This window comes from Sturnira hondurensis, unplaced genomic scaffold (genome assembly GCF_014824575.4).
Source record: "Sturnira hondurensis isolate 20B ecotype Veracruz unplaced genomic scaffold, ASM1482457v3 Scaffold0019835, whole genome shotgun sequence".
Classification (NCBI taxonomy): domain Eukaryota; kingdom Metazoa; phylum Chordata; class Mammalia; order Chiroptera; family Phyllostomidae; genus Sturnira; species Sturnira hondurensis.
The window spans coordinates 3,540,660-3,768,285 of NW_028092466.1; the positions used below are offsets into that span (position 1 = coordinate 3,540,660).

General features: G+C 50.6%; 1 protein-coding gene, 2 long non-coding RNA genes and 1 pseudogene across 7 annotated transcripts; 1 reads left to right on the forward strand and 3 right to left on the reverse strand.

Moving 5' to 3' along the window:
- Positions 1–3,496: 3,496 nt before the first annotated feature.
- Positions 3,497–202,222, reverse strand: NTN1 (netrin 1). 5 transcript variants are annotated; one of them, XM_037028127.1, is made up of 7 exons: positions 201,900–202,222; positions 185,657–186,737; positions 71,937–72,125; positions 58,809–58,958; positions 55,726–55,779; positions 23,361–23,435; positions 3,497–7,732 (listed from the first exon to the last, which is right to left on the reverse strand). In XM_037028127.1, exons 1-7 carry the CDS (start codon positions 202,110–202,112, stop codon positions 7,404–7,406), a joined length of 2,091 nt encoding a protein of 696 aa, XP_036884022.1. In that variant the 5' UTR covers positions 202,113–202,222; the 3' UTR covers positions 3,497–7,403. The 5 variants fall into 5 exon arrangements, with proteins under 5 accessions (XP_036884022.1, XP_036884024.1, XP_036884025.1 ...); XM_037028129.1 differs by lacking the exon at positions 201,900–202,222 and adding an exon at positions 190,998–191,088; XM_037028130.1 differs by lacking the exon at positions 201,900–202,222 and adding an exon at positions 190,436–190,579.
- On the forward strand, positions 111,134–111,455 carry LOC118974628 (multiple coagulation factor deficiency protein 2 homolog; annotated as a pseudogene).
- A 499-nt stretch (positions 202,223–202,721) lies between the features above and the next one.
- On the reverse strand, positions 202,722–212,022 carry LOC118974699 (uncharacterized). The gene is made up of 5 exons (XR_005063944.1): positions 210,526–212,022; positions 209,762–209,870; positions 209,568–209,663; positions 205,358–207,271; positions 202,722–203,760 (listed from the first exon to the last, which is right to left on the reverse strand). It is a non-coding gene; the product is annotated as an uncharacterized LOC118974699 (long non-coding RNA).
- Positions 207,976–209,212, reverse strand: LOC118974700 (uncharacterized). The gene is made up of 2 exons (XR_005063945.1): positions 208,496–209,212; positions 207,976–208,402 (listed from the first exon to the last, which is right to left on the reverse strand). It is a non-coding gene; the product is annotated as an uncharacterized LOC118974700 (long non-coding RNA).
- Positions 212,023–227,626: the final 15,604 nt, after the last annotated feature.

The following is a 227,626-nucleotide window of genomic DNA, read 5'->3' on the forward strand; positions in this document are numbered from 1 at the left end:
GCTCATGGGAGGCAGCACCGAAGGTCTGTTTGACTTTCTCACCTCCTCTTGACTTGCTCAGCACGGAGCCCCGGCAACTCATGGGGCGTCTTTGAATCAGAGCCACAGCGTTCTGGCTCAGCCACACAGAAAGGCCTTTTCAAGCCAAACACTGAGCTGATGTCTGCACACAACAGCTTCTGTTCTTTAGATGAGCGAGCTCAAGGCCTGGCCCAGCACAGCTAGCTGGGCGGCCTGCACAAGTGACTTCACGACTCTGGACCTACAAGCAGGGGAGGGGTGCAAGAGCGGGCCAGGTTAGACTTCGAGGGCCTGCCATCTGGGCCTGGGCAGCACTGGGCCCAGAGGGTCGGGCGACGCTGGGCGGGAAGGCTCCCCTGCTCCTCAGCTTTCTTGGGATGGGCTTCCCACAGGACATACCCACCCCACTCTGAACCAACTGGCAGACCAGAAGTGGCAGGACACTTCCGAGCTACTCTTGGGGATGTATTGCGTCAGGACCCACTCTGGAGTGACACAGCTAAGGTACAGTCGGCATTTTCTGGCAGGGTTTGGTAAGGGCTGCCTCTCCCCTTCCAAGGTGTCAGGAATGCAGCCGCGGCGGTCCCTGCTCGGAGTCTGTCAAGTCAGCTGTGAGACCTTACTCTAGTCAAAAAGAAAAGCGGCAGGACAGGGCTTTAAGCACCCATACCTCGGGTGCTTTTTCAGTGAAAATAGACTTTACTAAAATAACAGCATAAGTATTGTTTGACTTAGCTGATTATTAATTATAAGCATTTTGAGTCTGGATACCATATAAAGAAATCCAGATACCTGGTTGTGACGGACTTTTTTGTTCCGTTGAAATGCCATTATTAATAACTGGGACTAAGCCTTGGCTTTCCTTAGCCCCAGGATGATCTGCTCCTTTCGAGACCTGCTGGGCCCCTGCAGGGCCCTGGGGCCTCCCTCCACGAGGCTGCAGCAGGCCCTCCACGGACAGTGCAAGCTACCCACCTGCCTGGAGCTGCATTTTCCCTCCCAGCCAGCAGGGCAGCCTCCCCTTCCTGCAAACTCCCATCCCTGCTTCTTCAGCTCCCAGGTTATACTGAGAGCTGTTTGCAAAGACTGACGATCATCTTTTATCTGCTGGGGTTTTCTAACCTCACCCCACTGGTTAAGTGGAGTCCCCCCCACCATAGCCTTAACAAGTGGGCCAAGATTCACCTTCCCTCTAGTTCTGTACAACTTCAGACTTCTTCCCAATGTACCTCCTTCCAGAAAGAGCTGGTGTGCCGTCGAGCCTGCCCTTCGATAAAGCAGTGAGCTCATCCGTCCATGAATGTATTTCCCACTGGCTCTATTCGTCTCTCACTCCCCGTTTTTCTTGGCATATTTCTGATGTCTTTATATAGTCTTAAGAGAGCATAGAAAGAGGTGCCTGTGCAACAAAATCTGAAACCCCAGAGTGTCTCTGCCATGAGTGGGCAGCCCCCCCCCACCGGCCCCGCCAGGCACTGGCCCTGGGCAGGGTGGGGGCAGGGAGGGTGGCGCTTGACAAATGGCTCCCTGGAAGTCGGCCGGCTGTGAAGCCCTCCCGCCCAGCGGGGCCTGGGCTTTTGACTGGACTGTGCTGGACCCTGCGTCCTGATGGGCGTCTCTCAGCTTCCTCAGGCCTAACCATGCCAGTCTCTAAAATGGACTCTCCCGACCACCTGGGGCCCGTACGTGGCAGTGACCTGCCTTATCTCCTGCTCTGTGTTTTCAGTGGCAAAGCCTCTCCCCGAGTGAGGCAGGCACTGGGAGGCAGCAAGGCTGCTTACAACCTGCATTCTCCTGTGTCCTCGGCCAGGGCTTTCCTTCAGGCCTTGGGACTGGGCTGCAGCTGCCCCACAGGGCCTGGCGTGGGGACTCCCAGGGGAGATGACACTGCCAGTCACAGACAACTTTTTTATGAAGGGCAGAAAAAAAACACATCACGCAAGTCCTTGAGAACGGGACCCTTGAACAGAATGACTGCAGCTGAGATTTCCACATGCGGCACAAGCCTCTGAGCCCCAGTCTCCGCAAAGGGGCACAAGCCTCTGAGCCCCGGTCTCCGCAAAGGGGCACAAGCCTCTGAGCCCCAGTCTCCGCAAAGGGTCCGGCTGGGTCTGCGCTGACCTCGGGAAGGGCCTGAGACTGTGGAGGAGGCTTCTTCCTTCTTGGCCTCTCCAGCCACCTGCCACCTGCATCCTGTCCCTGACCACCCAGTGTCAGGAGCTGCCACTCCAACAGGGACACTGGAGGCCACCCCTGTCTCTCACTGCCCTGGCTTTGACCCCTGGTTCTGAGAACAGCTCCTGTTCCTCAGAGCCGGCCCTTCGAGGAGGCTGGGCACTGGGCGGGCCCTTTCCTGCCTGAGGAGGGGCCCCAGGCCCCTCAGCCAGCTCCCCCACCGTGGGGAAAGGGCTCGCCGTGCCTCCCAGGTGCCACTTGAGTCCGCATCGCTGAGGGGCCGGACTAGGCCCATCTTGAAGACTTGTCTTAGAAACAGCTGGGTGCAGAAATTATGGCTTCCTGGTGATGATCGGCTCCACTTTGCATAGCAACACAACATGTTCCTAATGACAGAATTGTTTATTTAATAAAGAAATCATGACCATTTGGAGGTTTAAATATAGCTTCTCAGAAACCCAGTGAGCTCAGCTCCGGGTAGCTGTGTGGCGCTGGCAGCAGCCCAGCCCTTGCTCCACGCAGAGCCTTTAGCAAGGGCTGAAAAACCCTTGAGTTTTACTAACCCTGTTGTCTTTTCTCATGAGTCTCCTCTTACCTTTGAGTAGGAGAAACTGGTTCTGTGAAAGACAAGAACTCTACTTGCACGTNAGGTTTAAATATAGCTTCTCAGAAACCCAGTGAGCTCAGCTCCGGGTAGCTGTGTGGCGCTGGCAGCAGCCCAGCCCTTGCTCCACACAGAGCCTTTAGCAAGGGCTGAAAAACCCTTGAGTTTTACTAACCCTGTTGTCTTTTCTCATGAGTCTCCTCTTACCTTTGAGTAGGAGAAACTGGTTCTGTGAAAGACAAGAACTCTACTTGCACGTTCCAAATCAGGCGGGGACATTCCAAGGGGCACTGTAGGCAGCTGCTGAACTTGGGACAGGTGGGCAGAACACCTCTTCGCCCTCTCCCGAACCGGGCCCACCTGGAGTCCCCAAACCTGGAGCCCCAAGGAGTGGCAAGGATGGATGGTAGGGGTGGTTCTTGGGGACTTAAATGCAGCTTGACCCATTTGAGAGATTTTTAGCTTAAAATCACACTGAAGTCACCAAACCTATAGGACTGTCCAAGCGAACGAAGTTGCCCCACCCCTTCTTTTGGTGGCTAGAGTGCTGTGTTAGGCTTTGTGAACAGTCGGCGGCTCTGTTTTGTGGGGGTTCTCAGACCACAGTCCATATTCTTTAAGGGGCAGAAACCCGCCGTCCTCTCCTTGCATGCGCGCCACCCATAGCTCAGGCCACAGTCACGACTGGGAAACGAACAGTGTACAAGAGTTTATTTGATATTTGGATTTAGTTCTATCATGTGGGGCCCACATTACAAGTTCCATCTGGGTCCATTACAACTCTAACCAAAAAAAAAAAAAACTTAAAAAAATGCACAACTTTTCCCATGTCATTAAATATATTCATATATAATAACCATAATATATTAGTACGCATTGAAAGGGACACTGACCCAAACAGCATGTCATGGTCACAACTCAACATTTACCATTCCGAGTGAACAGAACCCCGAACAAGACCCAGGAGGGGGCAGGGGGAGGTGGGCTGTGCACTGGGGAGCAGGGGTGGAAAAGCAGGGCCGAGACACCCGAGTGGGCAGCTTGGTTTGGGCAAAGGGCGGGGCCCCGGAGCACACATTTTGATACCCCTAGGGGATGGTGTGGGCGCAGCCACAACCCTCAGCCCAGGAACCCCGCCAGCGAGCCTGGCTTGTCCACTCTCAGTCTCTATCTTGAAGCAGGGCTTCCTTTGACCATGGAGACCCCGCCACTTTTCGGTTTCCCAGAGGGACCGTTTCTTGATCCTTCCGAGTCTCCTTGATCTCAGTCTCATTCCACCCTGGGGCAAACCCAGTAAGGGCTGGACCCGTGGCCTGCACACTACTTTGGAGGCAGAATTCCAGGAGGTCACTAAGGGCCTGGGGGCAGCTCAGAGCCTCGCGGGTCCGCCTGGAGGTGTCCCTCCCTGCCATGCCCCAGCACCTGAGGATGCCGCCTCCTGCCCTGCTTTCTCAGGACAACAGCCACAGCCATCAGGCGAGGGCAGGGGCAGCCCCACGTCCCTCCCCTTCTCTCCACCCCGCTTGTTAGCTGTACTGTGTGTCAGTAAAGCAGGGACTCCGCTGTCAGGAGCTCCAGACCACCCAGCAGGTGAGAAAAAGGAAAACTGGGGAATCTGCTTGTTTAAAAAAAAGACTAATCTGGTATGTTTTTTTTCAAACACCTACATATCACAATTCTGGTTAATACACTCTTCAAAATCAAAATCTAGTTCCATTTTACATCCCTTCCTAACTGTACAGATTGGCACACCTCGACCCCTGGTTTTGTCTGCACCCTGGAATGGGGGTGGGGTGGAAGAGGGGGTTCCCAAGGAGGGGTCCTCACTGCCGAGGTCAGTAGCTGGCCTCAGAGGAGCGGTGGGCCAGTTCCAGCTGGGCAGTGAGGTGCGGAAGGCCTGGCAGGGCTGACATCCCAACAGTGTCCTCATGGCCGCCCCGTGGCTGACCCGGCCACCCAGACACATTCCCCAGGGCCAGGCCACCGGGTGGACCAGAAGGCCCTTGCCCTCGGGGTGCAGAACAGGAGGGTGAGGCTGGAGGCTGGCTGGATTTAAAGCAGGATACGTTATGGCTTGGCAGGCTGCCGAGGGGCTGGGGAGACCACCAGCACCTGCCCTTCATGGGTCTCGGGTGACTCAGACACCGGGAGGGAGGCGGCAGGGCTGCCATGGCTCTTTTGGGCAGGGCAGAGAAACCAGGCTGGGGGAAGGAGGAGCAGGACAAGGGCCCAAGCAGTGAGTGCCTTTACAGGACTGTGGGCCAGAGAAAGGCCAAAGCGTCCAAGGAGGCCTGGCCACCAGGAGAGGTCCCTGTGTTCCCAGCCTCGGGTCTGGACTCAGGGAACACAAGACATCCCTTCCCAGGGCCACTCAGTCCTCTCCCTGCCCTGTGGGCATCTGTTCCAGTCTCTTCTGGAATTCCTCCAAATACCCCAAGCAGCCAAGTGTCCTTTTCCACTGCATCTCACATCAGCCAAGGCCTGCCTTCCAGAACCTGGGGCTTCAGGGGTTGCCCCGTGGTGAGCTCACAACCAGCCTCACCCACCACTCTTGCTGCACCTCCAAAGATGTTCTTGTGCCCATCCCTCCCCCACGTACTTCCACTCTCCAGGCCAGGGGCAGTGTCTCAGCGGTGACCCCCAGGAGCAAAGCTAGCATGCAGCGACCGAGGAGAGGCAGCACAGCCCGTGGTCACAAAACCTGGCTCTGGAGTGTGGATCCAGTTGTGCCGCTTATTTGCCTGGTGACCTTGGGTGCATGTGCTTCAGCTTCCTCACTGGTGCGAGTGGGGTGAGAATCCCTGTCCCACAGGGTTGTCATAGAAGAACAGGAGGTCAGGTGGGTAAAGTGCCAGGCACTAAATGGCAGCCAGGATGGGGCCTGCGGCAGAGGAGGCAGAGGGGAGCCAAGCCACAGGGGCACCTTCAGACGTAGTGTGACCCTCCTGAACAGGCACACTCCAGCGAAAGTGAAGCCAGTTTCCTGCCTAAGAAGGGACCAGGCTTCTAACTCAGTGTGCCAGGCGTGGCCGCAGCTCGGGAGACAGGGAGGCAGTAGGCCCGGGGGCACAGAAACAGGCCCAGGGCCAGGCGATCACACCTGAAGGTCTGGGATGCCTGCTTGAAGACAGGATCCCTAGAGAGCTTTGGACTCGGGGTCTGGCCACACCTGAGGGCCTGGGAGGCCTCACTAAGGGAAGGCCTGTGAGGGAAGGCCCTCACAGCTGGAAAGGTGTAGAAGAGATGCCACCCATGCTAGACCAAGACAGCTGCCCAGGGCAGCCCCAGAGTGGGGGCAGCTCTAGCAGACTTTCTGGTCCCTTCCTTTGGGGAGCGACAGGAAATGGTCATGTTTTCCTTGGTACCCAGGAACCTGGTCCTTCCTGGCCCTGCCTGCCCACGGTGTGGGCCCCCACCTTGCTGAGCCAGCAAGCCCACCCCAGCAAGCCTCCTCCCCCAACCGGGCCCAACCGCCTTTGCAGCCTGCATTCCATGCCCATCCAGGCCCTTCCCAGCTGTTGACACTATTGAGGGGCCTTGTGGGAGCTGATGTCATTACACAAATAGTGTCACTGCCATAAACCCAGCCAGTGCCCCTTCCCCCTCCCCTGGAAAATGTCATAAAGGGGCTGGTTCCAAGTTTCCAAAAAGGAAACTCTCTGGGAGGTTTTGCCTTCCCGATGCCTCCTCCAGCAGGCAGCTCCGGTACAGGCAGTGACCACCCGGCTTGAGCTTCTCAGGGGTGTCTTTGGGTCTGCGGCCCTCTGCTTGGGCCAGAATCCTGGGCCTGCACCCAAACCCCAGCTGGGCGGGGGCGGGCACCCGCAGGCGCTTCTGCTTCTCTGATTCAAACAGTGTGAACCCCTGTCCCCACCCAGGATAACCCATTTAGCAGGTGGCAAAGGAGACCGGCAGCCTGTGTGGAGAATCCTGGTGGTAGAGGCTGCTTCTGCTGCCCCCAGTTGCGTGCCTAGCTCCTCCAGATGGGGCCCAAGTTGTCCCAACCAGGGGGTCCTGCGGCAAAAAAGGGTCGGGGGGAGGGGAAGGAGGGGATTTTCGGTCTTTTATGTTTGGTGTGGTAGTTTGGCCGGACTCGCTCAGCCCCCGGCCCAACTAGGGGCCTGAGCATTCACAGTTCTCCTCCTCACGTGCCCTTCTCCCTAACCACAAACGGGCCGCAGGTGCGACCCCACCTGCGCTGTTCTGCGCCAGTCCCTGGAGCCCGGGTCAGTCTGCCCCGCCCCCACAACAGCGACCCTGCCTGGCCCTAGGGAAGCACGTCCCTGCTCTGGAAGGAGCCCGTGAGGTAGCTAAGTCTCGTCCTCATTTCTCCAGGTCCTGGCCTGCTGCGCACCCCTCCCCGCGCGTGCGCGCGGCTCCTGTGGGAGGTGCGCGGAGTGGGGCGAGGGGCAGGGCCCCCCAGAAGAGAGGCAGCTGAGAGCCCCGCCCCCGTGCCGGCCGTGGCCCCACCCCCACCCTCCCCCCACCTGGGAAAGCCCTCGCAGGCCTAGTCCAAGTCGCTGTGGTGGCGCGCCGCGCCCGCTCACGCTCGGCCGGCCCGCGCCCCGCCCGCCCGCCCGCCCGGCGCGCCGCTGCCTCCGCGCTAGGCCTTCTTGCACTTGCCCTTCTTCTCCCGCTGCTGGAACTTGCGCAGCCGCCGCGCCCACGTGTCCCGCCACTGGATCACCAGGCTGCTCTTGTCTGCCACGATGCCACTTTGGTCTGGTGAGTCCTCTGAGTTGCCCAGCAGCAGGTACTTCTTGAGGGGCTTGATTTTGGGGCACTTGCAAGCAATATCCCGGGAACGGATCCACAGACTCTGGTCACCCCGCCGAATGCGGCTCGTGCCCTGCTTGTACACCGAGATGATGTTCACGGTGAACTTCCACCAGTCCCCCGCCTTATCTGCCTTCAGGATGTGGATCTGGACAGCTGCAAGGAAGCACAGACAGGCGGTGGGCCACGGGATGGGTAGTGCCTCCTGTGGCCAGGTCAGTCCCGTCTACCTGTACCCTCTCCTAGGCTGGGGTAGTTGAGGCAGCCTGTTTAACGGAGAAGGAAGACGTGTCCCCAGCCCTGGGAAGTGCACCCCTCTGAGGAGTGGGCTAATGGTGGCAAAGTGAAACTGGAACCCAACTCCTGATATCTGGGCCAGGGCCACTGCTTCAAGAAGTCTTTACCTCATGGCTGTTTTGAAGGTGCCACTTAGCACTGCCTTTGGTGACAAGCCCCCTCTTAGGGTTGAGGAAAGCAAGAAGAAACCTATAGAAACGGACCTTCTCCCCCTCGACCAGCACGCTGGATCAGGTTCATTTGCCCAGGGCAGGTGCCTTCAGAGCAGTGCTGAATAGGTGAAGGGGGGTGGGACACAGACAGGACACGGGACCTCTTCGGGTGCCCCACTCCGGTATCTCCACAGGACCCAACCACTTAACACCAAGACTCAGGATAACTCCGGACACATAACCTTATACTTGACTCAGCCTCAGAACACCATGATGGGATCTCAGTGCCCAGGCACAGTTCACCCCGAACTTACCCTTCAAGGCGCCCACAGCACCTTTTCCAGAACCCCAAGTCCTCAGAATGCCCACACCCAGCCCTGCCAGGCCCCCCTCCCTCCCACCCTCACCTCTCAAATGCCCCATGCATTTCCCTTTTCTCCCAATTCTCTGCTAACATCTCCCCTAGTACAGGGGTGAGGTCTTGTCAAAACATGAGTTTCTAATTCAGAAGATCTGGGGGGAGACGGTGGGGGAGAACATGCATTCCGTAGTGCTGCTGAAGCTGCTCTCCCAGGGAACCCACTTTGAGAGCCAGTGCACCAGCCTGCATTACCAAATGTGATTTCCACTGGATAATGAGGTTTGAGAAAATAAACAAACAAACAAATAAATAAATCAGAGGAAATGGCCCTGGCTGATGCGGCTCAGTGAGCTGAGCACCGGCCTTCGAACCAAAGGGTCGCCTGTTCCGTTCCCAGTTGGGGCACATGCCTGGGTTGCCAGCAGAGTCCCCAGTGAGGGGCACTCAAGAGGCAACCACACATTGATGTTTCTCCCTCCCTCCCTCTGTCTAAAAATAAATAAATAAAATCTTTTTAAAAATAGGAGGATATGCTTTAGAAAAATAAAAAGAGGGGAGCCCTTGCTCAAATATATTTTTCAAACTGGGTTAGAAAAAGTCGAGAAACTTCCTTCCTGCAGGACTTTTCAGAGCCTCCAATCTACATATTCTGTATGTGCACCCACACTGAGCACGTGTTGGTTTCCCAAACAACCCTGACTGCAGAGCCTTTTGGTTGGTGCATTTCAGGTCCCCAGTGACCCATGGGGTCTCCTCAGGGAACTGCTGGTGCAGGGACACCCCGAGGGGACACCCCCAGGGGAGAGGCCTCTGCCAAAATGGCCTCTGTTCATGGACTCAGGTCCTAGGCTACTAGGGTGGAGGAAGACTAGAGCAAGGCTATAGGAACTGACCACACCCCCGAGTCAAGGCCTGTCTATTTCCCCATCCCCTTGGTCAGAAAAGAGCACCTTCCCCTTGCTGAGCCCACCCAGCCCACCCTGAATCCACCCCCCCACCCCACCCCACCCCAGACTGAGCTGGAGATTATGCTGCCTGCTCAGTGGGCTTGATCCCTCCTGAGAAAGGAGCAGTAGCTTGTCCCTCTAGGTTACAAGTGAAGAAACGGAGGCACAGGCAGGCTCAGGGTCTTCAGCAACCAGGACAGGTCCCCAGGGAATGCCTACATCTCGCCACCTGCCCACTTACAGCTCCAGTAACTGGGTGCACCTACACCTCAGCCGGCTGGCTGGCTTCCATGCTGGCTGGCTTCTCAAGGATGCTGGGGGCCACTCCGCCACCTTCACTCCTGGGGCCCTTCCTGCTCCCCTCCTGTGCTGGGAGATGGGGAGGGGTAGGGATGGCTGGGCCCAGGGAGCAGCAAATGCCATCCAAGTCATCCCTCTGGAGTGAGGGAAATGGCAGATTTTCCCATATTTTCGTTTCAGCTGTTCCTGGGCATCCTGAACTTTGCACTCCAGTCTGAGGGCTCCAAAGAATGGTTGTCATGGCAACCGTTTCCATGTTTTCGTCACCAAGGGACTCAACACTCAGTGTGAACTCTGATGGGGGGTGGGGAACCCTCCAGCCCCAGAGAAGTGGCTGGGTTGTGTGTGTTTGACTGTGCAGACAGAGGTCACCGTGGCAACTGAGTGCCCCTTAGCTAAGCAACAGGGAGCCACCCCCCACCCCCCACCCCACCCCCCAGCTTCCCAGAGAGCCCTGGTTTCCTCTCCTCAGGACTGAGCTGAATACAGAATGAGCCTCCCTCAGGGTGAGGCTGTTTCCCTGCATGGGACCACAGCCACAGCGTCACACAGCCAGGGGTGGCCTGACAAGGTGCCTCTCGCTGGGACCCTGGAGAACTTGGCATTGATCTTAGGTACTAAGCGTCTGTTGGCGTGAAATGTGACCCCACCCCAAATTTCCACATTGAAGTCCTAACTCCTGATACTTCAGAATGTGACAGTATTTGCAGATGGGATCTTTAAAGCAGCAATCGAGATGAAGTTAGTAGAGTGGGCCCTAGTCCAATATGACTGCGGTCCTCATAAGAAGAGGAGACCAGACAGACACACACAGAGGGGCCATGTGAAGACCCAGCGAGAATGCACCATCTGCAAGCCAAGGAGAGAGGCCTAAGAAGAAACCAACCCTGCTGACACCTTGACCTGGTACTTCCAGCCTCTCTGCCTGTTGTTTAAGCGCCACACCCCAGCACCGTCTGAGGTGTTTTCCTCTGGCAGCCCTGGAAAACCAACACAGTTGGAACCAGTGACTGGCGATGCAGGGCCGCAGCTCCAGGCCAGGCAGGGGCAGACCAGATGAGGCCCAGCCATGGGGAGAAGGACTGGCTGGGCACGGTCAGGCCTCCTCACTCCCTGAACTAGCAAGAACATGGCCCTTCGAAGGAGGGAGGACCTGACACCTGCCCCACCTTCCCTGGAACACCCCCCACCCCAGGAACGCCCTGGAATGTCGAGCAGGGCACCCAAAGGGGACCCCACCCCACTTCCCCAGGCATGGCCAGCACAGGCCTGAAGGGCACCTGCTTAACACTGAGGACACAACCCAGAGGGGCACCCACCCCTGGACCCCTTGCTGGTCTCAAGAACCCAAGGGTCAAAACAGGGCCACCAGTCAGCTGGGACAAAGCACTGACCCTCGCCCTGCTCCCACCCCGGCAGCTCCCGGCAGCTCCCTCGCTGTAGGGTGAGACAGCACAGGGGAGGGGAGGGCAGGAGTAGGATTCGAGTGCTTATACTGGAAAAACCCACATTTCCGCTGCCCTTGGCAACACCTCGCACATTACACAGCCCACCAAGTATGTGCTGCACACGCAGAGCACGAGCCAGGTCCCTGCAGTGCACATACAGCTGAAAATATTCAAGATACACATTGAAAGAGTGACCTCAGGCAGAGATGCTCAGCACGCAGCAGGCGCGCTTGGCATGGCACTGCCCAGCACAGCATGGGGACCTCTGACAGGCCCACCAGGGTCTCCTGGTGCTGTGTACAGTGGCCTCAGCCACTCTGCCCATTCCAGGACCATGGCCCCCAAGGGTGGGCCCCTCCTCCCCACACAACATTCACCCAGGCCAGTTCATCTCAGACCTTAGGACACCTAAGTCCCCTTGGTTTGATGGCCTAAGTGGACCCCAAGAAGGCCAGAACATGGGCTTGGTGAGGATCCCCCACCCTGTATTGGGATTCGAAGCTGAGATGACCCTCAGAAAGGCCGGCCATGAGGTCAGACGAGGACAGTGAGAGGTGCACTGAGAGCCCTTAATCAGAGACTGGTCTGCAGGAAGAGGGTCCCAGCTCGAAGGGAGTAGCCATTTTCTGAAGCAGGGACGAGGGAGCACCTGAGGCAGACGCTGGCCAGAAAGGCACGCCAGGGCCCCAGCCTGCTGCTGCTGTGGGCCCCACCCTGTCCCATCCCAGGGTCCACACCTTGAAGGCCCTCCCTTCCTAGGAGCCCTCATTCACACCAAAAATGGGGGCTCAGGCTGGGCCATGTCCCATGGGGCTGTGCTCTCAGAGTGCAGACAGAAGCAGGCACCAGAGCCCACAACGCGGGGTGGGTGAGGCTGGCCCCAGAAAGCCCAACAGAGCTGTGGCACCTGAGGGGCCCCCAACAGGCTGCAGAGGAGGTGTCTGCAGGATGGAACAGACACCTGTGGAAAAGTAAGCGGAAAGGGAGCAGGCTCCGGAGAGTGAGGCATCCCCAGGGGCCTGGCCACACTTGTCTCCTAGTGTCCCTGAGCTGCCCGTACCGGTGCAGTACATGCTCCTGCCCTGTGGCTGGCTGGCCGTAGAGTTCTGTTAGTGAGACTGCTGGCTGGCCAGCCAGGGAGCAGCTGCCCCCCACCCTGCCCCCGGCAACTCTGGGGCCCACATGAAGGGCCTGCATGCAACTAGCCCTTCTCAGCTTCTGGGTGGGGCCATGAGGACTGACTTCCCCTGCTCCAGCTCAAGCCGGCCACTCTGGCTGGCAGGAGCACATGCCTCTCTGTCTCTCAGCGGAAGCCTGTGCCTGGCTCTGGAGGGGACACTGTTACCCCAAGAGGACAAGAAGGAGACCAAGGGCCAGGCCCATGGAAGCCAGAGTCAGCGAGGACAGCCTGTGTCATGGTGGGGCAGAGGGGCAGCGGCCTGGGAGGCGGGCACCTGGCAGCCTAGGGACTGTGCCCAGCGCTGGGGGCCCTCACAGGTGCTGTTTCCTGCCCCCCCAGCCAAAGTTCAAGGCACTTATGTGTCCTTCCGTAGCAACAGACCTCTGGCCACCCTCCCAGGGCGCCTCAGCCCCAGCAGTCTGAGAAGCGGGAAGCTCCACGTCCCTTTCTGTGACTGGAATCCTCAGGAGCAGGACGTGCCGCCCTGCCCGGTGCCCCATTCCTTCAAGTCTATCGCCTGCTAGCTCTGGGCCTCTGAAGACCTGGCACTGCCACTGCCTCGGGCAGTTTGTGGCAGGAGGCAGCTTCCAGCTGACTGGGGGTGCCCTGCAGATTTTGAAGACCCCCTACTGGGATCAAAGCTATGGCCCTGGGGCCAGATTCGGGGAGAGCTGCTAGGTCAGTGATGAGTATACAGTTGTTGCTCAAGTGCTCACCTGCTGGCCCAGCCCACCTGAGACAGGCAACCTACTGGGGCTGGCCTGGGGGTATGCCTTGGCACAGGCCCCTGGGGGCTGCCGGCGGGGTCCCTCTCCCCTCAAGCCCAGAGTGCTTCCTGCCTCCTGGAGGTCTTCTAGATTTACGGGCTGCTTGCAGCAGGCCCCCAGGGGCTTCCAGCAGCTGCCCCTCCCAAGGAGGCCTGGGTGGTCAGCTTCCCCCTGCCCCACCCCCGCCATACCTTCCTGTTGGGCCAGCCCAGCTAGGGAAAGCTTGTCACCCATCTGCCTCAGAGACAGCGGCCAGGATGAATGGGGGGAGGACACTAACCCCACAGAAACCATTAAAACCATGCAGCCCCATAAATCTCCCAGCACAGAAAGCACGTCATGAGTTGCAGCTGCTTTCATAAAATGCTCTGACCACATGTTTCCCAGTCCCCTGTGAAGGTAAGGAACGCTGAGCAGAGCCAAGTCCCATTCTGGGGGAAGCTGGCCTGCCATGGGGCTGGGCAAGCTCTCGGAGCGAGGGCGCCAAGCGGGACTTGCAGGGCAGGGACAGGGCTAACACGCCCAAGACGGGAGTCACAGCAGCCCCCGCCCAGTTTTTATTAAATGAGGGGGATGCCTGGAGGCTCACTGTGGCGACACCCAGCCACACCCACCTATCCCCCAGGAATCCTCAGGAATCCAGGGGCTGCCGCCTCCTCCCACACCCCCAAAGGCGCTGCGTCAGGCCTTGAATAAAGTGGGGACAGCCAACTTAGAGCTGGCTAAGCGTTTCCCCTTTTCTCCCCCTCAGCCAAAGAAGGCATGTTATACCCCTATCTCTCAAAGCCAACAGCAATGTGGAGAGTGCCTCAGTTTCCCTTCTAGGTCCTGAGGCTTTGGCTATGCTCCTGGGAGGGGCCAGGTTGGGTATCTGAGCCTGACTGCAGGGCATCCCCAGGGGTGGGGATGGGAATGGGAGGCCCAGCATGGGCTGGCCACCCAGCTTTGCAAAGGGCTCGGGTAGGAGAGTGGCCCTGGGGGGGCCTGTCCTGCCCCAGCAAGGCACCCTCATCCCTAGGCTGGTTCCTCTAGAAAAGTAGCCCAAGGAACAGAGAGCCTGCCACCCAGGGAGGATGCCTCTGGTCGTCCCCCTCTCCCAGTCAGGAGGGGCTGGGACAGCCAGGGAGACTCCTAATCCAGTGTTTGCCCCCTGTCTCCCGCCCCACCAGCACGAGCATGGCCAGAGCTGCCCGATGACAAGGCGTCCCTACCCTGAGGGCCTCACAAAGCCTCAGGAGATGCCCCACTACCCACATCTGCCCCCCACGCTGGCTGGAACAGCCCCACCTGCTCCCCCACACAGAGGGCAAGGCCCTCCGACTGGGCCGCTTTGGACCACCTAGCTGGAAGGTCAAGCAATAAGCATCTCCCCTGCTCAGCATCAGTGCAGTCCCAGCCTCTGGAAAAGAAGGTGAAAGGGTAGGCTTTCTCCCACATGGCATCAGTTCAAGGCCCTGATCACCCCCGAGTCCCTCAGGGCCCCTCGGCCTCCAGAGCTCACAGAAGCCCTTGTGCAGAGGATGCTCAAGCTGCAAATTTAGACCTGCTCTAAGTGGGTGTGTGCCCATCCAAGAGCCCCCAAGCAGCGGACCTGACGGCGAGCCTCTTCTCCAACAAGCCCCCAGCGAGCCCCTCTGCAAGGGAGTGAAGAGCAGCCCCTCTCCCCAGCTCGGTCAGCACTTCCAGGACCACTCCCAGGACACCCCATGTGCTGCCCCGTCCTAGGAGGAGTGGACACCCATCATTCAGCCTCTGAACACCACACTCAGCTCCAGCTCCTGAAAGTCAAATCACCCTCAAAGGATGAAACCGCCTCTCCAAGGGCTTCAGGTCCAGAGACAGAAACCAAAGCAGGACCCAGACCGGACTCCAGTACTCTGCCAGGGCCACTGCCCTGGGGAGTGGGGACGCTTAGCCTACCACATTCACCTGGAGGGACGGAGTCAGGTACCTGTGAGCACTGGAAAGGCGTTCCTGACCTACGTCACACCTCCACGGCTCCCGGCCACAGGTATGAGCCGGGCACGCGCAGGTGGGGCCCACAGATGTGTGAAGACTGCCCCCCAGGTGCAGACAGGTCTCGGGGAGGAAGCCCCAGGAACGGTGACCGGGGTGCTGGTGTCCTGGTGCCCAAGGCACTGATCTCAGGGGAAGGGGGGCACCAGGACCCAGCAGACCCACCGCCCCTGCCCTGGGGAGCATCCCGTCTGAGTTCAGTGTGGTGTGAGCGCTCTGTGGCTCGGAGACAGGTGCCCAGTGAGGGGGGAGAGGAGAGGACACGTGTCGTCGGGCTGTCGGAGACCCACGACCGTGTGCCCAGGCCAACTGCACCTGTGCTCGGGCACGCTGGACAGATCCCCGTCTCCCACAGACCCACTCAGAGCCTCAGGGCTCACATCTGTGAAATGGGAGGAGCTACCACTCACCCGATGGCTTTTGTGGTCCCTTAATGCCTTCCCTACCCACCCTTCCTTCCTAGAAACAGGATGCTCAGAGGAGGGAAAAACGGTGCGAGGAACCAAGACAGGAGGAAGCCCCAGCGGAGGACAGATGAGGGCTGCGAGCTGCCAGCCCTCAAAACAGGCCTCCCCAGAGCCCCGCCCTTGAGCCTGCTGAGGGGCCAGACAGGAGGCCTTCGCCGTCGGCGGGGACGGGGTCCCTGTGCTGGGAGGGACTGTAGGCACCTCACCTGCCCACGGCGGGAGGCCCGTCGACGTAGCATCCTGTGGGCTTTTATGTCGAGCTGTCACAGGGGCCTCCCAGACCTCCCTGCCCAACCTGGTCACTCGCATTCCAGGACCCTAGGCTGACTCATGCAGACCCAGCTCCACATCTGGCCTCCATATGGGGCTGGTACCCCTGGAGGGGGGAGGTCACATCTGGTGGGGAAATCAGAGGACCCCAGGGGGCCAGTGACCCCCAGGAAAGGGTCAGCGAGCCTCTGAAACACCCTGACACGTGCTGCCGGCTGGTCCGAGTCCTGTTCCCTGGGGCTCCAGGCAAGGCTGTGGGCCGGGGGCTGGCCTCCCCCAGCCTCAGCCAGGGTCCTACCAGCTGCCTGGCTCCTCAAGCAGTCCTCCCCTTTGGGGGACAGCCCTCAGGGTGCTCCTCTAAGACCTATACTCACGCCCAAGCCCCAGAGTTTCAGCACGCTACGGACACAGGAGCTCTGGTCTCCAGGATGGTTGGTCACCACCGGGTTCCCCATGCTTGAAGGGACTGGTCTTGATCAGAATAGCTACTGGCCCCAAGGTCCAGAGAAGGCAGGGGAGGGGGCACAGAGAGGAGGAGAGGCCACCACTCGCTGAGAGGCCCCCTGAGCCGGGGGCTGGTTGAGGAAAGAGTCCCCAGTGGGAGCCTCCTGACCCTCGGGACCCCAGCCCGAGTCGCTGACCCAGGGCTGGGGATGCCTGCCACTTCCGCCAGCATCACCCGCTCAGCGACAGCTCCAGGGTGCTCTGCAGTCACTCCCACACCAGCTCCTTCACAGCCGCCCCACTCGGGGCCCTGTCCTCCCTGGTGGTTCTCCCCACGACCTCCCCTACCCCAAAGCCATGCCCCTCGCCAGAATGATTGTGCCAAGCCCACCTCGGTCACCACCAGTGACATCCTGGCTATGAAACCCCTCACCTCAGCTCATCATCTCCCACAGCCCCATCACCGTGACAGTCACCTTGACAGCACAGTGACCCCAGTGAAGATGTCTCTGTGGCCTCCCCTCTGAGGCTTATCCAGAGCTGAGTATCAAGGGTCCTCTGAGGAAACCAGTTCTTGAGCCTCCTCAGGGCCTGCTGTGCCCACTGTGCTGTCAAAGGCTCCGGGCCCTGGCACCAGGGAGGAGAAAGACCTTGGCCTTGGGGCTCCTGATCTCGGGCATGTTGTTTCACCTTGTTGAGTCTGGACACCCCATTGACAGAAACAAATTCCTGTCTCACACGTGCTTTCGAGGATTCAGTGCAGATGAGAATGAAGGCGTGAGGTGCCTGGTCCAGGGCGTTCAGGACAGGGACAGTCACTGGCCAGGCGAGGCCCTTCTCTTGGGTTTCCACTGCCTGGGGGGAACCTGGGGGTGTGCTGCTACAAACTGGACTTCCGCAAGGCCCCCAGGCCGAGAAAGTGCACGTGAGCACACACAGCCTCGCAAGCCCAGCTCTCCCCACAGAACGGCTTCCCCTCTGAGCTGGATCCTCAGAAACAGTCCTTGTGGGATCTCAGGGGGAATACTTGAGACCAATCATCTTGTGAAAGGCATTCTGATTTTTCCATCTGGTGGTGCCAAAATGTCTTTCAACAAAAGGGGTGACTAATAAACATTTCTGGGAATGAATAATTTTTCCAAGAACTGGCAAAAGTGGGATGATCTCACCTTTCAGAATGTGAGCTGTCTGTCTGTCTTCCCCCTTTCTGAGTCTCGGAGAGGGAAGAGGCAGGCGGCAGCACCTGGGGGAGTGGGCAGGGGCCTCTTGATCTGAACTGGCCCTCGGCGGATCCCAGGGCTTTCTGGACATGAACAGGGATACAGCTGCCCAGGCCCACACTCGCCTCTCCCTGGCCCCACCCTTATACCCAGCACCCCACCCTGCCCTTTTCCCATCCCCCAGCCGGTTTTCACTTCTGTGCTTAGAGACCTTGCTCCCTTGGCCTGGGAGCCCTGCTTCTCCCAGTGAGCACTGGCTACTGGGGCTCCCTCTTCCAGGAAGCCCTCCCTCCCACCCTGCTCAGGGGACTGTCTATGCCCTGCTTACATCCACCTCTGGCTGAACCCAGCCACATGCCCACCTTTGGTGTTCTCATCTGTGCGTCTGTAACCCTCCAAGACTATAAGTGCCGTGGGGGCTCAGCCCGTATCCTTTCCACATCTGTGAGCTTAGTCCCCAGAAGAGGATGGGAGCACAGTGGGCACTCGACTGAATTAACAAGGAGGGAAGGGCTGGGGGTGGGGACCAGTGTGTGAGCAAGCAGCAGGACTGCTGTCGTGTGCACCGCTGTGCCTGTGTGTGCGTGCGGGGGTGTGTGTGCACACTGGGGTGCCTGTGCACAGCAGCTGTGTGAGATGAGAGGAGGCTGTGCAAACCCGAGGAGGTGAGTGAGGACCAGAAGGGGCACCTCCAAAGGTGACAGGGACAAGATGGAGTGAAGAGGAGGGAAGGGAGATGGGGAAAGAGAAAGTCAGAGGCTGAGTAGCAGGGCCAGGACAGGAGAGGAGGGCGGAGGGGCCTAGATGGCCCAGCAAGGTGCAGGGGGGTGAGGGCATCGCAGCAGAAGGTCAGGGGAGTGGGCAAGTGAGGCCCTCCTGCCCCTTCCTGCCATGCCAGTGGGGAGGCCACAAGGGGGCGTTTCCCACACCGGGCGAGGTACCCAACATCCTTACACCACAGGCGCTTAGGAACCGAGTGTCATCTGTCACCCTTGTCACCTTGGCTCTATGGCAGAGGTTCTGGAGCCCGGCTCCCAGGCCACGAGCTGCAGGCAGGCCACTTCCACAGAGGGAGCAAGCATCGGAGTGGCAGTGGCATGCAGACTTGGTAGAGAACACGTGCACACACGTGCACATGCTGTTACGCAAGCATGCTCACTCGGAGCATTTACACAGAGGAAGGGCCCGTCCAAGGACGGGTTTGCTGAGAACTTGGCAGGAATTGCTAATACACTTGAAAATAATAAAAACTGTCTTCCTTGTCTTTCGTGGACAACTGTCCCACACTCGGCTTTCTCTGGGTGCTACATCAGGCCTTTGCAAGGTGAGCTGATCCCCCTAGAGGGCAACAGAGGACTGAGGCGGTGCCAGGAGAGGTAGACAGCAGTGAACGTGTCATTGTGGACCCTGCCCTCGCACCCGGCATGGTGGAGCCATGACTTGTCTCATCTACAAGGACGGCAGGTCCCCTTGGTCACACCTTCATGTGACAGATGAGGACCCTGAGGCCCAGGATGGTGAGGCTCCCTGTCCAAGTCACAGAACAAATTAGGAGTCTGCGCTCTTGGGCCAGCGCCCCTTTCCCTCCAGACAAAGATGGGACGACCCTCTTCCCTGTCATGGGTCTCTCTGGACAAACGTGAGCAGCACGGTGGGGCTTGGCCCCAACACCCTCCCCACCTCAATGCCTTCTTGCCTTGGTTGGTGTCCACCCCAGTCCTACCCAGGCTGGGCCCTCTCTCGCCGGCAACATGTCTGAGAGAACACAGGGCAGGCCAGTCCCTGGGCATCTCTCATTCCCCCCGCTTCCCCCAACCTTTCGTCCACTCTGGCCACAGCCCAGGTCACAGAGACCCCCGTCCACGTTCCACCACAGCACAAGCTCAAGGCTCGTGAGCTGGCCTGGGAGAAGCGGCCTGCTTCTCACCCAGCAGGGGTGGCAAACCCAAGGTTCCAATTAGCAGCTGCTGGAACATCCAAGTGCCCTGGCTTGCATTGAAGGAAATGTGTTTCCTAATTGGCTCCCCGCTGGGCTGTCAGTCAGAACAGAGATTACCCGCCCTCCAACCTCCCTCCGTCCCTGCCCTCCTGGCCCAGCCTGCTCTGGCCGCTTCACCTACTTCACCAACCCCCAGGCTAGCACCCTCCTCATCCTCTCCTGCTCGTCTTCCCTGGGCTGGGCCAGGTCAGCTCCCGGTGTGGGAGGGACATCCCTGCTTAGACTTCTTTTGGGGATCCAGGGTCCCCAACAGGACACAGAGAGATTCCCCACAAGGAGAATCTTGGGCCTGAGCCAAGACATGAACCCCAGTCCCAGAGGTAGGCCTGTAGTGGCTGCTGAGCCGGCTTCCCGCTGTGCCTGTAGGGCCCTCACAGCCTCTTCAGTGCACCCCTGCAGGAGGCCTGCCCACTGCCCTGCTGGGCTCTGGTGAGCCACTGTCCCCAGAAGCCCCTAAGATACTTCTTTGTCCTGCCTCCTGCCCAACACACAGGCCTAGATCCTGAGATGGGTGGGGATGCTGCCCAACTCTGAGGTGACCCCAAGAGTTATCAGTGATAGCCCTGGGGACCAGATCACACAGTGTTTGGGGGGAATGGGAGGGGCAGTGCCAGTGGTGGCTGTGGGGCAATGGGCTGGGCGGCATGGTTAGCAGGGCAGGAAAGTGGTGGTACAATAGCTTCGCAGACCTTGACCTCGCTGGCCCCTGGAGGGGCACCCCGCTTCTCTCCTACACGTGCTGCTTCCCACATCTTGCCCGGCAGTGGGGATGTGGACAGCTGGGCGGTGCGCTGGCCGTGGCTGTGGGGCAGGACCAGCGTGGCCCCAGTGAGGCCTGGAAAGGGGGTGGTGCAGAGCTGGTCCTGGCCCCTCTTGGCCTCGGGCAGGTGGGGCCCTGGGCTACACACAATGTGGGAGGAAGGGGACTCAGGGAAGGACCTGTGGAAGGAGCCAAAGGCTGGGCCCAGGTCCCAACTGTGGCCTGAGGAACTGAGGCCTGCCTCCTTGGACACCTGCCTCATTCTGACGATCCACAGTGAGTCGAGAGTGAGGGGAAGACAAGGCTGAGTCCGGGAGCAGGAGTCCGATGGCGCCCAGAGACGACGCCCCACCAACCCCCACCAGCAGGAGACGGGGCTGGGTGCCCAGAGCAGCCCCCAGCAGGGACAGGGCTCGGGAGGGCCTGAAGGTCCCTGTGGGTCCGTGAACAGAGAGTGGGCCTGCCGGCTGGGGGCAAGGAGGCCAGGAGAGCCCTGAGGGGCCAAGTGTCCCCAGAATATCAGGGTGGGGCGGGGAGAATTCCATGCTGGACAAAAGTCAGAAGAGAGCAAAACAGGGCTGAGTCAAACAGAACCAGGTGGAAAACAGATCTACTCTGATAACTTTTAAATAAAAGTCCAATTTTTCCTTTTTTTTTTTTTTGCTTGCAAAACAGAATGGGGGCAGTGGGTCAGCATCTCACAGAAAGACTGTTCAGCTCTTTCTCTCTCCTAGCCTCTCTCCACAGATGCTCCAAGACTAAGATTAAAACAACCCTTCCCCAAACAGGCCACCAATTCCTTTTCCTTCCTGGCCCTGTTCTGGGCTGGGGGAGGGAAGGAGGGGATGCCCGGGGCTCTTCTCCTTGGCTCTGGGCTCCCTGGGCCTGTGAGGACAGCCTGCACTCGGCCCCCACAGCTCCGCCGGGGCCCAGCAGGATGGGCAGACTTCTCGGGCCCTGGCCTCAGCCGGAACCCAACAGGAGGTGACCCCCAGGGCACCCCCTCTCCCCGCTGCACACTCTCACCTGGGGCTAGGAAGACGAGGCTCTGCAGTGTGGGCACACCAGCTCACCCGAAACAGCCTGGGGCCTCTCCGTGTTCTGAGACAGGGTGCCCTTTCTCTAGAAACCACTTCGAAGTTTGTTTTCAAAGTCAGGGTTGTCTTCCAGAGGGGGCTGGACATTTCTGCACTGCTCTGGGGCACAGACCCTTTGAGGGGCTTTTAGGAGCTCACTGTGGAAGCCCAAGGGGTTCTGAACAGGGGGTACATGACTTGGCCACTTCTGAATTGACACGAAAAACCAGGGTGGTGAGCGCTGGCTCTCTGCAATCGACTGGTTGCCCCAGGGCATCGGAGCAGGGGGGGTTGCGTGCGGACGTCTATCTGCACACACGCAGTAAAATGAGAAAGTTTTGGAAGTTCTCAAAAGTCCTTTGGGTTCCTTTGGGTCTCATAATTCATTTCACTCTGCTGAAAGGTCCCAGCCATTGTCCTTAGTAAAGAAAAAAATCCTTAGGTGTAGTTCAAACAGCTGGCCTAGTTAGGACCCCCACAGGGCCAGGCTGCCAGACCCCCTTGGGCTGGGAGGAGCGAGTGCAGGACCTGGGTGAGGAGACCCCTTCATGGGGGGCCTTCCTTCTCACCTCGCTTACTCCAGCTCGGTTTCTTCCTCCCGCCCACCTTCCCGGCCCAGCTTCCTGTGGGCGAGTGGAGGTCACTCTCCGCGGGGAGCCTGTCAGACACTGGGCCCTGTGCTGGGTGGGTCCCACGCACATGCAGTAGGTCATGACACCCATGTTACGGACACGGAGGCTCAAATACACAAACAGACCTGCCCCTGGTCCCACCGGAGGGGCACGGCCAGGGCAGACCTGGGAAACAGGGCAGAAAGAAGAAGCCCCTCCACTTTCTTTCCCAGGTGAGGCCAGAGTGATGCTGGCATTGGCGGGGCCACAGAGACCTTCATGGGGAATCCACCTCAGGGGCCCTGGGAGAGGGGACAGGCGAGACCTGGCAATGTCCAGCTGGAGTGAGAAGGTGGGCAGAGCGAGTGGTCAGGAACTGGAGGAGGACCTCCGCCAGGCCTCCCGGGTCAGGAAGAGGGTCCCGTGGAGGAGAGTGCCGGAACCCAGGCCTGATCCCCTTGGCCTGCCTCCTGGCTGCACTGCTTCCTGGCTGGGTGACCAGGGCCTCGGCTGCCACACAGACACCCCAGTCTCTACACAGGGCATCCCTGGCTCTGCCACTGGGCGGCCCGGTGACTCCCCCAGGACCTCTGTTTGCTTGTCCTGCTCCGAAGAGCCCACTCAGCTCTTTGCACACAGCTGTGCGTGGGGAGAGAAGGCCTCCCTGCCTCCTACAGGCGCCCCGCCCACAGGACCAAAGGGGTCTGCCTAGTGAGAACACTGTCTGGGACCAGAAACCACGAAGCGACTCCACCTCCCACTGGATGGGGCAGGCACCAGGGCAGGAAAGGGGAGCTCAGCAGAGAAAGGGTGCAGGGGGCTCGCTGCCCCCAGGGTCCGGCAGAGCAGTGCGGGATCAGAGCAGGGGGGTGGGACACTCCCTTCCCATTTCAGGGAGCCTGAGGGCTCAGGTGCCAGGGAATCTGCAGGTGGCTCCCAGGGCTGCCACCCCACAACTTGGGGCTGGAAGAGACCCAAGGAGATCCCCCTTTGGTTGTGTTCAGCCTTCGGTACATCAGAATTACCAGTGAGCTGCTAAAACGCAGGCTCCCCGAGCCGCCTTGGCCCCTGCTGGAGTTAAGCCCCAGAAGCGGGCGGCTTTAGGAGTCTGCATTTTAAGCATGCCCCGGACCAGACTCTGTGCAACAAAGGCTCAGGTTGGATGGCCACGGAATGTGTGAGGCACAGGATGCCGGAGGGGAGTCCAAGTCCCAAGCAGCCCCACCGGCCGGGTGCCACCCTCCAGGGCTCGGGGCAAACCCGCCCTCATACCCTGTGGCCCCTCAGGCCCCTTGCCTCCAAGAACCAAGGTGGAGGAGCCAAGAAATTCCTGGGCACGTGATCTGTTCAGCTCGGTCTTGCTCAGTCACAGGGACCTCATCGTCCACTCCCACGCAGGGCCACTTGTACCCCAACTCCAGCTGCTTGTGGGTCCTGGGCCCCGCCCCCCTCCCCAGACCCTCACTCACCATAGTCCTTCTTGCAGTACTTTTTCATGTTAATCTTCAGCTTCCCTTTGGAGGCCTTGCAGTAGGAATCACAGTCTGCAGGGGATAGGAGCACACACAGACAAAACCTAATTAGGCGGGCGCTGAATAGGCTGGCGGTGGAGGGGGGCCGCCTCCCCACATACCCAGAGGTCTGTGATACCCATGGGCCAGGCTGGGAAGGCGGCCATTCAGGGCAGGCCTGGCTTCTAAAGAGGTGCTGGGGACAAAGCCCCTTGCCTGAACGGCCCCCGCCCCAGTCTGACGAATCCTTTAGCTGCTGCCTGTGGCCCCCTTGGCCTCCCTCAGGGACTCTGAGGGCCCCCATTTCATGCCACCCAGGGCTTCTGAGCACCACACAAATTCCCCTGTTCTTAAGACACAACTGGAACCTGATTAAAGCCGATAGAGGCCTCATTGTCACCCTGTGCCCCGGGTCTGTGTCAGGCGCTAGCTTTCATGGCATGAAGTCTCTGGCTGGGGTCAGCCCTAACAAAAAAGGTCACGGAGGAAATTAGCAGCCCATGAAGTATTAGAAAACCCCTTTGGTGTCCACTCTACTGGAGTGTGCAAATAAAATGCCCCCCGAAGAAGAAAGAGTTCAGTTCTAATGGGCCCTACAGCCCAGAGAGTGGGCTGCCCAGTCTGTGTCTGCTGGGCATCACTAGGGACTTCCCACAGTCCAAGTGCAAGCCAGGCGGGGTATGGAGGCCCCAGGGCCTGCTTCTCTTGGGGGTGGCCTGTGGCCGCCCACCAAATACACGCCTCCGAGCCCAGCCCATCACGCCCTCTCCCTGCTGGCTCTTTTGGCTCTTCAGATGAGGTGGTCTAATTCCTTCCCTGTCTGGCAGACATGATGCTCAGCTAATCATTCCATCCTGCCTTGCACCACTACTCGACATGCTAGATCTCATTCAGTCCTCACAACCACTCTTTGATGTGGGGGTGTTATTCCCACTCTGCAGATACAAAAACTGAGGTCACCTGCTCAATGCATCCGTAATAGCTGGCACCAAGACGGGGCCTCCAGCATGGGCCTGAGACGTCAAAATCACTGTATCCCTGGTTATGCCACACCATGTGTCCCTGCAAACACCAGCAGACTTCCCTCAGTGAGTAGGGCATTGGGCTCAGAGCCCGGGGTGAGGGCACCCTGTGTTCCAGCAACTCCTGGCCTGCTGGCAGGGACCAATCAGGCTGGCCTGGGGCCGTGGAGAGTCCAGCCTGTCCTCAGCGCCATGACAGCACGGGGTGGTGGAGGTGGGCTGGGCATATGTCCAGGTGAGAGTGGGGAAGGGGGACAAAAAGGTGACAGGAACACACACACACACACACACACACAAGTGCCTGGCTAGGAACAGCTGCCAGCCCCTAATTCTGCAGAGTGGAAAACCAAGGCCAAGTTAGGGGGAAGGAGTGATTTGCGTGGGAGCACAGGGTAAAGCCAGAGCGTGAACTCAGGCCTCCCAGTGCCACCTGCTCCCCCACACCTGGCTCCCAAGCCACAGCTGAGGTACACAGGGAATAGTCAGAGACCCCCCCCACCCAAGGTCAGTCTCTGACCCTGCAGGAAGTTGCTGCCTCCTTCAAGGTCTTGAGATACACTGAGTGGTGCCACAATTTAAGTCACACCAGCTGCACCCCACTGCCCTGGGAGTCATAGCCCACAGCCCCTTGTGCCCTGAGTCAGCTTCCTGGGGCACCCAGGTAGGAACCAGTCTCAGTAACTGAGAAAAAAGCAGCCCGCTGCGTGCTCCACTGTGGTCTGAGCCCTTGGCCCCAGCCCCCACCCCAGGATGCCCCGGAGGCTACAGAGCCAGTCCTGCCTGCCAGTTGGACTGCTGGTCGGTCGGCTGGTTGGGGCTGGAGGAAGAGCCTCTCGGAATGCAGGGGCTGGGCCGTCCAGGGAGCAAGGCCTGCATTCTACTATGGCCAAGTCTGAGAGGTCAAGCTGAGAGGGGATGGCGACCCAGGCACCACCGTCATCACACTACACTTCACTGTCCGGATCAGCCACTCTCAGCCACATCTCTGCTAGCTCAGGGATAGAGGACGCTCACGGCAGAGCCACTACTGTGGCAAAGCCCAGGTTGTGCTAAAGTCCTTGTGGCCCCAAGTGCGTCAGCTGGAAGCCCGCCCTGCTCTCTCTGCTCAGGGAAACGAGACGGAATGCAAGCAGTGCCGGTGACGTTATTATAGGGACAGCCCCAAATCCACGCTTGTCACTTGTTTGTTATTTTTTTATGAAAGTCATTGGTTCATGTCAAAACTTGCATTCTGGTCAGGAGGAAATCACCTCCACCCTGCTCCTCTGATGGGTCAAGATACACCGTTCCCCCTCAGCCCTGAACCCGCCACCACCAGAGCCTCACGGCAACCCTGTGAGGGAGGGACCGAGTCCCTCTGTACAACGAGGAGGAAACCGGAGGTCAGAAATGTTCCAGGTGCCCATCCCATGAGAGCTCTGCTCCACGGAGCCTAAGAGAAGGTGACCAAGTCCTGTGACAACCTACCTGCCCCTCCCGCTCCCCTCCCCCTCCCTCTTCCTGCTCATCACTCTCCCTCCCAGTAACATCTACAGCTCATCTTTCGGAGCCAAGTGCCATCCACCTGAAAGAGAAACCACACTAGGCCATGTAGCATCCGTCACTGCCTAATTAGCTCAAGCTCCAGACCCTGCCTGACAAATCACAGCCGTCCCCATGAACACCCAGTCTGCGCCTCAACAATGGCAGCCACTCACATGGTGCTAACGAGGCGTGCGGCGAGGCTCCACCCTGCCCATCGGCCCCATTCTATGGATGAGGTGGTCAGGCCATGGAGTCTGTACTCCTAACCCCCTGGTTCCCAGCCTGGACTGTTCTGCAGAATTATCCAGAAGCTGTAAAACAGCTGACACATGAGTCCCACCCCAAGACATTATGTGAGGAGCCCAAATGTCCAGATTTTTAAAGTCCCCCAGGTGACCGATTCTACTGTGCAGCCAGTGTCCGAAAGCACAGTCTGAATCAACCGTAGCTGTGGGAGGAGGGGACAGGGCCTCTGCACCCAGAACTTGCAGAGAGCACCCAGCTTGGCAGAGGAAAAGGCCCAGACAGTTGAGTGAGCACGCAGAAAAAACTGGGGGTGCTCACAGAGAGGAACACAAGCTGACTGCCCCTACACAAAACAGTGCCAGCATCTGAACATTTGTGGTTATAATTTTGTGTGTGTGTGTGGGTAGGTGGGGGAGGGTTCCTACATCTTTCCTTTCGGTCAGCCAGAAACTCTTGTCAGGTCCCTGTGCTTGTTGTCGTAAATGCCCCCTCAGACTCACTGCTTCCCATGCGGTTGTGAGCTAGGAAAACAGGAGGGCCCGGCTGCTTAGGGTTCTATGTAAGACGTGGGCGAACAGGCTCGGAATAAGAGACCAGAATGGTGCCTTTGGGTAAAGTGAATAGCCTCCAGAACAAGGACACGGTGGCAGCTATCTGGCTGCGTGGGGACTCTTTGTTTTGGTTGTATTCCAGAGAGCTGAGGTCACTGGACAAGTGGGCCATGGATGAAGGAAGTATTCCTGTATTTTCTTCTTTTATCAAACACACACGAAGCTGTAGAGACTGCTTCAAGATGGACAAACCGCAGCTTTAAATGAAGCTCTGACTCCTTCAACATGGCATCTGCTTGGCAGTCACCCATGTAGCCCCTCCTTGTTTTGTTCCAAAATAGCTATAAAGACAATGAAAAAAATTCACACTAATGCCAAAAAGGACACTGATAGATGACCCAGTGTTGGAATCTGGGAGCAATCTCTATTGATTAAAGGCACGTGGTGCTGGAGCTAAACCTCCCGGGTTGCATCACCGGACGCACCTCTTTGTCTGGCGCACAGAAAGATCCTTTAAAAAGGGAAAATGACAGACAGACAACAACCAGAAAAAAGTGGGCAGGAGGTGGGTGGGGTGCTGGTGACAGTGGCCTCCTCCAGGGAGGAGAAGCTCTGAAGAGGAGGGGCAGGAAGGGTAGTGTCTGCACTGGGCGTTTGAACCTGCACTTTTCGCTGAGTTGTTGACGCGGACAGCGAGGAAATCAGGCAGTGGGGGCAGAAAATACCACCTCCACAGAGCAGAGGTGAACCGAGGGAAAAGGCAGGTCAAACTAGGAGCCAGAGATGGAGCTGCATACCTTCCCGTGCCATCCAGCTCGGAGCTAAGACAGCAATTCAGCTGCCACACTAGGACAGGGGGTCTGCAATTTTTTTTTTGCAAAGTGCCAAAAGTACATAGCTTAGGCTTTGCGGGCCATACGGTCTCCATCACAACTATTCAAATTCTGGCACCATAGCTGGAAAACAGTCATAGACAATATGTAACTGAACGAGGGTGGCAGACTAAAAAATTCTAACAAGACATGTGTCTACGATGTGTCTTCTCCTCTAGGAGTTGAGAGCCGTAAGGGAACACTAGGCTGAGGCCATACGATGACACAAGAAGGGTGACATATGAGAGAAAGAAGAACTGAAAAGAACAAAAACCTAAAAACCCTGCAGTGCAGTTAAAATCCACTTAGTAAGCAGTGAGGAAAAATGATACCATAGAAAACGGATTCAGAAATATGGAAGATAAGTGAGAGAAATTCTGCCAACATGTCAAGGGAAAGGGTAGAGAGATGAGAACTGTGAAAGACAATGATCGGGGTACGAGGGAATGAGTGGGCGGTGACATACAACCGGGAGAGGACCGCAGTGCAGGCCAACTGGGACAGAACAACACTCAGTGACAGGGTTCCTGGGCCAAAGACAGCCCCAGGCACGCACAAAAAAGGGCTCACTGAACCTTCTTTAATCAAGGAAAAGAGGCCAACGCCCAGACATGTCTTTGCAAAACATATGAAATTAACAGGATGAAGAAAAACATGCATGTAGATTAAAAACCAAGAAGAAGCTGACCAGACTGCGGGGTGATGTGTCCTGGTCTGGAGGAGGCAAAAGTTTGTGACCGCAGAATTTCATATCTAGCTAGACTGTCTTACATGTGTACAGGCCATGATAAACACAAGACATTCTCAAGTGTGCAAGGGAAACATTCTAATCCTGTACCCTTTTAGAGAGAAACACTTGAGAATGTTTTCCAACTATGAAATGAATCGAAGTAAGAATTTCTTAAAGTACGAACATACTGGTTGGGACCACTGAAACCAGTGACCACAGTGAGTTCAAACTTGATTCTTAAACCGAAGACCAATATCAAAGTAATTTAAATAGTGTTTTAAAATATATTTTATTGATTATGCTATTACAGTTGTCCCATTCCCCCCTTCACTCCCCTCCACCCTGCACACCCCCTCCCCCCACATTCTCCCACTTTAGTTCATGTCCATGTGTCTCAAGTTCTTTAGCTTCTACATTTTCCATACTATTCTTGCCCTCCCCCTGTCTATTTTCTACCTACTGTCTATGCTACTTATTCTCTGTACCTTCTCCCCTCTCTCCCCCTCCCCCTCCCCTGTTGCTAACCCTTCATGTGATCCCCATTTCTATGGTTCCACTCCCGATCTAGCTGTCCTCTTAGTTTGCTTTTGTTTTAGGTGTGGTTGTTAATAACTGTGAGTTGGCTGTCCTTTCACTGTTCATATTTTTTATCTTCTTTTTCTTAGATAAGTACCTTTAACATTTCATGTAATAAGGGCTTGGTGATGATGAACTCCTTGAATTTGATCTTATCTGAGAAGCACTTTATCTGCCCTTCCATTCTAAATGAAAGCTTTGCTGGATAGAGTAATCTGGGATGTAGGTCTTTGGATTTCATGACTTGGAATACTTCTTTCCAGCCCCTTCTTGCCTGTAAGGTCTCTTTTGAGAAATCCGCTGACAGCCTGATGGGAACTCCTTTGTAGGTGACTGTCCCTTTATCTCTTGCTGCTTCTAGGATTCTGTCCTTCATTTTAATCTTGGCTAATGTAATGATGATGTGCCTTGGTGTGTTCCTTCTTGGGTCCTTTAAATAGTGTTTTAAAGGGAATATTAGACAATGTGTGTGTATGAATAATAACCATAATAATTTAGATCATATTAACTTTATGCTAATGTGATCTAAATATGATCTAAAACTTTAGGTCACATTAAGAAAACTAAGAATTAAAATGAGGGTAGGAAATACAACTCTTTTGTCTTAAGTAGGTAGGATACAAAAGACACTATTTCAAGCTTTACTCTGACAAATAATAGCTATGAGATCAAATAGTGCTGTTTGAAAAAAACCACAAAACACCTGAGAAGATACCAATAAATTATAGAATACACGCCCAAAGAAAAACCAGGAAAAGTGGAATATATGAACCTCAGCTGCTGTCAGCAGCGTAACAGAAGGGCAGCAACCCAAACAACGGCTATACATGGGTGAGACTCCACTGAAGAACTGATCGGAACACATTAAATAACTTTTTCAGAGGGACATAGCTAACTAAAGCAAATTGTTTAAGTTTACGACTTTTTTTTCTTAGAGAGAGGTGAAGGGAAGGAGAAAGAGAGGGAGAGAAACATCAGTGCGTGAGAGACGCATTGAATGGCTGCCTCTCGCACGCCCCCCCCAGGGACTAAACCTGCAACCCGGCTGTGTGCCCTGACCAGAGTGGAACCGGTGACCTTCTGCTTTGCGGGTGTCAGGGCTCTAAGTTTGCAACTTTTAAAGAAGTTTGAAGCCCCTTAAGGAAGTTCGTCACTAGGTAACGAAGAAGTTCACTTAGTAGTTTTTTTAAAAAAAGAACATTTTGTGTGGAATAACACTGAAATATATTAAACAAATACTGTTAGAAATACAAAAAGGAACAGACAGAAACACATAAGTATGAAAGAATGCTAGATTAATTCCAAGGAGCTGAAATTGTACAGGCCACATTTCCTGACCACAGTGTAATAAATAGTATTTATTTTAAGCAAAAAAGAAGGAAAATAAATGAAGTGTATTCAATTCTAGAAGTTAGAAATGAGCAAAACAAAACCTGAAGAAAACAGGAGGAAGAGCTGGTAACAGATGTACATGTCAATAAAGTAGAATGCCGAAACTCAACAGTTCTAAATCCAGCCAAGAATCGATCCTCAGTAAAGCCCCAGGACCAGCAACCTGAAAACGACAGCAGTGGACAGCACACAGTCACGTCCAGTCGTGGGTAGAAGACAGAACACGCACTAGGGATAAGGACCGACACCGCAGCGCTGCACTCGGAAGATCTGTTAGTGGTGAGGCTACTTTCTTTACGCAGCTTTAGGCTGACATCCTGGACATTGGAATGACACATGTCACATACATGACCAAGCTGAATGAATGAAGAGATGTCACATCTGAATAAATAACCTTAAGAAGTCTCTGGACCCAGACAGTTTCTAAGGCTGAGTCCATGTGGACATTAAGACACATCCTTTTCATGCAGTTTGCTCTGGTCAGATAGATACACAGAGAAAGATAAAAAGCTATTAGGATGAACCACGTGAAAGTGTCTAAAATCAACACTTTTCAACTTAAAAAAAGAGCAATTCCATACAGTTCAACACCCATATAAAAGCTAGCATACGCTCATGCCCACACAAACCCTGCAGATCAGCTGATCGACCTCATTTGCCCACCAGGGCCCACTATCTGGTGCCCGGCAGGCTCCCGTCCCTGCTGACCCACTGCCCTGGACCCACATGGGAGCAGTGAGTATGGGGTAAGCTGGAGCTCCCCGCCCCCTCACTCTCGGGGGACCCTCTGGGGCTCCAACCAAGGTGCAGGTGACTACTGGGAGCTCTGCAGGGACCCTGCACAGTGTCACCCTCCACTCTCACCTTCCTCCCTAATGAAAGGGGAGCTGCCAGGGAAGGACACGGGGACCGCCTGGCTCCCCACTCTGATGGCTCTGTCCCGGGAAGAGCCATGGAGGCCTGGAGGCCGCCATCTGCAGCTCACAGCAGGCCCATCCTGGCTGGCTGGCGTCCTAGCTCCTCCTGGGAGCAGCCAACCCTCCCTTTTATTGCCCCCACCTGCTCCGCTGACCAACCCACAGCCAAGAACCGAGAGGGGGCCTTGCAGGCCCAATCCCAGTGGCCAAGCCCCTCCCTCCTCTCCCTCCACCTTGAGTAGCCGGCCCCTCCGGTCTGCCTCCTGTGCCCAGGTGCCAAGAGTCCTGCTGGGCAGGCCTGCTCCGCAGAGTGAAGCTCATCTCCAGGCATATGGCAGGCGGGCCCAGCGTGCCCTGGTTGGAGCCAGGGGCACTGCATCTGGCACCTCCCTTGGAGCAGGGCGGGGAGCTGGCCAAGGTCTCCTCTCAGCAGCGCCCCTGCCCCTCTGCTTCTGGGCTGCGGGACTCGGGAAGGCGGGGCTGTGAGGGTTGTGAGTGAGGGATGCCCAGTGACCACAGTCCCTCCCAGGACAGACCTGGAGGGCTGGGTGAGTTTCAGATTCTGGTAGCTGGGCTCACAGGATGGTTTCCTGGTCCCATGCACCCCCCATCCCCAGGCCCAGGGTAAAAGACCTGAATGTGCCGGGCCCAGGAGGGGCGCCTAGCTGGCTTTGTCCACTTTGGCTGGGCCACTCTGCCTACCAGCAGGGGGCAAAACACAGGTTAGGACAGTCTGCACGGAGAGTGTTTTGGCCCCAGTGGACCTCGAGTCACCGAGCTGCCTGGAACTCCTCAGGCCGGAGTTCAGTTTTTGGCATGTGCAGTGCTCAAGCTGCCATGAGTATCCACAGGCTCCACCACAGCCCTCTTGGGGTGACCACGGGGAGGCACCCCTGTGAGGCCAGCTCTCACCTCGTGGTCCCAGGGTACAGGGGACTCAACGGCCCTCCCCTAGGCAGACCACCTTGTTATTAGCACCCTCACCCACAAGCATTCTTCCCAGGGCAGAGCTCCCTGTCTGGGAGAGTGGGGGTCCAGGTGGCTCCTGGGCAGCAACCTCTCCAAGCCCGTGTAGTCTCAGTCGCCTGCAAGCCCTCAACAGCACAATGCCCGCTGAACTCCGGGCTCTGGCACAGAGAAGCCAGGAACCCCCCAAAGAGGCCTCCTCTAGCAATACACTGGCAGGGCAGCGGGGTGTGGGCTGCCTTGCAACCTATGGGGCCAAATGACTGGGGAAAAGCCCCAAAGTGTTTGCAACATAGATGCAGGGGAATAGTGTCTTTAATATACAACGAGCTCTCTTGAATCACTAAAACAAACCAGTGACCTAAAACACAGAGGAGAGGAACAAGCAATTCACCAAAGAGGAAAAAAGGGCATAAGGATAAGTAAAAATGTTCAATCTCAAATAGAGAAAGTCATAGGACTTTTGTGTGGCAAATTGAAAAAGGCAAATACACTGGTACAATGTAGTTGGGGTGAAAATTAATACAAACTTTCCTGCATGCAACTGGCATAGAGCAGAGTGGCCCTCCAAAATGGAGACATTGCACAGGCAGAGGATGGGGTAGAGGGGGAGGATTAATTAGGTATGAAGGCCAGGCTGAGGAGGTGACATTTAGGATGACAAGGAGACAGCCCTGTGAAACATCCAGGGCAGGAAAGGGCCAGGCAGGTGTGAGGACACAAAAGACAGGGGGCCTAGAGCTGGTGAAAGGGGGGCCTAGCCAGAAGTGAGACTGCGTGGTTTACAGGGGTCCCTGGGCTCGTCAATCACAGCAGGGTTTGGATTTTATTCTAGAAACAGAATAATGTGAAATGCTGGGGGGTGGGACTACATCTCATTTTTACACTGTTGCTTTGTCTTACCTACATGTTTAATCTTACTTCAATGAGGATACAATGTTGCATTTAAAACTCTGAGGCAAGTTTCTTCTTCAGTGAGGATGGGAACCATACACACTTAGGGATGCCAGGGTGACCCCTATAATGAGATGGCATCGGTGTCCAACAAGGGGACACTTGTGTTCCCAGCCCCGGGGGTTCCTGTCGTTGAGAAGAGCTGCGTGTGCCTGCGGTCTCATCCTCTCCCAGCCCCGCCCTCCCCCCACCCCACCCCCGATGCTAACACGAGGCATTAACACCGAGGAGAGGTGGGTTGTCAGCCGACTGTGTGCACAGTGAGGTGACGTGGTTGGGAGGGGGGGACACGGCTCCAGCTGGGGTGGCGGGGAAAGGTCCCTGAGGAGGTGACACAGAAATGAGACCTGACCTGAACAGAGCGAAGGATGCAGGCTGAGAGGGCCCGAGGCGAGCGGTTCCAAGCAGGAAGGACAGCCTGAGTGAAGGCCGGAGGTCAGGATGGAGCCCGGCACAGCCTAGGGACCGAGCGCAGGCTGCAGAGGGGCAGAGAGAGGAGGCACACGGCCTGAGTGGGCCGTGTGGCACTGCACGGGGTTTGGATTCCATCTGAAATGTAACGCAAAGCCACCAGAGAGGCCTAGCCGGGCCTGGCCACTTGGGCTGCAGCAGGTCTTTAGCTGCACGAGCTAAGGGAGGCTCACACCTCCTCCTGGATCAGAGATGGGTGGCTGGGGCTACCCCTGGGGCCTCACACCTGGGGCTACGGGGACAAGATGTCTACACTGTACTGTTACAAAGAACCAGTCTCCAAGCCCTTGGAAACCTACGTTACCATTCTGCCACTGGAGCCTCATTCTCTCTCGGGGCCTGCAGACCAGCACTCCGGGGGAGAAGTCTGATGCCTGTGCTTCCTGCTGGTGAACAGGACCCCTCCCTGCACCCCACGGGGGCCCTTGGCTCAGCTGGCCAGGGCAGGTGCCAGCGCTCTGGTGGCCCGGCGCTCCCATCTCCCACACTTTCCCTCGGGAGCCACCCCTGGGACAGCTCCCGACAGCGGGCCTGTGTCTGACATGGCGACTGTGGCCTCCTCTCACTCCATCCTCCTTCCCAAATAGCAAACTTCCATACTTCCACGTCACACACCCTTCCTCAGAGACCCCCTGCAGCTCACTGTGGCCGTGTCCCCACTGTGGCCTGAGGGTGGGAGTGCTGGTCCACTCAGGGGGCTCCAGAGTGGACCAGCCCTTCCAAACAACCCCAAAAGGAGTTGGTTCCTGTTTACACATCACCAGCATATGACCTGACCATTCTGAGCCTCAGTTTCTCCATTTGTGAAACAGGGGCAGAAGTAAAACAACTGTCCTACCCTGCATAGGGTTTAAGAAGAAATAACTGTGGTGCGGTCAGAGTGACAAGGGAGATCAGGAACCATCTCTCAAGGACAGGACCTTTCGGCTGGGACCTGAAGGACCCGAAGCTCCTGCTGACTGGGCGGGATGGGCTGAAGGTGGCCTCTGAGGGCCCAGGTGAGCAGAGGGCGAATGGTGGTGGAGCAGTGGGGAAGTGGGGCCCCACCGGCGAACCTCATGAGGAGGGGAGCTTAGATCTGAGATGGGGTGAGCTGGCCCCAGGCCTCAGTGGAAACTACAGCTGACCCCCACCGAGAAGTGGCTGGCGTCATGGGGTCTGAGCAACTTGGCTCCCGAGAGAAGCACATCTGCCCCCACGACCCTTTCGGAGCTATGCAATTGACCCAGAGCCAGGCAGCGAGCCAGAGAGAGAAAGTGTCCGGGACAAGAGGTCATCAGACCCACAGGCAGGAGCTTGTCTGTGTCCGAGGTCCATGGCTTTGGGACGTTTACACCGTATCTTCTCCTCCATTCCAGTGAATGGTGCTGGAATCGCACCGTCTGCAGGGTATCTGCAAAGAGCAGAGTCACACCCACGGACACCGGAGAAGCCAGACACTCTGCAGCGGGCCGTTTGTGGGGTCAGCCACCAACGCCCTCCCCCTTGGCAACCTTCCTCACGACCCATTCCCGGGTCATCTCCCTGTGTGTGCGCCCTTCCTCACTGCTTCCGAGCACAGCTGGGCACCTCTGTGCCCAGACAATCTCAGGGTCTGGAATTGTCTGCCTGCCCCCTCTCCCAGCAGTGAATCAAATTTTGGCCCCTGGCACAGTGCCGGGTCTCCACTGCACGTGAACTCTGGCCCCGCAGGCCGGGAGCATGGTGGTGTGGAACAAGCTGAGTGCTGCTGCTTCTGTGAGGCATGACTGCTTGGACCAGCAGCCCACCCGGACAGGCTCCCTCACAGCGATTCTGGGGACGCCCGTGACAACGCCTGGGTGGAGGGCCTAGGCACCTTCTAAACCTGTAAGCTTTCTGACAACAGAGAGGGCCTGACCCAGACTGGAGAGGGTGCCAGTGGCACTCGGAATCAGGGGGCCCTGACACCTGTGTCAGCATGCACAGGGGACACCTGAACCATGGCCCTAGAGGTGGGGACCTCAGGGCTTCTCTGCATGTCACAGCCTGCCGTTTGTGGGTTCTGGAATGTCTGCTGGACAGACAGCTGTGCCTGGGCCCCGGGGCACAGCCCATTGCATTGGTGGAAACGGTCGGGTCAAGGACAGTGATGAGCCCCGACCTGCAGTGCAGTGGGCAGCAGGCAGTCCCGGGACTGTCAGGCTGTGTGTCACGAGCACTGTGTTGCGCCTCTCTGAGGCACAGGTTCCTCACTCACTACGTCGAGGGGGGCATTCTCTGAAGTTCTGGTGAGACACAGCCTCATACAATAGCTCTAAAAGCTGTTAGCAAACCTTACTTTTACTATAGTTTAGGAGCCATGAAACAGAAACCAATCTCACTGTATTGGCACACCCAATTGAAAATTTTTTAAAAAACTGGCTGCTCAGGTATGTGCTGACTGACCTCTGGCTGTCCTGAAAGGCAAACGCGTCTTTAGGGTCTGGCTCCTGCCCAGCACTTGCCCCAGAGTGCAGCCACACGCTTTCCGGTTCGGTCCATCTTCTGCCTTGTTCGCTCCCCAGGGCCCAGGGCCCGTGTGAGCTCTCAAAAATATCTGGTGAATGAGTTTAACTACAAGGGGCACAGCTGCCGCCACTTGTGGCCAGAGGAGGCCTGTGGCCCCAGCGACCCCTTCGCCCTGTAGCCCAAGGGCAGGAGACACCAGGCCCTGCAAGGGGACCTGCCCGGAGGAGCGAGTCTGAGTCAGCAGCAGCAAAGCGAAGGCCCAAAGCAGGATTCTGAAGAGAGGGCAGAAAATGACAGTTTTGGAAAATGCTTCAAAACAAAACACTGACACTGGGGGAGAGCAGCAGGAGCCGAGAAATCTCCCCTTTCAGGGCAGGTTTGAAGGGCTTTGGTGTTTTGTTTGGACTTTAATAATACAGACTCTAAATTGCCTGCCTTGTTATGAAAAATAGATTTGAAGACTTAAAATACTGGGCCTGGAATTTGGAGGGCAGCTCATACTGGAGGAGCCAGAGGGCTTGGAGCTGGGGCGACCTCAGGGAACGAGCGGCACCCCCAGACATGCCCTGAACGCCATTTCGGCCTGCCATGCACTGGGACTCCGAGAGAACAAGGGGTGGGCATCTGGGCTGGGCTTTCTGGAGCACTCCCCCCCCCCCCCCCCCCCCCCCCCCCCCGCCCCCNCCCCCCCCCCCCCCCCCCCCCCCGCAAGCCCAGCTTTTCCTCCCACAGCAGATAAAAGTGGCTGACAGGCTCCCCTCCCTCCTGGGGCCGGGGCAGCCTGCAGCCGTGTGTGGGGGTGGGGTGGCTGGGCTGGGAGAGGTCAGGGCTGCACTGGCCGTGGAAGGCAGGACAGCAGCCCCTTCTCCACCAGGAACCAGAGGGTGCCATGAGTCCCCAGCATGTTCTTTCTTCTTGCTGAACAAGATGGATTGGAAAACAAATTGGCTCAAATAAAGCATGTAATTAGATTAAAGCCTCTTGCCCAGAGCCTTCAGGGCCACAAAAATCCCTCCTGACTGGAGGCAGGAGACCTCAGTGGGCTGAACCAGCTCCTGGACATCCAGAATTTTCCCTGGACCCTCGGCTGCCTACCTCAGCCCTCCCAGTCAGTGTGAACTACGCTGAGAGGCCTAATTCTACCTCAAAGGTGGCTGCAGCCCCGAGCCACCAGCCACACGAGCCTCGGGCTCACTCTGTTCCCTGCCTCCCTCACTCTTCAGAGTGAGACCGTGTCCAATCCACGTGGCCCAGCTGGCACTCAGCCCATCTCTAGAGGACGGTGATGAGTCCACACACCTGGGCAGCCCTCACCAAAGCACTGTCCATCCGCAACCCCATGTGAGCAGTCCAGGGACCTACAGGGAGGCTAGGCAGACAGTATCAGGCCACCCGAATATTCAGTGTGCAAGGTCGCCTGCCAGTGGGGGGAGGTTCCACTAACACCAGCTGCCCTTCACTGCAGGTCAGGGCCACCCAGGGGGTCTTTGTTCCCAAAGCCATGGGCAGCCTCTCCCCACACCAATGCAAGGACTGCCCCTCTCCAGGGACCTCTGCTGAGCTACCGGTCCTCAGGAGTACCTTGGGGTAACCGCCTGCCCATCCTCCTCCTGCCCCACCCCCACCCAGACTCAACCTGTGATCACAGGCTGCCAGAGAAAAGGAAAGAGCAGGAATGAAACTTGGGGTTCCTACTCTGAAAGACTCAATGATAACTTATCTCCAGGGGGAAAATGACGGTTGCCTGAGGAGACACTGATTGGGAGTGAGTGTGGAAGCAGGAAACGCAAACAGGCAGTGCACAAGCCATCAGATTTCCCAGCCAAGCTCATGGCAGACATTACTAATCAACCTCAGCACCCAAGAGAGCCCAGAACTCAATAAAGTGCTCCTGACTGATTGTGGGAAAGCTGACACATCCTTGCCATCCCCGTTTACTCTGTCGTTTGCCAACTGCTGATAGACTGGGCATAGGCCATGAAATCTGCCTTCTCGGAGCTGAAGGGGGCTTGAAGGTCGGGGCCCCCCTTGCACCTCCTGTTGCCGCCCAGCTGCCTGAGCCCCACATCCCAGGGCGGGGCAGGATGGCTCTAACTCCTCCCAGGTGGCCTTAGTTCCACCTCCGGGGACAGCCCACCCATAGCCTGTTAACCAACAGATCAGCCCTCCAGACTTTCAGAGAGGGTATCCCGCCCTCTCAAGCCTTCCTAGTTCCTCAAAATCCAAGGACGTGGCTTTCAGAACGCCCGTCTTGCTGGCCTCTCCGTTTCCCAGTCATCTGATGTGGGAACTGGAGACTAACCTGTCTCCCCTTTATAAATACCTGAGCCGAGTGCGAATAAAATCCTACTGAACCAGAGGCCTGTTAAACTTGCCTGTTTAACTTGAGTCTCTGGAATACAGTTGAGAACCAGGAAGGAAGCAGCTAAATTGCTATCACAAAGGAAACCCCTTCAGGTTTTCGTTCATAGCTTTATTATCTTTTACTTACAAACATTGATAAAAAATGTCATCGCCACTCGAGGGTCTCTAGGGATTGACCCACTGGCAGGAAGAAGGAACCGCCAGCAAACAGAAGGGGCAGGAGACCATAGCTTCATGAAGCTATGAGAAGCAGACGCAGAATCCCTACGGGCCATTTCAAGCAGAGGCCAGCGGGCCCGGCCCAGCTGGGAAAGCTTCACGAGCGCGGCCGTGTTAGAGCCCAGCCCGCTGCTGCTGCCGCTGTGTCATCCTGACGGGGGGCTTCTGCTCCCTGTGTGCAGCTCTGTATGGCCGGGAAACTGCAACACCTTCGGGAAAGATTTCTGTCCAAAATGCTTAAAATTAAAACAGGTACATGCTAGTTCCATGAATTACACCTCAGGTGTCTGAACACTGTATGGTGGGGGCGGCTCACTCCACAGCAAGAACCACGGCAGGCAGACCCTGACACCTCCCGTCGGGACAGGCTCCACTGCCTTCTTCCGTGGCAGATACAGGCGGTACGTTTGCTGCGAACAGTAAAGGACTCCCCACATATTCCAGGTAACCACAGACCCCAGGCCCCCGCAGATGGTGTGAGGAGTCTTCACGTTCTAGGCGTGAAGGTCCGGCTGTCCTCCGCAAGGGTCACCAAAGGGCCTAGCGGCTGAAGGTCGCCAACAGCCCAATGGATGCTCTGGACTTCACCCTGCCTTGCACTCCCCACCGGGATGCATCTGGGCCTTAAGAAGGTGACCAAGGTCATCGTTTCTACCAGTCTTCTGTTTCTTAACCATCTCTTCTGTCTCCAGGAACTCCCCAAACACAGGATTTCCTGCCCTTTACAAGGAAGCCCAAGGGCAGAGGCACATGAGATCCAAAGGCTCTGAGGTGACTTGTCCCAGGGGCCCGGGTAGCTGTGCCCCAGTTTCTAACGGGAGCTGGTGCTTTTGGGTGCCGGAATGGAGGTCAACGGTGTCTCCCACACCTGGGCCTCCTTGGTGGGTGAAAGCTGGCTAGTCCCCTGCCCACCAGAATTTCCCTGGAAGCCCTTGCAGCCCTGTGTGTGAGCTTCATTGCCACAGGCCGGGTGCAGCACTTGGGGGAGCCCGTGCAACTCACAGCCAGGCCTGAGCCCCGGAGGCACGTCACCCCTTCATCCGTCTGGTCTGTGGGTGGGAGTCAGGGGAACTGACTCTGAGGGTGTCCTCTAAGCATGGAGCTGGAATCTCTTCCTGGAGACAGAAGAGAGGGTTAAGAAACAGAAGACTGGTAGAAACAATGACCTTGGCCATCTTCTTAAAGCCCAGATGCGTCCCGGTGGGGAGTGCAGGGCAGGGTGAAGTCCAGAGCATCCACTGGCCTCCTGGCGACCTTCAGCCTTGAAGTCCAAGCCATCCTCTTTGTTCCCTCACCGCTGTAAGAGCTCATCGAACCTTTCGGCCACAGAACAAACCCAAACATCTGTGGTCAGAGTCAAAAATCAAAACTCTTGGCCCACAGTCGAGCCCTGGCGACCTCGGTGGACAGTACAGACCGAGACTGCTGCTCACTGGAAATGAGCCACGCTGGCTGAAGAGTATCTGCGGGGAAAGGCGCGATGTCCCGCCTCTATGAGGGAAAGACACTGAGATCGACTCTACATTAGAGCCCAGGAACACGGCCCACTAAGTTTTCTTTGAGATGCAAGTTCCGCCCTGGCTGGTGTGGCTCAGTGGATGGAGTGCTGACCTGACAATAGAGGGTCTATGGTTCAATTCCCAGTCAGGGAATACAACTGGGTTGCAGGCCAGGTCCCCAGAAGGGGGTGCTCAAGATGCAACCACACATTGATGTTTCTTTCCCTCTCGTTCTCCCTCCCTTCCCCTCTCTAAAAATAAATTTAAAAAATATTCTTTTAAAGATGCAAATTCCATCACAGAAGATAGGCTTTGTGGAGGTTTTGCTGGTAGACCCCAAATAATTTCTAGCTGTGTCACTGGTCTCCTTACCTGTCATCTCAGTGGCATTAGACAACAGCAGCCTATCTGGAGGGCTGACAAGTCGCCTTAGACTTAAAGAGTGAATGAGAGCAGAACGACAGAGCCGGCTCTTAGCCAGGCCTGACACTAGAAGACCACGTGAGCACCTGCCAACACATGCTGGCTGGGTCTGTTCTAACAGGCAACAGTCTGAATTTGAGTCACCTGTTTACGTGCCTTTCTTGCTTAGCAAACCACGGTCACTTGAACTCCAGGCTCCAGGCTCTACAACCATCTCTGTAAGCTCAGCACCTCACACAAGCTCTTAGTAAATGTGCAACTGATGAAAGAATGAAGAGAAAATGAATGGACAGACAAGTGTACAAATGCTTGGATCAGAATTCTCAAGGAATGCTGGGAGTTGGGGTAGTGAGGGGTGCGCTCAAAACCACTACCAAGCCTGGATGAACAAGAAATCCCCATTTTCGGCCTGTAGCCTAGATGAGGCCAAGGGAAGGATTTATAGAGCACAAGCCCAGTATTTCATAAACCCTTCCAAATTGCAGAAAAGGCTGCACCTGCCTCCATCAGTCTGCGGCTGCTAATCCACTATAACAGCTCTGTGCCCTCCATTCTATCTCCCACTCAGAGGGCAGAGTTAGCCTGTGTATTTGTCTTTAATAAGCTGAAGCCATTCGGGCACTGAATTCACTGGTATCTGCTCCCACAGGGCCAGCCCCACGGGGTCTCCTTGTCGGCTCTCCAAGTGAACAGGGGATTTTGTGTTCAACAGGGAAAACAAAGCTGTCCCAATGGGGATCCAGTTGGCTCTGGATACGCTTTTCCAGCGAGAGCCAATGGTGGACACAGCCTGGTCTTGCTGTCAACACTAAGGGTGATTCAGCGAAGCGGAGGAGGGGGAGACTACGCTGAGGCTCACAGGGAAGGTCATGAAAGACACTTGCAGCCCAGCAGCATCCATCCAGCTGCTTGGTTAGCCAGTTAGCCCAGCTGGTTAAGCCAGTGCCAATGAGGTCATGCCTAGGAGCCCGGTGTGGCCCTGGCTCAGTTCCCTGGGGGCCTACACCCCCAAGCCAGGCAGCCGTCATGCAGGATGCACATCCCTCAGCCAGGACTGCTTTCTACACAGAGAAAAGACCCTGAAAGTCCATCATCCCTTTCTGATGCCAATAACGCAGCTCCATGAAATGAGAGGTGGCCGCAGGTACCCATGAAGTCAGCAGAGTGAACAGAAAGTTCTATGGCAAAGGCTGTATATAGTTACCAAACATCATTTCGTTTTCTTCCTGGGCTTATAGACTACATTACCCAGCACCCCTTGTGGTTAGGTGTGGTGACGTGATGAAGTTCTGGCCAATGGGACGTGGGTAGAAGTGATGCAGGACACTTTTGGGCCCAGCCAGAAAAAAAATCTCTGATTTATTTCCCCATGCTCCCTCTTTTCAAACCAGCAAGGAGTTCAGGGCCCTAGAGCATGACAGAACCACAGGATGGGAGAAGCCTGGACCCCTGACTCACTGCTTGGAAGACAGCCACCCAACCAGGACACCTGCGACGTTGTGATGGCCCACTGGGGCCGCTTGTTACACACGCAGCCCACCCCGGCCAATGCAGGGCGGTAGAAAGCAAACAGAGTTTGGTTAGGACACCACCAGCAGAAATGTGCATGAGATAAAGGAGAGGTGTGTGAGATACCATAGACCGTCACAACTGAGTGACTGGTTGGACACCAGGGGAGGACATGGGGCCCCAGAGAACCACCACCAGATCCTTCTACAGCAGAGGGCTGCTGGACAGTGGGAAAAACAGAAATCCACAGACGGCCTCTGAATTCCAGCAAAACTTGTTTGCGCCTCAAATAACTTACCCAGTGGAGCAGGTGCAGCTGGTGCCCCACCCACAGCCCCTCTACTGGGCTGTATGCCTACCTCCGGCTGCTGCAGAGGGCTGGTGGCTGATGGCTCACACTTGCACTTTCTCCAAAGGCTGGCCCTTGGCTGATAAAAATTCCTCTGCTTGGAAATATATGGGAGGTTACACAAACCCCTTCCCAGGGGGCAATCCAGAGTCAGTGGCCAACTACATGAGCAGGCAGAACTGGCCGGCAGTCTTGCTTTAAAGCAGGGCCACTTCAGCACAGTGCGCTCTCCAGCGCTTCCCGTGGCACCACGATGAGGGCCGTCTCCTCTAGAGCCGTTCCCCTAGCTTCTTCCTCTGCCATGTCCTGCTTCCCTCACCCCCTAACCAGGCTCCCCCGAGAACACCCCTCAACAAACCTCCTGCACAACAATCCCTGTCTTGGGGCCCCAGGGCCCTTGATATTGGGTTCCACGTTGTGTCCCATCCACAGAAGTACAGTTGCCACAAAGAGGAAGTAGGCCAGGGGTGGAGTTCAGAGCCGGGACAATCACAGCTATCAGACCTGAACAGAAGGCTGCCTTCTCGGAGGTCTCTGTGTCTGGTGAGGATGGCAGGTACTGTACAGAAGTCATGGCCTGCAGGGACATCCCAGATGCTAAAGCACAACTGCCCATCCTGGGGCTGAAGGAGGTGACCTCAGGGCACAGAAGGAATGCCTGGCCAGGACACTGGAGAAGTACCCCTGCCTGCTCCGTGCCGGGGGTGGGGGCAGGGGTGGGAGATGGTGGGAAGCAGTGGGCAGAAACCTAACCCCGTTTGGCTTGATGAAAACTTTAAAGCAGTTTCACTAAAGCTGCTGCCCCGTACATTCGCGAACTCACTTCCTCCTCCAGCAGGAGGAATCTTTTCCAAGACCCCCAGTCTGATTTCTCACCACAACTCAACACCTGAAAGGATGCTTGCCTGAGGCACTGTGGGTAACAAAGTTGGGAAACTGGATTTTCCTCATCGCTGCCATCAACCCTAGGGCAAGTCACCATGCGCCTCTGGGCCTAGTCTCCCCATCTGTCAAATGTGCCAGCCAGATTCTATGAAGCATCTCTAGGTTTCCTACTGGTACCAAGATCCAAAATTCCACTCCCAAGGTGCCTTTGGGGAGAAATGCTGAGAAACATTTAACAACCAGCTCTCTGGGAAGAAAAACCTTGATTTGTAGCATGTCCCATTTTCCAAGGTGTAAATATTCCCATGGCAGCCAATACCAAACTACCAGCATGGTGCCCCGAACAGAGCCGGGAAGAGGTGCCCACAGCAAGCTCTCATGAGCCCCAGCATGAGCAGGAGCATGCTGGCTCCGGCACACCCCGGGTTTCCAAACACCTCACTGTACAAAATACACTCATTTCCGACCCTGGCTCACTTCTAATCTCTACACACAAAAAGACTTCCACTTTTCCTCCATGGGGCGATACACCTTCCTCTTGAACAGAAACCACAAAACAGTGCCAATGATACTTGCCACCATGTCCCTTAGGGAGAAGCCAACCTCCCCAGTGGAAGGAACGGAAAGGGACACTGCCCCTCCTGCGCTGCAGATCCACTGATCTTACTGAATTCAAGCCCCGTGCTCTGCCCTGAGGGCAGAGGCACCAGGTCCAGAACCTGTGTGGTCTCGCCTTGGGGTAGGCAGAGCAGGGACACGTCTCACGTGGCCACACCTATAGCTTTAGGAGCACAGGGACAGTGGAGAGCAGAGTCCTGTTCAACAGGAAGTGGGGGTGGGGCTGGGGGCAGGCTGAGCATCACACCGGATGTGGTAGGAGGCAGGTGGTGGCTTCCCTACCACAGCCTTGAGGCCACGTTGGTCCTTCCAGCCCTGGAAGTCCATGTCCACAGCAGGGAGGACCCCTGGCAAATGGCCAGACAATGTCTCCAGTCCACTCCCTTCTGCTTTCCTCCCCTGGCTCTGGGCGTTCTTTCTGGTCCAAACTGCCCACAGTCCTCTCAACACAGCCCTGAAGGAGTCTCTAAGGCAAAAGCTCTGTGGCCACCAGGGCCTCTGGCCAATAGGCCTCCCAACCAGTGAGAATCCAGGAAATTCCGAGCTGGGAGGGGACCAAATCAATCATTCAGCCCCACCCCCTCATTTCATTGGGAAGACTGAGCCCAAAGCTATCAAGTGACCTTCAGGACACTTTAATTGGGGTGGGGGGAGGGCCATGAAAAACTCAACATCCATGCTGGTAGTAAACGGTTATATTTAAGATTGCCGCTATCGCTATTCGCTATGGGCTGAACTGCATCCCATCACAGTACCCCTGAGGAAGCCCGCACCCCCAGCGGGATGGTATCTGGAGGCGGGGCCTTTGGAGGGAAGCAGGGTGAGATGAGGTCGAGAGGATGGGGCCCATGAGGGTGGAGTCAGGGCCCTTATCAGAGGATGCCCCAGAGAGCTCTCCCACCCAGTGAGGACAGGAAGTGAGCAGTCTGCAAGCCAGGAAGAGGGTCTTCACTAGACCCTGACCCCGCTGGGACCCCGACTTGCACTTTGAGTCTCTAGAACTGTGAGAAAATAAGTGTCTGTTGTGGAAGCCACCAGTCTGCGGTGTTTTGTTACGGCAGCCTGGGCAGACTAACACAGGTTACGTCTGGCAGGTATCTAGGAAATCGAAGGGGCCACTGTGGGTGCTGCACACCCCCCACCTCAAGGGATGCAGACTTTACTTACTGCGGCACAATGGCCACTGGGGTTCTCCCAGCCCAGCCCCGCAGCGACCCCGACAGGAGACAGGGCTGTCTGTGCACCAAGGGCCAGGGAGCCTGGCACACCCAGCTACCGTGCATACCCTCCCACCAGTGCACTGCCTACCTGGGACCTTGGCAGGAGTCCCCAAGGAGGAGTCGGGCACAGCTTCGGGCAGGGGCCACCCTGGGGTGGAGCATGTGTCTGCATCCATCCTGCCTCAGCCCGGTTCTGCAGCCAGCACTCTCCCGCCGCATCACCCCCACTCCAGCAAGGACCCTGTGACAAGTGTGTGACACAGGGGCGGGTCCTGGGGAGTCCAATCCTCTCACTGACATCTGTCACTTGTCCCATTCCCATCAGCCATCCCCCCTGAGTGCCCAGTGGGAAAAAAGGGCTAAATATTCCACCCCCACTCGCCCCTCTGGCCTCCCAGCTCATCCCTTTATCCTCCTCCAGGCCGGTGGCAGCTCCACCTGCAAAGGGCCCCCCCACAGGGAAACAATGGGGGCCTGCAACACGCAAAGCAAATGGTTCCTTTGTGCTCCCTGAGGTGACCAGGCCCGGGCAGCAGTGGGGGCCGCTGGGACCTCCCAGCCCTGCTCACCCCCAGCCTGACCTCTGCCCCGGCCCTTTGTGCAGTCCCTTAAAGCAGGGAGAAATGGGGTGGGGGAGGAGGGCAGGGAGGCTGAGGGGATAAGGAAGGCAGTGGAGAGGGGTGGAGAAGAAAGAGGAGGGAGATAAGGACACAGGAGAAAGGCAGAGGAGGGTAGAGTCAGAGAAAGGCAGAGAGAGGAAGAGGGAAAGAGAACGCGCTTCACGCAGGCCGTCCGGAGCAGGGTCTCCTGGCCAAGGGGAAGGAAGCAGTGAGTTGGACTGTAATTGCCTTTTGGGGGCCACAATCAGTCAAATAAAACGGCAAGTCCATTCAGCCCAGCCTACTACATATGGGGTCAGTCTGGTCTCCAGCAAGGGTGGAGTGAGCAGTCCTACTCCAAGGCCCCCTGTCCCCTTGACTTCATCTCTGGTTGCCTTTCCTGGAGCATTCCGGGGACCAGGCTGGTGTCAGGAAATCTGAGGGCAGAGGCTAGGGATGCCACACACCATCCCAAATGCAGAGGACAGCCTCCCCTCGTGCCAGGACCCGGAAACCCTGCTTCCGACCCTCGATGAGCACCTTAAACCACTGCTGTCTTCTAGCTCCTGCACCCTCTGCTGTCCTGTGGACAAGTGTGGCGACGGTTACTGTGGCGTCTCACTTCCTTGTCCCCTCTGCGGCAGAGGTGCCCTGCCTCTTTAAGGGCATGAGGCTAACTATGATGACATGTGGGTAACACGTTTCATTTGACATGCCACTCCACGTGCATTATATCCTCAAAAGCGGCCCGTGCCTGGGGACCCGGACGCACTTCCAAATGCAATGCTTTGCGAGGCTCGCTACTGCAGTCTGCTTTAGTAATTAAACTGCTGAGCACACCAGCTACAAAGGGCATTTGGGAGACAACCGAGAAAGTTTGAAGATGGACTGGTACCCGATGACACTACAGAACTGGTCGTTTTGTTAGGGGTAATGATGCTCCGTGGAAGAGGTGGGAGAACGTGGCTTCTCAGAGAGGACGTTCTGACAGATTCAGAGGAGAAATGTTGTAACGCCAGCTTTTCTTTAAAATGTTTCAGAAAATAACCCCTCAAAGCAAATGGAACAGCATGCTGATCGTTGAGTCCAGGTGAATGGCAGGGGTGGGGGTCCACCACTGTTCCCTCCACTTCCCTGAGGTTTTTCACAAGACAAACATCTAACAATCAGTTAAATCAAATTAATTCAAAATACAGTCATTCATAGTAAAACCCAGAATTTGAGATAAGTTTCATTTTAGGTTGGGCTAAGTGTCCCCAGGGAAAGGGCCAGGCAAACACTCCTGTGTGAACACAGCACTTCCTAGGATCACACAGAAAGTGCTTGCTGATTTGAGAAAACACAGCTTTCGAAACCCTCAGCTACATCCGTTTCAAGATCATGTGTAACCCACAAACAAGCTGTTATCTACTGACACAGTGGCATCTCCCCTTAGTACTTTTCGAGAGAACACACAGCTTTTCTCCTGAATAAATACACAGTCTCTCCACCTCAGCACCACCAGCATGGGGGGCGGGCGTTCTTTGCTGTGGGCGGGTGGTCCTGTGCCGGGTGTTTAGCAGCCCCCCTGGCCTCTCCCCAGTGGATGCTGGAAGCACCCTTCCCTGAGCGGTGACCATCAGAAATGTCTCCAGAAATGGCCAAGTGTCCAGTGGCAGCAAAATAGCTACTGGCTGAGAAACCCAGAAACATATGAGTGTAATGAAAGAATTTACTTGAAATACTCTGTAAACCAGTCTTTTCGCCAACCCAAATTGACCCTCCATTTATAATCTGTTGAGTGGTCTGCTTTGGCAATATATTGTATCTTTCTATTTCCTCCTACAAAATAATTTTATGGATTGCCCATAACTGAGTAACTAAAACTCTACTGAAAGACATTCCGTTGTTCCCCTCTTTTATGATAAACAACGCTGCAGTGAGCAACCTTGTATCTAAACCTTGGCACAAACCACTATTTCCTTAGCCTACAACCCTAGGAGTGAAAGGATAGAGACAGAGATACATTCTGATACAAGATGTCAAATCGCCCCTCCTCCCCGAAGGCGGCGCTGCCAACCTAGCCCTCTGCCCCCAGAGGTGAGCGCCTGTCTCCCCCGCGCTTCCAACCCTGGGAATTTTTGTTTCCTAAATGGTGTCAACTCAATGTTTGTTTTAAACAAATGGTATTCTTGCTAATGCTATTTCTTTACTACTAGTGAGTGTAATACTTAAGATGTTTATTGCCATTTGTACAAATTCCCTAAATTTCCTAAATTTCTAGTCTATTTTCTCAGCCTAACTTTGTATTAGGAGCTCTCTCTTACTGAATTGTAAACATTTTTTATTTATTGAAGATATTAATCTTTGGTCATCCAATCACAGGTATTTCTCTCAGCTTTTAGCTTGGCTTTTATGTTGCTAACAGAGATTCCTGAGGTACAGAGTTTTCCATCTTTGTCTGCTTTACATCTTCCCCTTTACAGTTTAACTTTCGCCTCACACCTAGAAAGCCTCCCTCACCCAAGATTATTACACTGATGCTGAGCTGTTTTATTCTAGGACTTTTAAGGATTCATTAAAACATTTCCACTGGAATTTATGTTGGTTTATAGCATCAAGTAGAAATCTAATTTTATTATTTTCAAATAAATAGCCAGTTTTCCCAGCACCATTTATGATCATCCTTTTCTCAGCAATTTATCACAGCTTTATCATATTATGTTCATAGGTTTATATTTGAGTCTATTTGTGGACTTTCTGCTCAGCTTTTGTGATTTCCCTATTCCTGTGCCACTATGATACAAATTTAAATGTCCTGTTCACAGTATTTTAAAAATCTGGTAGAGCAAGTCACTCGTTATTACTCTGGCTTAAAAGATAATTCTTGGCTATTCTCATTCATTTTTTTAGCTGAATTTAAGACTCGTATACCATTCAACTGGGGTTTTTGACTATAATTATGCTAAACTTATAAATTATTTCAAGGAGAATTGACATTTTACAATGTTAAGTCTTGCCCTCCCTGAACATGGTAAGACCTTCCATTTTTTCTGATCTTTAGTGTTCCCTGGGAAAGTCTCATCCTTTCTTTTAGTGCATATTCTGTACTTTTATTGCTACATGTATTCCTGTGTATCTATATTTTTGTTGCCATTCTAATTGGGATTTTGTTTGCATGACCATAAAAATGATGTGCGTTCACTGAGCGCTTATTACTACAGACCAGGCAGCCACCACATTCTTTTCAGTCACTACCACACTGTTTTCTAACTTGTCACTGCTGACGTGTAAGTCACTGACATTTGTATGTTAATTTCGCAATGGCCGCCCTGCAGAATTCTTAGCAATTTTCAGCTGATTGTCTACAGGCGTGTTTTTATGATGTGAGGGTTGTCCTGTGTGTAAAGAAGACACCCTGACCGCCCCCCCCCGCCCCCTGCCACTGGCTCTCTGGTATAAGCTGAGTCATCCGCCCTCTCTGCCTCTCTTGTGACCAAAGGGACAGAGCTCTGCTAACTGGTCTTCCCAGGCCCAGATCCCCTGGCCGCAGCCATGCCAGCCCCACGTGCCAGCCAACCACACTCTCGAGAGCCACTTTAACTGGCACCTGCCAAGCACACTGGCTTTGAACTGGCTGCCCCTTGATCTCTGCCTTGGTTTCAGGTTCCCTGTGGACATGTGAGTTTGGCTTGGTGGAATGTTACCACACAGTCAGAAATACTAAAAAATCATCCTGAATTGACAAACCAGCATAACTACTGAGAGGCAGAATGACACAGAGGTCATGCCATGCAGACTCTGAGGCCAGGAGACCTCAGCTGGAACCCCGGCGACACCAGCTATGTATCAGGGCTCACTGGCCCGCCTGCGCCTGTCTCCCCCACGTAACAGAGAGGTAACAGCTGTGCCTACCATGTGTGGGTAGAAGAGACGCTTACATGGTTAGTAATTAAGAAGACCAACTAGCATAGAGTAAGCAGCGTGCAAAGTTACCTTTCTCCTTCATTTAGCCACAATAATCTATTTCTCATTTATCAAGGGTCTGGGTCAGTATTTCCTCAGGATAATAATCACCTGATGGTCATTTCCTGAACAGCTGGTGCTGGGCAGCCTGGCACCCTGTGTCACACCACGCTCTGAAAACTAGGCCTCGGCCAACAACAAGATCTCCTCTTGTACGAGGCCTGGGTTATCCACATGGCCAGCGGTCCTCACTGCAGCCAGCAGCAGCCCCACCCATGGACCCACAGGTCCCTGCCTCCTGTGACAGGAGGGCTGAGGGGTCCCTCACCTGGGGCTCCTGTGACCCGAGAGGCAGAAGAGGCTGCAGACTGTGCAGCCGGACCTTTCCCACTTCACGCAAGGCCGCATGGCCACTGGAACACGTCAGCAAGGCGACTGGGAACTCCTGCCGTTTCCCATGCTGGCTGAGCTATTCCTGCTTGAAAATGGGGTGGGGAGGTGCTAAGAGACACTCCCTGCCTTCAAAGCTCTCCCAGTGAGCAAGGGGACAGGGAGGCCCACCCATGACCCAGCACCCTGGCCCCACGGCTGGGTCTGCTCACTTGCCCAACCCAACAAGCCAGAGTCACTTCGCCCTTGGACGCTGACCTCAAGCACTTGACATTTCAGCCATTTTTGAAAAGTTCAATTCACTGGCACTGACTGTATCTCCAGTGCTGCATAACATGTCACCACTGCCAGAGCACTACCATCACCCCGAAAGGAGAGCCTGCACCCACTGAACGGTTACTCCCCGCTCCTCCTTCCTCCTGGGCCTGGGCAACTGCTGATCTCACCCTGTGCCCGGATCTACTTACTCTGGGCGTTTCACATAAATGGAATCATGCGCGCTATGGCCTTTTGCATCTGGCTTCTCTCACTCAGCTTGATGCTCTCGAGTTTGATCCGAGCTGCGGCAGCACGTGTCAGCACCTCGCTCCTTCTCCTGACTGAATCCAATGCCATTGCACGTATATGGCACACTGCATTTATCCATTCTTCCACCAACGGGTGTTTCAGCTGTTTCCACCTTTTGGCGATCACGAAGTGAAGTCAGCCCTTGACCTTTAATTGATTTCTAGCCTTCAACTCTCTGCTGGGTTCAGGGTCTAACAGCAGCTGCTGGGAAGGCAGTGACAAGGCCACGATATAGTTCCCTCAGCCGCCCTGGCCTTGGGCAGCCCCCCTGTCCCCTGCCAGGGTCTCCTCAAGAGCTGTCCACTTCCACTCTGCACACTTGTCCTCATGCTGACACCTCCCGCTGCCAATGCCACCTTCCCAGCCAGGGGCTAACAGAGACCTTAACTCAGCTCAAACCCTCAATGCCCTGCAGCGTTTGTGTTTTCCATGTAGGTCCATTGGTTTTTCACTGAACATTTATGATAAGCCCATCCCTGAACTGAAAGCTTTATCTGGATCACCCCCTCCATCCCAGAACGACCCTATAAGGCAGGGTCACCACCGCCCTGCTGTGCAGAGGAGGGACGAGAGGAAGCAGAGCTCAGGCCCCCTGGCCCCTGGCTCAGTGTCCTCTCCTGCCCCAGCCCCCCACCCCCCCGGCCGGCTGGTGCTACACGCCAGTCTCGTTGGCTCGTTTTCCGTAATCACCCACCTCTTCCCTATCCTGGAAAACAAGAGTCTAAATCGAGAATAATTCAAGCTTAACCAGGTTATGGGTCTATATAAACCCAATTATATTCCATGAAAAAACGAAGGTGCTGAGAAGCCATCAGGTGCAACATCTGTAAGGTCCCCCCCACTCCCAGGCAGGGGCCACAGGTGGCAGAAGGCACTGCAAGGGCCCCAAATGGGGTGGGTGCCACAGGAGACAGGACCCAGAGAGAGGACCCAAGGCCCCGCAGAGAGGTGGGGATCCCAGGAGCTGGCTCCTCGCTCTCACCCCTCCATCCTGAGTCTAGCTGCCACTCAAAGGAGGGCAGAGCGCCATGGCCCCAGGGCGTCCAGTGAAAGACCAACAGCCTGCGGCCCTGAGGAGAGGAGCCCTTCCTCCCCCTGTATTCCCGTGTTCCTATGCCTACCCTCCATTTTCAGGGAAATCCACAGGTGCTGTGGGTGGAATCTGCTCACAGGGGCTCTGAGAGCCAATCACATGCATTTCTTCCCAACCCTGCCTTTGGCAACATCAGATGGGGTGTCTGAAACCAGCCACAAGGGAGTGTTTACACCAAGGAAGGTGGCAAATGCCAGACATCAGGCCAGCCAGGTATTCCCACCAGCGCCTCTGCCCCTGGAGACCTCTGCAAAGGACTGTGGGAGAAACTGGGCATCAGAGGCAGAGGGGAGCAGGCAGGCACCTCTGAAGAAGAAGATAGCTTACAGGGGGCAGCGGTGAGAAAGAAGGTCATTCCTACCCTGAAAAGCAGGGCAAGGAATCCATGCCCCCAACCCCCACGGGGAGAAGGCAGCAAGGAGAAGTTTTTGCATGTTGAAGGCCTCAAGTCAGGAGAGAATTGATCCCAGACCCCCTGGTTCAAACTGGGGCTCAAGCCACTGAACCCAGGGGCCTCCACAAACCCAAACAATGTGCAACCCACAACTACCAGAGCTGATGAAGGCCAATGGGAGGCAGGGGACCCTCTTTTAGCCCAGAAGTTGGAGGTCTCTACAAGCAGAAGTGGGTGGGTTTGGAGTGGGTGGTCCCTATTTACTGCCTTCAAGCTGGTCCCCCTCCTGGGCCCCTGGCCCCAGACCTCCCACGGGCATGGTGGGCCTCGCCTCCCGCCCCAGGATGGGGCTCCAGCCAGCTCCGACAGCAGGTGGACCACATTCCCTAAGTGAGCTGGCCCTTCAAGGGGATGGGTTCAGGGCGAGGTTATGTCCGTCAGCTTTCAGGACAAATTCTCGGTTTATTAATTCTCCTCTGTTATGCAGGCAAAAGTAAATAAGCTTTTCTCAGGCACCCTGGCACACAGGCCTCCCCTATTCAAACACTGCAAGAACTGACAGGCTTGCGAGTGCTGCACTCTCAAGCCTGGCTTCCCAGGGGGCCCCCTGGCCTCCTGCCCACATTGTCCCGCCTACTGAGACCAGGCGAGCCTTGTGGCAGCAGGCCCAGGGTCCAGTGCTTGAGGCCCAGCCACGGCCTTAATTCTCCGGTGTGAGCGTCAGAGGCCCGGGGCACCGACATACTACCAGAGAAGGTCGGAAAGGCTCTGGTCAAAGCTGTAAGCATCGCACCTGCGGGGTTAACTCCTTCTGTGAGCAAAGTGCTTTGTAAGGGTTTGTTTACTACTTGCTTCCACTTAAATCATGTTTTTAAAGGTTCAGAAGGAAGAAAGGAAATAAACAGTAACAAAGCCAAAGGGAGTCAGAAAAGTTAATTCGCGGACCAAGAATTGCCACCAGCCCAGCCCCTTGGAGGAGGAGACTGCAAATATCACGAAGCGCTCGCCCGGGAACCCTGTCTGGTTGAGCCGGGACCGCCGCATGCTTTACGCCAGCTTCCTGTGGCCTGTACAGAAATCTCACGATTGTGTTTCTTTTCCTCTCAATTTTTTCCCAATGCCCATTTCTGATTCACAAGTGAAACAGCCAAAAACCCCTGCAAGAAATCCGAAGCCAAGTTGAAAGTACTGGGAAAAGACACAGGAGAGCGAGGATGAAGACCTGCCTCGGCCTGGGACAGCCAGGGTACAACCCGAGGACCTCGTCCAGGTGAGTTCTGACGAGACTGATGTCAGTTCAGGGAAGCAAGAGTCAAGACTCCCTGAAATGGAAGTGTCTTCTCACTTCAAAACTGCTCTAGCCTACAGCTGAATTGGGGACGTTCCTTTGAATTGTGTTTTTCCCGGAAGAGCTTCCTCATCCCCCATGCCGGCTTCGGTCACCCCACCTCCCAGGTACCTGTGAGGTGGCCTCCTCCAGCACCATTTCTCCTCCTCAGTCCCAAAGGTGACTTAAGACTCTACCCCACGACCCAAGACCAGAATATCTCGGGGTTTCCCCGGTGCGACCTCAGCGCCCCCTGGAAGGCGTCTCTGTCCTTTCCTATCTGGGGCTCTTTGTAGACTGCATTTATGCAAGTTTGAAATCTGTTTCCTCTCAAGTGCCCAGTTGCTACCAACACTCAAAAAGTTCAGTCTCCATTCTAATATAGTCAGGCAGTCAAAGGGTGTGCAAGCCTCCCCCACACCTCCCTACGGGCACCCCGGAGAGGAGGAAAGGGGTCCCCGAGAGCTGGCACTGACGTCCACTGGGACCACTGTCACTCTTCCTGTCCCCCATTACCACTCCTGCTCCAAGTGCTAGTGCACAAGGCCTGTGGGACCCTAAAACCAGGTCACTGGGTACAAGCCTGGATTGCTCTCCACAGGGCGCCCCACCCAGCCAGGCTCTGAGCCCCACAAAACCTTTCTTGTACCAAGGACTGGGTGACACCCACAAACCCTTTCTCTAAATACAAAAATAAAATACATAGGGCCCTGGCTAGTGTGGCTCAGTTGGTTGGAGCATCATCCCGTAGTCTGAAAGGTCATGGGTTCAAACCCCCCTCAGGGCCCAAACCCAGGACTCAGGTTCAATCCCCTGTTGGGACAAGTACAAGAAAGCAAACAATCAATGTTTTTCTTTCACATTGATGCATCTCATCTGCCTGTTGTCTCTCTCCCTCCCTCCCGCTCTCTCTAAAAGAATGTCCTCAGGTGAGAATAAAAAAATTTAAAATTAAATAAAATACACAGAACTACTGTGGATGAAAAGAGACCACACACTAAATCTGACAGCCTGCATGGTGGGCCTTACAAACTCGGAGCCAAACGTAACTACATGGGATGGTCTGAACGAACACAGGATTCCCAACGAAAAGCGGGTCGCGGCAGGGAGTCCCACCCTAGACTGGCAGCTTCCTCGGTAAAGACCCGTCTTCAGCATAGGGGAGCCTGTCCGCTGGCTTTTTGCACCTAAGGTAATGTCCCTTTAAACAGCCCAAGTGCTCCCCTTTTCCAGACCCTGCAGGGCACACTCACCCCACTAGAGGGGCAGCACCCCTCACTGTCCTTTCGTTCCTCACCTCCAGGTGCTGTGCACGTCCATTACTGGCCAGCCTGTGTCCACCAACCTAACAGAGGTTCAGGTCTCCCTGTCTCACTTTTTATCCAGTCCTAGAGACCCCCCCTCCGCCTTGTCCAGCCCCCTCAGCACCACCAAAGGACTTCAGGTGCCCTCGCCGCAGCCCCCCCTTCCATTCTGCCCTTCTCCAGAGCACTGGCTGTAGCCTCCCAGCAGTTTGTTGTCAGTTTGGTTCAAGTAAACTCTTATGTAACACCTTTTCTTAGGCTGGACATTCTTTTGTTGGCATTACAAAGGAAACTAATACACTAAAATACGCTTACCCAAATATGTTTAAAAACTAAGATTTATGGAGCAGTTCCATAATTCGAGCACTCATTACTAACGATTCTAAATCAGGATGTAGCAGCAGGTCCGGTGGCTTCTGTAATTGTGGAGCAATAGTGAACAGACACAGGACTTCATGCTGTCTGCCCAGGCTCCAACGGGATGTGGGAATAGCTGTGATTTCTGCAGGTGGCCAGGCTGTGGGTGCAGCTGGCCCTGCTGTGGTTTATGGGCCACCTTTGCAACCGAAGAAGTGCCCCCTTTCAGTGGGAGGTGAGCAACAGTGAAGGTGTGATTCTCTCCCTGATTTCCGGTGTTGGGCCTGCAGGCAGCTTCTTACCTTTGGTGGATGAGCAGGAAAAGCAGCTCTGGGAGCCTGGGGCTTGGGAGGGACGTGAGCCTGCGGGCACTCACACACCCCCATCTTTCATTCTTGCAGGGGGCCTCACAGAAAAGTGCCCTGTGGCTCCATCCTGCTCAGTCCAGTCTGGGCACCACTCAAGTAGCATCCTGAGGGTGGTTCAGAGGATTCCGGCCCCTCTAGCCCCCCCCCCCCTTTCTACCACACCCCCTGCGAAGTGAGAAATGAGCAGGAAGGGGAAAGCCTACCTTCTGGCTCTTCCACGCTGCTGGCTGCAGTGGTTGGCGGTGCCACGGGGATCTCTGTGAGGTTCAGGACGGGAGGAGGAGAAAGCAGGCGAAGTGTTATTTTTGACCTTAGAAAAGAAGCACAGCGCAGACCCCTCCCAGCCTTCCTGCTGCAACTCCCCGGCCAGCACTCCAGAGAGGCCTGGGCGGGGACAGGGAGGATGCGGCGTGGGTGCCCCGGCACACCTCCTTGCTCTCCCGTGGAGACCGTCCCTCCACGTGGCACGGAGGGTGACACTCCTCCCTGTGGAGGAGGCACAAAGGGCCGGGAGTGGGGAGAAGGCAGGCGGGCAGGCAGCACACCCTCGCCCTCAGGCCAGGACAGGCCGCGTGTACACCTTCGTGCCCTGGCCCTACTTTCTGCTTGGCCCCAGGGGTGGCAAGAGAGGGGCTCCCCCAGGGCCCCCTGCTGATCACGATGTAGCTGACTAGGCCCTGCTCACCTCTGACCTCACTAATTGGTGGGGAAGGTGCCCATGGCCGGGTGCCATGTAATGGGGCTGGGAGGTGTCTTAAACGTGTGGAGCAGGGTGCACTCCTGCCGGAGGTCCCATGGGCACAAGTCACAAGCCAACACTGTCTCTGTGGGCAGGAGAGAAGGACAGTACTGAAGTTCACGGGGCCTGACAGAAGCATGTGCTTTACTGGAATCGCTCCATTTCTGCCTGGAATGGCAGGTAGCTCCTAGGAGTTCTGGCTCCAACCCTGTTCTCTGCAAAGGGGAGGGGTTCGGCCAATCTCTGGAAAGACCAGGTATCACAGCTCCAGCTTCCTCTTGTCCCTGAGGGGCAGGGACCCCCTGGTGAGTGACCACGTGAACACGGGGGTCACAGAGCCTCCACAAGCTCAGACGACTCTGGCCCCCATCTGACTGTTTGGGACAAGACTCCCTTGGACCCCATGCTCCAGATCAGCGGGGACTGGTGGAGCCCTGGTGGATGGAGGCGGACAGGTAGGCCTGGGGCAAACCTGAGAGGCACAAGCACCTTCAGGAAGGAGTGGGCAGAGGCCCCAGCTCTTAATTTGGAGGCAAATCTTACTCTTGGGGGATTTTACTAGCAACAGCCCACAGGCGCCCCACTGCAGAAGCTCATTAAGAAGCCAGGCCTTAGGCTAGGCCTTCTCTTAGTCCTTATGAGCCACCTGGTCCCAGCAGAAACATTCCTGGGGGGACATCGTAACTGTCCAGCCTAATCCTGCGAGTCCACAGATGGAGCTAAGGCCACGGAGCCACATTGGCCTTAGGCCTGGCACCAGGTGTGCACCCAGGACCTATGGCTCCCAGACCTGTGACAGAGCAGGGCATGAGTCCCCTGGGCAGGGTCTGGGCACCTGTGGTCGGGCCCTTGGGAAAAGCTTGGGGAAGTCCCAGATGGAGAGCCAGGTGCCCAGGTCGGAGGTGGGAAGGCTCCCCAGGCGTCACCCGCCCTTGTGAGAGGACGGAAGAGAGCCTCTGAGGCCTCTGTCCCTGACCCGGAAACATCAGCTCCAGGCCAAGGTCACCCCGGGGGGCTGGATATGGAGGTCCCCGCCTGCCATTTCTGAGAGCTGACAGCCCAACTCCCTTCAAAAGGGAGACCTCTTTTCTCCCCGTTTTCGTAACCCCAGGTGGTCGTACTGTGCAGCTGAGTCCAGTTTCCTGAGGCTGGGGTGTGGGTAACCTGCTGTCACGGGACCCCTGCAAACACCTGCGGATGTGTATGGGTGAGAAAGCAGCACAGCCCAGTGTGTCTGAAAGTGAAGCCACAGCCAATGGGGGCTGGTGGGGTGCAGTGTCTAAAGCTCCTGCCTGGTGTCAATGTGTGTGGGGAAAGGGGTTCCCTATAAGGTCAACGGGGACCATTCCAAGTACCCCAAGGGTCTGCTGGGCTGAGGGCCCCAGACTCTTGCTAGTGTCTAAGACTGTTGAGTGCCTTGTCACTGACCAGAAAGCCAGTGCCCTCCCACTGCTAAGGGACCCTACAGCAGGGATGGCCGACTTCAGCAAACGGCCAGTTGGAAAACCTTTAGGCTCTGCAGGTCACATGGCCTCTGTTGTACCAGCTCAGCGCTGGGTTGAAAACCAATAGTTATGGCCACGTCCCCATAAAACTTTACATAGGGACACTGAACTTTCATATCATTTTCTTATGTCATGAAACAGTATTCTTTTGTTTTTATTCCAATTTAAAAAGGTAAAATGAACACACAGGACTCCCACAACTCTGAGCCACAGAGAACTGGGTGGTGGGTCAAGCTCCCCAGCCAGGAGCACTAACCCTGCTCTAGAGAAGCAGGCTCCCTCTCAGGGGCCTCCCGGCAGGCGCACTGGGGTCGGCTCCTTCTTCTGCCCCCCTTGCTGGGTGTGGACCAGCCCTGAACATGGCATCACCAGGCCAGGGTCGGGGCCAGCTCTCCACCAGGCTTGACTTCCACCCAGGGCTAAGTCTCTGCTCTTGACACCTGTGTGATCCTACCAGCTGTAAGATATCAACACTGTCTCAGTCAAGGCCCCTGAGTGTCTCCTGCCACCTCACTCACCCCCTCTCCAAGTTCCAGCAACTCAGGGTGAATGGCTGGCCCAAGGGGGCCTCCAGGACCCCCAGGGTTGTGCCCATTCTCCCGAAGGGCCGTGAGAGCCCTGCCCAGCTTCCCTCAAAGGCCATGTGGCCAGTCCTTTCTGTTCCCAATCTGCCAGAGTCACTGGGTGTTGGAATTCCCACACAGCAGTGGTGGCCCCAGGTATAGGCCCGTCCCAGGTCCAAGGTCCAAGGTAGAGGTGGCATATGGAAACAGGACACAGACTGGAAAGGGGGCTTGCTTCCACTGAAAAGAAGACTCACTTTTTTTGGTCAGGACAGACAGCCACAGACAGTCTGGCTCTGCTGAGCTCTAGCTGCTTCTGCAAGAATCCCACGGGCTCGAGGGTCTCCCACGGGGTCCCACTGAGTGCAGAGATTGGCATCCAGGAGCACCACTCTCAAAGAAGTCAGTGACCAGCCTCTGGGAAGGGGCCTCCACCCACACCCAAGCCAGAGCCTCGGGAAACAGGGGCCTGCACATACTTATGCAGGGGGCGATGGGAGAGCGGCTCTGCTGGTAGCCTTTGGCGCAGCGGTTGCAGGTGATGCCGGTCACGCCATCCTTGCAGGGACACTGGCCGGTGGTTTGGTTGCAGGTTTTGCCAGCAGCGCCCACGGGGTGGCAATCACAGGCTGTGGAGGACACACAGTGGAAAGGTCAGTGGGCTGAAGGGGCCGGTGCACACCCTCCCTGGGTCCCACCCCTCCCAGTGGCCCCCCACAGATGCCCCCCCACAGATGCCACCCCAGGGGAAGGGCAGGGATGGGGCAGCAGGCCCAGCCAAGCCCACACACATACCAGAAATTCTGATAACTGGCCACCTGTCTACCTGGAAATGGGGAAGGAAAATCACAATGGACTAACTGGAAAGGACTGTTTTGGCAGCAGCACAGTGAAGTGGGGGGGCCCTTCCAAGGGCCAGAGAGGGAGGCGACATCCAAGTATGTTCGCAGGAAGGCCAGGTCTGGTCATGAGTGGAGGAGTCAGAATTGAGGGGGTGCACTTCTCTCTATGGGGCAAGTCTGTGCTTTCTCATTCCTCCACCCCAGCCAGCAGCTGGCCCCAAGCTTCCTCGCTGACCCTCTGAGTGGGAGGGACAGGGTTTGGACCCTGATGGAGTCCTGGGATTTGCCAGTTCAGAGGGTATCACGGGGGGTGGGGAGGTGTGGCCTGCTGGGCTGCTGCCCCCCACCTGCTCTTCCCACCCACCGGTGTCTGAGGCTCAGGCTTCTGGATCACAAAGCCCAGGGACTACAGCCCTGGGGAAAGCCACAGTCATTGTTTATTTAAACACCTGACTAAATGTGCAAAGAAGGAGAGGTGAAGGAGCCCCTGCCAGGGTCTCACGGAGAGAGAACGGGCAGTGAAGTGAGGCCCCTATTCTTAAGCCAGAGGCCACTACACGCCAGAGCACGCCTCATGCCCGTCCTCCTGGTTTGCAAAGGGCGGGAGAGCTAGGATTGCCCTTTCGCTCTGTCACACTGCACCCTGAGCTCCCTCCCTGTGCCCCAAGAACCCAATTCCAGCAGTGCAGTGGCCGGAGGACACTGGGGAGACATCCTCACGGCAGTGGACTGACTGTATCCCCCAAACTCAAGCCCCATCCCCCAATACAATGTATCAGGAGGTGGGGCCCTGGGGACGTAATTAGGTTTAGATGCAGCCATGGGGTGGGGCCCTCATGGTGGGAGGGGTGCCTTTATGAGAAGAAGGAGAGAGAGCTCCCCAAGCTCACAGCAGGAAGGCAGCCAGCTGCCTGCCACCCCGGAAGCGGGCCTTTACCGTGCACCGAACCTGCAGGCACCTCCATCTCGGACTTCTCAGCCCCCACAAGGTGAGACGTGCACATCTGTTGTCTACATCTCCCAGGCTATAGTGTGTTGTTACAGCAGCCCAAGCTGACCAAGCCCCCCACCCACTCCTGATGCTCGGGCCAGAACGGCTTCACCCAACACAGGTCCCGAGTCCCGGGCTCAGTCCTGTTGCCCTGACTCCAGGCAGAGGACTCAGAGTAGCAGTGGGAAGGGACAACAGAAGGAAGGGCCCAGGGTTCTGCCTCTGCCCCTCCTCTTTCCCCTCCCAAGGAAAGTGGGCTGGGGGTGCCTGCAAGAAGGCATCTGCTGCAATTTCAATTGGTGCCACAATTTCAATTGGTGCCACAAACTGTTATGTGCTTTTGCCCCAAAGGGGAAGATAAAAGCCAAGGAATTAGGTGAGAGGGGAGCTCCCAGGAGAGCTGGACCACACAGAGCTCCTCCAGCCAGCGCTGCTCTCCGTGCCGGCTTGAGCCTGCCGATGCAGCCCCGGCCCCTCCTGCCCAGCCTTGCACCTGGGACTGGCTGGTGAGAACTGAGAAGAGGAAGGGGGCAGGCGGGGAGAGCAGAAAGGACAGGAATGTGAGGAATTGTTTGTTGAAGTTGGGTCTGGACATGTGAGAGCTTCCCAGAACTCTCAGAGGGGTGGGCGTCCTGGTGGTGGGTGCTCCCTGAACGGTGAGAAGGGAGCAGCAGCAGAAGGCCGGGGGCAGAAGGCCCCTGGTGCTGAGCTGGCAGCTGGTGGGCTGTCCTCAGGGTCCTCGTGCCACTGGACCCAGGGGAGGACGGCGGACTGTCCCAGCTCACCCCTGGAGATGGCGGGAATCCTTCTGGTTTCCTGACTTGTCTTCTTATATCTACCCCAAATTCAGGTGCGTTCCCCATTGTTTTTTCTTTCCTTCTTGGTTTTCGCTGTTGGTGTGGTGTTGTTTTTGGCTTTTGTTGTTTTGTTTTGTTTTTACACAGTAAGAAGAGACATGGCCTTGGTGTAACTTACGGATGATGTGAGGAGGGGATGGTCGGACGTACCATACCGCCGACCTTTCCCTCCGCCCCTTAACCCCACGCTGGGACCAGACAGGCAGTTAAGCACAGGCAGCATCTCTCCGTTGGCCACCAGGAAGCAGAGGCTGCAGCACAGGCTCCTGCTGCCCCGAGCTCCCAACACGGCCCCAGTGGCATGTGGGCTCCTGCCGGCTGCCGGCCCTTGGCCAGCCTCTGCACATTCGCTGGTAATGCTAGATGATGCCAGGATGACCCCGTCACTGCTGACAGAACAGAGCTGTGCACCCTTAACTTCAGGACTGTTGTACTTGGATGGACAGAGGTCACCAGAGGCTACTTTCTCACTGATGGGTCACAGAAGAAGTCACCCACGGGCACCACCATGCGTCCAGGTCACCCTTACTGTGGGAGAGTGGCCACGTGTCCCTCCCCCACAGCCCCTGCAGCTGGTGGCCTCCGGCTGTGCCAGCTGGGGTCAGGTGAAGCTGAGGGCCCCCCTCTGTGACAGTGGGGCAGCTGCATCTGCTGGGGAGCAGGCACTTCCCAACCCTTTGATGAAAGTTGGGGGTGCTTTATTTTGGCTTCCAAATCTTTCTCCTAGGATTCTGCAGAGACTGACCAACTGGCCCCTCAGCCTGGTTTAACAAAAGTAGGAGGCTAACTGCTTCCCCAAAAATCCGTGTTGTGAGAGGAGAAGCCACAGGGGTCCCAGAGAGGGGCTGTGGGGGGGGGGGGTGCTCAGAAATCTAGGCAGGTCCCCTCCAGGGCGCGCGCCCCTCAAGGCGGAGGGCTCGGCCAATGCAGTGCCCTCTACCAGGCACCTCGAACACCTCAGCGTGTCCACACTCTCTGACAGCCATCAGCTCCGGTCCTCACACCTGCCTGTGACATTGGCATGACCACACAGAGGACGAATCTGCGGACTGGCAGGGAAAACCGCAGGCGGCCCTGACCACTGTGGCTCTGTGAGCTGAGTGTTGTCCCACAAACTGAAAGGCCGCCTGTTTGACTCCGGGTCAGGGCACATGCTTGGGTTGTGGGCCAGACCCCTGGGTTGGGGGCATGCAAGAGGCAACTGATCAATATTTCTCTCACACACTGATGTTTCTTCCCCCTCTTCTTCTCTCCCTTCCCCCCTCTCTAAAAAATAAGTAAGATCTAAAAAACAAAAGCAAAAGCAACAGCCTGCGGGCAGAGAGAGGCACGTGGGGGTGGCAGAGGTTCGATCTCGGAGGGCGTCATGGAGCCCTCGCCTCCTCAGGGTGCGCCCCCACTTCTTATTCTGCAAAGAGACATTCATACTTAAACTGCTGGAACGAAGCTGGATGGGTTTTGTAAAGCACGGTCAGACATAATCCTAACAGACAGACTTGTGTTGCATTCAGAGTAAAAACTTCCCCCAAATCCTATTTATGAGAAAAGTCCAAATTATCCCTCTGTGCAGAGAAGAGTGTGGGAGAACTGAGAGGTGCCAGCAACCCACAGGGGCTCTTCTACACCTGGGACAAGGGTGCCCAGCAAGCAGTGTCAACGGAAGGGGCTCTGAGCCACCTACCCGATGCCAGGGAGGCCCCAGGCCCTGACCCTCAGGGAGAGAATGCCCAAGGGACTCTGCTGTATTTCCTCAACACGAGCACACACAGACACACACGGAGGAACACACATGAGCACAGGCTCACAGTCCCACAGTGGGCAGGGGTGGGGCTGGGCTGAGGAGAACAAGGGAACAGGGACTGCGGTTGAGTGGGGGTCTTCCCCTCTGCAGGGCGTCTGGTGAGGGGATGAAGAGAGCCTCCCTGATTCTGAGAACTCGGTCTGGCTCTGAGCATCTTCCGCCACAGGAAGCCCACTGGCGGCTCCCATTTCCCTGGAAGTCAGCCACCTTTTTCGGCAGAGGTCAATCCCTTTCACGGCAGGTCACCCCGTCTGCACGGAGCAGCAGCACCTGGTCATGGGAAACAATCCATCCCAGGGGTTTCCCACCACGTGGAGGGCGAGACCAGGCGGAAGCCCAGGGCCCTGAGAAGGCAGCACCATTAGGGTTCTCAGGAACCGGGCGGGCTGGAGGGCCTCCGGGTGCAGAGGAAAAGCCCCGGTCCTTGCTCTGGGCCACCAGACAGGGTCAGGAGCTCAGAGCACACAGACAGTTTTAGGTGGGCAACAGGAGGCCCAGGTCTGGGCCTGTCCTGTTCGTAATACTGTGTGACCCTGGGTTAGTGCCTCACTTGCTCTCAGCTCCAGGTGGCTCACCTGTAAGGACAGAGGTCTACACTCCCACTAAAGTCACTTCCAGCTAACAGCCCAAGGCTTGGTGTCTACGTGGCTCCCAGGACCCAGCGTGGCAGCGGAGCCAGGGCCCGGCACCCCACTGCTGATGCTCGCAGCGGTGTCCTGGCCGAGGGGGCAGGGGAGTGCATCGGGCCTCCTGCCCACACCCGCCAGCCGCCCTGCCCAGTGCCACTGTCTACAAGCAGAGCCAGGCCGCCTTGCTGAGACGAGGTTTCCCTGTCAGCTGGGAGGAGCACACCCAGGGTCTCCAAGAGCCTTGGCAGAACTGACCGGGAAGGCAGACAGTCCTGCCCCCAGGCTGCTGGTCTTGAGCAGCTGCTTTTGCCCTCTGTCCTGGACCCCTGAGAGCCCACCAGCCCCGTGAGGGGGCATGCACGCCTCAGGCTGGCCCCTCACTGCAGCTCACAGCGTGGCGCCTCGGAATCTATCTGGGCTCCTATTGGGAGGTCTGGCTACTTTCCCTGAAGACCTGGCTCCTGGCGCCTCCAGGGTCATGCAGGACCTTCGAATGGCAGTGATCCCAGGACATGTGAGAGGGAGCTGGGGTGGGGCCCAGACCCCCTGGAGCAGCTCCAGGCTGGAGGGTGGGACAGGGAACAGCCACAGCACCCATCCTGGCTTTGATGTCGCCAACAGCTGCCACCCAGGCCACCTGCCAGGTGTGAAGGGCAGCTTTGGGCCCAGGGAGAGTTATGGACTGAATCACGTGTCCTGCCAGCGTTCAGATGTTTCAGGTCCTAACCCCAACACCTCAGAGTGTGGCTAGGTTTCAAGATAAGGTCTTTAAAGAGGCCACTGAGATAAAGTCATTGGGGTGGGCCCTAACCTGATGTGATGTCCTTCCTGTCCTTTAAGAATGAGGCACCCCAACTGCTACCAGGTGTGGGAGATGCCCTTTCTGGTCCTCCCAAGGCCTCCCAAGTGCAGAGGAGTCGGGCTGAGGAGCCAACTGCCTTGCCCTGAATCCTAGGACAGGGCCGTCAGCAAGTACGGCTGCTCCCTGGGGTCCCCCGGGAGGCTGCCTGAGACTCTGGGCCTGCAGGTCAACTGCAAGGCGGCGCATCTACCCCTGTCGCTCGGTTAGGGTGAGGCACTCCTCTCTCCGGGTAAGACTGGCCGTGCACCCAGCCACCGGCCACAGAGAAAGCAGGAGCACAGCCTGGGGGTGAACCCTGCCCCCTTCACACCCCCTCTGACCACAGGCCCACCAGCCCTTTTCTGCTTCCAGACACGGGCACTGCTCTTTCCTCAGCTTCCCCACGGCCGGTTGCTCCTCACACCCCAGGTCTCATCTCAAACCTGCGGCCCTCAGAGAGGTCCCCTGCCCCCACCACCTTGCAGAGTGGTTCCCTTGATGTATACTCTCTCTTTCCCCTTTCCTTATTTCCTTTGTGTAACTCAGCACAATTTATAATACTCTTACTCTTTTCTCTTCTTTGTTTATCATCAACCCTCCCCCAGAGGCCAAGCTCTGAGGAAACACATGGACTGTTGGTCACCACTGTAACCCCAGTTACTGCTTACAGCAGGTGCTCAATAAATACTTGCATAATCAAGGAACAAGCTCACGCCAGATTTGTTGCCCTCTCCCCGGGGGTTGGGGGTGGGGGGAGGAGGTTGTTGGATTCACCCCATGAACTAGAGGGAAAAAGGAGGGGCAAGAGGGGAAGACCGGCCTCTCACATCCCAGAATGACCTGACTAGGAACACTTCCCGCTCCTAACTTCTCCACACCAGTGAGGGAGCGAGACACAGTAACATCCACAGATAACCCACAAACTTCATCTCAGCTGTCTAGTCAGCCTCCTCCGCAGCTATGCTTTTCTTTCTCCCAGCAGTTGCTAACGAGGCACAAAAGAATAAATGTTTCAAGTTGCACGACCTCTCCTTTCCCCTGCCACTCTCGGATCAAGGTGCAGACAGCAGGAAGTGGAAGGGGAGGGGAGCCCCATAATCCCAAACCGGGTTATTTGACCCTCCTGATCTAGGTAACTATAGTCTTCCTGCACCTGATTTACAGTTGAGGGGAAAGGCACAGCTCCTACAGAGGGTTCTCAAAGGGGGTTGGGGGAGGTGCAGGGGAGCGAGTCGGCACGCACAGGCCCCAGGCAGGCCGCCATGCAGGGGCTGATCTCTCTCAGCGGCACTTCCACAACCACGCTCATAGACATGCAGCCCGACCACCTCTCTGCACAGGGCCTCCACAGGCAGCTGCAGGACACTCATCTCTGCTGTTCAACTCATGTGTGATTTTTGCTCCCAAAGTGTGTGAATCCTTTATCCAGAATGCGCAAACGCCTAAGGACACATCCCGGGGCCTTGCCCAGTCCTGTGGGAATCAGTCTCAAAGTCCACAGTGGGGCCGAGGCCTTCAAGCGAGAGAGGCCTGGCTCCCCCTTGCACCGCTACTCACTGAGAGAATCAAGGCAACTGGAGAGCCAAGGGGACCGTCTCCGCTGTGTGCTCAGGCGGGCAACGGCCGGGCCTTCCGGTTACTCTGTTTGCCTCTAATTCAATGCTGTCAAACTCATTTTCACCAGGGGCCACGTCAGCCTCACAGTTGCCTTCAAAGGGCCGAATGTAACTTTAGGACTGTGTGAATGTAATTACTCCTTAACAGTTAAGTGCGAGCTTGGCGCTGCCACCGGGTAGAACGAGGTGCCGGGCCGGATAAAACAAGGTGGAGGGCCGGACTCGGCCTGTGGGCCTGGTGTTTGCCACCTGTGCTCTAACTGTATAAACAATCCTACCAGCTAACAGGTATGGGGTGATGCCTCATGCCAGGGACCTCCTCTACATCATTTCATTTAATCTGCACCATAATCCTAGGAGGGAAGAGGAACCACTATTAACCCCACTTTCAGATGGGGAAGCTGAAGCATCGAAGAGTACACACCTTGCCCAGGGATGGAACTTGAACCAGGGATGGATGGCAATTAAGTCCAAGATCCCTGCTTTTAAAAGCTGTTCATCCCATAGCTGTTGGCTGGGGCCCACCTGCTCCTCTCCTGGTGGCAACAGCTGTTTCCTAAGTGGCACACCCTCCGTGAACAGAGGGGCGCAAGATCCGGTGGCGCTTCTGCTCCAGACCTGGGAACTGGGAAGAAAGCAGGCTTCAGAGAAGGGGACTGGCACCAGAAAGGTGAAGGAAGTGGCCAAGGATGCCCAGGGGACTGAGACAAAATGCTGGGCTGAAGACCCAGCTCTGGAGTGGGAGGGACCCGTGTGGGACCAGGCACTGAGCAGGGACGTTTCCTCTGCAAAGACCTGGGAACAAAACCACCTCCACCTGATTCCTGCCGGCTTGTCCAAGGTCTCAGGTCACAAACTTCCCTGACGTAAGACACGGTCCTGTTGTGTCAGGGGCTGGTAAAATTTTCACTATTTAAAAGGAACACACAGAATGGGTAATGTCAAAGCTAGATGAGACTCAAGAGACCACGCATCTGAAAAAGACTCATTGATGAGGAGACTGAGGTCTAGAGGTCACGTGACTTGTCCAGTGTTCTGCAGGCTCTCACCCTAGAGCCAAACCTGGAGATCAGATTTCTGAATCCCACCCCCTTCCAAATCCCCAGGGAACAGGAAAAGGATGCACCGCAGAGGCCACAGCTGGAGCTGAGCACTGAGCTCCCACGGGGATTTTCTGGTCTTCTGACTTCCTCCCTCCCCAGGGACACGGGCCATCATTGTGCCCTAACAGAGTCCACTCCTTTGGCCTCTGTGGCCTCTGCCCTCTGAGCCGGGAGCTGCTCCAACCACAGAGTGTCTTTCCTGCCTAAGGTGACCGACCCTTTCCCCTACACCCCAGAAAATGGAAATGGAAATGTGACCAGAGACCCACAAAATGAAGGGACACTCCTGACACTTTTAGGCTTTTGTGGCCTTGTGGACACCACCTTGGAGTCAGAAAGGGGTGCAGTCCCAGGTTCCTAGCTCTGCCCTAACTAAACACTCCGACGATCATCAGATCTAGGCATTCCCACACGTACCCAGGCACGCAGTCCAGCAGCCATGTCCACCACACTTTCAACTGGATGCTGGAAGAGCAAGCTGCACTAGCCAAGCTCCCACCCAGCCTTGCCTGGCAGGACTTAAACCTTTAAAGACTTTTAAATACACACCCTCTCCAACCAGTTTTCATCAAGAGAGCCATAAAAAAGAAAACCTTCAATTCATTGATAGTAAGTCTCTCCCCTCAAAAGAATAAACCCTAGGGCCTAGGCCACCTTCCCCGAGCCAAGAGCAGCTGACTGTCCTCATTTCTCACTCTCCCACTGCCCCGGTTCTCAGCCCTTGGCTAAACGCTGGACCCACCTTAGGAAGCTTTTCAGGTTCCTAGGGCCTGGGTCTCATCCAGACCCATGAATTAAACCAGAATCTCTGGGTGTAGGACTCAGGCACCAGTAGTTTTGAATCTCCAGGTGGTTCTGAGGTACAGCCAAGGGCAAGAACCTCCATGACAAGTTACAAAGGTACAGACATCATGAGTAGCTTCTGTGACATGAAGCAAAATATGCACAATGGAACCATTTTACAGTAGGCTAATTGATAAAAGCAAGTTCAGTTCCTTGGACAGCTCGTCAACATGACAAAATGACGTCAAACAAAATGGATATTCAGGGACCTACTGTATTGAGGACGCCCAGATGTGAAGAAAAAGAATCAGGAGTGGGAAAGAAATAGCAAGTGGCACCGAGAGGGCAGGGAGCCCCAGGGGAAGGCCCATGGTGCTGGCTTCTGCCCCAACCCCTGGCCAAGGTACCTGAAGAAACGCGGTGGGTAAGAGCAGCAAGTGTGTGCAATGGCCAAGATGGTGAGGGGTGAGGACCGTCGCAGGCCTCACACCTTCTTGGCAGCCTGCATTCAGCCACGTTGACTGTGGACTTGAAGGGGGCAGGGCAGTGAGTGAGAGGAACAGGCTGCTCAGTGAGCTGGAACGAGAGCCCTTTGTGCAGGGTTGCTAGATGCTGTGGTTAATTCCTTCATTCTCATCGCAATTCGGTTCACGCGAGGCTCCTGGAATGTCTTTATCCATCACAGATGGTTTGGGAAGATGATAAATTAATATCATTTAAATGGAGGCATGGCTGAAAGGGTTAAATGGCAACGTCTTCTTTGCTGGCTCCAAAGAGAAAGCACCCCCCAGTCCGTAAAGAAGACAAATGGTAAACAAAACCGCCTATCTCTGACAGATTCCAAGACGAGTATCATTCACAAACTATTCTGTGGAGAAAAGAGAGAAATTCATCTCATCTGACTTTGTATAGGACAACAGCCCACGCGGTAATGAGGCCTTCCCAGCGCTGTGAAATCGCACTGAATAGCCAGAGAGTGCAGCCGCCTGTTCCCCAGGCATGTTTATTACAGCCCTTTGTGCACACCAGCCCCGCCAGCTCTGGGCTGGTTCTAACCCACGGGAGAGGAGAAAGAACCCAACAAATTTGTTGCTACGAAACTTTCCAAATGGGAGACTGCATAATAACACTTGGAATCTAATGCTGTTGCTCCAAGCAGTTCTTGTCTGGGTCCACCCCTGCTCTAAACTGAACAAGGCTGGGAGCCAGCCAGTCTCCAGGAGTGTATGGGTGGCCTCAGCCCCCTGCCGGGCTTCCCCGGGAAGTCAGGAGGTAAAAAGAGGGCCCCCATGTCATTGCTAACCTTTCTCAGGTCAACTGCCAACCCGAGTCAAGAGCAGCAGCCCGTTGTCGCAGCTCCCCCGTGAAATGCATCTGAAACAGGGCAAAGGAGTGTGGCCCTCACCCGAGGGCTATGCGGGGGCTCCCTGAGGTCAACCCCAGGAAGCCAGGGCCTTGGGGGTAGCTCCTCCAAATAAGAGTTTGGAAGCCCCTAAGAGCAAACCATAAGAGATCAAAAGACTGGGCCGAATGACCCCACTGAAGGAATCATTTCCTGAAACTGTCCAGTCCTGCAGAGACAAGACAGCAGATCCGTGGAGGTGAGGAAGAAACTCCTGTCTGCAGATCTTTACACATCCCCCAGGAAGCAGCTGAACTGTAGCTGGCTCCTGACAAGATTTCAGGGTCTCTCCTTGGTGAGACGTGTCCTGTAAAGAAACTGAGGATTGCAAGTTCCCTCATCCCCCAGTGGTGTGACACCAGGAAGAGCAGGGCAGAGGGGAGAGATCTGGAACTTCCAAGAGGTGCCTCTCCTCACCAGTGAAATGTCAGGACTTCGCAGGCCACCTTCTCTTGCTCGCCACTCAGACAGCAGTTCTTTTAGGCAGTGTCTTTGCTCACCCATCATGAAGCAGGGCCCCTCAGGTAATGCTTTTTCTCACCAATCAGTGCTAGGACTGGCCAGATAGTGTTTTCCTTCGCCAGTCATGGGGCGGGATCCTGGAAGCATTGTTTTTCCTCACCATTCAGGACGCACTGAGAGTCTCACCCTTTCCTGTCACATTGCTCCAGCAGCATACACAGGTATGTCTCTGAGCAGAATCCATGCGTACATTTCTCCTCTTCTGTGGGGTGTTTTCCCGGTGCTCCCACCAAGGCTGGGGGCAGCTGCTGTCCAGGGCTAAGACGGAGGACACAGCCACTAAGGCTGGACACAGAATTTGAAATAGTAAGACAGGACCACACCCTGGTGTGCCTGCATCTCATCCTCCTGGAAGCTGGGTGTCTCCACACCTTTTAACCAGAGTGTCGGAGTCCCAGAGGGCAATCTGCAGGTTCCCAGAATTCTGTGGCTTCTGGACATCTCACTCACTGTAGCAAGAGGCCACAAGGGTCCCTTACCCCACCCCCAACCCCGGCAACAGAGGAGAGGGAGAGGTGGCAAATAGCAAGATGGCCAAGACCCTGCTCCTTCCTGTCTCTGCAGGGGACAGGCCTTTCCTGTGACAGCAGAAACTGGCATGACAGTACGTGGCCACCGCCCTTCCACACAGAGCCAGGACCTTCTCACCCACCAGCAGATTTCTCCATTTATCCAGCTGAGTGGCCACTTTTGGTTAACATTTCTTGGCCAAATCCACAGGAAATCTATGTGCAGGCAGTTGTTACCAAAACCCCGGCTTCAATTTCTTCCGTGAGTGAAACATAACAAACACTTGGGCATAGGTGAGGGAGCTGGACACCTTCCAAGTATGTCTTCCGAAAACCAAAGCCCTCTGTCCCCAGTCATGCCTCTGCTCGCGCCTGCCTGCCACTGTAGGTGTTTCTTGGATGCCTTGGCCCAGGCCACCCTTCTCAGTCTCTGTCCAGGCTCCTGGAAGAGTCTCACCTGGATGAGTTGTGTCTGATGTGGAAATAGCCTGACTACCTTTATGCTTAAATTTCCCTTGACAACCACCAGGGGCAGCCTGACGTCCACAGATCTGAAAGGAGAGCTTGCCTGGAACCACCTGTTCCTTTGGAATCAGAGGGATTTCTCCCAGAAGATGCAGACTGGGAAGCTGTTTATTCGGAGCAAAGCATTCCATTGGAGCAAGGCTGGCTTCATGGGCCCCGGGCTCACAAGGACACATCCTTGGCTGAAGCTCCACTGTTGCCATTTTGAAATTCCTAGTAATTCCTGAACAAGCCCTGGCTTTTCATTCTGTTGGTCCTATGCACAAGGGCCCAACATCTGGTGGATTTCCCGTTAGGACAATGATACTTTGGCTTCATCCAAAGGCTAAGCAGTAGCCACAGACGGTTTCTCTACTGTAGCTCATCGTCTGGGCCTGAGTCCACCGCGGCTTGGGTCTCTCAAGTGTCACAACCCTGTCTGTGCTGGGCTCTTCCCAAGAGCCCTCAGAGACATCCTCTTGGGAAGCCACACTCACAGCAAGCTCTGGCTCCAGGCCCCAAATTCTGCACCCAAAGAGCCCCGATTCTCCTAAATGCTAATGTGGGATCGGGGGTCCCACTTCTGCCCCAACGCGACTAAATTCCCTGGCGTTTCATCAGCTCCTCCGCATCACCTCACCCACGCTTCATGTTTGTTAGTGGGAGAAAACAGCACAAAGTTAAAACGTTAGTGCTTGCTCCAGTGAACGAAAATAGATTCTTCCGGCTCCCTTTAATTTTTTGTCCTGAGAAGTAAGGCTATGTGCAGGTGGATTAAATGTTCCTTCTGAGACCCTGCCCCTGAAGCCCGCGGCGCAGCGTCTGTGTCTGCGCAACTGTTGGGGGGTGGGGGAGGTGTGTGCACACATCCAAAGAAATCCGTCTGCCTGGTTTTGGTAAAATAGAGCCCTTTGTGCCACGGTAAGCCTGGTGAACGTGACCCCCGCCCTGTGGTATGCGGCACACCTGTGCGGAGGGACAGGCAGCTGGGAGGGGGCGGGGCGCCCCGCACCCTTGCAGAGATCACACCTTCTCCTTTCTTCTCCTTGGAGTCATTTCTCCATCGCCCCTTTGTTTCAGTCTACACCTCGGAATACCAGGGGGGCCCTGCGTGCGCGTGTGTGATCGTCGGAAAAAGAAAGAGAAAAGAAATGCTGAGCAAAGAGAGGGAAGCTGGTGTGGCCAAGGCCCCGCCCCCGCCGCCTACCTTTGCAGGCCTTCCGGTGGGTGATGGGCTTGCCCATGTCGCGGTAGTAGCCCTCCTTGCAGTAGTGGCAGTGGCGGCCGGCCGTGTTGTGGCGGCAATTGAGGCAGACGCCCCCGCTCTTGCGACCTGACAGCTTGTAGAGCTCCATGTTGAAGCGGCAGCGCCGGGCATGCAGGTTGCAGCTGCAGGCTGTGAGGAGTTAGGGAGAGTCGTCAGGCAGGGGCACGGTGGGGGAGCCTAGGGAGACCCTGCCTCCTAACCTCCTCCTTCCCCGAAGGCCAGGGAGAGCTGCCCTTGGGCTCCCCTGCCCGTATCTGTAGGCTTATGGATCACCCGGCCCTACCTGAACCATGGCCGAGACTCCTGCTCCCTCCCAGGTGGAAATTTCATTTCCCTCCGTATACACACCTCAGAGTGGGGAGGTGGATCTGGCATCCTCCTTGTGCCCACATCCTGCTTGCTAGGGGCTGAATCGTGCCCCCCATTCATGTGCTGGCCTAACCCCAGGACCTCAGAATGTGACTGTGTTTGGAGATAGGGCCTTGAAAGGGGGGATTAAGTTAAAACCAGGCTGTTTAGCCGGGCCCTCACCCAACCTGACCGGTGCCTGCAGAAGAGGAAACTCGAACACACAGTGAGATCAGGGGGACACACACACAGAGGAAAGACCCATGAGGACACAGGGAGAAGGTGGCCATCTGCCAGCCAGGGAGAGAGGCTTCAGGAGAAACCGGCCCTGCCAGCATCTCGATCTCAGACTCCCTGCTGCTGGCTCCTTCTCCCTATTCCCTCCATGCTCCTCAGCAACCAGCACCATCTCCCCTCTGCTCTGAGGTCCTCCTGGTTGGCCTTGTCCGCCCCTCACGGCCACAGGACCGCCCTCATGCTCCTGACTCCCAAATCCGCATTTCCAGCTTCTGCTTTGGGGTCTGCGCTTAGGGTCTGCTCCAAGTCCAGTCACTCCTCTCTGTGTTGCCCAGCCTGAAGCCGCGTCTCCTGAGCTGAGCTCTCTGGGCTGCTCTGAATGAACACTGTAACCAGCTCAGTGTTCTGAGCATCAGTCCGAGGATGCCCTTCACCTATGGACATCTTTCCACAGCCCCCAGGTTTCCTCTGGGCAGAACGGTTCAGTTCTTTCTCACAGACAGTGATGGCAAGTGTGCGTCTCAGGCTCATGGCCTAGTTCCTCATCACGGAGACTAGGTTTCAGTGTCAGCTAACATTCTTCATAACTTTGGACGGTCATCTACTGCCTGGTGCACAGACGTGTGTAGCGAGCTGCTTGGATCTGCGGTGGGTGCATGCAAAAGCAGGGCATCCCGCGCTGGGTAGCTGGGTCGTTTCCAGTCTTTCACAATTATGATCAACACATCAATACCCACCTTTGAACTCACGAATTTATACTCTGCTCTGATGACTGGTGTACAGCAAATTTCTCACAACAGAACTGATAGTTAAATTTTGGGTCTACATGTTTTGAACTTTTAAAAATATGTTCATTTATTTTAGAGAGGAAGGAACAGAGGAAGGGAGGGAGAAAGAGAAACAGAGAGAAACATTGATTGGTTGCCTCCATACACACCCCAACTGAGGATCGAACCCACAACCTAGGTATGTGCCCTGACCGGGAATCAAACTCCCGACCTTTTGGTGTATAGGAGACAACACTCCAACCAACAGAGCCACACCAGCCAGGGTGGGTCTACATGTTTTAACTAGGGATCCAAACTGCCAAATTTCCCACAAGGAAGGCTGTCCCGGCTTACACTCCCATCAGCAGGATCTGAGAGCGCCTATTCCAACACACCCTGGAAAGAATAACAATATGCATTTGGTATCAGCATTCTTTTTTTTAATCTTTGCCAATTTGTCTGGAAAACATGCACACATGACTTTAATTTGCATGTCTTTGATTACCAGTAAGCCTGGACATTTCCCCATGTTTGTTTTTCTCTTTATATTTCATTTTTTGTGCATTGCCTGTTCGTGCCATTTGCCCAGTTTTTCAAACAAAGTATTGTTTTCTTTCCCCACAATGTCTGGTGTTCTTAAATATAATGAATTAAAAACCGTTTGTCTCTTCTACTATAGAAGCTGCAAATATTTTTACCAGTTTCTTAGCTATATATTACTTTTGTGGTTTTAAATGAATATTTGCCCTTTTAATTTTTCTGTGATGTTATCAGCTTCATCAGAAGCTTCATCAGCTTCAAATATTCTCCCTAAACTCCCCCCAAATCACGCACCCCATTTAGTCACTCAGTTTACAAATTGAGACGAACAAGTTCTTTAGCAGAAGCTCAGCGGGGAAACAGAAGACTCAGCTCACACCTTAAGTCTGGAAGCAGCTGGACCCCAACTTAGGCCAGAACATGACTCCTGAGAGCTACACAAGCATCCCTCAGCAGCTCCAGCCCTTGGGGCTGCGCTCGACTAAGTCCAAAGGAAGAAGCTGCAGCCCACCAGCGCTAGAGACTAGGGTGCATATACAAGTTCATTGTCCCTTTGAACTCAGCAGGTCCAGGATGATAGGGAACCACTCAGAGTGGTTAAGTGACCTGCCAGCCCGGGACCACCAAGCCAGAAAGTGGGGCGCCCAGGTCTTTGGACTCCTCTTCCATTGCCCCAGAGGAATGAACCACATCACTGGAAGGAAGAGTATCTGGGCCTAGAATGGAGCCTGGAATTGGATCTTTCCCACTAGCATAGAAGTTGTGACTTCTCTATGGGCCTGACACACCTGCCCAGGGACAGGGGTCCGGCTGGACCAGCCAGGCCTCACTTTCACAGGCCTCTCTTGTACTGGGCAAGTCCTCAGCAGCAGCGTCTTCTTGGTCCTTCTTGGAGAGAGAGGCTAATCCTATGTCCTCTTCTCTAAGGATGGCTCCAGCTGACCCCCATCCCCTCAACGGGGCCATCCCAGCCTCTAAGCCCTTCCTGGGAGCTCAACCCCCATCTCCACGCCAAGGAAAACCCTGGGCTGGTATCTCTCTTCCATATGCACCTTACACCGACAAAAGGTTCTTCCCAAACAACTGGTCACACAAAAGAAAACTCAGAGGCTGAACATCAAAAGGCAGGGCTCCCTCTCCCCCCCGCTCCTGGAGCTGTCAGGGGACATCAAGTGGCAATTGCCCACGCTCAACCTTCTGCAAAGTATTTTACAGCTTGTTTTCTTTTCTCTTCGCTTTATTTTCTCTGCACAAATGGAAAAATGCATCGGGCAAAGCTGCTCACATCTGGATCCCTCGGCTCCACACAAAGATGTCACCCAACTCCGAGCCCGTTCCCAGCCCCTTTCTCAAGAGAGACACCTTAATCCCTTGTGCCTTCCTGTTTATCTTCTGCCTCTGTTGGAGGCAAAAATATTGGGTATTAGTTTCATTATCAGATTTCAAGGGGGGAAGGAAAGGGCAGCTTTGTGAGAACAGAGAGGTCAGCCCTGGGGAGAAGGGCGGGGGCGGGGCAGCCTCACTTCTGAGGAACCTGCGTGGGCTGCCCTGTCCAGGGCTCCCGCAGCTGCCCGGAGAGAGCTGGCCTGGTCTGGACCCCAGCTCTATGCCCCACTCAACTGCCATGTGGGGATCACCAAGGCTGTATCACGTGTGGCTGCACTTCAGACCCAGGGGCATAACATGGGGCAGGAGGGAGGAGGAAGAGAACCCCCCCCCCACATACTTCTTACCCAGAAACCTGACAGGAAATTGGGCCCAAGAAATGATGATCTGTTTTCTTCTCCCATGAAAAGTTCTTCTCAGTCCTATTTTAACATACGGTGGTCACCACCATTCCTTAAGCCTTTCCAAACCTCTCCCACAAGACTGGACTGTCCAAACCCTCACCAACCCCAGGTCAGTTCAATTCAATACACAGTGAGGTGCTCCAGCTACATGCCAGGCCCTGTGCGGGGAGCCGTGAGGGAGACCAGGATGGACAGTGCACTCTCAGCTGTCCAGGGCGCCCGTTCTGGTGGAGGGACAGGCGAGTACTCTCAGCAGCAAGGTCTTAAATAAAGAGGCACAAGTCCTCTCCTCAACTGTGTGGGTTCCTGGAGCCCAGGAATGGTGTTTGCCCTTATACTCTCCAACAAGAGCTCAGTATGTTCTTGTTGCACAAATGAGAGAGAGAGAGAGAATGTGAATGGATGGATGGATGGATGGATGATAGATGACGGATAACGGATGACAGATGGGTAGGTGGGTGGACAGATGAATGAATGATAAATGGGTGAGTGGATGAATGGATGGATGGGTGGGTAGACTGATGGATGATGGATGTGTGAGTGGGTAAATGGATGGGTGAGTGGATGGTGGGTGGGTAGATGAGTGTAGATAGGTACGTGGAAAATGGGTGAGTGGGTGGGTGGGTAGACAGATGGATAATGAATGGATGAGTGTTGGATAGACGGAGCAGTGGATGGATGAGCAGGTGGATGGGTGAGTGGGTGGTTGAATGAATGAATGGGTGAGTGAATGGAGGGTGGATGGATGGGTAGTGGATAGATAGGCGGGATGAAGGGAAGACTGTGTGGTCTGCCTAGACTCCACCCTGGCAAGACATGGTCCTGTGCTATGTGACATTTTTCTTTATTGTTGCTTTGAAGTATTTAAAACTTGAATTGCTACTCTAACTCATCAATGTAGCTTCTGCCGTCCAAGGAGACCACAGCACTTTGAGGAGAAGAACCCACATCTAGGATGCCCCTGGCTCCTCCGAAGACCCTTGCACACAACAGGGACTGACTCTGCATCCATTGGTTTGATGAGTTTACCAAACACAGGTGTTGACCCTCTCCTGAAAGACCCTGGTAAATGGACCCCCAACCCACCAGGGCTATCCCAAGCCCAGAAAGAATCTGGTGGAGAGATATAGTCCAGCTATACTGCAGCCCTGTCCCTCAGAAATCTGGGCCTGGCTCCCCTAAACTTCACGTGGCTCAGGGGCTTTCAGTGGAACAGGCAGGTCATTGGTGACAAGCCTCCTCAGAGGCTCTGTGCTTGGCCCAGGGACCCTGCTCTGCCCTTTGAGCACACAGGATCGCCTCGGCATTCCCCCTTCCCTCCCAGGGCAGTTCTCTTGAGAGGGTTGCCCCATGTCATTCCTGCAGCATACCAGGGAATTTGGACCGACACATCTGCAGCTGAATTGTCCAAAGTAACTGGCCCCCATATGCACCATCTGCAGGCTGGGAGCTTTGCATGCAAGAAACCGGTCCCCGGCCCTGAGGCTCCCTGGGCCCCCAGTAAGCACAGCTCAGACCTGCCATGATTAGCACCCATTTCCATGGGTCTAGGCCACAGAGGAGATGGGGCTCAGTGGGCACTTGCAGGGTTGGGGTGGGCGCTGCTTCTCTCGCTCTTCTGCTCATTTTACCTGGGGCTGCAGAGTAAGGACCACAAGATCTGCTCGCCACACAGTGCCCACAATTTCTGGGTCCCGGGGGGGGGCAGAGAGGAGGATAGGGTGGTTCTCACCTGGGGGAATGTGCCCTCCAGCAAACATCTGGCAGTGTTATGGGCACTCTCACGTATCACGACTGGGGAGGAGGTGCTCCCAGCACGTGGAGGACAGAGACCAAGGGTCTGCTAAACATGCATGGAGCAGCCCCCCACCACAGAGTCATCTTGCCCAAAATGTCAATAGTGCCAAGTCTGAGAAGCCCTGATATCCCCACCCTCACCGGGTATGTGAATTTTTGCACCCCTTTGCTGCAAGGCCGGCAGCTTTGAATGCAGCCCGAGGAGGTGAGAAGTTTTCAACTTCAGCCTCTCAGACGACCGCAGGCTGGTGCCGAGTGCCGAGGCAGCAATAGCAGGTGGACCGGTGGCAGGTGAACGGAGACCTGCCCTCAGAGCACCCCTGCTTCAGAGGGGACACACGCAGGGCCTTCGGAGCCACACAACACACCTGGAGCTTCCCACCAGGCTAGGTGCTGTTGGGACTGACCTCTGGAGAGGCCGTGCCTCTCTGCTCAACAGGGGACGAGGTGGCGAGGACAGGGCGAGAGAAGAGACTCGGAGCCCAGACGGGATAGCCTTCCAGCCCGGCTGCAACGGCAGCGTGCGCCAGGGTGGCCCTGGCACCTGCTGCAAAGCCGGTCCTGATTCAGGAGCTCCGGGCTGGGGCCCAGGGCTCCTCACGTCCAGCCCGTGCCCAAGGGATGTTAGTGCTGCTGGTTGGCAGAATTGGAATCAGAACTGAACTAGAAAGGCCTGTCTGGGGAGAGTCCCCAGGAAGGAGAAGGGGAGAGCTTGCAGAGCTGAGTCTGCGTCAGCACAGCAGGCAGAAGTCTGGTTTTAAAAGGAACATCTCCTTAAACGACTGTTTCAGAATAATAAAACTATTTGAGAGTTATTTTTAAAAGTTTGGGGTAGTCTTTACTTCCTTTTATTTACTACTTAGTTACTCTATTTGATATACTATTTATTTAGAAATTGTTTGACCCTTGTTTATAATGAATTTTAAGAGACCCAGTGGGGTCTATTCTAAGCCCAGTTTTCAGCTTCTCCTGAAATGACCAGCCTAATCAGTCACTGCTCCCCACACACCTGGCTCCCACCGGCACCTGGGGTCACTCTGAGCTGGGCTCTCAAAGGACTCCTTTGGGAGAGGGGCTGAGGCAGGAGCGGCCCAAGTGTTTACAGGGCCTAGACCCTTTCATGTCTGCAGGTGAGCCAGGCATAAGAGAAATAATCGTACATGTGAATACATTTGCAAAACAATCAAAGTGCGCTTTACAAATCGCAAATCTGGTAGCTCATGATTTATCTATTCATTCAACAAATATTTACTGAGCACCTACTATGTTCCAGACACTAGGCAAGGCACTGGGGATATAACAGTGAACAGGACAGATGTGGTCCCTGCCCCACAGTCTTTGGAGATGCCTGGTGTGATAAAAGTCCGGTTAATGCTGCTGCCACTGACACCTCACTCTCAGGCCCATTCCCACCACCAAACACAGGGCTTAATGCTTGTCGCTGGGGACATCACCCAGCCAGATGAAATGCAGCGATGGCCTGGCAGGGTGAGCCAAAGAGATGGGGCAACCACAAAGAGACCAGAAGCACCAGCCAGGGGCACTTTGGTTCTAGTCAAGGTTTGCACACATTTGAGGGGAGCTTGTGTCAATGTTAATGTTAAACTGACTGTTGAAAAGCGTCACCTCACCACAGCCAGGGTAACAGGACAACCTGTTCGTCTGAAAGAAGAGAGTCCGTGTCTGTGCAGATGTCCTATGGGACTCATGGGGACCCCACAGAGCACAGGAGGAAGGATGCGGCACCTTAGGACATGCGACGGGGCCACAGTGACCTCCCCAACAGGACCTGCTTCTGCCCTACCGTTTGCTTCTTGTTCGACAAACACACACACAGACCCTCTGACTGGAGAAGCACCACCGCCACAGGGTCGGCACCGCTGCACTTCGTTGTCTCGAAACTTGGCCCTTCTTCCTTCTCTCCAGCTCTGGTGTTCAATTCAGGTAGCCACTGACTCCCTCCCCAGACCCCACACGTCATGGTTCTCAGACTCGGGTGCACAGAATCACCAGGATGCCTACCAAACCACAGACAGCCGGGCCCCACCCCCAGCAGCCTCTGATCCTAGGTTGTAGGGGGCCCGGGGACTCCGCACCGCTAACATTCCCAGGTGAAGCTGAGCTGCCTGGTTGAGGGCCACACTTTGGTGACAATAACCACTGATAATGCAGAGGAGAGAAAAGATGTCTGAAGACAAGGACCCCGGAGCCCACGTGTGATGTCATCACTAGTACATAACAATCAAACAGCACGCAAGGCAGCAAGGACGGAGGAGAGAGCTGGACCTGATTTGGTAGACCTGGGGCCTGGGTGCCAGTCCTGGCCCTGCGCCCCACCCACGCGTGTGACCCTGGAAAGCCCATGGGCCTCCCTGAGCTTCCAGAGTCTCATCTGAGAAATGAGAACGTCAGGTCCGATGACCTCAGTTCTTTTCAGGCCTAAAAGTCTGTAGTTGCAGGACACTGAAACTCCCGGGAAGAAGGGGTCAGGTTTACATCAGTAGGGAAGCTCTGTGTGTGTGTTGGGGGGGGGGGGAACCTGGGAGTTCGTTGGGGGCTACTCCAGGGGTGAACATGCCACAGGGGTGGGACCAGGCAGGCCGGTTACAGGGCTGACCACTAAGACCACCACCGGCCTGGGTGAATCCGAGACGGGGCATGATGATACCGGGGCCCTGACAGGGCGCCTCGCAGGCGTCCCTCTCCGAGTGCAGGTGGCGGGGCCTTCAGCAGAGAAGCAGCCTCAGAAGGAGAGCAGCTGACAGAACTGGTGACCACCTGGGTCTTCCAGAAGGACAGGGTGTGGCAAGGATCTTCTCTAGGGTGCTGGGGAGAGGAAACCATTCTGAGAGAGAGAGAAGAGTAGTCCCCTTTCCAGGCGTGTGGGGTTCCCCAGGGAAGCCTTGCTGAAAGAATTTCCAGGAGGGCAGTTGGCAGCCGGGAGCATCCCGCTGGGCCTGGGAGCTCCTGTAGCCAAGGCCTCGAAGCGGGGAGCCCACTGACCCCTCTGACGGCGCCTCCTCTGGGAGACAGAGGCCCGCAAAGCCACAACCTTGTTTTTAAAAACCCCAACCTGAACACAAAGTCTCTGACCCCGGACCATACCTGTGCTTCATCTCTGGTATCAGAAATAGAACCCACAAGAGGTGGATGGAGGTGGTGGGGAAAATGAATTAAAAAAAAAATAAAAACAAAAACTGGGAAGCATTTTGGCAAACCAGCCCCCGGCAGGCGTGAGTCAGGGAGGCCGAGTTCCCTGGCCCAGGCGGCTTCAGATGGTTCCCGATAAAGTCCCCGGAGATAAGTGGCCTGTGTTTGTTGAGGGCTTAGAGAGCTCTAGCTGAGTCCCACACAAAGGGGCCCTCTGTCAACAGTCCTTCAGGCCACTAATAGGGCTGAACAAACACCAGGGTAACAAGCTCTTCACACCTGTGGGGCTTGGGAAAGGCCTGGCCCCTTTGTCAAGATGTCAGACAGAAGAGCCCAGGCCCCGCCAGGCCCTCTGGGGCTTCTGGAGAAGGGACTGGGGGATGGATCTGGGGTCTGTGCATCTGCCTCCTTCGAGCAGATAGATGGCGAACTCCATCTGGGCTGGGAGACCAGGGCGACTAATAAAGCCTCGGTCCATTCGAGGAACTGGGACCAGGGCCACAGGGAGGATTAAAAGTAGCAGGGAGCCACCACCCTCCCCAAAGCACAGCCACAGCCTGGCGGCTTTCTCTCCACTGTGTGGGGCAACCGGCCCCTCCCCGCTGACGGCATGGAGGCCATCCCCCCGCGTCAGCTTGACCTCACCATCATATTTTCCACTGACTTTTTTCTCTGTAAACATCTCAGCCTTTTCTTTCCCCTACCCTTGTTTTGGCTGCTGCCCCCCCCCCCGCCACACCCACGCCCAGGCTGTGAAACAATCCCCTCCTGACGTCTCCCAGGCCTCTCACTGTGGAGGAGTAACTCGGGGCTCCTGCTGCACAAACATCCTGCGCTCTGCAGAGGAAATGCCACGCGAAGAGGCCCCCGTGAGCGGAGCAGTCCTCAGCTTTTTGTCTGCAACATCCCACCCCTGCGGGCCTTCCCCGGCAGCCAGGGGAGAGTGGCCCTGCCCTGTCACCTCCCTGGGGACTTCAGCCCGGGGCCCACTGTGTGGCACTCCCAACTCCAATCTCCTCCGTCCCTAGACCCTCTTGAAGCACTCCTATCACCTGGTCACTGCCCTGTTCTGGAACTCCGTGGCTGTCTACTGATTACCAGATATAAACTCTCTTGCCTTTCAGAGTACTGGCTTCCACATAGAGACCCAGACACGGGGTCTTGCTTCTTCTCTATATAGGGCCCCTGAGAACAGCCCTGCCCCTCCCATCACACCCAGCCTCCATCAGCCAAATGGGGGTAGGGGGTGTCCTCCAAGGGCAGAAGCAGGTTCTTGGGGCTAGGGCAGGCTTCCAAGGTGTCCAAGTTTACCCTCTTGTCGCAGAAGAGAGGAAAAAAATGGGGCCCCGACAGGCAAAACAACCTTGTCTAGGACCTGGCACAAGTCAGGGGGTGCTCCTAACTCAGGGCTCCCGCAGAGCTCCAGCATGCTGAGGCAAGGATGGTGTGGCCTTAGGCAGAGAGATGCTTGATAAACCTCCACGGCTATTGGAATCCGTTTTGGAAGGCTTAGAATTTTCCAAGTACAAGAAGTCTGAGAAAGCTGCCCCTGTGGCTCACACTGCCACGAAACGTGCTTTGCCTGTGGCTTCTCGCCCCTGCCCACATGCCTGTCTGGTAGCATGAGGCTTCCTTCCAGACCTTTAACTTGGAGGTGGTGCACACACTCCCTGTGCTTTATGAAACAGACCTATGAGCGCCAATTTGCCAGCCTCATGGGCCAAGCCTGCTCCTGCCTCCCTGGAATCATTTCCCATCTGTGAGGGGTCCCATCACTGAGTCTGGCACCCGCCAGGCTGGAGAGGCAAGGCCGGACTCCACCAGGAGCGGGAGAGGCTGACGGCAAGGGCGGTTTGATGACTTGCCATTGATTCTGTGCCCCTGACCCCAGGCAGGAAAGCGTGCGACTCCCAGGACACTGTTCCTGTTCCTGTCACCACCGTCTCACGGCAGCGTCCCTCTCTGCTTGACCAGTTATTTAATTCAACTCTTCAGTTACCTTTGACTTGGGCTTTTCAGCTCAGAGACCAGCCCCACCTGCAGCCTAAACTGCTCCAGAAATGGGACACCACACACAGAGCCAGGTTAGCCCAACGGTCCAAGGTTCTTCTCATGAATGGGGACAGGCTGAAACCACGATCCCCGGGGCCACTCCAGGTCAGCACCGGCACACCTCTCGTTCTCCTAGTTCACTTGCCAACTGGGGTTGCCAGAGTTAGCAACTAGGGAGACAGGACACCCAGTTAAATCGGAATTCCGACCAACACTAAAAGTGCGCCCAAATGTTGCTCGGCTGTCCTATCTCCAGCACCTTGTAGATCCTGGTCAGACATGTGCTTTGTCTACAGTCTGTGATTTTTACGTGACAATTTTTAAAAAATATTTTATTTATTTATCTTTAGAGGGGAAGGGAAGGAGAGAGGAAGAGAAACATCAATGTATGGTTGCTTCTCGTGCATCCCCTGCTGGGAACTGGCCCCTGCTGGGAACTGGCCTGCAATCCAGGCATGTGCCCTGACTGGGAATCAAACCACGATCATCTGGTTCACAAGCCCACGCTCAATCCACTGAGCTACACCAGCTAGGGCTACATGACAATTTTTAATTAACGGGAATGCTAATCTTCTCAGCACCTGAAAGCCTGGGAAGAGGGTAGAGGGCCCTCAATTCAACAGGGCCAGCTGGGAAGAGGCCTGTTTGGGCCCTTCTGAGCCCCAAGTGCAGTCTGACTCTCCAGGTCCCGTTTGGCCAATGTCACCTTGTCCATCCTCAGTCCCCTTCCTTTCTCCAGCTGCTCCAGGAGAACAGAACCCCCACCCGAGGCCACACAGAAAGGCGAGAGACGGCAAGACCTACCCGCCTAGCGACCCCAGGAGTGCTCTCCCGGCCGCACACTCCACTGTCCGTGCTGAGCAGAGAGGCCACCTTGTTGTCCCCAGCAAGCTCTTGGGGGCCCCAGTAGCCCCCAGAATGCCTCAACCCCACACATAGACCCCCAGGTGGAATCAACCTGCTGTTTAGGCAGAAACAGGAAGAGGAAGTCAGTTATGTCTGGAATGGCCCAAAATCCTTACCCAAAAAAGGCCATTTTCATCAGGACGCACTTCATGGGGAAAACCGATCAGACTCTGAACCCCAATTCTGAGTCCAGTTAGTTTAACCAAACCACTAGGTACAATTTATGTAGGTATGTATCAGTAAAGTGCTTATGAGATTACAATTAGTTAAACATCATCCTATCACTGAAGAATGTAGGTGGCCTGCTGCAGAATGGAGAAAGTGATGGGGAAAGGCAGGGTCCAGCTGAGCAGGAATAGAAGGGGCCACCCGGGAGAGCGGTCTTGCCGCTCCTGCCGGCATCCGAGTGAAGGGACACAGGACAAACCAGGCTGATGCAGCTCCTCCCGTCTCTGAGCACCTCGAGGAGACACTGTTCTGCTCTGAGAACCTTCCAGGTTCGAGGCTAGGACTGGCCTCATTAATATTTTTGCACTTGAGTTTGTGAAGGGTCTCCTGGGAAGTCTTCCAGTCTGTAAGTGACCCTCGGTCCTCAGGGCAGGGGCTGTGTGTGTTGGAAGAAGATAGGAGAAGAACTTACCTGTCGGTAAATGTGGAGGATTTATTTGCAGATTTATTTGCAGAAAATGAACCAAGTGGTCCTCCTGGAGCCATGTCCTAAGTTACCAGCCAGAGCGAGAGAGCAGGGCCTGGGGGAACCACAGCCACCCCATCCTAACAGCCAAGAGTCAGTGCTGCCACAGCCCCGACCGAGACAGCAGTGGACGGGTGTGGAGGGGGTTCATAGACAAACTAGCCAGTCTTTCAAGGTCTCAACGCTTTATGGCACAAATGCACCAAGACAGCTGTGTGCTGAGGGACCTCTGGGGGTTCCAAGAAAGAAGAGAGAGCCAAGCCCAGGCACAGCCGGAAGGCCTAGGTGCACAGGTGGTGGGGAGCTGAGGGCCAAGGCAGGCGATGAGGGCAGTGCTGAGAGTTGGAATAGCTTATACCTGGGCGTCTCAACCCACTTTAGCCACTCACAGCTGCGACAGGTGACCCACCTGCTGCTGTCTCCATGCACCGAGGAAAGCACCAGACACCCAGGGTCACATTTACACTTGGCAACCTCCCAGTGCTAGAACTGCAAGTGTCCCACCCTGCACCTGGCTAAACGTCCTCAGCTTGCCCATTGTGAAGCTCCCACCACTGCCCCCAAGGTAAGCTGTGGAGACGAGGTGGGCATGGAGTGAAACAGTGTGGAGGCCTCCCAAGGGGACTCCCAATTCTAGACAGCGGAAGCCACCCTATCTGTGCCTTCAAAAACCCCAAATCCTACCCTTTCCTCTCCTTGGGAGACCAGAGTAGAAAGCTAGTGCAAACACATTTGCCCCGTAAACACCCTGTACTGTACAGCTTGACACGATGCTCACTGAAGGAGGCCATTGAGTTAGAAAGGGGAAGGCAGCAGGGCCTACTGTCAGAGGCTGTGTGCTCGCTGTGTAGCCGCTGACAGCAGGTGAGGAGGGCCCTGTCACGCCCAGCTCACAGGTGAGGACCGAGAGGCTGCCGAGGCTGCTGCCTGTGCCCACACAGCTCTCAGCAGGGACCAGACTGGACCTGGCTCTGCTCTGGCTCAGGGTCCTGGCCCGTCCCTCCTCTTCCGGCTGCACATGGCAGGGTCAGCCCTCCCTGGCCCTCCACTGGGTTCTTGGTTGACTATGGAACCAGAACAGAACTGTTTAAGGCACAGGCTGGGCCGGGCAGGGGTTGTTTTATGACAATAATTCCCCTCAGGTAAAGTCTTTGAAAATGTCTTTTCTTGCCCTAAAATTAGGGGCTTTGGGAACCAGACAGGTTCCTTGTACAAGTGGGGGGGGGAGCGGAACCCACATGTGAACGCCCCGCATTTCTTGGCCCTGGTACTTTTGGCTGCTTTGGATTTGGTTAATTCCCTAGGCGTCCTCTGTAATTCCACAGTAATATGGCTTTAATTGTCCCCAAAGCAGGCCATTCTCCCTTTATTGTGCAGTAAACTTCCCTCCAGAGTTCAGATTTCATTTTGCGCGCCTGCCCCAGCCAGGGAGCAAGGAGCCCAGCCAGGCTCCACTGTCCTCATGGTCAGCCTCTCTTCTGGCCAGCCAGCCCCTTCTTGTCCCTAGACCCAGAGCTAGGACACTGAGACAGCCTGGGGCGGATGCCAGGGCTCTCAGGGGGATGGAACAGTGGGAAGGAGGCAGGGACACTGGGCTGTGGTTCTGTCTGGAAAAGGAATTAACTTAACAAATGCAAACAAGCTGTAACAGCAGGATTCATTAGGCCCAGCGGGGACTTGGTTTCATCCATTTGCTGGTCTGTTTCATCAGCAAACACCACTGAGGCAGTAGTAGGAAGTGCCGAGAGGGGGGTCCGGCCGGTTAGAACCTTCCACCTGTGCAACCGGACCTCTCCCAGCCTTGAAAGAAACAGCAAGCACAAGCACCCCTTGTATCAGATGGGACAAGGCTAGTAAAACAGTGCAGAAGGTAGGCCGGGAGCTGGGTGCATGAGGGTTCAGTAGGGTCTGTCAAATACTAACACAGCGAACTGGACCTTGGGCAGGTTAGTTAACCACTCTGTGCCTCATTTTCCTTATCTGGGACTGAGGATAACCACAGTGCCCGCCTGTTAATAGCGGCCGACAGAGGGGACCAGTACCTGAAGTACCATTCTGACAGCACTGTTCCAGGCACCTGAGGAAGGTCTACTGGATGCTGGCAACACGGGGTGGTCTGTGCCCTGGACAGGTTCCTCTTGGGGGGACAGACCCAAAAGCAGGCAGCAATCCACTCAGGACACTCTGCCAGGGGAACATGTCGCAGGGGGGTCACCTCAGGGGATAGCCTTGACATCCGCACTGCCAGGAGGAAGGCGGTGGCGCAGAAGACAGCCAAGAGGCAGGGTGCGACCCACACGCAGCAAGCAGCATGAGGGCGCTGAGGCCGGCCCGTCGGCTGGGTTCCCTCCGGAGGCCTTTGCTGCAGGTGGGGGCGCTGGTGGAGCGGAACCTGAGAGCCTATCCCTGCCCCCTTACGTCCCAGCCAAAAGAAACAGCTTCCAGGGGATTTCTTCCCCCACCTACGGCCCAGGCTCCTCCCCCTGCCCCAGTCTTCTGGCCACATGTCTGCTTTCTCTCCACGCCTCAGCCTGCCACCCTCATGGGTCACACCAGCATCCACCTGAACAAGTCAGTCAAGCCCCAGGCCCTTGGGCGTGTGGCCCTTTATCACTATGACCTTCTCCCTCTCCTCTACTCCCTGCCAAACAGCCAGCCCATCTGGAGGAGTCACGTCACGGGAAGTGGACACTCCCCCCAGTCTACCACCAGAGTCTCCCCAGCCCCATCTCACCCCCTCCTGGACTCCAGGCCTTAGCTCAGAGGTCCCTCCCCAGTGAGGCCTGCTCTGAGCACCCACCACCTCAGCCCCCACCCTCCCCCACAGCATTCATCACCTCACCAGCAGCACGTCCTCTACATGTTTGGTTTATTACATCGCACATACGCATACTTTACACATTTGTCTACTTACTGCGCCTCCCTCACGCAGAACATAAGCTCCATAAGGGCAGGGATTTTTTTGGGGGGGGCGTCTTTTTGCTCACTGATATACCCCCCAGGGTCTAGACCACAGTGTCTGGGACACAGTAAGTAATATTTGCTTCATTCATTCACAGTAAGTGAATGAATGAATGAATGAATGAATGAGTCCTTAAGACTTGTCAGTGCTCTCCCGCACATTGGAACTGGAAGGACTCCCTATTTCAACACTCCACACCCACTCCAAACCCCACCCCACCCTCACCCCCATCTCCCCTCCTCATCACCACGGGGGCAGTTTGCAGCCTCCCCACCTGCTTCTCTGAGAAAACAGACGCTGTTGAACAAGAGCCCCTACCACCTACTGCTCCCAAGCCGGAAGCCACCCTCATCGGGGCTGGCACCCTCCTCCCTCCCCCTGTATATAGAGCCAGTCCCTTCCCCGGCCACCCCTCCAGGAAAAATAAGCCATCCCCTCCCCCTTCCCACTGAGGTACTCAGCCCCTCCCTTTAGTCCCCCTCCGTCCTCCTGGCAGTTACGTTCAAATGTTCAAATCGCTCCTCTTTGAAACCCCTCCCTCCAGCCTCCATCTCGCCACAGCCACCCTCTCCCCGGCCTTCCCAGCTCAGCTTCTCCACTGCCCCCTCCACTCACTCTCCATCTACCCACCTCTGCCTTCTCTGGGCCAGGATTCCACCACAACGGCCACGCTCAGGTCATCCACGGCCACAGTGCTGCAAATTTAACGGGCCCTGTTCGCTCCCTCAGCAGTGCTGAGAGCGTTCGCCTCATCTCCTCTGCATCCCGCTTCCTCCGACGTTCCCAGCAGCCCCCGCACCCGGTGTTCTTCCTACAGCCCCATCTGCCTTCCTGGCCGGCCCTCTGTCAAAGCCTGAGTTCTCGCAGGAGAACGAACGTGAGCCTTCTCTCCTTGCGCTTGTCTAGCTCCCTGGATGGTCTCACCCAGTGTCTCCAGCCCTAAAAACTGTTTTAAGCTTCTGACACATGTATCCAGCTCAGACTTCTCAAAGGCACTTCAAACTTAACGTGGTCCAAGATCAAAGCCATGACAGTCCCTCCCAAATCCAGGCCAGGACGCGCCCATCTACCCCTAAATGCAAGCGGGAAATGTAGGCGCCACCTTCGTCACCCCCCACTCCCTCAATCCTGGTATCTAATCCACCACCAAGCGCTGTTTACTTTCACATCCCTAAACCTCTCCCATATCGCTCTACCCTTTCCCTACTCCAATCACAGGCACCCTTGAGCTGCACAGGCGTCGTGAATTTGGACTCTGACCCCACCCAAAAACTGGCTCACAGTCAGAAGCTCTACAGACCACTGTTCCCGTCCATCCAGTGAGAAGGGCCAAGAGGCTGGTCTGTTTTATGTGGCCCTGGACATGGAGAGTGGAGCCGTCAGGGCCAAAGCATTCGGTGGCCCCCCATCAGACTGCCTGCCTTTGTCTCTGGTCCTGAGCCCCCCAGAGGTAAGGCTCCAGGGCACGAGGGTCTGACACAGCCGCTCCCATCCCAGGCCAGGCCACTTTCACTCTGCGGGCCACGGTAGATGCCTTCTTTCCTGGCAGCTCAGTGCTGCACTGCTGTTTTATTTTTCAAGTTTGTGTTTTTGTTTATTTTTGAAATTTCATCCTATAGTTGGCTTCTGTCATTTTCAGAGGCGGGTAGCCATGCTGCTGTATGCCAGAAGTGGGGGTGCGGACATTCGGCTAGGGGCAACGGCACCATCCCCTCCAGCTCCTGGTCTTTATCCCGGTTCCCCACGATGACCCCCCTTCCCTCAAGCCAGAGCACGCTGCTGGGGGGTCCTGGTCGGCAGCAGGACGCAGCTCCCCAGGACTGCCTGCCGCCGGTATAGGGGCGCTGCCTTCCCCTCTCCGGTGTGGTCAGCACTTAACAAAGTGAAGGTGACGACCCCTTAGCGGTCCTGAGATGGCCGAGTGGACTGTGGGGCAGCATTTAAAAAAACAAAAGCAAACAGGGTGAACCACACACAGTAAGGGTTCATTAAAATTTTATTTTGGATGGATGGATAGATAGATTACTAGGTCATGATTCATCACGGTAAATGTATTTTTACTGCGTCATGGTCCAAAAACGTTTAATGTAAATTCCACTGAGTGTGGTGAAGGTGGTCCTTGAGGACAAGGGCCTCGTCTTACCTCCCCTGCTGTACTACTGGCCACAGGGGCATGCGGGGCCCACAGAGGTTCTTGGCAGACACTGGGAGACGAGGGATTGACTGACTTGCTGGGTAAAGAGAGGAATTCACTTCTCTCAGAACTGAAATCTGGACCTGGCCAGGTGAAGGCCAAGTCTGTCCTTGCCGCAGCCTCGCCTGCCAGCCTGCAGCCAGTGTTTGGTGAAAATCGGTTTCCTCCACGCTACTTCAAGGGAGGCTGGTAAGGGGGGTGCCAGGTCTGAAAAATGGGGGCTGCCTGCTGGGAGCTCCCTCTGCCCTCGCTGTGCCCACTCCCACCCACGTGGTATCAGGTCTGGGCTTCTGCCCCCAACTCCTTCCTCCTGCACCCACACCACTGCCCAATCAACAGGTCTCAAGTGTCTTTATCTTTAATCAGGCCCCTTGTCTGACCAGAAACCTGCCTTGATTCCACTGAGCCTAAAGGACACATCTAGATTCCCCCAGCTGGGCTGTTGAGGCCCCTCACACCGCCCCCAATCCCTGTGTTGCCCCCACAACTCCCCCCCCCCCGACTGTAGCCTGTCCTCTAGCCCCACTCACCCACCCCCGCTCCGAGACCCTGACTAAGCCCTCCTCCATGGCACCCCCGATGTGACTCAGAGTAGCCATCCGCCTCCTCCACCACTTGCGCTGTCTCGCAGAGAAACAGCACACTCAGGCACCCCTGAGGGGCTGTGGCTCTGACAGTCTGCTTACTGCAGAAGGCTAGCCTGGGGCACTCCTGTGGTAAGCTCAGCCCCACAGAGATCCTGGCCAACCTTCCTGACCTTCTTCAAGGCCCCATCTTCAGCCTTCAGGTGAGGTTCTCTCCCCCTCATCCCATCCCCAGCCCCCTCTGCTCCCCCCTCCTCCCCCCCAGCCAAAGCTCTGACTGCCCGTACCCTTGGCCTGGTACCTAACACAGCTGCCTTGTCTTGTCCACACTGGCCCCCGCAGAACAGTCTTATCTCCTTGTGTCTTTCGATTCTCCGTCTTCCCGCTGCGTCACCCAGCGCCTGGCTGTCAGTACCCCAGTGGTGCTCAATAAGTCGGTGAGGATGGATTGACTGATGGGGAAGGGATGCCAGAGTGCAGGTGGGAGCGAGGGTCTGTCTGGCTCTGTCTCCCACCTAGACAAGGACCTTGGTGACAACATGCAGGGAGCAGGGGACGGGTCGAGGCCAGGGACAGGCAGGAGGTCATGAGCCTCCTGGAAGCAGTACGTTCTGGTCTTCCTTGCGGCCGCCCTTGCAGGAGCTCTTGGGGAGGAAAGGGCTGAGAAAATTGCAGGCACACACGCCTCGGCCAGACTGAGTCCTGCCCCTCGTGTCTGCTACCCCATTAGAGGTCTATTTGAGCTTCCGAGGCCTGGGGCAATATCTCACCACTAAAATTTATGCAAATGAAATAATGAACAATTTGGGGGAAGGAATGAAATGCCGAGCAGGATCCAAACCACCACAGACACCGCCGGCAGGGGTTTTCAAGTTGAGCAATCATTTTAAAGACAATTTAAAGTCACTCGACGGGAAAAAACACACCGGGATTCCTGCAAACCAGCAGGCCTTGTGGCTTCTGGAGGCTGCTGGCCTCGCTGTGGGGAGTGAGGGAGGCTGGCTGGGGGAAGGGGTGTGGAACCTGGCCCATTGCTCACTGTTCCCCATGACGGGACTAGCAGGACTTCCATGTGGCCCGCCCTGAGCAAACAGCCTCGGGCCTGGGCATCCTGAAACACCCATCTCCTTCCCGGAGCCGGACCTGGAGAAAACTTCGGGTCCAGCCCAGGACACTCCAAATGCTCCCAAATCTTACTAGTAAAACACGCCTGCCCCAGCAATAGGGCACTGTGGGTTCATTCATTCATTCACTCATTCGTTTACTCAACAAATCTTCATGCCCTTGCTCTGGCCGGGTAGCTCAGCTTGTTAGAGCTTCGTCCCGAAGGCTGTGGGTTTCATCTCTGGGGAGGGCACACACCAGAATCCACCAATGAAGGCATATAAGTACGTGGAAAACAAATCCATGTCTGTCTGTCTGTCTGTCTCTTTCTTTCTCTTAAAAAAACCAATAAATAAATAAAAATGTCTAAATATTCATTCCCAGCAGGGGATGTGGGGGGCGTGTAAAAAAATAAAGAGAAGACTCAGTCCCAGGCCTCTGGGAATGCACGGTCTGGTGGGAGGGAGGCACAAAGCATGGGGGGACCTCAAAGTCCAGGCACTGGGTTTAGAAAGTGCAGAGACCTTGCTGACAGAGAAATCTTCACAGAGGAGGTGTGACCTGAGCCAGGCCTTGAAACTTAGATTGAAGAAGGGCACACGGGGGAGGGGAGGAAGGCTCTCTTGGCAGAGACAGAACACAGAATAGCACGGGAGTTGGATCATCAGCCTTGCTCCTGACCCCGGAAGCAGAGAGTCTGCCTGAATGAGGAGTGACTTGAATGCTTTCTTACCATCCACGTACACTCTATTTTGGGTGCTATGGAGATGGGGCCTCCCACTGCCCTCACCCCACCCACTTTCCACCCACTTCCCACCCACAAGTGAGAAGCAGGGCAGCAGAGGTCGGAGGGATGGGCATCCCTCGGAAATACCCTAAGTTCAGGGAGGGGCATGGCGGGGGATGGGCAGAGGGCAGGGTCTGCCCCTGGTTCCTGCGTCCTTTCTCTGTCTCCACACTGCACATTCCCACGTTGCAAGGCTGAGGTGGGGAGGAGGGTGGGGGTTCGTAAAGGCCAATTTCTCTTTAAAAAAAGAGAGGATGAAGAAAAATGCATAATGCAGCAATCTGATAAAGCTGGGCTTGGACACAGAGGCATTCACCACACCATCCCCTTAACTGTGCCGTTGTTCCTGGGACTGTTTCAGAATACAGTGGATTTCAGTCTGGTTTGGGAGACTGAAGGATGGAGCGAGCGCTCAGTCCATGGACCCTGGCTGCTGGCCTGGGGATGGAAAACCTCCTGCCGCTTCTTTCAGAGAAAGCTGCCCCTTCCATGCACGGCTTGTGGCAGCTTCTCCTGAGCAGGGACTGACTCCAGAAAGGTTCCAGAAAGTGGATGGCAAAGAGCACCAGGAAAATATGGGGAAACGGGCTGAGAGTTTGCAGCAGGAAATGAGGGCACAGATGTCGGGTGTGAGTGCACGGGCATTGGTGTGGGGCTGGGACCCAGAACATGCTTCGGTGAAGAGTGCACCCCGGGTGTGGCCCAGGCTCCGTCAGCACTCACAGACACTCAGCCTGGCACAGGTGGGCCCAGGGCTGGAACTCTAGTCGCCCACAAGCCAAGCTGGTCCATTGCCCTGTGGGCTCTAGAAGCCAAACCAGATTGCCAAGGGATGGTCTAAGGGCCAGGCCTCCACTGCGGCCACTCCACAACCTCCATCCGTGGGTGGCACGATGGTGCCAGAGGTCCGGTTCGTCTAGTCTTTACAGAAAGAATGGACTCCACAAACCATTGGCACCCACCAGGGCCAGGGGCCTTCACACCTCGGGAGGAACTCGACAGGCTTCAGGGAACATGGGACTTACCCAGTTTGCTGCTCCAGGGGTCAGGCAAGAGTCTGATGGTCACAAACCACTGAGTAGTTGACCCCTGGGAGGGGCTAATAAACTAATCCTGCCAGGAGCAGGAGACAAACTGAGTCTTCCAAGATTGGGGGGCAGGACGTGCAAAGGCTCAGAGGCGAGAAGCAGCCTCACACGAGAATGACAGCGGCACCGTCTGGTTGGCGGGAAGGCTGCGTGGTGGGGGGTGGGGTAGTGGCGGCTGGAGCAGGTACAGAGGTAGGCAAAGGTGTGCTGGGACAGGGTATTTTCGGACCCAGAGAGCAGCTGTCACACATTTACCACAGGCTGGTGACCCTCTGATGGTGCAGAAATACCAAATCAGAGGTGATGGGGGGAGATGCAAAGACCTGGCAAAGGTGGGCAAAGACAAAGACCGCAGCTGAAGGAGTGGAGGTGGAGAGGAGGGTGGGCCTCGGGGCATCAGGAGCTGGGGGCACTGTGTCTCCCCTTGTCCCTGGGGCACATGGCCATGCCAGTTTCTGGGTAGACAGCTCAGAGGGTTTGGGTCAGAACAGCGGAGTCAGAGGTGCTGGGGGGCATGTGGACGGGTGCTCACTCAAAAGACTGCATTCTCTGGGCCTGGGATCCAGGGGCAGGACTCCAAACTGGACCATCAAGTCCTGGAGCAAGTGTGCCCCCAGCCCAGTATGGAGTGGTCCTGATGAGGCTCATTTTGAGTCCGTAAACACCCACCAAGCAACCACCAGGCAGAAGACCCCACGCCTCAGCCTTAAACTGGACACTGCCGTGACGCAGGGGCTGTGTCTGTGCACTCACTCGCACTTGGGCCATCCAGCCGGCAGTGCGTGTGCGCGTCTGCACACTGAGAGGCCCCAGATGCCTGGAGCCACCATGAGGACCAGCTGGGTCCAACAGCGGGGTGAGCATCCAGTCTGACCGTTCCCCACTCTCGCTGCCTAGTGCACCTGCGTGGAAAGCTTTAAAAAGAAAAAGCCCGGTTTCCCCACCCCCAAAAAGGAATTGATTAGTCTGATTGATTAGTCCAAATAAGCTCCCGGCTGGGTGGTTTTTATAAAGCTCCCCAGGTGATTTTTAACACTCAAGGAGTAAGAACCCCCCCCCAACTCCGCATGATAAAACCAGCCTTGTTATTCACCTAAGATCCAGAGAGAGAGATAGAAGAAGCAGTGGCTGCAACCCCAGAAGTGCTAAGAACTTGGGGGGGGGGTGCACCCAGTTACCACGAAGGATAAACTGGCAAAAACCCCACAATCATCCAAGGGCAAGAGGAGAGATATCATCATCCCCAGAACAAAGAGGTCCGTATTTGGGGGAGATCTCCATTTCTGTGATTCACGGGGCTTTCATCCATTCATTCACAATTCACAAGGAAAGGCCCTTTCTCAGTGTGGAAGGCCACACCTGGCCCACTTGCTTCTCAGTTCTGCCAAGAAGGAACCAAGGGCCCCAGGTCACACACCCCATGCTCACTACAGATTTAGACAAAAACTGCTGGTAGACCTGAGGCCCAGGTTCAAGCACAGGTGAATGCCGGGGCACAGGGGGAGATGGCTCTGCCCATGCTGGGCTACCCAGCTCTCTGCAGCTAGTCCTCGGCGGGCACCTGGCCTCCTGGCCGCGGCTCGATAGGCCCAGTGAGCGAGGCCTGCAGCCAGACTACCTCTTCGAAGGACAGGTCAGAGGAGGAGTTGCACCTGATGCTACCAGCTCAGTGCTTTACATCTGCTTTCCCAGAGGCCTCCAGACAATGCTGTGTCCCTCTGACTATCCCAGGGGTAGCCACAGACTTCCCCACTGGAGGCCCCTGGAGGAGACAGGAAAGGGACGAAACAGTTGTCCAGGGCTTGAGACGCTGGCATGGTTCTGGGTGTGAATGTGGTCAGCAGTTCTAGGGGAGAAAGCACTCATACAGGCTGTGAGCATTTATAATCTGTGCAGGGATTTGGCCACGACCTTAACCAGTGGCATTTAAAATACTCCAGGAGTCTGGCTGGCCCACACCCGTTCCGACCCTCAGTTGAATGGAGCTCGGCAGTATCCATGTGGACATGCCGTTCACTTCCTTGCTGATTCATCTGATAAATGTACAGATCAGCCACATGCCAGAAAGTGTGCTAGACCCCAGGGGCCTGAGGGAGCACAGGATGTAGTAGCTGGCTTGAAAAGCACACATACCTGTGCAGAAGGTAGACATGATCTAGAGAGCATGCCCCTGCCAGGGCGGGGGGACATTCAGCGTGTGCACAGGGAAGAAGGGCTCAAAGCAAGTGAGAGATACACTGGAGTTTTCCAGGAGGCCAAAGGCAAGGGCACTCCTGGCAGGTGGGACGGCAGGAGTAAAGGTTTAGAAGTGGGACAGGGTAGTGTTTGTGAAAGCACATGGCTTGTTAGAGCCATGGACAGAGTGAGAAAACACTGAGCCCTGAGTGTGAGCATGAGAGGCTTGGGGAGAGGATGAAAGAGGGGCCATGGGCAGGTACTAAAGGGATGAGTGGGTGCTATAGAGAGACCACCCCAAAAGCCAGCCTTTATAGACCAAAGGGGCATGCTCAAAGACTTCAATTTAGAGGCAATGCAGACAGAGGCTAAGACCATATTCATTCATCGAAAAGGAAGCAAGGAAATGCTGTGGCCAGAACAAAGACAAAAAGGTCGTGGTCCTGCTGCCCTCTGAGAGGCCAGAGTCTAGTGGGGAGGCCAAAATGGACCATATAAAAATAGGGCAAATGTACTTTATTCATTCATTCATTCATTCAGCAAATATTTGTTGAAAGCTACATGCCAGGCACTCTGCCAGGTATAGGAGAGTCAGCAGTGAACAAACAGACAAAAATCCCTGTGGCCAGTGACTGAAGGCAGACAGTCAACAAGGCAAAAAGAAGTCGTACAGTGTGCCGGAGGACGATCAATGTTACAGTGAAAAATAAGGCAGGAAAGGAGGATGGGGTGCTGAGCGTCAGAGAGGTAACTGGGATATAGTGCTCATGATAGATAAGGAGAAACACCATGCCACAAAGCCTTCCAAACTTGGGTGGGATAGTATGGAGCCTAAAGGCCATTCAGGTGTGGGCTTGGGGCCTGAATCAGCGCTGGGAGCCGGGGGAGGAGGAAACCCACTGGAGGGGTGCTAGGCAGACCTGGGGTCACCAGCATGTGAAGAAGGGGAATGCCCTGAACCATTCAGGATCCAAGAGAAGCCAGGGACCAAAGGGGAAACCCAGAGTGGGAGCAGGTCTGGGGGTGCAGGTACACTAGGCCTTGGGTGGCTGAGTTTGAGGGACAGCCAGTGAGAGCTGTCCTCTCCCAGACAGCTGCCTAACCAGCTGCAGCTTTGGGGAAAGAGAGTTTGCCAAACAAGATCACAAACTCCTGAAAGACAGTCTCTAAGCTACCTGCTTAATCTCTGATCCCCTCCCCCAACACCTAGGAAAGATGAGAAGGGTCTCCCTGCCACCTCCCTTAGTCCTCAGGGTCACCTCTGTCTTAGAGCTGAGAGGACAAGCACATGAAAGCCTGACCTGTGGGAACGCCAGAGCTGGGAGGAAACCCGCATCTCTCCCCAAAGGCTCTGCCTTTCGCACCCCATGTGCTTTCACCAACACCCTGACTCCCTCAGGTGAGAAATCCAAACTTGCAAGCCAGATCACATCAACGTAGAGAGCAGGACAGACAGCCACCGACCAGCCTGACCCAGGAGTCACCAGACTTCCATCATGGGTGTCACAGTAAGCCCTTGATGGCTTTCAGGGACAAAGACACAACTGCTAGAGATTCTGAGCACCAGCGCACCAAGACCCTGCTCCCAAACAAGCCACTTTCTTCTACAGCCTACGCCCAAACAGCCAGCTGACTTCAGGAGGCGTAGACACAATGGCTGGCCCGGTGAAGCCACAGCTTTCAAACTCTTTTTGTTAACTGTGATTTCATCCACCCTCAGATGCACAGTTTTCTGTATTTTGCCATTTCTAGAACCAATGTCCGCCAGACAGCAGGGTGGCTCGCTAGCCACTGGCTGCAGATGAGCATCTAAACCTGCAGCGTGGAAGAGAATGTCATAGAAAACACAGGCACTGGCATCTCAGAGGCAGCAGAGGATCGGGGTGGTGGGGGAGGGGTGCAGATGCCGGTGGCACATGGTCTGGAGGCGTTCCTGATTTCATTAATTTTTTCCTTTTAACATAGGCACAAACCTTAGACTCCAAAGAGCCTCAGACGTGAGTAAACTTACTAGGTCACTCAGGCTACTGGCACTTGAAGGACTGTTTACTCCCAGAGAGGAAAAGCCGTGAGGGAGAGGAAAGGACCTAATGAGTGGCAGCAGTCGGAGCAGCTGAAACTCCCAGTTCGGCACTCTTTCCACTGCATCAGGCTGCTCAGCGCCTCTGCCTTCATTTCTGACTCTGCTCTTCCCTCCGCAAGGACCGGCTCTCCGGGGCCTTCCAGATAAAGTGCCTTTTAATGAGGCCCATTGGCGTCTCCAATGAACGCCCCGTAAACCTAGTTCCATGCTGGCTAGAGTGTTTTTCAATTTCCTCAGGTCTGAGCTCTGCAAAGACGTAACTGAGGGTGTTAATCTCGGCCCTCGCTTTTTTGCTGGACTAAGTAATGAAAGCTAGCGCTGCACAGGATAGTGTTACTGCCGAAAGGGGCCTGCAGATGAGAGCCAGCCCCTGGTTTTGCAAGTGAAGAAAGGAGGCCCTGGCCCGGTCACTCAGGGCGGCGTCCAAGACGGGGAGGCAGGCCCCTTGGTTCGTTTCTAAATTCTCTTTCTTCTGTTCCATAGCACCTTGGATAACCGTCAACTGAGGGTTTTTTTTTTTTTTTTTTTTTAGCTCTAGGGACCATTTCTTTCTGTTCTCTCAATGCCTGGAAATTCCAGGAAGGTTCTGATTTTGGTCACGACTCTGCACTCCGTTTAGGTGAATGTCATCCAGGCAGCCCTTCGAACAGGGCAGGGATATAACACTGTACTGGCCTTGAGGGACAGGAAAGAGGACTCCTTGGGTAATGCACCAAAGGAACAGCTATGTCAAGGACCCTGGGTTCTTCCTCCTTCCAAGAACTGAATCTGAGGAAAACACCCAAGTGCAGCCTTGGGTTTAGGTGCAGAATGTTAGTCTAGAGTCAGAAGCAAGTCACAGGGAGTGGGAGAAAATGTGGGGCATTCCTTCCACTGGGCATTGGGGACAGGGAGCAATTCAAGGTGTCAGGCTAGGGAGCCACCTCCACCTCCCTCCAGTTGGTCCCCTCGGTCCAGGGCTAAATGCCAGAAGCATCATGTTCATGGCCCAGCCTTCAGTGCCCTCTCACCCCACTGGTAAACCACAGGAAGGTTCTGGAGGAGGGAGGATTGGATCAGAAGCTCTTGCCCCCACACCACAGAGGCCACGAGAGTCTAGGATACCCACAGATGAACTTGAATTTTTTTCCTGATTTCTAGATTAACTCCGCCGCCAAGCCACTCATGTCTCATTAATAAAATCATTGATGATGGCATATTTTCTCAGGAGATTTTCCACCATTCCCCAGGGCTGGCCTGCAGGTACATGGTACTTGCTTCTCCAGCCCCCTGAGCCCAAAGTGGTTTTCAAGGCCAAGGGTGCCTGCCCAACAGAGGCTGAGTATGCCCAGGGAAATCAGGCAGTAGAGCCTGGTCCCTTCTCTTTTGCATCGCTGCCCCTCTGAACGGCCCCCTCTCCAGCCTACACCAGGATCCCCAGGGCCACATGCTGGGGACAGAGAAGCCATTGCTCTCACTCTTCACCACAGCCCCACCCTCCAACAAGTGGCACCAAGCTTTGGAGTCGTGCAACCACTCGAGAAGGACCCAGGGTCATTTCTTTGCAGTTGTTCCAACAAGTAGCCCACCGAGTTCCAGGGGCACCACTCCCCCAAGGATTCCAAATGTGCCCGAGTCTCTCCGTTATCCCGTCAACACGGAAGCCTCTACCACCTCTGACCTGAAACTCCTGAGTCCTCCTCTCCCTCCTACAGAGCAGCGGGGATGATCTGAAGATGCAGACAGGATCATCTCATGCCTCAGCTCAGCACCCACCCTCATTTTCTCTCTCCTCTTTTCTGCCCACTCCAGCCCCTGCCTGCCTCTCTGCTCCCATCCCCCCAGCCTCCCTCCTCCCACGCGCTCCACCCACTTCCCCAGGTCCTTTTTCAGGATGCAATGGAACACAGGGCAGCCTGCTGCACAGCCTGTCCCCCAAGTGAAAATGAGCCCATTAGCTCCTCACATAAACACCCAACCTGGCTCCCCACTGCCTGGACACCAGCACCCTCCAGCTGGTACCCATGGCCCAGAGTGGGATGCTCTCAAGGCCGTGACTCCCAATGTGGCCAGATGCTCCCCTATGTGCACGGGGCTCCCGGGGCTCCCACCAGACCCTTAACCACAGACCTCCTGCTAGTCGTTGGAGTCAGACCCCCAAGCCCTCCTTCTCCCCCACAGCTCCAGGACCCGGAGCCCAGCAGACCAGAGTGGGTACGCAGAGCACCCCTGGGGGTCCAACTGAGTGTCTAAGCTCTTTTATGTGCAAAGCGTGTTTCTATTTCCCTCAGAAACTGAAAGTCATGAAATCCATGCAGGAGGATGGATTTCATAGCCCTTTGGTTCTATATCACCCTCATCAATAGAACCTATTACATTCCTTATATGCTCTATTGTCCTCTTTCAAATGTGTCTTCGTTGTTCCCACCCCATTCTTCACACATCCTCATCCCGATTCTCCTTTGGGGTCAGGCTGCGGGGGTGGGGGGTGGGGGGTGGGCCGGGGGAGATCTCTGGTCCTGCCACTTGTTGGCTGGACCGCCTCTGGCAAGTTACTTAGCTTCCCTGAGCTGTGGGTTTCTCATCTGTAAAACTAACACAACACCTACTTTAAAGGCTTTCTGAAGATTAGATCAGGCGATGTGACAGAGAGCCCGGCACAGTGAGGGATAATAATACTGTGCAGTGGTGTTCTCGGGAACAGATATTTACCAGGCACCCCAGCTGTGGAAGACGAAAAAGAACAGAAGGCCCTTGTGAAGTGTAGGAGAGAAGGGAATGTACACAACAGAAACAATGTAACTGCAAACACACACGCGTCAGGCACTGTGAAATGTTCGAATATACTAGCTCATTAGTCCTCATGACAACCCTGGGAAGCAGCCCATTTGACAGATGAGGAAACTGAGGAGAAGTTAAGGCATTTGTCCAAGCGTCATAGTGGTGGCAGAGTCTGGGCTCAGACTGAGGCAGGCAGGCCCCAGGGACTGGGAGCGGGAAGCTCGGCCACCTGACTGTGGCCTTGGCTAACCCAATGAGGGCGAGCACTGAACACACAGTCCTTGTAATGCCCCGTGGCATCTGCTATCGCATAGGGCACAAGCGGGTCGGCACTCAGTAATTAAACTCTAACCTGTGAACAGGACAGCTCTCCAGGGTTTCCACTGCCTCACTGCCTGGTCACCAGCAGCTCTTCCTCACCATCACTACCACCAAAAGCATCGCTGGCAGAGACAGCGTGGCTGAGTGTGTTCTGAGGGCGGCCCAGGCCCACCTTGGGCTCTGGGTGTGGCCAAGGATCTAGTGGAAGTCTGGGCAGACCACCCAGCAGGCTTCCCACCCACACGCTCCCTCTGAGTTCAGGAAGTGGAATCAGGGAGAAGGTGGAGAGGAGAGAGCACCGGGAGAACACGTCTGTCCGACTGACTGTTCCGGCAACAGCCCTGCAATGGGAGTGCGGGAGAGGCTTCGTGTCCTCCACATTTCCACCTTGAACACCCCCCCACGCCCACCCTCGCCCAGGAAGGAAAGAGCAAGGACTGTGCCCAGCACGCCCAACCGGAGAAGAAAAGCATCTAGCAGGCAAAGAACAGGAGTCAGCGGAGTGGGGCTGTTGGTTTCTAAGAAAAACAGGTGTGATTATGACGTGGCGGTGCAACTGAGGGACCTGGGCTGACACAGACCTGCCTTTCCTGGGCGCTGGGCACTGTGGCAGGGGACTAGCCAAACACTTAATAACAGACCTCAGCACTCACTGGTTCAAGTGACAAAGTCACCGTACCCAGGATCCCTGAAGAAAAGCTTCAAAAAATACAGATGACTTGCAGTCACTAGGGAAGAAGACAGTGATCGCAACACAGAGACGGGACAACACGAGCCACCCCTGGCTTTCCGCGGGCAGTTGTGCCGTTCACAGAGCTTCCCCGGAGCCTTGAAGTGTGTCATTGGCCCCAGAATCAAAACAGGGTGAACTCAGTGTAAGAATAGAGAGAGAATGCAATCAAACAGAAAGTCTAAAGTGAGACCTACTTCTTTCATAAAGTGAGGGGGAAATTGGGAAGAAAAGGACGGAACGAGTGACAGCCAGTGCTAAGGCAGCTGGCTTACCACCCAGGGAGCGTAAGGTTTCTCTCTGCTTCCATGCCTTCTGCCACAATAGTCTGGACAGACTGAAAAGCAAAGCTGCAAAAATTACTAGAAGAAAATGTCAGCAAACATTTCTATAATCTTGGGGTTGAGAAGGCCTTTCTATAAGACAGCACCAAAGGCAAAAATCCTAAAACACGTATTTGGACACATGACAATTTTAAACTTTCCACATCGAAAAACACCACAAATTTTAAAATTGAAATAACAATAAAATCCATACCCACATGAGAGAATTAATTGTAAGGTAAAAGATGGACCAAAAGTTATAATCTTTAATATATAAACAGTGTATTAAGGAAAAAATGAATTCCTACTAGAAAAATATATAAATTGCCCAATATGTAACACACAAACATAAACTTACAAAAATGTTCATTGTTAGTTTTCAAAGACACACAAATTAAAACAACCAAATACCACTTTTGTCTTCCAAGTTGGCCGATATTTTTTAGAGCAACTAATACCCAACACAGTTAAAGAAACAGGGACACACATTTTGCAGAGAACAATAATGAAACATGTAGCAGAAGCCTTAACTGTGTGCCTACTTTTTGACCCGTCAGTCCCAGGTCTAGGAACGTATCCTTAGGGAGCACTAGGAATGCCAAGTGGAAGGATCCTCAACACAGCAAAGCTTAGCATGCAATAGATCCAAAAACAGCCAGAATGTGCAAATCTACATGCCTGATTAATTGCATCGTGGTCCATCCAGAGATGCAGTGCTACAGTCACACAACACCATGGGTTAGAAGACTATTCAATAAGATGGAAAGACAACAAAAATATATTAAATAAAGAGCAGAGTGACTGCACACGTAACAGGAACACACGCATGCGCAAAAAGGTCTACAAGGCAATACTCTAGGGCTTATCACCATCACTCCAGCAGGTAGAATGAACTGTTACCTGCATTTTCCTTTCCTCCTCCACTCTATTACTTTCTAATTTTTCTACAACTAACAGGCATTGATTCAGTAACAAGAGAAATAAAACAATAAGAAAGTTTAATCAAAACAAAAGCACGAGCACAGGGGGCTTGGAGCTATGCCTACAACCTGCCCACGCCTGGGTAAGACACACTCCACAAGATCCACGCCCCTCTGGTCAGGGGGATCACTGGGAAATTAAAGTACTGCCCGAGCCCCAAAACTTCCCACCCAACTCACCATTAGCTAGTTATGAGTCAAACTTGATGGGGCTTGTGGGTGTGTGTGGGGGGGATTGCTGCTAAAAAAAGTGTAATTCTGAAACTAACTCCTTAGACCCCCAAATTGCACGGAACTGAGAAAAATAACATACCCCGGGCACCAACTGGGTCATAGTCCAGTTTTCCCACATCAAGAAGGAGGGTCACTGACCAATTGAGAGGGGGTGTGGCTGAGATACTGAGAGCCCTGGAATGGTGACAGGAGGACCAGCTTAAGGAAGTGAGTGCTCTCACCAGTCGCAGGGTGAGGAAAAGACCCGGCCTGTGAAGGGGGCGGCGTCCTGTGGCAGTGGAAGGGCAGCCGTTCTGTGTCTTGGGACAAACGGGTTATTGACCAGAGTTGCCAACCTGGGCTGAGCCCTGGGGCAGCTGCCCAGGTGCAGGAGGCTGCAGACCACATTCCTCAGGGGCATGGGCAGAGGATGGGGAGGGGGCGGAGCCTCCAAGGCACTGGTGAGCAAGAAAGCACAAAGGATCCCAGTGCCAGAACGGTAATGATCGTAGGTACTCGTAGAAATGCCACGAGGTCCAGAGAGAAAAGTAGTGCCTGAACTGAGCTGGGAAAAGCATGAAGGAAGCAGGGGGAGGAAATCAAAAGTGGGATGAGTGAGGTGCCATTGCCAGGAGGCAATGTAGAAGGAGAAATCAACCCCAGCCCCCCGCCCCCCCCCACACACACACAAACCTGCATAGCCAGAGGAGGAGCAACCCTGGGAAGTTCAAGGGGAAAGAAGTAAAGGAAGGCCACAGGGAACTGGAACCCAAATATAAATGGCCTCTAGGAAAACAAGGAGAAAACCATCCCTCGGGAGGAGACAAGAGTTTTATCACCAGCAGGGTCATTAACAAACTGGCTGTGGGGACCCCAGTTCTTGAAGGATCAGCTCATCCCTCAGGGGAATTTTAATACTGACATTCAGCTACCTGTCCAAGGTGTCCCCCTGGACCCTTGCACACTAATTTTCCCTTGTCCTTCATGGCCCTGTATTGAAACAGGGTTGACCTCCTTCCTAGTCCTGCCACACACCACGCAGGATGACATACAGCCTGGTAGTTTAATCCTCAAGGTCCTTAGTTGTCTCTCGTCCTGAGGCTCACAACAGGTATCCAGGGAGACCCAAAGATGTCCTCACTTAACATGGGTGAGGAAACTTCCAGTTTAAGCACAATGATGTATAACAAAACCAATTTTACCATAGGCTAATTGATAAACACAAGAGGTAAGTTCCTGCAGCACATTCCTGGTCATGAACACATCACCCAACTTCTAAACAAAGACTCAAAAAACACAACTAATATTAAGCATTGAAATAAACGTGAGCTATATATACATTCAAGAAATGTTAATAAAAACAAGTCAGATCATTATTTTTCCAACCCGCTTATCCCTGTCTGGGGTCACAGGTGCCCAGTGCCCGTCCCAGCAGCTCCAGGCAGAGTGGGACCCACCCTGGACAGAGCACCCTTCCGCTGCAGGGCCACTCACACACACAGCCTCATAGTCTTCCTGGGACAACTGAGACGTGCCAATTCACCAAACACACACAACTTTGGGATGTAGGAGGTAACTGCAGTCCCCAGGAGAAAACCACGCGGGCGTGGGGAGAACACGTCCACTCTACTTACAGCGGCTGGGGCACCGATGCATTTTTTTCTCATCAGTGCTTTAATGACGTTGAACAAAACAACATTCGTTAGTTCAGGATCTGCTGTACTTGATCTGCTGAGGTCGAACCAAACCTCTGATCACTCATCACCAAGGACTAATCGACTCTTGGAAAAACCTGAGTGTTTTTAAGCAAAAAGCAAATGAAAAGGAAAGCTTGTGCTGGGCCAATCAGCCCCCTGAGCAGCAAGCAGCTGGTAGGAAACAACACAGGGACGATGTAAGCACTGTGAACTGCAGCGCCAGAGGGAGCTGCTGTGACGTGAGCGGGGACGGGGGCAGGACTTGGGCTGTCTTCATTGGGCCCCCACCGACACTGCCAGCCAACACCCTGCCGGCAAACCTCTTTGGGGGCTTGTGGCTGTACAGAATCGAAATCTTGGTTGGCACTGAAGTCATCACCAAAGGCATCAGGTGTGGGCAGGCCTGTGCCCCACCACAGGGACTTGGGGAACCCCCTCAAAAACTTGGTGGGGTGGCAAGGGTTCCAGCCTCTCCCCAAGAGGGAAAATACAAAACCATCAGCGTCTGTCTACTTGGTCATTTATGCAGCACCGTCCCCGGCCCCCAAATCCTTAGCACAGGTGGGTAAGAAGTCAGGCATGCCAAGTCCTGAGGACTCTCCCTCACAGCAATTTATACCGCACTTCAGCATGCAAGGCCTTCCTCCAAGCACTCCTAAGAGCTAACTTACCAATTTAAACAAGCAAAAGATCTGAACAGACATTTCTCCGAAGACGATATACAAATGGCCAATAAGCACATGAAAATAGGCTTAACACCACTTGCCATCGGGGAGACGCACGCCACAAGTGCGGTAAGATACCGACGCACACCTGCTTGAATGTCTAGAATCAAAAGAGGCAAACATTCACAAGTGCTAGTGAGGTCGTGGAGAAAGCGGAACCCCGTGCTTTCCTGGTGGGGAGGTAAAATGATGCTGCCACTTTGGGGAACCGTCCAGTCCGGCAGTTCCCGAGGGAGTGAAACACAGAGAGGAGCGTGAACACCCTGCTCCTGGCCTGGCCTGCAGCGAGGGTGAGAGAGGACGGGGAGGACGGAGAAGATGAGGACGTGGGGCTGCAAACTAGCGGGAGTTCCAGAGGAATCTGGTGTTTATCAGGTACCCGCCACTGTGTGCCAGAGTCCTGACAAGTCATTCCAAGTTCAGGACAATCAACACTAACGCCTGCTGTTGAATGGACCCCTTCGCCAGTGCCCCTGTGAAGGCTGTGAACACCCTGCCCCCCACCACCAATGCCACCAAGGTGTTCACTGTCTGCTGCCCCCAGGGCCTGTGCAGCCCCCCAGAGAAACGAAGCTCAGTAAACCAGCTCAGGCCTCCGACAGCCCTACTGGAAGCCCACCCTGAGCAGGCAGCTGTTTTGATCTAAACCTGATTCACAAATTTTGTTTACTATCCTCCCAAGATAAATTAGAAAGTTCCCTTGATTTTACTTTATCTTTTAAATCAACTCACAGAGCTGTCTAGTAAAAAATAGTTAAGTAATCAAAGAAAGTTTAGAATTGTGTATGCATCACTGGTTCATGAGAAAATGTCAAAGCCGGTAGTAATACTCGGATCTGAAAAGGAGATAAACTCAGGAGGGTACATTAAACTATTATTGATACATTCGCTTCTTTAAAGCTGGAAAGTAAAAGACAAATTCTGTTTGGGCTACAAATAAAATATTGACATTAAAAAAGAATTATTGCTCACACCCCTTGGAGGTAGGCACTGACATCAACCCCCTTCTACAGGAGAGGAAACTGAGGCACAGGGAATAACCTGCCACGGTCACCTGACCAGCGGCAGGCCTGGGCCAGAAGCTGGCAGCGTGGCCCACACTCTTCAGCACTGTCGGGGACCGCCTGTAGCCTGTGACAGAGCACCTGCCTCTCTCAGTTGCAACGTGGAGGGGACAAAGGAGAGCAGATTCCATGTCTCTCAGTCCTCTCTAGAGCGTATCCTGTGCAAGATGATTCCTTCCCCCTGTTGTGGACCCTGTCCCCCACCCCAAAGGTTTGGGGGTCAGGGCGAGAGAGCACATGCTTTTCCCACTGGCACGGACCAAAGGCCAATGGCCCTGTCTTGGGGCTCTGCTGTCTTCATGCCTCAGAAACGCACAGACCCGGCTCTTGGCCTCCCCAGCCCTGCTGCATCTGCTCCTCGGGCACACTCAGCCTTCCCGGGGGAAGCAGAGCGCCTCTGCCGGTTTCCCTCCCGTCGGCAGCCCAGCCCCTCTCCCTAGCTCCAGGTGACAATCTGTTTTGTGTCCTCTTGGCCTCCTTGCCCCGTCTCTCCGCTTTCTCTCTATTCATGTGCTGTTTTTCCTTAGACACTGCATTTTTTCCTATAACATCATGTCTGATCCAGATTTTCCTTAAAGTGCCCTTTCAGGCCTCACAGCTTCCCCAGTGTCGACAGCTCCTGGCCGGGCAGGACCTGCACCAGGGCCCCTCCTCCACCCAGTGGGGCCCGTCTCTGCCTGACCCCCACACCCATTCAGGGAGTCACAATACACATTTTATATCAAAAACCACCCCTTGTACCTCAACCACAAATCCTTCCTGAAAGTGGACAATATATAGTCAGCCAATGACAAAGAAAATAAATAGGATGTGCTCAATGCTTAAAAATATTGATATCCTACACTTGGACTTCAATATACCATAATAGTCTCCAAACTTCTACTTCTGGTCGACCTTCAAAATAATACATTTCTCATCACCTCTTCTGGGGAGGACAAGGGGTGTCTTTCCGCTAGCTCTGTGAATGAGTAGTCCCCAAGCAATACAGACAAGACTCTGTCTGTACTGAGAGGCAACTGGAAGTTGACCTTCTGGGACCTCCTAAAGTGACAATGAGAACGTGACGGGTGGCAGTGTTCTCTGGCCCCGGTTGTCAAGCTGAGGCAAGCCCCATCTTCCTCGGGTCCACAGAAAGGCCTGGGACTTCAGCTTTGGAAACAAAACCAGGCTAAATCAGTGAGGTGTGGAAGAAAAAGCGGATAGGAGGGGAGGGGCCTCTGGAGGAAGCCCCCACCATCGCAGCACTTCCTTCAAATGGTTCATGGAACCAAACAGCTAGTGGAGACTCCAGGAATCACCCAGCTTGACCTTCTGGAGCCAAAGATGGGGCAGCTAAGGCCCAGTGAAGTGAGGACTTGCAAAGGCCACCCAGGGAGTTGGCAGGAGGGCTAGGTCAAAACAGGGGGCTGCTTCCTGACCCCATGCGGGTTCTGCCCACGTTCCCACACTGCCGCCCCTCACCACGAAGCACCTGCACCGTCATCCTGGTTTCGGGCCTCTGCTGAGCCACTTGCCTGTGTGCACAGGGATCTGAAAAGCTCACAGGCCCCTTCTCCAAGAACAACAGAGCCCTCGCCAGCACCGGTTAACCAAGTAAGTTGATGAGACCCACAGGCGGCTTTCCAGGCTTCTAAGAAGCTTCTGCAATCTGCCCCCTGGAGAAACGAATGCAAAGACGTTGAAGAAAGGGCCACCCAGTCTGCCTCTGGAGCCTCCACCCTATCAGCTCATGTTTGTTTTGTTTATGAGAGGAAAATTCTCCGACTGTTCACAGAGAGGGAGATGTGAGTTCCCTTCCTCTAAGGCCTAGCAGGCAGGCCGGACCTCATTCTTTAGTCTCACAGGATCTCCTCCATCACATATGGGACATCAAGAGCAGCAAGTCCATCCAGGGCTGCCCCAGAGGCCCCAGGGATCTCACCACAGCCTGTCTGTTATCTCTGGGGGCTGAGACCTCAGAAAATGTCAGCACCAGGTAGCACAAGCCCTGGGGGAAAATGAGTCAGTGCAAAGAGCTCGCTTCTGCCTGCCTTCTCTCCTTCTGAGGCCTCCTAGTGTGCCAGCAAAGCTGGTGTTTAAATGAGCTCTGGCACACTGGAGTGGGAGCCTTCCAGCGTTTATCAACTCCTTCTCCACATCTCAGCCAGGATCTGTCCAGCTCCACACACATCTGCAGACAAGGACTCCGTTTCAGTGCACAGATGGAGCTCTTTCCACTGAGGAAAGAGAAGGAAACTTTGCATTGAGTACTGAGCACTGAGCACTGAGAAGGAAATTTTCATGGTCAGCAGAATGCCAGAATGCACACCCCAGCCCGACCCTGGGGACACGTGCTAAGCTGACACCAACACAGTGGATCTTCACAGCACTCGCAGAACTGCCTACATCTCCTACTCTCCCACCCAGAACTGGAAACGTTTCCTCAAAGGCCTTGTACTTTCAGGATCAGTGCCAACACACCTTCTGGTCCACCCGAAAGAGCACAAGTTCACCCATTCTTCATCCCCCTACTTTCACTGGACCCTGCCATGAGTCAGGGTCCCCACCCTCAGGAAGGTTGTGCTGGAGGAAGGCAGAGGCGTGGAGGCAGATCCTCGGGTGGGGGGCCTGGGGGGCAGAACCTTCAGATGCAGTCCAGGCTGGGCACCGCCCCTCCACACTTCCCCCAAGGAGGATGCCCTGAGCCCTGTGCACAAGCCCCCGCCAATGGGGTTTAGAAACACAAAAGCTGTCCTCAGGTGCTCCACCATCTGAGGAGGGAGATGGACACAGATGCAGGTGTGGTAAGTGTCCATCTATTCCTCCATTCTGCCCTGTTTTCCCTACAAGTCCATTTGTTTTCCCTTTACTTACCTTTAAACTGGCAGAATCTGTACAGTTCAGTATCTGTTAATGGACAGAGTAGCTCACCTTTGGCCCCTTCTCAGCCCACTTTACAGGGGTACAGTCCCCAGCTCAGCTCCATGGAAGCGGGACAGGTTGGGAGCCACTGCCTGTTTTCTGGGACTCTGACAAACTACATGCCCAACCCATACAGCTGTTCTTCTCCAGGGGAGTGAATAGCACCTCGCAGAACACGCCACGCCCCTCAGAATATACTCTTCCCCCTCCACGGCCCCCAGCACTGCGCCCTAACCGCCTCCCCACACATGCCCTGCTTTTAGCCTCGTTCTTCTCTGGGATCTGAGGAGTTTGCCTAATGCAGTAGGTTGAACAGCCCCCAGAATACATGTCCATGTCCTAATTCCCATGACCTGCGAATGTGACCTTATTTAGAAATGGGGTCTTTGCAGATGTAATTACGTTAAGGCTCTTGATACAAAATCACCCTGGATTTAGGGTGGGCCCTAAACCCAGTGATGGGCATTCTTATAAGAAACTGAAAGGAGAAGACACAGCGGCACACAGAAAGAAAGACCATGCAAAGACAGAGGCAGAGACCGGAACCGGGCATCTCCAAGGGTTGCCAACACCCCACAGACACTCAGAGGTGGGCAGGGACCGAATTCTCCCTACGAGCCTCCAGAAAAAACAAATCCTGCCAACGTGTGGACTTCAGTCCTGTGGCCTCCTGACTGTAGGAAAACAAACTTCTGCTGTTCTGAGCCCCCCAGACTGGGGGGTCTTCCAGCAGCCCTGGGAAACGAACACATCTAGGTCCAGAAAGATGGAGGAGACGGGAGGAAGGAAAAGGAGTTCTGTTCTTCCCACCTCCAAGGGCAGCAGCTAACGGAGTTTCGAGTTTTCCCAGAGAAACAGAAGCTGGCACTCTGAGTCAGCCAGCATGCGGTGGGGAAGCGCCTCTCCGCCTTCATTCAAGCCTCTGCACGGAGCAAAACCAGGTCAGAGAACATAAGGACAGAGGAAAAAATAACAATGACAGACTAGGAGACAATAATGGCACCACATATAACAAAGCATTGTAACTAGAATATATAAAGAACTCCAACAAATAAACAAGAAAAAGACAACCCAACAGAACACACACACACACACACACATGAATATTCATGTGACAGAAAGGAAACCTGTATGGCCAATACATATATGAAAAGATGCTCAGCCTCACTAATAATCAGGCAGGTGCATATTAAAACAATGCAGATTCAAATTTAAACAACATACCCATTGGACTGGAAAAAATATACACGTCTGATAATATCACATGTTAGCTAAAGTAGGGGAAATGAAAGCTTCCATATTGAGCTGGTGAGAATTGGAGCAATCACACAATCTAGCAGTGGTGGAAACAGCCAAGCAATTCTGGTTCTTGGTGCCTACCCTCGAGAAATCTCACATATAACCCCAAGAAGGTCAGACAAAGCCGCTGATTGCAGCAATGTTTACAAGAAGAAACTGGGGCAACAGGCTGAATGGCCACTAGCAGGAAATGGACAGATGAGTTACAGCTTGTTTATACAATGTCATATCATATGACCCTGAAAATGAATGAAGTAGAGCCTGATGAAGCAACATGGACCCATCTCAAAAACACAGCAATTGCAAAATGATACATCTGGTGTGACAGCCTTGTAGATAAACTCATTAACTCGTACACAACACTCTGAATTGTGCATAGATACACATATGTAGTAAAAGTTGAAAATATGGGAAGATAAATCAACTATACAATTTGTCTCTGGGAAAAAGAGAATTTAGTGGAACAGAACAGAATGAAAGGTATATCAAAGGTACTATATCAACAGTGTTCTCTCATTTTTAAAAAAAGTTTTAAAAATGGATGAAAAACAAGCAAGCACATAATTATCATATGCAGGAGAATATCATAACTTCTTGGACAGTGGTCACATAAAGTGTTCTGAGAGCACAGAGGACAGACTTCTACCTCTTTCTACCTGAAGGTGGTGGCACTAGAGCTTTGAAAGAAATAGGAGGGGGAGGGGCAGCAAAGGGTACCGGAGGAGGGTACCAGAGCCCGTGAGATCTCTGCGGCTGCTCAGACACCCCTTCCTGGGTGGCTTGCTCTGGGCCATTTGTGTCAGGTGCCTGGGCCCAGGAGCCCAGGGGTGAGGGAGGAGAGGAAGCTGCCTCCTCCCATCCCGGCAGCATGGGTGTGGGTAAGAACACAGTGCACAACTAAAAGCATATCATGGAACATCTAGAAGGTGTCATCAACAAACCAGAGGTGGAGATGGCCTGACAAGAACTGAAGCTCCATTATTTCAAAATGTATGATTATGACAGCAATAATTTGCTTGACAGCCTGGCACTATCCACAGCCATCACTCATGTCCACAAGGAGGAAGCTATGAACAGACACCACCGACAAGTGAAGAGGAGCTAATGAACTTAACAGACAGCGTTTTAAGAGACAAGAACAATGATGGATACATCAATGATGCTGAATTTGCAAAATCACTGCAGTAGACACTTTTGACCATCTCCTAGCTAGCATGCAAATGTGACCCATTATAATGTGATGGAACATTTTCAGTAACGCAGGATAACTCATTTCCAATTCCTGCTGAACTATTTTGCTAAAAACTTGTAGCCCTTGTTACACTGGGGTAAGAAATAGAAAGCAAGAGAAATAAAAGAGAAGAGAAATAGGACATGTTATAGTCCCCACGTATTGTTAAAGCTCTTGTCAGACAAGGGCTTGGTTACAGAATCTTTTTAAGAACATTGGATAATTGGAGCTGAGTACTCAGGAACATGATGCAAGTCTCTTGGTTTTAGTTCTTGCTACCTGAAAACTAAGACGAGCTTTGCCAAGTGGATACACTTTTCAGTAACAGCGAAGAAATGGAATGAATGCCAAACATTGACCTTTGTGGGTCCTGTCTCTTCAGGTAAACGTGCTCAGTGTTCTGTCAAGTTCTCCTGGCCTAAATGGTTATGTGCTTTGGGCAGGTGAACATTGATTAAGTTATTTCAAAGCCACAGCATTAAAACGAAGATCAGATATTGAGTTCAGCTAACCACAAAGTCTGTATCTTCTGGCACTTTGAATATGACCCACCACTGACCTACGTGATTAACCTTTTTCAGTTCTTCCATATTTTATAAAATTACTGCCATATCCTTATACTTCATTTCTTTTATGTCTTCTCAACCTGGGAGAGACCTTGAACTTAAAAGTGTTCCCTACCCTAATCAATAGCAAATGTTTTAGCTTTCTTAATATTTCTATTTAACTCTTGTTTCTAGAGTCTCATTTTTTTCAGAGTAGGAACTTAGGAATGTGAGGATTTATCCTTTCTGCTTGATACAGAGGCAATAAAACTACTAGCTGCTATTGCCTGAGTGAGAAGTGAAAAAAGAGCATTCACCAAGCACGGCGATCAGCCTGATGCAAGTTACATTTAGAAGGAGTGTTGTTTAAAGGATCTCTTCTAGCCTAAATACATGAATTCTTTCAGATCAGGAAAGATTAGAAAAGAAAGCTAAAAATTCCTAGCAGCATGAATCTCAACAGTAGTTGAAAATGAAAAGCAGCAGCAAATATAATTTGGTTTATTGGATGAGAGGGATACCCTATGACAGAAAAGCTAAAATGATGATTAAATGGAGGGGAAAACTGCATACATTTTCTGTAAGAACTATAGAGACTTGTTTTCTTTATTCAAGTATTCTCATAAGAGACTTCCGCCAAGATGGAGGCATAGGTGGAAACACTGTGCCTTCTCTCACAACCAAGTTTGAATACAACAAAGGTTTGGAGAACAAAGACACAGCCAAAAAAAAAACAGAAAATTGAATTATAGGGAAGTCCGACAACCACTAACCGTTCAACGGGGACGGTAAGAGGGGCAGAGCCAGCAGCAGAGCAAGGTCAGGCAGGAAAGATCTCCAGACCTAGGCGCGCAGGCAGCCCAGACCCAGTCAGGGTGTGGGGCAGACTGACTGCAGTTGCACATTCACGCACAGTGAGACGGACCATGCAGGCCCCAGGGGGCGAGGGCTGACGGCGGTGGCACACTTGCGTGCAGTGGGACAAAACGCGTGGGCCCAGTAACAGTGGCAGCTGCAGCACCTGTGGGGGCCGCAGTGGGAGGCGGCAGACGGGACGCCATAGTTCCTCGTTGACCCTGCCCCCACATACAACATCACAACCCAGCGAATGAGTTGCCCTGCTCTAGTGAATACCTTAGGGCTCCGATCCTGCTACCAAACAGGAACAAACAGCCCGAAAGATGGCGCAAGAAAAACTCAAAGTCCCAGAGCCAATAACTCTCAGCGACCGAGAAATTGCCAGCCTCTCAGAAGCACAATTCAAAACACTGTTTATCAGGATGCTCACAGAACTGGTTGATTATAGTCACAAATTAGAGGAACATATGAAGGCTAAACTAATTGAAATGAAGGGAGATGTCCAGGAAACCAATAGCGATGGAAAGGAAACTGGGACTCAAATCAAGGGAATGGACCAGAAGGAAGAACAAAACATCCCACCAGAAAGGAATGAAGAAATGAGAATTCAAAAAAATGAGGAGAGGCTTAGGAACCTCCAGGACATCTTTAAACGTTCCAACATCCGGATTATAGGGGTACCAGAAGGGGGAAAGAAACAGCCACGAGTGGAAAACTTATTTGAACAAATAATAAAGGAGAACTTCCCCAGTCTGGCAAAGGAAATAGACTTCCAGGAAATCCAGGAAGCTCAGAGAGTGCCAAAGAAGTTGGACCCAAGAAGGAACACACCAAGGCACATCATAATTACATTAGCCAAGACTAAAATGAAGGAGAGAATCCTAGAAGCAGCAAGGGATAAGGGGACAGTCACCTACAAAGGAGTACCCATCAGACTGTCAGCGGATTTCTCAAAAGAGACCTTACAGGCAAGAAGGGGCTGGAAAGAAGTATTCCAAGTCATGAAATCCAAAGACCTACAGCCAAGATTGCTTTATCCAGCAAAACTTTCATTTAGAATGGAAGGACAGATAAAGTGCTTCTCAGATAAGGTCAAGTTCAAGGAGTTCATCATCACCAAGCCCTTATTATATGAAATGCTAAAGGGACTTATATAAGAAAAAGAAGATGAAAAATATGAACAGTGAAAGGACAGCAAACACACAGTTATTAACAACCACACCTAAAACAAAAGCAAACCAAGAGGACAGCTAGATCAGGAGTGGAACCATAGAAATGAAGAACACATGGAGGGTTAGCAACAGGGGAGTGGGAGGAGGAGAAGGGGGGAGAAGGCACAGAAAATAGCATAGAGGGTAGGTAGAAAATAGATAGCGGGGAAGGCAAGAATAGTGGGGGAAATATAGAATCTAAAGAACTTGAGACACGTGGTTATAAACTAAGGGGGGGGGAGAATGGTGGGGGAGGGAGTGTGCGGGTGGAGGGGAATGAAGGGGGGGAATAGAACAACCGTAATGGTATACTCAATTAAATATATTTTTTTTAAAGTATTCTCATAAGAAAACACATGCATTTGTAAAAATGGATTCCTGTATCAAGTATTTGTGCAATTAGAATTGAATTGTAAACTATTCTGGTAAAATCTAGTTAGTTTGAGAGATTTATATAATGAATCCTAGATATTTGGCCAATAAATCTGATAGAACAACAAAAAAAGATAAATAGGTGGGATTGAGAAATGGGTCTGAGAAAAACTTCCTCAGTACCTATTCCTGCTCACTTGGGTATTCTGGGCCAGACTCATTTGCTGTGTTTACTGAATAATGTCTTAAGTTTTCAAATCTTAATATGTAAGTAAAAGACTTGAACACTTTATCTTTCAAGGCAAAACTACAGAGGTAGTGACCGCATAGCTGCCAGATTGTCTGGTCAACATCCAGGGGCTGGAGAGCTGGAAACCCTTTTCAGACTCCCTTGCAGCTAGGCTCTCTGTGTGATTTGCACTTCATGTGAATCAGCAGGGGCTGTGGCAGGGTGTGGCACTGTTTCATAGGTTGGGCTGTGTGGGAGGTGGTGGTTTAGACCTGGCAGAGATGGCTCTAATACCTGGTTCTGCAACTTCCTGACTATAGCAAAGGCAGCAGCTCCCTTGGTAGCTTGTTTTGGAGGTGGTTTGGGGATTTTGTTCCTGAGAGTCCACCTTAAGTTTTTTCTTCAGTCCTCCCAACAATTCTGAGAGTTATCTAAATTATTAACAAACAAATTCCTTTCTGCTTGAGTTAGTGGACGCTGTTATTTGCAGCTAAGAACACTTACCATGGCAAGTTCACCAAATATTTATTATCAAGCCCACAGTCTTTGATTAAATCTTTTTTCTTATGAGCCCACAGCCTCTTGAGCTAAGATTTCTTAACACTATGATCGAACCATGTTTGACAAACAAACTAACCAATGTATGAATGAGTTTCAAGCATTTATGACACACAGCAGAAAGAAAACTTAGAAAACACCCAGAAGATAAGATTAGGCGAGAGGGTTTGACAAACTTTTTAATGTAAAGGACCAGAGAATAAACATTGTTGGCTTCAGTACACACAGTTTCTGTCTCAGTGACTCAACTCAGCCATTCACAACTCAGTGTGAAAGCAGCCACAGACAGTATGTAAACAAGTAAGTGTGGCTGTGTTCTGATAAAACTTTATTTACAAACACAGCTGACTGGCTGGATTTTGCCCATGGACCACAGTTGGCCAACCACCTCCCACCAGGAGCTACAATTGCAACAATCAATCACCAAAGTGACTCCAACCTGTGAGAAGGTGGAAGAAGCCAGCAAGCCCTGGATATCTATGGCCCATTCCCAGCTGAATGAGCCACAAATCTAATTCACTGGGTCTCCCTGTTGACACAGGCCTCTTTCCCACTCTGACTTCCTCTTTCGCTTCAAATGCAAAATCTCCAAACAATCATAACGAAGGAGATAGTTCCCACATGTCTTTCACCTACTTATTTATTTATTGGCAAAAGCATAAATAACACTTATTTGAGCACTTAGGAGTTCTTTTCTCTCAACCAGCTGAGATATGTAGAATTTCCATTTCAGTCTTTATAATTAAAATGCATATGGAAATTTAAACTGATACACACATTAGCATTTATACTTCATAGTATCTTGATATACTTTAACATATGCTAATAATAACTAAACAGACTTGGCACTTATCAGGATAACTTCTGCCCCAGAACCATAAAATGTGGAAAGTGTCACAAATACAAAATGCACTATGGTTTTACCTTGCCTCCCCAGCGCAATGGTGGAGCCACACAGGCCTGGGTCCAAGTTCCATCACTTCTACCATCTTGGTGAGTGACTGTGAGCACATTACTCCCCTTTGTGGGCCCCAGTTTCCTCAGTTTTAAATGAGTATGTGGTTAGGGTGACATGTGAGAAAACTTGCATGTTAATAAGCATAGGGCATAGATCCCAGTAAATGCCTGATAAGCAGTCAGTGCTGTGAGGATGACAATGATGATGACAATGACAACAGAACAAAGTACATTTTGTAATGCCAGCCACCAGATGGCAAGTTGGTGATCAGAACCAAGCCCAGAGCATTTAGGGTACTCAGCTCCGTGTGTTAACTCCGGGGCAGGTCCCCACCTTCGCAATTCCGCCATCTTTCTACGATAATAGCTCACACAAAACTTCTGTCTCCAAAACACAAAACACAAATGGGTTTACTTAGGCACACATCCTTAGTACCAAGAGTCAGGGACTACCTCTGCCCATCTCACCTGTACAGCAGGTAGAAAAGTCCCACCTTTGAAGTGAACCACCTGTGTGATCACAGGCAAGCCACTTCGCAGCTTTGGGCTGTGACCAGACCAGGAAGTGTGGCCCATTCCGTGCTTCACAAACTTCAAGGTACACATGAGGCTCTCGTTAAAACGCAGGTTCTGATTCAGTGGGTCTGAGGTGACATCCAATAACTGGCATTGCTAACAAGTTCCCAGGGGATGCTGACGCATCCTGAGGCCCCACTTTAGGAACCATTGATCTAGAAGGTCTCTTGGTTCCCCCACCCCCCCCAATTAGCTTGCTTTGATCAGAACACTAGGATATGTCTCCTCACCATTCATTCCTTTCTCCTCCTCCTCTCCCCTCCCCCTCTGTCTTTGCACAGCCTCCCTTTTTTATCCCACCCACGGGTTGGGTGGGGGATTCCCACAGTTCCTAAAGAGCCAGAGATAGTTTGGCTGTTCTCCATCAACAGCATGGGGGGCGCAGGGGGCAAAAAGAAAGAGATCCCAAGGAACCCCTCCAGAAACCCTTTTCTAGGCAAATCCTGTTCCTCCTTAGCATGGAGCCCTCGCCCCCACCTTCCTCTCCACACTGAAGCTAAGGATAATATCACTAACACTGAGGAACTCCCACATCTCCGTAGATTTACAATGAAACCATCAGAGCAGGAAAGATTATTCTGGGTTAATGCCTCCTACATCCACCTGCCGACTGGGAACATTCTTTTCTCAGCTCAAAAATGTTCGTAAGCCTTTCTAGGCCACGGTTCACACAGAGCAGACTGCAGATCCTCCAGCAAAGGCCAGCCTTGGGGGGGGGGGGTGTGGAGAAGGAAGAGTTGATTTCCTCAGACCAGGCAGGCAGAGTGGCCAGAGCTGACCGGCCAGGGGCTGGCCTCAGAAGTCCAAGTGTCAGAAGGAAGCTTTTCTGGGAACCCTGTCCCTGCCGGTAAAAGAGTTAACACCGTGCCTTCCCATTCCAAAGTGGACACTAAGAACAAAACACCTGCCCACACAGTTCCCAGCATCCTGCCCCAGACAGGAAGCATGAGTTCTGCCCACAGTGCACCCTGAGTACAGGGTGCCTCCCCAGGGTCCCCGCTGCTGGGTCTCTCATGGGCCCCACATGGTCAGCAGGGCCTCTGTGGCCACAGTGAGACCTGGCGACAGGTCACCCCACCCTTGCCCCACTTGGAGTCACTCTCTGTAGTCCGGGCCTGGCCCCATCATGTGGAGGAATTTGACTGTGACTCTGANGAGCTGACCGGCCAGGGGCTGGCCTCGGAAGTCCAGGTGTCAGAAGGAAGCTTTTCTGGGAACCCTGTCCCTGCCGGTAAAAGAGTTAACACCGTGCCTTCCCATTCCAAAGTGGACACTAAGAACAAAACACCTGACCACACAGTTCCCAGCATCCTGCCCCAGACAGGAAGCATGAGATCTGCCCACAGTGCACCCTGAGTACAGGGTGCCTCCCCAGGGTCCCCACTGCTGGGTCTCTCATGGGCCCCACATGGTCAGCAGGGCCTCTGTGGCCACAGTGAGACCTGGCGACAGGTCACCCCACCCTTGCCCCACTTGGAGTCACTCTCTGTAGTCCGGGCCTGGCCCCATCATGTGGAGGAATTTGACTGTGACTCTGAAATGTTCTGTGGGCAGCGGGCCCTGGCTGTCCTGTTGGGACTGTGGTGCCAACCTCTCTCTCCACAGACTAAAGCCCACATGGGAAATCCTGCCCTTCTGCCGGCCAAGTCGCCTCCTCCGAAGCCTCCCTGTCTCTGCGCCCCACCGGCAATGCTGCACTGAGTTCACAAGTCAGCCAGGCCAGGGTGCTGTGGGGCAAACAGTCAGCCGGATGTGCCAGTGCTCTGGCTGGCAGGAGCACCCTCAAATGTGCCGGCTTCGACATGTCAGGCTGCTTGCCTGGCAGTTCTGATCCTATTGTTACCTCCAAGGTCACACAGGGCCTTCTCCACCCCTCAGAGCGGCTTCCAGAGCCCTCTGCGCTCAGAGCCCCCTTCCTGGGCTCAGCAGCGGCACTTCTTGTCAGAGCTTCTCTCTGGTACTGTCAATAATTATTTACAATTATCTATTTTTTTTGTTGTGGTAAAATATGCACTATCTTATCCATTTTTTAATGTTGCTGCTCGGCGGCACTAAGCACATCCGTACTGTGGTGCACCCATCACTGCCATCCATCTCCAGAACTTCACCTTCCCGAACGGACACTTCCTACCCGGGAAACACTAACCCCATTCCTCCCCTCCTGCAGCCCCTGACCATGAACCTCATATAAATGGAATCACACAGATTTATCCTTTTGTGCCTAGCTTATTTTACTTAGAATAATAATGTCTTTCAGTTTCCTCTATGTTGTAGCATGTCAGCATTTCCTTCTTTTTTAAGGCTGAACTATATATATTTATATATTAAATATATATAATATACACTAAATATATATTATATATTAAATGTACATTATATATATAAATCACATTTTGTTTATCCTCTCCTTTGTCAATGGATATTTGGGTTGTGTCCACCTTTGGCTATTGTGAATAGTGCTGCTATGAACATGGGTGACAAACATATTCATGTCGCTACTTTTAATTCTTTCGGGTATATGCACTGTCAACTACTTTTTAACTTGTTCTTGACACATAATATCTGTCAGAAAATTGTGTACTATTTGTGGAATTTTCCCCAACTGAACACACCCACGTCATCAGCACCCAGAGCAAGGACCAGGACACTGCCACCCTCCCCAGATGGCCCTTCAAGTCACCCTCCTGCCACAGTCACTACCATCCAACCCCCCAGGGTGACGAATGTGCTGGCTTCTCACAGCACGCATTAGCTTTGCCTGTTGTTACACTCTATGTAAGTGGAGTCATACAGTCCGTGTCTGGCTTTTTTTACTCAGCATTATGTCTGTGAGGCTCAACCAGCTGCTGCACATAGTTGTGGGTTATTTGCATTCATTCTTGTATGGCATTCACATTAGAATTTATTTTTTTATTTTATTGTTTGGGGTATTTATGACTAGGGTCCAGGTTGAATTATTACAGAGAGAGTTGCTATGGGCATTAGGACACATGTCTCTTGGTAAACATAGGTACACATTTCTTACGGGTATACACCTAGCAGTGGAATTACTGGGTTGTATGGTGTACAGTGCACACCACTGTACACACATCAACTTTAGTAGATTGAGACACTTTTCCAAAACTGGCCGTCCCACTTGACACTCCTGTCAGCAGAGTAGACTTGACATTCTCTTTCTCCTTTTAGCCAATTTGGTAGTGGTAGTGCCTTATGGTTTGGATATGCACTCCCCTGATGGCTAGTAAAGTAGAGCACCTTGTCACATCTATTATTTCTCTGTCTTAGGGACAGCTCACACTTCTTCCAATGAGAAGACACAGCAGGGATTGCAATGTCTTGCGATCCCCGCAAAGGCTGTCTCCAGGCCTCCCAACCAGCCAGGTCTCATGATGAAATCCAGGCTTGAGCTGCACTACATAAGTTAGGGCTAAGTTCTCCACTCACCTGGCCAGGTCACTGTCAGGGGCCCTGGGCTGGATTAAACACAACTGGCCTGCTCCTCAAGCATTGTTTGTTCATAACAGTGTCCCAAGGGCCAGGCCTTTTGCCAAGAGAGCCAGATGTCACTGGGTCGGCATGTGTAAAAAGCCAACAAATAACAAGTGTGCAATTCTTAGGAATGACAAACCACAAGTATGGAGAATTCCGCAATCAGTAAAGGAACTAAGAGTAGCCCGTGTCAAGTCTTGCTCGAGTCCCGCCAATAAACTCCCTGAGCTAGACCTGATCCGCTGCAGGTCCTCCCGAAGCCAACTGGATTCAGTCTAGCCCCGAGTTTTCACTCAGGCCCTGCTATGTGCCGAGCTTTGAGTCGAATGGTGCTGCAGTCACAGACATGCAAGATGGTCCTAATCCTCAAAGAGCATATAGTCCACAAGAGCATTACTGTTAGGAAAAAATGTGATAAACGTTACAAGTCAGATGAGAACATAACATAGGCATGACATCATGCATTTAGTGGAGGAAAAAGCGTCTGGTTATAGATAATCAAGGAGGCTTCCTGGAAGAAGAGGAGTTTGAGTGAACAGTGAATGGATAGGGTATCTCAACACTTAGAAACTGGAAGGGAAGGCCCTCCAGATGGAGAACAGCATGAGCTAAAACCAGTAATTTGGGTAAGTAGAGGTTAGTTGGTTAGAGAAAGTTTCGGTTTGTCAGGAGAATGACAAAGGCAAAACCCTTAAGGAGAGATACTGACATATCATAAAAATTAACCTTTGGATTTAAAAAACACCTACAAACACAATTAAAAGGCAAATGCCACAATGGAAAAAATTTTTTACATTTTGAGGTACACAAAGTTAGTTGCTTATATGAATTCTAGCAATCCTCATAATAAGCCATTAAAATGATGATGCAGAGCTAGCTACTTACTGACCAGTCTGGACATTTCTGGCATATTGCTAAGCAGAAAACGCAGGTTACTAAATGGCACAGGGTAAAATGTAAGACAATTACATACAGCAAGATGTCTTGAAGGACTGTCATTAAAATGTTAGTGGTGATTACTTGTCATTGGAAAAGGATTACTCAGTAACTTTTTCTTCTTATTTTTTCTGCATCATTTAATTTTTCAAAATCAACATGGGAGTGGGGGGAGAGGGGAAAAAGGTACAGAGAATAAGTAGCATAGATGGTGGGTAGAAAATGGACAGGGGGAGGGCAAGAACAGTATAGGAAATGTAGAAGCCAAGGAACTTACATGTACAACCCCTGGACATGAACTAAAGTGGGGGAATGGGGGGGTGGTGTGCAGGGCTGAGGGGAGTGAAAGGGGAACAATTGTAATAGCATAATCAATAAAATATATTTAAAAAAATAATGTAGATTTTAAACTTAACTTCTAAATATGATATATGGTAATTATTTTTTTATTTAATTCTTGTTCAAGTACAGTTTTCTGTCTTATATTCCCAGCCCTGCCCGCCCCCCACCCAGTGCTCCCCACCCCCTCCCATTTCCGCCCCCCACCTTAGTTATTGTCCATGTGCCCTTTATACTTGTTCATGTGAGTCCTTCCCCTTTTCCCCTATGATTCTCTCCCCTCTCCCCTCTGGACCCTGTCAGCCTGTTCCATATTTGAGTGTCATTGGTCATATTTGCTTGCTTATTTGTTTTGTTGTTTAGATTCCTGTTAACGGTGAGATCATATGGTATTGGTCTTTCACCACCTGGCTTATTTCGCTCAGCATAATGCTTTCCAGTTCCATCCATGATGTTGCAAAGGGTAGGAGCTCCTTCTTCCTTTCTGCAGCATAGAATTCCATTGTGTAAATGTACCATAGTTTTTTGATCCAGTCATTGACCAATGGGCATCTAGGTTGCTCCCAACTCTTGGCTATCGTGAATTGTGCTGCTACAAACATCAGGGTGCATAGGTTCTTTTCAATTGGTGCTTCAGGGTTCTTAGGATATACTCCTAATAGTGGAATTACTAGGTCAAAAGGCATGTTCATTTTTAGTTTTCTTAGAAAATTCCATACTGTTTTCCATATATATGGTAATTATTTTACCTGATACACAGGTAAAACATTTTAAATGGTAACTGTTATGGGCAGGAGTTTGAAGAATTCTCATATATTTCTGGTATAAACATGATTGCTTTGATCTTTTTTGGAAAGAAAATTCAAATTTAAAATACGCTTATCCTTTAACCCAGAAATTCACCTGCGGGAATTCATTATAAGGAAATTATGAATTGATACAAATGTACATCTAAAATGTTCCTTATAGAATTTTGTAATAAAGAGGGAGAAGGCAGGAGCAGAAAATTAGAGGAAAGCAAAGGTTCATATTCATACAGATGCTCACTGTGCCTGCTTTTATTACAGCAAAAGACTGGGAGAACCTAAATACACCGAGGACTGTATAAATAAGTAATGTTGCCTCCATTCAACAGCATAATAAGGGATCTGTATGTGCTGATTTAGAAAGATTGCCACTACATATTAAGTGAAAAAAAGCACTTAATTGTGGGAATATTGTGCTTCTATTTACATAAAGAAATACAAAGATATATATATTCATATACGTTCTGGTCTATGCATTGAATGTATCTGGAAGGATACAAAACATTACCTTGCTCAAAGTGAACAAGCATTTAGTGTGAGAGGAGACACTTTTTACTCTAGTGTTTGAACTTTTTCCTTTTGAAATTTTACTTTTATAGTGCTTAAAATGTTCTCCATACTCACTTAAAACAATGGTTTAAAAAAGAAAGAAGGGGAGAGGAGTAACTCTTGGAAGTAGACCCAGTGATGGCAGAAATAATTGATAACAGCTTGGGAACAAGAGAAACAATTAGTGAAGTTCCAGTAAGTCACTAATGTAAGAGAAAGAATGAAAGGGCAAGAAAATAGAAGTTTGGGACCCACAAATAGATACATAACACCCATGTATCCCTGACAATATTACTGTAGGATAGAATAATCTTTAATTATATACGAACAATACCTCTGAAACATCAAAGTAAGATTAACATAACACTCTTTAAACACAGACATTTGAAACACTAAAGAGAGACATTCTCACCTAAGTCAAAATTAAGCAAAGGTGCCTGCTGTCTGGGTAGTGTAGCCAATGCAACAAGCCAAGAAAAGAGAATGAACAACAGAAATGCTGAAAGAAAGAGACATAAGATACCATAATGGACTGTGCAAAATCCAGGAAGATTGTCCCTCAGTTCAGAGAGCAAGCCAATTACTAAAAAATAAATAAAAATCAATTTCTTTTATACACACCAACAGCAAACAATTAGGAAATATACTGTGAAAAGATACCACTCACCTTGCTGCAAACTCAAAATACTCAAGTGTCAAAGTAAGAAATGTACAGGGACCTATATGAGAAAACCATGTGAATCGCTGACGAATATATTGAAGCTCCAGATGAGCAGATCTGATACTATAAAGATTCCAATTCCCTCAACATTCATCTATAAACTTAATGCAATTTCAATCAGAATCACACAGGAATTTTTTTCCAAGTTGACCAAATCACTCTAAAATTAATTTGGAAATAAAATGCAAGAGAACAGCCAAGAAATTCTGTAATCATGGGAGTCATGCCCTAAAATAATTAAAATATTAAAACAGCGTGCAACTGGCAAAAGAACAGAGATTCATATCATTGGACAGAAAGAACTCAAGAAACAGAACCAAGAATATGTGAGAATCAGCAGATGACACAGGGAGCACTGGGAACCAGCAAGAGAAGGACAGCACTGGGGAAACGCGAGGCTGGATTCCTTCCCTCCCCTGAGACATCAGGTAACTTTAGAAATAAATTCAAGATCTAAGTGTGAAAAAGTGTGAAAGGATTTGAAATTTAAGTATGAAAGTGTTAGAATAAACTAAAATATATATGAAGATCTATATGTAACATATTAGAGAAGTGTAATTGCTAAGAATGACCCTGAACAGAGAACTTCGAAAGAAAACATTTAGAAATATCTATGCATAAAAAAGTAAAAGCATTTTTATATCAATAAGCACCAGTAGCAAAACTGAGAGGCAAAGGGCAAACTAGGATGAAACTGTTTGCAGCTGATAGAACAATTTACAGCCTTGATATATAAACATTTCTTACCAATTGATAAGAAAATATTAATCTCCCCCTGGAAAAACACACAAACGGCATGAATAAGCAATTCCCAAAGGGAGAAATATAGACAGCTAACAAACATATAAAAAATGTTCAAAGAAATGCATACTTTTTCAACCAAGATGCTGTTTCTTACCATTCAAACGGGCAAATGACTTTTTAAATGATACTACTTAGTATCTGTGAGGGGATGGGGAAAACACTACTCTTCCATTGTGCTGATTAAATAAAATACAAATAAGTAAAACTCATCTGACAAGTAATTTACCAATACGTCTAAAAGACTCAAGAAATTAAAAAATGTTCACACCCTCTAACCCACCAACTGTGATTCTAAGACTCTATCCCAAAGAAAGAGCTAAACACATACAAGAGGCTGAGCTCCAAGAATGAATTTCACAAGCTGTTGGTACAGGGACAAACTGGAAAACTAGTGGGAAACAGGTTAGGACTAATGGTGCATTCATGTGCTAAAATGCTAAGCAATTATTAAAATTCTGTTGCAGCAATGGAGTCAAGATATTGGTAATGAAAAAGCAAGTTACAAAAGTGTGTGTTTGAGTACAAAATCTTGTTTTTACTAACTGAATGTATATATGTACTAATAAGTGATATTGAAGCATGTATACCAAAATGTAAACATATAGACACCAAAAGTTTCCCTGAATAATGAGATTATGGGTGATTTTTTTCTTTTAACTTGCCTACATTTTTTTTACTCTCAGATCTCCATCTTTATTAAATAATTGCCCTGATTACCTTTCATAATGATTATAACATATAATGTTTAGAGCATTATAGAGCTTAATGACCTATAGTTGTCACTAAGTAATCAGTTTTCTTTTTTAAAAATATTTTTTATTTTCCGATCACAATTGATGTTCAATGTTATATGAGTTTCAGGGGTACAGCCTAATGATTAGATATTTATGTAATTTATGAAATGATCACCCCAATAAATCTAGTACCCATCTGACACCATACATAGTAATTACAATATTATTGACTATATTCCCTATATTTTACATCTCCCCAACTATTTTATAACTACCAATCTGTGCTGCTTAATCCATTTTTCACCCAGTTCCCCCACCCCCCTCACCACTGGCTACCTTCCAAGTGTTCTCTGTACCTATGAGTTTATTTCTGTTTTGTTTGCTCATTAATTTTTTGTTTAGACCCTACACATATGTGAAATCATAGGTATCTGTCTGATTTATTCCACTCAGCAAAATACCATCTGGGTCCATCCATATTTTGCAAATGCAGTATTTCATTCTTTTTATAACCAAGCAATATTCCATTGTATATATGTACCAAATCACCTTTATCCATTCATCTACGATGGGCCCTTAGATTGCATTTGTATCTTGGCTATTGTAAATAATGCAGCAATGAACATATGGATGAATGTCTTCTCAAATTAGTGTTTTGGGTTTCTTCAGATAGATATCCAAAAGCAGAACTGCTGGATCTTTCTTTGTCTCTTGATATATAGCCTTTGTTTTGAAGCGTACTTTGGCCCCTGCTGGTGTGGCTCAGTTGGTTAGAGTGTCTCCTACAGACCGAAGGATTGCATGTTCAATTCCCTGTCAGAGCACATGCCTGGGTTGCATGTTCCGTCCCTGGTTGGGGTGTGTGTAGGAGGCAACTGACTGATATTTCTTTCTCACATTAATGTTTGTCTCTTTCCCTCTCCCTCCCTTCCCCTCTCTTTAAAATCAATAGGCATGTCCTCAAGTGAAAATTAAAAATAATAATGATAAAGTCTATTTTTCTGGTACAAGTATTACTACCCCAGCTTTTTTGCTTGTTTGTTTCCATTTTCACAAAATATCTTTTCTCATCCCTTTACTTTCTTTTCTTTTTTTTCCAATTTTTTTATTTAATTATTTTTCAAGTACAGTTTTCTGTCTATTACTCCCATTCTATCCCACCCTCCATCCTCCCCCCTCCCTCCCATTTCCACCCTTCTCAGTTGTTTTCCATGTATCCTTTATATAGGTTCCTCTAAATCCCTCCCTTATTTCCCCTGAAATTCCCTCCCCTCTCCCCTCTGGTCACTGTCAGCCTGTTCTCTATTTCAGTGTCTTTGGTTATATTTTGCTTGCTTGTTTGTTTTGTTGTTTAGCTTCCTGTTAGAGGTGAGATCATATGGTATTTGTCCTTCAACACCTGGCTTATTTCACTCAGCATAATGCTTTCCAGTTCCATCCATGTTGTTGCAAAAGGTAGGAGCTCCTTCTTTCTTTCTGCAGCATAAAATTCCATTGTGTATATGTACCATAGTTTTTTGATCCATTCATTTACTGATGGGCACCTAGGTTGCTTCCAACTCTTGGCTATTGTAAATTGTGCTGCTATGAACATTGGGGTGCATAGGTTTTTGGGATTGGTGTTTTAGTCATCCCTTTACTTTCAGTCTGTGTGTGTCTCTCAATCTGAAGTCTCTTATAGACACAATATGTACAGGTCTTGTATTCTCATCCATTCAGTCACTCTGTCTTTTGATTGAAACATTTCATCTATTTGCATTTAAAGTAATCATTAATAGCTATGTATTGATTGCCATTTAATTACATATTTTTCTCTTTCTGTTTTCTTCTATTAAGGAAGACCCTTTAATTTTTCTTGTAATACTGGTTTGGTGATGAACTCCCTTAGCTTTTTCTTCCCTGGGAAACTCTTTAAATGCCCTTTGATTTTAAATGATAGCTTTGCTAGGTAGAGTAATTGTGGTTGCAAGTCCTTCTTTTCACCACTTTGAATATTTCTTGTTAATCCCTTCTAGCCTGCAAAGTTTTTTTTGAGAAATCAGTTGACAGTCTTATGGAAGTTCCCCTGTAGGTCACTACCTGCTTTTCTCCTGATGCTTTTAAGATCCCCTCTTTGCCCTGGCTGGTGTAGCTCAGTGGATTGAGCGCGGGCCTGCGAACCACATGATCGCGGTTCAATTCCCAGTCAGGGAACATGCCTGGGGTTGCAGGCCAGTTCCCGGCAGGGGACTCACGAGAGAAAACCATACATTGATATTTCTCTCCTTCTCTCCTTCCCTTCCTCTCTAAAGATAAATAAATAAAATCTTTAAAAAAAGATTCCCTCTTTGTCTTTAACCCTTGGTGTTTTACTTATGCTGTGTCTTGGTATGGTCTCTTTGGGTTCATCTTTTTGGGGGCTCTCTGTGCTTCCTGGACTTGTGTGTCTATTTCCTTCACCAAGCTAAAGAAGTTTTCTGCCATTATTTTTTTTCAAAGAGGATTTCAATTACTTGCTCTCTCTTCTTCTGGCAGCCCCCACGATGAGGATGCTGGTATGTTTGATGTTGTCCCCGACGCTGTTGATTTTTTTATTTTTATTTTTTTGCTGTCCTGATTGGTTGTTTTTCTGCTTCCTTATCATCCAGATTGCTGGTTTGATCCTTTGTGGATCAAAGGATTATTTTGTGGTTTATTTCTTTGTGGTTTATTTCTTCTAGGGTATTCTTTATTTCAGTTACTATATTCTTTATTTCTAACTAGCCCTTTTTTATGTTTCTATCTCCATTTTTATGTTTCCTCTCTTTAAGTTCTTGCCAACTTGATCTGTTCTTCCCCTATGTTATTTTCCCCTTACTTTGTTTCTGCTTTTTCTCTATAGAAGTCTCTCTCTATCCTGTCAGTGGAGGGCTCCTAACCATTTCCTGGTTTAACACTGCTTAAATAAACTTTAAGATGTTTTAAAATTTTATTCTATTTTTATTGTTATTGAATTAATTGAAGTGGCATTGGTTAATAAAATCACATCGGTTTCAGTTGCGCAGTTCTATGACACATCATCTGTATATTATATTATGTGTTCATCACCTCAAATGTTCTCCTATGTTCATTTTTAATATTAATTAATTAATTAATTAATTACTTTAGATCGAGGGGAAGGGAGAGAAAAAGAGAGGGAGAGAATCACTGATGTGAGAGAGAAACAGTGACAGGCTGCCTCTTGTACCTGCCCCAACTAAAGACTGAACCCACAACCTAGGTATGTGCCCTGACCTGGGAATCAAACCAGCAACCCTTTGTTTTGAGGGATGAAGCCCAACCAATTGAGCCACAATGGTCAGGACCTTGTTTTTTAAATGTCTTTATAATCAGTGTCTTGAATTCTGCATCTAGTAGATTGCTTGTCTCCATTTTGTTTAGTTCATTTTCTGGAGTTTTATCCTGTTCTTTCACTTGGGACCTGTTTGTCTCCCCACTTTGGCTACTGCCCTGTGTTCGTTTCTATGTATTAGTTAGAGCTGCTACATCTCCCATTCTTGGTACAGTGACCTTATGTAGTAGATGTCCTGTGCAGCCCAGTGGCACAGTCTTTCTAGTTGGTCACCCAAGTGGGGTGCTCCAGATGTGCCCCCCACATGGGCTGTGTGTAATCTCCTGTTGTACTTGAACCTTGCTTGTTGTTGGCAAGTCAATGGGAGGGATCAACCCCTAAGCTGATCTGCTGGGAGGCCCAGCCACAACTACACGGAAGGAGCTGCTGTACAGGGGCCCACCCCACAGAGTAGGACTGTCTTCAGCAGGGCTCTGATGCCCACCAAGTTCCCCCTTTTGTTGTGTTACTTCTGGAGGTGTTTGGGTGGTGCTCCAATATGTTCCGAAGTTGTCCACTCGTATACTGGATCTAGGGCCTCCCAGGAGGTGCAGGCCAAGGTGAGCCACTGCCAGCGTGAGCTACAAAGCAGTCCTCAGATGGTTGTCACTGTGCTGGGCTTGGAGGTGCCTCTTGGGAGAGGCCAAGCTGTGAATGGAGGCCAGTTGATACTAGTGCAGGGCTTGGAGTTGTTTAGCAAGAAATACAGGACACACTGAGGCCAGATGCTGCTTGTTTGGGGTTTTCAGACCTTGGAGAAATTTTAGGAACATCTGTTGTATGAGAAAAGACAGGACATTTTTATGGAAACACCACTGGAAGGGGCATGGATAGGCTTGCGAGTTGGTTGGGCAGGGTCGCAGGGAATAACAGGGGTGGGACCGGTGTGGGAAGAGAGGCAGACAACACTGTCAGTCATGTTGTGGAGACTCAGATATGGCACCTGCTAGTACCTGTAGCTGGGAGGGCTCAGCAAAGAAACAATGGATTCTGTTAGTATTTCTTCCTGGGAGTAAGCTGCCCTTTTAGCTATCTCCTGAAGCCAGACAATTCAGTTCCTCCCATGTGGCCCTGATACCTTTCAAGCTACTGCTCCAGTGCTGGAGCTCAGAGTGAGTGAGTCTGAGTAAGTCTGTGCACTGGCCCTTTAAGAGGAATGCCTGGGATTCCAGAAGCTCTATACCGTCCTCAGCCACAATCTGGCTTCCATAGCCAGAAGTTTTGGACACTTCTCTTCAGGGCACCAGAGCCCTGGGCTGGGAAGCCTGATGTAGGGCTGGGACTCCTCACTCCTCAGGGGGAACCTCCATAGCTGAGATTATCCCTCCCAATTTTTAACTGCCACGTATGGGGCGGGGGACTACCCCTTCTGCACCTCCACCCCTCCTACAAGCCTTAATGTGGCTTCTTTTTTGTATCCTCATTATAGGACTTCTGTTCAGCTAGACTTCAGGTGATTCTCAACAATGACTGCCCTGCAGTTTAATTGAAAATTTGATGTCAACTTGTCTACATTCAAAAAATGTTTTTAAATAAATACACTTCTGAGATAAAAAAAAATTTTTAAGTTGTTTGTAAAAGAAAGCTTGAGTATACCCGTATTCATAGCAGCACTACTCACAATAGCCAAGAGGTGGAAGCAACCCAAGTGTCCATCAACAGATGGATACACAAAATGTGGTCTGTGCATACAACAGGATATTATTTATTCTTTAAACTGAAGGAAATATGACACACGTTACAGCATATATGAACCCTGGGGACATTATGTTAGGTAAAATAAGCCAGCACAATAGGACAAATCCTGTGTGATTCCACTCATATGAGATACCAGAGACAGAAAGTAGGATGGTGATTGCCAGGGGCTGGGAAAGGAGACTGGGGAGTTCGTGTTTCCTGGGAACCAAGGTGCACCTTGGGATGATAAAACAGTTCTGGAAATAGACGGTGGTGGTGGTTGCCCAACAATAATGTAAATATACACAACACCACTGAGCTGTACACTTAAACATGGTTAAGATGGTAATTTTATGTTATGAGTATTTTACCACAATTTTTTTTAAAAAGCTTGACACACAAAATAGTTTGATTTTTAAAGTTTGGGGAAGGAGCTTCAGTTCTTTAGAAGCCACTTAGGAAGAACAGCTTACTCTTGGATGACACCCAATAAACGAGGTAGAAAGTGAGACACAACCAACACTCCAGAGACCTTTCATTTGGCACTGCCACCTTCTCTGCCTGGCATCCAGTGCCCTTCTCCAGCTGGCACTTGTTCAACTCCCCCTCCCTTTGGTCGGCTCTGCCACACCAGCCTCGGGACTAAAGGACACAGTGGGGGCAGCAGAGCCCCCTCCCAGACCCTGGGCTCCCCTCCCTCCCTGCAGCAGTCTCAGGATGGACAAGCACCCCAAGAGTGGCTGAGCCTCTGCCAGGCCCTACCAGTCCCCCGGCCCCCTTCTCTTGGCTCCCAGTCCATAAAAGCATTTGACTTTCTAATTCTCCCCTCCTCACAACAAAAAGCTAAATGTTCCCTGGGCACTTGGCCTGGTTTCTGTGCGGGAACAGAAATGGTGGAAGAAGGCGGGCAGCAAGAAGTCAGCCCCGGCAAGTTCTTGAGAGCTGCTGCCTCACACACAGTGTGGCTTCATACACCAGCACTGACATGCCCATCTTTCTGCTCATCAGGGTCCAGAGACATTAAATGGCTCCCTTCCTCAGTGTCACAGGGTGAGTCTTTAATTGCTTGGGAAAGAGAGAAAAACCAACAGCCAGCCTAGGGCACTGCCACTGGTTCCCACCAAAAGATGAATCAGTGCCTGAAGTCGGGAGGAAGCAGGTGTGAGTACCATCCTCTGCTCACAAACCATGGCCGATGCTGTGGCCTGGGCAGACCTCCATGTCCTCAAATGCCATCTCCCCACTGGACCTCAGGGGGATGGGTGGACCCGTGGGCTTCGGGATTTCTGGGTACACAATGAAGCAGTGTTAATTTTGCTTGGTAACTATGCTGCCGTGTCCAGATAGCTTTGTTCATGTTAAAAAAAAATCTGGCCACTCTAACAAGTGCTTGCCAGAAATTGCAGGAGGCTGGCGGCAGGAGCCAGGTTATAAAAGGGAGATGAAACCCCGGACTGGAAAAAGAAGATCACGCGCAAGGGCTGCAGCTGTGAACACAAGCCCCATCTCCAGCACTGTGGTGTTTGGGGTGAGTGGAGGGAGAAGGGCCCAGAATGGCTGAGGGCACCCAGGCTCAGGGGGCCTGAGTGGGCACAGGAGGGGTTTTCAGAAGGGGCAATAATCCCTCAGGTTTGACAAACAGCAAGAAACCCACCAGGGACCCAGAAGAGAGAGCATCAGAAAGACTTAGGCAAAACTTTCATGAAGGTGCACGTTCTCAACATGAAATCACCATCTCCCAGAAGCTCCTCCAATGTGTTTATCAAGAACACAGAGAGTAAAAACCGGAGAGGACCAAAACATGCACGTTGGTTTAGTAATAGAGAGAGCACAGATCAGGCTCCCTGTGCCTGGTTTTCTGAGTTCTCCACAATGGAGAAGTGCCTTCCCCCGGGCTGGACGCACCAGCCCCACATCCATCACCTCTGTTCCCATGGCGGCCACCCAAGGCCCAGGCATGGGGCTACAGAGAAATTAATCAGTCAACCCAGCCATTTAAATAGATCAGACACTTCATGCTTTGCAGGGTGAACAGGTGCGAGAGGGTTTCATGATGGTTGCCCACAAGGAACCCGGAGAGAGGCTGTTTCTCTGCGTTTGGAGTCATTCAAAATCTTGATAATGGAAGGAGAACAGATTTTCAACCCTGAGGTCATCCGCGCAATGCTTCCCGCCAGCTCGGAAATAGTTACCGTGGCTCAGCCAAGCTGCCAACCCTTTCTAAAGACCCAAACCCTGCAAAGAAGAGAACTGAAGCAGAAACCCCCGCATCTGCGGCGTCTGATCGTGTTCCAGGCTTCCGGGTCTGCCCGAGGTCTCGATCCCCAAATGCTCAACCCACCTGGGACTGCTGAAGAGTCGGGCCTGGAGCCTGTCCACCCATCCGTCTGGGACCCCCATCCAGCCTTGGTCACTGGGGTGTGAGCAGCTCCAGACCACTACCCACGCTCAGCGGAGAGCGACCTCAGAGGATGTCCAAGGCCAGGCCAACCCCTTGTTTCTTAAAAAGGAGACTCAGGCGCAGAGAGGACAAGGGCTGCCCCCTCAATTCCCTGGTGGTGATAAGAACTGGTTATAAGCTGGGCCTGGAGCCCCAACTGCTGACCCCAACTCACTAAAGATCCCGCCAGATCTTCAAGAGCAGGATGATGGGAAATTTCAAGTCGCAGAACAGGTGGCCAAAAGACCCTGGAGGCCAATCTGCAGATGGATGCCCATCTGGGCGCCCACAGGACCCTCTCAGCATGGGCTTCAGCTGTTCCCCTTGCCTCCTGCCTGCTCCCATCGGGGCCACCTGTTCACCACCAGCACCAGCTTGGTGGAGCTGGGGCTCCGCCCCACTCGGCCTGCCCCGCGGTACAGCACTCAGCTCTGCACATGGCAGCTCCATCCTCCAGGAAAGGCACCAAAAGCCACAATGCAGCAAAGGAGGGGGTGGCAGCTGGGAGCAGGGGACAGAGTGGCTTCATTTAGCCTCCTGGTGGAGTTGGTATTTCTATATCTGCTCCTGAGTAGATTATGCACTCCCTGGGGTGGGAAGCCCAGGGAGTTGTCCGTATTAGTCTGGGACAGTGAGGGCTCTGAGACCCTGACCCTCCTGGGCCAGGCCCTTAGCCTTGAGAGTGCTCAGGTGCACTGCACTCCCTCTGGACCCTGGGACCAGGCTGAAGAGTCACTGGCCACAGCATGGGCACACCAGGGGAGCACCCACAGGGAACCCTCCCTCTCTTGTGCTCTCCAAAGTCGCAGTCCTCAGAAGGACTGACTCTGAGAAGCCCGGTTCTGAGTCAGCCTGCACTCTTCCTTCAAAACGGGAATGTATAAAAGGCAGAGCTATTGCTTTCTTCATCGGTCCATGAATTCGCTTGAAGGCTATTGGGCAAATCGGCACAGGCTCAGAGCCCCAAAAAGGGAGGACGCTGTCCTAAGAGAGGGGTGAGGTCTGCTCCCCCAGCTCGATTTCACCGCCAGGGTCTGCGGGAAGGGCACCCGGCAGGACCTCTGAGCGCAGAGGGGCAGCCTTCCTCTTTCAGCCTTAGGACTTTCTTGGGGGAAGGGGTCGACTTTGGACACCCCCACCCTCCAGCCCCTGCCAACTGCTGTCTCCCTGCTTTAGTCTCCTCCTTCTCGGGTCCACTGTCCCCTTTGCAATCAGGGCAACCCTTCCATGGCACAAATCCAAACAAACTCCGTTCCATTTAAAGCTCTTAAACACCTTCTTCTTATTTTCATCAGACACAGCCCACAAGGGCTCGTGGGCTGGATCCTGCCCCACTGTCCAGCCTCTTCACCCACTCCCCACTCACAGCACTGCAGCCACACAGCTTCTTTGGGTCCTCAACCTCCCCCAGAGATCTGTCATTTCTGGGCCCTGTGCCTGCCTCTCCCTGAATGCTCCTGACCCCAGCCCACCCGGCCAACTCCCATTCCTCCTAGTGTGGGGGTTAGAGAAGGCTCCAGAGCAGGCAGCCTGGGCTTGAATCCTGAGTCCGACTCTGACAGACTCATGGTGTCACCTTGATTAAGTTGCTTAACCTTTATGAGCTTCATTTTTCTCACTTCTAAAATGAGAATAGTTTGACTTCCTCTCATCACGGTGAGAATAAATGAGGCAATGCACACAAAGAACTTTGCACACTGCCAGGCTCACGGAAGGTGCTCAAGAAATGCCAACTGCAAGCAACCACCTGGACAACTCCTGCAAAGAGCCCAACCCCCAAATTCCATGCTCGGTAACAGGGAGAGCCAGGGTGGAGGGCAATCAGAGGAGTGGACCATTCTCCCTGAGGATGCACCACTGTGCCCCCACTAGAACACGAGCTCCCTGAGGACTGGGGCTTCCCTCTGGTGTGTTCACCACTGAATTTCCAGAACTCTAAAGGCAAAACCTGTGGGCGGATTGGCTGGTTGAAAACAGCCACAAGGGAAGCTCCCATTTGAGCACCCACCTATGTATGGGTGCTGGGCAAAGTCCTTTCCCGCATGTCATCGTGTCATCGAGGTCAGCACTTCTGTTATTTCCAGTTTACAGGGGAAGGTACTGAGACTTAGCAGGGTTAAGGCCAAGGCTGGAGGGACTGCTCGAGATCCTTTGGGCACTGTTGTACAGATGTGGGTCCTGACAGGCTCTATAGCAGAGAAGCTAGCTGCCTCCACCCATTCTGCCCCTCTCTTTTAGTTATGAGGGCACAAGGCTACCCAGCTTGAGACCGTACTTCTCCGGACACCTTGCAGCCAGGTGTGGTCATAACCAGTTCGAGACGCTACAAGATGAGTAGAAATGATACACACAACTTCCGCATCACTTCCTTAAGGGAAATTACTCTCTGCTCTCTGGCAGGCTGGAACGAACCCAGGGTTCTGGAGAAACTGCTTCTACCACGAAGATAAGGAAAGCACCCCAGAGGGTGGTAGAGCAACAAGGCAGAGGCTGGGTCCTGTCCTGAATGACATCATGGAGCAGGGCTGCCTCCTCACCCGGCTCATCCCCTACCTCCCTGCCTCCGAGCTATGGAGCAAAAGAGAAATAAACATCCACTTTGCCTGGGCCAATATGTTTTGAGGTTTCCGTGGTACAGAAACAGCCTACAGCTAGCCAGGAGGTCCCTGCCCAAGACACACAGCTCATTCCTTTTGTTTGTTTCTGCAGCGTCCTGGTGCAAGGGAAAGAAGCTGCTGGCCTCACTCCTGTTACTCTGAGGATCAGAAGAAAATGTTAAAGCTGCAAGAACAGAACCAGGGCTGAAGAAGCCCACAGGAAGACTACAGAGTGAGCTGCAGCATGTCCGGAGGTCTCCTTCCACCTACGCTGGTAGCGAGGCCAGAAAGAGGAGCCAACTCTCATGGGATATTGCTCCCCAGATGGAAATCTCCTGAACAAGTCATTCCACACTCCCTCGAAGGCCACCCTGTGACAGCCTCTTGTGAAAACAACACTCGGGTGGCTATTTCTATATTGGAATGATGATAACTTGGGATTTGGGTTTCCCTCCCACAAAATGACTAGACAAAACAGCTTCTTTTTATTCAAATCATCCTGTGCCTTTGTGAAAATGTTCTCTTGCTATTCCCAGCATGTTCCTGGAAGCTACAAGTATATCTTATTGCATATAATACATGTGCTCCTGAAAAATTAACAATTACACGTTTCTACAAAACCTCCTCCTTTTAAAATGTATGTGCTGAGCTTTCCAATGAAAGGAGCGCTGTTATGAATCTGTACATAAAAGGGAATCATTACCCCCATCGTCCATGCTATAAAAATCTGACTCCATATCCCTTCTGGAGGCCAGCAGGTCTTTATCAGCTTTCCTGCAGCTCCTCACTGAGCCTCAGGCAAGGCCGACACCCAGAAGCCAATGCAGTGTACCAAGTGCATGTGTCTCCGCCTGAGGAAGCTGGGCTCTCATCTTTGTGGCAAATAAAATTCTCTATGCATCAAGGAACAGAAACTTCAAGTCAAAAAGGCTGAAGAGAGTTTTCCGGTTTGGGGCGCTGGAAGGTCTGGAAGTGGAACCGGCTTCATTGAAGACATCATCAAGAACTCGGTATCTTCTATCTGTCTTCTAAGTCCCTGTGGTATCAGTATCTTCCTAGGAAGGTTGTTCCTCATGGTGGCAAAATGGTTGCAGCAGTTCCAGGCTCTGTATCCACATACCATCCAAAGTAAAAAGAGAGGGCTGGTTTCCAGAATCTTCTCCAGAAGAGTTAAGGAACCTTATTACAAAAGCCTCTAGGGAATATCCTCTTATGCCTCTTTGGACCAAACTGGGTCATACATCTATTCCTGAACCAATTTCTGTAGCCAGGGAAATGCTGTGTGTTGATCAATCATGTGGCAAAGAAGACAGAGTCATCCTGATTGGATTATACAAATCACAGACAATTCCCCACTGAGCTGCTTGGCTGTACGCAGAGGAGGGTGGAACAAATGTTGGGGAGATGATTGGTGATTGAAGATTATATTAGTTTCCTTTGGCAGCCACACTGCGTAGTTGGACTCATAAATTTTCCCTTCAGCTAAAACCCTTCAGTCTCTCTGATAATATAGTTATCCACTACACTGTAATAGTGCCATCCATTTCTTTAACGTATAGCAGAGACTTTAGATTTTATCCCCATGAATTTTTCAACTGATTAGCTCAGTTGATTCTGTCATCCAAACTTAAAAAACAAAGCTCTCATGTCCAGCCTCTATTCACATCACCGCCAGCATAATTTACACTTTTCGTTCTTTCTATGAAACCCTCAGCCCAGTACCCATAGCAGCGTGAGTGCCGCTCAGAGCTGCCAGGCTCGCTGCACTGTGTCTGGGCGCTGCTGCTCTCGCCAGGCAGCTGGGTGGGCTCCCTGCTCATTTAAAACAGCGTGAGAAGCACTGCTGTTTCTACCAAAGCTAAACTGGAAAGACTCAACAGAAGCAAGTCACTGAATTTATAGAAGAAGCACTGTCAACTGAGATGTGAGAAGGTATCTGAGAAAGACTGGAAAGAAGTCACAAAAAAATCTAAGATTCTGAGCTCAAATAACCTCACAAACTTCTCCGAGGACTTGCTTCACTTCGGCGAAACTGGAGACTAGAGACGATGTATTGCAGGCAAGGTTTACGCTCAGGAAAGACCACAGAACCCAACGAGCACATCCGGATGCTAAGAAAATGTCTTGGCCCTAAGAAAAAGCTTGGCAAATGGATGTACATTTATATGCCTTAAGTTAAAATGAAACAGTTAAATGTTTACCTGACTTACTTGATTATCCAGCCAATTATTGCCTTCCACTATGGGACATTGAAGGGTTTCCCATACGGCGATCCCACGCCACATGCACCCCAGCTTCCTGCCATACACAACTTTACCGGCCTGTCATCTATCTTTCCCTCAAAGGAAGAAAACTGTTGAGAAAGGCGGCCTGAGCTTAGAACTGTCCCTGTGCCCGCAGGTCCACTTCTTGCTGATGGGTCAGGGTAGAAGGAGGGACTTTGTAACAGTGAGTGTGGATCTGCGGGATGGGTGGGATTTGGAGAGGAGGGCAGCAGGCAAGGAGACTAACCAGGAGGTCAGTCACGTCTCTGGGCTAAGAGAACGTGCGCGTTGGCGGTAGGAGTGGAAAGGAACAGGTGCAGATGGGACACTGCAAAGGGATAATGAGTAAGACTGGGTGACTGGTTGAGAAATCAGAGGTGAAGACGCGGTCCCCGAGGGCTTGCCTCAGCCCAAGTGGGGAAGATGACAGAGGAACACGTCTTGGCTTCTGGATGAGATTTCAAATGTTTGAAGTATGAGATAACACATTTAATGTTTCCAAACAGATGAGAACACAGGCAGATAACTGAGCCATTTCCATCTAACCTCTAAGAATGAATGAAGTCACTAGGGTAAGGAACGTAGAAGGCTGGGCTCACCTCAGAGCGCACCCACATTTCAGGTGCTGGAGAAGGAGGAAGACAGGCCGGTCCTGAGCAGAGACGTTGTGGGGGAACCATGCCCACGAAGACAAGGGCGAAGAGAGTTTCAAAGAGGAAAGAGGCTAAGGGGCCTAATAGTTCAGGGATGCCAAGCAGGGCCAGTGAATTTTGCTATGAGGGTCACTGGCTGGCACAGTTAGACTGTTTCCACGGTGTGCTGAAGGAACTATGGCAGCCTGTAGAAATCCGGGTATCATGGCTGCCTGGGGTACCCCCCTGCGGGGACAGGAGCAGCCAGAGGGAGTGTTAGGGAAAGAAGATAGTGTTCAAGAAAAGAGAAACATCGCTTACTCCTGAAGCCACCAATACAGGGGCAGGGGAGAGAAGGTAAGCTCCCAGCCCATGTCATTATGCAAGGCACATTTTTTAAAAGATTTTATTTAGTTTGTTTTTAGAGAAGGAAAAGGAGGGAGAGTAACATCAGTGTGTGGTTGCCTCTCACATGCACCCTACTGGGGACCTGACCCACAATCCAGGCATGTGCTCTGACTGGGAATTAAACCAATGACCCTTTGGTTTGCAGGCTGGCACTCAGTCCACTGAGCCACACCAGCCAGGGTGCAAGACTCTTTCTCAGGAGGACTAGGAACAAGTCCAAAGCTCAGGAGGAAGTATGTCAGACATGGAAGAGGCAGCCAGGCTGGAGGAGAAGGAGCCCAAGTCCCCAACCTGGCTCACTCCCTACACACCTGCTTCCCCCAAGACTAATGACCCACCGCCCTCAAGCAGGGTTCTGCTCCGACTGCATGGAGGCAGAGGTCTGAAGAGGGCCCTCTCATCAGGACCTCAGTTCCAGGCTACAGAGGGGAGGCCAGGAGCTGCATACATCCAGTTTCTTCTGCCTTACCGTTTCAGGCCCTGCTTCCTGCAGTGGGTCTCCTCCCCGGGCCCAAAGGCGGGCATGTGCGACAGGCAAATGTTGGGGAGGCTACAGAAGCCACTGGGAGCATCCCTAAGTGTGTGAGGTCTTTCCAGCCAGATGTACCCCAGACTCCTGAGTCATTTTCTACATTCCCCCAAGAAAGGATTCCAAGTAAAACAGGAGGGAAGAAGAGAAGGAAGGGCAAAAGAACAAACAATGCTCAGTATGGACAAGGAGAGCTTAACCACTGTCTGGGAATGGGAGCACCAGCATTGAGGGATGGCAATGCAGCCTGTTGTCACGGAAAACAACTTTGGGTTGACCTTTACACCCCCAACCTGGAGCCCAGGGCCCCACAAGCCCCACAGATATGATGACCAATGGATGGTAATCCCTGTCATCCCCTCAGAAGAATTCTTGGCCCTCCTATGAGGTTTTGCATACCTTGTCTAAGAGGAAATAAAGGGGTGGTTCATATGTCATTTCTTCTGCCTTAAGTGTCTTCCAGTGACCTCTCCACCATCTTTTCAGTTCTCCTGAATATTCTGCTAGCAGTTCAAGTTCACCTCCCCAACCTTTCCCCACTTCATAGCTACCAGGTACATCGTACTAATACTACTAATAATATTGTAATAAATTATTATTATTTATGCACCTTAAAAATAAAGTATGCTATCTTTGTCTTAGCTCATTTGCTCTTCATAACCATCTTGTGAGGGAGCTGAGGAACTCACATTATTAGCTCTATTTTGCAGTGAGGGCACTGAGGCTCAGAAAGGTAGAGTGCCTTGCTCACTGCACTAAAATGAGCTGCTGGTATGGCCTGAATCAGAAACCAAGTCTTGTCTCCCAGCCCAGGGCTCCACCTTCAATATCCTGTTGCCTCTGGATGCCCTCCCTCTCACCTCTAATGCATCTGAACTTATGTTCTCCTGTGTCGGCTCCTCAAACAACACGTAGCCCCAAACTCTGTCCCTCTCCCTGGCCAAAACCTACATCATTTCTTCCATTTCTTCTCTTTTTTAAAAGAAGTCTTTCCACTTCCATGGCCCACTTTTTGGAGACATTTTATCTCCAGCTGTTATCAGTTCTTTCTTCTGTCTCTTCCTTTGTGGATTTCAAGATGCCCAAAACCGGAAAGAAAATGATAACAGGGCTGCATTTGCCCAACTGCCTGACCATCGCCTGCTGCAGAACAGGGCAGGGTACGCATCCAGGAAAGCAACAGGGAAAGCAGCACAGTGGCCAGGGTTTCAGCTTCAGAGATGTGTTTCCTCTGCCTCTGACTTCTATGCAACATAAGCAAAACTCTAGGACTCACACTCTTGACCCACAACCCGGAGTCAAGCTTCTCTAAATCACCACCACTGCGGAGCGCAATGATGGTCTATACCAGATTTTCTAGAACCAGTGCAGGGGAGCCCGGTCCCCTCCAACAAGGGAGCAGTTCTGACAGTGTGGAGCCAGGACACCCGAGTCCTAGCCTAGGGACACCCCACCCTGGGTGGTGGTGGGTGGTTGAGAAAGTCACACAGGAGTGACAATAATTGATTATCAAAATACTTAAATCACCACCAACACCACAAAATGCATGGTTCTGTGTATTCATTTAGTTGTTTGCTGGGCATGACAAAGGGCAAAAAATTGTGAACTAGTAGGAAAGGGGGCGTGCCTGAGCGTTTCTTTGCTATATCTTGAAGTTCTTCCCACGGTGCCAGTTTGTATGGGGATGGAGTGGGCAGGGGATTCTGCAGGCTGCTCACCTGGGGTTGTGTCTGCCCCACTCTGGCATGGGGAGACCCTTCTGTTGGTGGAGGTGGTGCCTGTCATGAGTACTCAAGGACACAGTGGGTTCCACGTCTTCCACGGGGTGAGGCTCTCCAACTCGCTCTCATGACTGAGACCAGCTGAGTGATCTTGGGCAACCACTTCATTTCTTTGACCAATAGTTTCTAAAATACCTCAAGAGGTCCTGGATTTAGTGGCATCACCTCAAGGCCTCCCCTGAGGTTGAGGGGTGGCCTAGCCCATGGGGCTTCCCTAACTTCAGAGTCCAAGGTCATATGTCACTAGGTGATAAGGCTGGGATTTGAACTCTGGTCGTCTGGCTCCAGAATCCAGGCCCCCAACCATTGTGCTATACCACCTCTCAACGGGACTCATGTTATACACACCAACTACATCTGACCACAGCATGGTAAGACTGAGTTTTTAGCAATCCAGAACATTCCACATTCATACATTCTTCAAGTAAGACCCTCGGGTTCTGGGAAAGGTGGATAGGAACTGTTCGTTGATTCCAACAATGACACTGTTGCCGGAAACATTTCTGGGACTGGTCTCCGGGAGCTGCCCTCAGGAGTTGCTGAATATCCCAGGTGGTGGCAGCTCCTGGACCCCTGCATCCAGAGAGTACTTTTATATCCAGTCCAAACCTTTGGGTGTCAAGTACAGGTGCACCCAGACTCCAGGATCAAGTGTGGGTGACACTGTTGTTGGATAAAAACTCATCATGACTGTGAAGTAATGCAGCTGGCTTCCCCCATGGGGCTAGGAGAACGGCTCCACTGGCCAGTGGAAGAAATGTTTCTCTTCACAAAGTGGCTACTAAAGCGGATGGGACACGCATCTGTTTGGTGAAAAACAAAAAATCAGCTCCATCCTTTACAGTCACACCTCTAAAGCCAACGAGTCATGAACTTGGAGTTGTTTTTCCAACAGTGGAGATGAATTTCCACTGATTTGCACACCCGCTCACCCGCTCCACGACTCTGCCTTGTAAGAAATGACACACATTTTCGAGAAGGCTGGCCAGGTGAGGAGTTCAGCCCAAGGCCGCGCATAGAGAGACGCTCAGTGACCCTTGATGAGAATGAGTCACAGCACAGAGCGCCAACAGGAGTGAGCCGGCCGAGTCCCATCCCTAATCCTTCTGAAAAATGCAACCGCCAAACTTCCACTCTGCCATCCTCACCGCCATTTCCCTCCTGCGCTGGTTTGAGTGCAATGCCGCCAGCGGCCAGCACCAATGCCTTCTCTCCTACGCTCCCTTCATTGCCTAAGTGGCGCTCTTTGACTCTCGGTGTCAGCAGATCAGCTCCCTAAAGTCTTCACATAACCCCCAGTTCCTGGCCTCTTGGGCTGGTTTCTGTCCCCAAAGAGCTCAGCATGCTGGGACACTGGCAACAAGAATCACACACCTTCCAGATCCTTTTTCTAAGTGGCTTCCCTCTTTCCTGTTTCCCTTGAAAGGCCATTGAAAAATGGTGGGGACCAGCTCAGGAAAACACCCAGAGAGGGGGTGCTGAACCTGCTACACCCAGAAGAACTGGTGATCCCAACAGCCTGCCCTGCCAAAGAGACAGTGACAGACACACTCACAGCAAGCACTTTCCAAACACCTACCACTGAGCATGCTGGGCTACCCTGTCCTCCATTCCTGGGAGGCACAACTGGGACGAGCAGGCGCAATCCCCAGCACGTCCCTCCAAGAACTGGCCTTCAAGAGAGTGGATACCACAGGAGGGGATAAAGCAGAAGCTGGGTGTCCTTTGGCAGGGTTAGGTGTAAAGAGGATTCCTCACTGGGTGTGAGATCAGATGCTAGAGAATCCCTGGAATCCTCTCGACCCTTAAAATTTAATGAGAAAGATACACACACACACAGGCCCCCAGCCTATCACTGACGTCATCACCTTCCTTGAGAAAACCGAGATTTCCATCCCAGGCTGTTCCAGTGGGAAAGCTGCCCCCCAACGTGCCCTGCCATGATGAACTCCTAACCCAGACATGGTAGAGAACTCCCCCAGGGACATGCTCTAAGAGCTCAGTTTCTTCCCACACGACTTACTTTCAGACTCTGCTCTCTGAATCACCCCCCACACACCTTCACCAGCTCCCACACCACTCCCTGTACTCCAGAGGCAGGTGTCTGAGGCACAGGTGGGGGCCCGGCCCCTCCGAGCCACTGCCAGCACCACCATTTGCAGAATCAGGTCCCTGCACAGCTGCCACCCCCTAGCCGGCCTCGCCGGGCACACTGAAGCATGGCTGCCAGCCTGCTTTCAATATCCGCTTGTCCCTCACTGGCCTACCAGCCAGACGGTCCCCCCACCCCTTTCTCTTTGAAGAAAAGTGATTTAATTTCATGAGACTTGGGGTAATCATGTTATGATCTTCAACATTAACCAGAACCAACTCCCTTCTACAGGAGGGTGGGGAAGGAAAGGGGAAGAAAAAAGTAAACAGTCCCATTCGGAATTGCCAGAAATGAGAGGAAAAAGAAAATCACAGCAGCTGCTCTGCTGGTTCCCCTGATGAGGACAGGCCTCTGCCAGGAACGGGGCCTCTGTGCCAAGGTTTCTGGAAACAAGGAAGTTGGGCTTGGCAGGATCTCCACTTCCACAGGTTAATCAGCTCAATTCTGGTGGGGGGACATACTGGTTTTCATTTCTTAGCCTCCTCCCCCATTCCCACCCCACCCCTGCCCCCACTCATGTCCCCTGGCGCTCTGCACTCCAACCCCACCCGGCAGCTGAGATTACCTGACATCCTTCCCCACCTGAGCTGGGGCCGCCCTGCCTCCTCCTCTCAGAGGCTGAGCCCAGGGTGCAGGGCTGCTTCAGAGGCCAGGTAGAGCAGCCTCTTTAAATTTCCCCGAAGGGCTTCACCCCTGCCGACCTCTCAGAGCTTTCTGGACAACAACAGCAGGCTTGACAAGAAGGTTGGGGTCAGAAATGTAAAGGGTAAGTCAAGAGGAGGGGTGCTCAAAAATGACAAGGAATAATTCAGGGCACAACCCCAGAATAGTGCATCTAAGGGTTAGCTGGAGTCAGCGAGGAATTCTCATGAACAATGGTCCTTCTTGGCAGACAGTCCAAGGGTGTGGTGCTAGCTTGAAAAAACAGCAAATAACACAGGCTCCAGGGCCACCAGGGAGGGGGCTGGTGCAAAACTGAAGAGCTGGGGCAAGGGACTTCCTGCAGACACCCAGGAAATGGTAGGTCAACACAGAAGGTGCTCCCCCTACGGCTCTGGCTGCAGAGACCCCGTGGCAGAGCTCAGCTCCGTGAAGCGCGAGCAGCTGTCTCCCAGCCCTGGCTCCCCTCCCGTCTCCCTGGGTTGCCTGTCTGCTCGGATCCCCCAAAGGCCAACAATGCAGGTCCTCTGGCCCCTCAGTAGGGATGCTGAAACCGCAACATCTGCTAGGGACTGTGACACACAGAGACCACCACGCCACATAAGGCGACCCCTCGCACCCCCGTGTCTCAGCCTCACCAGCATCCACTCAGACTTCTCCTGGAGGGAAATGAGACGCTGAACGTGACTGTGGAGACATATGTTTGCAGTTTAAGTCCATTTCTAGGGTGTAGGGGAAACAATTCAAGTGAAATTGGCCACCGTGTGACTGCCACATTGTCCCCAGATCTCAATTCCAGGCTGCTGGCTGAAGGGCATGTGTGTGGGGTCCTCATCATCCAGGCGGGCAGGTGGGCACACCCTCAGACCCAGGGTAGGCTAAGCCAAGTCCTACAGTGCCCGACATAGAGACTATAATTCATTTTAATACATTTTTGTCTTTGCAAGCTACATTTTTGGTTTGTTGGTTTTTTCCCAACTTCATATAAAAAATTTAATTTAAGATAAAGGTCAAGCCGAGTAGAACTGGAGGGATTACGAAGTCTAATTATCCAGAATGTGAAGAGATATTATTGTCTTAGAAAAGTGATCAAAGCAGGCTCACAGCACATCCTGGAGCATGTCAGGGAGTTAAAGCGGCAGTTCCCGAGTCTGCCCTTCAAATGCTTGAGAAAAACCGAAGAAAATCGCTGTGCCCAGGGGCATCGCTGTCAGGCAACCCGTGTCCCCTGGGAGGGCAGACTCCCCAGGCAGCTAACAGAGGTGGGCAGGAGCCGGTTCCCGAGCCTGCAGCCTCGGTGGTTTGCGGCTCTTCTCACAATATGGAAAGTTCCAAGAGTTGGAGGAACTGAGGTCTGTGGGGAGCAGGATTAGCTGAGGGCCAGAGAAGGGCTCTAGCGAGAAGCAGTGTGGCCGTCACACACGGCAGGGACGTGTGGAAACAGATCATCCCAGAAGTCTCGAGAAGTCCCAGGTGGGGTGTGACCCCATAAAGCATACATCTCTTAACTGTGAGCTCCGAACCAGTGGCGGCTTGGAGCAGCGGTGAAAACGCTGGACGAGGAGATAGGAGATTTAGGTTCTAATTCCACCTTTTCGTCACATGGACCTTTTCCAGAGGCAGGCTGGAGGACCTGTCATTGCTCTGGGTCCGCCCCCCTGAGCCTCTACAGCCTCGTCACACAGCCAAGTGAGTTTAGACAGAACTTCCTTTCTGTCGAAGGAAAGGTGGGGGGAACAACCACTCATGACACTTCTGAGTCGTCCTGACCACCAATTAAGTAAAACCCACCGAGAAGGCTTACGGCTAACTTTCACTGAGCACTTGACGTGAACCAAACACTTTGAACTAAATAAGCACTCGAACCAGCTCGTTCACCTCACAGCCACCCTGGGCAAAGGCATTAATACCACCCCCAACAGATAACAGGAGAACCTGAGTCACAGAGTGGCTGAGATACCTGTCCAGCGTCACACTTAGTATGCCATAGGAGTTTGAGCCTATCTCCACAGAAGTCCCACCTCTTAGGCCACTACACAGCCCACTAAGAAGAGGCGAGGGAAGGATTCCCAACGTGCTCTGGATATAAAAGCTTGTAGCCACGTGTCTGGGAACAAGCTAGACTAACTCACTCTTTTTCCCAAAGGGCTGCCTGCTTGGATCTGGGTTCCCCACCAGTATCTTCCCAGGAAGGCTGTGCATGCGCAATTCAGTTGGCCTGAAGCATGACCCTGGGTCTCGGTGCCCTCACCAAGGGCAGCAAAGTGAAACATATTAGAGCCACCAACAGGGGATCCAAACTTTAAGCATTTTCCTAACGCGGGGAGGGGGGCAACCTGACCAGTTTTCTCCCTTAGGAGCAAGGGGAAGCCTGACGCAACACTCCCACTCAGGCTCTTACTTCAAGTTGCCAGTCGGCCCATCTGTCCCCAGATCCCAAGAGGCTAGGCTTCCCTCGGTGCACACAGGGCAAGACCTCCAACATGGAGAGTCGGTGGGGGGGGCGGGGGGGGCGGGGAGGTGTTAAGGAGGGATGTCACTCAGAAGACTCAAACTCTTCTCAAAAAGAAAATGACCTTCTTGGCTCCATTATTTTGTTTTAACAAAGTGAAAGTGATTAATCCATAGTCAAACTAAAATAGTTTATATGCAGAGTCTGCTGAGGGCTTTTTAATTATGAAACATGAAAGAAAAAAATGTTCATTCTTCTGCTTTGGAATAACAAGCCAATAAAATGGAAATTAAACTGATCTTTAAAGAAGACCAGAAAGAAATGTTCCTAAAACTTAATTTCCACTCATTTTTTTAATTCCCATAACTATAAACTAGTTGAATAGACCTTTAAAATGTTTTAATAGGAAAATTCCTGGGAGGGGAAGCGAGATCTTGGTGTCTAAGAGGTTCAGATTTAACAGTTGAGAAAAGTGTCTCAGGGCCCACAATCCCCGCAGGATTGCAAAATTCATCAGCACAGGCCCCTGGTACCCAGTCTTCATGAACGGTGGAAGGAGCCAGGCAGGGAAGTCAGAGGCCTGTGCGAGGATAGGAAAGCTCAGCGTACTACTCTGAAAAGCAGACGAGCTTATTCCTGTACTAATGGGGGATGGGGGTAGGGTGGTGTCCAGAATGCAGGACATCAGCCAGGAAGAGAGCTAAGGGCAGTTTGTACTGCTGCCATGCCCTGTGGAACCAGGCTGCACCCTCTCCTGCATCTTAGATCCCGCACTAAAAACTTGAGGTTGACGTGCTGTTTCCTCCTGAGTGTCTAAAGTGAGAAAAGGCCTATAAAAGTGGGTGGGAGGAACCTGAACCAGGGAACATAATCTGACTCCATTCGCACCACAGAGGTACTTCATGAGCTCATCAATCCCTGTTAGCCGGGCTGTTCTTTCACTTATGCAGCCAATAACCCTTTAAGCATCCCATCAGAGGCGCCGTGCTGTGGTAGCAGAAGCAGGTGTGAGTTTGCACCAGGACATCTAGCAGCTGGGCAGGGAGCGTCCTGGCTGAAGAACGATGGGTTAGGCGTTCATCCCCCAACCCTGAGGCCCCCACCCCCACACAACTCACCTGCTGAGGGCTAGACAGACAGAGATGCTGGAAGAACTCCAGACCCAGGTCCAAGGGTCCTTGTGCAGCACAAACCTAACGGAACACAGAAGTTGGCTGAACAAGTTAGAAAGATGGATGTCACGATCAGACTGAGAAGGCCCTCAAATTCCACGTGAAGAAACTTGGACTTGATTCTGTAGAGGACAGGGATGAAGAATCACAACCACAGAAGAAGGCAGATGGGTGGCACTTGGTCAAAGAACAGTGGGGATGTGGATGCACGCAACTAGAGTGTTGTGTGTCCAACGTACCTTCTTTCACTGACGAATGTATTTACTCTCATGAAACCATGATTCTGTGGTAGCAGGAAGTTCAAAGAAACTGAGACTCAAAGTATTTATCATTTTCTGTGGCTCACTCTAAATCTCAGAGCAATATACCTCCTTCATACTCCACTTCCACCCTCTTCTAAAGGTGTAGTCAATGACCTTGAGTCAGTGTCATGTGCACATCCCTGCCAAAACCCGCAGTGCCATTTTCAGTACTCTACTTACATGACCCACGGCTTCAGTTCAACCAGTCTGAGTATCTACTAGTGAACTGCCCATTTGAATGCAACCAATGAGAGCCGATGTCTTTAATACAATTAGTGACTTTCTTAATCAGACAATGATATTTGCTATTGCATTTTATCCATTTTTAATGTCTCATGAATACACCCAGATTGGGGTGTCCATTCATCATACATATATTTTATGCCGTTCTCCAGACACATGACTGTATATAATCTCAAACTAAAAGTAAATGTTCTTGCAGAAAAGCTAGGATTAGCAAAATGATAAAGGAGGATTTGGTGCATTTATGCTTAACTCTGTTCATTATGATAATTTGTTTAAATTAAGCTTTTCTGCCTTCCTGCAAACTAGTCAGTAAATGGTAAAGTATTTAAATTTCCACGTACTTCCCTTACACGAACACGTCGTCCACATTTTGGGAGGTGCCCAGCACGCTGCCTGCACGTGGCCATGCGAGCCAGCCCACCGCCCTCTGTTCAGGGCAGATTGCTGCTGAGCTCACACACTGAACCAGGGCCTGGTCCAGGGACTGGGAGAGAGACCTCAGAGTGGACTCAGTGCCCGTCCCAGTGGCATCTGCAGTCTCGTGTCAGGAGACAGGCATGAAATGAGTGAACAAACATGCAAACAAGATCTTCCAGACGGTGAAAACATGACAATAAGACACTGTGGTTGTGTGGAGTCACTACTGGTCAGGGAAGGCCTCTGAGCAAGGCATCTGGGCTGAAACCTGAGAGATGAGGGGGAAACAGCCCAAGGGAGAGAGAAAGAGCAGGCTGGAGTAGGGGGAGTCTGAAGACCGGAGGCCAGTGTGGCTGCAGGGTGGGGCATGCGCCTGAGAGGCAGGGTGGCATGTCACCGGCAGGGAACGCAAGGGAAGCCACTCGGGGTTTAAAGCAGGGGGTTTGCGTCTTCCCTGCCTTAAGTGTGGAAATGCATCAACCCAGGAGCACAAGGGAGAGACTTCAGTGAGAAATGACATGAAAGAGACTGATTAGAAATATTTTGGAGGGTACTGATCAGCCTCGGTGATAAATTGTTTGGGAAAGGGGGAGGTGGTGAGAGAGAAGAATGGAAGGCAACTCTCCTGGGTGTTTGGCCTGAGCAGTTTGAGGTTCCTAGTAGATACTCCAGTGGAGGCGAGAAACAGGGGACTGTGGGGTTTGGAGCTTCGAAGAGAGGCCAGGGCCAGGGAGGGAAAACTGGGGGGCCCTGCACAGCCTTATGAAAAGTCAAGAGAAAGGACAAGGTCACCTACAGAAAGACTATGTTGGACGAAGAGAGGAGAGAACTACGTCCGGAGTGAGTGCCCACATGCAAAGGTCAGGTAGAGGGGGAGAAACCAGGAGAGATGGCTGGACACGAAATGGACGAATGCAGGAATTTATCTGCCAGCAGCCCTAACCAGTTACTATAATCAGCAAGGGAATGGGACCACTTATTTACTCAACACGCCCCACACCCCGCTGACTTGGTTTCTACAGGACAGCATAACCCTCTTTCCTACTCCTCCAAGGAAAACAACAGGCTACAGCCACCCACTTGATCTTGAACGAGAAATAGCCAAATAAGGGACTGGTGACCAGGATGCGCTGTATTGCTTACTTGATGATTTAAAAAGCACGTAAATCAGACTGGACAACCCTGGGTAAAGGGATCCAGATGGGCCCCTCTCATTCCCAGAAGCAGTGGGCTCTGACCACGGCTCCCCTTCAAGACGTGTTTGAGTCTGGCTGGAAAAGAATCTTCATTCTGCTGAGCGCCCACGCCGACCCCCTTCAGAGCATCACGTGCAACCCTCGTGTGAGGGTCCCCATGCTGCCCATGAGCTTGGACCATGGAGAAACACTATTTTGTATGCATTGTGGCAAAAATACCAAAAAAAAGCTTTAAAGGTCATTAATGATATCTACAAAAGGCTATAGCGTAGGTGAAAAAATTAGCCTTTCTTTTAAAACAAAAAGGTACTGACCGCCTTGTCTCTGGGGCAAAATTTCTCAGCGGAAAGCAGAAAAGTAGAAGCTTGAGAAAAATGTGCTTTCAGATTTTAGAGGGGCATGTAACAAATTCTAAAAATATTGGCTACAAACCTGTGGTTTTTTTTCCTAACATAAAGCAATGCCGGCAAATCCATTACATTTCGACTGTGAGTCGACACTGTCACACCTGCGGTATGCTGGGTATCAGATACCCTCAGCACGTGATACATGAAATGTAATGCCTGAACATAATTTAATGCGCTATTTTTCTGAGCTTTCTCTTAAAAAGCAGGGTGACTCTTGGGTAGCAGCAATTTCCCTTTCACACATCAGAGATAATCAAGGTGCCTGATTGCCCTGAATAAGGCTCAGGGCTGTCAGAACACTTCAGGGCTGCGAATTAGCATTTCAAAACCGTTTGAAACCAAGGGTAGGAGGGCTTTTTCCCTTAGCTGAGACTTGGCTGGCTGGGGGAGCTAGTGTCAAATGCACACCCGGAGAAGCCATGCTTCTGCAGGACAGCACTGAACAGGGGTCTCAAAGAACGTGTCAAAAGGCTTCAGAAACGTGCTGGCTCGATAATCATATAGCCTGAAATTTCCAGAAAGGATCTGGGTTCAAATGGTCTGTACTATGTCATTACGGTTCATTAAAACATCCAGAATATCTCAACACTTCAGAAACAACATTTTTCTAGATTTGCTTCTGTAACCCAAGAAGGGTCACACGAATCTTCTGTTAGGCCACAGCCCCTAATCTGGAGTTGGGGAAATGTCATACTGAGAAAGGCTGTAGTCCTTAAAATACAGAGGCTTCAGAGATTTTTTGTTAGCAGGTCGAACATCCGGGGCTAACAAGCTCACTGAGATGTAAGACTGACTGGAAAGCACAACCACCTGATTCATGGGTGACAGCCCCCACAGCCCGGGCCCAGGCCGCCCTTCGCCACATGCGCGCTGCCCTCAGACCTGACCTGACCCTGCTAAAAACTGTCCGGGGCGTGGAGCTCTGCCCCTTAGTGGTTCTCCAAGTATGGTCCCCAGCCCAGGAGGTAACAGCACCACCCAGGAACTTGTTAGAAATACAAATTCTGGGGCCCCACCCCAGACCTACTGAATCTCTGGGCAGGGCCCAGCAGTTTGTGGTCCTGATGCAGGCTCCCGTGTGACGACCACCTGCCCATATAAATCCCCCATTCGTTGACTGGCCCCATCCTGCCCCGCCCCCTCTCTGCTCCATCCCCTGCTGCTCTCTCACTGACTACCGGACATTCCCCAGAAGGGCCAGCTCCACGCTCACCGCACTCACCTGCCTGGAATCTGCCCCCTTCTTCATCGCATTCTCCCCCCACCACCTGGGTCCTCTCTTTTCTAGGCAAGAGAACCCAGCAACCCTGACGGAGCCCTCCCCTACCTCTCCCTTCCAGGCCTTCTCCACCGCCCTGGGAACCTGGGGCTCTACTGGCTGAACTGAAGTGTCCTACCAGGACAACAGAACACGGCAGTCTTTCCCCAGAGCAAAGTGAACCCGCCTGAGTTGACTCGGTTAAAGTAACTGTGGCAGAGTAACTGGCTGTAAAGGAATTTACTCAGTGTAATGCTTTCTGAGTCGTTCATTTCTCCAACCTAAACCTTTGTCGCCTGCTCCTTGCATCGCACCTGCGTGCTGGCTAGTTAAGGGCAAACCAGACAAATAAGCGGGTGTTCTGCAAAGAGCATGACGACTTCCCTCGTCATGTTCCCAAGCCCACTGCTGGCGCCACATCTTGTTGTGAAATACACTTTCATTCCTACACAGCCTGCCCTGATCCTGATGGCCGGGGTGTGGAACAAATATGCAAACGCACGCACACTCACACACACACACCCGAGTGCACTGTGTCCCATTTGCTCTGACCAATGGCGTTCTTGCCTGCCTGCCAGCCCCGCCTTTGCCCTCAGAGCTCAAAGACACGCTCACTCAGCCGCACATGACCCTGGTGGTCTAGACGTGCCCTCTGAATGAATCCTTTTTTTTAACTGAGGTGAAATTCACATAACATAAAATTAATCGCTTCAAGTGTACAATGCAGTGACATTTAGTGCATTCATGATGTTGTACAACCATCACCTCTGGCTGGTTCCAAAATGTTTTCATGGCCCCCAAAGGGGATCCCGTACCCAGTAAGCAGTCACCCCCCAGTTTCCCTCCCTCCAGCCTGGCAACCACAGTCTCCATGGCTTTACCCACTCTGGATATTCCTCATCGATGGAGTCATATAACATGTGCCTTTTCGTGTCCTTCTTCTGTCACCTAGCACGTTCCTAGGTTCATCCACGCGCATCAGTGCTTCATTTCCTCCTGCAGCTGAATGACATTCCATTGTATGCATACACCGCATTGTGCTTACCTGCTTTTCCACTGGTGGGCTTTGGGCTGTTGCCACCCCTGGCTGTTGTTAACAATGCTGCTATGAACACTGTGTACAAGATCCAATTTGATTCCCTGCTTCTACTCTTTTGCGTATATGCGTAGGAGTGGAATCGCTGGGTCATGCGGGAATTCTGTGTTTACTTTCTGAGATATCTACATGACTTCCTCAATGTGTGCGTGCCCCATTTCCCCCCAGGCTTATTTGTAGGCAGGAAAAGAGCCTCAGACATCTTCATATTATGCCCAGGTTCCTGAACACATAGTAGGTAGGCATCACAATGAATACTAGTAGAGAGGGCTTACTATGTGCCAGGTATTTTACTACAAGCTTCATGTGTATTAAGTTATTTAATGCTCATAATACCTATTTTTCCAATGAGTAAACCAAGATGCAGAGAAATTAAAGAATTTGCTCAAAGTCAATGGCCAGAAAGTAGCAGAGCCAGGATTAGAACCCAGGCAGTCTGACTCCAAAATAGAAGTTCTCAACCCACAACATCACCAGTCTCCCTCAATTCCTAAAAGACAAACATTGGGGTAGAAAGTGTGGTGGGGGAGGTTCCTGGCACCTGGGGCTCAAAATACAAAACTAGATCAAACACAGTAAAAGAGCTCACAATGGAAGCCAACCGATCTCCTTAGCATTTACTTCAAGTTTTCATTCTTTCCTTAAAGCTACTTTTTTTTAGTGGCTACCATAGGTCAAATATCCTCTGTCTGCCCCAATCCTCACCAAAATCCTATGAAATAGGTATAATTATCCCCATTTTACGGAAAGGAAAAGTGAGACTTCCAATATACAATGCTAATTGTTAAGACTCAGTTGGTTGCCCTGGCCAGGTGGCTCAGTTGTTGGAGCGCTGTCCCAAACACCAAAAGGTTTTGGGTTCGATTCCAGGTCTGGGTGCATATGAGAGGCAAGTGATCGATGTTTCTTTCTTCCTTTCTCTCTCTCTCAAATCATTTCTTAAAAACAACAACACATCCTTGAGTGAGGATTAAAAAAAGAAAAGAAGACCTGGTTGGCCATGCAGAGCCATTGCCTGCCAGGACCTGGAGTCCTACACACTTCTGTAAACTGTGTTCACCGCGATGCGGTAACTGACGATCTTCAGACAGATGACCTGAGTCATTTAGAAAAAGCTGGGGTACGTTTGGAATGCTCTGTTTAAGCCATAGAAATATAAAATGCATTTCAGAAAGGTTGTTATTCAAAATGAATAAGATGATATAAAAAGTGTTGCACTTAAAGGGACCATGTATAATTTTCTTGAAAATGTTCTTACATGGGGCCTCTCAAACTTGATCTTCGCCGGACATCAACAAGCCTGCTCTGTGGGTCAACAACATCGCCTTCCCTCCTGACATCTCCATGAAGATGTTTTGTAAACTGCAATCAGCAGGCGAATTATAAAAACAAGGAAGAAACAGCAGTCAAAGTATTATGGAATGGAAAATACCTGAGAAATCGATGGAAACAGGGAGATGAAGGTGCAGTAAGTAGAGTGAGAAGGGGTCACCAAGCAAGAGGCAGACAGACTACTGCCCTGGAAAGTGGTCCAGCAAGGAGAGCAAGAGCAGGGAAGACAGCGACAACCAGGGCAGGCACTAGGAAACAGACTCGGAGGTCCCCCAGATCTGTGTGCAACCAACCAGTCATACATCGAATTGAGGATTCAGTAATGAAATCATTTTGCCCTGGCCGGTGTGGCTCAGTTGGTTGGAGCGTCATCCCATAACCAAAAGTTGTGAATTCAACTCCTGGTCAGGGCACATTGCCTGGGTTGTGGGCTCAATCCCCAGTCAGGGGACGTATGGGAAGCAACCAAGAGCTGTTTCCTCTCTCCCTAAAAGCAATGAAATAAATGTCATTGGGTGAGGATATAAAAGAAAAGTGATGAAATTATTTCAGCCAACATACCTGATCGCTGGTTGTTTAGATAGCAATTCAGTGAGGTCAAAAATAAAAGGTTATATAATTTGGTTTCAGGCTTCTATTTACAGATCATTTCCCCTGGAGCCCTGGGGGTCCTTTGGTCCTTTGATCCTTTGAGGGGACATCAGGGTGACACACTCCAGCCACCTCCCTTCACCAATACCTTCTTCAGCCAGAGCAGCTCAACTTTTACCTTTTTTCACCACTGAGCTTCCACATAAGATTTTGTATGAAGATAATCTTGGGGATAAAGAGCATCTGAAAGCAGGAGGGGTAAGAAGACAAGCCCAACGATGGCACAAAGGGGGGCAAGCGCGCATGCACGGCATGTTGTCTTGGCTGTTTCTCCAGCTTGTCTTCAACCTGGGCCAGCCCCAAATCTTAGGATATCTTCCTTCAGAAGACTGACTCCCTTATTTTCCAACCCCGAGGCCACTAACCCAGGCTCAGTTGTCCCCTCCCCTGGATTCCAACAACAGCCTTCCTGCTGCTGGTGGCCTGGTCTGCCCCACTCGGCTCACCTGCATGGAGCAGACTTTCCTGATGTCACCTGTGGCCCAGAGGGTCCAAGTGTCCTCTGGCCTCACAGAGTGTCTCAGGGCACTCTGAACTTGAGGGCCTTGCTTAGGAACAACAGTCTAGGCCAGGAAAAGAGGTGCTCCCGAGTACTCCAACATCTCAGATTGGTGATCCTCACTTCTCCCTGGTGCCCCCTGCCCGAACAAGGAAGAGAATGTGTCCAAGTCACATTCTGAGGCTCCAGGAAGTGCTCCTAGCTCCTCCCTACTGGCCCTGGGGGTGTACTGTAGGGCAGGGGGATGCCTGATGGAGACCTTGCTGAGGTACGACTGCAGCCAGAGAAATGGGACAGGGCAGCAGGCTGGCCCCTGCAGGTGTCAGCACTCTGCTTTTAGCTTTCGGCAAAAGGGTCCCCTCCACCCCTGCCCGGTAACTGCTCCTAGGGTCTCTGGGCCTCTTGCCCTGGCCTCCCTCCACCAATCTCATGGGGTGGAAATTCTATTTCTGGAATTTGAGCAGAGCCTGGGCACGGCGGGGTAAGCCCTCACCTGTTTGAGAATGGCACTCCACGACACGGGCACAGTCTCCATGGCCTGGGCTAATGAGCACGGCCCCAAGAATGCTACTGCTTGCTCTTCCTCTGCCCCAAACTGCCCGGGGCCACCACTCACCACCCCACACTGTCCACCTCAAGCTGGTTGGGCAGCTCCTGGATCTCAGATGCCCAGCCCAGGGCGCTTCCCTGCATTATCCACCAGCAGCCAGACAGGCCACCAGCCTGCCTGAAATCCTCCCAAAACTTCCCCTGGTCCTCAGAATAAAATTTAACCTCTTGACTGAGCCCACAAAACCCCATGCTGGGGGCAGCCCTCCTGCCTTCCTCTCCCATCTCCCCACTCTCCTTCCTGTGGGCTTTGCCTCTGCTCCTCAGACACAGCAAGCTCCTCCCTGCATCAGGCCTCTGCACTTGTTCTCAACAGGGAACAGCCTTCCCTCCAACCTTTGCATGGCTGGCTCCTTCTCATTCAGGTCTCAGCCCAAATGCACCTTGTACGAGAGGCCTCCCCTGCACCTTGGTTGCTGCCCGTCAAGCACTCCCTGCTCTTACCTCCCATCACTGACTTGTCTAATGTCTGACCCGGGAAAGGGCATCGGCTCCGGGGGAGCAGAGACCCTGCTTGTCCACCAGGGTATTCGCGGCATTCAGAACTCTGCCTGGACACTGTGGATTCTCAGCATCTGACTATTGGTGGGATGAGCAGATAACTGAATACACGAATGAGAAAATGAGTAAGTGAATGAAGAGATGGAGTGAATGAGTGGGGGAATGAATGAGTGCTTAAAAGCATGCAGCAAGGCAGGCAGAAGTGTCTCAGGTCACACAGGCACCCACTTAGCAGTTGTCAACGGAACCTGCTGCCCTTTGCCCAGGGAGGGCTGAATGAACGCCGCAAACTCCCGCCCAGCCTCTACCGATCCACTCTGGTACCCATTTAAACCCACCGCGACGCTGCCAAGAGGGCCGTGTGCACTTCATTCTTCTTCTTCATAACACAGATAAAACTTCTACACTGTCCATTTCAAACACCATTGTCTGGCCCTCCCCTGAGGAAACTTCAAAACTAAAATTCCTTTCTCCTCTCATTTTGCCCCTTTGTTGTGACAGAAATGCTCCATTTAGCATTCCTAAAGGGCCGTTAGCATCCCAAAGCTCTCGTTGTGTGGCCCGGCTGGAGGCTGACCGACTGACAAACGGAAGGTGGGCCCGGCAAGACGCTGGGCCCCTGAAAGCTCAGCACTTGGCATAATCTCCCTCCTCGCTGGCCAGACTCAACCTGCCCTCTGTTTCGGTCACTTAGAGTGTGTGCTCGCGCGCCCACTCTTGTTCTGAAGAATTTCGCTCCCCTCCCCCACCTTTTTTTTTCTGTTCATGAGGGCACCTTTTCATAAATACTGCATGGGGGAACTTTTCATTCCAGTGAAAGACCCCCTCCGCAAGGCAAGATGAATATCTCCTTTATAGAACAAACGAGGGTTAATCCTTCCTAAGCCGCCCCCACCCCCACCCCGCCCCAGTATTTCGCTCTCCATCCCGGTGCAAGGAGAAAGTAGGAGCCACTTCCAGTGAGGCTGGTGGGAGGAACCTGGGCAGGGCTGCTCTGCTTCCACATGTGAGGCAGGCCCGCATAAATCATTCTTCCTGAAGTTCCCATTCCGAGGGTCCGGGACGTCGCTCTGTGTGGCAAGCAGCTCTAGCTAATCGCCCTGCTGCTGAAATCAGCTTGTGGACAAGACAGCAACACTCCTGGAAATGATGCTAACCTAGTTGCTAGATTCTCTGGGAGAGAGAATCATGTTCCTTCGATCAGGCCAGATTCTCCCTTCTCACAGCAGCCTCGCATTTCCTACATTTGGACTCAAAATGCGATGTCAAGCAACCATCAAGGGATCCCCACCAAAGCAAAAGGTGGCCATCCGGTGCATGGGAAAGCATCTCAGCAGCTGTGACAAACATGATGGGCATGTGGATCCATGGACCTGGTGGACGCAAGTCATTTGTGGCAAAGTGGGCGGCTCCACCCTGCACCTAGGCCTCCCTCCACCTTCATTGGCCCCTGGGAAGGAGGCAAAACATCCCCTTCACCCATGACACACTAGACCGTGAGCCATTTGCTTGACATTAGCTCAGCTGGTCATTTTATTAAGGTGAATGGATTTCTTTAATTTCTGGTGGATAATCTCTAAGTAGGCCGTCCCAGAAGGAAAGAAGAGATAGTCCAAAGAGGATGCTATTAAAAAAAATACGTTTCACAGATGCATCTATCCACTGTATCTTTATTAAGCACCTGCTATGTGCCAGCATCCTGCTAGGCCCTGAAGACACAAAGGTAACAGTCAGAGGACTGTCCAGTCTGCTGGGGCAGGGCGGGGTTGAGGGGGTCAGGTAGCAAACAAAGCATTTCGGAAGTTCTCGAGCTAATGCCCACAGACAATCAGCATTCAACAGAACTGTGCTGCAGGACTTTGAGTGCTGGACAGGCAAGGGGATGCAGCAACTCTCTGAACGATTAATTCATAATAAAGGAACCTTTAATCCAGGCTTTTACTGACAGCTCTTCCAACCCCCCCCCCCCCCCAGTCATGCAGCAGCAGCAGCAGGAGGGGCCAATGCCTTTCACTATCCCCCAGGTATTAGAAGAAATGAGGCTGGTCTGGGAGAAAGATTTAGGACAAGGTTCAACAAACTCTTCCAGCAAAAGGCCAGATAATAACTCTTTTAGGCTTTGCAGGCCACAGGGTCTCTTGCAGCTACTCAGCTGTGCTGTGTTGTGGGGAAAGCAGCCACAGACCATCCATAAACAAACGGGCGTGGCTGTGTTCCAATAGGAGTTTATTTACAACACAGGCAACAGGCAGACTTTGGCCCACACGCTGGAGTTTGCCAATTACATGGTCCAGTTCAGCACAGAGAAAGAATCAACTCTGGGCCTGGTTCTTCATTAATTTAATGAATTGAATTAATAACCCACATAATAACGACAAACTCAATTAAGTCAGCCATTTCCTGAAACCAATGCTATTGCTAGAGCAGGCGGTGAGGGCTCCCAGGTGCCAGAGCCGGGCAGGGGCAGAGAGAGGAGGAGGAGCCCCTCTGCTCTGGGGACAGACGAGCTCGTGACAGACGAGCATCATCTCGGTTTGATGCATCAGTGGTCTCGTACTGTGTGTATCAGGAAGTCCTGTCCATGCAGACTTCTTGCAGACTTCTGACTTTATCTGCAGCATTAAAGTCTATGTTGGAAACACCCCAGTGTATCCAGCCACTTTCTTACTGGTAGATATTAAGGCTGTTTTCTCTCGGGGGGGGAGGGGGGAGGGGGCGGGTTTGGTATATACATGTGTGTGTGTAATAGAGAGACAATAAATAATAAAGGTAATAGAGAAAGATTGATCTAGATCTGCGTAAACCTGGGACACACACATCCGCATGTGCCTTTCTGTGCATATGTGTGTTTCTCCAGGGTGCGCACATAGAGGTAGAATTGCTACGTCACAGAGGAAGCACATTCAAAATGCACTCGGTCATTCCAATGTTCTACAGCTGTGCCTTTAACTCTGGCTCACCCTCTTGGGTCTCTTTTGTCACATGGGGTCCCAAGTAATAGGACATGGAGGGGCCTAAGTAAAACACAACTGAAAAACTGCCCCAAGTACCTGGACCAGTGAGAAACTAACACTGCCTGCTTTTTAAAATATATATAATACAAAGGTACAAACTTCCAGTTACAAGATAAGTACTAGGCCCTGACTCATATGGCTCAGTGGGATGGGTGTCATCCTGCAAACATAAAGGTCCCCAGTTCGATTCCCAGGCAGGTACATGCCTGGGTTGCGACCGAGTGTCCAGTCGGGGGCGTGAGAGGCATCTGACCCATGTTCCTCCCCCTCTCTTTCTCCCTCCCTTGCCCTCTAAAAATAAATTAATAAAATCTTTTAAAAAAATAAATACTAGGGATATAGTGTACAACACAATGACTGTAGCTACCTCTGCTATATGACTGATATACAGGAAGGTTGTTAAGACAGCACAGCCTAAGAGTTCTCATCACAAGGAAAATTTTTTTCTTTTCTTTTTATTGTATCTGTATAAGATGATGGATGTCAGTTAAACCCCCCTGTGGTAATTATTTCACAATACTCTATGTAAATCAAACCAGAATGCTGTATGTACACTTCAAATAATGATTATCAATTATTTCCCCCCAAAACTGGAAAAGTACATAAATTAAATAAATAATCCATTCCAAAAGCTGCCACAGCACACACAGCACATGCTGCAAAGTGAGGAGAGTCAGGAGTGAAGGCAGGTGGAAGGACCACCACCTTTGGGCCTGTCGCCCGGGCTCAGCTGTCAGCAGAACAAACGCCGTGGGGGAACTGGCTCGTATTTAACTCTGATTAATTTGGACCCGGGGTCAATAATTGGAGCAGGCGCGGGGAAGAGCTCTAGTGCAGGTTCTTGGCATTCTTGGAGTGGGGGCAGGAGAACCTCCAGCATGGTCTGGCCTGTCTGTGAGCACCGAGAACTTAGGATTTCTGAATTCAACTGCCAAGCCAGGCCTGGCACTGGCCAGGTTGGGCCTCTCTTTGTGTCTGAAAACTCTTTTTGTTTGAAGTTGGTGTAACTTTAAGCAGCCTGCCAAGGAAAGCCTGTGAGAAAGCTCCCAGGCCAGGCGGCTTTCCCCATCACAACCTCGGTCAAATCCCCCTCTCCCATGATGCACCTTTGCTCAGCTGCCAGGCCAGGAAGCTTAGATGGCTCGTTGCCAGGCCAAAACGGCTCGGCCCAGAAGCCTGACTGCCTCCCTCCAAGGGACCTGAGGCTAATGAATGGGGAGAGTAACTCTGAGTGCATGAACCACTGGGGAGGGTTGGCATTTCCTGAGCACCTGAGATACGCAGACACTGCACTTAGCATTTTACATACATCGTTTCAGTTCAACCACCCAACAGCCCTTGGACAGAGGCACGACTAACTCCATTTCATAGGTGAGTGAGTGAGGCTGAGAGCTCAAGGTATAGCTGGTAGTTGATGGACTAGGTGTCCAGCTAAGGCTTGTCTGGTTCCAAAGCCAGTTCTTCCTATGCCACCAGTGGTTTGCAAACTGGGAACCATGATGCTCTTGGATAGTGGTTTCTTTTTAATTTCTCAATTGGAAATAATCTTAGACTTATAAGAAAGTTGCAAATTGCTGCAAAGAATTCCTGTATACCCTTCACTGAGCTTCCCCAAGTGCTTATACCCATCCTGCAATGATCAAATCCAGGAAACTGAAATCTACAGACCTCACACAGTTCGCCAACTGTCCCACCAATGTCCTTGTTTGGTCCAGATGGCTCCACCCAAAATCAGACACCGCCATTTAGGTTTCATGTCTCCTTTGTCTCCTCTAGTCTGTGACAGTCTCTCACTCTGTCTTTAATGACCTCGATACTTTTTTTTAAATGAGTTTATTTATTTATTTTTAGAAAGAGGGGAAGGGAGAAAGAGGAAGAGAGAAACATCCATTGCTTGCTTCTTGCCTCTCCCCAAACTGGGGACCTGGTCTGCAACCCAGGTATGTACCCTGATTGGGAATCGAACCGGTGACCTTTTTGGTTTGCAGAACGACGCCCAACCCACTGAGCCACACCAGTCACAGCGACCTTGATACTCTTGAACAGTACTAGCCAGTCACTTTGTAGAATGCCTCTCATTTAGGATTATCAATTGTTTCTTCAGGAATAAACTCAGGCTATGTACTTTGAGCAAGATCCCAAGGAAGTGATGCTGTGTCTCCTCAGTGCCTCCTATCAGGTGGCACCTGGTATCAGTATATTCCCATGTTAATTTGGGCCACTTGGTTAAGGTGATATCTGCCTGGTTTCCTCATCATAAAGTTACTATGTTTCCTTTTGAAATTGTGGGGGGGATACTTTGACACTCTGTAAGTTTTCTACTTCTCATCACACTTTCACCTACTAACTTTAGCGGATATTGCGGTTCTCAACAACTATTACTGGGATTGTTTTTTTTTTTCACTCAAATAGTAATATTTTATTTTCATCATTCTTTTTACATTTACTATTGGAACTCTACTACAGGAAAAGTGGGCAGTGATTCTTAGATCTCTCTGTGCACTGGTTTCATCTAAGTATTCACCAAAGCACAGATTTCTAGGCCCCACCCCCAAAGATGTAGCCTCATTAAGCTAGGGGAGGCTCAGAAATACACATTTTAATAAGCATTTCCCACTCCCCATGAAGTTTTTTTCCTACATTATAATTCATATACCATGTAATTTACTCTTTAAAAGTGTCCAATTCCATGGGTTCTTTTAGTATATTCACATGGTTGTCTATCAACACTACCTAATTCCAGAATATTTTCATCATCTCAAAAAGAAAATCTAGCCCTGGTTGGTGTGGCTCAGTGGACTGAGCGCCAACCTGAGAGTCAAAAGGTTGCTGGCTCAGTTCCCAGTGGGGGCACAAGCCTGGGTCGTGGGCTGGGTCCCGGAGTGGAGGCATGCGCGAGGCAGCCGATAGATGTTTCTCTTACACATCCATGCTTCTCTCTTTCTCCCTCCCTTCCCCTCTCTCTGGAAATAAATAAAATCTTTAAAAAATAAATAAAATAACAGAAATAGTATTAAAATAAAAGAAAGAAATGAACCTCACTTCCCCAGTTGGAACATGAGTTCACTAGATAAAAAAACAAATTAAAAATAAAAGAAAAAGAAAGTCTATGCCCATTACAGAGTCACTCCCCATTTATCCCTTCCTTCAGTTTCTGGCCACCACTAGTCTGCTTCCTGCATGGATCTGCCGATTCTGGACACTTCACATGAGTAGAAACACACAGAGTGAGGTCTTCTGTGACTGGCTTTCAATTATCACCAAGTTTTGAAGGCCTATCTATCCATGTTTAAACATGCATCAGTACGCCATTCCTTTACATGGCAGAATAATATTCCACTGTGGGAATACACCAAACCTCATTCACCTATTCAACAGTTGGGCTGTTTCCACTTTCTGACTACTAAGAATAATGCTGATACGGGCATCTGTGTACAGGTGTTTGTGTGGCTATGTATTTTCACTCCTCTTGCATGTATGCCAGCCAGGAGGGGAATTGCTGGATCCTACTGAGACTATTTAACCTTTTGAGGAACTATTTTCTGAAACAGCTACATCACTTGATATTCCCACCAGCAGTGTATGCATAAAGGTTCTAGTTTCTCCACATTCTTTCAACATTTGTTATTACCTGTCTTTTTTATTATTACCTGTCCTTGTGAGTGTGAAGTAATATCTTATTATGGTACTAATTTAAATTTCTCTAGAAGCTAATGATGTTGACAATTTTTCATGTGCTAATTGGCCACTTGTATGTCGTCTATGGAGAAATGTCTATTAAGTCTTTTGACTGTTTTTATTTTTTTAATAATATATTTTATTGATTATGCCATTACAGTTGTCCCATTTCTCCCCCTTCATTCCCCTCCACCCTGCACACCCCTTCCACTCCATTCCCCCCTTTAGTTAATGTCATTGTGTCACAAGTTCTGTAGGTTCTATATTTCCCATACTATTCTTTCCCTCCCCTATTTTCTACCTACTGTCTATGCTACTTATTTTCTGTACCTTCTCCCCCTCTCTCCTCTTCCCACTCCCCTGTTGCTAACCCTCCATGTGATCTCCATTTCTGTGGCTCCACTCCTGATCCAGCTGTCTGCTTAGTTTGCTTTTGTTTTAGGTGTGGTTGTTAATAACCGTGAGTTTGCTGTCCTTTCACTGTTCATATTTTTTATCTTCTTTTTCTTAGATAAGTACCTTTAACAGTTCATATAATAAGGGCTTAGTGATGATGAACTCCTTGAATTTGATCTTATCTGAGAAGTACTTTATCTGTCCTTCCATTCTAAATGAAAGCTTTGCTGGATAGAGCAGTCTTGGATGTAGGTCTTTGAATTTCATGACTTGGAATACTTCTTTCCAGCCCCTTCTTGCCTGTAAGGTCTCTTTTGAGAAATCAGCTGACAGTCTGATGGGTACTCCTTTGTAGGTGACTGTCCCATTATCTCTTGCTGCTTCTAGGATTCTCTCCTTCATTTTAATCTTGGGTAATATAATTATGATGTGCCTTGGTGTGTTCCTTCTTGGGTCCAACTTCTTTGGGACTCTCTGAGTTTCTGGATTTCCTGGAAGTCTATTTCCTTTGCCAGACTGGGGAAGTTCTCCTTTATTATTTGTTCAAATAAGTTTTCCACTTGTGGTTGTTTCTTTTCCCCTTCTGATACCCTTATAATTCAGATGTTGAAACATTTAAAGATGTCCTGGAGGAAGTTCCTAAGCCTCTCCTCATTTTTTTGAATTCTTCTAACTTCACATTTTTCTGTTTGGTCATTTCTTCCTTCCTTCTGGTCCACTCCCTTGATTTGAGTCCCAGTTTCCTTTCCATCGCTATTGGATTCCTGGACATCTCCCTTCATTTCAATCAGTTTAGCCTTCATACGTTCCTCTAATTTGTGACTAAAATCAACCAGTTCTGTGAGCATCCTGATCACCAGTGTCTTGAACTGTGCATCTGAGAGGTTCGCTATTTCTTTTTCACTTAGAGTTATCGGCTCTGGGGCTTTGAATTCTTCTTGAGCCATATTTTGGACTGTTCGTGCCTGTTACGTATGAGGAGCGGAGCCCTACGAGCTCACCAGGGTGGGGCAACTTAGTCGCTGGGTTGTGACGCTGTATGTGGGGGCGGGGTCCAAGAGGGGCAATGACGGTCCCCTCTGCTGCCCCCGCCGGGGCCTGTGCAGTCTGTCCCACTGTGCACGAATGTGTGATGTGGTCAGTCCGCCACCTTGCACTCTCACCGGGTTCGCCTCTGGGGCCTGCGCAGTCCATCTCACTGCTCACTTTTCTGCTGGTTTATCTGCGTGCGAATGTGTGACTGCGGTCAGCCTGCCGCCCAGTGCCCTCACTGGGTCCGCCCAATGCTACCCCAGCTGCCTGGGCACCTGGGTTGGGGGATCCTTCCTGCCTGACCCTGCTCTGCTTCTGGCTCTGCCCCTCTTACCGGTCTAGTTGAATGGTTAGTTGTCGGAGTTCCGTATAGTTCAATTTTCTGTTCTTTGGCTGCATCTTTGTTTATTGAACCTTTGTTGTATTCAAACTTGGTTGTGGGAGAAGGCACAGTGTTTCCACCTATACCTCCATCTTGGCGGAAGTCCCTTTTGACTGTTTTTAAATTGGGTTGTCTTTTTGTTGTGTTGTAAGATTTCTTTATATACAAATATTATAATACTTATGTATTCTGGACTCTTAGCAGATGCTTGATGTTTAAAATTTTCCCATTATGCAGGTTGTTTGTTCATTTCTTTGACAGTGTCCTTTGAGGCACAAATTTATTTTTTTTTTTGAGGCGCAAATTTAAATTGTGATGACATCCAAGTTTCCCGGGTTTTTTATTTCATCCCAGAGGGTTTCAGAGCAGACTGCCTGTGGACAGCTCTGCGAGAAACGCTCCACAGGTTTCAGATTTAGCAGCACAAAGTTGTTCACAATACAAATTTTTTAGGCTCTGTCAGAACTCTAGTTATGTCTCCTTTTCATGCCTAATGTGCTTTATTTGTGAATTCTCTTCTTGTTCTTTACCAATTTTTCCAGATATTAGTTTATTTTATTAGTCTTTCCAAACAACCAACAGGTTGATCTGTCTTAAATATTTATTTTTCATTTCAGTGGCTTCTGCCCTTATTTTTATCCACCCCTCCTTTATTTCCTGGGTTACTCTGTTAATTTTTTAACTTCTTAAATGAGATATCTAGAGCTCATGATTTTTCAGTATGGTCCTGGTAGCCTGTGAAGCACAGGCCTCTCTTTAGCATCTCTTCTTTCTCCCATAAATTAGTTATCCCTTGGCAGGAGAATGGGGAGAAATAAGGCAGGTGTGGAGCTTGGTAACCTGCTTGTTCCCATAGGATAGGAAGTCACCTATGCAAATGTTCCTTCAGAGAGCTGAGAGCTCCTGGAGGGTGGTGGCAGCATATTTCATGGCCAAATGAAGCCATTTAGGGTCAAATTTCATCACAGGAGGTGGCACCCACATTAGTGAGTTCTCGTGGCCTCACCATCTTGTCCTTGCAGCCTGGCTTCTATTTCAGCAAATCTGCTCTGCCAGCCAAAGGCAATGAGGCAGATGCTCACGTAAGGACAGGGATGAGCCAAAGCAATAATCTTAGCCCCAGCTGTCAGCTCAAACTGCTCCAGTTTCAGCCAGGAGTCATCATGACCTTTTCTCTGCTTCTGATCCTCATTCCCAGTTTATTCCCTCCCTGGCACCACGTGGTAGGGAACCCCAAAATCATCATCATGGAAGAGTGCTGGAAGAAGCTGAGAAGTCATCTGCCCAACTCCCCCCTTCACCAAGGAGCAGACCTAGGCCAGGGGATGCCCATGGAGGCTGGAGATACGGTGTCCTTTTTCCTAACATCAGTGTAAAATAACCACCTTTGTCCTATTTGATGCACAGTGCTCTGAACTCTACACTTCAGGTAGATACTATTTAGTGACCCCTGCTCTTACTTGGTATTCATTTGCCTTATATGCTTTTGCACATTTCTTAATTTTGAAAAGGTTGGATGACTTGGTCATTTAACTTATTAAATACTGAGAGTGAGCCCTGACTGGTGTGTGAGCCCTGACTGCTGAATGCTAGGATAGTTCAACTCCAATTGGTTGGAATGTCTTCTAGTTGGTTGGAGTGTCTTCTCACAAAGCAAAACGTCACTGGTTCGATTCCTGTCACGCCTGGGTTGTGGGCTCTGTCCCCAGTCACGGCATGCATGAGAGGCAACCAATGTTTCTCTCCCGCTCTTTCTCCCTCCCTCCCTCCCTCTCTCTCTCTAAAAATAAAACCATAAAATCTTTTAAAAAATACTGAAAGTGATATGTGAAAGTCCCCCACTAATATTGTGTTTTTGCTCCAAGTAAGCAAAACTAAAAATGGGAAGGCGGAGTACCTGTAGAATGTAATCAGTAAATTGATTTAAGAAATATATTGAAGTCTATACCCTAAAAACAGAGTCTCTATCCGTTCCCATAGAATATCAAGAAAGTGATGTTACACATAGATTTTTTTTAGAGAAGCACTAGCTCTATAAAATAAAATTGGAAATTCATCACAAGACATATACCGAATAATGAGGACGTAGTTTCCTGGAAATGAAAACCCAATTCACAAATAACTTCAGAGCAGAAAGAAAACCAAGACCACCATCACTGTACAGCCCCGGCGAGAGCAATCAAAGCGGATGTGAAGTAGTCAGGGCAGCCCTAGAAAGAAAAAGTCATTGCCTTAAATGGCTTTGCTGCTCAACAGGAATAAGAAAACAATAACATTATTTGAACTTAACATTCAACTAAAACTATGAGGGGGACCACAGAAAACTAAATAAGAAGTTAATAAACATCAAACGTAAATTAGAAAAATTAAAAACAATAAAACACTCAAGCATAAGTGGCAGCCTAAAATAGCAGACAAGCTCCTCAGCTCTGAGAGCAGAAAGCTCTCGTTTGAATCATAGCCCTGGGCTTCGTGCTGTGCGACATCAGGCAAGTGAACTTGCTGAATTTCTCAACCACCGGTAAAACAGGAGTAATAGTACTCAACTCCAGAGTCGTGGCAATCTTAAAAATCAGACTGCATACATAAAGTGCTTGGCACAGGGTCCAGCACATGGTGAGCAGTCAGTAGATGTCATCAGGTGTTGTTATCATCACTTTCAGAAATATCAAGAAAACAAATGAACTCAGGCAAAGAGAGACTCAAAATGAATATACTCACTAATCGTAATTAGAAAGGTGTTAGAGCCACATAATGGAAACCTTAAAAAATATCTCTAGTGATGCCTATATACAAATAGGCTTTAAAAAATGAAAATCTGGGCAAATAATTATTTTCTTGGAAAAGAAGTTACCAGATCTGACTCAAAAATCAGTTGAAAAATTCCTGAATAAACATACAAGCATGCAAGAAATTGAAACGGTTATCAGATAACTACTTCCAAAAATGGCACAGGGCCCAGATGGGCTAATTCTAACAATTGTCAAGGAACAGATATTTCTCATGCTACTGAAATTATTCCAGAGCATAGAAGAGAATGGAAACGTCTCACATCATTTCATAAGATTAGAATAGCCCTGATACAAAAAGCAAACAAAAAGCAAACAACTCAGCCCTGGCTGGTGTGGCTCAGTGGGTTCGGAGTTGTCTCAGAAACCAAAAGCTCTCCAGTTTGATTCCCAGTCAGCACACATGCCTGGGTTGCAGGCCAGATCCCTGGTTGGGGGCATGTGAGAGGCAACCAATCAATGTTTCTCTTACACATCCACGTTTCTCTCCCTCTCTTTTCCCCTCTCTCTAAAAACAAGTAAATAAAATCTGTTTTTTAAAAAAGCTCAGACAAATCTCAATTCTGAACAGACATAAAAATCAAAAGTAATTATTAGCAAAGAGTAATATATCACCAAGTAGATTATATTCTAAGAATGCTAGGATACTTCAAACTTAGAAAATCACAAAGCCACAATGAGATCTTACTTCACACTCATTAGAAAGGCTACAATAAAGAAAGGCAGAAGATAAATATTGCCAAGGATGTGGAAAAACAAGAATCGTCATCTTTTTTAAAAAAGATTTTATATATTTATTTTTAGTCAGAGGAGAAGGGTGGGAGAAAGAGACAGAGAGAAACATCAATCAATGTGTGGTTGTTTCTTACACATCTCCTCCTGGGGACCTGGCCCACAACCCAGGTGTGTGCCCTGACTGGGAATTGAACCAATGAGCCTTTGGTTTGCAGGCCAGCACTCAGTCCACTGAGCCACACCAGCCAGGGGAATCCTCATCTTTTACTAACAGGAATGTAAACTGGTGTGGCTGCATTAGAAGACATCCTGGCAGTTCCTTGAAAGGTTAAACAGCATTACCATACGGCCCAGAAATTCTACTCCTAAGTATAAATGCGAAAGAAATAAAAACATATATGCAAAGAAAAACCTGTACATCAATGTTCATACAAGCCTTATTCATAATAGCCAAAAAGTAGAAGCCACACAGCTGTCCACCGAATGCAGGATAAATATATAGAATGCAGCACATCCACACAACAGAGTATTATTTGGTCATACAAATAACGAAATACTGACACATATACAAAAACATGAATGGAACCATGAAAACATTAAGTTCATTGGAAGAAGTCAGTCACAAAAGGCCATATATTGCATCATTTTATTTATAGGAAGCATCCATAATAAGCAAATTCATAGAGATCGAAAGTAGATTTGTGGTTGCCTAGAGCTTGGGTGCTGGTGCAAGGGAGGAAATGGAAAGTGACTGCTAATGAGTACGAGCTTTCTTTTGGAGATGCCAGAATGCTCTGAGGTCAATTTTAGTGAGGCTTGTACCATTCTAAGCATAGTAAAAACCACTGAATCATACATTTTAAATTAATGAATTATATGTTATGTGAATTATATTCCAATACAGCTGTTAGAGAATATAGGAAATCAACTAATATAATTCATTAACAGTCAAAGCAGAGGTATTATATCATCATTTTGACTGATATCCAAAGGATTAGCATTCCACATATTCTTGATTTAAAACAACAACAACGAAAAGCAGCAAGCCTCCCACTAAAGCAGGACTAGGTCCACTGCACTGAGAATAATAAGGAGTATCTACCTGGAACTAGTAGCTAACAACATACTCAATGATGAGACTCTAGAACATTCCAACTCAAGTCAGGATCAACCCAAGGGGTCTATCTTACAGTTATTATATACTGTAACATTGAAGTTCTGGCCAATGCAATAGAAAAATAGAAATACAGGTATTAGAAAAGAAGAACTAAAATATTCATGGTTTGTGGATTATAGGTGAACGTGAAAAAAGTCCAAGAGAAGAAAATTAACTGAAACACTATGTGAACTAATTTAAAGAGGTGAGTAAAGTTGATGGTTATAAAATACTTACATAAAAATCAACAGCTTTCCTAGTCAGCAATACCCCATTAGAAAATAAAATAAGAAAAAAATCCCTTTCATAACAGTAATAAAAATGATAAATACACAGAAATAAATGTAAGTGTGCAGCTAATACAAAGAAATGTATATACTCTACAGAAGGACATAAAAGACATAAATAAGTGAAAATGTTCAAAGCTTCTGGATTGTAACACTTAAAATTGTAAATGCTACACACCTTCTGGAATGCGTAAAACTAAAAAGGACTGGCGATACCAAATGTCGATGAGGGACTGCAACTGGAGAAGCTGGAATTCTCATACACTGCTGCTATCAATGTAAAGTGGTTCAAACAATTTGGAAAACAGTTTGGTTAAATGAGACATGGGTATGAAATTCTAGGGAGTTCTAAATGTTATTACTCAATGTCATTCTTGCTAAAAGTTAAAATGTAGCACAGTATTTTGCAGATGCAGCCATAAACAGGATGAGCTTGACAGGAACTCAACAGTGAGTGCAGCTAACACGCAAATAAGAAATCAAAGTGTAATTGACCAAATATAAAAATAAATATAAGCAATGGCTAGGCTTCCCTTCAGGGAGAGAGCTTTGGATGTGAATCCCCTCTCCTTCACTTGCTGCAAGAAAATAAAACTACCTTGCTACAGCCACCTCTCCTTCTTGACTACAGCACCCCAAGAGGCAAACCCCTTGAGTTCATTAACAACCTGGAAGACTCAAGATTTGGAACTCCCAAAGGACTCCCTTGGCCTGGTGTGGACGCTTGGCAAAGCAATCAGCACTGGCAGCTCATCTAGGGCTTGCCTGACTGCATCTCTACTGGACAGAGCTCTGTTTGGAGGAGACTGCGCTGGGTGCTCACCACTGAGAAATAGCTGCCTGCTCTGTCTCCACAGTGCAGCAGAGCAGCCACCCAAGCCTGTTCCATTTGGCATTTTGGAAGGGAGGTAGACAGACCCCCTGTTCACTTTAATTAGTGTTTCTATTTTCATCTGGGGTATAGGGTTGTCAGAAAAGTAGTTTAAGTTCAGTGCATGCTTGGGACACCGGATTCAGAGCCTGACCTAGTCTAACTCTGAAGGGCTCAGGAACGCCTACAGGGCAATACAAGACGTCCTGGGGAGACGGCCTCTGGTCTGGTTGTCTGTCCTGCAGGAGTGGGATGTTGTTCCTTGTGAGTACATTTGGGTTTGCCTGGTTCATCTTATATGTAAATGTGCTGACTATGGGAAACTCAGATTCTATCCCTGAATGCAGCCCCTTGGGGTGCATTCTTCAGAACTGGATCTGTTTATTTGACTTAAAGAAATTAAGACCAATTGCAGGCTTGTGAATCAAAGCATTGCCGGTTTGATTCCCAGTCAGGGCACATGCCTGGGTTGCTGGTCATATCCCTAGTATGGGGTGTGCTAGAGGCAATCATACATTGATGTTTCGCTCCCTCTCTTTCTCCCTCCCTTCCCCATCTCTCTAAAATAAATAAATAAAATCTTTAAAAAAAGAGAAAAAAAGAAATTAAGGCTTCATATAAATTAAGAAATATAACAAATGGGCCCATGGTAGGAACCTGCCTGTCCTGTCCAAGGTAACCTAGCTCCAGGCCTGGAGTCTACTGTGGATTTGGAAGGAGTCATTTTCTAAGCAACGCTTATTTGCTTCCTCAGGTTTCAGCATTTCCCTTGAGCTCATTTAGGATCACTTCTGTTACATATAAGCTTTCCCATCGCACAACCCCTGTCCTGCTCCCATCAAAGGGGTGCACTCTTTGGAGCACCCACAGCCAGGGTGGAGCTCCTGCTGGGAGACAGGAATGGCACTCCAGCAGTTTCCTGAGTGACAAGAGAGATGCCCGGCAGACAGGCCACACCCCTTCACCGAGGACAAGCGGGCGAGCTCGTGGTTTCCAGTGGACGTGACTGGGAGAGAAGCGAGGATCCCTTACAAGCAAGAATGAGCAGCAAAGGTTTGGCTGTGGGACTTGCAGGCCAGTCTGTGGCAAATGGTGTAAAGATATATGCTTGGGGTTATCTGCCATGTGTGTGTGTCTCTCCCCTTCCTCTCTCTCTCTAAAAATCAATTTGAAAAATGTGAGGGCAAGGGCTAGGGGGGTGGTAGATAATGGGGGATATCTGTAACAGTGTTGACAGTAAAAAATTTTGAAGAATTAAATTAAAAATTCATTTTCAAAAGTGGTGAGTGTTCTCTCCTTTTATCCTGATTTTCAGAAGGGCTTGGTCTAGGAGCTACAGCTGTGTAGCTGGCTAACTAGGGAGTGGTGTTCCAGTGGGTGTCTGATCACAGAGGGCCCTGTGCGGGGGCCTAAGCAGGGTGGCCTCTCGTGTTCTGCCTCACCCTCTACCCTCCTCCGGGGCAGGGCTGTGCTGTGGTACACTGTCCCAAGAGAGCAGATGCAGAGGCTGTGTCAGGGCTTCCTCCCAAGCTGTCTGCCCTACCCAGGCCCAGCTGCCTTAGGAGGTGCAGATTTTCACTCCGTCATATGGCAACAAGCATCACTGTGCTGGAGGAACCAGGGGACACCCACTGGATCTTGTGTGGGGCTGTGGTATCTGGTATCCCTTCCTCCTCTGGGGTTGCTGTGCTCCACCCTCTGGGTTCGCCCCCTGCGTAGCCACCTCCTGCCCAGATCCTACCTGCCCTTCAAAGTCCTGGGCAGACTTAGCAGGTCAATAAGTGATTCCTGAACATAAATCATGGTTTGATGTCCTGGATCATATGGGAAGAGATTCAAATATGACAGCACCTTCCCTTCTCTCCCTCACTGGCACCTTTGTCCTCGGGGAGGCTGTCACTCTGGTACATCTTGCTCATTGGATCCCCACAGGAGTATGAGTTCATGGGTGGCAGAGTCTCCGTCTCCTTGATTTTACCACTTCTGCCTCACCCCTTATGAGGCGTGTCCCCTGTTAGAGTAGAGCTCTCTTTAAGCACTCCTGTTCGCTGGAATCGCAGAAGCTAGGGGACCCCAAGGCTTTCATAAGGCGGGCAGCTGGAGAACCTCACTCCTCTAATTCAAAGACATGCTCTCTCCACGCGTAGCAGGAAGCAGTTACAGAAGTATGACCTTCATTCACATTCCCTCGAGAATGAGGGACGAAAAGGAATGAAAAATCGGGAGCAGGAGAGGAGGGTAGAATTGTTAGAGAGGGCAAGGATCTCAAGGTCTGGGCAGTTCTAAATGCTGTTACCAAGCGTTATTCTTGCTAAATGTTAAAATGTAGCACATCAGCTATAAACAGGATGAGTCTGACAGAAACCGAACAGCCTAAGTGTAGCTAACTGCAAAGAAGAAATCAATGTATAATTGACTAAATAGTGTATATAAGCAATAGTTAAGTCTCTCTTTGGGTAATACAGAGCTTTAGGTGTGAATCCTATCTACTTGCTACCAGTAGATAAAATTATCTTGCAACATCACATCTGGTTCTTGAATAGAGCACCCCAAGCTACAAACACCTTAAATTCAGTGCATTTGGCAGTTTCTTTAAAAGTTAAGCATATACCTACCGTAATCATCATCTGTCACTTCTCTTCCATGTGTGTAAGTACATTTATCCCAAGAGAGATAAAAGCATGGTCCATTAAAAAATGTGTACAGGAGCGTTCATAGCTGCTTTACCTGAAATAGCCCCAAACTAGAAATAAACTAAATGTCCATCTGCAGATGAATGGATAAATCGTGGTCTATCCACACAGTGGAATGGATAGAGCTCTCTTTAAGCACTCCTGTTCGCTGGAATCGCAGAAGCTAGGGGACCCCAAGGCTTTCATAAGGCGGGCAGGAAGTCCTTCACTCCAGTGAAAAGGAGTGAAGGACTGATGTACATGACATCACAGATAGTCTCAAAAAACTCATGTAGACGGAAAAAAAACAGACAAAAAGGAACATATGCCATGGTTCCATTTATATAAAAATCTAGAAAAGACAAACTAATACAAAATAACAGAAAGTACAATGGTAAAAAGGGGCAAGAGATGTGAAAGGAATTACCAAGGAGCATTCAGAAATATGAGGCCGATGCATATGTTCTTTATCTTTAGTGTGGCAATGATGTCACGGACACATGCACATGCCAAACTTACCAATTAACACTCATTTAAATTTGCGCACTTTACTGAATTTCCACTATACCTCAATGAAATTTAAAATGTATCTGCTAGACCAAAGAGAAACACACAATTTGTGATTTTATCCAGACTTGTATCCTACCCTTCTGATGTCCTAACAACCCTAACAGAGACATTTAAATAATCTAGTCATTAAGTACAATAGCGGTATTGATACTGTTCCAATTTAAAAAGTATAAGATTACCAATGATCCCCACCTTTATTTCAACAATATTACTATCAAATTACCTATGGCATTTACATTGAGACTTGACAAACTCATCTAAAGCCTGTGCATAAATAAATAACAGTAGCAAATGAGAATAACTGAAAAAGAATCAATGAAAAAAGAATAAATGAATAAATACTGAGTAAATACTGACCCCACGAGATTTTGAAATGCACTATCCAGACAGGAAATGGCAGGAAAATATTTGGCAGATCAGGGAAACAAAATGGAAAATCCAGAGAACAAATCCAAGTTTATACAATTCTTAAGCATTTAATAAATGTGCCATCTCAAGTCAGTGAGAATAATTTTTTCAATAAGTGTCACTGAACAAATGGCTAAATATTTGATGAGAAAAAATGGAAATCTTTACCTCCATTCCATGTGTCACAATTCCAGATGGATGGAGGGTTAAATATACAACCTGAGTCCTGGCAACAAAGTGACCTGAGCTAATGCAGACCTCCTACTGCAAACCTCTCAAAAACACTGGTTGAAATGTAATTTAAAAAAATATTTAATGAGTAGCAGACTCAGAAGAATTAAAAGGAAATCCTCAGATGTAAGAGGAAATAAGGATCTGAAGCCAAAGTATTAAAGAAACGCTGGGGCCGTGGCAATCACGAGGGGGGAGATAAGGGGAGAGAAGTGCCGGTTATGAGCCCTGGAAATAGGCCTTGACGGCCATGGGCCTGGGTCTCGGTGCCCACACACAGACGTGCACCGAGGCCGTGGCTCCCACAAGGCCAGGAGTCAGAAATGAGACCCCACTGTCATGCCAGGCACCCTGTGACCAAACCAGACAAGAAATCTGCCTTCACATAGATGTATATCCTAACAAGTGTTAGAATAAAATAAGTGGGATGATCGAAAGACAGTTTATAAACATAATAAGTAAATTAAATAGTATGTTAGAAGCTGGTAAATATTATAAGGGTGGAAAATAGAGCAAGATAAGGGTGATCAGGGGTGGGGGGGTGCAATGAAGAGACACAGACAGGCACAAATAAGAAAGTTGTTTTAGGACATTAAATAGGATAGTCGGGGCAGGCTGCACTGAGAAACGACAACTGACCAAAGACTAAGACGCACCGAGGAAGCCATCCCTTTGAATAGCTGAGCAGAGAGAACTACCAGCAAGAACAGACCGGGAAGCTGGCGGACAAGGGCAGAGGCAGGGAGACCGGTTCGAAACTGCCCCAGTAGCCCAGGTACCACAAAGGCCTGGACCTTCCGAACGCACCCAGAGGGAAAGGGAGATTACACGTCTTTGTCCATGAGCCTCAAGTGACAACAAAACTCTTGAGGAGAGGGAGAAAGAGTCTCCCATGGGAGAATGAAACTTGGGCCTGCTAGAAATCAGAGGCAAAATTCATACTCCTCATTTGACACAGGAATTTCCAAGGTAATTAATTAATGGAAAAATCGGTCCTAAGCCAGTGATAACTCTAGGATGTCTGGCGAAATCCCTCAATAGAAGCATTTCCAGAACTAAGACCAGTGTGATTTTCACGAAATCCCCAATAAAGATAAGCTCACAGTCTAACGGGGCAAAACACACGAGGAGGTGACTCACTACAAGGAAAAGTCGGCTGACAAAGCAAGCTGGAGGATCGTCCCCCCACAAAGTTGAGGTCACCCACCAAACTAAAAAGGACTAGGGTAAGTCATATTTAAAACTCTTTACAAGGAAATAGTGCTGAGCAAAAGAGGCCAGGTATTGGAGAGAACACACACTACGATTTCACTGATACGAAGTTCAAGAACCAGTGAAATGAAATCTGCGGTGCGGCAAGTCAATATGGTGGTTACGGTGTGTGAGTGGGGGGCAGGGGGACTGGAGAGGGCATGAGGGGGCTTAGGAAAATGCTTTATTTATCAATGACCGAGCTAGTTACACCGATGAGTGGACGCTGGGCACATTCATCTAGCTAAACACACCGGAGGGCAAAGAAGGGACAGACCTCATGTCTTCCAACACCCAAACGGAATAGCTGGCGAGTGAGAGGGGGACATTCCCGGTAGTCTTGGAGGGCAGGCCAAGCGAGGTCCCCCGGTCAGAGCCTGAGCAGTCTTTGGGGGAACGCAATGGAGGGGAGTGGATCGGAAACACATCATTCAAGCTGAGAGCTGCTTCGGGTGGAGATGGGATGGGGGGTGTGGACTGGGAAAGCCCTCAGGATGGGGGTGCACTCCCCTGGGACACCAAGTATCAGGGCCGAAGATGGTCTTCGTGGCCCTGCCCCTCATTTTATGGAAGAAAATAGTAAGGCCCAAAGAACCAACTGAACTTCCCCAAAGTCACCTCTGCCCCTGGGGACTACGTTTTCCTTGACGGGGCGTGTACAGATGGAAGATGAATGACCACCAGGTGGGGCGGTGGGAAAGCAAGACCCCAGAGCCACACACTCCAACTCCAACCCAGCTCCACCACTGGCCGTGAGTGCGCGACCGTGGGCAAGGTGCGTGGCCTTCGTGCGCCTCTGTTTCTTCACCTGTAAATGGTGTGTGAAACTTTCCACGCAACGCAGAGCCAGTGTATAACCACCTCCTCCTACAGCTGAAGACAGACCTACCCTAGGACCCAGTGATTCCGCTTCCAGATGCACACCCGGCAGAAAAGCATCCATGCGTGCGCCGAGACATGGACACTCGTGGCCACGCAGCACTGCTGTTAATAACTGAAATATGGAAACAGCCCGAATGGCCACCATAAATGGCATACATAAATCAATGTGTATGTATCTATCATAGATCACTATAAAGCAATGGGAACTCATAAGACTATGACTATCCGTGGGTAAATACCACAAGTTGACTACTGAGCAAAAGAAGCCAGACTATGCTTCAATTTACATAAAGTTCAAAAACAGTCCAAACCACTGCCTGGCGAGCAGGGAACGTGGTGGCTGGAAGGGGGTGCAGGGCAGCTTCTGGGGTGCCGGCATGTCCTTGATGGGGTGCTGGCACTGCAGGCGTGCTCACGCTGTGGGAGGTCCGAGAGCTGTGTGCCCATGATCCACGTGCTTCTCCGTGTGCGTGTTCCCCTCGACAAAGAGGTTTGTGAACAACAACAGAACCCGTAAGGGCCTTACAAGGACTAAATGAGGCGGTACCTGTGAAGTGTTCCACACAGAGCATGTGATTGGGGGAAAGCTACAGAGACGGACGCTGACAAAAGCCCAAAGTTGAGGATAAGCACTTTGCCTCTGGGCGTCCTCCTTACTCCCTCCGCTGAGCCCCTCCAAAGAAAAATGCAAGGGCTCCTCCCACTCCCCCCTCCTGCATCACATACCAACGTGGTCCTGATTACAGCTGCCGAGACGACAAGACAGTGAACGCCCAGAGCAAGTAAGGTGCCCAAGCTCTCAGGCTGCGGGGGGAGCCTGATTTAACCCAGGCAGCCCCAGGCTGGAGAGGGGCTCTCACCCACACCCCTGACGCATGCATCTTGGTATTTCATACATTATTAAATAAAATGCCAAGCTCTCTGACCTTGATTTTAGAACCATTTCCTACGAATCAGAAATAGCCATACATGCTTTTCACTTTCACTGGATCTTATTCTTCTGCAAAGATCTTTGATTTAAAACAAAAACAAAAACCACCACCCAACAACAACAACAAAAACAAAAACCCCAGCTGTCAAACTCTGGCTCCAACCACAAACAGGGTGAGAAACACAGGGAAGAGCGCCCAGACCTTTCCTCCCTGGCATCCCTGCGCGTCAGGATGGAGAGTCTGCCTGACCACGTGGCTTAAGAAGGATCGATTTCTATGGATTGGAGTGAGGAGCAACTTCCTCCCTTAGGGCAGCAGGGAAGGCCGAGCACTTTCTCACCGTGGATCTCTCCAGGGCTGAGCCACGACGAAGTGAGACAGGGCTGGGTCTGGGAATCAAGAGCTGGCTGGGAGCAGCCTGCCCACCTCTGAGGCCTGGCTTCCAGCAGAGGAAACAAGTTGGCCGCAGGACTCAGAGCAGGGGGGCTGGTGTCCAACAGCCCTGCCCTGGGGCGCCCAACCCAAAGGTACTTTCATGTTTCAGATGCCAGATTCTGTATCTGTAAACACAATGTGTTTCCTTTTTCGTGCTGGGGTTGGGGTTGTTATTGTTCAGCACTTTCTGTGCCGGCCCAAGTGGAAGCAGAGCTCTCAGGGAAGGGGCTGCGCAGAGTGCCCATGTCTCAGTGCCACGGAGACATCGCCTGGGGTCAGGGGCCCAACTTCTCAGGTGGAGAATCCTCGTGCCGGGGAGAAGAAACCCAAGCCAAGCAGGTCATGTTTGGGGCAGTGTGGAGCTCTCCCAGTCCGGGGGACTGCCACAGGGACCCCGGGGCGGCCACTCCAAGGAAACCCCCCTTTCCAAGGAACTGTGGTCTCTAGACAATCTTGGCATGGAAGAAAACAAAAACACCGTAACAGAACAAATGCAGGAGAAACATGAAGCGAACCACACTCCAGTTCTCCCTTAATACAGTAGCCAAATCAAACACCTGCTCGGAGACCCTCAGCGCCTCCCTAGCATCCTGGGCATTTGGCAAATTTCCTGGCTCTGGAGGCCCACCCATGTTTATGATGAGTGCAAGTATGCATCTCTCCACATGCAGAACCTCCCAGGTGAGAGCGTACTCCACCTAAGGGAGGGCATCCACGCCACACTTTTCCGCATGCCTGCGCCAGCAGAGCCACCTGACCGCTGATGTTGCTCCAACAACATCCGCCTACAGGGTACACATCCTTGTCTGCTGTCTGGGGCTGCGGGGGAAGTCTTCCGAGACTGAAAATGACATATGGTTTTCATCTCTTAGGCTAATTCTGAATAAGTAGTAATGGCTGCCTAGGGTATTATATTGAGAAGGATTCCAATGCTTTAAGACCATTTCTGGACTTAGGAGGAAAGAGTGCTGTGATTGATTAGCAATGTCTGCCCTGGTCTCAGAATTAGGAAGTGGCAGCACGCCTACTAAGCACTCACCCACAGCCACTCCAAACACTGACACTAGTCATCAGGCAGGCAGGAAGTGTGCATTGCTTGGGGACCTCAAATATGGAATACAGCGCAACAACATACAGGCCCCCAGAAACTAAGAGAGGCATCTCATTTCCTTGTTGCCTAGGACTCAGTTATTCACATCTAGCCCCTTTAAAGATCCCTGGGGTATTATACTCGGCCTAAAGTAGGAGCAAAGCCTCTGGAATGGGTAGAAATTGAACATGACAACCCATAATCTCTCTCCTGTAGGCAGAAAAGGACTGAGGAAAAACCTAGAAAATTTAGCAACAGCAGCAGCCAAGGAGGAGGCAGGGATGGGCCCCCAACAAAAACACACCTGACTGAAGAGGCCCGGCACCTCACACAGGCTGCTCCCAAGCCCTGCCTGACACAGATCTCCAGCATCTTCTCCAGGCTCCCGCTGAGTTGGGAAGGCTCCGTCACAGTCGATATAATGAACTAGGGTGTTACTTTTTGCCTTACAGGGTTCTCACCCAACAAATATTCTCTGCTCTCTGGAAAGCCACCCCTTTCAAAACCCTGGAAGAGACATACCTATAGAGACATCTTTCTTCTGGGTCTTCTTTACAGGCACAAACACACGGCAACATGAACTCACTTCAACCAAACTGTAGCTACTATGCTAATCCCCAGGCAGAGGGATCCGTGACCTGCAGGCATGACCCTAACACAAGAAAAGGCAGAGCATACTTCTCCATTTCTTGGAAGAACTCCTGGACACCTGTCCCCTCCGATGACCTTCCCGTGTTCTCCGAGTGCCGGCAGATGCCTCTGATAGAAGTGTCCATCGCCAAGGAGGCCTGGGACAGGCACCGGAGTGTCCAAAGGGGAGGGCTCGGAGGAGAGGCATTCCACATCTCCTCCACCACAGGACCACAGTTCCTTCTCGCTGTCAGAGGGTAGAACTGGCACAACATGGTGTAGCCAGGGCTGACCACTCACCAAGCTGAGGTGTCCCAGAGGCTGGGGGTGGGAAGGGAACATCATCTCTACAGGCAAAAAGGCCTGACGACTGAAATGGGTCTCTGCCTCCGGACATGGAGGGAAAATTCACATAAGTTACACAACGTTCCAAAGGCAGATTAAAATTTAATTCTGAGGTTACGATAGAGATGCATCATCGAAATGAGAACATGGGGATGCAATACCGTAGCACGGTGCTGTGCTACAGCAGTCCAGCCTCAGGAGAGCAGTCAGCCAGCACGACCTCTAACAGCCCTGTGTCTGGAGGACTGTCTCAGGCAGCTCACGTATTTCAGGCGCTCTTCAAAAATAGCGTGCCTCAGAGCTGTTTACAATAGGACAGGGCTTTTACATGGATCAGTCTTCAGAACAAGCACCACTGATCCCCCCCACCCCCCACCCCCGCCCCACCGCCTAGCTCTCTGTGCGTGCAGTGGTGTCTGTCACTGAATAAGCCAAGATGTGCCCTGCAGACCTGTCCGCACTTAATTCAGTCTGTGTAAAGACTGCCCTTTGGTGGCAGGGACATCTGTTTTTGAAAAGCTTCCGTTCCTTGTGGCAATCTGATTAATTGAAACAAAGCACATATAAAGCACCTAGTACAATGCCTGGCATTGAGGAGGGTTTGTAGTCTGTTTTCAGGATGCGGCCTGACAACCACCACGGACCGACAGTCTGAAGTCTGCAGCTCCCCAGCCTCCCCAGCCAGTGCCACACCCTCCACGGCTGCGGAGACCACAAGGGCTGATGTGTGTCTTTCCAGAGGACAGGCAAACTGCTATGGGCTGCTTTGCAAGTATCGGGCTTAAATCCTAAGTGTTTTATAAGCCCTCCTACACCTCTGGTCTCCCACTAATTTAAGGCACTGCAGAAACGCAAGGGATGATTGTCATTTCTAAAAGAAAGGAAAAAATACTGGCTCACAAAACATCCGTACTTGTGCATCGACAGATAAGGCTGTTTTATAATCCAGTTCCCTGGAGAGCCATTTATTTTGGTGAGGCCAGTGTGCACAGCAGAAACTATAGAAGCCATCAAGATAACAAGAATACCAACCCAGTGGACTTTTGAAGTGTAAACATAAAAGTCTATTAAGAATACAATGTTGGTTTAATCCCAAGACAAAAAATCTACTTAATGAAAAGCACAACTCATCTCAAGGAGGAAATATCGATACCAGCTGTGAGCAGAAAATGAGGGGATTCCTTCCAGGGAACATTTGAATTTCAACCCACTGCCTTTCCAATATTTTCTCTGGACATGAAGTCTCAAATACTTTTCTGAGGATCTCATTTTTCTGCAGGAGGAGGTCAGGGAGAAGTCTGGGCAGGGCCAAAGGAGAGTTTGGCAGAGCCTGGGAGTGCAGAGACCCGCCCCACGGGGGTCACCCGACGCCCCTCCAGTTCTCTTCTCTGCAGACTGGAGGGAGCAGCCACCCGGCCCCAGGACGCTAATGGGAGCCCCGGAGAGACCCTCACCCCAACTGTCATGGGGCCGGCAGGGGTAAATGACAGCCCTGTGCTGCTGACGCACAAAAGCTGCCCCCACCCGCACAGCGCTGGTGACCAGGATATGCCACTAACCGCCTCTCTTTAACAACACCACTTCTAAGCCACTGCCTAGATTTTTTTTTCAATATGTCCCGGAGAAGCAAAGGGAGGGAATCCAAGCATCAGGGAGAAAGGAGAAGGCTTCGGTTCAAGAGGATTTTCTGACTATGACCTCTGTTTTACCACCTTTGAGAGAGATCACAGTCCCTGGAATCAAGACAGCCTTGGCCATCTGCAACACCTGTGCCCGCGGGGCCCCCACAGAGAGCACGGAGACCCTTTTCGCTCACATTCCTATCTCCCAGCTCCCACTAGGCCTGATGGCTAAAACAAAGGACAACTTATCATACATAATCTCATATTTAAGCATGTATAAACACAATACATATAATAACATAACATAGTATTGGGTGATATAACACAGGAACCACCTGTTTTATCAAGAAGTAACAGGCTGTGCCAACTCTTGTCCCATTTGCGGATGTGTGACTGCCACTCATCCACCTGTCTAGTTCCTGGGGAGGCAGCACAGAGGATGCAATACAGGCATAATGTCAGGGTGGAGCTCCAGCTCCACTACCTACTAGCTACGTGTAGTACTAATAGCTAGTGGCCTTTGGGTAAACCATTAATGCCTCTAGGTTATGGTTTCCTCACCTGTAAAATAAAGACAATGACAGTGCCTATTATTACCATAGGCATAATGATTAAATGACTAAATTAATGGGAGCGCCTGGCAAAAAATAAGCCCTTGGGAGTTAATCATCACAATGACAATCATTATAATAATTACTATGACTATAAAAATATTCACTGATGTACAGCTCTGTGCCAGACTCCAGACTAGGCAGCAAACAACGAGAGCCCTCTGATTTTGCAGGAGTCTTTAGTGGGGCATTGGATTTCTTATGGAAACACCACCAACATAACCTCGCCTCCTTTTCTTGCTGGGGATGATGGTAGGCCCAAACACTGGGGCCATTTACAGCATGACCCCCCCCCCGAAGCCATGTTTAAACAATTCTGGGCATTATGTGGCAGGTGCCCACGACTGCAGGAGGCCAGCCCAGCACCGTGCTCATCTTGCAGAGATGTCTTTTGTGTGGGTTTTGGGTTTCAGCTGGGCAATGCAAAACCATAGAGTGAGTCGCAAAACGAGTTTTCACAAGCTCACCCTGTCACAAACCAGGCAGGGGTTCACACTGACATCCCCACAGTAAGATTAAACAGCATGCTTAGTCAGGCACTAAATACTAACACAGCTCCGACGTCAGGGGGACACTGATTAAAACTGATGTCAATAATTTATGAAACACAATATGGTCTTCAGATGCTCTTTCTGGGGGAAAAAAAGGAAGGGAGAAAAAAGGGCCTAGCAACCCAGGTGGTTTAAAACTGTTCGTGCATTTCCCCTTGAATGCACCCCCCACACCATGCATGGATGCTTCTTTACACCATGAATGTAAGTGCACATGTGTATAAAAGCATGTGAACACTGCTGATACATATGGGCGGAAGAAAGTATTTAGTTATTCCATGGAGAGCTGTCGAGGCTGTAACATTATACATAGTCTTGTCTTTCATATCGTTTCGAGGGTTTTTTTCCCGGAAGAAATCCAAAATTGCATTTAAAATAAAATTGGGTTTTACAAAGGTTCACATTTATTCCATAGAGAACGCAACCTTGAAACACCACCAGAAAAAAGCTGGACCAAAGGAAACCTATAGAATATGCATTTTTTACTCATCTGAAAGTATCCTGGCCCTGTGGAGAAGAGCCATTTAATGAAATAGTAGCAAACACTTTTTCAGAGTTTTAGGAATTGGGGTTAATCTGGAGAAGGATACCACTTCAGTCTATTCTTAATCACGTTTCATTTTAAAAGGCAAAGACAGACTAGCACTGTGACTATGTTTTATTTTTATCAAGACTGATTTTTGGAATAAAGAATATAGACAGTTCTTTACTTTGCCTTAGTTGTAAATAATCTGGATAGCTTGGCTTTGTATGTCATCAGTGTGAAATTCACAAGCTAGGATTATGTTGGGGGAAAATCTGAGCTGCTGATAGTACAAAAGTTGGTGTTTGGAGGATTTATTAATGCTTTTTCCTAGCACGGGCCCTGTAGTCTCTCAGAACACCTGTCAAACACTAACTCATTCACGCATCTCCACCACAGGCCTGTTCATAAAAAGCTCGACCTTCCATTGTAAATCACTTTTAAATTGTCTTTGCTGGCTTTCTCTTTTGCAGAACGATGGAAAAATCACTCAGGCTTCAATTTAGACTTTAGGGAAACTTCAACCTCACTTTCCCGTCTGCATCTGCAAGGTGTCGGAACATCTATGCATAAAGGAAACTATAAATAACTCTAACAAAGTTAGTAAGTTGAATTGGCTTTGCTTTTACAACATGACTGAGTAATTGGCAAAATTTAAAGATTCTTTCGCTATTGAGAATTAAAATAACTTCAGTAAAAACCAGAAAATATTGTTAGCCTATTATTTGTCATGTAGATTATGTACTTACTAGGCCTAATTAAACTTTTTGAGCAAAAAGGCTTACTAATTACATTTAGTTAATATGTTGATTGCTCAATTTGGACTAAAAAAAAGGCCCATCCAATTTGTGCATAGTTAGTGCCTCAAACAAAAGACAAAATCCTAAACAACAGAGGTTACCTAAAGTGCATAACCAGTATCACAGCAAATGTGGGTTTTGTCTCCAAAGTACAGGGAGAGGTAGGGGTGGCTGACAAATCTGAACAAATGCAATACTGAGGAGGGACCTTCAAACCAGTGAAATGTTACCACCAAGTCCAGTTTATTCGCCTCAGTGTATTCACTTGCATTTGTCCAATCAGATCCTGCTGGTGACAATTCAAAGGTATCTTTCATACTTGCACACACAAACTAAAACTGATAGCAAAACCCTGGGAGGCCCTTGGAATGTCAATACAGGGTTTTTCCGCACAAAGGGAAGAAAAGAAAAGAGGAAAGGGAGAAAAGGGTAAGAGATGGGAAAACCCAACATTTCTGAAGAACTTGACCAGATCAAAGGAATTTCATTCTCAAAGAGCACTAATTCCGGTATAGCTACTATCTCACTGGGGAATCCTGAAAACTCTCGTCAAACCCACGACCAGCTCCGTTTCTAAAACCAGGGAGGAGAACAATCAGGTCTGCAAACTCCGGACACACTGAGCGCAAAAATGGAGGCCCTGCCATGCAACGGGAGGCCCTGCTGGGCCTCACCGCGACCCGGCTCTCCAAGACATGTTTTCCATTGGATTGCTCAAAAGTCTGCATCCGCAGTCATGAGGCACAAACTATTCGACAACAACATGACACAATTAATCAGAACCAGACCTCAAAACGTGTGTTTGTGGGGACCAGCAAACTGCAATGCGCCGCAGAGGGCGAAGCCGCTGCAGACTCACACCGGCTGTCTGGGGGGTGGGGAGAGGCGGAGGGAAAATCTGTAGGTTCACAAAAGATGCACACCAAATGGCACTTTACAAACTAAATAATTTCCACTGAAACAAAATGATAGATTTGCAAATTCACTTCTCATACTGGAAAAGTATTGCCTTACTATCTGTCCCTCCTCCCCCACCCGGTGCGGGAGAAACTGGTGTCTGAAAGTTTCTACAGCAGCAAAACTGTGCGACTCAGATATAAAACGTATCCATTTTTTAAAAGCCTCGTTTCTGACACAACGTATTGCCCAGTGCCGGTTTTGTCAGTTTTCTCTTTCAGGAAATGAAACCCCATTAAAAAGTGAGAATCTGGACCTTTAGTTAATTCAAAACTGTGTAATTGCACCAAACTCTGACACTAAGAAAAAATCCTGGAATATTTCTTTTTTGAACCAGAATGGAATTGGTTTAAAATTACTGAACTCTTCTTTGTAATCTGTAGATAGTAATTTAAATCACATCATTCTTTTGCTAACACAAACACACGCTGTCCAAAAGAAAAAAAATTTTTCAAACCATAAAAGGCAATTCGTTGGGTACAGGACTGGCCTCAAACTGCAGACCCCTCTGCCATCTCCCAAGGGATTTACGGTTGTGCCGCTGGAGCTTCCCGGGAAGCGGCCGGGATCCCCAACTGCGCGCCTAGCTGCAGCCCTAGGCGGGGCGGGGGTGGAGGTGGATCGCAGGGACCCGCCGAACTAAGGGTTAGGCAATGAGTTTGCATTTGGATGGAGGTTAGAGGGACCAGTTGGCAAATTTTCTGCAAAACCCTCTCCCCGTGGCATTTCTCGTGCTTCTGCTTGGCTTCACAGGGTGTATTGGGTGCAAACCAGAGACTCCACGGCCAGCGCCACGCCAGCGAATGAATGCTCGTGCTCTCTGCCCTCTTGGGCCCACTACATCCCGGAACGCACCTCCCACCATCCCCGCGGCAATACCGCAACGGATGATCCTGGTGTGGCTGCCGCTGACGCTCCAGAGAACTCGGGGCTCCGAGGCCCGAGAGCAACCACCCGGGTCCCCACCGCCGCCCGCACCCCGCGACGCTCCACTCACCCACGCACTCGTTGGCCTCGCGGGCGGTGGCGCGCTGCCAGGGCCGGTCGTAGTGAAAGGGTTTGCAGCGGTCGCACTCGGGACCCGCCGTGTTGTGCCTGCAGTCGCACACCAGGCTGTCATCGCGGTCGCGCACGCAGCGGGCCGCGTGTCCGTTGCACTTGCAGCGGCCACCCACCTGCAGGTCGGACACTGCATAAAAGTAGGAGTCGCGCGCCAGCTCAGAGTCGTCCTCATTCTCGTCGCCGAAGGTGTGCAGGCGGCTGAAGGCCACGCGGATGTCGGTGGCCGTGACCCAGTCCTGCAGCACCGGCGAGTTGTCGAAGTCGTGCGCCGAGGGCCGCCCGTCCAGCGTGCTGAAGGCGATGAGGCCGCCCGAGAGCGGGCGCATGTCCGTGTGCGAATCAGTACATACAGCCTCCTGCTCGTTCTGCTTGGTGATGGGCGCGCGGTGCGGCCGGTTGTACATCTTGCGGCACTGCGTGGAGTAGAATTGGAAGGGCACCCACGTGCGCCCGTAGTCCATGGACTTGTAGATGGCCATGGACTCGGGCCGTGGAGAGCAGAACTGCAGGCTCACGTAAGTCACCTCGAACTTCTTGCCCAGCGACAGCGTGAGCGTGACATTGTGCGGGAACTGCAGGTAGTTCTCGGACTGCCAGCACGTCAGGTTGTGCGGGTTGTTGAGATCGGTGAGGAAGGCAGGCGGGTGCGCCTTCTTGGGGTCGGAGGCGTTGCAGAGGTGGCAGGAGCGCAGCCGCTCCTCGCCGCGCTCGCTCACCACGCAGTAGCGCGCGGGCGGCCGGCCGCAGGTGCTGGACACGCGCACGTCCTTGCCGAAGGCCGCGTTGACAAAGTCCGGGATGCAGCGGCGGGGATGGCCGTTCTCATCCGAGCAGGGGTCCGGCTGCGCCGCCTGGCCCGCGAACATGCTGAGCCCCGGCCCGCCGCGCACCGCGCCCACCAGGCACGCCACCGCCGCCAGCGCTGCCAGCGCCTCCCACACTGCGTGCATCATGCTGCGTCCAGCTTGCCCCGGCCCCGCCGCGCCGAGGAGTCGTCTGCCCGCCGCAGAAGGCGCCTGCGGAGAGAGGGGAGCTGTGCTCAGCCAGCCCGCCCCGCGCCCTCCATTCCCCGCGGGGCAAAGAGCCGGGGCGCGGGCGAACGCCCACCTTCTCCAGCACCAACCCGGTGCCCGACTGTCCGCCTCGCAGAGGAAGGCGAATCCGGGGCCCCCAAGCGAGAATTGCCCGCGCTTCTCCCCCGCTGAGCGGAGAACCGGGACCGCGGGCTAACGCTCGGCTTCCCAGCCACCAGCGCCTCCACGCCGCCCGAGGGTCATGCCCGCGCCGGTCTGCCGGCCTCAGCGAGCGCGCCTAGCACCCCAAGACTCGGGTGCAGAAGAGCGCGGGGGCCCCCAACCCCGCACGACCCGCGCCTCTTCCTCCTGCAACCTGGGATCCCTTTCCGGTGCCCCAGATCCCGTCCCCGCCGGAGACTCCACATTCGGGACTTTACCTCTGGAGAGGGCAAAAGAGAAAGAAAAGTTTGCCAGGCTCCGGCCCCGGCCGGGGAGCCCGCACGCCGCACAGCTACAGCCTCTTCCTCGCTGCTAGCAGGCGCGTCCTGCCTCGGCGCGGGCTTGCCAACTCCGTGCCCGGCGCGGCCGCCGCTACCCAGCCCCGGCCCCGCCGCTGCCGCCGGCTCTCTCTCCCGAGTGACGAAGCGGCCGCCCGTCTCCCGCCGCGGTCCGAGTGCTGTCCAGCCCGCGCCCGGGGCGCACACTCACTCACGCTCGCTGGCGCTTACTCACACACACACACACACTCACACACACACGCACGCCTCCGAAGGCTCCGCCGCCGCCGCCGCCGCCGCTCCAGCGGGGAGTGGGGGGCGGAGGGGAGCGCGGGGGCGGGGGGCGGGACCCGGGCGGGGCGCCGGCCAATAACGTCGGCGAGCAACCGCCGCCTGCGAGCGAAGTTTTCACCCCGGGAAAGAAGAAAGTTAAGCAGAACCGGCCCGAGACGCGGAGAGAGCCGAGAACACGAGCGGGTGGGAACCCGGGAGCCCGAGAAAGCAAAGCAAAGACAAAGAGAAAGCGAGAAGAGCGCCCGGGGAAACCCCGGAGAGGGGGCTGGGCCCGCGCGCACCCCTTGGAGGGAGGAGGGGCCGGCCGGGGACTGTCAGCCTCGCCCCGGCCCCGCGCTGCCCCGCGAGCCTCGCAGGTTTCCGCCGGCCCCACGCCTCTGGGAGCTCGCGGGCGGGGGCGGGGTGGGGGAAGGGGCGATTTTCTCCCTCATGGTCCCATCCAAACACATCTGTGTTTGTTTTCTTTGCTGCTCTGAGGTCGGGCCTTCCTCTAACCCAGCCTGATGGCCCCGGTGGCACCGCGTACAGCACGGTGCCCCTGTCCGCAAAGAGCCCGGACTCACGAGCGAGAGGGGACGGAACCTCTGCCCGCCTACCCCTCCGGCCCGAAGCCCCTGGGGTCCGGCGAGAACGGGCTGCTGCTCCGTAACGCCCCCTCCACACCCTCACGCACTCGCACACACGCACGGTTGTCACTGTGCGATTGGGCCTGCCGTGAACCTGGCTGCTTTCTTGCCGGGGGAGCTGAGGTGAGCAGGAAGAGATGCCGGCCAGCACCCAGGCACCGGCCAGCGCCCCTCTGGACAGGTCTGCGGAGCCTCAGGCTGGGGGAAGCCCAGCCTCCCTGGATTCCCGGTGGCAGACTCATAGTACTTCCTGGCCCGGGTTTTAAAGGGTGCTGCACACCATACTACCTCACCGGAGCCCCACAAAAGCTTTGCAAAGCAGGTATGAACTTCTCGTTGCAGCTGAGGACCCTGAGGTCTCAGGAGGTGAAGACACTTGCCCAGATCTCCCATCTAGTAAACATCAAATCCAAGGCCTGAGACCTGGGCTCCTTCCTCTCCTCCCATTTGCCTAACGGATATTCCCACGCAGTTGTTCTCATGGGAGGTCCTCGAGCCCACCCAGCTTCTCCTCCTTGCCTCACTCTCTCGCCTCAGAAAGGATGGAGCACAGCGGCAGCATCCTTTGACCATCTTGCCGCAGCAGCCAAAGAGCTTTGGGGAAAGAAAGGCACTGGGCTGAGAGTTTGGGACTCTCCGTTTCTGTTGGTTTATTTGCTACTAATAATAGGTCTGGATTGAAAGCTCGGGGTCCTGGTTCTGGCCCAATAGCTGACTTGCTGTATTAGCTCCATTAAGTGCTTTATTTTGGCTTATTGGCACTTTCATAAACTCTGAGACTCTAAGAAGGAGCCTCAGGGTTGGTCTGGCCCAGCTCAGTCTTGAAAGAATGCCTTTCCCTGCATCCCTGCGAGACAGCACCCAAGCCAGCTCTTCCAGGCACAGGAGTTCACTCAGCCCAAGGAAATAAATCCATCCCACCACAGGACTGCCCCGGGCCCATCCTCTCCCCTGGGGTAGTACATTAGCTCTGCCTCCTTGTGCCACTACCACCCTACACCAGTTATTTATGCCTTACCTTGTGGCAGAGAGGACTTCAGGGGACTTACATGGGTACTGAAAGCATGGCAAAGTAACACAAATTAGGTGAGCTGAGAGGAGATACACAGATGCTTAACCACTGCGGACTGTGAAATTCCAATGGTATGACAGGCAGCCTCGAAGTTTGGGGCACACACGCTGGAGCCAGAGTGTGACACTGGCAAGTTTTGCAACTCTCTGTGCCTTATTTTCCTCATCTTCAAAAAGGATACAATGATATCTACCTCATAAAGTTGTAAACATCAGTGGGTGGACATATGAAGATTATAGCTTACAGTATGTATCTATGTATACATATTGTACTTATATAATCTATATGAATATACTTTCACATATATATGTAAATATACATAAAGCCAGACACATAGCAAGTGGATGTAGAAACCATTTGTTCTTAGTATTAAATTCCTAGATCATTATAGAGATTTCAAATTATTTAGTAAAAATTTTAATTAATAAAATTATAAAGTGAAAAAACCAATTACATAACACTGTAGTCCAAAAAACACTATGCACAGTATACTCTCATTTTATTTTTTTGAAAAAGTATGCATACAAAGACAGCATTGCTAATTGTGGTTATCTCTGGATGGTGAAATTAGAGGTGATTTTTATTTTTGCTTGTATGTTCTCAATTTTGTATAGCAAAATAAGAAGAAAGGCTAAGAGAAAAAAGAAAAACCAAGAGGGAAGACCAAGTAGAGATAGGAGTGAAGCTAAAATGCATCCTAGAAGGCCCTGTTCACCTCCCGTGAGTGGGCCACAAATCTGCCCCTAAGCTTCCCTCCCCCCATGCCCACCCAGCAGTCAAAATGAAAAGGAGACCATGTCGGTTACACAATTCCCAGTGTCCATGAGATAACAACAGACCTGTTACTCAAGAGAATCACAACTGTTCTCGGCACTGAACTCAGACAGGAACTTCTGGGGGCTTCACAAAGGGAACTCAGTGTGAGGTGATGAGCAATCACCCTCAACAACCTCCCCCTACTAGTCCCAGCAGTGGGCTCTGGGGGGCTATTTTGGGGCTAGCGCACAATGTAAGCTGATGGGAGCCCACCAAAACACAGGACACACTGAGCCAGGCAAACCAGGGTGCCCCCCTCGCCCCCCGGCCCACCCGGTCGGCCCAGCAGCAAGGCTGCAGCCGCTCTCCCTGGAGCTCAGGCCTCTGGTCTTCCAGAGGGAGTTGAGGGAAAGAGCTTGCCACTTTTATTTTTGTCCTTCGGCCTAAGCGTACCTTCTCTGGTAGTTCTGGTGAGCAGGACGGTCTCGCCTTTATCTGGAGGTCCAAAACATCCTAGGACACAGCAGAACCTGTCTGCCTCCTGAACCCACCTCCCTGTCACTTGTGCAGTTGGTCTGATTCCAACTCCACACAGCAGCCCAGACCGAGGTTCTCTCTCTTCAAATTTTTGAAATCAGCCCTCTATCATGCCTCACTTTTTGGTCTTCTAGGCTAAATACCCCCCGGTTCTTTTAAAGGTTTCTCATGGGACATTGTTTTCCAACTACTCCGCACTCTCCCAGTGCCCTCTAATTTGTCAGTGTCCCTTCCTAAAGCAACTGCCTTCTGAGGGGACCAATGAAAAAAACAGATGTCCGAGTGTCGTGAGAGCTTCTAAAGTGGGGGTTATAAATACACACCCACAAAGGCGTGTCAGGCTCTAAGCAGCGGGATCCATGGTACAAACTGGAGTTCAAAACAACAGTGTGGCTGTTGGGTGAGAAAGCAAATTCTCAGGTGTTTCTGCAAGGAATGTGCAGGGAGGGGGGCCACCCTCCTTGGCACCCGGCCTTACCTGGAGTCCAAGGATCACCCTAGGAAGAGGAGAATGTGGCAGTTTCGAGAAGACCTAAAAGTAGCCAGAATGGAAGTAGGAAAACAGGAGACTCAGGTGTCCTAGAAACCAACAAGCAAGTTCAGAGAAGGAGGGGCAGTGAGCAGGGTCACATGCTTTCAAGGTCAAGATAAGATCTGAAAGGAGTCCTTTGGATTAAGCTACAAGGAAATCACTGGTGACCTTGACTAGCTGTGGCAGAGGAGTGATAAGGACGGAAGCCAGACTGCCGCAGGTTATGGAGTGAACGGGAGGTGAGAAAGTGGAAGATAGTGAGTGTAGACAACTTTCAAGAGGTGTGAAAACAAGTGGTAGGAAAGAGATAGGGTGATGGCAGGAATGGCGTGATAGATGGAGTGACATGGGATTGACAGAAGACTGGGATTTTTATTGTTGTTTGTAACATCAGGTTGTTTAAACATGCCTAAACATTGATAGGAAGGAGCATAAGGAGAAAGGCTGAAGGCAGATACAACCAGCCTTGTAAAACGTGTGGTCAGGTGGTTCGAAAGCTTCTCTGGTTACAATAGGATAGGAAGTGGCACCCCCTGCTGAGAGTGAGGGAGCAGGTGGGAGCTTTGGAGGTTTGGGAATAGGGGAGAAGGCTTAATTGGGTCATTACAGAAAAGAGGATGATGTTTGCAGGGCAGATAAAGGTCCTATTGAAGTTGCTGACTATCTATGAGAAAGAATGCAAACCAGCAAAGTCGCAGGCCTCCCCTCCCCCCCACGGTGATCAGTGGCCCCCAGGGCAGGCCTAGGGAAAGCAGCGGAACAGTGGGATTAATCTAGATCTGAGGATTTGTTCCAGGAGGTGGGACAGGAGGACAAGGGAAAGAGGGTGGCTGGTGTGATGGACCATGAAGACAAAGCTGAAGAGAGAAGGACGTGGAGACAGGTCGCAGACAGAAGGGGAAATAGAGACGCCAGGGGTCTAGAGCTGTGCTGTTCAAACCCGACAGCCAGTAACCACACACAGCTATTTCAATTTCAGCTTGAATGAATTAAAGTTAAATAAAATTTAAAGCTCAAGTCCTCAATTGCCCCTGATTTGGCTAGTGCCAATAGAGAACACTTCTACCATCACAGAAAGTTCTTTGGGACAGAGCTGGCCCAGAGGATTCAGGAAAATAGAAGAAATGTGGTGAGGAATAACGTAAGAGGCTGTTCCCAAACCAGACGTCTGAATTGAGGGTTCCAGAGTGGAACAGCTCTGGGTGGGGACAGCCCACGGAGGGTCCGGGGAGGGGTGGTTCTGCGGGCCAGCAGAGGTGACGATGACTGGAGATAAGGAGGTCAAGGTATTCCATGGGCTGTCCACCTGGGTGTTGTAGACATTGCGAACCAACATCAGGGCTTTTGTCAGAGATGAACACTGAACCGGGCACTGATGTCTTCAAAGAAAGGGAAGTGACCTGGATCAGTGAATTTCAACACTGGTGTACCACAGCACACGGGTGTGCCACAAGAATTCTTAAAACACGCAATACCTGAAGGTGGGTGGAGTAATCAGTGCACAGGGTAAGGATGTGGGGAAGGGCATATCCCAGGGACAAGGGCACCACATGACACAGGCTAATAGTTTGTGAGGAAAGAGGACAGGAAGAGAGTAAGGGCTCAGGAGAAGTGAGATGACCTAAGTGGCCTTCGTGTCAGGCACGACAGCTTCACTTTCTCCATCAAGCGTTTATATAATGCGTGCTCTGTGCCGAGCACTCTTCCAAGGACTTTACCAATCGCTAACTCGTGATACTCCTAACAACCTGATGAGGTAAGCAGTATTATCTCCATTTTACAGAGGAAGAAACTGAGACACAGGGAAGGAATTTGCTGAAGATGACATCACAGGTAGGTAGAGGAGCAGAGATTTGAACTAATGGTCTGGATCCAGTGTTTAGGAGCTCTTGGCTCCTATAGGCAGGATGGGCTTGGCTGCCATAGCTTTCCAGCATAAATGGGTCTCAGCCATCTTGAGACAGGAGAAGGGAGTCAGGTCTACTGGAAATATGAGCTGTGACCTGGCTCAGCTAAGCTCCTGAGCATGTCTGGTTCAGTTAAAAGGACAGACATTAAAGGATTTGATTTCCAGGATTCCCAACAGAGACTGGAAATTGTAGCAGCAGAGGTGATCCCAGTGTTTGGCCCTTCCAAAAGGGTAGGCGGAGCCTGGATTGATTGTTTCTCTTGGAAATGGAAAGAACTTAACTTAGACAGAGTTTGATTCCAGTCCACCACTAACTGATTGTATGACCTTGAGCAAGTTTCTTAACCCATCTGAGCATCGGTTTTCTCACAGCGAAATGGGGGTCATCTCACTTGCCTTATGGGTTTGTTAGGGTGATGACAAAGATGTATCTGAAAGGAAAGAAGCTGGAACAGAATAGAGGCTCAATATGTGACCACTTGGGGGGGGTTGTTTGTTTGTTTTTAAGGTTTTATTTATTTATTTTAGAGAGGGAGAAGGTAGGGAGAAAGAGAGGGAGAGAAATATCCATGTGTGAGAGAAACATCCATTGGTTGCCTCTTGAACGCCCCCAACCAGGGACAAGGCCTGCAGCCCAGGCTTGTGCCCTGACCAGGAATCAAACCAGCGACCTTTCACTTTGCAGGATGACACCCAACCAACTATGCCACGCCAGCCAGGGCTGTTTGTTTTTTTAATGCTCATAATTCTCAGATCAGACTTCCAGATCCTTCAACCTGGAAGAATTAGGGGCATCTTCTCATGTTAAGGCTTCTCAAAGCTTCTAGAAGCTTTAAGGCTTCTAGGTGAGCTCAGCTCACCTAACCAGCTTCCTGGAGATTGCTCAAGGGATCCATCCCAGGTCCCTGGGCAGGATTTCCAGTGAGGTGACTGTCCTGGAGAAGGTTTTAGATAAAGCATGGGAAAGCAGGCCAGCATAGTGCGTAGGGGTCCCGGAGATGTATCTGTTTCTTCAGTCTTGTTTATCTGCATCTTCAACTCAGGCCTCCCTATTGCAGGCTTCTTGGCTGAGGATTCAGGAGTTGGGCACAGAAACCATACAAACCCCAAATCCAGCAAATCCTTTAATCTACCAGAGCTCTTTGAAGGGGTGAAATGCCTGTGGATAAGGGGAACCAGCAGATGTAATTTATTTTCATTTGCAAAAAGCTTTTGACAAGGTCCCACCCTGAACTCTCTATTAAAATAAAGAAAATGGGGCACCGTGGGGGAAGCTTTGTCATGGATGGAAGCCCGGCCCTGGAGGCCGGAAACAAAGGATGCCAGTAAAAGGGTGGCTCTCTAGGTGGAGAAAATAGTGTGTGTGTTGGGGGGGGGGGGCTCTGAGCCCCAAACTGGGGCTCAATTCATTGAACATTTAGACAAAATCGGAAGGAGGGCGCCTTCTCAGTGAAACCTCAAAATTTAATGGTGACACGAGAGTGCTACCAAGAGAAAGGGGGAGAACTGGAGGATATCGGGGGGCTGCACCAATGGGCCGTGGAACATGGCAGGTTTAGCAGAAGGGAAGGTATGTAGGGAGAAATAATTTGAACACTCTTATGGGATGAAAAATGCTATCAGTTAAGGTTGAAAATACTATTTTGGTCATTGAATACCAACTATTTCCTTAAGATTGTTTCTCTACAGAGGTGCTATTGGCATTGGGGGCCAGCAAATTCTTCACTGGGCAGAACTGTCCTGTCCACTAGAGAACACTTAGCATCCCTGGCCCCTGCCCACTCAATGCCAGTAGGCCCCACCCCCTATACACACCAGTCATTAGAACAGCTAAAATTGGCTCCTCAGATTCACAATTCCCCATAGAAGAGCCCAGCCCCATTCTAGTCCATTTGAAATGTAGTCCATTGTGCTAATAAGAAAAAAAAAGGCTAAATGCATTCTTGGGAAGAGAACTGGAAGTAAAAACTGAAATTAATAGGCATTTTGGATCTTCTAGGAATTCTAGTTATCACATCTCAAAATGCTTGTGGAGGTAGAGATGACCCAGACAGGAGCACCTACATATAGTAAGTGCTAGGAATACAAATAACGCAGAGGAGGGCACCGAGGGGGCCAGCAGCAAAGGTAGATTTTAGACAAGGTACTTGGTTGGGGGTTGGAATGTCTCTGAGAAGGATCCAGTAGAGCAGAGTTAAGTACAGAGGTGAGCTGTGGGGCAGGGGACATTGCATTCCAAGCAAAGGAAACAGGAAGTGCAAAGATCCTGAGGCAGAGCTTGACTTATATGAGGAACAGAATGAGGCCAGGTTGGTGGAGGTTTGGTGAGCCAGGTGGGGAGAGGTAGGAGGTGAAGACAGAGCTAGGTATAGGTCAGGGTATGCGGGGCCTTACAGACATTGATCTGTAATTTAAAGTCTTCAGGATCCATCCTGGATAACTCCAAGGCCCTGGAGTTGCTTTTCCCCATTTCTCTTAATATTATATTGTTTCCCTGACTAATCCATTAGCTTCTTGAAGGAGGAGCTCTGTCTTTTTCTTCTCAGTCTTCAGTGTTTAACAGACTGCCTGGCACAGAATAAACGTGTATTATAAATTCATTACAACTGATCAAAGACCACAGAGTTATGGACAGTTGATGGTAGTGACCAGTTATGTTAGGCTGAAAAATGCACCCCCCTCAATGATATTCTAATCCCTCAAGCCTATGAATGTTACCTTATATCACACACACACACACACACACACACACACACACACACACATGTCTTTGCAGATGCCATTAAGGATCGTGAGATGGGGACATCATCATGGATTATCTGGGTGGGGCCGAAATGCCATCACCAGTGTCCTCCTAAGAGAGAGGTGAAGGGAGATCCGACAAGGCAGAAGAGGAGGAGGCCATGTGAAGACAGACATACAGGGGTATGGCCGTAAGCCAAGCTGTGTTGGCAGCCACAAGAAGCTGAAAGACACAAGGAACTCATTCTTCTCCAGAGCCTGCAGAGGGAGCACATCCTTTAATTTCAATCCAGTGATACCGATTTCAAACTTCTGGCCTCTAGAACTGTGAAAGAATAAATTTCTGTTGTTTTAAGCCACCCAGTTTGTGGGAATTTGCTACAGTGGCCAGAGGAAACTAATACACCAACAATTCAGAAATGCCAGAATTAAGAGGGTCCCTTGCAAATATTAAAAGGTAAGCTTGGGGTAAATGAAAGGAGCGAAAGAGGAAACACTAACATTCTGGGCTTCGAAATGTCTGTGAAGTCTTCCTTTAGGTCTTCTCATGAGCTGTGGCCACGTCTCACTATCCTTCACCTCCCACGCTGCTGAGTTCACTGCCTTCAACACAAGCTTGCCAAGCGCTCACTGTAACTATTAAGGAATTGCAACCCCCTTTCCTGGAGGGCAGGGTTGCTGCAGTGTTTAGGATTCTGAACATATTGCAGAAGTAAGTCAATAGCCTCCTGAGCATTTGAGAGAAGAGGAGCCACAATATCAGGGATTTTAGTCCACAGGAAGGTCAGAAATTCTTCACTTAGGTATGTTTGTAAGCTGAGGTCAGGCATCTTCTGTTCTTCTGAGTCAGTCACAGAGAACCACAGATTGGGATCCCTGGGGAAACGGGGTGACTGCTGAACATGGTTACACTGAGTGACAGCTGACAGTAGAATCCACCCCAGCCACCACCCAGGGACTCAGGACAGGTCCCACCTAGATTCATTACTGTACTAGAGCCCAGAAGAGGTAAACAAGACTAGAAGGAGCCCCTAGAGAGCAACCATCCAGTGCCCCCCAGTTTACAAGTGAGAAAACTGCAGCAAGGAGGCTGAGAAAATTGCCCCGGAGCTGAGGTTCCTAACGACGCCTGGGAGTCATCAAAACAGGCTGCGGGTCACCCGTTCGACCACACCTAGGGAACACCTGCTTCACAGTCAACCCTGCTGACTTAGGTGGAAAAAAGCATGATTTTGATGGAAAATGTTTTAAATGAAAATTATTATGTAAAATGTTTCTATGCTTCAAGGAGTAACCTCCTATTAACTGCAAAAGGAAAAAAACCCTATGTGAAACACCTTATTTTCCCCAAATAGTGAAATGAGTATTTCTGGTCTGCACATCACACAGGGAGAAAACGTAAGGGAGCTTAATTCCAAAGGGTAGTATAGGATGAAAACAGACATGGACCATTGATTCCAAACAGATTGGGTAAGGATGTGAATTATTCAAGCACAATAAGGTATTAGAGGAAAGTAGGATATGGAGGAAGGGAGGAGACCTCTCTCTCACTGATGCCATCAGGCAAGGACTGCCACCAGGCTAGTCCCCAGACTGATGCCAGAAACTAGACACAGGGTGGATGGCCATGACCTAGCCTAGAAAGCTACTTCTTAGCCTCTCGCTGGGCACCCCGTTTACAGGGAGCCCAGGCTCCTAGGCCTATTGGCGGAGAGCTACTTAGGGGGTCAGTAGGATGGTGCAGGACCAAGAAGAACGCCTGGACTGTGCTCCATCCATAGGCACTCTCCGACCTTTGCCCGCCCCTCTGAGCCCATGGATGCTATGGGCTAAGTGATTGTGCCCCTCCCCATTCACAGACTGAAACCCTAACCCCCAGTGGTGGGATTAGTGCCCCTCTAAGAGATGTGACAGACAAATCTCTCTTTCTGCCAAGTGAGGACACAGCAAGAAGGCAGCTAACTGTCTGAAAACGAGGAAGAGAGCCTTCACCAGGAACTACATTGGCCTGCACCTTGGTCTTGGACTTCCCAGCCTCCAGAACTATGAGAAATAAATGTCTGTTGCTCACGCCACCCAGTCTATGGTATTGTGTTATAGCAGCCTAAACAAAGACAATGGACCCTTTCACCTCTCTGAGCATCAATTTCCTTTTCTGAAAAATGTGGATAGTAGTATTGTCTGTGTCCTCCCTCCCTTCCTTCCCTTCCTTTCTTCTATCCAAGTCTCCCATGGATAGCAGAAGTACTGAGTAAAAAAGTATATTCAAAAGACCCTGAAGTGTCCAAAGTCCTAAAAAACATGATCTTTATAAAGTTATATGGAACCAGCTAACCCAGTGCCACTACCATCACCATGGTTACCACAGGGACACCACCCACTTGAGAGGAGGACAAGCAACTGGAGATCATGTACAAGACAGCCACACCAACACTACAGAAAGCGTGGACTTGGTGTTAGTAATAGTTGGCTAATTCATAATAAGTCAGTGAGCATGAATAATAAGTATCAGTAAAAAGTATTTGCTTCAGCATGGGCACAGGTAGACCCCTCAAGAGTGGAGTCTGTACTCACAGTCAGGATCACAACCACAATGACGGCTCACACTTCCCGCACCCTGACTGCACTGGCCACTGGGCTCAGTCTGGGAACCGATATGTTGTCTCAGCCAGGGGCTCACAGAGGTAGTGGTGGTAGGAGAGATGCTGGAAGTAAAATTGTGAGAAGATTCTCAAGGAAAACAGGGGTGAGGTGGGGGTGGGGAAACCAGACTGTAGGCCCCATAGCTGGGTGCAATATCTTTATCGCTCCCTACTCAATATACTCAATACCTAGCAAATAGTAGGCAATCAAAAAATGTTTGCTAAATGAACAGAGAGGGGCCCAGCCAACGCTTTCATATGTAAGGAACAGTGATTTCTTGGTGTCCAGGAGCATATCTGAGCTTGGGCTTAGTGGGTCTAATTTGGTTCTATATCCATGAACCTTTGTTTCAATTCTCCCCCTAAATAAAGAAGACTCACAGGGTCATGTTCGCCTTGCTCCAGAACTTGGATGTTCCTTGGCATCATCAAGATCTCATCGTTTGTGACACACACACACAACACAACCATGTCTCCTGGCTCCAGAGTGGGAGCCGGGCCTTGTCAGTGGGAGCCGAGGACCCTCCCTGCGTTGAGTGCCCTCACCCTGCATCCAAAGGCCCCAGGAGACAACTGCCTCCTGCCCAGGCCCCCTTCTCGAAGATCTGATTTTCTCATCATCTGGATAGTCTCAGTGACTTACAGCAAAGGGATGAACCAGGCTGACCTTTCTGGAGGTTTGTTTAAAGCAGAACAATGTTTGTCTTGTCCAAACACTATGAATTACTCCAGAGAATCCTGCCTAGTTTTACAATCTGCAGCTACAAACGGCTTACATAAATAGGGACTCGTCCCTTCCCCTGCCCCCTCTCGGTTCTTAACAGCTTTCCTCTCCACCCACCCTTCCAGACCTTTCTTCTGTCCTCCCTTCTCTCCTCTGAGCCCCAGGGTAGTGAAGGGGCAGGTGTTGGGTATTCTGGGCCACAGCCTGCACCTGGGTTATTGCTGGCACAGATCCCCTATGGCGGTGGGCTGCTTGCTCTCGGGTGTGGGCAGGGTTTGCCTTGCTAAGGGGCCCTCCGGGCACATTTGTACTGTCTGTGTGGGGCCTGTGGTGCACAGTGTTAGGTCCAGCTGTCCATGTGTGTTGGTAAGTGGAGGCCCCTAGCTTTGGGGCTCAATGTCCAGTGAGTCTTCTGCCCACTTAGACCATTTCTCATGTGCTCAGCTCACCTACAGCACTCCTCCACAGGCGGCACATGCAGGGGATCCAGAGGCATCTCCTGCCTGGCAGACTCCACCCACTACAGGCCTCCAATAGGGATAGGAGATAGTCAGGACTATTCAAGTCCAGAAAGGAGGCTGGGCCTGTGGTCCTGGGAGGGAAGAGACTGCAGCGGGAAAGACCAGTCTGGGCCATGATTCCCTAAATATAGTGCCTATACCACCTACATCAAGTGCTTCAGGAAGTTTGTTTAAAATGCAGATTTCTGAGCTCCTCCCAGGCCTAGGGGCTGTTGCCCAGAGTCTGAGATTCACACTGCTGTGAAGTCCACTCTAGTTCAAGTTCTCTGACAAGATGGATAGCACTGGCAGGTCCCTTAGGGTGTCAGTATCACCTTAGTTTCCAGGAGAGCTGGACACCAAAACCCAGGTGCAGCAAAGGTGGGTGAAAGCAGCCTGAGGGAAAAAATGGGGGAGTCACTGAAGCCCCAGGGAGAGGTGTTGGTGAGGACTTGGAGAGATGCCAGAAGGGTGTGGCTGGGCTGGCGGTTCGGCGTGTGGGTGGTGTGTGGGATCCTTCTACTGAGGGTCCCTGCACTTGTGGCCAGATGTGATCTCATTTCATTCTTGCTTTGCAGACAAGAAAAGTGACACTCAAGGGAGGTGTGACTTCCATTCAAGTCACTGCCTGGCATGGGATTCGATCCCCCGCACACTCTGGGACACCCTTCTGGCCATTCCAGGAATGTCCCTCTGACCAGCTGTTTCCCTTGTCAGTCCAGCCTCTCAACCAAGCTGAGCTTCTGGCTTAGAACCACAGCTTCGTCTCTTCCCCAGAAGGGAGGGGCCCATGGGACCCCATGAGATGGGTGCACCGAGAGCTCCTACTGCAGAAAAATCAAGAGCCTGGAGCTTGCCCTTGGACAGAGCCAAGCTGGCCCTGCTCACCAGGAGGCTCCGGGGTAGGGCTGTAGCGGCTTTGCCCCAAGGCAGGGGATCCGCCCGTGAACGGCCCTGGCTTTCAGAGCCCGCAGACCGGCCTGTAGACCGCTTGTGTCCAACACTAGGGGAGACCCCGGGTCAAAAGGAGGTCAGAGGATACAGCCGCCATCACCTTTGGGCCCAGGCAGGAGTGGAGAGTTGCAGGCACGTGGTCATCTCCCCTGCCCCGCTGGCGAAAGCGCTGATACGGCAGGGAACCCGAATTAAACATCTGGTGAGGGTCAGAACTGCACCGGCGGGCTCTGCTTCAGTGATCCGCACTTGTGTACTGGATTCCATGCGCAGTTTAGGAGATTTGCTAACTTGCTGTGTGGCTGCTGGCGACAGCACTGGGCCCCGCTGGTCCTTCTCTTTTCCTTCCCTTTTCCTTCCCTTTTGGAAGAGCCTAGGGTTTTGGACAGACACTTCCCAAGCCCTTGAATAGCTGTGCCTCCTTCTAGTTTAGATTTGATTTTCTAATCAAGCGTTTTGTCCCCTGCGGCCTTAACCCGAGCCCCTTGCCTTCCCGTTTCCCCTTGGCCCCTGCCTGGGTCTGGTTCTCACCCGACTTTCCCGAAGGCACTCGAGTGAGCGATTCCCGGGAGCCGGGGCCGAGGCCGGTGAGTCCGTGGCGCGGCCGGGGCTGCATGGAAATGGCCAGAGGAGCCGGCGGGCGCGGCGGCGATTTATTCTGGGAGTGACAGCCCCTTTGAGCGCTCAGCGAATGGCATTTTCTGTCTGTGAAAGCCTTTCTCCCCACCTCTGTTCAGATTAGCCCGGGGGATGAATGCGCCCATTATCCAGCCCGGTGACCATTCTGAAACGCCAAATTAATTACTAAGCACTGAATCAGGCGCCGGGGCCAGGGCACTGGGAGGTGTGAAAATAGAAAGCGGCTGGAGATGGGGAAGGCGAGGGGCGCAGAGCGGAGAGGCCGGGCGGGGTGGCCCGGGGCGCGGGCGCGGCAGGGCCAGGGCCGGCTTCCTTGGCCGGCCGCCGAGTGCGACCAGTCGGTGTGTGTGACCGGGCACGACCGCGGAGCCAAAGGGCTGCAAAGGTACCGGGCGGGCAGGAAGGCGCGGAGCGGGTGGTGGCTCCAGCAGGCTGGGGCGCGCTGGGACAGTGGCCAGAGCGCGCCAAGTGCTCAGCGCGCGGGGTCGGGGCTCCGGAGGACGCCTCGCGGGTGTCTTTCCCCGAAGCCCTGCCCATGAGGCCGCTTCCAGACGGCCCCAGCTCTTGCCCACCCGCACCATCCGCGCCCGGCACCGAGCCGCTCCAGCTGCCCTCCAAGGCCTTCAAAAAACTTGGGCGCCGCCCTCCAACAGCAGCCCGAGCCAGGGCTTGGGGAGTGCGGGTGCGCTCCGGGCTGCGCCCACCGGGCCCAGACTCCGGCCGGCGGACCGCACTTACCTCCGGAGGCGCCCGGTGGGAGAAGGAGGAAAGCTCTCTGCGGCTCCTGCTGGAGTGCGCTGGGTGCCGAGGAGCGCGGCCTTTAAGACTCTTCCCCGAGACTCCGCCAGGTGGTGTCAGGCTGGCCCGGCTCTTGCGGCTCCTCACCCCCGCGGCCACCCTGCTTCCCAGGCCGCCTGGGCGGAACCCCAACTCCTCGCTCCCACTTCGCATCCTGCCGCGCCCGCTCCAGCGGAGTTGAGCCAAAAGCACAGGAGGGCAGGATTGGTAACACACGGGATGCCCAAGAGAAAGCCACCCATCCCACCACTCTAGCGTTGGGTTGGCCTTAGGGGTGGAGGGAAGGGGAGGGTGCTGATGTTGGGAAGATTGAGAACTCTTGTCCGAAGACACGCGATTATGTCCCCCACTGTCAAGTCAGAAAGCACCTCACGACTGTGTCAAACTAGTCCTCTAGCCCTTGATCCGAGATAGCTGGCGACAAGCCTCCTCCAATCACCACGAAAATGCGATGGAGAACTGTCGCCACCGAAAACTAGGGAAACGTGCCACTCACATTCCTGAAACAGAAAAGTTTAAGAGGACCCAAGGGAAAGGTGAAGGAACTCCACATTCATCAGGCGAGAAGGGGCAGTCAGCCCGGGAAGAGCCTAGGGCGAGCCTGCGCCCGTGCGCCTCCTCCAGGCTCCGGCGGGAGTCCGCACACAGCGGCCCCGGGACCCTCCACGCAGCTCGCCCGCTGCAGGCGGTTGCCGGCATAAACCACGATTGCAGCTTATCAATATTTTATATCATCTGTATTCTCTTTCAAAAATTATTTTAAATATTTGTATTGATATTTCAAATTGCGTTTTTCTGTCTTCATTGTTTACCATCCTTTTATATAAACGTCTCATTCTTCATTTATTTTAATTTCTCACAGCACTGAAATGCTACTTTGAGTAATCCTTAGGGGAAGGGCATTTGAGTCTTTGCATGTCCAAGAATGTCTCTGTTAACTTCTACACAGACACTAGTTAGACTTAGGATGCCATCGGGTGTGGGATCCAAAACTCTTTATTTACACTCACAGCTCTGTAAGGCAGGATCTTGTCGGCCTTCACCAGGGCAGCGGAGTGGAAGTGCTTGCTTTGCTCTGTGCCTGTCGTGCAGGGGGGTCCATTAACAGAACTATCTGTGGCTATGAGTTATTCGTTACTGATTCATTGTCTTCTGGTTTTTATAGTTGTCCAAACTTCTGGATTTAGAGAAAATATAATCCCTCTTGTTTAGATATCTGTCTTTAGTTTTCTTTACCTTTTAAAAGATAAAACTATGTAGATTCTGTTACTGCCTCTTTTGCCAGCTGTGGGCTTGGGTTAGTCTCTTCCCTCTTTGCCTTCCATGCTTGCCCTGAAGCACGAGACACTGAGCTGCATGGTTGCTGGTGTCCCCTCCAGTTCCAACAGCCTGGGAGCCTACTAGGCCTACTAGCCTACGAATGAATAAAACGTGGCAATATAATGCAGTATAATTCATCCATAAAAAAGAATGAAGTACTAATAAATGCTATTTTGGGAAAGCAATGGCCCCACCATGAGGATACCACTTCCCACCAGCCAGGGGGGCTGCAATGAAGACAGGTGATAGCAGGCGTTGGTGGAGATGTGGAGATACTAGAACCCTCATGCATTCCTGGTGGGGATGGGAACACGGTGCAGCCACTGGAGAACAGTCTGGCAGCTCCTCGAAGGGTGAAATGTACAGCTACCACATGGCCAGGAGTTCCACTCCTGGGTGTATACACACCCCAGAGAAATGACAGCGTAAGTCCATGCAAACACTTGTACACAAATGTTGGTAGTAGCATTCTTCATGGTAGCTAAAAAGAGAGAACAACCCAAATGGCCATTAACTGATGAACGAATGAATAAAACACGGCAATATAATGCAGTATAATTCAGCGATAAAAAGGAATGAAGTACTAATAAATGCTACAACATGGATGTGGCTTGAAAACAATACGCTAAGTGAAAGAAGGCTCTCACCAAAGGCCACATCGTGTATGGCTCCATTTATTATGAAATATCCAGAATAAGCAAATCCAAAGAGACGAAAGTAGATTAGTGGTTGTCTGGGGCTGAGGTTGGGGGTTGGGGATAATGAGAAGTGAGTGCTTATGAGACTGGGTTTTCTTTTGGGTGTGATAAAAATTTATTGTGATGATAGCTGGACAACTCTGTGAATATGGAAAGAACCATTGTATTGTATATGTTAGAGGGATGAACTGTACAGTATGTGAGTGCTATCTCACTGCAAATATCATGGAAAAATATATACAAGCACACAGTACATGCCAGGCACTGGGGTAGGTACCTGTGCTGGGGAAGTGAACAAGCCGATGTGGGCTCCGCACACATGAAGCTCACCGCAGAGCTAGGGGTTAGCCGCTGCAGGCCCCTGAAATCTGCCAGGGGCCTGGAACACCCTCCTCCCACTTGGGCACAAGGCTTCCTATGACTCATAAGAAGGAAAGGGTTTTCTGCATCTCACCTTGTCCTGATACTTAGGTATGAACTTGTTCTTCCTTCTGCCCTGGAAGACATGGCTGCAGGTGGCCCTACGAACTCAGCATGGTTTTTGACTCTCAAAATAGTGTCTTCCAATAGAGGAGCCTTGCGAGGCCAAAACACAATGACTGAGAATAGCAATTGTGAAAAAGAATAGCAAATATGGAGCCAGATGCTGGGGTTCAAACCCCAGCCTTGCCTTAAACATACTCAAGACACTGATCTTCTCTGTGCCTCAGTTTCTTCACATGCAAAATGGGGACAACAGTGCCTACATCCTAAGGATTGTGAAAATTAAATGAGTTAATATATATATAATGATAGTCTGTGGTAGGCACCCCATAAGCGTTACCTGATGATATTATTCCTTAATTGATAATGATCTGAAAATTAAAGTGCCCAACTTCTCACAAACCTGCTACTTTCCTGTGTCCCACTAGGTGGCGGAGGCGCAACACCTGGGGCAACATAAATGGCCCTACCTCCCTTGCCCAGAGAACTCTGGGCTTTGATAAATTGATGCAAATCATTTGCTAGCTGTTGTTGTGGTTCTGTCTGTGAGCTATATATGGCTACATAACCCATAATTCAGCAAAGTTTTCTATTCAGTGCCACTCACTGGACAAAATTTTCTCCAATCCAGCTGGTGTTCCATCATCCGCCCAAGGCAGTGAAACCCACCTGAGTCTCCCCACAGCACCCTCGTCTTTACCATGAGTACTTCGTGACACTCAGAAATGAAGTTTCTAGACAATATAGTTTTCCGGCACACATAATTTTCTCCCCCCATCAATATAATGGCTGATGGTAATATAAGGAAGAAATAAAAAAATTATGTCACATATAGTAAACATGCATTCAATATGCAAATGCCTGGGCACAACTACATTAGATGGTATAACTGAATACCTCTGTCTAAAAGTAGAATTGCTGAGAAGATCACAACGAATGACGTCTGATGGAGGTGTGCCATCCTGGTGCCCAAACATCCTGAGTGGCGTTGCACAAAGCAACACGATTTTCCAAAGTGGCCAGCAGTTCTTGGTCAAGTTGCCTCCCTGGAAATGTTAAGGTACGTTAAAACAATGCATCAAGACAAAACCAAACCAAGCCTTTGTATTCATAGACAAACTAAAGTTACACTCTGGGCACAGATGATTTTTCATCTGTGAGTGTCCAGTGGGACTTTTAAAAGCTGCATGGGACATTGTGCTGTGCAGGACTGTCCCCTCATGCACTGCAGATGCCCGGCGCCTGTGGCCCCTGGCTGCTGAAGAGCAGCCTCCCCAGTCACTGTGGATGTCTAAGTCCCCACATCACAAAGTTTGAGCAGAACAACCGCATCTCCACTCGTTGGGAATTTCTGGGCCAGGGTCAAAATTGCTGTGTGCATTGCTAGCAAAGTGGGCACTTGGTTTGTGAAGGGCTCAACCTTTAAAGGGCATGTGCTTCTGGGACTAGAGTCGGGGCTCAAGGGGGTTCCAGAGAGAAAGAGGCTGTGGGATAGGGCCTCTTCCCCTGTCTCCTGTTACCTCTTTGTCCAGAGAGGGGAGGCCGAGCCTGCCAATCTTTGGCATAACCTGGGGGTCTCTTTGAGGCTCTTCCTAAAATCCAGATGGGAAGTAAATCAGCACAGACATAATCCTGATTTTAGCCAGAGGGGCCGGGGCCTCTGAGCAAACCCCTGGTTTGTGAATATTTCCTGCCGTCCATTTGCTTGGCATGTCAGTCTCAAGCTACTCTCACTCTGCTTTCTCAGGGAGGGGCTAGTGAGACCAGGACTCCTTGGGACAAGGTTTTGACAAGTTGGCATGTACAGGCTCGCTCGCTGGGCTCCATTAATTATGTCCACCTCCACCTGCTATGGGGCTTTTTCCGGTCCATGCATCTGGCCCTTCCTTTCTCTCAGCAGTTATGGTACCTCCCTCCTACCCCGCCCCAACTGTCAGCTTGTTTGTCTTGAGAGGCAGGTAGGACATGACCCAATCTCCCCGCTGGTATTCCTGGAATTCAGCTGCTTTAGCAAACCAAGATGGGATCTTTCCTGAGCAGGCCAGCTGCAGGTTTCTGTGCACATTCCATCACTTCTGCCAATTGATGTCTCAGGGCCAGCTGGTCATCTACAACACAGGTTTTGATGCCTCAAGAATTCCTTCCCAGACTCTTTGGTCTACAAAGGGCAGTCGAAGGGCCCAGAAGCTTTCCCACCATCAAATGAAAAGGTCAGAAGCCTGTGACTCTGTGTACTTCTGCTCTTCAGACAGCAGTCCAGATGGCTTCTCAGCGCGGCATCCGTGCACCTGCAGCTGTGAGCCTGTGTGACTTACCCAGGGTGCAGGCACTTACTGACTGCCTCCTGTATGCCAGGCACTGTGCATGCAGCCAAACTGGGTAGACACAGTCCCTGTTCTCACAGGGCTCACAGCCTGATGGTAAAAACAGACATCTAGTAAACAACAAAACAACCAAGATGTGATTGCAACGACAGTGAGCATGACAAGGAATACAGGACTGCGGTGAGGAATGTAACAAAGGCTAGGCAAGGCAGGAGGCTAGGACACTGGCCCCACTGAGGAAGTGACATCTAGGTTGACATGGAGGGATGCCAAGGGGTGGTCCAGGAGAAGAGAGTGGAGAACAGCCCCTCCAGCAGCGGTGACCACAGAGGCAAAGGCCCTGAGTCAGAAGGCAGCTTGATATGGTCAAGAAATCATGATCGTTGACACTGAGTGATCCCGCACTTTGTGTCCTGTGTGTCCTTATAGCTTTACCATGTTGGTTCTTCCAATACCCACAGCGCTATGATGTAAGGTGCTATCAGCCCTGTATTACAAAGGAGGAAACCAAGGCACAGATAAGTTAAATAACTGTCACACAGCTACAAAATGACAGAGCCAGCATTGGGACCCAGGTCCTCTTACTCTGGAGACTGTATCCTTTTTTTGAAGAAAAATTTCCTCCAGCTCTATTAAGATATAATTGATACATAATGTTATGTGAGTTTAAGGTGTACACTGGGATGATTTGATACATAAGTAGGTTTGAAATGTTTTTTACCACAATAAGGTTAGTTTCCATGGGCTTCACCTCACAAAAATCACCATCTTATTGTTTTTGCTACAGAGAACATGAAAGCTCTGCTCTCATAACGACTCTCGTGTACACAAATACAGTGTTGTTAACTATAGCCACCACACTGTACGCTACACCCCCAGGGCTTACTCATTTTATAAGTGAAAGTCTTTACCTTTGACCATCATCTCTCTACTTCCCACGCCCCTTAGCCCCTGACGACCACCTTTCTAACAGGTGTGAGGTGGTATCACACCGTGGTTTCGATTTGCATTTCCCTGATGATTAGTGATGTGCAGCGTCTCTTCATGTGCCAATACCCGCTGCCATCTGTACATCTTCTTTGCAGAAATGTCTAGTTAAGTCCTCTACTCATTTTAAAATCTGATTGTTTGGATTGTGGTTTTTTTAAATTTTGTTTGATTTTGTTTGCTGTTGAGTTGTATGAGTTCTTGTATATTTTGACTATTAACCCCTTATCAGATTCCTTTCTATTCTTTTTCTTTTTTTTCTCCTCTGACTGGATAATTTAAATTAATCTGTCTTCTAATTAACTGATTCTTTCTTCTACTTGGCCTACTCTGCTGGCGTATGTTTGTTGAATTTTTTAGTTCATCATTGCGTTCTTCAGCTCCAATATTTGTTTGCTTCTTTTTTATGTTTTGTTGAACTTCTTTGTTGAACTTCTCATTTTGTTTTTGTATTGTTTTCATGATTTCATTAATGAGTTCATGTGTTCCTTTGTTGCTCTCTGAGCATCTTTAGAAAACTATTTTTAATTCTTTGCTGGGTCCTTCACACGTCTCCATTTCCTTGGGGCCAGTTATTGGACATGCACTGTGTTCCTTTGATGGGGTCATGTTTCCCTGGTTCTTCATGGCCCTGCAGCCTTTTATAGGTGCCTCCACATTTGAAGCAGCAGTCACCTCTTCCAGATGTCACAGACTTTCAGATGTCACCCCTTCCAGATGTCACAGCAGGGAAAGACCTGCACCTGTGGTTGGAGAGTGCTAGAGCGTGCTGTGGCCCTGGATCTAGCAGTGCAGGTCCCCAGGAGCAGGGGCATGTGGCAGCTCTGGGTCAGAGGGGTCAAGGTGTCTCATCAGCTCTGGACACGGGTCCACAGCACCAGTAACCACATGGCTCTTGGCGAGTGCTGTGGGACACCTGTAGTGGCTGCAAAGGCTGTTGGGGTCCTCAGACACCTCAATGGTGTCTCCAGTTCCAGCAGTTAGGGACCAAGGCAGGCAGCAGTGGTTTCTGGAGCCACTGGTGTGGGGGCCTGCTGTGGGTGCTTGTGTGGTGGCAGAGGTCAGCTTTAGACACAAACACACGTAGTGGTGGGGCCAAGGCTGGCAGTGAGGGCTAGGGCCAACGGCAGGCAGGCCAGTGGTTGTGGGAACCCAGGCTGCAGGTGTGCACCATGGGGTCTCACCTTGGGCGTGCAGATGGCAGTAGGGAGGCAGGTGAATGGGGCCAGGCTGCTGGCAAGCAGACACACAGCTGGAGGGCCTAAAGCTCTTTAAATGAACTGAACTCTCCCAGAGCTATTTTTATTTGGGGATGACTGTCTAATTGTGGGTCTTTGTCAGAGGACAGAGGCTGGGGTCTCCTACTTTGTCCTCTTGGTGATGTCACTACCCGAGACTGAATCCTTAATCTATGTCAGGTCAAAAGTCGTGGCCATAATAGAAATATATATGTTGCACATGTGTTTCCACAGTAGAAGGGCAAATCAACTATGCTTTCTGATCTTCTGTACCTTTGAGGCTTGGGCATCTGGGGCCTTGCTGGTTCTGGAGGGACTGACCTCCCAGGGTTATCTCTAATTCTTAGAGATAGCAAACAGCTCCCCTGTGAGCACGCCTTTGATAAGCAAACCAACCAATTCAGAGCCCACACTCAAGCTATGGCAGGTTGAGCCACTATTTCTCCAGTCCTAATTACCCCAGGGCTACATATTAGACAATTAGAGACATCCCCTTTACCTCAGAGCTGCTGAACTGATTCAAACTAGCCAATCCTGAGCCTGCTCACCCCGCCTTACCTTGTCTTTCCCATCAAAACCACAATAGAGGCTCTTGCCATGGTTTCCTTCCATTCCTGAGTCTCAAGGCTGATCCTGGTGCTTCCCTGTGTGGCCCTGCAGGGCGAGGGAACTGTAACAAACAGCCTTTTCAACAGCAGCAGTTGTTTTCTGATCTGTTGGCTTCACCATACCTGCATAATAGTAAAACCTACCTTTTAAACCAAAGGGACCCAAGATGTTTCGCTGAGGCTCATGGAGAAGTACAGAAGTAGGATGAGATGCAGGTGTCTGGGTTCTGTCTCCTATGCTTGTTCCACTGCTCTGAAGAGACAGAAGGGAGGGGTGGGGCAAGTTTGAGGGGGAAAGAAATAAACTCTTAAGACAGGGCAAGAAAAGCCCTGGCTGGTGTGGCTCAGTTGGTTGGAGCATCATCCTATAACCAAAAGGTTGCAGGTTTGATTTCTAGTTGGGGCACATACCTGGGTTGTGGGTTCAATCCCCGACCTAGGAGTTTGTGACCCCCTCCAGGCATATGTGACCCCAGGTCAGGGTACATACAGGTGGCAACCAAATGATGCTTCTCTCTCACATCCATGTTTCTCTCTTTCCCTTCCTCTCTCTAAAGCAATGGGAAAAATGTCCTCAGGTGAGGATAAAAAGAAAAGTGGGGGAAAGACTAATTTCTTGGATAAAAACAGTCATAAAGAAAGGAAGACTTTAGAATGGATATTTGCGTAAGTAGAGTTAATAAGGACAGAAGGAATAGCTGGAGTATTTTATTTATTAATTTTATAAAATTCATGCCAATTATTAAGAATAGCAAAACCTCATTTGACACTTATGTGATCTGGACACTCTCGTAGGTGCTTCTAAGTAACATGTCATTTAATCCACATAACGACCTTATAAGGTGGGGACTATTACCATCTCCACTTTGGAGACGAGAAAATGGAGGCACAGGGGTTACCTAACTCACCTAAGCTCACGTGTACAGGAGGCGGCGGGGCTCCTAATCCGGGTTGTCTCTACGGAGCTTCTCGGCCACCCCACCGCGCCGCCCGGCGGAGGAATTCAGAGCCGGCTCCGGCGGCGCCCTCGCGCGCGGCGGGGCGGGCGGAGGCTTCCCTCCGCGGTGTGGCTGGGGAGTGGCGGCGACGCGGTCGGTCTCCGCTCCCCGAGGAAGTTGTGTCCACTCGCGTTCTGCGAGGCGCTGGCCAGGGAGGCCGCCACGGCAGGGAGCTCTAGTGCGAGCGGAGAACTTTCCCGGCAGCTCGCGGCCCTCCTGAGATTTCCCCCGAAACCGCCCCGAGGGGCAGGGCCCGGGCGGGCGGCCCGGAACCGGGGCCTGAGACACTCCCGCGAGTTCTTGCTGGTCGGACCGACCCGCAGGCGGGACGACAGTGACGGCTCAGGAAGGGCCGGGCCCTGGGCCGCGTTGAGGGGCGCCCCCCCCCCCCCCCCCCCCCCCCCCNGCCGGCAGATGGCCCACCCGGGAAGCCGCGGTGTGAGTAACAGAGGGTTTCGCCGAGAGTCGCCCCTCCCGTCAACAGGTGTGTGTGAGGGGGGGGGGGCGGAGGTGAGGAAGAGGCGGCGTGGGGTGCGAGGCCCGGCAGAGAAAAGGGCGGGAGACTCCGTCTTGGGCAGCTTCTCCCGCTCGGCGAGAGGAGCTAGCGCCTCTCTCCGAAGTACCCGCGCCCCCTGGTGGGGAGTACGTCTGCACCCACGCTTCGGGGTTCTTCACCCGCCGCCCGTGAACTGGGGAAAACACACACGCCTTAATTTTCACCAGCCTCGAACCGAAATTTAGCATTTCCTTTGATTTGCACGCAACAAATCATAGTAGTGTCAGCAAACAGTACTGGTGACTTTGTCTCGATGAACAGGAATTTTTATTCCACATTACAGTTGTGGCAGATAACTTGCAATATCATTTTTATTTATCGCTATGTCAAACTTATGCCAGCTGTCAGATCTGCCACTGGATCGTGTTATTGAACACATTCACAAAGAAGCACATGTGTTACTGGATTTTCAGTTTTTTAATGGTATGTTAAAGCTGTAATTCAGTATAATTGTTTTCCTTTTTGTCGTATGTATTTTATTTTATGGATTTAAAAATTATTCTGAAATGGAACTCATAGGCTCCACTGGGTTGCTAAAGGGATCCATGGTTAAAGGTTATAAGGAATCTAAACATGGTTAAAGATCCCTGCTTCATACGAAGCTGGTTCTATTAGCCCTTCTTCTGTCACAGAGGTAGGGGCTGCTGGCCCATGGTGTGGGTGTGGGATTCTGGACAGCCGGGGTCAAGGAGACCGGAGTAGGTAGGGAGTGATGAACGCAGTGTTTTTCCTTAGACCACACACAGTTGACGCAGTGGTTTGAGTTGAGACATCAGAAATTGGAACTCAGGCCCTGGCTGGCGTGGCCCCATGAACTGAGGGCTGGCCTGCAGACTGAAAGGTCGGTGCTTCGATTCCCAGTCAGGGCAACCAATCGACATGTCTCTCCCTCTCTTTCTTCTTCCCTCCCCTCTCTCTAAACGTATATAAATGAAATCTTTTTAAGAACGGAGTCTCCAAATCCTGCAGGTGTTAACACGTAAGACTGGCAGTGGGGCTCCTCCCAGGTGCCCGCAAATACTAGTGATGAGGTTGCCTGGGAGAGAAACACACGATAACACGGTGAGGCAGAGTTAAGTCTCATAGAACTAGGCAGAATTATCTTAGGGAGAGAAAATGGCTTCCAGGTCTAAAAAGAGCATAACACTGTGTATGATGATATAATGAAACAAGATGTCTACCTTTAAAGAACTTAAAAAACAGCATATGTGCACAGCTTAATAAATAATTATTAAATGTTTTAACTACCACCAAGAAATAAAGTACTTCTCATTCCCATCCATGCCTACCTTGGGCTTCTCCCTGATTACCCTCTTTCTTTCCACAGTTCGTCACTCTCCCCACTGTGCATGTGATTTTCCTGCCTACTACTAGTAAGCTTGTGCGTCTTATTTGTCTCTTGGCTATGTTCTTGTTTCCTGTGAAATGCATGTTCATGTCCTCTGCCCACTTTCTACTGAGATGTTTTCTTTTACTTATTGATTTACATGAATACAGCATTCAGGATATTAAGTGCTAATTATATGTGTTGGAAATATATCTTATATATATTTCTTGAGGTTTGTCTTTTTCTTTTATTTATAGTGTCTTTTAATTAATATAAATATTAACCTTAAGGTGGTTTAAATACCTTAATCTTATTTATGATGAAGACTTTCTACCACGTTAAAGAAATCCTTCTTTAACCCGTGGTCATAAAGATGTGCTCATATGTTTTCTTTTCAAAGTTTGAAAGTTTTATCTTCACTTTTAAGTGTTTAATCTGTATGGGGACTTCTAGTTCCAAGTAGAATGTAGTAAGGAGCAGTAAGCTTCTGCCACAACAATTAGAAACAACTGGAGAAATTACAAAGATCATATTTTTAAACACATCAAAGAGCAGAGGAAGTGAAGAAAATTAGATTAGCTAGTGGGGGGGGAATGCATACAACTGTAATTGAACAACAATAAAGTAATTTAAAAAAAAGAAAATTAGATTAGCTAAAATTTCAGAAAAGAAGACAGTTTCTCAGGTGAGCCAAGATCAACAATCTTTTTCTTCCAAAGGACACTTGTTGAATCTTAGCAAAGACTGAGGATCTGGCTTGCCACAGTGGGAGGTTTCTCATAGGAGAAAGAGAAATGAGCAGTACCTTCACTGGCTGCATGGGTTGGCATGAGGGCCTGGAATTGGATGGTTCTCAAACTGAACATTGAATTTGCCCATGGGATATTTGCTGAGTGTTAGGGCAGCATGGAGGCTGGGGAGCTGGGCTGTAAATGCAGCACGAGGTCTCCTGTAGTCTCATAGTACTGAGAAATTGAAGTCCTGCTGGAGAGAGTTGCAAATCACAAATACATCATCGGTCTCACCATGCAGACACTGAAAGCAAAAGTGGACTGAGGGGGGACTGGAGCTGGGCTCTATTCCTGAACTAGCTTGTTTCTGACTGGACTGAGATGGTCGACCCCTCACTCCATGAGCTTAACCCAGAAAAAGATAAACTCTCACTGGAAGAAAATAACATTGACTCCAGTGTTCATCGTTCCTTTATAAACATTGTCCAGAATATGGAAATTAATGGAACAAGTATGGAGGCAGGAAAACATGACCAATAATGAAGAGAAAAAAACAGACAGCAGCAGCAGACTTACAGGTGACCCAGATGTTGGAGTAGCCAGACAATGACTTTAAAATGACTATTATAAGTATGTTAAAGGAAACAGAGGGGAAGACAGAAAAAAATGAATGAAAAGATGGAAAACTTCAGTGAAGAATTGGATCTGAAAAAGAATCAAGTGGGCATTCCAATACTAAGAAATATGGTATTTGAAATTAAGAATGTATGGATTTAACAGCCCTCCTGGTAAACTCAAACACAGTTCAACAGAAAACAGACTGCTATAACACAGAAGGAAAAAGATAGGAAAACAAGAAAAATAATTTTGATCTTCAGAGAGCATAATTGTCTATGTTGAAATGTATATGAAGAATGTATAAAAAGCTACTCCACCAATAAGCAAGTTTAGCAATGTTTCAGGATATTAAGGTCAACATGCAAAATCAATTATATCTCAATAGACTACCAGCAAATAATTAAAAATTGAAACTAAAAATCAATACTTTTTACAATCGTGTAAGAAAATACAAAGCACCTAGAGATAACTCTGGTAAAAATACTGAAGACCTGTATACTGAAAACTACAAAATATTGCTGAAATTAAAGAAGACCCATGTCTTCTAATGGAAAGATATATCATGTGGCTGGATCAAAAGACTCAATACTTGTAAGATATGAATTCTGCCCAAATGGATCTATAGGTTAAAAAAAATCCCAAGTGAAATCCCAGTAGACAGTTGTTTTGGTTTAAACTGACAAAATGATTCTAAAATTTATCTGAAAATGTAAACATAGAATAGGAAAACAACATTAAAGTGGGAGCATTTACACTATTTGATTTCAAGACTATCAAACTATACTAATCCAGACAGAGTGGTACTAGCATGAAAATACACAAGTAGGTCAATGAAACAGACAGAGAATCAAGAAATAGACCTACAGAGATTGCAACTGTCACAGCCACAAAGGAAAACGGTTTGGAGGTTCCTCAAAGAATTAAAAATAGAACTACCATATGACTCAGCAACCCCACTACTGAGTACTTAGTGGAAGAAGTGCAAAACACTAATTCAGAATGACATATGCATCCTTATGTGCATTGCAGCATTATTTACTAGTAGCCAAGGTTTGGAAGCAATCTAAGTGTTCATCAGTAGACCACTGAATAAAAGAAGATGCAGTACATGTATACAATGGAATATTATTCAGCCATAAAAAGAATGAAATCTTGTCATTTGTAACAGCATGGATGGGCTTGGAGGGTACTGCACTAAGTGAAATAAGTCAGAGAAAGACAAATACCATATGATTTCACTTATATGTGGAAAATAAAAAACAAAATAAATGAACAAACAAAGCAGAAACAGACTCACAGATACAGAGAATAAACTGATGGTTGCCTGAGGGGAGGTGGGTAGGGGAGCTAGGTGAAAAAAAGCAAAGGGATTAAGAAGTACAAATGGGCAGTTACAAAATAGTCAAGGGAATTTAGAGTGCAGCACAGGGAATATAGTCAGTAATAATGTACTAATTATGTATAGTGCAAGGTGGGTACCAGACTTATTAGGGGATCCCTTCATATGTTATGTTAATAACCAACCACTATGCTATAAACCTGAAATGAATATAACATTGAATGCCAACTACAATTAAAAATAAACAAATTAAATATATGTAAATATATTAAATTAACACGCTATATACCTTGTACCAAGTTATATGTCAAATATTGTTCAATAAACAAGAAAAAAGAAAATGAAAAGAAAAAGAAGTATACCCACACACAAATAGTCAATTGATTTTTGGCAGAGGCAATGTTGCTAGAACAACTAGATAGCCATATGTAAAAACAGCAAAACGACAATTAAAAACCAGAACTTTGGATCCATTCCTTATAAAATAAGTGAAAATGGACCATAGACCTGTGGGGAAAAGGAGAGGGATTCTAGGGAAAGTAACCTCACAGGGTGAACTAACTGTAAATTCCTAACTGGGTAGGTCATAATTGGTAGTAACACCCTAGACATATAATGTTTTCAGTAAAAGGCTCACCTTGGCCATTGGCAAGCCTTGTCCATTGTTTCTGTGCATTTAGGTTAACACACCTCTGAAATGCCTATTTCCCCAGACCTCTCAGAAGGGTAACCACCCTCAAGCGAGCAAACAATTATGTTGTAATCCAATCATGGATATTTCCCTGCCTACCTACCTCATACATTCATGTAGTCTTGCTCCCTCCTTGATTTCAAATGCATTTAAAAAATGCAAACTGTTATCCTGGGAACCATTTTTCTCAGTCTATTGAGATGTTTCTTCCAGGCATATCCTCTGTTTGGATCAAACAAACTCTAATAAAAATATTCTACAGTTTGAGACATTCTTACGTAAAAGCAGGTGGCAAATAAAAAAAGATGTCTGATCTGATTAGCTACTCAGGAAATGCAAAGTGAATCCACAAGTAGACACCACTACACACACAGCAGAATGGATCAAAAAAATTTAAAGATAATACTAAATTGTAGAAAATGTTTCTAAGACTTTCCTAGAGTTTATTGGAGCCCAACAGAGGGCACACCTGGGAACACAATCTCAAAAGACAGAAAAATCCTTCCCAGAATGATAGTTTGCAGTCTCTTTTATGCATTTGGAATTAAGAAGGGAATGAGGAAGAATGTAGAGGGTGGTTACCCTCCTGAAGGGTTTGAAAAAAAAAGCATTTCAAAGACGCATTAACTTAGATGCACAGAAACAATAGACAGGGCTTGCTTAAGGCAAAGACATCCTTTCACTAGGGAAATTGTAGGCCTGAGGTTACTTTTGGTTAGATTAATTATAGAGTCCCCTTTTTTGTCCACAAAATGTTAGCAAGGATATGGAACGATTGGAACTCATACATATTGGTGGGAATGTAAATAATACAATCAGTTTGGAAAACAGTTTAACAGTTTCCTAAAATGTTAAACACACACCTACCGTATAATCCAACCATTCCCTTCTAGGCATTTGTCCAAAAGAAATGAAAGCATATGTCCATGCAAAGGCTTGTACATGAACGATCATAGCGGATTGATTTGTAATAATCCCAAACTGGAAGAAGCCCAAATGTCCATCAAAGATAATGTTTAAATTATGGTAAATCCATACAATGGAATATTATTTAGCAATAAAAGGCAGTGTGGATAATCACTTGTGTCAGCACCATTTTATTGAATGTGCTCCCCGTGTCCCCACTGATCTGTAACACCGCCTCTCTCGTAAACCACATTCCCGCGTACATGCAGACCTGTTTCCATCGACTTATGTTTATCTAAACCTGCAACAATACACAGTCGCAACTTTATAATACATTTTTATCTCTTACAAGAAAATAACCCACCAGAATCTCTGCCCACCCATGTAGTCTTCTTCCTAAGGAGTGTCTGGTATATTCTTAGTCCTTTGCTGTTCCCCATCAGTTTAGAACACCTTAGCAAGTTCCAGCTGCGACTCTATTGGAATTTTTCTTGGTACTGCTTTGAACCTTCATCATACTTGGTGAGACGTGCCCTGACCAGTGTGGCTCAGTGGGTTGGGCATTATTTGACAAAGCAAAGGTCACTGATTTGATTCCTGGTCAGGGCACATGCCTGGGTTGTGGGTTCAATCCCAGCCGGGGTGCATAAGAGAGGCAACCAAGCAATGTTTCATACATCGATGCTTCTCACTCTCTATTTTTCTCTCCCTTCTACTCTCTCTAAAAATAAATAAATAAAATCTTTCAAAAGTTTTGGTGAGACATAATTCTCATAGTTTCTTTTAAACCTTTAGATATTTTTTTAGTTCACTGTATATATGTATAATGGCTGATAAACCAGCCTACAGTCTTTGTCTAGTAAGTACAATACCTAGACTTCCTCAGGGACAGTTTTTATTGACTTTCATTTCCTGTGAATGACCCATTCTTTCCTGTTTGAGTGTCATCATTTTCTGTTGAGAACAGAACATTTTCTTAAAAGATTTTATTTATTTATTTTTAGTCAGAGGGGAAGGGAGGGAGAAAAAGAGGGAGAGAAATATCAATGTGTGGTTGCCTCTCATGCACCCCCCTACTGGGGACCTGGCCTGCAACCCAGGAGTGTGCTCTGACTGGGAATCAAACCAGTGACCTTTTGCTCTGTGGAATAATGCTCAATCCACTGAGCCACATGAACCAGGGCAAAAAAACAGGACATTTTAAATCTGGAGATCAAATTCACACCCCAGAATTTATTGTTTCTGGTTATTGTTGCTGCTGTTGCTGTGTGTTTAGCAATTTTCCTGCACTAATCTTGTGAAGTCTGTATTATTTGTTGTGTATGGCCATGGAAGTCAGTTAATGATTAGATAGAGCTTTCCTTAAATGCCTACAAAGGAGGCATTAAAGATAAAGATCTTTTTATCTTTAATCTTGGGTAATGTAATGATGATGTGCCTTGGTGTTTTTCTCTTTGGGTCCAACTTCTTTGGGATTTTCTGGGCTTCCTGGAAGTCTATTTTCTTCTCCAGATTGGGGAAATTTTCCTTTGTTATTTGTTCAAATAAGTTTTCAATTTCTTGCTGTTGTTCTTCTCCTTCTGGCACCCCTATAATTTGGCTGTTGGAACATTTCAGGTTGTCCTGAAGGTTCATAAATCTCTCTTCACTTTTTTTAATTCTTGTTTCTTCATTCTGTTCCAGTTAGATGTTTATTTCTTCTTTTTGTTCCAAATTGTTGCTTTGAGTCCTGGTTTCCTTCCTGTTGCTGTTGGTTCCCTGAATATTTTCCTTTGTTTCACTTTGGGTATCTTTCATTTGTTCTTTCATTTTTCAACCAAGCTCAGTCAGTTCTGTGAGCATTTTGATTACCAGAGCTTTGAACTCTCCATCAGATAGGTTGGCTATCTCCTCATCACTTAGCTCTCTTTCTGGAGTTTTGCTCTGTTCTTTCATTTGGGCCATCTTTCTTTGTCTTAACTCAACCTGTTAGGTTGTAAGGGGGCAGGCCGTAGGTATTCACCAAGGCAGGGGAACCCTCCTTGATGCACTGTGGTGCTGTCTGTGGGGGAGGGGTCAGAGAGGGAGCAATGCTGCTGGCCTGCTCAGCTCTAGCCCCACTTTCCAATGAACCCTCATGTGAGGCTGGCAGTTTCTCCCACCGTGACAACCCCAGCCTTAGTCCACAGTCAGGTCTAAGTCTCAGTTTCCTGTTCAGCCAGCCCTGCCCTTGAGGTCTGCCACCTTGCCTCTGGTTCTTTCTATCAGCCCGTCTTACTAGCCTGGTTGGTCAGGTTGACTGTTTTTTTAATTCCTTGGTTTTCAGAGTTCCATGCAGTTTGATTTGATGGCACTTCTGGTTGTTTATTGATTTTGGATTGGTTGTTATACTCCTTTTGGTTGTGTGTGGAAGGGAAGGGTTTCTACCTACACCTCCATCTTGGCCAGAACTCAAAAAAAAAAAAAAAAAACCCAAACACTAAAGCCTATAGTTTTTTAATAACAGCTTTATTGAGTTGTAATTCACATACTATATGATTCACACATTTAAAGTATATCATTAGGAGAACTTATAGTCAAGATGGAGGCACAGCTTGCCTCCTTGCACAACTACAGCAAAAATTACAACTTGACTACAAAACAAATACCACCCGGAATTATCAGAAAATCTAGCTGTGGAAGTCTATCAACCAAGAAATTAAAGAAGCCACATTCATACAGATGGGTATGAAGGGTAGAGAAGCAAAGAAAGCAGAGAATTGTGGAGAGGCATGGAGAGGCATGGAAAGGCATGGAGACAAAGAATGGGCAGTCTCACACTCATGTGTGGTGGATAAAAATCAGGAGGGATACCTCAGGAGTGAGGAATCCCAGCCCCACACCAGACCATGCAGCCCAGGGTTCCAGCACCGGGAAGGTAAGTCCCCATAATGTCTGGTTAGGAAAACCAGTGCAGGTTGGGGTAGCAGAAAAAAATGTGGGCTTCTCAGAAGTCTCCTCTTAAAGGGCCTGCAATGGACTTAGGACTTACACAGATTTGCTCCCTCTGGGATTCAGCACCAGGGCAACAGCTGGAAGGGCACCAGTGGCATACAGGGAGAAATTGAAGTGACTGGCATCAGGACAAGTTCCGAGAGACAGTTTCCGCCTGGATAAAACTCCAGAGTCCAGGCAGTAGCATTGTCCCTTTGCTGAGCCCTCCCCGACACAGAGCCACAGAGTGGCAACATGGGTTGCCCCACCCTGGCAATTACCTAAGGCTCCTCCCTATACAACTTAACAGGTGCACTTTTCTACAATAGGCCATATCCCCTACTAAAAGAGGGAATAAAAGCAGCTCTACTAATACACAGAAACAAACACAGGAAGGCTGTCAAAACAAGGAGGCAAAAAAATGTGGCCCAAATGAAAGAACAAAACTCCAGAAAAACAACTAAGTAAAATGGAGATAAGCAATCTCTCAGATGCAGAGTTCAAAACACTGGTTATCAGGATGCTCAAGGAGCTCCTTGAGTTCCTTCAACAACATAAAAAAGAGCCAGACAGAAATAAAGGTTACACTAAGTAAAATAAAGAAAAATCTACAGGGAAACAACAGTGGAAGTGATAAAGCTGAGAATCAAATCAACAATTTCTAACACAAAGAAGAAAAACATTCAATCAGAACAGCAAGAAGAAAAAAGAATCCCCCCAAAATGCAAATAGGCTAAGGAGCCTCTGGGACATCTTCAAACATGCCAATGTCTGAGTCATGGGGGTGCTGGAGGAGAAGAGGAAGAACAAGAAATTAAAAACTTACTTGAAAAAAGAATGAAAGAAAACTTCCCTAATTTGATGAAGGAACTAGATGTACAAGTCCAGGAATATAGAGTCCCAAACAAGATGGACCCAAACAGGACCACACTAAGACACACCATAATTAAAATGCCAAAGGTTAAACATAAAGAGAGAATCTTAAAAGCAGCAAGAGAAAAGCAGATAGTTGCCTACAAAGGAGTTCCCATAAGACTGTCAGCTTATTTCTCAAAAGAAATTTTGCAGGCTGGAAGGGGCTGGCAAACAGTATTCAAAGTGATGAGAAGCAAGGACCCACAACCAAGATTACTCTATCCAGCAAAGTTATAATTTAGAATTGAAGGGCAGATAAAGTGCTTCCCAGATAAAGTAAAGCTAGAGGAGTTCATCATTGCCAAGCTATTATTATATGAAATGTTAAAGGAACTTATTTAAGAAAAAGAAGATCAAAACTATGAACATTAAAATAGCAATAAACCAACAACTGAATCAAAAAAAAAGAAACTAAGCAAACAACTAGAACAGAAACAGAATTATAGATATGGAGATTGTGAAAGGTTATCAGTTGGCAGTGGGAAGGGGGAGAATGGAGGAAAGGTAGAGGAATTAAGAAGCACAAATTTGTAAGTACAAAATAGACAAGGGGATGTTAAGAACAGTGTAAGAATTGGAGTAGCCAAAAAACTTACATGTATGACCTATGGACATGAACTAAGTGGGGGGGGGTTGCTGAAAGGAAGGTGGGTACTGGGTGAAGGGGGGTAAAGGGGGAAAAATTGGGACAACTGTAATAGCATAATCAACAAAATATATTACACCCAAAAGTAAAGTATATAATTAAATAGTTTTTAGTATGTTCAGAGTTGTGCAATTACTCTCATAGTCAATTTTTTAACATTATATCACCCCCCCAAAAAAAATCCCACATCCATTAGCATTCATTCCCAACTTTCTTCCAACCATCCCAGCACTAGGGAACCACCAATCTACTTTTTGCCTCTATGTATTTGCCTATTCTGACATTTTGTGTAAATGGAGTCATAGAGTTTGCGGTCCTTTGTACCTGCCTTCTTTCACTTACCATGTTTTCATGATTCATCCAAGTTGTAGCATGTATCACTACCTCATTTCTCTTTATGGACAAATAATATTCCATTGTATGAATATAACACATTTTATTTGTCCATTCATTAGTTGATGGGCATTTGTGTTGTTTCCACCTTTTGGCTATTATGAATAATGCTGCTATGAATATCTGTGTATAAGTTTTTGTATGCACAATATGTTTTCACTTCTCCTGGGTATATACCCAGGAGTAGAATCGCTGGGTCATATGGCTACTCTATATTTAGCTTTTTGAGGAACTGCCAGATTGTTTTCCAAAGCAGCTGCTTCATCTACATTCCCATCAGCAATGTACGTATGAAGGTTCCAAATTCTTTACATTCCTGTCAACACTTGTTATCACCTGTCTCTCTGATTATAGTGAATGTGAAGTGGTATTTCATTCTGGTTTTGATTTGCATCTCTCTGATGACTAATGACATTGAGGGTTTTTTCAAATGCTTGTTGACCATTTGTATATCCTCTTTGGAGAAATACCTATTCATGTTTTTGTCCATTTTTCAATTTATTTATGTCTTTTTATTACTGAGTTAAAGAAGTTCTTTATATAGTCTAGATTCAAACCCTCTATCATATATTTGATTTGCAAAAATTTTATCCCATTCTGCGGGTTGTCTTTTATTTCTTGATGGTGTCCTTAAAGCATGAAGGTTTTCAATTCTGATAATGCATATCTTATTTATTTTTTCCTTTGTTGTTTGTGATTTTGATGTTATATCAAAAAAAACATTGCCTAATTCAAGGTCACAAAGATTTATACCTATGTTTTCTTCTAAGAGCTTTATAGTTTTAACTCTTACATTTAGGTCTTGATCAAGTTTGAATTAATTTCTGTGTGTGTTGTGAGTTAGTAAAGCAACTTCATTCTTTTTTATATGGATATCAAATTATCTCAGCAACAGTTCTTTCCCCCTTTGAATTGTTTTAATAAACAATTCACCCTTGTTTAAAAAATCATTTGATTGATTGTAAATTTGAAGGTTTATTTCTGGACTCTTAATTTTACTCCACTGATTGTATGTCTGTCTGTAGCTTTGTGGTAAGTTTTAATATCAGGGAGTTTAAGTTCTCCAATTTTGTTCTTCTTTTTCAAGATGTTTTGGTTATATTGCATCCCTTGAATTTCCTATTCCCTGGTATTTTGTTGCTGGGTGAATGAGCTGTGTTTTCTGTTTAGTCACTGCTGGTATATAGAAAATTATTGAATTGCACATATTTTTGCATCTAGCTATTATAACAAATTCTCTTACAAGTTCTAAACATTCCTCAGTCCATTAGCTAGTGTTTCTCAGGTAGACAATCACATCTTTTGCAAAAAATCTTAAGTTTGACTCTTCCTTCTCAAATTTAGCTCTCATTTATTTTCTTATTGTTTTTCCTTAAATTTCAGAATAATTTACAGTATGACATCCTTATTTTGCTCCTTGTTTTTGTAGTAATGTCTTTGTTATGAAGGGCTATATTTGCTCTTCATTCCAGGTCATCGCTGAGTATCATATCATATTGACTGTTGGCTTGAGATTACACATTTATCATCTTGACATCTTAGTCCCTTAGTGTCTTAATCAGGGTGCATCCTATTAGGATAATTATGCAGTTTTTCTCCTGTGTCCTATTAATATGATGAACAACATTAATAAACTTTTAACATTGACCCTCCTTGAATAAATTGTCTCCCAAGCCAATGGGAACAAATTAGCTCCCATTAATGCTGTAGCTCCCACCTGAGCAATATAGAAGAGATGCCACAAACTGGAGTCTGCAGGTCATGTCTGGTTTGGACTGCAAGGAGTTTTCAAATACTGCTTTGAATTTCTAACATTTAAAAACCAGGAGATTTCAGAGTAAGAATTCCAATGTTTGGTTTTCTTTAAAAATTGTAAAATCTGGCCACACCACTTCTGCACTCTCCCAAGGCTACAGTGGGCTGAAGACAGGCCCCAGGGGGGCCTCCTTCAGAGGTCCCCTCATTTGCATCCTTTCCAAACCTTATTGTCTCCATACTTTATTGTTCCCAGACATCAAGGTCAGGGGTCAGTTGTTGGTTTTTGTATTTGTACAATTGTTTTTCTTATATTGAAATTAAGTAAAAGTGAAATATTTTTTGTACTCATGTCTGTAGCAAACATGAAAAATAATATGAGAGGGATATATGCTTCAAGAGAAAGGAGAGAAGGCATATTTCTTGGTGGAAGTGAAAATTATTCCTTTATGTTTGCTATACAAACTGTGTCTATGGACAGAGTACAGTGTAAAATGCCTCCAGAGAAGAAATCATAAGAAGAATATGGGAAAGCTGTGTGGGGAAAGAAAACCTTACTGAGCTGGGGAAAAAAAGAACTGAAACTTCAACAGGGTTTGTTTTGGGAGACACAGAGTATAAACAATGCTGTCATCAAATGTCATGATATGGTTCGGTGAGTACAATACCATCCCACCAGCTCTGTCCCGGAGTTTGATCCGTTTGGTTCTGGGGGATATTTGAGTCTCTGCCCCCTGCTCCAGTCCTCCAGCTTCCTTCACTGTGTGCTCCCCACTAAAGGAATCCCCCATTATTCTGCTTCTGTACCCCACGTCTCCAAGACCCTAATGGAAACTGCTTCTTAATCTCCGTAAAGCTCTTTCCTCCATAAGGTTCAGATGCCAACTTGTGAGGCTGACCTGGGACAGTGGCCACACTCCCCTGCCAGTAGAAACATCAATGAACTGGCTTGGGAAGGGTGGGGGGCAGTTAGGGTTGACCCTCACTTTCATCAGCTCCTTCCAAAACGTCCCATCTAAATTTTAAAATGGTGACTGATCAGTCAGACCCTAAGTCTCCTATGTTGACCTTCTGGAGCTTCCACTGGAGACTACACCTCATCTTGCAACCCAGGGCCCACTCATAAAGCCCTCATCGCAGGCCCCTGACTTTCAACCACCCTTGCCAGCAGGCGACCAGGCCAACTGAGCCATGGATATGCCTGAACCCCTCTGGGCCCATCCAGATGTTGGCATTCCTTGAACAAACTCAACTTTGTCACAGTATATTATTTTTTTAAATTAAAGGCTGGATACAATTTGTGCTTGTTTTAATTCAGGCTTTTATATTTGCAACATAGAAAAGAGTGGTCTGTAGCTTTCTTTTTTACTTTTTTCTTTTTTAGGTGTTAGTAAGAGGGAAAATGAAATCGGAAGTTTTTCAAAAGTTTGTAAGATTTACAGTGTTTATTTTTTGTTTTTTTTTCAAGTTTATATTTTGAAATAATGTTGGAATTATAAAAAAAGTTGCATAGGGTTCCCATAAAGCTTTTACCCAGATTTCCTGAATGTTAGCAGTGTACATTAAACATAGTATGATTACTGAAACTGGGAAATAGTATTGATACAATACTATTAATGAATCTACAGACTTTATTTCAATTTGGCCAATTACCCCACTGGTGTCCTTTTTCTGCCCAGGATCCAATCCAGAATTGTTGTGTGGCAACCTCTGACAGCCCTACTGGCTTTCCCTGTGTTTCCCAACACTTACACCATTCAGGATCTTACACACTCCCTCTCAGTTTGGTTAGCCTGATGTTTTCTGTTGATTAGATTGAAGTACAACATTTTTGACAAAAGCACCACAAAAATGATGTGCTGTTCTTGGTTCAACAAATCAAAAGAGATAAATAATATTGCTATGTCTCATGATACTGTTAACCTTTTCACTTGGTTAAGGTAGAGTTAACCTGGGTTCTCCACTGTAAATTTATTATTTTTTTCCTTTGTAATTAGTAAGTATCTTGGAGGAGCTACTTCAAGACTAAGCAAATATCCCACTCATCACCATACCTTTGCCTACAATATCTAGCATTCATTGATAATTCTTGCCTGAAAAAATAAATACTATGGACTTCTGGTCAAGATGGAAGTGTAGGTAGACACACTATGCCTCCTTGCACAACCAAAAGAATGACAACAACAAATTTAAAAACAAAAAAACAACCAGAACTGACAGAAAATTGAACTGTACACAAGTCCGACAACCAAGGAGTTAAAGAAGAAACATGCATTCAAACTGGTAGGAGGGGTGGAAACAGGCAGGCAGGTGGTGAGGACTTGCAGCCAGGCAGCTGCTGGTAGAGCAGGCAGTCCCACATTTGCATGTGGATAAACTGGGAGGAACATCTGGGAAGGGAGTCAGACTGCACAACCCAGGGTTCCAGTGCAGGGGAAATAAAGCCTCAAAACATCTGACTGAAAAAATCTGTGGGAGTTGAGGTGGCAGGAGAAACTCCCAGCCTCATAGGAGATTTTGTTGGAGAGACCCACAGGATCCTAGAACGTACACAAACCCACCCACCTAGGAATCAGCAACAGAAAGGCCCAATTTGCTTATGGAGAGTGGCAGAAGTGACTGAAAGCCAGCAGAGAGCTGAGCAAGCAGCACTGTTCCCTCTCAGACTCCTCCCCCATATAACCCACCACAATGCAATAAAGTGGGTAGCCCCACTCTGGTAAATACCTAAGGGTCCACCCCTTACTAGGTAACAGGTGTGCCAAGACCAAAAAAAAAAATGGCCCAATGAAAGAACAGATCAAAGTTCCAGAAAAAATACAACTAAGTGATGAAGTGTTAGCCAACCTATCAGATGCAGAGTTCAAAAACACTGGTCATTAGGATGTTTACAGAAATGGTTGAGTATGGCCACAAAATAGAGGACAAAGTGAAGGCTATGCAAAGTGAAATAAAGGAAAATTTACAGGAAACAAACAGTGACTCAAATCAACAATTTGGAACATTAGGAAGAAATAAACATTCAACCAGAACAGAATGAAGAAACAAGAATTCAAAAAGTTAGGAGAAGCTTAGGAACCTCCAGGACAATTTTAAGTGTTCCACCATCTGAATCCTAGGGGTGCCAGAAGGAGAAGAACAAGAGCAAGAAGTTGAAAACTTATTTGAAAAAGTAATGAAGGAGAACTTCCCCAATCTGGCAAAGGAAATAGACTTCCAGGAAGTCCAGGAAGCCCAGAAAGTCCCCCAAAAGTTGGATCCAAGGAAGCATGCACCAAGGCACATCATAATTACATTACCCAAAATTAAAGATAAGGAGAGAATTTTTAAAGCAGAAAGAGAAAAGGAGAGAGTTATCTACAAGAGTTTCCAACTGGGGGTGGGGGGCAGGGCTGGGAATACAAGACAGAAAACTGTACTTGAACAAGAGTTAAATAAAAATTAAAAAACAAAAAAGAAACAAACAAAAAAGAGTTTCCATTAGGCTCTCAGCTTATTTCTTGAAAGAAACCTTACAGGCAAGAAGGGGCTGGAAAGAAGTATTTGAAGTCATGAAGGCAAGGACCTACATCCAAGATTACTCTATCCAGCAAAGCCCTCATTTAGAATGGAAGGGCAGATTAAGTGCTTCCCAGATAAGGTCAAGTTAAAGAATTTCATCATCACCAAGCTCTTATTACATGAAATGTTAAAGGGGCTTATCTAAGACATTGAAGAAAATAAAAAACTATGAACAGTAAAATGACACCAAAGTCACACCCATCAACAAACTAACCTAAAATATAACAAAAAGAAAAACAAACTAAGCAAACAGGAACAGAATCACAGAAATGGAGGTCACATGGAAGTTTACCCAAGGGGGTGGGGGAGAGAAAGGGGGAAAAGGTACAGGGAATAAGTAACATAAAGGGTAGGTAGAAAATAGACAGAAGGAGGTTAAGAATAGTATAGGAAATGTAGAAGCCAAAGAACCTGTATGTATAACCCATGGATGTGAACTCAAGGGGGAGGGGAGGTGCAGGGGAATAAAGGGAGGGAAATGGGACAACTGTAATAGCATAACCAATAAAATATATTTAAGAAATAAAAAAATAATTACTATGATGTTTACCAGGTGATTTTCAAGTTCCATCATCCCTTCTACATTTACTTATTAGAATTCTACCATTAAGGGTTGCCTCT

What these genes read in the sequence shown, in the direction of transcription:
- NTN1 (XM_037028127.1), bottom strand. Translation starts at nt 202,112, where the DNA reads ATGCGAAGTGGGAGCGAGGAGTTGGGGTTCCGCCCAGGCGGCCTGGGA. An exon ending in CAGCGTGGAAGAGCCAGAAG is followed by an intron (nt 23,436 to 55,725) that starts GTAGGCTTTCCC and finishes TATCCCCTGCAG; the next exon opens with ACTGTGATTCCTACTGCAAG. An exon ending in GTACTGCAAGAAGGACTATG is followed by an intron (nt 7,733 to 23,360) that starts GTGAGTGAGGGT and finishes GCTTCCTTGCAG; the next exon opens with CTGTCCAGATCCACATCCTG.